The sequence below is a fragment of the Rhodnius prolixus genome, unplaced genomic scaffold, assembly GCF_049639745.1.
Source record: "Rhodnius prolixus isolate KJV_2025 unplaced genomic scaffold, Rpr scaffold_2, whole genome shotgun sequence".
NCBI classification, from domain to species: domain Eukaryota; kingdom Metazoa; phylum Arthropoda; class Insecta; order Hemiptera; family Reduviidae; genus Rhodnius; species Rhodnius prolixus.
Window position 1 is genome coordinate 172,136 of NW_027411592.1, and position 241,510 is coordinate 413,645.

At 34.5% G+C, this 241,510-nt stretch overlaps 14 protein-coding genes across 33 annotated transcripts; 8 read left to right on the plus strand and 6 right to left on the minus strand.

Annotated features, from left to right (window-relative positions):
• Positions 1 to 8,675: 8,675 nt before the first annotated feature.
• Positions 8,676 to 24,166, plus strand: LOC141448651 (uncharacterized). Of its 2 annotated transcripts, XR_012455194.1 has the most exons (6): positions 8,676 to 9,090; positions 11,512 to 11,673; positions 16,327 to 16,537; positions 16,615 to 16,810; positions 18,112 to 18,464; positions 19,039 to 24,166. XR_012455194.1 is itself a non-coding variant. In XM_074117147.1 (5 exons), exons 1-5 carry the CDS (start codon positions 8,902 to 8,904, stop codon positions 18,302 to 18,304), a joined length of 951 nt encoding a protein of 316 aa, XP_073973248.1. In that variant the 5' UTR covers positions 8,676 to 8,901; the 3' UTR covers positions 18,305 to 24,166. The 2 variants fall into 2 exon arrangements, 1 of the variants encoding a protein (XP_073973248.1); XM_074117147.1 differs by having other exon boundaries at positions 18,112 to 24,166.
• Positions 24,167 to 26,413: 2,247 nt separating this feature from the next.
• On the plus strand, positions 26,414 to 45,624 carry Cat (Catalase). Its single transcript, XM_074117140.1, has 10 exons — positions 26,414 to 26,578; positions 27,758 to 27,929; positions 37,451 to 37,592; positions 39,088 to 39,238; positions 39,395 to 39,574; positions 40,105 to 40,296; positions 40,567 to 40,719; positions 41,867 to 42,102; positions 43,732 to 43,864; positions 45,233 to 45,624. The coding sequence occupies exons 1-10, from the start codon at positions 26,525 to 26,527 to the stop codon at positions 45,332 to 45,334; spliced, it is 1,515 nt and encodes a 504-aa protein (XP_073973241.1). The 5' UTR covers positions 26,414 to 26,524; the 3' UTR covers positions 45,335 to 45,624.
• Positions 45,625 to 45,774: 150 nt separating this feature from the next.
• LOC141448654 (uncharacterized) lies at positions 45,775 to 52,411 on the plus strand. Of its 2 annotated transcripts, none has more exons than XM_074117149.1 (3): positions 45,775 to 47,700; positions 47,781 to 47,998; positions 50,016 to 52,411. In XM_074117149.1, the coding sequence occupies exons 1-3, from the start codon at positions 47,532 to 47,534 to the stop codon at positions 50,211 to 50,213; spliced, it is 585 nt and encodes a 194-aa protein (XP_073973250.1). In that variant the 5' UTR covers positions 45,775 to 47,531; the 3' UTR covers positions 50,214 to 52,411. The 2 variants fall into 2 exon arrangements, with proteins under 2 accessions (XP_073973250.1, XP_073973251.1); XM_074117150.1 differs by having other exon boundaries at positions 50,044 to 50,181.
• LOC141448644 (WD repeat-containing protein 47) lies at positions 50,301 to 104,964 on the minus strand. 9 transcript variants are annotated; one of them, XM_074117132.1, is made up of 9 exons: positions 104,827 to 104,964; positions 96,459 to 98,096; positions 91,893 to 92,013; positions 62,100 to 62,278; positions 60,510 to 60,679; positions 57,352 to 57,522; positions 56,132 to 56,268; positions 54,866 to 55,088; positions 50,301 to 53,802 (listed from the first exon to the last, which is right to left on the minus strand). In XM_074117132.1, the coding sequence occupies exons 2-9, from the start codon at positions 98,075 to 98,077 to the stop codon at positions 53,657 to 53,659; spliced, it is 2,766 nt and encodes a 921-aa protein (XP_073973233.1). In that variant the 5' UTR covers positions 98,078 to 98,096; positions 104,827 to 104,964; the 3' UTR covers positions 50,301 to 53,656. The 9 variants fall into 9 exon arrangements, 7 of the variants coding, with proteins under 7 accessions (XP_073973233.1, XP_073973230.1, XP_073973231.1 ...); XM_074117129.1 differs by having other exon boundaries at positions 91,893 to 92,031; XM_074117130.1 differs by lacking the exon at positions 104,827 to 104,964 and adding an exon at positions 101,370 to 101,499 and having other exon boundaries at positions 91,893 to 92,031.
• A 130-nt stretch (positions 104,965 to 105,094) lies between these two features.
• On the plus strand, positions 105,095 to 110,456 carry eEFSec (eukaryotic translation elongation factor, selenocysteine-specific). The gene is made up of 5 exons (XM_074117139.1): positions 105,095 to 105,362; positions 106,581 to 106,750; positions 107,145 to 107,256; positions 108,034 to 108,197; positions 109,225 to 110,456. Exons 1-5 carry the CDS (start codon positions 105,095 to 105,097, stop codon positions 110,146 to 110,148), a joined length of 1,638 nt encoding a protein of 545 aa, XP_073973240.1. The 3' UTR covers positions 110,149 to 110,456.
• Syx6 (Syntaxin 6) lies at positions 108,033 to 122,523 on the minus strand. Its single transcript, XM_074117148.1, has 7 exons — positions 122,280 to 122,523; positions 121,294 to 121,466; positions 119,563 to 119,657; positions 118,206 to 118,265; positions 116,430 to 116,662; positions 114,522 to 114,616; positions 108,033 to 114,434 (listed from the first exon to the last, which is right to left on the minus strand). The coding sequence occupies exons 1-7, from the start codon at positions 122,312 to 122,314 to the stop codon at positions 114,358 to 114,360; spliced, it is 768 nt and encodes a 255-aa protein (XP_073973249.1). The 5' UTR covers positions 122,315 to 122,523; the 3' UTR covers positions 108,033 to 114,357.
• A 3,068-nt stretch (positions 122,524 to 125,591) lies between these two features.
• Positions 125,592 to 136,141, minus strand: LOC141448645 (aurora kinase B-like). Of its 2 annotated transcripts, none has more exons than XM_074117137.1 (8): positions 135,880 to 136,141; positions 135,314 to 135,482; positions 133,755 to 134,613; positions 133,478 to 133,675; positions 128,066 to 128,200; positions 127,825 to 127,983; positions 126,121 to 126,352; positions 125,592 to 126,044 (listed from the first exon to the last, which is right to left on the minus strand). In XM_074117137.1, exons 2-8 carry the CDS (start codon positions 135,480 to 135,482, stop codon positions 125,949 to 125,951), a joined length of 1,848 nt encoding a protein of 615 aa, XP_073973238.1. In that variant the 5' UTR covers positions 135,880 to 136,141; the 3' UTR covers positions 125,592 to 125,948. The 2 variants fall into 2 exon arrangements, with proteins under 2 accessions (XP_073973238.1, XP_073973237.1); XM_074117136.1 differs by having other exon boundaries at positions 135,314 to 135,517.
• Positions 136,142 to 136,257: 116 nt separating this feature from the next.
• On the plus strand, positions 136,258 to 171,877 carry LOC141448642 (large proline-rich protein BAG6). 3 transcript variants are annotated; one of them, XM_074117124.1, is made up of 21 exons: positions 136,258 to 136,525; positions 140,211 to 140,281; positions 140,410 to 140,527; positions 140,627 to 140,836; positions 142,311 to 142,458; positions 142,602 to 142,717; positions 142,851 to 143,007; positions 143,983 to 144,145; positions 144,974 to 145,150; positions 145,380 to 145,623; positions 148,222 to 148,439; positions 150,374 to 150,587; positions 151,165 to 151,473; positions 152,187 to 152,305; positions 152,523 to 152,657; positions 152,732 to 152,914; positions 163,946 to 164,048; positions 164,128 to 164,258; positions 166,641 to 166,970; positions 167,702 to 167,858; positions 168,902 to 171,877. In XM_074117124.1, exons 2-21 carry the CDS (start codon positions 140,219 to 140,221, stop codon positions 169,096 to 169,098), a joined length of 3,492 nt encoding a protein of 1,163 aa, XP_073973225.1. In that variant the 5' UTR covers positions 136,258 to 136,525; positions 140,211 to 140,218; the 3' UTR covers positions 169,099 to 171,877. The 3 variants fall into 3 exon arrangements, with proteins under 3 accessions (XP_073973225.1, XP_073973226.1, XP_073973227.1); XM_074117125.1 differs by having other exon boundaries at positions 164,131 to 164,258; XM_074117126.1 differs by having other exon boundaries at positions 151,165 to 151,461.
• A 152-nt stretch (positions 171,878 to 172,029) lies between these two features.
• On the plus strand, positions 172,030 to 191,938 carry ltl (leucine-rich repeat-containing larval translucida). The gene is made up of 8 exons (XM_074117138.1): positions 172,030 to 174,894; positions 179,168 to 179,336; positions 180,859 to 180,992; positions 181,897 to 182,164; positions 182,856 to 183,086; positions 187,098 to 187,319; positions 188,338 to 188,536; positions 189,726 to 191,938. The coding sequence occupies exons 1-8, from the start codon at positions 174,542 to 174,544 to the stop codon at positions 189,875 to 189,877; spliced, it is 1,728 nt and encodes a 575-aa protein (XP_073973239.1). The 5' UTR covers positions 172,030 to 174,541; the 3' UTR covers positions 189,878 to 191,938.
• On the minus strand, positions 191,710 to 211,229 carry t (C45 family peptidase tan). Of its 5 annotated transcripts, none has more exons than XM_074117142.1 (8): positions 211,084 to 211,229; positions 203,044 to 203,147; positions 202,080 to 202,277; positions 201,902 to 202,006; positions 193,880 to 194,087; positions 193,248 to 193,488; positions 192,071 to 192,261; positions 191,710 to 191,896 (listed from the first exon to the last, which is right to left on the minus strand). In XM_074117142.1, exons 2-8 carry the CDS (start codon positions 203,143 to 203,145, stop codon positions 191,772 to 191,774), a joined length of 1,170 nt encoding a protein of 389 aa, XP_073973243.1. In that variant the 5' UTR covers positions 203,146 to 203,147; positions 211,084 to 211,229; the 3' UTR covers positions 191,710 to 191,771. The 5 variants fall into 5 exon arrangements, with proteins under 5 accessions (XP_073973243.1, XP_073973245.1, XP_073973244.1 ...); XM_074117144.1 differs by lacking the exon at positions 211,084 to 211,229 and adding an exon at positions 209,996 to 210,017; XM_074117143.1 differs by lacking the exon at positions 211,084 to 211,229 and adding an exon at positions 206,218 to 206,352.
• LOC141448650 (uncharacterized) lies at positions 201,737 to 214,646 on the plus strand. 3 transcript variants are annotated; one of them, XR_012455192.1, is made up of 3 exons: positions 201,737 to 201,751; positions 201,879 to 202,051; positions 214,365 to 214,646. XR_012455192.1 is itself a non-coding variant. In XM_074117146.1 (2 exons), the coding sequence occupies exon 1, from the start codon at positions 207,374 to 207,376 to the stop codon at positions 208,427 to 208,429; it is 1,056 nt and encodes a 351-aa protein (XP_073973247.1). In that variant the 5' UTR covers positions 207,074 to 207,373; the 3' UTR covers positions 208,430 to 209,827; positions 214,365 to 214,646. The 3 variants fall into 3 exon arrangements, 1 of the variants encoding a protein (XP_073973247.1); XR_012455193.1 differs by lacking the exons at positions 201,737 to 201,751; positions 201,879 to 202,051 and adding an exon at positions 206,328 to 206,429; XM_074117146.1 differs by lacking the exons at positions 201,737 to 201,751; positions 201,879 to 202,051 and adding an exon at positions 207,074 to 209,827.
• On the minus strand, positions 212,941 to 232,038 carry Prp39 (pre-mRNA processing factor 39). Its single transcript, XM_074117127.1, has 19 exons — positions 231,795 to 232,038; positions 231,299 to 231,332; positions 230,471 to 230,526; positions 226,544 to 226,951; positions 225,383 to 225,602; positions 223,850 to 223,986; positions 221,572 to 221,679; positions 220,914 to 221,039; positions 219,824 to 219,972; positions 218,558 to 218,683; positions 218,306 to 218,477; positions 218,114 to 218,224; positions 217,778 to 217,942; positions 217,116 to 217,251; positions 215,378 to 215,586; positions 214,668 to 214,727; positions 213,622 to 213,806; positions 213,448 to 213,534; positions 212,941 to 213,377 (listed from the first exon to the last, which is right to left on the minus strand). Exons 1-19 carry the CDS (start codon positions 231,816 to 231,818, stop codon positions 213,083 to 213,085), a joined length of 2,808 nt encoding a protein of 935 aa, XP_073973228.1. The 5' UTR covers positions 231,819 to 232,038; the 3' UTR covers positions 212,941 to 213,082.
• Positions 232,039 to 233,641: 1,603 nt separating this feature from the next.
• LOC141448544 (sn-1-specific diacylglycerol lipase ABHD11-like) lies at positions 233,642 to 234,926 on the minus strand. The gene has a single exon (XM_074116954.1). It carries the CDS (start codon positions 234,861 to 234,863, stop codon positions 233,685 to 233,687), a length of 1,179 nt encoding a protein of 392 aa, XP_073973055.1. The 5' UTR covers positions 234,864 to 234,926; the 3' UTR covers positions 233,642 to 233,684.
• Positions 234,927 to 237,661: 2,735 nt separating this feature from the next.
• Positions 237,662 to 240,740, plus strand: Lamtor5 (Late endosomal/lysosomal adaptor, MAPK and MTOR activator 5). The gene is made up of 4 exons (XM_074117191.1): positions 237,662 to 237,802; positions 237,954 to 238,015; positions 238,325 to 238,439; positions 240,524 to 240,740. The coding sequence occupies exons 1-4, from the start codon at positions 237,768 to 237,770 to the stop codon at positions 240,600 to 240,602; spliced, it is 291 nt and encodes a 96-aa protein (XP_073973292.1). The 5' UTR covers positions 237,662 to 237,767; the 3' UTR covers positions 240,603 to 240,740.
• Positions 240,741 to 241,510: the final 770 nt, after the last annotated feature.

A 241,510-nucleotide genomic window follows, 5' to 3' on the forward strand; every position in this document is an offset into this window, starting at 1 on the left:
AATTTCATTTTCAATTCTTGTGCCTTCGCACTTCACCTCAATATTATTTTAGAATAAGGAAAACTATATTTATCAAGGATGTTATTTTAGCCTGAAGAAGTCTAAAGGAATGACGAAATGTTCAGGTTAGCCAAATTAGACGTCTATCTCCATTTATTAGTTTTTTAGACGTCTATCTCCATTTATTAGTTTTTGAAACCGTTAATTATATTTCCAGTCCAATTTTTAATTGTCTTTAAGGTATTGTCTCTTCCAAATAAATGATTCCTATAAATAAGCTAGTACGTTGTCGGCGTTAAAATCCTGGTTACATTGGAACACGAAAAGGAACCTGTACTCAAAGGCACTGCAGCCAAAGAGGTTTATTACGCCTGGATATCTATTTGGTAAAGTCTCCCTTTTTATAAGGCCCAGAGACTTATTTACCAGTAGTTTTTGCTACGTGATATACTCTTGTCTCAGGGTACAAAGATCTCATACAATTACCACGCAGACAAGCCATAATCAAGAGGTGTGCTCCATATCCTGACACAGACTGCACAAGTGCTCTAGGGTAATCAATACATGTAAAAAAACAAGAAATTATGGCAATCTTTTGAAGATGGAGAGGGCAAAGCGTCGCTTTAAGACAAGGTTTAGGGTTTTCGTTACGATATGTTTTTTCCTTCAAGCTTCTGGGGCTCATTTATTGAAGCAAACTGTTGACCGCGCTAATCTTACCTCTGCTTGAGTCATACTTCGCATAAGAGCAATATGAACCCCTGTGAGCTTATCTTAAGAATTTGCAGCAGGACTAAGGTGGTAGCGATTTGCCATGACCAGCAGAGGCTAGTGGAATGGACTGTATCTTTTTCGCAAACTTAAATCTTAAGTTCAAAAGAATTTATGAAATTAGACATAGGGTTTAATTAAATTAATTTTTAAATAATTTTTTTAACTAAAATGAATGTAACGTTCAGACAATTTGTATAAATATCAACAAGAGAATGTTGAATTAGCAAGGGCAAATGAGTCGGTGGGAATGAAAGTGGCTTAAGTCCATTTTGAGCAGTTATGTGATAAAAATGTGTTTTGTGTTTTGCTCTGTAAAAAAATTGATAATAAAAATAGCTTTTTTGTTTTTATTATTATTACATAGAATCAAATTTTTTGTTGTATATTAGAATGTTATGGGATTTTAAATAATTTTAGAAAATGTGACTTACTTCATTGTCATTCTCAGCATATCTGGCTTAAGGTTAAATACAACGGCATTTTAAAACCAATGATAAGGGTTTTACATATTTCATAAACTAATGCTTCAAAATGCAGAAGACTCATCACTCATTTTACTAGCAGATCTTATTTTAATATAACCGACTACACTATCCACAGAACTGATCACTCTGATGATACTGCCCATAGGGGGCACTGCAATTCTAATAAAAAAACTGTCAACACAATCTGATCCCAACTAATCCTACCAATTCTCTTCAATCTACAGTCATCCCTCTCCCAATAAACTGAACAGACGATTCAAACTTATCTCTAGACTTCTCGACAAGCGATGTAAACCCTCACTACAGAATAAACGACTTATCTACACTATGATACTGAAACCTGCCTGGACTTACGGAATGGAACTTTGGAGCTTAGCCAAAGCTTCCAATATCTACAAAATTCAATCCATCCAGTCAAAAACACTCCGTCGAATCGCAAATGCTCCTTACTTTGTCCCTAAGGCTGGAAACATAGTGGAGCGGCAAGCAAAGCGGCGATGATAGCGAAGAGCAAAGCGGCGAAATCAAACAGAAGTTAACATATGGGGCCGCGCATAGTGGCGAGCAAAGCGAAGATAGAGCAACTCTATCTATTTCTAGTTTTTGTTTTTGCCGCTTCGCTCTTCGCTAACATCGCCGCTTTGCTCGCCGCTCCACTATGTTTCCAGCCTAACTGTACCTTGCACCGAGATTCTGTACCTTTGTACCTCTTTGGGAGTTTCAGCAAAGGGTGAATTCAGAAACATCTATTATCATGTTGTATGTATCAGCTTTACTTATTGCAGAAATATACTGCAGTTGTGAAAGTAAATAAATTAAAAAAAAAAATCCAAATTAAAATTTAACTAATAACACTAAGGCTTATATTTAATTTTCAGTAAACTAAAACCATGTATAGGATGAAAAAATGAATCAGTCACCAAAAAGAATGAACAACAATAAAACCATGTAACAATTCACTAATTAACACACACGACAATAAATTTCACCGAGAAAACAGTCATAAAGAAACAATCTGGTGGACTTACGCCACTCATGCTGTTGATTAAGTACAAACATTTTGTGCTTCGCCTGATGGCCAATAAGTGCACTAAGAACTTACTGCATTGTCACTCTAAACAAAAGTTGCTGTAGAATAATAAGCTGTCGTTACCTTGACTTCAATAAAAAATGTACTTACGCCACTTTCATTCTCTCGGGCTCAAATATAAATAACTTTTCTAATTAACCGAATTTTTAATAATTTTATTGCCTACTTCTGAGATAATACATTAAGTCTACAACCAAACATTAAGTTTGACAATATAATTGGCTTATTTTGTATTATTTCATATTTAAGTAGAAAATTAGCAGAAACATGATGAAAAAATCTATCAGTTAATTCGAACTCACCTTGAGTTACTGACATCCACTTTATAAGTTAAGAGGTAATACAGTCAATAAAACAAAACAAAATTGTATAATCAACTATGTACTTTGAGTTTTGTTTGAAGAATCAGGATTTAACATTTCACCAAGATCTGCTGGCCTGGTAAAATAATCTTCTAATAGTAGAGCCCTTCTCTTACGAAAAGCGTACATGTTATCTCTCCAAGGCATTATACTCCTAGATTTTTTCAATTCTCCAGCAGAAAATTCCTCGTTCTTATGTTTCCAAGGGAGTATATGTTGGTACACCGCGATATAATGTTTTTTCTCTGAATTTTTGTATATTCGTAAAGGATATTTAAACACAATTGAGCCAATTTGAGTTGACACTAAAAGAAAAGCACCAAAGAGGCCTCCCAGTTCCCCAATGCTACCAACTACTTCTGTATTATAAAGTATAACTGGAAAATTTTCCAATCCGCTTATATATATAGATGTACCTACAACTGGTATGATCATCGCAAGACCTGTAAAAGTGGTATAATAGGTAACTTTGAAGTATGTTTTTAGCGGGGCGCGATAGATAATGTTATATGAAGCTGGTATTTTATCTTCAGCTCGTAAGTTCGCTTCGACACTTTTACTCACTTCCCTATGGTAGAACTTACTTGTAACACTAGTTGGCCTGGTCAAAACATTTGGTACAAAACTAAGAGAGATCAAGGAAGCGGTTCGGTTCTTTAACAAAGCAAAAGTTAATTTATTTATCTGAATGTTGATCATATTTTTGTTCCTATATCACACATACTACACGGGCCTAAATACAATAGCTTAACGCAACTTCAGTTTCATCGCCAAAAAGAACCTTACTAGTCAGTTACAGTTAATACAGGGAAGTAAAACCATTAGGACTTAATAATTTTTTAAACTATTATACAATAAAAATCTGTAAAAATTAAGTCTTGTTTTCGTTCTGTCAGTTTTCTTTAGGTCTGTCTTACAATTAAAATCAATTTCTATTATTGCTCCCCCCTCCCAATTTAACTAATTGATATTTTACTTATATGTTCATCTGTGTACAGTAGGAAAATAAAACTAAAACTGAAAAACTTAGTATGAAAACTCACACGACTTTCTCATACACAGTTTTCGAGGTCTAACTTTCATATTCTTCAAAATCTAAAGATATTTATTGCTAATGTTATGTTGGGTAAATCTTTACAATAGCTCCCCAGAGGCGTGGCCTAATTCGAAGTGATTCTGATTCGCTGTTACTATAGAACCCGCCAAATTCAAATGTAAATATAAAAATATTTCTTTATTTTATATTTACATTTAAATCTGGCGGGTTATATGGTAACAGCGAATTAGAATCACTTCGAATTATTAATTCAAGATTGAAAATTTTATTTAAAAAAAAATTTCGTGGGGGGCTGTGCCCCCCACACCCCCCTTTTTGTGGGGGCTAGCCCCCACGCCCCCTGATTTATTTTTTGTTTTTATGGGGGGCTTCGCCCCCCACAACCCCCTCACTGCCCCACTAATCCACTAACACAACTCTAATTTGTAATTCAGACACATGAAAAACAAAAGAAAAGAAGCCTACCTTATTCAATGCAATCCCTATCCTTCTGTTTCTACACTTTATGCACTCCCTTAAATAATGCTCTCATTTGATCGCCCATGGAAAAATGACTCCTTTTCATACTTATCTCACTTCCACACTTCGGACCTACATATCTATTACTAATTAAACCAACACTTATTCAAAATGATAAAACTTTCATCTCTTTATCCTCCCTCAGACTACATTCATGCTTTAAATTAAAGAAAAACTGTAAATTCAAAACGCTCATCTTTTATGAAGTTTCAAAAAAAAGGAACCTAAAGTTACACACTGGCACTAGCGGGAACTGATAATACGTTGAAAAAGAAGCAGTTACTATGCAGTAAGTGTACTGCGCATGCGCGCTCAACATAAATAGCTAAGAAATTCAAAAAAATTATATACAGCACATTAGCGGGAAGTTGAGAAATTTAAAAAGAATATATTGAACATTGGCGGGAAGTAGTTTAAAAAGTCAACGGTAACTGTGCTGTACTGCGCATGCACCAAAAATAAACAGGCCACGCCTCTGGGGAGCTATTGTAAAGATTAGCCTTATGTTGTTTCTAAAAGCGAGTATTACCAGAAAAAGCCAATTTTGAAAATTTGTCATAATCGTAATGCTTTTCTTAACTGGCAAGAGTCAGTAAACAGTATGTTTTAGCAAGCTAAGCTGTGTTATTCTATTTTGGATTTCCAAATAGAAAAATTCTAGCTTTGCTTTAGATTTCCGTGGTTAGAGCATAAATGCATTAATTTACTGGTCATCCTAGCTAAATGTTCCTAATGTGTACTTCGTTTTGGAAGTTCTTCCACACTTTAACTAATGTGCATAATTTTGCTCTTTTGCAAATATCAGTGGTAAGAGCCGCAATACGCTAATTTGCTAGTCATCAAACCAATATTTCCCAATTTTTCTTTAATTTTTGAAGTTCAACTTGCAAATTAGGGCCACTTATTATCCAGCTATGTTATAGATATCGATGCGGAAATAATGAATTTGCCGGACATTCTAAATGCCAAATTTAAGTAAAACACAAACTGTTTCGAACATTCCTAATTGATCGAAATTGCAAATTAGTGTTAATGGAAACTTGGATACTTGCTGATTTTTGTACCTTTCTCAGATTAATCCTTCCGAGCATTCCGTGAATTCTTAACAGTTATGATGATATACTCGTAGCTCTACATTAAACTTCACAAACTTTTTTTATAATGTAAGTCTTTCCAAATTATATTTATTATATTTATCTATCTATCCTTAACAAAAACTTACAGTTTAAAAAGTTAAGTATAAGGGTTGATTAAACGCCAAAAGGTACACAAATCAGCAAGTACCCAACATTTCATTCAAGCTTAGTTGATATAATTTAAGTAATTTTGCTGCATTAACTTTTCCTTCACATTTTTTAGAATTTATTAGATGTCACAGACCCTTATGCTGGCCAGTTCGTTCATAATATTATTTGGTTATACTTATGATAAAATGTATATTATATCTTCGTTTTTAAATAGGTACTTTATTTTAACTCTATTCCAAATAATTATTATTCTTCTGATTTATCTTTAATATGCCCTTTATTCTGAAGTTGTCACATCTTATACATGCATGTTAAAGTAGAAAAAGACAAAGTTAGAGTCGGCTACTGTTTAAATTTGAATCACGGAGGATTTAAAACAATATTTCAGACTTGAATTCGTCTTACCGAAATATTCGTGAGCACAAATAACACACAGTTAATAACAAGTAGATTATTCAACAATTATTCATTTCTCAATTGTAATTTAATTTTACTTACAGTAAAATACTGGAATAATTATCTGTCCTAAAAGTATGCAATACTTATTTATTTTATATTACATAACATATATATAACATTGTGAGAAGAACAGCTACATTGAGAGTGTGATTGAAGAAAACTATATTATTTTCTATAAAGGCAGATAATTATTACCTATTATTATAAACGTTTGACTACTACATAAAGTAACAATTACTTTAATCGAAGAATGAACTTAAACAGACGATTTTTATTAAAAATAAAATAATCGAAATCATTGATGTATGTTGGTGTAAGCATTTTTTTAAAAAAGTTTTAAAATTTTGTAGCCTCGTAATTTTTTTTATTTTTTATAACGTTTTCTTTTTAACCTGTAATTAATAGTTTGATTATTATAGATTAATAGATATTACAGTCAATCTACAGTGCTACTTGAACAAATTTTTTGTAGATGAAAATGGCCAGCATAAGGTTCTGTGACATCTAATAAATTCTAAAAAATGTGAAGGAAAAGTTAATGCAGCAAAATTACTTAAATTATATCAACTAAGCTTGAATGAAATGTTGGGTACTTGCTGATTTGTGTACCTTTTGGCGTTTAATCAACCCTTATACTTAACTTTTTAAACTGTAAGTTTTTGTTAAGGAGATTTTTGTACCTTTTGGATAGATTTTCATTTTTGTCTATTTTGCTAAGTTACATATCTGCTTTACTGTTTTTTTTAAATTTGGAATAAGCAATTCTATCATTATAACCTGATAAGGTGTTAAGTAGGAACCGTAACTACCACTGGAGAGATCTTTTTAAAGAATGATTATAGTTGCGGTCCCCAAACCATCCTCAATAACAATTTTTTTGAGAAAGCCTTTTTATATAAAATAGGAAGGTATTTGTACGTAAAAAGCAAATTTAAACTGCGATTTCAGACCTTCCTTTTAAGAGGAGTAAGAAAAATAAACGGGCGATTACAGTACTTCTCCCTAAAAGGCAAAGAGGCAAAGATTTTGAATCGAACGACAATTCATTAATGTAAATAGGTTCACCCATTGATAATTTTAACGATTTCAGTACTTCCTCTTAGTAGGTGTAAGAGCATGATGGCACTTCACAGCCATGTAGAGGAGCTTTAATCACTTCTTCGTGCTAAATTTTATCAAAATCGGACAAAGCGTTATAGAAATATTGGTAATAATAGTTTTAGAAACGGCCTTACTTGGGTGGGGCAAACTCCCCTCCATATGAGGCGTAGCGACGAGACTTTTAAAGTGCAAATCTGTACAAAATTTCGATTCGAATGACACTTCATTCATGAAAATCAGTTCACTTGTCGATAATTTGAAACGATTGCTATACTTCCCCTTAACTAGTGTAAGAGCAGATCGCCGCTTTAATGTTACGTAGGGGAGCCCTAACTCTATCATCCTACCAAATTTTATTAAAATCGGGCTAAGATTTACAGAGTAATTAGTAATAATAATTTTGAAGGGGGCCTTACATAAAGGGGGCTAACTCCTCTCTAATTCGGTGTACAGCGTCGAGACCCCCAAAAGGCACATCTACATAAAATTCCGAATCGAATGTCACCTCATTCATGAAAATCGGTTCTCGCGTTTAGGCGCTACGTAGTTTACAAAAAAGGTAACAACAACAACAAGAAGAAGAAGAAGAACAACAACAACAATTTCTGAAAATACCGTTTTTGCTCATTTTCGGCAACTTTTTTCTCAAAATCTATTAGGTCTGGGGGTTGCAAAAAAATTACAGTTATAAAGGAGGGTTTGCCCTATATTTTAAAGAAAATTTGGGAATTTTATCTTTTATAGAAAAAGAGAAAAAAATTGTCAAAGTTGGGTGTTTTTTAACGTTACGCTTTTTCGTGCACTTTTTGACGATCAATCCTTATATTATATAATATATATATAATATAATATATATACAACTGTCCTACCGGACAGTTTTAATTTAATTTTATGTTGTAGAAATAATTTTTATTTTATTTATTTTTGTATTTTTTTAGTTTTTAATTTCATCTGTATTAGTGTAATATTCCTTTTGTACAGACCCTGAAGAAGGTAGTAAAAATTACCGAAACGTTGGTATAAAGCAATAAAAGTTGTTTTTATTTAAGACCGCACCTCGATATTCACCAAAAAATCATCTATCAACAACGGTCGAAAAAACCGTAACCATAATTAGCTAGAATGTTCAGCACAGTCGTGAATTTTGGCTGATACTACCGATACTGCTGGAATTTATGAATTAAGTATCACTAATTCACGGACAGGATTCTTCGTTACATTCTACACTGTCTAAGTGTCTATCACCGGAGAGTGAACTGTAAGAAGCTTCTTGTAAGAAAAAAAAGAACCTAATACCTAATTTTTTAAATTGGGAGTTTTTGTTAAGAAGTTAATCATCATTTTATTATAATTCGTACAAAATCAAATTATAAAATACAAATATGGAATGCAGATGCTCTGCATTCTTTGTGTGCTTTGATCAAAAAATAGAAAAATCTTATTTTCTTAAGTAAAGAAATTAACAATAATTACTCATATTATTTTTTTAAGGGTTCGTACAAATGAGTTCTTGACAGATGCTATTAAAATTTGATAGTACATCGTACTTGTGGTTGAGGATTCAGGTTGGCAGCATTGCATTTCTTCTGTTGTGGATGTTGCGGCTTTCTGCTAGATGGTCGTCGGATCACTAGTATTAGGAGTGTGTACGTTCAAGAGTCAGTTATGGTTAATTTATCAGTTGGGAATCCAAATGTTTCGTTGGGCGATTTGGTTATCAGCATTTCGTCTAATTGTTTGTTTCTAAATTGTGTTATTTTTATGTATTGTTACTGTTATCTTTTTTAAAAAAGATTCGGTGGTAAAAATGGTGGTAAATATATTTGATCAAAGTCATCTTGCAATTAGTGCAATAGTAACCGTATCAATGCAGTTTATATTTTTCTCGATTGCGGCATACTTCCAATTTGATAAATTAACAGATTTTGCTGGTGGCATGAATTTTATTATAATTGCAGTTTTAACATTCTTATTGGGCCAAGCAAACTTCAAACCAGTAAGTACGAAAGAATATTTGATTCAACCAAGCTTAGTTTTGTATTTCACAAATAATTTTTTGTTTATTTTGCTGATTGTTACTTTGAACTTTGGATATATGGGCTTAATAGAAAAGATTCCAATTGGATTAAAAGTAATTTGTACCATGTACTAAAACAATGTAGTTTTTGTAGTATTTTTGACTGTAAAGCCTGGATAAGTAGAGAGTTGGAACGTTTAGTCGATCCCCATCCGGTTAGCTTTTTGGATTCCCTCACGGAGGTCCCTGGTTCGAATCCAGTTGCAGATCCATAGATTTTTCTCTCCCTAGGAGCTTCTTACAGCGCACTGTCCGGTGATGGATAGTGTTGTTTGTAACGGGAGAACACTGTCTGGAGACCGGCAGTGCACTGAAGATAGCTCCGGGCGCCAATAACTCAGATGTCGACGCGCCTTAAATCATTTAAAGAGAGAGGAAAAAAAAATAACGGATGCTGTTTTGCAGTATTTGTTTAATGCTAGCCAATCCCTGTCATAAAAAAATATATCATTTCTTGGCGTTCAAAATGGGGTTGGCACAAGTGTTCCAACCGTTGTACACACAATCTGGCACCGATCGTTAGAAAATGGTGAACCATATCCTTCAATAATTCGCCACATAATTCAGTTTACTACCTCAATTTTGTGGGATGGTAAGGTGGGCCCAATTTTAATACACCTCCATGATTTTCATTAACCATTTCATCTGTTGTAATGATAAGGCACCTCCAGGTAATGACGCTATTACGGAACAAGAGATAGCTATTTATAGAGAAAGAGTTGGACACTAATGTTCTCCCAAGACTTTATAAATTCTAATTTTACCCCGCTTTGTGAAGTAATTGAATAATTCTTGGCCAATCAGAAATATTTTTTGTTTTCTCAAGGTCATTCCGGCAATTTATCTAAACCATTGAGTCCAAAATATACCCTTTTCAAATAGATGAGTTGCAGTAATTGTAGGTAGTCTATGGTCCTGCCTTTAAATTCATTAATTCAAGACTAAACAACTTTCTAATAAAGACTTCTAATTTTTTTCGAGTTGTCCCACCGCAAACTTGAGCCTGTAACACGCCATAGAACGGTATAACGCTAATGGTGCTGAGCAGTCTAATTTTTACACTGTACGAGAAACCACTGTTCATCAAAAAGCTAATCCTCAACATATTAATACCTTATTCAAGTTTTTTAAATTAGGTTGTCATAAATTTAATTTAGAGGTAAGCGTTTTGTCTAAGTATTTATTGCGGTTAACTGAGTATTTTTTCCGATCAAAATACCATTTTTCTTTTTTATATAACTTGCCTTTATCTTTGAATATGGATATCTTTAAATTTATTTTAATAATATAATATAATTGAACATAATTAGCTAATGAATTTATTATTTGTCGCAAAGGCGGGCTCAAAAGCGAGAAGCATCAAGTCATTATCTTATGCTAATCTTTCAATATTTTTATGCTCATCAGAACCCTGACACCATTCAAATATTCCTCAATGTTTTTAATATAAAGAAAATTATCAAACCAAACAGACAACCTTGCTTTACGTCAGAACCATCAGGAAACATTGAGGGGACAGCCCATCTAACCCTGTACCCTCCCAACAATCTTGGTCAGATGTGCTTCAACAATTTTTCAAGAAATTCACTTGAAGTGAAGCTTGAAAACAATAATTGAATAGAAAAATTTAAATTATTCAAATTGAGAACTTGCTGTTCTAATTCATAGTTTATAAACATGTCATCATTAACAAGTGGTCACACCCATATCCACTCGTCAGAGTAACTAAATTTATCCAGATTTCACTGTTTAACTAGTTTTATTGTTTTTATTAATATACATATACTCATTTAAGAACGAGTAGTTACTTCATTTCGAAACCTATAGTGACGATCACATCTAAATGAGAAAAGTTATAATTTTTTCAACTTTTTTTTTGACCATGAGCACTCTACTTGGTAACAACTAAATTAGCGCCTTGAATTTTTGTTCCAACCATAATTTCTTTAGTTTTTCTGTATGACTCTGTAACATTCATATTCTGCTTTTTCTTTTTTTTGACTTGCCGCGTATCCCCATCAGCAATACTGTCTTCTTAGAAACTGTTCTCGCTAAAATTGCCCTCCTTCATTTACTTTTAAAATGACATAATCTAGCAAAAAGAGATAGTAAGCTATATTTTTAATAAACGAATTTCTCAACTAATTTTTAAAAACAAAAACCCACACGTCGCCTATCTCTGTAACTTCTGATGTGGGAGTAATGTTTTGATACAATATGATCTCATCGCCAATTTTTAAAATTACAAGTTTTCGAACAACGTTTAGAATGGCAGAAGAAAGAAGGAATTGCGTAAGAGGAAGTTATACTATTTCAGCCCAAATTGTTTGTTGTTTACAGCCTTACGACAACCGACAGCTGATGGTGACAGGATTCGTGTGTTTATGGGGAGTCAGACTTTCGGGATACTTGCTGTACCGAATTATGCAGATTGGTAGGGATGCAAGATTTGATAGCAGAAGGAGTAATGTGATCAGGTTTGCGGTGTTTTGGACATTCCAGGTATATTTTATTTTATTTAAAAAAAAAAACGGCTTAAGTTAACTTATTCTAAAAATGTTAGTCTTTCTCAAATCTACATATATGTATATAATTCTGTTATCCGAACCACTTGCTTCCCTATTTGTGTAAATTTTCTCTAGTAAAAATTATTCCAAAACCTAACAAACCTCGCCATCTTAAAAATTCTTATCGCCCTATTAGTCTTTTACCACTAATGGGAAAAATTCTTAAGAAACTACGTCTTGAACGACTCTCCCTATACTCGATTCTCGAAATATTTGACCTCGCCATCAGAGTAACCGTTTATTAGAAATCATCGCCTCCTCTCGGAAGCGAAAACAGTGCTGACACATTCTTACTCACTCCTATTACTTAATTAATTCTCTCGTCTTACCTTACTAAGAGATACTTCTACTTTAGCTAGGGAACAGTACATTCTTTCTTTCACCCTGAGAAGGCTGATGTTTCTCAAGGAATCATCCACTGAACAGCCTCCAATGGATGGTAACTCCACTAATATTATTAAAACTGTCCGGTAGGACAGTTGTATAAGGGTTGACCATCAAAAACTGCACGAAAAAGCGTAACGTTGAAAAACACCCAACTTTGACAATTTTTTTCTCTTTTTCTATAAAAGATAAAATTTCCAAATTTTCTTTAAAATATAGAGCAAACACTCCTTTATAGCTGTAATTTTTTTGCAACCACCCAGATCTAATAGGTTTCGAGAAAAAAGTTGCCGAAAATGAGCAAAAACGGCTTTTTCAAAAAATGTTCTTGTTGTTGTTACCTTTTTTGTAAACAACGTAGCGCCTAAACGCGCGAACCGATTTTCATGAATGAGGTGTCATTCGATTCGGAATTTTATGTAGATGTGCCTTTTGGGGGTCTCGATGCTGTACATCGAATGGGAGAGGAGTTAGCCCCCTTTATGTAAGGCCCCCTCCAAAATTATTATTACTAATTACTCTGTAAATCTTAGCCCGATATTGATAAAATTTGGTAGGATGATGGGGTTAGGGCTCCCCTACGTAACAATAAGGCGACGATCTGCTCTTACACTTGTTAAGGGGAAGTATAGCAATCGTTTCAAATTATCGACACGTGAACCGATTTTCATGAATGAAGTGTCATTCGAATCAAAATTTTGTACAGATTTGTACTTTAAAAGTCTCGACGCTATGCCTCATATAAAGGGAAGTTTGCCCCACCCAAATAAGGCCCTTTCTAAAACTATTATTACTAATATTTCTACAAAGCTTAGTCCGATTTTGATAAAATTTAGCACGAAGAAGTGATTAAAGCTCCTCTACATGGCTGTGAAGTGCCATCATGCTCTTACACTACTAAGAGGAAGTACTGCAATCGTTAAAATTATCAATGAGTGAACCGATTTACATCAATGAATTGTCGTTCGATTCAAAATCTTTGCCTTTTAGGGAGAAGTACTGTAATCGCAGTTTATTTTTCTTGCTCCTCTTAAAAGGAAGTACTGAAATCGCAGTTTAATTTTGCTATTTACGTAAAAATACCTTCCTATTTTATTCAAAACGCTTTCTCAAAAAAATGGTTATTGAGGATGGTTTGGGGACCGCAACTATAACCATTCTTTAAAAAGATCTCTCCAGTGGTAGTTACGGTTCCGATTTAACACCATATCAGGTTATAATGATAGAATAGCTGTTATAACTGTTATAGTGATTAAAAAAATCTGTAAAGCAGACGTAACTTTGCTAATAGACAAAAAGGAAAATCTATCCAAAAGGTACAAAAATCTCCTTAACAAAAACTTACAGTTTAAAATGTTAAGTATAAGGGTTGATTAAACGCCAAAAGGTACACAAATCAGCAAGTACCCAACATTTCATTAATACTTCATTGATATTATTTAAGTAATTTTACCGCATTAATTTTCATTAATATTTTTTAAGAATTTATTAGATGTCACATACCCTTATGCTGGCCAGTTCATTCATAATAGTTATAATTGTTATAAAATGTATATTATATCTTGGTATAAATAGGTACTTTATTTTAACTCTATTTCAAATTATTCTTCTGATTTCTCTTTAATGTGCCCTTTATTCTGAAGTTGTCACATATACATGCATGTTAAATTAGAAAAAGACAAATTTAGAGTCGGCTACTGTTTAAATTTGAATCACGGAGGATTTAAAACAATATTTCAGTCTTGAATTCGTCTTACCGAAATATTCGTGAGGACAAATAACACACAGTTAATAACAAGTAGATTATTCAACATTATTTATTCATTTCTCAATTGTAATTTAATTTAGTTCCCCTAATTTTACTTATGGTAAAATACTGGAATAATTAGCTGTCCTAAAAATATGCATATCTTATTTATTTTATATTACATATACACAACATTGTGGGAAGAACACCTAGATGGAGAATGTAATTGAAGAAAACTATATTATTTGCGATAAAGCCAGATTATTTATTACCTATTATTATAAACGTTTGACTACTACATAAAATAACAATTACTTGAATCGAAGAATGAACTTAAACCGACGATTTTTATTTAAAAATAAAAATAAATAAAATCATTGATGAATGTTGGTGTAAGCAATTTTTAAAAAATTTTATGAATTTTTTAGCCTCATATTTTTTTATTTTTTATAACGTTCTCTTTTTTACCTGTAATCAATAGTTTGATTATTATAGATAAATAGATATTACAGTCAATCTAAGTTAAATGGTGTGCTACTTGAACAAATATTTTGTAGATGAAAATGGCCAGCATAAGGGTATGTGACATCTAATAAATTCTTAAAAAATATTAATGAAAATTAATGCGGTAAAATTACTTAAATAATATCAATGAAGTATTAATGAAATGTTGGGTACTTGCTGATTTGTGTACCTTTTGGCGTTTAATCAGCCCTTATACTTAACATTTTAAACTGTAAGTTTTTGTTAAGGATTGTATCAGTTATTTGCTTAATGCTGAAGCAATCGTACTCACAGTTCTAAATTTCAGTAAAACTATATATATACACAGGGTGACCAAAGTTATATGCTCCACCCACTTTTTTTAAAACGGCGGGAAATTTCGAAAAAATAAAAAACACGTATTTAATCATTTTTAGACTAATTTCTTTTCTGTGATTGGCCCATTTTTTAAACCCCGGTATTTCGAGATGCAGCATCCAACTTTTGTTTTTCAAATGGAAAGTTATATTTTTTTTTTGCATATTTTTATAGTATTTGAGCTCCTAAAATAACAAAAAAAAATTTTTGAAATCGGTTAGGTTTTTCAAAAGTTATGGTAATTAAAAATATGAAAAAAAAGTTCAGTTTATTGTCAAAATTACGTTATTTTTTTTAAAGAATCTGTTCAAACTGGGCACCATCAACGGATAGGCAAGCCAAAACTCTGGACTCCCACGCTTTGCTTGTAGCAGCCACTTATGGTGGTCAAGAAGTCAAGATCTAGGCAGGCTAGAGTTATTCGACGTTCAGGTTGTTTTTTCTACAAACGTTTGGTGTGAAGTTTTAGGAAATCAACTAATCGGCCCATACTTCTACAGAGAGAACTTAACTGATAAAAGGTATCTCACTTTTTTTAAGAGACATTTTGCCAGTTCTGCTTGAAGATGTTTCTCTACAACGTCGGCTAGATATGTATTTTCAACAAGATGGTTGCCCGGCACATAATGCGAGAGTTATTCGACGTTACCTGGACAGAAATTTCCATGAACAGTGCTTAGGAACTCATTGTTTGATCCAATGGCCACCTAGATCTCCGGACTTAACCCCAATGGACTATTTTTTGTGGGGATATCTAAAAAATTAAGTGTACAGTAACCTTAATCCCTTGGCTTCAGTCCATGATCTGAAATAACTCTAGCCTGCCTAGATCTTGACTTTGCACCATAAGTACTGCTACAAACAAAACGTGAGAGTCCAAAGTTTTGGTTTGAAAAACAAAAGTTGGATGCTGTATCTCGAGATACAGGGGTTTAAAAAAATGGGTCAATCACTAAAACTAAACTAGACTAAAAATGATTAAATACAGACGATAGGCAATTAATTTCTAAGATTTACACATTGTAATTATGTTCTTTTAAATGTAGCCGTAAGATGAGAATAAATATTTCCGAAACGTTGGCACGAATATAAGATGTTATTTTCTACCCTGACCAATATCCGACAATCAATTTACCTATTATTTTAATTACGGGATATTATTTTATTGTTGCTGCCATCAATATTTGTGAAATCTTACAAAGGACTTTTTCCGCCTGTTCTTTATTGCAAGATAGAAAGCTCTGTTGTAGTATTAAGCAGCCGGTCAGCTGGCCCCATAATCGACACTGTGTTTAAGATTAAAAGTAAATTAAAACTGGACGGTAGGACAGTTGTATAAGGGTTGATCGTCAAAAACTGCAAAAAAAAGCGTAACGTTGAAAAACACCCAACTTTGACAATATTTTTCTCTTTTTCTAGAAAAGATAAAATTCCCAAATTTCCTATAAAATCCTTCTTTATAATAATTAACAGCTGTGTAAACAACCTAATTTTAAGTTATAAGGTAGAAAACGCGCAGCATATTGATATTTCTAATATTTTAAATATTTTGTAACATTGTAACTAATTAGATAACTATCTTATTGATCTTTGTAGGCAGTCTGGGTGTTTATTGTCAGTCTTCCGGTCATATTTATCAATGCTCCGCACAACTCCATAGCGCGAGGAGCCCAGAAGACAATGACACCAATTGATTCGGCCGGAACTGGAATGTTTTTTTGTGGCCTGCTAATAGAAACGTACGCTGATCTTCAGAAGTTTTCATTTCACCAAGATCCAGCGAATAAAGGAAAATGGTGTAACGATGGTCAGTATCATGAAATTAGGTAGCAAACCTCTTTTGGTACCTCCTTTATTTTTCTAAATTTCTGTTGGTATTTTCAGGTCTTTGGAGGCTTTCAAGGCATCCTAACTACTTTGGAGAGATCTTGCTTTGGTGGGGCATCTTCGTAGTATCTCTGAATGTAATAGAAGGAGTGGAATGGGTGGCTATAGCCAGTCCTCTCTTTACCACTTTCATCATCCTGTTTGTTTCCGGTATACCTCTTCTGGAACGGTCGGCTGACCTCAAGTATCGCAAGTAGGTAAAAAATAACTCTGCTGCATAGATTTCTACTTTTTCTGTATATTCGGAATGTGTTCAAGGCGCTCCGCTTAATATTGCATTCATATATTGATTTGGCACAACTGAAAGATTTTGTTTTTCCTATGCCCTAGTAAATCCAGTATACACATCACCTGATAAGTTTGTCATTTGACTTTTTGCATATATAAAATATAAGATCTATATATTTGTAGATTTATAGATTAATATAAGTTACATGCACGTAAACCCCTGACGCACGACCTACTTAGGATTGCTGAAGGCAGCATCCTCATTTAAATATAAAAGAGGTTAAGTATCAAGAGCAGAGAGTTCCGTTACTTCCGTCAGTCAGTCAGTGTCAAGATCATATACTCTGTGCAGTGTTAGTAAGTGTCACCGCAATCACCCATTGTATTCTGTCAGGTATTTTGTTGTAAATTACTTTAAGGACTTATAAACTTTATTAACCAATTTATAATCAATTTATATCTTAGTTCTAAGTTTCTATTGCATGTACCAGCAATAGAAACTTATACCAGTTTGATTGCAATAACCAGCAATCATATTTAATTTTAGGAAAGCATAAGTTGTAATACATTGTTGCTGTAAAATAAATGAAGTCTTTTTTTAAAAAGACCCTCGGCGTTACACGGAACGTAACTTATATATATCGTTATAATATAATTCATATATATATATATATATATATCGTTCTAAACATAGAAAAGTCTGAATTATAATCAAATTAACCATAATGAGATAAGAAAGTAACATATACTGAACAAAAACAATTGAGAAATCGAAGGTATCTTCGTTAATGGAAACACTGACTCTTTTTATAACATTCTCTGAAGGTAGTATTTTTTATTTTTTTACTAAACAGTAAAACGTGGTTGTAAGTATAGAAATTTTCAAAAATGGATTTCAAAAAAGGATACTTCTTCAGAAATATCCTTTTTTGAGATCTTGAGTTCAAAAACATTTTTAAAAGTTGGTCTGTGCGTTTGTTGGTGGAGAGGGGGCTGAGAAGTATAAATAAAAAACGAAAAACCGAGGCAAAAAATAATTAAAATTTGATATTTGCTTTAGATGCCGCAACGAAGTATTAACTTTTGCTCAATATCAGCCCAGTGGAAGTGTCAGTTTTTATTTGTTTGGGTTTTTCTCAAATAAGAAAGAGCTCTTAAGATTTTTCTCACATCTTGTCACGCCTTAAATTATATAAATAACAATTATAATAATATTTGAGAGGATGAGTTTCATATTTTGCTATTAATTTAAATTTATTTTTTCAGCAATCCGCAGTACCGTTACTACAAATCATCAACTTCACCTCTTATACCAATGCCTCCCGCATTCTACATGGAGGTGCCTAGAGCACTGAAATGTATCCTTTGCTTCGAGTATCCGCTATATGATTCTTGCGACGAGAAAGAAAAAAGCGAGCTCAGTGGAGGTAACAGCGGAAGTGCGCAGACTGTGTCTTAGCAGAAACAGGTGCCCAGCAGTGAAATTATACGGCTGTCCACGCCGCTTCTCTCCTGCACAAGCGTCTAGCCCGTGTAGACTCCGCTCCACGCACATCTAGCCTCTCATTCTAACATCGAGATTCTCATCTAGCTAGATAGCCGGCATCCAGTTTGCTGGAGTAGGTCACTTGTTTGCTTAGATCTCTTCATTACTATTACAGCACTTCCAACTCGTTTTTTGTACTTGAAGAAAAAATGTTACATTGAAAGAATTTATAACATTTCTATTATACTTTTAATTATCGCGAGATTTGTTGAGTACCTTCTTTGCGGCGATTGTCCGCTCATTAATCTTATTTCCACCTTTGAAGGGTATTTCTTCATTGATGAATTGGTCTTTTTTGGTCTAATACATGTCTTTTTTATCCCTGTATTTTACGTATTACCATTTTCAATGGCTTTCTCATCATTCTCAAACTTTCTATCATTTGTAAACGTGCAGTTTTCCTTTATTAACATATTCAGTTTAGTTCTACGCTGAAAGTAACTGCTTTCTAAGCTTGAGGCCATTATCAATGTCAAATAATATTTTATTATTTTTACAAGAATAAAGTAAATTAACTGTAATTTGTTTTTTGGATCCAACCATGTTGTGCATCCATTTTAAACAAGTTGGTCTCACATTCATAGTCTGTCAAAATTTAAAAAAAAAAAATTATTGAAGTTTAAATGATTTTTTTTTTTTTTTTTCAGAAAAAACGTGGAACAAAATCATTATGTAATTGAAAGTAAGATTGTAATCTCAGGATTTGTCTCTTTAAATTATTCAGATAAAAGTGAAATAATGAAATTATTTTTTTGAACTCTTTAATAAAAGATTGTGGGTCAAAAGTTGGCTATTTCGCTATTAAGATGTGGTCAGCTTATAAGCTCATATAATCTAATCTGTTTTTCTAATAAATATATTTCCAAGACTGGCGAGAGTGTAAGAGTGTGGGTGTGAACATTTTAAAATTCAACCATTCTCGTAAGTTATGTTTTACTAGAAATAGTCAGGAAATAGTAAATTTCTACAGCACATAAACAAATTTAAATGTTCTTGAGGAAAATTGGAAGACTGCAGAGTTTGAGGAATGTGTGGCTACGATCAAAAAGTCATTGAAAATCATGTAAAAGGCAGAGATGAAAAGAGAAGTTTTGAGGGACTATTAAACGTTTTACATCAAAATACAAAGTAAAATTCAGTGTGGTGTGAGAAGCCATCAAGGCAAGGCACAGGGTAATGTGTTCAACTAAAGAAAGCAACACATGATTGATGAAGAATATATTTTATTGATTTGGCTATTTTCTGTGTGTTTGTTCTGGAATGTTTTATTATGTAGAAACATAACTCTATTTCCTTTCACACAATGTTAATAATTCTTTGTATTGCTAAAAAACAGGCGCCACGGTAGCCGAGTGGTTAGAGGCGAGACCTGCAAAGCTAATATGCATTGTGGTACTGGGTTCGATTCCCGGTCTTAGGCCTTGGATTTTATTTAATGGTTAATAAAAGTAATTTACAGTAAAGTATGTTTGCTAGTCGCCTCCGTCCACGACACTTAATTGGTAGTTGGACGTTAAGCCCCGCCTGAAAAAATAGGCGATTACTTTACTATTTACCTTTACTTACTTTATTGCTAAAAACGTTATTTGGGGTTTGACTCGTCTGGAAGTATAATTGGTAGACCCGTGATAGTAGCATAGTTAGTAAAAATACAGATGAATTAACGAATGATGATGGATGAAAATTATAAAAGCTTTTATATCAAGAAAAAAATCCGCGTCACTTTTTATTTAAAACTGGCAACAAATTCCCGGAACAATATTACTAACTAATATTGAAGATGAGGGAAGGGATGCTATGAGGTTACAGTATTGGAATCCCTCGCGGAGATCCCGGGTGTAAATCCAGTTGCTAACGCTTAGATTTTCTCTTCCAAGAAGCTCCTATCTTACAGCTTACTGTCTGGTGATGGACAGTGTTGTCTGTAACGAGAGAACTTTGGCCGGAGGAAGAAAACTCCGAGTCCCAGTAACCTCAGATGTTGACGCGCCTTAAATCATATAAACTGTGTTGTTATTGACTTTTTAAGGTTTTGAAATTTTCAAAAAAAAATCTTTATCGATTATTTCTAATGTTAGAATGATAATTACAGAAATACATATCTATTACTTTTATTTGATACATTTTTAAGAAGTCAATTAGGTTATGATTCTGGAAATTTACGACATTGATATCAAATGTAATGTATGCGTGTCTAGAACTATGGGACATTAAGAGAAACATTCTATTCCTGTAAAATCAGCGTAATTGTTCGTGATTTTTGAAAAATTTATGTCATTAGATGTGCAAAGATTGTTTACAAAACAAACACCAAGAAAAATCTATCCAAAAGGCACAAAAATCTCCTTGACAAAAACTTTTAAGTTTAAATTTCTAATGTGAAGGTTGATCAAACGACAAAAGGAACCAAAATCATCTGGTATCCAAGTTTTCATTTAGCTTGGCAATTAAGTCTGCCTGGTCGAAAAAGTTTTTTATTTATATAATCAAAGTTAAAATTTCTTTGATTATTTTTTTTTTATGATTTAAGGCGTGTCAACATCTAAGTTTATTGGCGCCCGGAGCTTTTTTCGGTGCACTGCCGGCCTCAAGACAGTGTTCTCTCGTTACAGACAACACTGTCCATCACCGGACAGTGAGCTGTAAGAAGCTCCTAGGAAGAGAAAATCTAAGAGTCAGCAGCTGGATGCGAACCCGGGACCTCCGCTTGGGAGTCCATTACGCTAACCGTGTATGAAGCTGCTATTAATTTTATTAATATTTTAACATCATAAATTAAAAAATACATAAGTTATATGTAATCTATTGCAAAATATACATGAAAATCACCAACAACATAAAGAATCGGTGAAGTTAAATAAATTCTAATTACATCAATTGGTATAAAATGTCCAAAAGTAATTTTATGATCTTCTAACGTCTTCTGTGAGGATTCATGAAAAGCAAAAGTTTAAAATACTTAGAAAGTCCCAATAGAAGTAAGAGAAATCATAACGAGGGGGAAAAAAATTAGAAACAAATTTAAGTAAAAAACATTAACTTTTTCGAATTGTTCTAAATGGCTGAAATATGAATGAAATAGGGTGCTTGCCGATTGGTTACCTTTCGTCCTTTATTCAGCCCTTATACTTTTTAAATTGTATATTTTTGTTAAGGAAATTGTATTGTGCAAGTAATTTGTTCAAATATGAAACCACACATTATTCTAATCACAGTTTTTGAACAATATTGAATTTTTCTTGAATTAGTAAGTTTTAAGAGAGGCGTGTCTTATTATACCCAGTATGTAAAAGTTGAATGTTGTTCTTTAAATGCTGTCTTAATTTCAAGCGTAGATATCTAGTTGACTGTTTTGATGCTGCACTATGTAAATAAACTAAATCTTAAGTTCTAATCGATCTCAGTTTCTTAATGAATTAGTCTTTGCAACTTCTAACTGTTAAATGATACACCCATTTAGAATTCGCTTGTGGTATTAAAGTTTGCCACAATCTTGGTGAATAAATTGATTTAACCCCAATAATAATTTTTGAATTAGATTTAATTGAATTAGCGGTGCCCTCAAAATCATATAGTTGTATAATGTGTACACTGTCTTCCATTAATTTGTAATTATTTAATGTTCTTAATGTGTACGTTTAGAATTGTCAATATACTCGTATGTAGGTTTATTATTAATTTCTTGAAATTTTAAATTGGTTGAAACGTTAAATATATATGACGTATATTTTTATTTCTTTAAGTGTGAATGTGAAGGACTTCATCTGTCTATTAAAGAAATAAGTGATTACTAATTGTAGTAGGGCTTCTGACTTGTAGAATGTGCTGGAAAGGTTAATGACTTTTTTAACTTTTAATGTTGATATGGTTTAGTTTGATTTTGATTTGTTTTTACAGTAGTGAAGAAAATAGGTCATCACTAGATTGTTCTTAATTGGGAAAGTATTTCTTGCGACATCGTACTTTCAGCACTGAAATCAATTAGGAAAGTAGTCACTAGGTTACATACATATGTACATATGCATGTATGTATTATATTTTACCCCAATCTGTTTTGTTCAATTCGACAATTTGGAAATACACAGATAATTCGAGTTTTAATTATTTCATTTTACAAAACCAGTGAATAAAGTTATCCTATCCTTCCTTACCTTTTCTGATCTGATAATTAGAAATAATTAGTATATTAAATAATTAAATAATTTTTTTATGTAATATTTAGTATTGAATTGGATCCTAACCTCCATAGTAAGTCTAATTTTCCATAGATGAGATAATTTAATTTGAAAATATTGGTTTGTTTTACTACTGTAAAAAGAAAAGAAAAGAAGTAAAATCAAAATCATATCAACATTAGAAGTTAAAAAGGTGATTAACCTTTCCGCTATTGCACTATTTCCAGTGTTATCGAAGTAACCGTTATTTCCTTTGTTCATGTTTTCTTTATATTTCAAGTTGTATTTTAAACAATTCTCTTTCATTTTTTGTATGTTGGCAAAATTTGGGCAGTAACTATTGCGGAACTGTTTGGGTTCCTTTATTCGCAAAAAAGATTAAATATCCGTACTATTCACACAAATAACAAACTGCTTTAGAATTTGTAACTATATAGACTCAAAGATAAAATGTACGGTTCAGTATTTATAGTACCCAGTTTGGATAAAATCCAAATATATTTTTATTTATAGATTATCTATGTAGATTAATAATAATATTAAAAAACGTTATTGCTATAAATTAAGATCTTTTGATCATTATTAATGTTTTCTTCCAAACAGCGCACATCAACTCTGCGCATAAATACTGCCTTAAGCCACCTTGCTGTCGAATAATAAGCGGCAAAATTGATTATTCGGAAATGTTTTAGGAGTTAGAGACTACCAACCATGCCTTTTCTTGTTTCTCAGTTATCCCCTTGTGTTTTTTGTCAAGTCCTTATACGGAAAACATGCTTGCCAAATCAGTACGATAAGAGTATTCCTACCTGCTGAATATAATGTGGCCATTCGAACGACGTGAGGCCACAATTATCATGCACTAATACAAATTTGTTTTCAGTAAATGATGCAAGCAGCTTCCATAAGAATTTCTTTAAGAGTTCATTTTACTAGACAGTTAGTTGTTAAAGGCTTGAATGTCTGATTCGTGCTTCACCTTAACGATTCGAAAAAGCTGCGACTTACTATGTCATGTGGAAAACTCTCCTCATCTGTTTAGGAAAAAACAAAATAGAATGGAACTCATAAAAAAGAACAGCTCCATATTATTCTGGTGTTCAAATATATATATATATTTTAAGAGAGAGAGAGAGTGAGAACGTGGCGTTATAAAATTTAGTATCGAATTCTCCCAACAGATAAGGGGAGCTCGCTAATCTGAAGTTATTATTAGCAGCCAAATTTTTTAAAGTCGGAACTTCGGACATAAGATGAGAAGAGTGATTAACAAAATTTAAGAAATCAGACTAAGCTGGTATGCTCTGTGGAGTATTGTCACGTATCTGTACAGTCTTTAGCTAATTGCAATGTAACGTGCGGGTACAAGCACCGTATCGTAGCTAATTGAGTCGGAAAAACTTGCATAATGATGGTATGAACTTCCTATACAATGTATATAATATGTGGATACAGGTAAGGGATAATGTAACCGGGAACCGGTAATCAGCTTACGTTTGCATGTATACCTATATTTTGTGCATAGAATAGACGTGTTCTGTAATAAACATATATGTTTGATGTAAGGAAACTAAAGGAAAGAAATAAATTGTGAAATCTCTTTTTTGAATTATTTTATATCCCTTTCTGTGCGCACTATACCTATTACTTGGAGCTCTCAATTCATTGACCTTTGGTTAATTATCAGTGTCGCCATAACCCAGGAAGTACCTCTGGATGTAGCGACTGAAAAAACAAGCTCTGATGGAATTGAGCTAGGAATAAGTATTGTTGGTGGAGGTACATTAGACGAAGTGCGGAACGATTAAAGATTCATCTAACAGAGGAGGCTTTATTTCTCTAACTTCTTCAATCATATCATTCCAGCAAAAAAAAAAAACTTAAATAATGATTCGGCACAAATTAAACAAGTGGGGTTTAAAATTAATAAATGATTTCTTATTGGTAAATAAGTTTCTGGTTGGTCTGAAAGAACTTAGCTTGAATTAACAGATTTCCTATGTAGACCAGCTACTCTGTATGTAGGTTATGTTATTAGAAAAACTTCCTTTGGGCTGGTTTCGATTAACAGTTCCAAAATACCTAATTGGGTTACTTTTAATTCTACCTTCTGCTCTATGTTTCAACATTTAGAATTCCTTGATCAGGTAGAAGACGCAATTTGACTCAAGGAGAAATGGATCTATTTCTAATTTCGTCGACGCTCTATGCACTCATGAATACACTCACCAATCCTCTGAGGAGTCGCATTGGAGTAACTGTGTACTATTTTGTGGAGGTACTGCTTAAAAACAAAATAATTGGCTTGTGTCTATTAATGATTGTGACAAGTTGTTTGCAACTGTCCCAGCCCTTAAACCAGCAAATTCCATTCACTTTTGTGGAATTGGCCATATCGATTATTTCATTCTGTCTTCTATTTACTATTTATTTCGAATGTGGCTTTTAATTGTAAAAAAGGCAGTTTTCATTTAATTCGAGTATGATACCTGTTATTGCCGCTGTTTGGCTGTTGTGTCCATCTCATTCTGTTCAATTTTGCCGTGATCCTATTGGCAAAATAGACTTGTTTTCTTGACTCCCTTAATCTTAATAAAGTGAGTGTCCTAATTACTGTAAGGTAAAATTCGGAATTTACGAAGCATTTAATGCTGGTAGGCTTTCCAGTGTTAAATGTGTCAGCCATAAATAAAAGAATTACTCAGGCAATTCCTTAAGTTCTGTATATTCAGGCATTGAATCCGGAAATGCGCAATCCCCAATTTCATTCGTCTTAGAACCTCTACAAAGATGTACCTATTTGATCTAGTTATTAATTTCATGACATTGCGGATTCTACGTGGCAAATTAAAAATCTTCTAGAATCCATGTAATTGAAAAAAGTTTATTACAGAAAATTATTTTTCGAAAATATGAGCCTAACTCCACTATTACAAAAATTTATTTTAAAAGCAGGCAATCTCGGAAACTAATCGTTGTGCCTTGAGTTTCCAGTAGATATGTAACAGACCAATGCAATGCAGTTTACGAACTGCAGTATCCATTTCAAACTCAGATGAGACTAAAACCTCATAACTAATCTGTTTGCATTTACTATTTGAATATGACCCGTAATTCACTATCTTTAGCTTGCAAGGACTGTCTATCAATTTACTTCTCAAATAGTCCAGGCACTATCTGATCATATTTATTTTGTATACCCTTTAAATTTCTTAGCCACTTTTTATAGTTGCAAATAGAACTGACCATGACAATCAACGTCATATTGAATGAACAAAAGGGGTATATTCGGGTCAGCACCATTTACAATAAGAAATTGCTCGGAAAATGTATACATTTGGAAGCTTTTTTTGTAAGCTCTATACGATTGTGAGGTCCAGTTAGTAATATACTCGCTTACCGTCTTAGTACATTAGAAGCTGTAGTTAGATTTGTCTCCCGGCGAGAAGACATCCTAGTGAACGGATAGATCTCAGATTTGTACTCAGGAAAACTTAATATCCAATTCATTTACTGCCTGGTAGTCGGCATCAAAAATTGTTAGAACACTTATTTCATTTTGTCGACTCGCTTTGCTTTTAAAATCAGATGATTTTTTTTTCTCATTCCTTACAATATTTTCGCGAATGGGCAACTTTCCTTTTTAAGCAGTGTTGCTAAAATATTAGTATGATCATTTAGCTTATATAACTTTTTTTAACTTTGAATGGCTAAAAAATATTTATGTCAAATATTAATTTACCATCAATTTATAAACGTAAAAAAAAAAATAAATAAAATAGTCTTGTAATAAAGAAATTTTGGATTTTGATGATTCCCAGTTAGGTGCGACTATGCATCATTGTTCAGAATGGTGGGAGCGCTAAAACAGCTGGACTGGATTTCGTGTCATTAAACAATAAACAGCGTGACAGTCTGTTTGGTAGAGTCAAACAAGTAGTACAACTAAATTGGAAACATGCCTCGTGATCCTTCAGCGGAACAGTTAACTGGGTACAAAACTGCTCAGAAGGTAAATTACTATTAATTTTATTAAAAATTAATGTGGAATATAAATAAATAGTTCAATTGTAAGTCAATATATAAATAGTTTTTTATGTTATTGAGATCTATCCGCTTAATTAGAAAACTGTTTAATTTCAATTTAAAAAGGTTTGACCTATATATATTTGAATGCTTGCTCAATTTAATCAAACCAGATACACTTCATTCTGTGTATTTACATGTTTATATATTTAACTCTCTTTTGTTTTTATAAGGAGTACCAAATAATTAGTTTAAATTTTTTTATTAAAGTTAAAGTTAGAAAGATGAAACAATGTGTATTTATCGAAGATCAGAGCACTAGATGCAAAATGATGACATATTTATCAAAAGTAATACTGGACGTGTTTTACTGCTTCTTAATTTTTTAAATGAATGATGTATAGAATGCAATAAAATCGTGTCTTACAATAAGGAAGAAAATTGATTACAATTACAAATGAATTTACCACTATGATCCTTATTTAAATTTTTATTCTACTTTAAAATTTTTATGTGATTGTGGTTTGTTTCAATCTCTTCAATTTAATTAATTTGTTTAATTGTAAGGAAAAAGTTTCCGTAAAGGAAGTAGATAAGCCAATTTTTTTACCAGCCTTTGTTCATCCGTTGGTATCTCAATCTTTCGGTAGTCTATTTCTTAGTGGTCTTGTGCTGCAGAAATACTTATGTATGTAATGATTTGCGTATCTACTGCTACTAACATTTACTTCCAGCAAGTAGCTTAGTCGTAATATTTTTTTTGCCCTACAAGAAAAGTTCTAAAAAGAGAGGTAGAACACAGCAGTCAAGGATAACCACTTCCTTGCCAACTCACCTCTCCTAGTTATTCTGAAGAAGTCTCAAGAAAATAGCTAGAGTTGCCCATCGCATGGTAACCTTGCTCTTATGGGAAGCATCAGGTAGATCGTGGCGTCGGTTTCAGGGATAACCCTTTCAGAACCCTTAAGAAGAAGAGTCATGGCTTTGTAATATTAAATTTTGGGGATTTCAGAACAATTTTGTAGATTGAATAATGATTGATACATATAACACGGATTTCAGAAGGTCTGAACTCCCTAAATTATGTCGAAATTAGATTGTTTAAAGTATATAATTACATTTTGTATGGTTTAATTGTTCTAATGTAGTTTTAACTTTCATATAGAGTGCTTCGTTGCTGACGAGTGGAACAGGGGCCCCACTCGAGACTAAAACCTCCACTCTTACGGTCGGCCCCAAGGGGCCCGTGCTGATACAGGATTTTGGTTTTATTGATGAGTTGGCACATTTCGACCGAGAGCGCATTCCAGAGAGAGTGGTACACGCCAAGGGCGCCGGTAAGTGCATACTACGTACTTGTCCCCACTATTACACCTCTCTCTTCTCTTAAACTCTCCTCACAACTTGCGTTATTCTGAAGGTTAATTAATAATTATTATTTTGTTGTTATTTTAGACTCTTTTTTCCTTCTCTGTTAAGCTTCATTGTGCTTAATAACCAAAACCATGGATAGTCTTCACAATTCTTTATCTATTGATAAATAGTACTGGTTAAAAATACTGGATAAAATAAAAAATGGTGCAGGTTACATTTCGGCTGTGAAGGTCGGACAAAAACGAAGTATTGAGAACATTGCGTCTGTGTAGATTCGGTAAGGGGACTGGCCCAAAAGTCTCAAAATAACCGCCATTGCTATTTAAAAATATTAAAATTGTCCGGTAGGACAGTTGTATAAGGGTTAATCGTAAAAAAAATGCACGAAAAAGCGTAACGATGAAAAACACCAACTTTGACAATTTATTTCTCTTTTCTGTAAAAGGTAAAATTCCCTAATTTTCTTTAAAATATAGTGAAAATCCTCCTTTGTATCAGTAATTTTTTTGCAACCACATAAATTTTATACATTTCGAGGAAAAAGTTGCTGAAAGTGAGCAAAAACGGCATTTCCAAAATTGTTCTTGTAGTTATTACCTTTTTTGTAAACAACGCGCGAACCGATTTTGATGAATAAGGTGTTATTTGATTCGGAATTTTATGTAGATGTGCCTTTTGGGGGTCTCGACGCTACACATCGAATGGCAGAGGAGTTAACCCCCATGTATGTGAGGGCCCCTCCAAAATTATTATTACTAATAACTGTGTAATTCTTGCCCGATTTTGAAAAAAATGAAGGGTGAAACGGTTAGGGCTTCCCTACGTACCATTAAAGCGACGATCTGCTCTTAAACCTACTTAGAGGAAGTTTTGCAATCATTTAAAATGATCGTATCGTGAACCTTTTTCTTCAATGAAGTGTTATCTGGTTCAAAAAGTGATTTAGATTTGCATTTTTAGAGGTCTCGACGCTACGTATCTTTAATAGATGTGTTCGCCTCACATCCCCTCTAAAACTATTATTACTAATCTTTTTACAACGCTAAATGCGATTTTCCTCAAATTTAGCACGAAGAAGTGATTAAAGCTACCCTTCGGGACTCTAAAGTGCCATCATGCTCTTACACTAAGAGGAAGTTCTGCACTCGTTCAAATTTTCGACGTACGAACAGATTTTAATGTTTATCAGTGTCTATTTAATGTCCATTGCCTATCAATTTGAAATTTTAGATACGGTAGATACAGTTTTGTGGACTAGTAGCAATAGAACATTGCTATTTATATTAGTTATAGAGCTAAGTTTTCTCTACAAATCGGTAAAGATTTCATTGAATTCCGAAGAATACAAAACGAGTTATGGAGGTTTGAAATTTAAAGTAGTTGCAAAGCCCCTAAAGTTAAACCTCCTTTATCTTATTGACTGTTATTGCTAGAACATTTCTATTTATATTAGTTATAGAGCTAAGTTTTCTGTACAATTCGATAAAGATATCATTAGAATCCGAACAATACGAAACGAGTATGGGAGGTTTGAAATTTGAAGGAGTTGCAGTCACCAAATTTAAACCTTCTATATCTCGGTTACTGTTATCACTAGAACATTTCTATTTATGTTAGTTATAGAGCTAAGTTTTCTATACAATGCGGTAAAGATTTCATTGAATTCCGAACAATACGAAACGAGATATAAATTTGAAGGAGCTGCAAAGCTACTCAACAGCTCTTATTTTATATATATGTGGAATAGGAATCAGTGGAGGCCCCCCCCCCCTTATAAATTTATTTTATTTAAAATGCTATTTTATGAGCATATTTATATTGATGGCCATGGCGACTATATTCCTTTGTCTATATTAATTTCAAGGCGTTATAAAATATATCAGATTTAATGTGTGTTTAAGACGAAAAGGTGTAAAGGCGAGAAAATAAATTATTGTATCATCAGTGATTCCTTGTTTTTCTTTCTTTCTTTCTTGTTAATTATTATCTACTCTCTTCTTTCCTACATATATATATACATATATATTCATATATATTTCTTATTCTTAATAATATATATATAAATATAAAATAAGAGCTGTTGAATAAATCATAAATCATTTGAGATTGTTTCATTCATATCTGTGGCTGTTATCGGTTCTATCCACTTCAATCGTGTTTTCTCCAGATCATTAGAACATTTCATTATTAGCATGATGTAAAAACTTGCCGTCACATAACTCTTTCTAGGACTCCGTAGTACTGTTATTAATATTTCTTTACTTGCTATACTAACTTAGTAAACCTCAGATGTTGACACACCTTAAATTAAAAATTAATGAATAAAAGCTTTCTATTACAATTCTAATAGTCAACTCATATTGAAGTAAACGGAAAGAGCTCACCAAATAACTAAATTGAAGCTACATGTTTTTTTGCTAAGACTTAGGCTAGTTTCTGGCGTAAATTAAGAGAAGAAAGATAGGAGAAAGTGAATATGCTCTGGACCATTGACTTATGCTGGGGAAACGCAAGCGGCGGTTCGGCGTCATTTGCAGATTTAACAACCACCAAAAAACTATTAGTTACCAATGATAACCAGTAAATTTAATTTTAAGTTCAGTAACTTTTAATTGGATTATATTTGTAACACTTTTATTTAAAAGCATCTTGAGAAGGGTGGGGAGCTAGATTCCCCATAAAAAAATCATCTCTGTGTGTAATTTTCACTAACCTAGCCTACATATACAATGTCAGCAATAAGTATAATTTAAATTTGGGGAAAAAACGTTTTAGATTCTGCAGTGTATGGGTAGGGGTAAGTGAAGGTCTTATGAGCTTTCTTTCACAAAGATTTTTTTTCGAAAAAAGAGTTCCGAAAAGTAATCGCCTATTTTTTCATACGGGACTTAACGTCCAAATGCCAATTAGGTGTCCGGGACGGGGGCGGAAGCTCGCACTTTACTACAAACAATTTTGATTACTTAACTTATTTTAATACCATATAATTTTCAATTAAAAAATAGTTTTTAAATTTTCAACATTTGTACTAAGTATCAATATGCAATTTTTAACGAAATCAGAGTAGGGAATTCTATGTCAGAGGAAATGAGACTGAATAGAACGACTGTTTCAAGTTTCCTGCGATTTCTCAGACAGGTTTTTTAAAAAAATCTCAGAAAAGTGAAAAATCCACTCAGTGGCACTTGCTTATGAAGTAATATTTTAAAAGGAAGACCTAAACACGTCCATTTCTAGTAGTATCCATTAAAATATATTTTTTTAAATATCACTCTCTCCTGTATACTGGGATGGCAGCATTTTTTAAAAAAATGTTTTAATATAGATGTCTGGAATTGTTCGTTTGCGAGATATTATTTACAGGACATGAATAACATGATTCCGGTGAATCATGACTAGAGAAGGTTAAAAGCATATAAACTGAAGAACAAATATTTTCGGGATTGTTATGTGGCAATCAATGGTTATTTCTAGGCGAGGGGTACATTATAATCCTATTCTACCTTTATCAATGGTCGTTTTTCAAAAGTTTGGCCTGTGGAGAGCGATAAAGGTGGATGACTTTGAGATTGAAGGCGTCAAGGTCAAGGTCGCTCTTATCTGCATACGAACTCCTTTAAGGTGATGAACGCCTTGTTTAGATAAGATATTTTTCACAGTTTGCTTTCTCATTATTTTTTCTATTAAATCTGCTGCCATAAAAAAGCTCTTTTAAAAACTTATTTACATGTTAATTTAAAGGTTAAATCTCCTTAACAAAAACTTACAGTTTAAAAAGTTAAGTATAAGGGTTGATTAAACGCCAAAAGGTACACAAATCAGCAAGTACCCATCATTTCATTTATACTTCATTGATATGATTTAAGTAATTTTACTGCATTAACTTTTCCTTCACATTTTTAGAATTTATTAGATGTCACAGACCCTTATGCTGGCCATTTTCATCTACAAAATATTTGTTCTAGACTGTAGATTGTAATATCTATTTATCTATAATAATCAAACTATTAATTACAGGTTAAAAAGAAAAAAAAATTAGGCTAAAGATTTCAAAAACTTTTTTTAAAAAAATGCTTACACCAACATACATTAATGATTTCATTTTATTTATTTTTATTTTTAAATAAAAATCGTCGGTTTAAGTTCATTCTTCCATTAAAGTAATTGTTATTTTATGAAGTAGTGAAACGTTTATAATAATAGGTAATAATAATCTGGCTTTATCGCAAATAATATAGTTTTCTTCAATTACATTCTTAATCTAGGTATTCATACCACAATGTTGTATATATGTAATATAAGGACATTTTCTGAGGCACAACTTCTCATGCAGGCCAGATCTGAATCGCTGTACCTTAACTACAGGCCTTTTAGTACAGAGTCTGGGCAAGAGTGTACCCTGTGCAATTTGTCTGAGATGGAAGACATTTTCCACTTTATTGGGATATGCCCCATCCTGGCTCCTTATAGATTACAATATCTGGGAGGGAAGAAGTTAACACAGGAAGACGTTATTCTTTTTCTTAATGGAAAAAATTGGGACCACTTAGTTAAATATTTAAAGGCAGCTTTACTATATAGAAGACTGATTATGGAGGAATTCCAATGAATTGTTAATTTATTTTTTGGTTATGTTTATAAATTACTTTACTGTAACTTAGTACCGAGGATGAATTATTTTGTTGTAGCAACTCGGCAGACGGATTTTTATCCATGCTGAAAAGTGTTATTTCCTTTATTTATTTTTTTCACTTCATTTAAATCTTTGAATTATTTGATGTAAATAAATAAAACACTATTATTATTTTTATTTTTTTATGATTTAGGGCGCGTCAACATCTTAGGTTATTGGCGCCCGGAGCTTTTTTCAGTGCACTGCCGGCCTCCGGACAGTGTTCTCTCGTTACAGACAACACTGTACATCACCGGACAGTGAGCTGTAAGAAGCTCCTAGGAAGAGAAAATCTAAGGGTCAGCTGCTGGATTCGAACCCGGGACCTCCGCGTGGGAGTCCAGTATGCTAACCTCATAGCTAATCCCTTCCCTCACTATTATTATTATTATTATTATTATATGTAATATAAAATAAATAAGATATGCATACTTTTTAGGACAGCTAATTATTCCAGTATTTTACTATAAGTAAAATTAGGGGGACTAAATTAAATTACAATTGAGAAATGAATAATTATTGTTGAATAATCTACTTGTTATTAACTGTGTGTTATTTGTGCTCACGAATATTTCGGTAAGACGAATTCAAGACTGAAATATTGTTTTAAATCCTTCGTGATTCAAATTTAAACAGTGGCTGACTCTGACTTTGTCTTTTTCTACTTTAACATGCATGTATATGTGACTACTCAGAATAATTCAGAACTCATTTTATCATAATTATAACAAAAAAAATATTATGAATGAACTGGCCAGCATAAGGGTCTGTGACATCTAATAAATTCTAAAAATGTGAAGGAAAAGTTAATGCAGTAAAATTACTTAAATCATATCAATGAAGTATAAATGAAATGATGGGTACTTGCTGATTTGTGTACCTTTTGGCGTTTAATCAACCCTTATACTTAACTTTTTAAACTGTAAGTTTTTGTTAAGGAGATTTTTGTACCTTTTAGATAGATTTTTCTTTTTGTCTATTTTGCAAAGTTACATATCTGCTTTACAGATTTTTTTTAAAATTTGGTATAAGCAATTCTATCATTATAACCTGATAAGGCGTTAAGTCGGAACCGTAACTACTGGAGAGATCTTTTTAAAGAATGATTATAATTGCGGTCCCCAAACCATCCTCAATAACAATTTTTTTGAGAAAGCGTTTTGAATAAAATAGGAAGGTATTTGTACGTAAATAGCAAAATTAAACTGCGATTTCAGTACTTCTCCCTAAAAGGCAAAGATTTTGAATCGAACGACAATTCATTGATGTAAATCGGTTCACTCATTGATAATTTTAACGATTGCAGTACTTCCTGTTGGTAGGCGTAAGAGCATGATGGCACTTCACAGCCACGTAGAGGAGCTTTAATCACTTCTTCGTGCTAAATTTTATCAAAATCGGACTAAGCTTTATAGAAATATTGGTAATTATAGTTTTAGAAAGGGCCTTATTTGGGTAGGGCAAACTCCCCTCCTTATGAGGCATGGCGTCGAGACTTTTAAAGTACAAATCTGTACAAAATTTTGATTCGAATGACACTTTATTCAAGAAAATCGGTTCACGTCTCGATAATTTGAAAGATTGTTATACTTCGTCTTAACAAGTGTAAGAGCAGATCGTCGCTATAATGGTACATAGGGAAGCCCTAACCCTATCATCCTACCAAATTTTATCAAAATCGGGCCAAGATTTACAGAGAAATTAGAAATAATAATTTTGGAGGGGGCCTTACATAAAGGGGGCTAACTCCTCTCCCATTCGATGTACAGCGTCGAGACCCCCAAAAGGCACATCTACATAAAATTCCGAATCGAATGACACCTCATTCATGAAAATCGGTTCACGCGTTTAGGCGGTTCGCGGTTTACAAAAAAGGTAACAACAACAACAACAAGAAGAAGAAGAACAACAACAATTTCTGAAAATGCCGTTTTTGCTCATTTTCGGCAACTTTTTTCTCGAAACCTATTACATCTATGTTGTTGCAAAAAAATTTCAGTTATAAAGGAGGGTTTGTCCTATAATTTAAAGAAAATTTGAGAATTTTATCTTTCATAGAAAAAGAGAAAAAATTGTCAAAGTTGGGTGTTTTTCAACGTTACGCTTTTTCGTGCAGTTTTTGACGATCAACCCTTATACAACTGTCCTACCGGACAGTTTTAATATATTAAAAACTTGCCCCCACCCGTTTCGCTTTCGTTGTACTCATGTTCGTCTACATTTATTTAGAAACTGATTGGATTTTTCACTTTTCTGAAATGTTTTAAAAAAAACATAGGATTTTTTTTTTTTTCTAATAGTGTTATGTATGTTGAACATCCACAGCTACATATATCTGTACGATTTGAATAATACTTCTAAGAAAATTCTTTTTTCTTCTGAGGAGGGAGGAGAGGCTTCCCTTTGAAGAAATGGTCTCAGGATGGAATCTAGAAATTTGCAGTAGAGAGAGTTTCGTATTTTCACCTTATACTTTGAGGGAGGAGAGAGCTTTTCGTTTCCTGGAGAGCTGGAAATGATTATTTCTGGTGCAGCTGAAGTAGGAAGTTAGACTCGATCGCGGTTGTACTTGCTTTTCTCATGAAAAGTGGCCGTGTCTTTGTCAGTATTTTAGAATAACTGGACGATCAATAAAATTCGATTCTAATAGGGAATCTTTTCAGTAATTTGTTATATCTAAATTCACTGCATTTGGTGACTTCATATCATTGTTATAGTTTTCAATCTGAACTGATTTTTAATGAATATTGCTTATTAGCTGTGGGATATTTGTCTGGTTGAAGTAGGCTGTGTTGCCGGTCCTGCTGGTGAACCGGTTTGTCAACTTTATGTCATCTTTCCCTTCATAATCAAGTAGCCTTACAACAACCTTCTAAGTTCCTACTCATAACTGAAATGCAGTTTTTTCAATTCAGAGCTATTTATATAGGTGGAAAAAGCGCTTAAACTCTGAATGAGAGCAGTTGTAAAATATTTTCGTAAAATACAAATTTAATAGGAAAACATTTTGAATCAAATTAATGCCTTCATGAAAAAAGTAGTTGAAAGCAGTTAGTGTGGTTAGCTGACTAAGTTAGTAATCAGTTGGGATTCTTTTCTTTAAACTGTGGTAAAAGAAAAATTGAAATGAATGGAGCCTCTGACTTCTTACTATTGCTCGCTTTCAGGTTCTGTCTTGCATTTTTTAATCTTGGAGTTTCAGAAACACCTTGCTTTAATTCTCTCAAACAAACTCTGAAAAGTCACCGTACGTCACGCTGAAAAGTCACTTTTTAGAGTTCCTTAAAACTGTCGTAAACTTTAAAATCACCCTAGAAAAATAAAAGTTACATGTCTTTGTGTGTGTCATGTATGTTTGAAATTTAGAGGAATCCACAGGAGATTTTTTGAGGATTTTTCAAAAAAGAAAAAATTATTCCGTACATCAGTAGTTCCTATTAATATCGTTAAGTTGCTGTTCCACGAGAGTTACGCAATCGAAACAAATATTTAGGCTTCTTACGCTTTTTCGTTTTTGGGCATTTCCTAAAAAACAATTTTCTGGATTTCAATTTCTCAAAATGACAAAAATGAGATTCAAGAATCTCAAAATTCCTTTGAAAATTTAATTTTGAAAAATTAAGCAACACCCACAAGTCAGAGCAGCTACATACTTCCTTTAAGGGATTACATCCTTTATGTAATAATTTCTTGGAAAGGGCTCAATTTTCTTCTATTTACTAATGGTTTGTTTTACTCGGAAAAGAACTTACTGAAGAACTGATTTTAGTAAGGACTGTGTGTCCTAATAAAGAGTTTTCCATATATCGTACTCATTTAAATAAAATATTGTAGTAGGTTAGGTTAGGTTGTTGGTGTTGAATATATAATACATTATAAAGAAGTCAAAAGTACAGACCCTTCAAAGATTAAAATAAATTTCTTTTTATTTAAATGAGAAATTTTTCGAACTTAATTAAGTTTATCTTCAGTCTGAAAGAAAAGAAGTTTAATTAAGTCTCAAAAGTTGACCAAAAATTAATTATATTTACAGGCAAACTTGTATTATAGATAGCACTTAGTTTTTGAATCAGAGCAAATAATAATCTCAATTTAAGACAGATTTCATTATCTATTTGAAGGCCTTGTGCTAGTTGTTATACCATTTTTGTTTATATGAGAGGCGTGTTAACCTCTTACTCGTATAACAATAATTTAGAGATTGTCGAAGGGAACAATAATTTTTGGTCTGATCGAGATGAAAAGCCAAATAAAGCTTTCTCAAGACTGGAGTCCTTGGGATTCAATTTTGGATGATGAGTTGAAAAACTTTGAGGATGGGTGTGCAATTAAAAAAAAAGACGCTGGTAATCAATGCCGGCAGTTATCAACGTCATTTCCGGCGGATTCGTTGATTTTCAAGCGGTGATGGTTTCGCCAGTTTAAAATAATTCACTTTAGATGACACCCGTCTTTTTTTTTAAATGATTTTATTTATTATTATTGAATAAGTTTTAACCTTTGAGATATGTTTAGGAAATGCCAAAACTCTTTTCGAAAACTGAAACGTATCATATGATCCACTTCTCATCACAAGTCGTAATATAATACATTTTGTTGCGCTGTGGAGCTGAGTACTGTGAAGAACAAACCTACATTACAAACTATATTTGCTGATGGTCGTTCGATGGTTGTCCATTTTTGTTCACCTTTCCGGACTATTTCAATATTTAGTACTATAAGTACTTATAATATAGAGGAAGATGACACCATTATTTTTAATGATGAACAGTAAGTGAATGAGAATTTAATTTGTAGTATTTATTATTTCAGGAGCGTTCGGTTACTTTGAAGTGACGCACGATGTGACCAAATATACCAAGTTGTCTGTGTTTTCGAAGATAGGGAAGAGGACTCCAGTTGCCGTCAGGTTTTCGACGGTGGGTGGCGAGAGCGGTTCCGCAGACACGGCCAGGTATGTTCTCATTTAATGGTTCCATTCGTGTCTACGCATCAATTTATACACGTGCTGGACATGACTTTGGGTGTTACAAAAGTGCCAATTCGCTGTAGTCAGCAATATTTACAGTTAATATTCGGACCTAATTCCGGAAATGGAACGCATGAATTAACAGGAGAGATTCATCACTGAATCTGCTCAGCGTGTACAATGTACTTTAGCTCCGATTAGTAACAATCACTGCCTCTCTTAGCCAATCAGATGCAGTTCTCTTACAATTACATAATAAAAAGACAAAGTTCTAACTCAAAACATCGTTAGCCACCACTACCACCACCAGGAGAGGGGATGCAAACTACTGAGTATTCACAAAAGATTTTTTAGTTACGGTTTATTGATTGGGTCCTAGAATTATCGAGAAATCGGGACAGAAGTACGTAGTTTTACTTCTTTTTATTCAATTTTTTTAAGTTATTTACTTTTGGCTGCTCCTATAAGGCTATGACTATACCTTCCTTGAAATTGATGTAATCAAACAATTTATTGGTTGCTCAGTGAAAACTCGCAGTCTGGAGAAAATGGATTATCTTATAGAAGCAGTCAAGTAATCCGGGATTGTTGCTACCAATATACATATGTCAATGTTCAACCAAGTCTATTGCAATATTTACAAAAATTATATCACGGTAAAGTAATTGTGGAAAATGTACATTCGGGCTGTGACTTCTTGAGGCCAGGTTTCGTAAATACCTGTCCTGCTGGAATGAGTCACTACCACCCCTGTCTATTGACGACTCTTGTCCGAGAAATTTAAATTTTTTGTTATTAGAATTGAGATAGAAAGGCCTGTTAATTTCTTGAGAAATGGAAAAGCCACATTCCTTTGTCAGAGAATGGATTGTTGTTTCAAAAATTGGTACAATTTAAAATTATGTTAGTATTATTCTGTATATCTTTGTCTAAAAAGATATTATTTTAAATAAAATCTGTTGTGACCTCTCACATCATTTTATCTCTATATCACTTAATTTCACCTATTTATCTCACTGTAGCTGATTAAATATTTTTCAAATATAGATAGATAAGTTGGCCTCTCCATTACACAGGTAATAAAATTATTCTGTTGATGGAATCCATTGGAAACATTATGCATGAGGTTTCAAACAAAAGTGTTTGGCTAATATATTATATAATAATGACATAGTTAAACTAGCCCTTGAGCAAATGAAACTTATTTGGCGATTCATTAATTTATTGAATTCTTGATGAGCCAGTCTCACTTCCTGTGAATTGATATTCTTCCATCCAGAATATGGCTGAACACTTTTGCCATTTCAAAATTATTTTTTCTTTAGGGGTTCCAAGGAGGTTAGTGACCTCAGTCTCATTCTCAGTTTGTATCGAGAGAACACTGTCGGGAATCTGGCAGGCTATTACATAGAGATTGTTGCACATTAAAATATTTAAAAAATCAATAATTATTATATTATATATATTTTTTACTTGGCAGAGATCCCCGAGGATTCGCTGTGAAGTTCTACGCGGAAGATGGAAACTGGGACGTGGTGGGCAACAACACGCCCATCTTCTTCATCAGGGACCCAATACTCTTCCCGAGCTTCATCCACACGCAGAAGAGGAATCCAGTCACTCATCTTAAGGTGAGTGCTTCAGCCTTTAATTGCTAAGGAAAGTATCAGTGTAATAAGTTGAGTTGGATGAGATCCTATTGCATTTCTTTCTGAGATTGCATTTTTAGTCCATCTAAAGTTTTTTGAATTTTATTAGGGTGAAGTTTCTAAAGATGTTTATTTCAGGATGCAGATATGTTCTGGGACTTCATTTCCTTGCGACCTGAATCAACTCACCAGACCATGTTCCTGTTCTCGGACCGCGGCACCCCTGACGGCTACAGACACATGAACGGCTATGGTTCGCATACATTTAAACTTGTCAATGACCGAGGTGAAACTTGCTTCTGTAAATTCCATTACAAGGTAAACTAAAGATTACCCAGATAAAAAATCTAACATGTATATATTTTCTGCTAGAAGGTGCAAGTCTTGTAATTGAGAAAAATTAAAATACCAAAAAAATTTGAGTGGAGCGGTTTCTAAGAAAAAATTACTTTGCGGATATTTGAGAAACAAACACTTTAAGACAACAAGTGTGACATTTTAAAAAACATTCTTTTTGCTCTTTGATAAGTCGTAGCGACATTGCCTTTAGTATGCTATTTCGTGATTTTCTAAAAAACAAAATTAAGCTCACGATTTCCTTTAAACATCGCGTACTCAAATAATTTATACTGTTCTAAATCTGTTATTTGAAACGGTAGGAATATTGGTTTTATTGATTATCTAGAAATTTCCTATTGTAAGCATACCTTCTTCATTATAATTTATACGGCGTTCTACTATCCTATAATTTTAAGAAACCTATTTAAAGATGTTGAGAATAAATTTTAGAAAAGTAGATTCGTCGAATAGTTTACTGGGTATATTTACTGCTGTTCTTATAATTACAGACTGATCAGGGCATCAAGAATTTGTCATCAGAACAGGCTGCAGATTTATGCGGCAAAGATCCGGACTATTCTATAAGAGACTTGTATAATGCTATCGCCAAAAATAAGTTCCCTTCCTGGACATGGTACTTGCAAATCATGACAAAAGAACAGGCTGAAAAATTCAGATGGAATCCGTTCGATTTAACCAAGGTACATTCTCTTATAGAGTAACGTAGAACAGGTCTGATTCTGTAATAAACAAAATGGGTAATTTATAAGAACAAATTGTAGATTTGTCTTCAAATTATTTTGGATATACTTTGTGTATATATATATATATTGTATATACAGCCTGTATATACTGCTATATTTTTTTAATAAGCTAGTAGATTAGAAGAATAGCTGAAACAGCTTCTTTTTATTGGTAAACGTCTAAACATGAGCATACATAAATAACGAACTAGAGAACTTGTAATGCAGGTATGGCCGCATGGAGAGTTCCCATTGATACCGGTCGGGAAGATGGTGCTCGACCGTAATCCTAAGAATTATTTTGCCGAAGTGGAACAGATCGCATTTAGTCCTGCACATATGATTCCTGGAGTGGAGCCGAGCCCTGACAAAATGTTACAGGTGAGCTATTTTTTTTTTTTTGCTGTCGAAACTCAGAAAACCCTCAGTTCAAAGTTTATTTGTGAGTTAGGTAGTTACAACAGAGTAGTCATTATCATTGAATATGTGGTTTGGTTCATCAGTGATGGGTTGTGGATATGATCTATACAAAAACATTGATATCTAAACTTAATGTGATAGATAAAAACTTCGATGTCTATACTATATATCATTGTTAAGAAGTACCTTTCCTGAGTTCCTGAACTCTTTCGTTACCTTTACTAATAATAATAACAGTAATAATAATAATAACAGTAATAAGGGAAGGGATTAGCTATGCGGTTAGCGTACTGGACTCCCACGCGGAGGTCCCGGGTTCGAATCCAGCTGCTGACCCTTAGATTTTCTCTTCCTAGGAGCTTCTTACAGCTCACTGTCCGGTGATGGACAGTGTTGTCTGTAACGAGAGAACACTGTCCGGAGGCCGGCAGTGCACAGAAAAAAGCTCCGGGCGCCAATAACCTGAGATGTTGACGCGCCTTAAATCATCATCAAAAATAACAATAATAATTTTTTTTTTTCCTGAGGGGGAAAAGTGCCAGAGGCAACTATCTAAATTTGCAAATTGCCCGGGCCGTTTTTTTACTCCTACTGCACATGCTTTAAAGAACTCACATGTTTAACTTATTTTATTACTATTTTTTGTATTTATTTCTATTACAACTGTAAATCTGAAGTTTTATATGGGCTGGACTTCCACATGTGCCTAGCAAAGCAGCTTACGTATCTCCTCCTATTTTTGAATTATACAAAGAAAATGGATGTATTTTTATAGATTTTCATTAAACTTGAAACATTGTGGATTGTTGAAGAGTTGAGGGTGACTGCTTCATATATCCTGTTCAGACCCTTGTCATTCCTATTTTTTATATAGTTGACGATATCTAAACATTATATATAATTTTGTCAGTCAGATAGAAAATAATTTCACAGTGAAAGAAGAAAAACTAGTCCGCACCGCTGAAATGGAACAAACTGAGAGGTGAGGAAACATATAGAGAACGCGTAACAAATAAATTCTATCGGGTAGCAATTAATATTAGTTATGGCAGCAATCTTCTGAACTGAGTGATAAGAAAGAATAAAAGCGTATGGGTGTATTTTCCAGGGACGTCTGTTCTCGTATGGAGACACTCACAGACACAGACTGGGCGCTAACTACTTACAAATACCTGTCAACTGCCCTTATAGAACTAAAGTGAGCAACTCGCAGAGGGACGGCCCAGCTGCGTACGACGGAAACCAGGGAGGCACCCCCAACTATTTCCCAAACAGTTTCAGTGGCCCACAGCCTACTGAGGCAGGTGCTCTCACCAAGTTCCATGCATCAGGCGATGTAGCGAGGTACGCCACTTTATTTATATCTATTTTTAATGTTTAATGAAATGCTTAATCATTCAATTTATGTGAGAAAATTGTGCAAATGAAAACTATTAAAACGAATGCCTGTCTTACGGACACTCAGTATCAAAGATAGCAAAGGAATAGAGCGCTATCTTAGTACTGTTTGCGTAGAAAATAAAGTTCACGTTTAGTTTAACATTAATTGCCTTCTTTGAAGACTTTTCGCTGACATTTACATGTTCAAGGACCATTTCTCAAATAGAAGTAAAGGAATTTCCGAATTAAAATTTTGATTTCGAATTAGTTGTGCCATGGAAAGTAAAATGAGATTTATATGAGCCTTATTGCTGGAACATTTAAGACAAGGAAAATTCAAATGGAGACACTTCTCTAATAAAGGATAGTGTGGAAGTATGAGAATAAACCGGAAGACGCTATCACTGTTTAAGATCTACCGATCGGATAGCATGGTCAGATTTAGTTTTGTCATTTAATCCCACCGGACTAAAGTAAATAAAGGATTTTCTAATATCAGTGAGGATGGAGGAAAGTTAATTCTATTTATAAATCATAGGGCCCTGCATATTAAAACGAAATTTCTTTTGGAGCCAAAAATTTGTTTGTTCAAATATTAGGAGGAGGTGTTTCCGGGAAACTTATTATCTTCTGTAAGATTGGGGTAAGTTACAATATAGCAGGGGGGGATACCTGCAAATGATGATCTATTGATTGTCATGCTACCACCTGACAGCCTGACGAATATACAGGGTGAAACAGTAACTAATGTCCATAGGCCCACTATGTGTAGTACATCTAAAGTGGAGTTCAATGACGTATTGGCCAATTTCATATCTTCCACTGTTCTTCTTGAGTGACGTCACTTTAAATTTTTATGTAATTGTTGATGATGAAAAAAAGTTCAAATCGTAACTTCCTTTTGTGTACCTTTTGGAATTTAATCAACCCTTAAGAATAAGGAGATTTTAAACTGTAAGTTTTTGTTAAGGATATATATAAATATGTATATATATATATGTGTATATACTACTGCCTTGGCACCAGTATATAACAATATTATTAGAATAAAATTAACAAATTTCTTTGCTTTGATTTGTTCGCTCTGTGTAAGTAGTTGCTACTCCAAGAGTACCAATCGAAACTGGCATGCTTCTAAAAATAGCTGGGATTGGAGAAAGAAGCTCACCAGCTGTCGAAGGGGGGACTCCATTCGGTCTCAGAGTTGGCCCCGTAAATTTGTCTCCGGGTCTCCGGGTGCAATGCCGAGGCTATCCAGGAAAACAGCCGTCAGTTTGCAATCTGGGAAGCCGAGGAGATGCAGAATATCCAGGAATACTAATAATTAGTTTACAAACATTTTCCAAAAAAAAAGAAAAAAGTTCTTGTGCGTAACAAGTTTTTATTTAAGGCGCCACGATAGCCGAGCGTTTAGAAGCGAGGTCTGCAAAACTAAGATATATTGTGGTTTGATTCCTGGTCGATAACTTGGACTTTATTTAATGGGTTAATAAAAGAACTTCATGGAAAAGTACGTTTGCCAATCGCTTCCGTCCACAAAACCTTTTATTTCTTTTTTTTGAATAATTTTTCTGCTTTTGTCAAATATTCTAGATACGAGACTGGTGAGGACGATAACTTCAGCCAGCCGTCCTTATTCTGGAACAAGACCTTGAGATCTGAAGAGAGGAAGAGGCTTGCTGAAAATATTGTTGCAAATCTGAAGGATGCTGCAGATTTCATCCAGGTAAGACAGCTTAGATTAGAATTGAACACTAGCAAGGCCTGATCCCAAGGCACGGTCAGCCCAAGAGGCATATGTACCGTACTTTAAAACTGTAGTGCGTGATGTGCCTCGTTCCTTTATGAAGTTATAGAACTTGGACGTTTCTTAGGCGACGTGATCGCCTATTGCCTCAGGTTATCAAAGTTGATCATAGCCTACCAGCGATTGCAACATGGCCAAATGAATATGAGAGTATGTTTCCTGCTCTACTGTCTGAACAGAGGCTCCAGTTTATGGGCCCAAGAAGTGGCCCGCGTCTTGCCTAACCCACTTTCATAGAAGGATGTCTTTCCTCTGTTTTTACTCCATGGCTCTTACCCACAGTGCAATACTACTTCTTTCTGGCGAAGTTATCGATAAAAGTTCCATAGTTTATGTTATATTGCATTTATATCTAAAATAATTCCAACTTATAGACTAATTAATTAAAATTTGAATGCTGTTGAAAACATCATCATCCAACGGCGCTACAACTCATTGCTGAGTCTTGGCCTCCTCAACCAGTTTCCACCAGTCAGTCCTGCTCTGTGCTGCCGCCCTCCAGTTGGCGATATTCAACAACGACCTAGCAGTGTTGAAAAAAAGTGTTTTTAATTTAAATAATAAGATTTTATTGAAGAATAGGTATGTATATTGGTGGTTAATGTGTGGACGCCCGCTAACTATCTGTATACATGGTGCACACATAGCAGAGGCCGAAACTTCTGGAGATGATTCAGCAGCTCAAATGTAACAAAAAATATTCTATTCACTTTGTCCCGATTCACAATAGTTCCAACATATTTGCATTTTAACTTTTCCGTCGATATTCGCTTTTTGCATCATATAAACGATGTAACTTTTCAATCCTTTAACCTGTAACAAATCTGCTTATTCCAAACGAAAGAGCATTAAATTTCCTATAAATCTGCTTAACCCAGAGCTTCAAAACTTTTCTTATAAACAATAAAATTTTTACTTTAAAAAATTCGTTCGCGATGATTTCTGTCACCCCTCTATTCGGGGTAGGGTTTTATTAAAAACTAAAAACTCCGTATGGTCTTAAAGCTCAATAAATGCGCAACTTTTCCTATAATTGGGAGACTCCTTGAATTATTAATCATTAAAAAAATACAGTTGAAAGTTTTAACAGAAATCATCGAGAACGAATTTTTTAGACATAAGTACGGTTTTACTGATTCAATTCCTTCAGTTTTATTTTAACAGCTTCAATAATGCATTTTTTACTACATCAATAATGCAATCCACTTTCACTGTAATGTTGGTAATTTAGTAATAGAAGGATACTGTTACCTGGTCATCTTATAACGATGTTTTGTGTGTTTTTAGGCTCGTGCTGTGCAAAATTTCACGCGCGTCAACCAAGAATTTGGCTTCCTGTTGAAAGAAGGCCTCACCAAGTACTCTCAGTCAGGAAAACCACACTTGTAGAAGGCAGAAAGCCTTCCATAATTTTGATGTGAAGCCGACCATATATTTTGATAAATAAATTTTTCAGATGTATTTTTATAATATATACAAATATAAAGTATGAATATAATAGTACAGTAATATTATTGATAGAAATCAAAAATTATATATATATATATATATTATTGTCTAATATCTTAAATGATTGAACGGTCGCATGTAGGAACATGTATTTCACTAATATAATTGGTTTTGTTAAGAAAATAATGAGGTGAAGGTGCGCTAGAATAAAAGTGTGTTATTAAATTGTTGCTTCTGTAATTCTTTGTTTGCCTTGATGTTTAAAAGAATAAGAGCAAGAATTGGGCTGCCAATGTTGATGTTGACGTTACTCAAATGGGTTTCTTGAAAAACGTCTATATCTAAAGTCAATAACTAGGTTACATACTCGTATATTATGTAGAAAGTTTGATAATATCTTGGTGCTAATGGCCAATATACGAGTATGTATTGTTTTTTGTTTTTTTTTCTTAGAAATCCATTTAGTTCGAATGTGTTACATAAGTTTACTTAATTTTAAAATACAGCTGAATAGATTAAATGAAACAATTCAAGTAATCTATACAGTAGGAATCTAAAAAGGAAGAACTTGTTCACAGGTATCTTGTTTATTCCACATTAAAACTGTGCTACCGGACAGTTGTCTAAGGGTAAAAACAGCCAACTTTGCCATTCTTTTCTCTTTTTATGTAAAAAATAAAATTCCCAAATTTTCTTTATAATATAGGGCAAATCCTCCTATATTACTGTATTTTTTTTAAAAAAACAACCGAGATCTAATAGATTTCGAGAAAAAATTTGCCAAAAATTGGAAAAAATATATTATTTGTGGTGACCATGACGGAATGCCTAATAATTTGGTTTATTTGAAAGAACGATGGCAATTCTTTCAAGAAAAGTTCAACAAACTTATTTATAGAAAATATCAACTATGCAATAAGTGAACAGCGCTAATCAGGAAAGAGAAAAGTAAGCAATTTAAGGAGAATCCTTCGAAACTTTAGCTTAGAATGTTGGATAAGGATTCGGATATGTATTGAATGATAAGATGAATGAGAAAATAATAGAATGGAGAAGTAGAAGTACTAATGACTTTTTCTGGAACACTGTTTCTTTTCAGCATAAGTAAATCGGTTTGTAGAAAATTATGAAATCTCGATAGCACTGACAAATAATTATAGATAACTTAAAGATGACTTCGACTTCACTAGACAAAGAGAATTGTTGAATATGATGAATTCTTTGGGGGACGATAGAAAAATAATGACTTCAGAAGAGTCTTAACCAGTATTGAGAATTCTCAATAGTGTAGCACACCAACAAGAAGGGTATCATAGAATATGCGTTTATATTTGTTATGAGGTTATTTTTGTTTTCATGCATAAAATAATTATTACGAATAATATTAAAGGAACAAAGCACATGAAAATACGTTTGTCATTTACAAAGGCAGGCGAATGTTGGAAATTTTATTTAGCTCGTGTGTGCTAAATAAATGTACTTAATTTTAAAAATACAGCTGTATAGATTAAGTGAAATAGTTGTAATAAAATATGATAGTGGGAGTATGAACAAAAAGAATTTGTAATTATTTTAACTGACTAGCAATATTTTTGTAGTTCATTCTAATTCTTTTTTTGGTAAATTATTTTTTAAAAAATGTCTAGCCCTGTGAGTTTTTCTTTGAAATTTTTGAGTAATAAATTTTTAGACTGATATAAATGTAAAAAGGAAGAAACGCCTTAGTGGAAGCTGAACACGTGTCTGACGATTGCAAAGGTGCTTTAGATACAAAAGTAAAACTGTCATTTTCACATTTAAAAATGTAAAATTGGAATATTCGCATAGTTGTAGAACTTATTTTTGCTATTTTGTGATTGCTTAATTTGAAGATGGACTTTGGGTAACAATTTTTGGAAAAAGTGAAGAATCGAGACTGAAATTCGGCTAATAACTTATAGAAGATGTTTATGTAGATACAGTCCTCTATTTTAATGTTTTATATATAGTAGGCTCCGGAGGACTTTTAAAATATAATTAATGTAGCCGTGAATTTATAATCATATGGTTTAGTATCAGGGTAAAGTGTTGGTAAGTGTAATGCTGCAAGCGGAACAAGTCCAAGAGCACAACACAGAAGCACAGACAAATCTGCAGGATGTACGAGTGCACTGACGACAACGGCGTACTGAGCGAACCTCCGCCCGCGAAGGAGAGTCCGCAAAAAATTACTACCGATCACTTACTAAAAATTGACGTTCCACTAGTTACCCAGGAATACCGCGAAAGTGGTAGACATTACATCGTAGCACAATCTGAGAAAGTTTGTAAGTACTGAATTTAGGGATTATTTGCAAGAGCAACCTGCCTCTTATTTTGTTTGCTCAAATTGCGTATCTGGTTGTAGTGGATCCGAACGGATACATGAGGATGAAAACCAAAGTAGAGCATTACCTCTACACTTTGAATACATCAAATGACATAGGAAAACCGGTTCTAAGTGATGTTGTTCGTTTTCCGCAGGATGTTCTCACTATGTTTAATAAGCAAAACAATTTCAGCAAAGAGGACGATTCACAAGAGTCTGTCTCTGAATTAATTAACAACTGTTTCAAAGATCTGCAGGTAACTTTTTTTTATCCGTTCTTAAAGGATTTTCTCCCTACAGTTCTGGACTTTTTAAATAATTACGGGGTCCGGATTCCGGCGAAGGAGCAAGCTGGAGCTGTGGCTGACGTAAGACGCCATCTTTATTTTCATCGATGGTTGATGAACGGAGCTGGTGCAAGTTTATAGCATAGATAGGAGCATACCGGCTGCGATCTTGATTACTTTTGAGGTTTAGGTGGAACTGACTGCTATTTAAATGTCAGCCACAGAACTCCGTTGGAAGGGACTGATGTTAGGTTCTTCACTTACAGCCAGGCAGCTATCTAAGCTCTGAGGTCTCACAGTAAGAACCAATGCTGATTAATAAATCATTGTCAATTAAGTTATTGTCTCTTATACTGTATTCTTTGGGAGCATTGAATACTGTCTTAATTTCTTGATCCACTGGCACTCTGGACCTTTTCTGAATAGAATTTAAAGTTTTTGAGATTTTCCCAGGAAAGTTGAAAAAAAAAAAAAAAATCTGGGAAAGAAGTGCCTTTGAAGTGCGATATTACACTCAAGTCTCATTACATTTATAATTTTAAAACGAATTTAATGAGTGTAAGAAAAGTTTAAAAATATGAAGAAAAAGGAAGTCCCACTTTACTGAATAATAAATTATGTAGTTTTTAGCGATTTTTTTCGCGAGAAAGGGATTCAAAAAATTTCATTCATCCAAGTTTAATGTTTAATCTCATTGATCAAAACTACAAAAACAATAAATAAATCTCATTGATCTTTTTATGAGCTGTAATTAAAACTGTCCGGTAGGACAGTAGTATAAGGGTTGATCGTCAAAAACTGCACGAAAAAGCCCAACATTGAACGTAACGTTGAAAAACACCCAACTTTGACAATTTTTTTCTCTTTTTCTATAAAAGATAAAATTCCCAAATTTTCTTTAAAATATAGGGCAAATCCTCCTTTGTAACAGTAATTTTTTTGCAACGACATAGATCTTATACATTTCGAGGAAAAAGTTGCTGAAAATGAGCAAAAATGGCATTTTCAAAAATTGTTCTTGTTGTTACCTTTTTTGTAAACAACGTAGCGCCTAAACGCGCGAACCGATTTTTATGAATGAGGTGTCATTCGATTCGAAATTTTATGTAGATGTGCCTTTTGGGGGTCTCGACGCTGCTCATGTATATGTGGCCCCTCCAAAATTATTACTACTCATAACTCTGTAAATCTTAGCCCTATTTTGTAATAATTTGACGGGATGAAAGGGATAGGGCTCCCCTACGGAATATTAAAGCGACGTTCTGCTCTTACACCTTTTAAGGGGAAGTGTGGCAATCGATTCAAATTATCGACGCGTGAACTGACTTTCATGAAGAAGTGTCATTCGAATCGAAATTTTGTACAGATTTGCATTATGGTTGTGCCTCTTAAAGAGGGGAGTTTACCTCCCGCCAGTAAGGCCCTCTCTAAAACTACTAATATTTCTATTATGGTTAGTCCGATTTTGATAAAATTTAGCAAGAAGAAGTGGTTAAAGTTTCCCTACGAGACTTTAAAGTGCCATCTGCTCTTACACCTATTAACAGGAAGTACTGAAATTTTAACAAAAAGTTATTATGAATAAACTGGCCACCTAATAAATTTTAAAAAATAACTCTAATTTGGTGCAGTAAAATTACTTAAATGATATCAATTGTTAAAATAATTCCAGTTCACAAATGCTTCGTTGTTTCTATATGGCTGAAATCACGAGCTGAACTATAAATGAAAATATTAGGTACTAGCTATTTTGGCGTTTAATCAACCCTTATACTTAACTTTTTAAACTGTAAGTTTTTGTTAAGGAGTATGAAGAAATGAAGTGTAGTAGTACTGCCCGCCCAATAAACAAATCTTAATGGATCTTCTTTTCTTTTTCTTCAATTTGGAGGGGATACAATAATTTTCACCACATTTTATTTCATTCATTAAATATAACACTTTTCTGAATAAAGATTGCAATAATTAAAGCTATATAAAATTGTAGATTAAATCCAACTTTAAATTGATGAAAGGTAAAAACCAAAATAATTCCAAGAAGGAGTGGAATAAAACAGAAGAGTCTGGCGAGTCTTGTGACGAGGAAGTTCTTAGCGAAGAGGAAATAGGTGGCGATTACATCTGTATTTGCGACGACGATCAGGATGCTGCCTCGGACAGTAGTTGCTCAACGGACAGTTATTGACTCAAGTCACTCGTTTGAAGTCCTTGGTTTGCGGCCTCTACTTTACGTGTAGTCAATATTCACAAAACAAAACAACAAATACACTCATCAGATTTTAAAATAGAGAGATTTATTGAATCTTAATCTTTACAATTTAGTATTCACACAGTAACTCTGACGACAATGATGTTATTACAAGGAAAGAAATAGTAAATAATCCTTTACAGAGATTAATGTTACCAAATTTACCAAAGTAGAGTCGCGCCCAATCGGACTCGTTCCGATTATTAAATAACAAAATCACTATCACATAAGAACAGCGCCAGCAGTATTAACAAATTTAGGTCAAATTAATGACAAATTAACAAATTAATAACCAGGTCGGTTCAACAAACACTTGGACTGGTCTACGAACGTTCAGAACAGTTGAAGGACCAAGAAATGTGCTTATGAGGAAGTCACTGATCAGTAACGAAAGTAATATAACTAAACCTCTTTCATTTGTGGACAGCCGACGCACAAAATGTAGGGGCCATGGTCAATACTTAAATCCATCTTATTACATTTTTATGAACCAGATGTATGTTTTTCATACACTAACAGCACCCTTTTTTGCATAGTAAGTTTTTACACACTAAATAACAGCATCTTTATTTTCATTAGAATGAGTTTGACACAATAACATTGGATACACATGATTATCCCAGCTTCGAATCTAGCTACATGTTCCCAGATTTTTTGCTTCCTAGGAGTCTCTTGCACCTCATTTTCCCTTACACAGTTTATCTTTTCAAAGACGACAGGGCACTGAAAAATGCTCCGGGACCAAATGACCTCAGATGTTGACGCACCATTATGTTAAAAAATACAATAATAATAAGCCTTCATTGGTTTCACAGTTGAATATTTAATAATTTTGAGTTATTCAATCCCACATTATTCCATTGCTCTCTGTTCTACACTATTCCATTACTACTAAGAGAATTATGAATAAAATAAGAGGGACCAATGCTCTAAATTGGCCTGGTTTCGAAATTAGAAGACTGTGTGAGAGTTCAGTACGTTTGACCACTGAACCAATACCCAATAAAGGAATTAGGGAATATACTTATATTATTCTGAAAGTTTACCTTTACTATTAGTGCGCGTAAAACAAACCTTACAGTTGTATCGCTAAAAATAATATATTAGTAAGACTTCTGTATAGAAGATGCTAGGTAGCGCTTAAAATTAAAAAAAAAAAAGCCAGTCAGCACACGAACCTTTCTTTGTAGGGAAATCATAAATCATTTGGCAACCAATCACGAACCTCCTGTTTGAACCGACCTCTTGACAGTCATATATTTATCATTTTTATTTATTCTCCTCCACAACTTTCAAAAATTATTTTGTTAGGTTTTACATAATTTTGTTAGTTATAATTTATTTTATGTTATTATTATTTTTTTAAAAAACTTGCTTATTAATTATACAAACTAACAAAAATTGGAAAAATATTTATTTTATAAAATTTTTACAAATGTTATTAAATATATTTCATCTTTTTGCGAATAAAATTTTATATAAAAAAAATTATTTCGTTAGTTTTTAATAAATTCTTTTTGTATCGCTGATCCCAATCGTTGCAGTTTAACTTTCTTTGGGAGGAGCTAAATCTTGAAGGTGCTGGAGTATTTGAATAATTAGTTCCGTCTATAACAAGTTATCCTCCTTACCAACTTGTGCTTTTGCGAACCAAATTTAAGATTCTGGCTTTGGACTTATTAAAGAAATGTGAACGAAATACTTTTTTTTTGTACATATTAATATTTTCAATATTTAACAAATATGCCGCAATGAAGAAAGAACCTTCTAAGAAGAGCCGCGGCAGAAGTGCCAAAAATAGATCTTGTAGAAAATGACTGAAAATGATTATTAAAAAAAATAATAGTAAGCAACATTTTTAACAAATACAACCAAAGGGACATCTTGTGGAAGCAGACATATGTATATATTTAATACTGACAATTAATAAAATCTTAGATTTTTTTAATAAGTGTCACAGGCAAATGGTTATTCTAGGCAGATAGCTAAGTGAATGGCTATAATACGGTCCAGTCCTCTTAAAACCCTTTTTCATGAGCAAGCAATATTTGGCCAACTTTTAGTTATTAGAGTAACTGCAAAATAGAAACAGTACCTTAAATGTTACATAGAGAGGTTTTAATTTTAGTTAAATCGATGACGTCGAAAAAGTTTTTTTTTTTTTTGATGAAATATTTACGACAAATTTATGTTCCGATTTTTATTAGAATCTCGCTGAAGTACCCGATCCTGCCTAAGTGTGTGTGTACATCTTGAAAAGAAAGAACATTCCAATAAAAAGAAATACATCTAATACAATATTTCTGACATTCTGTTCCTCCACTTTAGAAAAATAAAAGAAAATCCTTAGGAGTTATTATTTATTTGGCTTTTCAATATAAGCAATGTGAAGTTATGTTGTTTTATTTTGTATTTCTATTTATTTATTATTATTATTATTTTTTTTTTTTTGTGATTTTTCAGTTGATCTTATTTTGGTTTCATTGATTACTATATAATTATTGTCTTTATTAAGATTCTACAATTAACAGAGTATTGTGGTTCTAATTAACCGTAGGGAGCTATGATGTTTGTAAAATGTGAGAAAAGTAGTCATAAACAAATGTCTCATCTGTTTATACACTTAAAGACGATATCTGCCTAAAATATTGATTTGCCTGCGACTTAGAAAAGAACAAGTTGTAGGTATACTAACTTGCAAAATCGTCATAGCAAGTTGTAAGTAGTAAAAATATTTTTAAAAGATAAAGATATGAACTATTTTCCAAAAACTTGTTTTTCTTAAACAAAAATAATTGAGGCACAGTTTTAGAGCTGATAAAACATTGGCTCGATAGTTGCGGCTGATTGGAAAAAAAATCCTGAGGCCTCGTACGAAATATAACAGAATGAAATTGTTCATTGTCTTTATAAATACTTCACTAATTATATTTTTACAAAAGCACTTTATTATATATAAATACACACTTATTAGTACAACAGGTATGTATTTAGAATGTACAAATTTGGCATACATGACAGAAGCTACAAAACCGTTCAGTCGTTTATTTTCAATAATGTACACAAGCAATATAATGTTTCTAAAGCACCAATATTGCCAATAATTCAAAAAATATCTTTTTTCTATTACAGTGTTTTCCAAATTAAAATTGCCTTTTGTTGCCAAAAATTGGTAGCTAGGTTAGATTCTTTTGTCTTTTTCTCAAAATTCTACATGATATATACAAATCAAATATACATTCTTTTAAAAATAAAAAGTATAGTCACGTTGAGACATGAGTTGTGAGGAAAACGTTGGCAAAATGTTAATTGGGTTTGTTAGAGCCGCCAGATGCCAACGCTTGAAACGCGTTGAACGCGTGCGAAGAGTAAAACAACCTTCATATGGGTGGAAGGGCCCAAAGGGTAGCTGTCTTGTCCGCACTGGTGCTCAGAAATGAGAACTCGTTTGGATGCCATCGGCCCGATATCACTTTGTCTTGATGCTGAGCCACCACCACGCTGGGCAACGGAGTCGTCAGATCTCCTGATCAACAAATCAAACAAGCGATTAAACTATCTTTATTTTGTGACTCACTTTCTAGGACTGCTTCATTTCTTTCAGGGTTTTTTTTTTTTTTTTTTGGCGCATCGACCACCGAGGTAATTAGAGTCTTTCAAATCATTATTATAGCAGATCCAAGTCTTATTTTATGTATTTGGTAGAACCCTCGCGGCAAGATAGAAAAACCTGCTGTTTTATTTCCAGTAAATACCAAGCGCAGTCAAGTACTTACTTTAAAATTCAAGCCTCGTTTCAGGAAGAGGTGAACAATTATCGTCATAGCTTTCCTAACTAAGGAGGTTCCTATGACTTTCAATTTCAAAACACGATATCAGATTAACATTTAAGATCTATCAGTTAAGAAAAAAGCAGAGGGAGCAAAACGCTTGTACTACGATACATTTCAGTCCAAGCCTATTTGCAAAATTCCTAAATCACTTACGCAATTTAGAGATAAATGTATAGTTGGTAATCACTCTTAAGACTATAATTTTATGAAGAAATCATGAAAGATGACTTTCAGTTCCTCGCCAACATTCTTCTTCTACAAGTAGAGGTTTGTTTCCTTGGTATTATTATATCAAAAGATAACAGAAGTAGGCTACCCAGTTCATCATACCATGCATAAGTCTACATATTGCGGCATATAAAAAAGTGTATACGCACCAATTGATCTGTATCCGGAGAACATTGTTAGGAGAAATGTATTTATTTTTATTTCTAACAAGATGACTATACTCTCTCCGTCCAGAGTCCTTTTCAGTGTACTTACTACTAATCTATCTCTCGTTACAGAAAACACCGTCTTTCACCGGATCTTTCAATCCATAGCTCATTTTTGTATTTTTTTAGAATTTAGAATGTACACTATTTCCAGCTACTCTGTCCAAGTTCATAACTAGGAGAAAAGAGCGCTTTTCTAGACTGTTATTTTAATTTTTTTTTTTCCTACACTTTTTGCCCAATCAGCTCTCGGTGGTGTCTTGGATGAGAGCATAATTTACTTACAGAAGATTAAAAGAAAATACAATTTAGGCCTACCAACCTTGAAGATCGGTGAGCACCAATTTGTTGTCGTATCCGGCGGTGAGTAGATAGTAGGCTGAAGGGGAAAATCTGATTGAGCGAACATCTGCAGAATGTGGCTTGAAGCACTGCAAACTACGGCCTCCTCTTATGTCGAAGAGAACGCAGGCAGAATCCTCGTGGCCAGAGACCAGCAGCCTACCAGAAGGGTCCACACAAACCGCTGCTACTGCAGAGCCCACCTTAACGAACAGACAACTTTATTAAATATATTGTTAGCAAAATCTTAGGCCTTAATTCTCAACTTTCAATATTTCTAAACTGTAGGAGGTAGAGTTAAAAGGAGAAGGTACTAGGTTACTTCTTTAATACATCTTTTCAAGAGATTCATGTAAACTACCATCAAAATAGAGACTGGTAGAATAGTGACAGTATGTGTATCCCTGACTTCTAGCTTCTCTCTCCGGATCATCCCGAGAGATGGTATTATTATTATAAATTTGGGAGGAAATCCAAAGCCTTCTACAGCTACCACCATCTCCTCAAGGATAAAATAATAGGACAGAACGAATCTAGGGCAAGAGTTCAGAGCCGGACCGAAGCCAATTCTAACACTGTTTATATTAGCAACTCAACTACATTAACTTAATTTTCTCTCTCTGGGTTACTTGAGTACTCAACAACAGAAATTATCGGAACAAGAAGGATGTCATTCTTTCCAAAAGCCGGTCTACCATTAAAGCGTCGACTATGTTGACATCAACGCGAAAATGGTGTGGGAATGCCACGACATAGGTAAAGACCTGAGCAGAGAAATAACACCCTGATGGCGCTAATGACCTCAGCAGTCGATGCGCCAAAAAAAAAAACCCTGTTGTGCGTGAGGAGCAAGTTGGGATGCCAGAGACGGCCAACGCAATAGACAAGCCGAATCCCTTCTAATAGTACTAGTCTCATTTGCGGCACTGAGGCGTGCCTCGATCTAAGGATAAGAATCTAGGAATCTAAGGATTGTATACTGACGGGTATATGTTTTGACACAGTCGGCTTAGGAGACACCCGAAGTAGCTGGGCCTAGAACCTGAAGATTCTGTGGGAAAGTGCATGAAACTCCAATACACAACTTCCTTTCAAGTAGAAGTTCTTAAGTGTTGCAGGAAGAACCTCGCAAGAACCCTCTTAGATTCTGGGACTTCTTTTAGATCTTGAATTGGAAAGGATGATATAGTTGCTTTAAAAGGAAAAAAAGGAAATATTTCTAATAGGATACTTTATGGCGGGTTACCCTGGAGGCTGGGTTGGTGGCCGGCGTGATTAGGTTGACACATCCTCGAGTGCGCAGGTCCCAGAACCGCACAGTCCTGTCTTGGCTGCCGCTTACAAACATGGCTCCACCCCAGTTGAAAAGAGAAAGAACATGCCCTGTAAAATAAAGTATTTAATAATGAACGCCTATTTGGAGGTGAACTCAGGTAGCCTAATAATAATGCAAGCAGTTCAATCAACACCTATTGGCATCCATGGTGGAAGAGAAACTCCAACACTCTCTAACTACTGTAAGAAGCGCTAAGGACAGATCTTGGTCGAAAAGAGAGTTGTCCCTCTTTCTAACAGGGACTACATAAACAGAAGAAGCCCAGCCACTTTCTATTATTCATACCTAAGTGCTCTGAATTTCGTTTGCCAAAAGATCCGCTGCTTGAACACCTGTATTCAACAATCCGACAAATGCCACTCCACTTATCCTCATATTTCATATCCACTTCACCACCAATTTATTATTCATTCAAATTTCGGCTAATTAGCTGGGTTTATCTTATGTATTTGCACTGAAGAGTATAAGTTCTTAGAAAACAATTGATTCAATAATTAATCAATTATTTTAGGTAAGTACTGCTTAACTGTAGACACATTATAAGTAATGTTTAAGGCAAAGAAGTCGGTTGTAAAAAGCTTTACCTAAAATTAAAACTTCTTATAAAGGGAGAGAATGAAAAGCCAAATTGTACCTTTAACATAGGGCCCATTTATTACAGTTAAACTGTAGAGTACTGTTCCAGTTATGAGGTATGAACAGCAGTGGGAACAGCAATGAGGGAAAATTGACCGGAGGTCGGCTGAAGGTGCCAATGACCTCAGATCTTGACGCGCCTTAATTTAAAAATTAAAAAACCCATGTAAAGCAGTAAATATTCTTTTAGTACAAATTCTAAAATTTAATATAATTTAAATACGCTAATTCTAAATTCTAAATTTCAATAAAATTTAAATACGCTACTTGCAAATAAAATGCAGTTGATAAAATTAATTTATATTATTTTCTTTTGTATGAGGCCCTGTTAAAGGAATTCGTACATATTTGATGGTTCAGCAAAAATAAGTAACTTCTTTATTTCGAGCTAGCCAACCATCGACAAACCGGACTTCAGTTAAGACTACCTATCAAATTGGGTGTCATTACTGTGAGAACTTGCGGCAGATATGCGTAACTATATTGAGAGGTACCTGAGTGTCCGGACAGTGCCTGGTAGGCCTGGCCCGTGGCGCAGTCGGTCACATAGATCTTGCAGTCGCCTGCACCCCCACTGATCAGGAGACTGGACTTGTTGCTGGTGTCTTCCAGGAAGCAGACGTCCCTCACTGTCCCGTCATGCATCGTCAGCTCGATCTCCTGACCTGCCATCAACTAACATTAGTGAATAGTGCAAATGCGCATTCATTGTATAAGTGTGAAAAGTTCAATTTTCGCTCATAAATGTGTGCTTCGTCCACACTAGCACTAGTGACATCATCTTCATGAGATTGTCTGCATGAGGAAGTATCAGGCTTCCCTCAAGTGTTCAATATTAATTTTTTTTCTGCGCTTTTCAGTTATTTACAATATAAAATCTCAAACTAGGGTACGAGTATATAGATGCTTCCACTGAAGAATAATAATGTTAAGTTAGGTCGTAAAATATTTGTCTGAGACTATGAGGTTTGATATACGAGTACTGTAAAAATTAAGAAACAAATCAAAAATTGATACGTTATACTTCAATTTTAACTTTTTTTAAATACTTATTTATATTGATGTTTATTGTACTCACAACTGTTTTCAAGGCAAAGAAAGGAAATCTTTCTTTTGACTAGTTGCCTAATAATATATTAGCAAGTATGGAGTGCGTTATCTATTAGATTTAAGCAATTAATTTAACTTCAGGAGCATGTTTTGAAAAAAAATATTGATTAAAACTGTCCGGTAGGACAGTTGTATAAGGGTTGACCATCAAAAACTGCACGAAAAAGCGTAACGTTGAAAAACACCCAACTTTGACAATTTTTCTCTCATTTTCTAAAAAAGATAAAATTCCCAAATTTTCTTTAAAATATAGGGCAAATCCTCCTTTACGCCCGTAATTTTTTTGCAACAACATAGATATAACAGATTTCGAGAAAAAAGTTGCTGAAAATGAGCAAAAATGGCACTTTCAAAAATTGTTGTTGTTGTTGTTCTTCTTCTTCTTCTTGTTACCTTTTTTGTAAACTGCGTAGCGCCTAAACGCGAGAACCGATTTTCATGAATGAGGTGTCATTCGATTCGGAATTTTATGTAGATGTGCCTTTTGGGGGTCACGACGCTGTACATCGAATGGGAGAGGGGTTAGCCCCCTTTATGTAAGGCCCCCTCTAAAATTATTATTTCTAATTTCTCTGTAAATCTTGGCCCGATTTTGATAAAATTTGGTGGGATGATAGGGTTAGGGCTTCCCTACGTAACATTAAAGCGACGATCTGCTCTTACACTTGTTAAGAGGAAGTATAGCAATCATTTCAAATTATCGAGGCGTGAACCGATTTTCATGAATGAAGTGTCATTCGAATCGAAATTTTGTACAGATTTGTACTTTAAAAGTCTCGACGCTGTGCCTTATAAGGAGGGGAGTTTGCCCCATCCAAGTAAAGCCCTTTTTAAAACTATTATTACCAATATTTCTACAAAGCTTAGTCCGATTTTGATAAAATTTAGCCCGAATAAGTGGTTAAAGCTCCTCTTCGTGGCTGTGATGTGCCATCATGCTCTTACACCTACTAAGAGGAAGTACTGCAATCGTTAAAATTATCAATGGGCGAACCTATTTACATTATGAATGAATTGTCGTTCGATTCAAAATCTTTGCCTCTTTGCCTTTTAGGAAGAAGTACTGTAATCGCTGTTTATTTTTCTTACTCCTCTTAAAAGGAAGTACTGAAATCGCAGTTTAGTTTTGCTTTTTACGTACAAATACCTTCCTATTTTATTCAAAACGCTTTCTCAAAAAAGTTGTTATTGAGGATGGCAACTATAATCATTCTTTAAAATGATTTCTCCAGTGGCAGTTACGGTTCCGACTTAACACCTTATCAGGTTATAATGATAGAATTGCTTATTCCAAATTTTAAAAAAATCTGTAAAGCAGATATGTAACTTTGCAAAATAGACAAAAAGAAAAATCTATCCAAAAGGTACAAAAATCTCCTTAACAAAAACTTACAGTTTAAAATGTTAAGTATAAGGGTTGATTAAACGCCAAAAGGTACACAAATCAGCAAGTATCCATCTCATTTCATTTACACTTCATTGACATTATTTAAGTAATTTTACTGCATTAACTTTTCCTTCACATTTTTAGAATTTATTAGATGTCACAGACCCTTATGCTGGCCAGTTCATTCATAATATTTTTTTGTTATAATAATGATAAATTATTATTTTGTTATAATAATGAGTTATGAATTATTCTGAGTAGTCACAAACACATGCATGTTAAAGTAGAAAAAGACAAAGTCAGGGTCGGCCACTGTTTAAATTTGAAACACGGAGGATTGAAAACAATATTTCAGTCTTGAATTCGTCTTACCGAAATATTCGTGAGCACAAATAACACACAGTTGATAACAAGTAGATTATTCAACAATAATTATTCATTTCTCAATTGTAATTTAATTTAGTCCCCCTAATTTTACTTATAGTAAAATACTGGAATAATTAGCTGTCCTAAAAATATGCATATCTTATTTATTTTATATTACATACATACAACATTGTGGGAAGAACACCTAGATTGAGAATGTAATTGAAGAAAACTATATTATTTGCGATAAAGCCAGATAATTATTACCTATTATTATAAACGTTTGACTACTTCATAAAATAACAATTACTTTAATCGAAGAATGAACTTAAACCGACGATTTTTATTTAAAAATAAAAATAAATAAATAAATAAAATGAAATCATTAATGTAAGTTGGTGTAAACATTTTTTTTAAAAAGTTTTTGAAATTTTTAGCCTCATATTTTTGTTTCTTTTTAACCTGTAATTAATAGTTTGATTATTATAGATAAATAGATATTACAATCTACAGACTGCAGTCTTGAACAAATATTTTATGCATGAAAATGGCCAGCATAAGGGTCTGTGACATCTAATAAATTCTAAAAATGTGAAGGAAAAGTTAATGCAGTAAAATTACTTAAATAATGTCAATGAAGTGTAAATGAAATGAGATGGATACTTGCTGATTTGTGTACCTTTTGGCGTTTAATCAACCCTTATACTTAACATTTTAAACTGTAAGTTTTTGTTAAGGAGATCATTAGTAGAGGAGTAAATGACGGGAAGCTGAGCTTAAATGGATTACCTTCCAGATTGGAGGTTTCCGAATTGAATCTCATCAGTTTGACAGTTTTGTCGTTGGATCCGGTAGCGATCAAGTCTCCGATTGGGGTCCAAGCCATACAGTAAATGGATCCCTTGTGATGTCTAGTCCTCTTGTACAAAACTGTTGGCTGGTAGGTCTGGTGCTCCTCCCTGAGAAAACATTTTCACAACTTCATTTCCAGTTAACTGTGTTATCAGGTAAGATTTATCCAGCATTGCTGTTACAGAATATCCAAAATGAGGTTTAACGACAAAAGAGAGAGAGAGAGAGCGCTAAGTTGGAATTTAGCTCAAAATACTAAAGTGATGAGTTACAAAATTCGTCATTTTGAAGAGAAAATTTAATAAGAAAATAAGGGTAACAGTGAGAAATAGTGTGATATTTTTTCAAAATATTTCGGAAGAGAAGAAAGGGTTAAACACAAGAGAAGGAAATAGTAGTTTGGTGGTGTTTTTGAATAATTTACTCGTAGCAGAGATGTTAGCATTTAGAAAGGAGCAGATTTGTAACTCAAGTTCCTAATTTCCCCTGGAGACCCAGCAACTACGACCGGATGGGCGGGTCCTATTCCCTAGGATGCAGTCAGATTACCTCACTGAGTCGCTCCTAGTACATGAAACTTGCCCTTTTGGCACTGTCAGGAGTTCTCGATCCTATTCTAAAGTACTAATAAGATTTGCACATAAAGATACTGAGTCTGGTACGGACATCTCTAAACAGCAGGCTGAAGCCCTTTAGGCCCGGTTTTTAAACGTATGGCTTCTCTGAGGTTTGTAACTCCGGTTTGAGGTGAACTACTTCATAAAGAAAAATGTGAAGTTTTTCGAACTACGATGTAAGAAGGGTGCGCCGCTTTTACCACAAATATATTTACCATGTGCGAACCAGATAATAAATCAGCAAGAGGCGGGGAAATAGTAGGTACATTCTCAGAAATTCGCAGCTCTGCATACCTTGATCATACGCACTTCTCTAAGGGCTTAGTTTTATTTGCTAATGTTCCCAAATGTTCTCATGTTTATTTTGATTTTCCTTATTAACTACTATAGTAATTTTGTTTTGTGATCCATTAATGTAATGAAGAATAGTATTAACCTAAGCCAAATCTTAAATTTTCCTCATTGATAATAGTATAACAAATCGGGAAGTCAAGAACTTTTATCACGTGGCACCAATGGGAGCAATGGGAATAATCCGTTCACATAAATAAAAAAAAATGTAAGGATGAAGAAAGACAGATATATAAAATGCAACTGAAGGAAAGGTAAAATTGGACCGGAAACAACAATAAAAAGAGTAGGAACGGACTAAACCAAAAGTATAGTACTGACTGTGTTTTAGAAAACCTAACGTTACGGCTAAAACTTGATGAAATTTAGACATCCTGGATAGTAGAAGAGAGGTGTTGCAGGCCTAAGTGCAAAAGGATAAAAAACAATCTGAAAGTCGGCAGCATAGAAGTGCTGAATAGAGGCAATGGTTTTCTTTTCACAGAAAATTTCTCAGCAAACAGAATAACACTATTGTAACTATAATAACAGAGTAACAATTTGGGGATAGGGGACACACCTGAGGTCTGAAAGTTTAGGATAAGAACAAATGCGAAGGGTCTTTGAATTAGATCCCACGGCATAAATATTTCCATGGGGATGGAACTCAGCGCATCTGACCGCCTGCACATCCTCCAGCGTGGTGACCGCCACGAACCTGGGCCGATTTTCCGCGGGCTCTGCCTGCACACGCCCAGCCTGCAATCATAAGATGGGAATAGTTAATACATTGCTTTTACTTAATATACATAAACAATATCATAAAGTCAATACTTGAGTAATCGAATTTTTGTCTGTTTCATAGCTGCATTTCATAGTTTAGATTGAAGGCCTCACGCTAACCAAAACATTGCTCAAAAACTTGTACACATTCATTTTTAAGGAAATGCCATCTAAATATGTATCATCTAGCCTGATTCATCAAAGTGGCGCCTTAAAACTTATGTTTTCTGTGAAAACTTAAAAGTATCAATTGCGGCACTTCCTGCAGTACTGGATTTTTTTCACTTTATTCGGCAAGTGGTTTTGAAAAATATTAAAATATAAATAAGATTTGAGTCTGAAATTTTATCTGTCAATTTCAGCTATCAAACAACAGATGAATCAGGTGGTGGTGTTATAGGAAATGCAGCAACCAACACCAAGAGAATAGAACATAACCCCTCAGGGCCCGCTCATGAGTCGTGTGTTCCATTTGAAGTAGATCACTGGTGATAATTTAGAAAAAAAATTGAGAGAAAATTTGATGCAAATCTTCCAGGAAACTTGAAACTTGCATTTGAGGTGAGTTCAAGTTCAAGATCTCAGATATGATCAAAGGAAGTGGGGAGAGAGCAGAGATCCTGCTCTTTTTTATGAACCAAATAGTGGGTATTATAGTCGGTCAGCTGAGAGAGTGTGTCCTGCAGAGCTCTGCGAGCTGCCAGCTGTTACCCAACTCTAACTGGCTGGACCACTAACATTTCCAGGCCAGACAGCAGGTGTAGGTTTGGAGACAGCTTTCTCTTCGCCCAGGCACAGCAGGAAAGTGATCGGCCGGCGTGCGGATTTGGAGAAACTGCATCACTAACAGTGTGTCCTATCTCGATGTCCTTCACTAATGCTGACTGGCTGTGGGTTCGCGTTCAACGGTCTCACTCCAGCTCGCGCTCTCTAAGAGAGAGGGCAATTTGTCTGCCCCTCTCCTGACACACATTTCTTACTCAATAAACATGGCCGCCATAAATGTTAGGTAATACGTAGATAAGTAATGGGTAGCTATATCAAACAAGTTATCTATACCTCACACCCACTCCTCATCCTCGTAAATAGATTGCAATCTACACATACCGAATGTTCACAAAACACAGTTCAATCATCTAAATGTTTCTTGAATAATGTTTTAGGGGCCTAAGAAAGGGTTAAGGCGAGTAGCGTAGCTTGTTGTTTGAGGGTCAACCGCCGCATGTTGATGAGGGTCGGCGGTTGACCCTCAAAAGAGATACGACTGAGATGTAGGGCCCAACATAATGTAGCGTACTTCAGCGCCTACTTTTAACCAAATCCAACAAAGAAGTTTGGGTGACGAGATAACTATGATTTAAAACAGTTTTTACTTTTAAAAACACAGCCCTGGCATGTCTTACTTTTTTTAAATAATGCAATTGTTTGTATTTGTCATGCCTATTAGAGAAAAAAATAATTTTGGGTATGTGCTCAAGTCTAAATATTCAAGGAATATAGCAAAGGAAGGCCTTTTTGCATACCGATAAGCTATTTCAAACCATCTGGGGGGTGAGCTCCATGGAGAGCAAGGGAATCCATCCTGCTAGAATATTTTGGGAGGACAATGGGGAAGAAGTGAGTTGGCTCCACCTTAGTGCCGCCTCCCACGTCTGCTCTCTGTACAACCCAAGAGTGTCCGGTTGATTAACTTCATAATTTGGCTAGTGCTGCACGAGAAACGAGACAAATCTCGGTCTCGGTCTCGGTACCGAGACCGAGACGAGACTTGAGCAACCGAGACCGAGATCGAGACATGATATATATCTCGTCGAGAAATCTCGGTCTCGTCTCGGTTTTACAAATATTAATTTTTTGCTACAAAATTATAAAATTGTGTTCTTTATTAATAAATAATCATTACGGGTATTGAATTAATTATTAAAAGATACGATTTTATTATATATGTTCAATATTACTACATCTATTTGACTTCGAATTACATAAGTAAAGTAAGCAAAGTAAAGTAATCGCCTATTTTTTCAGGCGGGGCTTTTCGTCCAACTACCAATTAGGTGTCGCGGACGGAGGCGACTAGCAAACATACTTTACTGTAAATTTCTCATATTAACCATTAAATAAAATCCAAAGACTACGACCGAGAATCGAACCCAGTACCACAATACACATTAGCTTCGCAGGTCTCGCACCGCTCGGCTACCGTGGCGGCCCCCTTCGAATTACATAATTTTTACATAAATTCACTAAATTTCACTATTCATATCATTCATTCATTCAATTTCATAAATTTCACTATTAATAATCTAATACTTTGAACTTTGATATCATTTGAATTATATTTTAGAATTTTGGAATTAGTGAAAATATTGCCACAAATTTTCGTTTTTAAGATACACTTTGCCCAAGCATTGATACATAAAAGAGCTTTTACTGAGTCAGAAGTTAGAGAAGATCTTCTATTGGTCATTATCAATGCAGCTTGCGAAAATAATCTTTCTGATGGCACTGAAGTTGCACAGATACTAAAAATATCTTTTGCCATTCTAGACAAATTGAAGGAATTCTCAAGTGTTTTCCACCATTCTAAAATGTCAACGTCTACTGGTGCTTGGTCTAATTTGGTGTAATTAATTATTTCTGTCTTCCATGCTTCGGTGATATTTGCTGATTTTTGAGCAAATGGTGCAAAAATATTGATGCAGTCGTCGTCGTCAAAAGGTGAATCATCAGATTCTTTATCTTCACCAACAGCCATAACTAATGGAGCGGGAAGTTTGTTGGGAGGTGTATTTTTTATTTCACGAATCGACTTGTTATAGCAGGCAGATATGTTATTTGGGTCTTTCATTTGGTGCGTTTTTAACATCTTTTTGAAATTATATAAAGATATATAACAGTAATAGTAATATTTGATGCATTGAAGTGTAAGTAGTTGTCTTCTTTTACACACATTTTCATTACCAATATATAAATTAAAATAATTATTAGAACATAATAACATTTTTTGAAAAGATTATTAATAGCAAACCGCTTTTAATACTTAAACAAAAATTCAAAAAACCGATACCGAGATATCTCGACGAGACCGAGACCGAGATCGAGACTGCATAAAGTGTCGCCTCGTCCGGGTCTCGTGCAGCACTAAATTTGGCGGGTTTCAATTGTCAGGTTAGTTTATTGGCACATTAAAGGAACCTTCCCCACAAATTGTATATGACTGTACTCCTGGTACAGTACGCTGAAATGGACTCAGGGCGAACATGTCCCCTTCTCTAAAAAGTATTATACTCCAGGAGAAATACCACACACAAGGGGTAGATTCTGCTGGAAGAGAATGCCGATGGACCGCGCGCTCTCCCATCAAGAGAATACATCATCAGCTAGATAATACTGAGTGATGGTCTAACTGTAGGCAAGCAGCCAGCCAGCCTCGGCTAGTTAATTCGCTCCACTTTTCCACCGATGAGATCCTCACAGTGATCGGCAAATGGAGGTCGGGCTGGCTCGGGAGAAAGGTAACCTGATATACAGCACATCTTAGACTGACGGTCTAACATCAATTCACCATTGCACATCATATTTCTACTGCCCGCTGTCTACATAAATAATAATAATTGTTTCGCTCAGCAGAGCCGTACTCCCACAATTATTTTAATTAAGAAAGTTGGTTTACTATATAAATCAACCGGAAGCCAACCAAGCCAACAGTTCCCAGACGCAGAAGCGACCTACATGACGTAGTTGTTTAGTTAGTGAACTTTAGTTTTCACAGGAAACGTGAGCTATCCGCAGCGCACCATTCCCACATCACAGTTGGCTTAACTTTATTTCTTTGTTATTAAATTTATTGGCATATTATTTATTATTGAAAGAAATTATTTCTAAAAAAAAATAAAGAAATCTTATTGAGAGATTTAATGACTTTTCGTTATCGAAATTTACCAAAGAAATTTCATGAAACTTACAAACAATTAAAAATAAAAAAAAATAAACTAAGAAATGTGAAATTTTGGTTACCCTATTTTTCAAATTTGAAATATGAATTTCTATTATTCATAATGACGCTTGTGATAAAAATTTGAGAGCCTCTTCCCCAAAACTGTTTGAGCAAAGTAGAATGCGAACTGGTGCCGCCATATTGCTGCACTCCTACCTCATTTGTGTAACAAGAAATGGAATCTGTTTTCCAACAATCACATTAACTACAGAGCGCTGGTACATTCAAACGGAGGCCTCCAAACATCAACATACAACATGAAAATTCAGCTATATTTTGTGAACAGCAGCACTTTCTCCAGCTGGCTGGTTGGACAGCAGCAACAGGTAGTTGATTAGAAAGTGGAGGTGAGCGTGTAAAATTAATTTAGGCAATAAATCAGCGATGGAAGTTGGTATCTATCTATCTAGGTCGGACTCTTACCTTCAGCAGCCAGCGATTGTGGCGCGCCATACTCCCCCCATTGCGTAACCATAGTTACATAGAGCCGCAACTCTCTGGTCACTGCACACACAACACACACACATTGCTACATTTCTCAGCTTTAATCTACTTCCGCCGCTTAAAGGAACTCTCATTCAAATTGATTAGTTATTACGCGCGAAATTCTAATTACTGCGACAGTAGTTGCATCTCCAAGTTCTCCTATTTCAAACAGAAATTTATGTTTCAGACCCACCGTAGTTTTTTGAATTCCACTGTTAAAAGAAGGAGGAGGGGGGCTGCCTTGAATTTAATATGGCTGTAGTGAACACTCATACGACTATTTCTTAGTAAAATTCTTAACGTTCTCACTTTGAATTTTTGAAACATACTTAAATTCAATCCTGCTGGGATTATTCAGGCATTAAATGAAAGCGAGGGATTTGCTGCTCTTCTTTATCTTCCATTTTCTAGGATCCACGTTCTTCAAGGGGATATTTCCGCAGCAACTAAATATAAAATCTGCCAAACTAGCTGCAATGTTAACGCTATGGAGAGCGGATTCACTGCTTTATCAATACCCATCTATAAAGAAATTTCTTGACGAAGACGAATCATTGATTCTATCCGTTGTAGCGCGCATGCGTATTCATTCAATCTCTGTCCGGTTTCGGACTTCCATCCATCATCAGAGGTTGATTTAATCAGTTTGATGCGGAGGGATTATGACTTTACTTCCGTTACTTTCTCGCATCGCACTTGCTGTCATAAGCAGAGACGTTCTACGACGGATAAAATGAAAGATATTATCATTTATTATAATAAAGATATTATTATATTAGCACGGCGGATCTAGCACATTTTCAGAAGCTGTATCTCTTGACCACTCTTTCTCGAGAAGAGTCATAAAGGGGGGGGACAAACATACAAGGATGACAGCTTCCTTACAAGATGTAAGGAATTACCTTCATTCCAACTGTCCACTTTTAAAAATTAGAATTGTAATATTGGCAGTGGTGTGAGGGTGCCGATTACGTACAGGTTGCGTTTATAAATAGATGGCAAGGTTATAATTTAGTTAGGTTGGCGGGGTGGAGCACTTTCACTGGTTGAGCCTCCTCCAGTTGAGAGCGGCCAGGGAAAGTTGGCAAGATTGGAGAACTCCCTCACCAGCTAGCCACTTCCGCTCTGAAACTAGTGCAGGCCTCTCTAGATTCCTTCCAACATTTCTACTTAACTTTTTCACTTTATTTAGAATGCTGCTTCCTTGTCATCGGGAAAGAGGGGATAATGATGGGGGGAAGAGTTTCTCATGGACCTCTCCCAGAGATCTGGTTGGTTCCTTCATTAGTTATATGAAGCAGACACATCCATAAAATGAGTTTCATGCCTATTCTGTCTTTATGGTTTGGGAGATGGAGAAGCCATCATCGTATGTTTTTGATGTTGTGTTGGTTGGTCACAACGATAAGGCAGTGCGGGACGGGTAAGGACAAAGAGATGAGCAGCAGGTGTTACTGAACAACAGGTGGTTGAAAACTGCGCCCCACTAGCAGGAAAGGAACGGAAAACGGAAGTATGATTAATAATAACTGGGGACTGTCCACACTAGCCAGGTGAAAGTAAAGCAATCCTAGATCACTTCCGTTGTAAACAGTTACTATGACAATGACGAGAATATCCTCAACACTAGAAAGACTGAAACTTCCATTCACCATTCAGAATGCGGCCAATGATAAAGGCTCCATTAAACGGTCACAGTTGGCCAGTTCTATTCAGAGCCAGCGCAGTACTTTATACTGATCTAGAGGGCGATCCGCTGGCCAGAGTAGGACGCAGCATTCACACGACATTCTCTCGCTGCAGAAATTACACATTCAGTTGCCCTTCTCGTAGGTGTACGCTAACATCGTCGTGTGGACTGAAACGCGTGGAAATTGCCTAACTAATGGCAGCACCAATATCAATCCATAACTCGTTACTACGAACACACACCCAGTTTGATGCAACTCGTTAGTTCGAACAAACACTTATCAGGTTGTCTGATTTTGTGGCCTACTTTAACCTAATTGTAAATTTGAACTGCTTTTTAGGCGTGCTTCCAGATGGACAGATCGACATCATTTTTTTCAAAACTGTTTTTCAACTCAGTGTACCTCAATATGTGCCCCTCCCCAATCGAATTTCTAAAAATTAAATGTTCCCGGGGGAAAATGTTCCAAATATTAGTGATAAAGACCGGAAATAAATGCACAATAAAAGCAGACGAATTCAACACCATCCTTTGAAGGATTTTCAAAGACTAAGATCCTATTAAGATCTAACAGTTTAGAAATCAACGAAATATAAAGTTTGATCTATTCCTGGTTTTTAAGCCAAAGTGCATTTGTCCTTTGGAGTGTCTACCAGAACCGCTGCCTGCAAACAATTCTCTGAAAAGCACTCTTCTGGACAAAAGGGCCGATGATAAAAAAGATATTTTTTAATCAGATTCGTCAATAGTAGAGCATGATAGTAACTGCCTGGAGTTAGACAAACTTAAAAGTACTTAAAGGTACAACCAGAGCATTGAGAATTCATTTATTAAGCAGTGGTTTCTAGAAACAGAAGGAAGATAATCGTCAGTCTTCACGTCAGATTTGTTGTTGACGGAATCAGAGCAACGCGAACTAGTACAATTGGTGGAGTAGTTGCGTCAGACCAGTTTTAGTGTGAAAGGGACTACTTCCTGCCAGTTCGACTGTTTTCAACCAGATGACCCATTGACGCAACCAAGCAACAGCACGCGACACTGTCCACAGCACTGTTGCCACCCTAATCGCACTCGTGGCCGTTGAGGTTGTTTCCCTCTTTCTAGATGAACCATAAACTGGCAGATTTAATATGAACAAGAAATATTCCAGACTCCACTTTATCTTCCATCAGTTGGATAAAATAAAAAAAAACAACTGGTTATATATTTAATGTGTAATATCTATTTCAAAATAGGCTATTATTTTAACTTGTTCTCACTTATATCTCAAGAAAATTCAGAATAGTTTCTTTCTATAAATTTTGTAGCAATTAGTATAGAAATGTCTTACTTGACACTTTTTCATTAATTAACAACAGGGTTAAATTTTCTAATAAATAATATAAGTAACAAAATAAGTAATTGATTTTTTACATAAATATAAATTAGGTAGGTATATATTATAATTACTATCAAGTGAATCCGAGTGAATACGATGTCGAGCTGACGAAGCACCAATAGATGTGTACCAACTGCAACAGCGTTAGCCATTACCAACTCTGGTTGTCAAAATATTTAACATCTTGATATCGATTGTCACAGGCAAATAACTATTTTAGAAAAAGAGTTGTTAAGCGAGTGAAAAAAGGATCTGTAGAAAGGAGCTATTGGGAATTGAGGGAAGAGATAAGTAAGGAACGGTACAGAGGCGTAAAAGAGAAACCTCGAGCATTGGGGATTTAGTTAACTTTTTAGGTTAGGCTTAACGCAGCGCTGACTTAATTAACATCTACCCACCAATCGTCTTATTAATAATGTAACTTTTGTTTTCATCAATAATTTCACTTGTTTTATTAATATGGAATACTTGATGAAGGAAAGTGAAGGAAGATGGCGGCGGCAGGGGAGTGGAACGGGCGATGAAGCGCGCCATCTCCAGCTGCAGCCATTCTCTCCAAATTGCGTTCCAAAACTTTCTTTCAGCTTGAAATCTCCTCTAAGCAAAACGGTTGAGCCTAACGGAAATAATTGAGACATCTCTGTGTTTCGAGACAAAATACTATGTCGAAATAAAAACATGTGAAAATGAGAAATTAAAACAAGGTAGCCTAATTATTTCACAAAATTTACTCCATTTTAAAATATCTACAGATGTACAATTTATTATTATTTAGGTTAATGCCTTATACAAACTGAGTGACATTGGTGAAATATGTTTACCTGAGTAGTTCATTAATAAAATTAAATGAGCATACACGAAAGATGAAATAAAAGAGAAAGAAAAGAAAAAAATAGAAATAAAATTAAACCAGAAAATAATAATAACAATAATACTAGAAATATAATGTTATATCTATATGTTACTTACATAGCATGTAGACACAAAAACTATATACCTTATTTAAAACCAAAAACTAAACAAAAGTTAAACTACTAAAATTATTCGCTTAATGAAAAAAGACCTTAACTTTAAAATACTCAAACATAATTATATACAGTAAGTAATTACTTTGTTCCATTACAAAAAAATAAATATAATTCTTTGCATGTCTGGAGACAGATAACTATTAAAATAATCATTTCTCATTGAAGAGTATATTGGGCAAACAACAAACACATGAAGAAAAAAAATCCTCTTCAACGCGTTCGCATTTGAGAAATCAACCTGATAATCCCGAAGGGTTGCCTAATATTTATGTATTCTTGAGATACTCCAGCCAATAAAAGCTCTGGGATTAAATGAAAATCGGCCAACGGAAAGGATTACTATTTCTTAATCCGATATTTCCTGCCGACGTTAAACTGATCTCATCTTTCACCTGGAAGAAAGTTCGCCTGGTATATGCTGGAAAATTCACCAACGGGGATTGTGTGGCCCTCTGTGCTACCAATAAGGGAGCAGGACTTGAACGCAAAACACCTGTTCGGCTCTAGAAGACTGTTCACGACTCTATCAGATGGAAATTCATTGTATGACTCGTTGAACTCTCACGAACAGGGATGAAAGAACAAAGAAAGACAACTTGATTAAAAAAACACACAAAGCTGCAATATCAAAATTCAGTGTTTTACCGAGATAACGGTACTAGCGGCACCATGGAAACCCGTTAAAATGCAAATTTAAAAAATTCTACCGTCTGGTATTAAACATACTCCAACTAGTTGCATGATTGAATTCAGCTGGCAAGGCGAGTTTACCTTCCATGCCAGTTGCCCTAATTCTCGCAGGTCAAATCACAGAGGGTCCAAATATTCTGATACACCCTCTCTTGCTGAAGTTCATTAGCACAAGACTCTAACATCTCTTACTAATCGTAACAAATGTTCTGTTTTAAGTTTTCACCGAAAATACAGGACTTTGAGGTCCTTCGAGTTCGTAAAAGTAGTTTTTAAACTGGTAGTCTTCGAAACGAAAATCACGAACAATTCAAATTTTATATTCGGTTTCGAGAAGAGAAATTCTCTTCCCGCAAGGGCGCAATAATAATCATTCTAATTTGACACTATTTTTTTACACAAATTAATAACTTTAAATGTTTAAAATTTAATGAATTGAGTACTTACAATTATTTATGAGTACAAATTACATTAACCTTTCTCTTATTATCCATGCTGAAATTAAGAATTATGTTATACAAGCATCATTCATGAAATAACGTAAACAAGCTCGTTCTAGAAAAAGTTAATGCATTAGGAATCACTACAGATTTTGTAAACATGCGACACATAACAAAACAACCCAATTGAGATGGCACTCACGAGGGAAGGTTATTCTAGAACTAAATAGACGAACTTACATGAAACAGTTGTTTTCAGTATTTATGCGCGGTTCTAAATATTTTTTCCATGCTGACATTATTGGTTAATGCTATTTTGTGGACGTCAGAAATTCTTTTATTGATGTTCAATATTCCACATTCTAGCACATATGTATGTATATGTAATCATTGTAGTCAGCACTGGCTCTTTAAAACTTATTTTTGTACATACGAGGTGTGTTCAAAAAGTAACGGGAATTTTTAAATTTCGCGGGTTTGGAGAGTCTGATTGTAAAATTTTTGTTTTTATTACGTTGGTACACATGCCCCTGAAGTACGATAAAATTTTCAGTAATATTCATTGTTTACTTCTTAAGTGGCAGCCGTTAAGGTTAGACGTGTTTTTCGAGCTTGGCGATTTTTGTTTGTTAAAAAAAAATGGATCAAAGAATTTGTATTAAATTTTGCGTAAAAAATGAAATAAAGTGTGTGAAATGTTAATAAAGGCATATGGTGAGTCTGCTATGAGTAAAACAAGGATTTACGAGTGGTATAAGCGTTTCCAAGATGGATGCGAAAACGTTGAAGATGACGAACGACCTGGACGTCCAAGCACATCAACAACCGATGAAAACGTGAAAAAAGTGAAAGAAATGGTTATGAACGATCGCCGAATCACAATCAGAGAAGTCGCTGATGATGTTGCCATATCAATTGGCTCATGCCATGAAATTTTTTCGGATGTTTTGGGTATGAAACGTGTGGCAGCAAAATTTGTTCCAAAATTGTTGAATTTCGAACAAAAACAGCGGAGAATGGAAGTTGCTCAAGAGTCACTCAATGAAGTCGACAACGATGCGGATCTACTGAAACGTGTTATAACAGGTGACGAAACATGGGTTTACGGATATGATGTCGAAACTAAGGCTCAATCGTCCCAGTGGAGGCATTCTGGATCGCCAAGACCGAAAAAGGCTCGACAAGTGCGGTCGAATGTGAAGGTTATGCTCACTGTGTTCTTCGATTTTAATGGCATAGTGCATCATGAATTCTTGCCACAAGGTCAAACAATCAATAAGGAGTACTACCTACAAGTTCAACGCCGTTTGCGTGAAGCAATCCGAAAAAAACGCCCGGATTTGTGGCAAAACAATTCATGGATTTTGCACCACGATAATGCACCTGCTCACACTTCATTGCTTGTTCGTTAATTTTTGGCCAAAAACAAAACTTTAACGATGCCCCAGCCTCCATATTCGCCAGACATGGCTCCATGTGACTTTTTTCTATTTCCAAACATAAAGAGAACATTAAAAGGCCGTCGTTTTACAAGCATAGATGACATTAAAAGCGAATCGCTGAAAGAGCTGAAAGCTATCACAAAGATCGAGTTTCAGAAGTGTTTCGAGGATTGGAAAAAGCGCTGGCACAAGTGTATTGTATGCGAAGGGGACTACTTTGAAGGCGACAATATTAATGTAGATGAATAAATAAATATTTTTTTCAAAAAACGAAAATTCCCGTTACTTTTTGAACACACCTCGTATCCTTCCTAGGTGAACGATGTGAAAATAGCAGGACACCTCGGTTGGGGCCCAGTTTTTATTATGTAAGTTTTCATTTCTCTATGTCAATCTTTTTACACCTACCGCCCACTTTTGTATCTCTGTAAGTAGTAAATGTTTTTAAACGCCCACCGATTCCACAGTAACAGTGATTTATTAAGTAGGGAGATAATTTTATTTTATAAAATTTATAAAGCAGAGTTACAGCAAGTTAAAGCACACAATAATAATTACTTAACTTGGGTCTGAGTTATGGCAGAATAAATCGTTATACAAATAATTTACTGTAGTTAAATCTATTTTTTTACTTATACATTGCGAATATAGAAGCATGAAGTCTAATGAAATTACATTAAGTTAATTAAATTAATGACGAGATCCCTGAGAATGATGGTGCGAAACTAAGTACTGGTTATTTGGCTCAATTTCTGTAAGTAATAAACGGCGGTCTCCTCTTTCGGAAATATTCAGGCGGTATCTTCTTTGATCATAATACAATACTAAAGCCTGATTCCACAAGATAAGAGGTAAGGAAAGGTATCAATAAACTAGAAATATGAAAATGTGTACTTTTTTATTTTGCCATAGGTTTTCATATCCACCACTATCGAATTTATGTTTACTTTTTCATCATATCTAATTACCAACAGTTCTTGGCAAGATCAATCAGCCTCTTCAATATTTGCGGTAAAAAGATTTTTCATCCAGTCGTACACTTTCAATTTCCAAATATCTTCAATAGTAAGTATAAGAAATCGCCTATTTTTTCAGGCGGGGCTTAACGTCCAACTACCAATTAGGTAGGCGACTAGCAAACATACTTTACTGTAAATTTCTTTTATTAACCATTAAATAAAATCCAAGGCCTAAGACCGGGAATCGAACCCAGTACCAAAATACATATATCTTCAATATATATTGAGGTGATTACTGAATCTGCCAATATCCTTTCGAGTTACATCATCTTTTATAGATAATAATTCAGGAAACTGATAAACTTCTCTAGATTATAATAAAGTAATTTAAGTTTGTCAATAAATAATGTATTGTGATACCTAGGCAACCTATAAGTGTTTTATTGGCTTCCCTAAGCCGTAAATTGACATCATTAAATCTCTTGAAAATATCTGCCAAATAAAAAGCATCATTCTTTACTTTTTTTAACTGTTGACAAAGGTTGAATACTTTCGAAAAATTGAGTGACACATCATATAATGTTTTAAACGATCCAAAAATGTACACTTTGACAGCCATTGAACTTCCGTGTACAAAACTAGCGAAATAAAATCTTCACTATTGTCCTTGCACAGCTATCATTCTATCATTTTTTGCATTGGATTTACTCTTGTTTACGGCTCGAATAATCATAGTTAATGATGAATGGAGGCTTGTACTTAAAAATTTTCCTACAAGAAGTCTGCATCACACAATGAATGCAAAAAACATTTGGTATTTCTTCCATCAAATAAGCAAGAAATCCACGTTAGCGTCCTACCATTGATGGTGGGTGCTCCATCACTAGCGCATGCTATAATATTACTGAAAGGAAGTATTTTTTGTAAAGCATAAGTTCACTGTGTATGTAACATAATAAAATTTATAGCGAACAGCATTTCTTCTTGTAATGTATAGCTTTCATCAAGATAAAGTACAATCAGTAGCCATCAATAAAACACTATTATGTGAAAATCGTCCAGTTGCATGGCAAATGAAAAGTTATGGAGAATAGTTTTTTCAACATTATCTGCCATTTCTTTAACTGGTCGCTTTACTTTGCTATCGCTTAGTGGCAACGTTTATAAAATTTGAGGTAAATAGGAGGCATATCCTGATGCATTACTGTTGAGGTAAATACTTTTGAAAGGATATTTTTACATTTTCTCCAATATAGCTTTTACCAATTTTTTTCAATAATTGTGAAATGTGATAAGCGGCAATTAATCCATCTTCGTTCGCTGCTTGCTGTTTCTTAACCAGTTAAGCGTGCAATTTAGTTTTAAAAATCAGACAATGACGTGTATACACGTCGAATGCAGGGCAAAACAACCACAAGTTTACAACATCGTAATAGTCACTTGCAAGCACTTTTTCTGCAATCTCTGGGGGCTTGATATTTCAGACCATTCGGTGCATTTCAAAATCTTGCACCGCTTCACTTATACGTACTAATTAACTTGGGACACAAGAGCTTTTACAAGGAAGGAAAGAGCTTTGAATTTATCACTTGGATGCTTGAAGAAAGATGTTCTCGCAATCGACTGGGCTTCATTGTATAATTGTAATTATTGTTTTATGCTGCAATAAACAGATTGATTGAAACCCCACCTTCAGATAGTCCGGCATACAGGAACGTATTCCTTATTTCCTTGAGGCATGGGCTCACAATATTTTGTTTGAAGTTGTTCTGAGATAAATCGCAGACTATAGCCAAAAATGCAAAGCGGTGGTAGCGCCATTACTTTCACTTACGTAATGTGAATTAAACTTATGCGCGGGAGATACAAATAGTATATATTCAGAAATTAAATATAAACACTAAAGAATTTTACGAAAACCTAATGAAATGTTTTTAAAAAATGCTATGAAAATTTTGTTAATCCTTAAAAAAATTTCCATTTCAATGTTTTTAAAAAGTCAATTAAATTAAAGAAAGGAAAGTGTTTCATTATCGTACAAAACCCCTACCACCCACCATGAATGCTGGAACGCCCACTAGTGGGCGGTAGAGACCAGGTTGATTACCACTGCTATATGTTTTTGTGGTGTGAAAATTGTACAGGAAAATTTCCATTCCATACAGAAAAAGTGATCCAAGCGTATTAAGATAGGAGGTTTGGTTATCTTTGGAGTAAAGGTCCACTGCGAAGTTCCCTAGAATAATGGGGAATTGGCCGCAGGTCAATAACAGGGTTTATTTATTTTATTTTTTATTATTATTATTTAATTCAGTACTATAATAGTGCAATAAGTAGATCTGGAAAAAAGTAAACTGATTTGAGAGGAACTGACCTTCCTGGACAGGTTATCTCTAAGCCACGGCCTTTCAAAAGACTGGGAGGATTCCTGGTATGGTCTTGGAGGTTGTCTTGGTAAGTGTGCACCTAGATCGTTGTGGAATCGTTTGCCAAGTAATTATCTTGGGTCTCTAAGAAGTGGAATGTTTAGGATGTGAGTAGTCTTAATGCTGACGTAGTAGGCACATGATGTGATGGTACATACATAAAATTTTGTATCTGAGTCCTAGCTTTCATTCAGTTAGTATTTTGTCGGTTTGGCAGTTCCCAGATTTGAAGTCCTTATGTCCGAATCAACGTGTTTACTCAAATTATTTTTCCCCAAAATGTTTAGAGAATATTTAAACTTTGTATCATTTACATGAAATTTTTGTTATATAATATAATTTATTTATTTATTTTATAAATTCATTTTATGACCATTCTGAGGCATGAAAGTTGTTATTGATTTAAAAAAATGAGACATTGGTTTTTGACCACTATCTTTGGAATACTCACCCTGCTCTTTCTGGTAACCTGAGGTTCGAGGAGATCCTCCATGGAGCGCCGCTTGTGGTGAAGAGATCGTGCAGATTTCTTAACTTCGTACACGACATCTTCTGGATCAGAGAAAGCGTCTGAAGTGATAGTGTCCAGAGATCGAGACCTGTGCGAGCGCATGAGACAGGCGCAGGGGCATCTGGCGCCGGTCGGGGGCGGCGGCGGCGGCAGTGCGTCCCGGAAATAAGGGGCAAGTAGGAAGTACTCGCGACCCTTGTTGTTGTAGTAATAGTCAGGGGCAGGCAGCGGGGCGTAGGTTAGCGGAGGTGCCGAATATAGTGGAGGCCAGGGTCTTCTGAGCATCATTGCACTGCTGTGGCATGGTTCACTCGCGTGCTACTACTGAACACTGAGTCCTATCTCCGCCTGATGCATCCCCTCCAACTAGACACCTGCTCTACACCAAGAGATCCTGGTTTCACTCACATCTCTGTTCTCCTCACCCCTCCTCCTCTTCCTCCCCACATTCCGACATATCCTTTCTCTTCTAGCAACTGCTGTGCAACACTCGCTCTACTTCCTCTTCCCTTTCCACTTCTATTCACTACCTGTTCATGTATCTAATGTTCGCACTCGAAAGTGACCGAATTTCTTCTTTACACTACATTTGTTATCATTGTCGCCTGGGAAATAAACTGATATGTGTAGTTATTACAGTGATCAGGCTATAGTCAAGTGCGCTACACACTACAATGCAATGTCATCAGAGAATCCACGTGCGCAATGAAATCAATTCTTTTTCTAATGGGAAACATTAATTAAATAAAGGAAGGACGGTTTCGGTCTAAGTGAAAATTTCTTCCAGCATTGAACAAACAGATTTACAATCGTCATTTGGAGAATCTGAATGAAGCTACAAATTAGGGGAAAATCTTATGTAAACAATTACTCGAATTTCTTTTACTTGAAAACGGATTAATCTGAAGGCTCAAAATCGAAAACACGAATGCAACTTCTTCCTTCGGGAGGTAATCTTGCAGTTACGACCAAATTTCGGAGGTTTCATATAGCCCCATATTTCCCCTTAACCCCTTAGGGAAGCAATTTTCGGAATTGAGCTCTAACCGAAAGATATGAATAGACCCTTGAGAACTCGCTTTTGGAGTGTGTTTTGTTGCGGGTATCTTTCTCGAGAGAACGACCCAGATATCAGCTGTAGCACTCTAGCTGTGTCATAAAGTACACTGAAAAGTACATTTACCGATCTCTAGTGCTCTCCATTCTGGTAAGGAGAAGTGAATCTACTTAATCCATTATTTCTCTACAAAGTGCTAAAATTAATAAAATACTTGTAAGTAATTATTGGAAAGCTGGCAGAATTTATAGAAAGCGACTTGAAATGAGAGTGTGACGGACAACTAGGAGTATTGCAAGGGGAATGATGTCGCTCCAAACTAACCACTCATTTTCCGGCAGCAAGGGGTAATTTGAAAATATTCGTAACGTACCGTCGTATGCAAGTCTGGAAAAATAGAGGAAGTTCACTTTCTCCGATGCATTGCTGTTTTTCTTTTTTACGGGAAGTGCCTTACTGAGTGGAACTTTATTTTCCGATTCTTCATGTCGGGGAGGGAGCATGAACAGTTGCAACTAACCAGTTTCCTTTCATTTCATGGGCAATCTTTTGGCGAGTCACTTAGGCGATAGGTCATTTGAAGGAAAGGAAATCTGTTCCTCACTACAATTTCGTATGCAGAATAGAATGCACAAACGGGAGCTGGCGGAGATTCGCACCCAACAAGAATACCAGAGAGCTAATGGTAAGACAAATATCTCGGTCCTTGTACATGATGCTAGAAATGGGTGCATACATGGCCGAGACATACTGAATGTTGCATTCACTCCGTCAGACCGGTTACTTAGTGTAACAAAGGATGGGCCGCCGTCTAGTAATGAAGATAATACAGTTATGAAGACCAGACATATCGTACAGACAGTAGCGCGCTGTGCCAATTAGCCTACCCTTCTCTCTCTCACTGTCCTACAAACCATTGACTGCAACCACTTCTACTTGATCTTGTTATCTAATTGGCAAATTACAATTTCTAACTTATCTCATTTTGGTGGCATGTCGCCGCCATCAAGTCTAATTTTCGAAATGAGTTTTTCTTAGCGCTATGTCTTGTAGTTTCCAAACTTCTGAAGGTGAATATGCCAAGTTTTTAGAAATCAGATCACTTAATTAGGACCATGTACCATTTCTTCTGTTGCTTTTTGTTCGTCAGCGGAACATTACATTCGTTCACTTTTCGAAATCATGTACTTCAAAACCCGAGTAATTTTCATTTCGTCTGGCAATGATAAGCAGATTTATTTTGGCAATCTAAATTGCTTGATTAGAGGAGGCACCCGTAGCGAAATTTTTAACTGCTATGCAGTTATGTTCTGGTTCCTGCCACTCATATCTCTGGACATCCTAACACGATTCTATCCTCCTGGACCTGTACTCTCCGTTTGGCCAAGAAAATTTCATTTATTAGTAAATAGAGGCAGAGAACTCTATCGTAGTGAAAATCTTAATAATGCATTTACTTAGATTTTTGATGCCATGGCTCCATACACCAACAATGGCTTCGCCACGTCTAACCAACAATTAACTTTCTCTGCTTAATAAAATCAAAGTAACGTGTAAACTTCCTTTCAAGTTTAGGAATCTCAAAAGCTTGCCGGCAAAAACAGAACAAAAGAGAGTGAAATTTAATGAGAGTGACATGCAGACTACCGGGGACGTTGCAGGATGACATCCCTCACGGAATGACAGCAAGTTAGACTGTTTATGGAACTGGATACGGAGACCACCGCAGCTGGTAGCTCAGCGATCTGCCCGGACTTGCCGAACGAGGACAAGAATAATAATACTAAACGACAGAGAACCTTACCGTTTCCAAGTCTATTCTAAAATGAAAAAGAAGAAGTACGTAGTTAAAAACTCAACAATTCAACAATAAATGTAAAGAAGTGGTAGCACAATGGCAGTGCTAGATCTGGATGTCATATAGAGTATGGAGGTCACTTTCCTCTGCCCCAGAACGACCTGGACGGCCACTGTCAAATCTGCAACTCCTGATCTCCAGATGGGCAGCAATACAAACAATGCTAGCTGGACAATGGGAGTGTCAGTCATACACACAATGCCGTCTCCTCTCTGCTAGCCTCACTTACCACCACTTCTTGCTCCAACAATGTTTATTAGCCTTGGTGAGAAGTCAATTCAGAAATTCCGGCCCTCACACTGTCCATTTCCGCAAGAAGCCTTCTCATGCTGCAGTGGTTCGCATCCGTTTCCGTATTTCGAGGGAAAGGGTCAATGGAAGTAACCACCTACTGAATTATTTTTGGGAGTTGATCTGGCAGTCAATTAAGGCAGTCAATCTACATTTAGTTGGCAGTAAACCCCGGGGTCTCTACGGTCGCTGCTAAAGGTGTTCTTTAAATATTCCTTAAGTTGCTTTACATTTGCGATTTAGAATGAAATCTTCACAATTTGATAGTTATTTTATGTCACCTTAAACTAAGTACCCAATGAGATAATACCTTTTTTTATCAAAATAAAAAACAATCTCTCTCATGTATGTTACATACAATACAAAAATTAAAACAAAAAAGTATAATTCCCAATATGTTCGCAAAGTGAAGTAGAACAAGCTGTTGCTTCATCCTCTAAATATTTAATTCTACTCATTAGCCAATCACTAGTAATTACTAATAACAATTTGTTTATAATTATTTTTACTTATTTGTAATTCCCATGCATCTTTATTTGCAGTAATTAATAAAAAAAGGTGCCCATTTAGTTTCATTAAATGTTTCCTGCTAGTAAGAGTTTCCTTTAATCTGCAGGACATCCTGCTAGGGAGTGACGTAACTTTTCAGAAAATGACCAACTACCTGCAGATCAAAACTCTGCCACTGCACACATAACAAATTCTTATTAGATTTATAAATCACACAATCAGAAATTATTATATTATATATTAATTTGAAGCCATCATCACAATAGGAAGACCGTTCTTCAACCGCGACAATCTTAGTATGCCTTAGGTGGACGGTATTATATATTATGGAATGATAAGCTGGCCCGCAGATTGAATTTCAGTGCTCATGTAATCCGACTTCTACGATATTTTCGCTCCTCTCATGTATCTCCGAAAAGTCGTCTTTATTAATCCTGCACAAAGTAATTATCCGTTCTACGCTTGTACGTAGTGCAAGTCTCTCCTATTCTACGCAGTGCTTGCAGCTTTACCTCCACACTCACACCTACTTGACGTAATTGCGTTCACTGTTACTGAACACATGAAAAGACTACTACAATTACGAACCAATAATAATTGTCAGATTAGGAACAGTTACTTATGTCACAACACAAACATATGTACGTATTAAACATCTTTTATAAGTATTAAACATATGTACTTAAACATCTTCAATGATATGCTCGTGAAATATCGATCATAAGAAGTTTCAGGCTTGTTATTATTGCTGCCCACAGATTTAATGGCAACACTGTAATTTGATTTAAATGACGCATATTATTATTGCGAAAGTGATGTAGACAACCTACCACGCAACCTGTCGGCATGCTGGCAGACTAAGGTTAAAATATCTGGCCGCTAGGTAGCGGCCATATCTACCCAACATCTTGATTCGTCATACAACTACACAAATTTTACAAATCAAATCCTGTCCCACAATTACAAAGAGCTGGAGAACTCTTAGGTTCATTTTCCTTAACTTTTTTTTTTAAAGAAAAAAGTTAATTGTCGAATAACTAAGCCAAATTCAGAACACTTGGTCACTCAAAGACGAAGCACATTTGGGTAAGAAGTGGATTTCAACGAAAGCCTCGCGGTGTTTTATGTTTCAAAAACGTTTTCACCCGGATATGGAGAATTAAACTTCTGGAAAAGATCGGGGTGTGTAGAATAAGTGGAAATCTGAGCAAATTGTCTTTCCCAGCGTTCTATTGTTCCAGGTTACTGGATGTCACCATATAATCAATCAATAAGGTGATATCCAATAATCTGGACAACAGAAATTTGATAATTAAACTTGTTAGAAGTTGGATGCTATTTATCAAAAGATGACGCTAATACGCTGCCGACTTTTTCTTCTAGGCTTTTTCCTCTGACATACTGGCTTAGGGAGACTGCTTTGCGGAGCTTATCTGCCTGGGTGTCAAAGTACAAAATGTTTATTGTGGATAGACTGATTACAGCTTTTTTCATTGTCAACAAAATCACATGTATCAGTCAAGATGAACTCATTTAAGTGCCTTGGAGGCATAGAGAGAATGTTAGCTACCTTGAAACAGTTTGGTATTCAAGGTTGAAGTGGACTCGATGTATTGACAGGCTGAAGGTGAAAGAAAAATGACAGAGCAAAGTATTGAATCAACACAGACCCAGTAGAATCAAAACGGGTAATTTGGACAGGACCAGGACGTATAAAGCCTAAGTTCGTTCTGCACTCGGCAGCAAAAGCGATCTGGTTTGGAGTACTTCGTATCATTATAGGAGATCCCCGTCCACCCCATTGGAGCAGTGGAAGTGGAAGAAGAATGCGCTAAATCTAAGAAGAGTGGCAAGAGAGTTTGAAAGAGTGATGATGATGATGAGTTACCCTCGGCATTATTAGTATTTCCAGGCCAATGGAAGAGTAGCTAGCAACTGATTATCGCGAGTGGCACGCAACTATCTCTAAAACACACAATTGGCACGCCACTAATTTATGATTCACACAATTAGTAGGCAGCAAAACGTTTGAATCTTTTCTGATTACTACATCCCCTCTTTACTGAGCTTTCAGGAATTGCTTCAAAGAAAGCAAGTAACTAGGCCCCAAAAATATAGGTATATGTCACTTTGACTGATCTGGTGTATTGTTGAGAATCACAAATGTAGCAATACGTGGGTAGATATTTTGGAACCTTTCATGAATAACTGTCCACTAACTTTCCTGATATTTTGGCTGATGAGCAACTTTAAGGAAAACCTTTAGAAGTTCAAGTTCTCCAACTAGCACAATAGGATAGGTAACGCTGATACCTCTGCCAGCAATACAACCAGATCCATAAAGAACGAGGTTGGAAGAGGTGGAGAGATGTGCGCGCCCCAGTTTCCTAGTTTGGTAGTTTGGCTGGCCGGCTGTCGGCCTTGTCCGACTGCACTCTGATGCCGATCTCCGACCAGTCTGTTACCTACGTGTCACACAGACCGAGCTTCCAATCAAATCTTCTACATGACTATGCCGTATAAAACTTCATAACACTCTCATACAGAAGTTTTAACGTACTTCAAACTTTAAAATGTATACTTGAAAATTAGAAATTGATGTTAAAATAAATTTGTAAACGAATTTTGAACTTCCAAAAGAATAGCAGTCATTATTTCATAAATTTTCTCTTAATGCGCAGAGACTAAAGATCGATGATCGATAATCGATAATTTCACAAGATTTTATTATACGAAAAATTAAAGGCTATCTTTTGTTTATGTTTTGTTATGCTATGCGCAACATTTAGCTGGTATCCTATTCATCGTTAGAGTTTATATTTTACTCGTACATAGGGACTAATATGCATATTTCTGGACATTAGCTTCGGGGTTTCATGATGTTTTGGATATGACGTACGTTAGGTCTTCCGTTGAAACTATTTCTTTAAGAAATATGACTTAAGAGAGCGGTGTGACGTCACTTTTTAACAGTATAATTTGGTTACTGTAAAAAATGTATAGAGTACTGAAGACAAGGAATTCTCTTTTTAGTAAAAATTCTATTGTAAGTTTTGTAGAAAATTTAATAACGGTTAGAGAAAGTAATGAGAGGCAATCAGTTGATTTAATATTAGACAAACGAGCAAATTTACTTAATATAACAACCTCGTTCATCAATCAGGTAGCTGGTGCAGAAAGTAAAAATCAACGGCTCTACAATGCAGAGTGTAATGTACTGCAAGGATTGTAGGGTACAAGGGTATAAAACAGACCTACCAACTGTAGCTGTTCATGAGAGATATATTAGGCGGCAGCAGGCTTGCGGTGAACCTTACAATAACCTTCTGCGAGATGCATCCTTTTCTGCACTGCTGTGACATCATCTTACCGCATTCAAAAATTTCACTATCAACAACCTGGCACTGGAATGTTTGACATGACGTACAGGGCGGGTAACCTCCCCACTACTACCCGAGTTCGAGTTAGATAATGAGGGGGCAACGAACAAACTAAAATATTTTTTTAAATTGTAAAATTAAATATTGTAAATATTTTTCACAGCTTACAAGGGATGGCATTTCGGAGAAGAACCTAACTTCCTATGCCCCCTTAGAACAGGAAGAATTTCCTTGGTTTTTAAGTACCAAATCTCAAGATCAGAAGTAGTGTTCAAAGAAAATCGTTGCTGGTAATTTAAAAGTCAGTTTTGAACTTTATAACTTTCCGTTTTGTTGAGATATGCTGAGCGCAAACGCAGAGATAAACGGGCAGATCTATTTGTAAAACCCACATTTTCGTATTCTTGGCATCCCAAAACAAATGCTTCCGGAGAGACTATTGGCCCTCTTAAGAGTACATGAAAACGCAAGTGAGGTATCTCATTCAGGAAAGCAGTGAATCCCCCCCTTTACAATATATCTTTCCCACTCGCTTTTACTTCCTCTTACCACCAATTAAGAGCAGCTATTGCGATGGTGACGTTGAGCTTAACTGTAGCCATTGATGTCCCCTGATCACGGGAAAATGTTCTTTAGCACTCGATTTTGGTGCGAGTAAAATCTTGCACTACGTGAGTGTAAGCTATTCACTTCCTTTTTCCGCTCTTTTCTCGAGTTCCAACCCAGCATGATGCATTACTATCCCTAACCTAACCTAACAATTTTATTGAAACTTCGAAAATTTATTTTCGGAAGTTTCAGGGTTAATTAACTTATCACTTCCATTTAGTCCCGGCTTTGCCCACATGAAAAAATTCTGCGCATTAAATACGCTGTTCATGTTATGAATTGCCATAAAATCCGAAGAAAATTCGTCACAAAATGCTGAGGAAATTGGAGATCTGTTTCACATTTCCATTGCTTACACCTCTATTTGGATACTACATCCCTTCTTTCCGTCCATCCTGCATTCCTTCCGCCAACACTCATACTATTTTCTCTACTCCAGCTCAAAATTTCATCCCAGATTCCTTTCTACCGCTAATACAAGTGATGGAACTTCCAGCAGTATTAAGGATTTTTGTTCCTGTAGTTTTTCAAACCGAACACAGTAAGTGTATAAATATAAGCAGAAGTAGTTCCGAGTAAGTAAGAGTAGGAAGAATTAGCCATTCAATTAACGGCTGTTTATCACAAAAACCAACAGCATTCCAAATTTAGTAAATGTAGATGTACTAGCTTTGTGAAACTAACTAATCTGCATAGTTCCTCTTCCGGTGGCAACGAAAACGTTTCAAAAAACTGAAGTTGGTTAACACTATACCAAGCTTAAAGAATATTGTGAAAACCATTTCGGAAGCAAAATGAGAAAAATCTCACTTCCGGCTGACAATTTTGCCACCTGAGAGGAGATCCATAACGGAATAGCAACTTTGAGTTATCTTCGATTGTACGTTTTTCACATATTCTGTAAAAATAGACACAAAGACTAGTATTCGTGAAGGCTAACTTTGAAATATGAAATATTAAAGAAAAAGAAATCGGTGTGAGAATTCACACACCTGAATTTTCTAAGTTAAGCAAACGGCCTCGAAACGAATTTTTCAGTGAAATTTCAAAATGGGAAATTAGAAAAGCTCAAAGCGGCAGTTGCTCTTTCTGTATGTATGTAAGTAAGTTGGCTTTGTGAATCGCAACAGGTTGCTGTAGGAAGTACTACAATAAGTATGTAAGCGCTCCACAGCTGGAGGTGAATAACCTGTCTACCATCAGTCACGCTGCTCAACAAACAAGTTACACTATCACCACCTACCTTGCACTTCATGTTCACTTCCTCCCAAATAGGATCCTCGCAGCCAGCTCCCGAGGAGCCGGACGATCCTCTACGACTGGGGTCCCAGGAGTTCCTACGAACACTGTCCAACGAGTCCGTGGAGTAACGCCTCTTAGACAGAGAATCACGTCGGTGTTGCGCGTGATGATGTGGAAATAAAGGTGCTCCGTCGGACGAATCTTTTCTTAAGGTGGAAGCAAACGAAGAAGGATGCATCTCCTTGGGGGCGGACGAGCCCAGCACCAGCGAGTCCCGCCGCCGAAGTGATGCGGGCGGAGGTGGCGCAAGCTCCACAGCAGGCACCGATCCGCGTCTGTGGAGCACGACCAGCGAGCTGCTAGAGCCGCCGTGTACATCGCAGCGCTTGTCTACTTGGGTGGTGACTTCCACGATCTGCGCTGGTACCGAATAGCGCCGGCCGTCCTCAAACTTGAGGTCTCTAAAGAGCGCGTCCAACCTCTTCACTGCGGTCGCCATGAGAACTGAACGCTAGAGCAGCGATCAAACCTGCCACTCATTGCCCCCACCACTGCACGATTCAAGTTCACCCGCCAACCTAAATTCTATATATGTACACATACTCTGTCAGCGCTGTCTATTACTCCTATCTCGCTCAAACTGCGCCTTATTTCTGCATTCTTGCCGAATGCGCCCAATTCTTTTACCGCCTTCTCTAATCACCACTTGTCGTTACCACTCTTTATTTGTAGCAAGAACAGAATATTAATCCATCCAGGTCAATCACATATTTACTAATAAAATTTCAGACGTTTACTGTAAGGACGGAAGCAGGCCCCTTTCAGAACTGCTACTTCATCTAATTCTTCAATATTACTACCTGAGGGGACCTATCTTAAAATATAAAAATACCAAAACTTTTTTGAAATTATGTCGTCCCAAGAGATTTATACAGATTTCTAATCACAATCTGCTCTGACCATTCACGAGATTCTCGTACTCTAATTCTCAAGGTTCTAGCTTTTAATAAGTTCTTCAAACTCACCAATACAAACATATTTCATTGATAATGACATTCAGTTCGTAGAAGTGATACTGAAACTGAGCGAAGTTCCTCTCATCTATTCTCCTTTGAACTGCTCTAAAAATGATTTTTCAAGAAAGTTATTCAAATAAATTTTTAGTTTTAAGTCTAAGTAATAAATGTAAATGTATAAACGTAAGCAAGTAAAGGAGTAATTTCCAAGAAAATGTAAAAAAATAAGTAGTAATTCTATTTTATTTTTTGGTATCGGATCTGATCATGAAAATGAGTCAATTTATGAGAGCAATCAGGGCAAATCATGTGAAAACATGAAGGACTATAAAAGGTGGTGGTAGGATGACAGCCGTGATGATGATGTCACACTAACGCAGATAAAGATCTGCAAAGGGGAGTCAGTCCGGGAACATATCTGACGTCATTCGCACCATACTCTGCTCTACACCACTTGTCCTTTGCTCCCTGTACGCGTCAAGTTAACAATCTGAATTTCCTAAGCAGACACATAAGTCTTCGGTAAAAATATGTTGTGTTTGTAATTATGACGGTGTTATTAGATGCAGTAACTGATCTTTGTCTCGCCACGTGAGGCTGCGTCACTGCACATCAACTTCCTGCAGGTTCCTAGAACCCATACACCTTTCTCCAAACACAAATATACCTTCTGCATTAGACAGACCAATGCGTCGATGCATCGACCTTTATAGACCTCTCTCTTGCCCCTTCCTTTTATCTCAAAATAAAAAACATTACATTACTTCCATCATTACAATCATTACATTAATTGATTCTAATTGATGCTGATCAATTCATGTTGATTAACAATCAATGCGATTCGCTAAATCTTTAGTTTTTGAAAAATTTTGTTCACACTCCTACATTGATTGTTCATTTTCTAAAATCACTTTTTTGGAGCCAGGCGCCCTCAAATCGCATATTTTTCGTGAAAAGTAGAAATAGAAAATTTGAAATATTTCTGGTGAAATGAAAGAGAAGATGAAGGGAATTGTTTCATTCCAGAACTTTCTCTTCGAATTTATACAACTACATAGCAAGTTTAAAGAAACTCATAGGAAACTATGGAAACCGAACTCATTTAGCGCTGACCCTTGTTGATCGAACCTTTTATGAATATTTTTGAGAGTGTGACAAGATCCAGTTTCCTGTGGGGTTTGAATGGCCATTTCTAGCTGTAGCTTTGCACAAGGCGCTGATTCCAGAACCACTTGTTTAAACTGAGGGTGTAGAATTACAGGAATGGGCCCAGTACGGAAGAGATACTGCTGTTCGGCTTGCCTAAGGACACATTCCGCTAGTTGCATCCCACATTCTGCTTCCGCTGTCAATAGCTAGTCTTACTCCAGTTGACCTTCTGATTTACTTAAACAGGCCACTCATCAATTTATAATAGGAAATTTCAAAAACTGGAAAACTACTCCTGCAGAGTCAGACATCCGTTTAACCCACATTTGAAATTTGAATGCCCCTTTCGCGGGGAAACTACTTCTTTCAGCTATATTTCGGCAAATAACCTCCCTATCTTGTTATCTTATGGCAAAACCTCAGCGGTATTTCTGTAAATAGATTCTCATATTGTCCTGAAAACATTCAATTATTTTGGGACCAACCCACGTAAACTCTTGAGGAGGAGATATCTGCAATCAAAAAAATTATAACCTCAAACAGGTTTTTGGTGAAATCACATTACGTTGGTTGGCCAGTTGGAGTTTTTAAATTAAGGCGTGTCAACATCAGAGGTTATAGGCTCCAGAAGGTTTTTTTTTAGTGCACTGCGGGCCTCCAGAGTGATCTCTTGTTATAGTAGAATAACTATCCATCACTGAAAAGTGAGCTATAAGAAGCTCCAGATAAGAGAGCCGGCAGCTGGATTCGAACCCGGCATCTTTACTTAAGAAGATGGAACAATAATTTTTTTTTTTACATTTACAATACCTCGTGGGTATATTGATGTGTGGTCCAGCAGTGAGTCAATGTGGTGCCAAGATGCGGGGAGTGGCCGCCTGCGACTAGATCACTTCAAGGCCGCACTATTGCGTCTTTTCTCTGTTTTCCCAGTCATCCTATTGAATCAGTAGACGTGCTCAACTAAACATTCATCTAAAGCCAAGTATCCACTTGACCAATCCAAAAAGACTATTTGGTTCCTCCTAGAAGAAAGCGCTGCAAGACAAGCTAAATGATTCTTAAACGCGAAATTGACGAATTGCTGATGAATTAGTTGCATTTAAAAACCGACCGAACCAGCCAGCTCAATCTACACTACATACATTTTGTACCTTTGCATTGGGGATACATTATACTGCTCCCCTCACTCCCTTGCTGCTACAACTTCCACTTCAACTCCACTTTGTGCCAAATTTACGATTTCAAGTTTTCACTGAAAATATCGGTATTAAAGCCCTCTGAAGGAGAAAATGTATATAATTATAACAGCGTTCATAACTTCATATGATAATTCATATTCTCTTCTTAATTCCGAATTACACATTCATTCATCGGTCATAAATTCAATTTTATTCATGTGACATACGATCGTAGATGCAATTCACAAATAAAGAAGAAAAGTAATCATTCGTTTGCAAGAATTAATCTCACCTTTCCACAACAGGAAACAGCTAGAAATTTTGATTTTTAGTAATACCCCCCTGTGGCAGAGTTTTTATTGGAACCATTTTTTAGGATTTCTTTTTTATATTATTATTATGTATAATATTTTATATTATTTTTTGTTTTTACTTCAGATTTTATTTATTTACATTTTTTTGATCGACCACTTTTTCTATTAGTTATTTTCAATATTTTATTAGAGGCTAATATTTTCTCTTAATTTTTCTTCTCAAATATATAATTTAAGTTGATGAGAGTCACGTATTCATATCATTCAAATTTACCTAATTACATTAATTAGAATTCAATGAAATTGGGTAAATAACCAATAAAGAAAATATAAATAGAAATGGTCGTCGAAAAATGGTTTTAAGAAATAAATGCTGAACGACTAAAATAAGTCCAAATTAAGCCCTAATCCAAATAATTAATAATTTTCATTCAACAAGTGCATTTTCCACCTGGTCAACCAAAATTTAATTGGATAATATAAGTTTATAGTTGAGAAAATTTGTTAAAAAAATTAATGAAGAAAAATCTTCAGAATATATTGTATACACTTGCTTCATGGATTTGAAACGTTTAGTTTTGTTGTAGTATGTCTTTATTTTAATTACTCTATTTAGAATTTTACAAGTTACAAATTTATTTTAGTTTTACAAATATCCATAATATCTGGTAAGCGCCTCTGTAGCCGAGCGGTTAGAGGCGAGGCCCGAAAAACACATATATTTTGGTACTGGGTTCTATTCCCGGCCTTGGATTTAATAAAATGGATAATGCAAAAAAAATCATAGTAAATTGTGTTTGTTAGTCGCCTCCGTCCAGGATACCTAATTTGGTAGTTGGCCTTCCTTTACACTTTGTTTCAAAATCTGTAGCGCTAGAATTTTATATTTTCAACTCTTGTAGTTTTAGTTTATTACCACTGGAGTTAACCTTCTTAAAAGTCAGGCAAAGTTTATGAATTGACTACTTACATTACTATTGAAAAAGTTCGTAACTGATTTTGCTTTAGGTTTAACTGCAAACCAATTCCTGTCGGATCACTAAAGGAATGTGACGTCGTGTTTAATTATTATTATTATGTAGATAATTTTGAAAAAATAAATTTAATTATTTATTAAAAAATAAAATATATCTATAAATAGTTACTTTATTGCTAAATATATTAAGATTTTTTTAAATTAACAATTCCAATTAACTGCGTCCAGCAACCAGAAGAGGATCATGGCATTGGACTGACGTCGGACTGGGCAAGCCTTCAAGTGGACTTGGAATTAGCAAAGGGGGCGGTTCGTGGGTCTCCAGTGTTGCGACCTACTGGCAACTGGACTTGCAACAACATTCTCCACCACAGATTGTAAGTCTTGCTGGAGTCCAGTCGGTGGTAGTCGGTGGCCAATTATAAAAGAGGAGGGAACATTCTAAATCTTTACGTCATAAAAAAAAGGGTAAAATTTGAAGGGAAATTAAATTATTATTTCTACCTTGTTACTTTTGGATACAGCATTTCCGCAATGACGCGCTTGTTAAAATCTCTTCTTTTTGAAATGCTTGGCCAGTTTTCATATGTACGTCCTATGAATTGGAATTCATTTAATGGAATTCAGCAAGAACGTCCTAATTCTAATCAAAGAAGAACGCTATAATCGTCATAATTTTTAACACTTTCACATATGCGAAGAATATTCGTGTCATAAAAGAACTGCAGAGGAGGAGAGGCCCAACAAGAAGAGTTGTGCGGCTGAATATAATATACCTGACCCAAAAGACTACCTCCAAGAACTGGAAGTTGCAGTCCATTTAATGTCTTCAAACCGAATACGAAAACTCGCAAGACTTTCCTTATTAGCTAGTGAGAAAGAGCCAGGTCTGACTGCGCTCCCAGTCACAGCCACAAGAAGGCCACACTGAAAGAAAGCAAGTGAGGAGATGGGTGTTACCTTAGTCTGGTCGTAGGCTGGGGGCGTGGTGGTGCCGTTGATGGTGGCAGTCCTAGGCGGCGCCCCCACTGTGCGCACACATACTGCAGCGCTATCCGCGCTACTGCCGGCTCGCCTTCCGCTGTAACACCACACCACACTAATAATATTAATAATACAGTTCGTCTCAGTCTTTTGGCTTTTATGATTTTTGGATAAATAAGTATTCAAAAATTTTCTAAATTATGGCCACACAAAATGTTTCCTTAAAAGTTAGAAAACAAAGTGTATAATCCTCAATAGAGTTCCATTTTACCGTCCAATCTACTTAACAAGGCATTAACTTAGGGCTACTTTGTAACTGAAAAGTTATTAAGCACTTTCGTACTGTAAATGCTTGAAGAAAATTTAATGAGGCGATAGTTTTTCTGCCCGGGAACCCTCACAAGATGACCTCAGTCAACAAAGCGCTGGAACAAGGCAACTGACGAGTGAAAATCGCCTGCCAGCCGCGAAAAAGTTCATTATTGCTACTCGGTAATTTTCCATAAGCCTCAATGGTTCTTGAAGGGCATCAGTAAGATGAGAAAATGATCGCAATGACCATCAAAGGACAGCTCGAGAGTAGGTTTGTCCAAAAGTGTGAAGGGCGGATATTCCTGAGAGTTCTTCATGTACCTAACCAGCCAGCTAGCCAGCCAGCTAGCTCTCCGCACATTCTTCAACTTTCACTTTTGTCATAAAAAAGTTAAGCGCTGGCTGGTTTGGTCCCCGCTCTAGATAAGCCCATGCTCATTTACATACCTCTATTCAACTGATTCAAAATTAATGAGCTTCTCTTGCTTATTCTACCGTTTTAATTAGGTTAGTTATTCTTAACTTTTGTTCGATTAAATTTTTGAAATCACTAACAGAAAGGGAACTCTGCAAGCTTTCAGGTAACAATCAGATCATATTTATATCTCCTTAACAAAAACTTACAGTTTTTTTAAAAGTTAAGTAAAAAGGTTGATTAAACGGCATGATTTGTGTACCTTTTGGCGTTTAATCAACCCTTATACTTAACTTTTTAAACTGTAAGTTTTTGTTAAGGAGTTACTATTATTACTACTACTATAGAGCATGAAAATCGGTACACTCCACAGCCTTCATGATTTCCAGTATGCTCCACCAAGTTTACTTTAGATATTTCTGTCAATTATTATTCCCATCCCATCATTGTGAAGCTCATAAGGAACTATGGTACACTGCAAAACTGAAGGGAATGGTATTCGCCTTTGTTAGAATCATTGAACATCGAATCTTGCTAGTCACTTTTTCAATAAAAACAGTAAATTATTTTCATCAAATATTTTAAATTTAAAAAAATGATAGCAGTGATAATTTATCAGACCTGGATAAAAAGGAAAAGGTCAAAATAACAGAAAAAAGATACATTTCTGGAAGTTACTAATACCATAACGGAACCCAGTTTAAGTTTGTAAAAGGGTCATTCCATGTCAAATCAACACGGGGTCTGAACCTCACCATTTCGGATTTTTTTGAAATTTGGCACATGTGTACTATTGGTATAGACTTGGAAAAATATTAAATTTTACTGTGATATGTCAACTGGTTTATGAGTTACAGGGCTGTAAAGTTGCCAAAAATGGGCTGAAAAACAGGGAACCCCGTGTTTTTGAATTACTGTAGAAGCTTTCCTAATTGAGCCACAGACTTGGGATTAGTGTCATTTTATAGCATATATAATGCCCTTTCCTGTGATACGCGACACCATATGGGTTAGTATAAATAAAGTTTGTTAAATTTAAATTAAAAATTTAAATTTTAAATTTTTTAAAAAGTACATATTTTAAAATTTTAAAATTAATTCCATGAATAGCTAGTAGTGCTATGAATCACTGGGCAAAATATTAATTTGGGACGACAATGGCTTCATTGTTAAAAAAATTTAAGACTAATGCTCCAATCCGATTAATTCAACTCTGAATTCATGTTAATAGAATAATGCTAATAATAATTCCACTAATAAGTCCAAAGTAAAACATACTGTTAAGTAATACGATCTCTTTATTATTTTAAGCTTGAAAAGGCTTCATTTGTTTGACATGCATCAGTTTCTAGAAGGACATATGTAAGTTCTTCCAGTCAGAGTCACAGGATCAATTTTTATCAAAACATCCACTACTGAGACCCAAAGAATATCAGCATTTCTTGGATACGAGATGATTTAGAGGGTCCAGCTGGATGAAGAAAAGTTACTTTTACTTCATCAAGTTCTTCATTTTCTCTAAAACATATCTAAGCCACCAGTTTCTTTATAGACTACTCTGACGCAACCTGATATGTCGGCTAATTTTAGTTAATCAGGGAATTTTGAAACTTCCATTTCGCAAGCTTCTGAGTTCATAGAAAAGTTTTTAACCAATATTTTGGATTTACTTCTGGGAATGAAAGCATGGTATTGCTGTGTTCCTTTAATAGCCAATGCTTGAACCGATTTTTTAAAAAACACTCAGATTCAACATAGTCTTCCTGGGTTGAATATGCAAAGTCTATGTTGGTGATGTTTTCTACTGCCCACTCAAAAAGTTGTAGTGAAGTTTGGATTTGATTTTCATAGGGTCGTTGCAAACTGGCACGTGCTGTGAGTCTCTTTACCGAACCCCCTACGCCATCACAAGGCCCTTTGCCGACCTAAGCCAACTTAAAGAGGCTGTTATCTCAGCCAAAGAAGACTGTTCTTGAACAAAGATATTGACTTGAATTATTTTTGTAAATTTGATTAAATTTCATTAAAATAATATATTATAATTAATATGAATAATTACTGTAATCATAATTATTAATTCTAAAAATGATTTCAAAATCAATATTTTAAATCTTAATAATTATTAATTATGATTCATTGATTCATTATTTTTTGTTTTTTTGTATGTAGCGCTACAGCCCAGGGTGGGCCTTGGCTTCCTTAATAATGCCTTTCCATATATCTCTATCCATGGCCTTTTCTTTCCACCTGCGGACGGAAAGTGTTCTTAGGTCATCCTCAACATCTTGAAGCCATCCTCTTCGTGGGCGCCCTTTTCTTCTCGTGCCATATACGTCCCCGTACAACATTTGCTTGGGCATTCTATCGTCCTGCATCCTCTCCACATGGCCCAGCCACTCAATACGTCGGATTTTGATAAACTGAACGACACTGACATCCTGGTATAGCTCGCACAGCTCACTATTTTTACGGATTCTCCAGTTGCCTGACTCACTGTCTAACACAGGTCCGTATATTCTTCTTAGCATTTTCCGTTCAAATATCCTGAGGCTGTTTTCCATTGCAGCAGTAAGGGTCCAGGTCTCTGCCCCATAGGTTAGCACCGGCCTTATTAAAGTCTTATATATCCTAGCCTTAGTAGTCCGGGATAAGTCGGGCGTTTTAAAAAATTTTCGGTTGGATTCATTATTACTATTTTCAATTTATTTATTACTTTAATTTTATTAAAATATATTTTCCATGAAAAGGAGCTTTAGTCTTAATTTTTTTTAACAATGAAGCCATGGTCGTCCCAAATTAATATTTTGCCCAGTGATTCATAACACTACTAGCTATTCACGGAATTAATTTTAAAATTTTAAAATATGTACTTTTTAAAAAATTTAAAATTTTAATTTTAAATTTAAATTTAACAAACTTTATTAATCCCAACCCATATGGTGTCGCGTATCACAGGAAAGGGCATTATATATGCTATAAAATGACACCAATCCCAAGTCTGTGGCTCAATTAGGAAAGCTTCTACAGCAGGGGTGAGCAACCTTTTTAATCAATGGGCCAATTTAAATTTCAATTTTTTTTGGCGGGCCGCACATAGATTAACTCTTATTAATAATTTACGAAACGTCCGTATTGTATGTTTGAACAAGTCACCGACAAGTGTGTATCTCGTCACAAAAAAGTCGCGCAGACGCGGCGCGTTCGTATTGCATGTTTAAAAACGTCGTCGACAAGTAACTCACCATAAAAAAATATTTCGGTTTAGTATGTACTACCATTTTATTATAATTAATTTTATAACAATATATTGATGGGAGAAAGTCGATAAAATAAATTCAATTTTAGAAATGCTTGGCGGGCCGCGTGTTGCTCATCCTTGTTCTACAGTAATTCAAAAACACGGGGTCCCTGTTTTTCAGCCCATTTTTGGCAACTTTACAGCCCTGTAACTCATAAACTAGTTGACATATCACAATAAAATTTCATATTTTTCCAAGCTATACCAATAGTACACATGTGCCAAATTTCAAGAAAATCCGAGATGGTGAGGTCAAAAATGGTCTTTTTTGTGTTGATTTGACACGGAATGACCCAAAAGGCTTTCTTGAGAGAAGCATAAGAGAAATCATTTATATAAGCTAGAAATAATCACAAGGCAAGCGAACCCCCCACGAAGTACTTTAGGTAAAATTGAGTATACTAAGTTGGCACACTTTGTGTGGGCATGTGACGTAGAATTTCACTTCTCTATGACAGAACGCTTCTTAAAAATTAAGGTAATACTAGTTAATTAGTAGCTAGTAATGGTAGTTTACCTGTCGGGCTCTGCAGTACCCCTGGTGACACGCTGTTGATTTAGTTGATGCAAGTGCTGTTGTTGTGCCTGAATATTGTCCTGTAGTTTCTGTTTTATCCGCTGGTAATCTCGGACCAGATCACCCTGGAAGGTGCTATCCGCGCACACCAGCGTCGTACTTGATGATCCCCCACCCTTATCACTCAAGGAGTCTCTTCTTGAAGACCTGGCCGTGGTGGAAGTACTGTTAGCCGGAGATTCTCTGCCTCGATGTTCAGGTGTTGATGGAGTAGAGGGCAGGTTTGAAGATGTAACATTTCTCTTTGGACTACAAGATCTCTCTCTATTTTGGGTTTCTCTATTATTAGGCGTTGTTCCCGCTTCAGATATGGATGGTAGAACGAATTCCGTATAACTACTGCTTAAAAAAACATCGGCATCATTCTCAAACAGCCTATCGACCGAAGTGTTCATTAATTTATTAGTTTTAAGTCCGGTAAGATGAAAGCTAGCAAAGGAAGACCTACTCATCGGGTTTTCCGGCAGGATGTCGCCGGTTGACAGAGCCATAGCCGTCTTACCGTTCTTTGCTCCAGCTGAGTGATTTTGTAACTGCAATCCGAAAGGTAGACCTTCTAGTGCGGGCAGCAGTGAACGTGTCATGATGTCTGCAGCGGAACGAGGTCTTCTAAATGGCATCTCGGAGTACGGGAATGTTTTTGGTTTGATAGGTGTAACTAGCATGTGTTCAGTCCAAGAAGTCTCCAAGGATGGCCTTTCCAGTCTTTCCACGTCCACGTTTAACGTTTTCTGTTCGAACGGCACGGAGAATGTTTCAGCTGGTATACATTGAAGCCAAGAAAGTAAACTGAGGTCAGAATCACTAAATGCGGGCGCCCCGTCCAATAGTTTAGAAAAATTCATTTCTTGACTACTGGACTCTGGCGACCCTACAGCCTTGGCCTGGCAATAGTTCACACAAGATTCGTACAGGAGGCCCTTGATTATTAACTGGATAAGTCTGTCGTTCTTAGCATCTGGTTGGCCATACGGAATGCCCTGCACGGTGTCTGCGGCGGCAGCGGCAACTGGCTTCTTGTCCACGGCCAGGAACTTTTCCACCAGTGGATACACTTCACGGAAACATAATACCCTTGCGTTACTCGGGTTCCAGTTCTTGTACTGGAGGTGATCAGTAAGTCTGGGTAGGGTGAGCAGCAGACACAGATTGCTGTACTCCTCCTTGGAAGGTGCTACCTTCTCCAGCTCGCCCAACACCTTCACCACCTCCTCAACGGCTGAGTCCACACTACTTCCCCCGCCTCCCGCCAGTGCCCCAGCTTCGCATTTTATACACAGCAACTCCACATACTTGTGTTTCAGAATGACATACTGGAAGCTGCGCATGTCGAAGGCGGGCAAAACTTCTAACGGTTGTATGAATTCTAGGACATCGTCCCATTGTCCATCCAATATGAGCTGCCTCAAATAGAACACGTCATCAGAATAATTACCGTTGATAACACCGGATTCCCTCTCTAGACTCAGCTGGGCTATATGAAGCTGCCTGTTGTGGAGGAACTCCAGGGTGAGTCGCACTACATCCTCTTCGCGCAGTGTCAGCCGCGCCGACGGCATCACGTACCGAATAATCAACCTGAAAAAAGCAAAACCACGTCATTTGATTACTTAGCAGATATAAGTTTTAATTTCACTGATGGCTAGGAGTCTTGCAGCGCCGTGAGGTCAACATTCGAGCACTTTCCTATTCAACTTCCTGCCGCGACCACTTTTACCATTCACAGTGTTCAGCTCCATCGATATTGGTATGATCGATATGTTCCAGTGCAGTTTTAAATTTCGTTTTCATCAAACATCTATCCTCACATTCAATTTTAGATCAAAGTAAACTGTTTCCCAAAATTTAAAAAAAAAAGAAAAAAATCTGCAAAATCATAACATTCTTAAAGCTAAGGCTCCATAGCGCTTAGGTGTTTGAACCGTTGTAGATCACCCTGAGGACTTTTTGAAACTGACCAATAAAAATTAAATTCTTAAGGAACGCATTCGTCCAAAAAGATAAGTAAAGGATTGCCATCGTCCTTTCTAGCATCGGAGAGCCAGGATGCCGCCGAAATAGTTCAAGACAACTACCTACTGGGCTCTGTTACTTAATAGCCGCCATTCGGTTCAAGTGCAATAGCCAGGAATCTAATCAGGCGAGAAGAACTGATATCCACACCACGATTTGTAGTCCTGAGAAGCCGAAAACATGCTTACTGAAGGTGGAGAAAAGTAGGGACTTTGAGCAGGAACCAGGCAGGCTTAACTCGTGCTCATGGGCCACACAAACTTAAAATATAAATTTAACGAACGTAAATTTGAAAACTTATAAGCAAGTTGCTGTCGGCCATTCGATAAATCAATCAATAAAATATCAACCGGATATCAATTGAGCTCCGTGGAAGTAGCTGGCTCATGCTTTCTTCAGCATTATCGCTGCAAGCCAACTACACCTGTTTGTAATAGAAGGCGAACTTTTTCTTTCTTTTTTTTTTGAAAATTCTAAATTTGAAGAAAATATTCTCGCCTTGATTATGGCAAGAGAAAAACGTTTAGTGTTCACACCGAATGTTTTGATTATCTACGCATTTGTGGATATCACAGTCAGAACTTCCAGCGAGATATTCAACTTTGAAATTTGGCATAACCGTGATTATATTTATTCCATAAAGATGAATTATTAAATAATTGAAAGATGGCCGAGAGTGGAGATGTGTGTGGGGAACATGTGGTATATTTTTAAAAGCCGGAGGGAGACGGGTTAAAAATAAGGACTTTGCCGCAGTCAGGTGTTTGTAGAGGGGTGCCCTTAGGGAGTAAGTCCCTCTCAATCTAAAGTCCGAACTTCCACTACTTGTACTTACAAACAAGCTGCCCTTCTTACTTTCAGTAACCAATAAAAACAGATAAAAAAGAAAAATCAGAACAGCGGAAAGAACTACATAATATGTAGTTTCTACATATTATGTAGAAATAAAAGAGTGGAAAACAGAACTAACATTTTATCAAACAATTACAGACAGCAATGTATTTTCTTTTTACCATCTTACAAGAAAATTGTTGCCAACTTTTGTGACTGTATTTTCTTTTATTGATAAATTCCAGTAATTAACTCAGTTACTGAATTTTGGGGTTCCCAGTGTCCTTAGGTGGAACTTCTACCCGATAAAACTATGGAGCCTCAAGAACATCCAGACAGTTCTAATAACTAAATGCAACTGTTAATTTTTTTACCCGTCTACAAATGTATATATTTGGAATGCTATTAGAAAACAGCAAAAGTAAATATTTCGTGCGTGGGCATTGTAGCATTTTGAAACCTTCCGTTTTTCCAGTTTTACTTTCTCCAGAATGGTACGTTTTGATGTCCCCTTAATTCGAAAGTGTTAATTATTATCTAAGAGTTCTTGGTTTATTACATGTGTAAATAAGGATAGTCAGTAAAACAGAAAGTTACAAAAAAGTTTCAATTTTATATTGATTTTATATGTGATCAGAAACGCGACAACAAGGTTTAGGAGAAAATCTACCAAACGGAAGCGACTTATTGCTGACAGAAGTTTCGTTTTTAAAATTTTCTCAATTCGCCTCCAACTTGGTATACACATTGAATATCAATCAGTAATAGATATGTAACTTATACTTGCCAAAATTCAGATCGTGGTGGCAGGTGTGGCGGTTTAAGCTTCCAACTGATATATCAGTTGAATTAAATGTTCACGATAATTACCTGTAATTTATAATTTATGTATACCTGGAGTTTTTTTGGGGGCACATCGACAGCCGAGGAGATTAGCGTCGTTAGGATTATAGTTTATAATTATTTTATTATTTAAATTTAGGCATCTCTTTCAGAAGAGGTTCAGACCTGTTTCAGTGCTCTGCCAGCCTCCGAACAGTGAGTTCTAAGAAGCTTCAGGGAATAAAAAGCTCTAAGAGCCGACAGTTGGTTTCGAACTCAGATCTCTGCGAGGCAATTATTTTAATTATCTCTAAGAAGTTTAGACTGCAGCCTTCTAACCTGTACGTACATACATTGATTTATGTAAGATTAGTTTATGTTTAAGTTAAAAATTACAGCTTTCTGCAAACAGCTACCGTGTAAAACGTTGAAAATGAACCCTTTTACAACTATCCTACTGGACGGTTTTGATCATCAATTAATCTGATTTTTTCTTAGATCCGTGATGTCGTAACAGGATATGTATTATACAATGATGATTTTCCACGATGCCAATCGAACGCCCACCACCGTATTTCGCTTACATCCAGTCAACCAGTGTGAAGCTCTGTACCACAAGAAATTTTCTGATGACTCCAACATTTCCAATCTCCATTTCGTCATCATATTTTGTCCTTCTCATTTTGTTATCCTAAAACTATTTTCATTATCAGATAAAAGAGAAGAAAGAGCTACAGGGTTACTGCGGGAACCGGCTGCTAAGTTCTACCCCGTGTGTTCAAATAACGTAGGAAAAGGGCAACAAGTAATTTAAAAAATAAATTTTTTACAATCGGTCATGGTAAGAATGAAATGTGTGAGTAATGCTCTGAACACTTCAAGATAATCGGTTGAGCGGAAGTGCCTCTTTCCTGAATAAATGTGCTTTTAGCGTTTTTTGCGAACCGTCCAAGTCTGGAAATACTCGTATTGTGTAAGATAACCTCTGAGTGTTTATTGGTACTGGTATGTCGGCGGAAATGTCCTTTACATGCAACAGTTTCATGCAGAACATTAAACACGAAGTAGAAGGACTTACAGAATAATCGGTGAGATAAGGGCGGTAGTTGGCGGATGTAGCAGTCAAAATCTGCCTAGCCTCAGTAGGCGATGGCAACAACATAACAAAACTTCGAGTCGCCTCACCTTCTGGTCGGCTCACTTCATCTAGAAGAAGTGTCACTCACAATCCATGGTAATGATTATTGGCCACGTGACCAGGATAGCATAACTCAGCGACCGTGGTACAGTCGGCAAGAGCCGACCTTACTGACTGCCGCTGGGGTGAGCAACTTGGAGGGGAACTGGATCGATCTAGTGACCTTGCCCCACTACCTAGCCACTGTCGCTGCTACCGCAGCTGATTTCGCTCTTATCTCGCACACTCTTCTCTCAATGTCACTAATGTAATTCTAATTTAACAACTTACTTTGTCAACATCACATTGATCACTGCTACGAAAACACTGTCTCGTATCTTGCAAAAGTTAGCTTTTTGCACTGCTTAAGGTAATGATTCCGGGATACTAAGGCATGGAATTCGAGCGCTGGGGTGGCGAGTGCTGGCCATTGGTATACTGTGTAATCAAACTCAAATTCATCATATGCCTGCAATGGAAGAGTCTGCACTGCTATTCGATGAATGAATACAAAAAGACGGAATAATAGTTTGGCTATAATTTATAATTATTTAGTAACGGGAAGTTCACTTGATACATTTTAATTTTAATCTTTGAGCTATTCTCGATTCGGGCTCAAACTATTCTCCTTAAACTTTGAACGCCCAAATACACAAATTTTACTTGAAACTTTTGTTCGGGAGAATTCTATTAAAAGGAATTTTTGAGAGATGTTACCTCTAAAATGCCATTTAATTAAATTATGGATTCATAATCTATTAAATATTATTATTTTTAAAAATTTACTTCTTCTAAAAATTAAAATATAACCAAAAGTTCAACTTTAAAAAAAATTGGTTCGCTGTATAAATTTTGTAGTTTTCAGCGATTTTTTAGATTTCTGGCGGACTTTGCGTCCAACTACCAAATTGGATGGGAGGCTACTTTCAAACATACTTCACTAAAAATTTCTTATCTTATCCATTAAATAAAATCTAAAGCCTACAGGAATCGAACCCAGTAATCACAATACATATTAGCTTTGTGGGCCTCGCTTCTAACCGCTCGGATATCTATTATCGGTTTTTCTTGAGTAGATTTAAGTTTTAATTAATACAAACCTGATATCAATCATAACTCGAAAAATATTGCTAACACAAAATTGCGTAAGTAAATTTTACTTTAAAAAACAAATTAAGGACTCTACTTCTGATGTGAAACCATACATTCCGCTCAGTAAACAAGAAGTTAAGAAGGTCCTCTTAGAGATGAGAGAATACCGATGTCAAATCAAATGTTCTAAAAATGATCAGCAAACATTCGGTAAGTGAAAACACAATTTTTCGAGCCCTAAAGTTCTTCGGTCAAAAGTAGATCTTGTCCTCTAAAAATGATGTGGCAGACATCTGAAAATGTGAGAGAGTAAACTTCAAAGAACATTAGGGTGAAATACAACATTTCATTTCTCTTTCACAGACTTGTAGCTCTACTCTTTTGGAGAAGTGGAGGGTGGATTTTCAAGACAGCTTACTTCAGACAGATAACAAAAAGCATACTTCAGCGTTTTCAGGATGTAATTCCTGTAAACTAGCGTAACTCGTAAGGAAAGTCAAAAGGTTTTCTTTAATTTAAGAAGGGTCAACATCTTTCATTTGACCCATACGTCAGGGGACAATATTCACTGTTACAGACATCACTGGACAGGGAGCTGTAGATGTTATTTTTGTAGGGCATAAATAACGGCAGTTCGCCTGAATTTATTTACATGTAAATATTGTATATTTAATTTCAAATAAAAATCGCCCTAAAACAGGGTTTTAAGATTTTGTTCTCTTGGTCAGCCTCAAAAGCACGGCTGTACCAAACTCTCAATTGGTAGAATTATAATAATGCATGGGAGTAATATAATGCATAAATATGAACTCTTGATATCGCAGTGACGGATTGTTTGCAAATTTTTGAAAGGAAGTGACAGCGGTTCTTGCAGGACCTGTAAAACAAGGATCTGACCTCATGTACAGGACAGAAATTGACCTAATTTGCGAAACCCCAACGAATCAGCAAACTTTTGAAGAAAATGAAATGAACTGAAATGCCACTTTGATATATTTCCTAAATTTTGGTAATTCTTTTGAAAATTAATTTCATTATATGAATTTTGCTTAATCGTATACACATAATATACATACATCTAGGCCTGCTACATTTATTTTGACTTCTTTCCAGAAATTTTATTGTCTGGTCCAAATAGCAAAACGTATGAGCTAATTACTTATAAGTTAAAAGGCTAATAAATTTAAGATTTAGAGGAACATCAGCGACTTGGAAGTTCGACTGTACAGAATAGTTTTTTCCAAATAGTTGCCAAAGGGTTCCATTTGAATTCGGAAAGCTATCACATTGGTTTGAATTGACTGATAGAAAAACAATGATTTTGGTGAGCTTTGGAGAGCTGTGACGCCATAACATCTGATTTAATTTTAATGAGTATACATATATAATATTGAATACAACTAACTTTTAAGTGCTGGTTTAAGTTTAGTGTAAATTTAATTAAGTAAATCTGGCATAAACATAGAGTATAGCTAGAATATTGATCACTACTAAATTGCTTTACTGTACAATAAGTTATGATTAAACTTCACAGGTCCTCTGACATTTTAATGCTGTCCAAAACTGATTTCTTAATAAATAATAATACATAAGTACAGCAAACTTTCAGTCTTAAAACTTGGTCTGGTACAACAGTTTCCTCCTTTAATCAGCTAAGTCTGCGTCACTTATATTTAAACCATATCTAAATTTTGTTAAAAGAAATAGTCGTTTTCCAAACCATGATTTCTTTCCAAAAATTAACACTAAGTAAATGAGCTTCTTTAGAGAAATGGCGGCTTTGCATTATATGTTGTCAAGTACATAGGTTGCAAGAAGTTGCATGATATACCCATTTCTAATAGAAGCGACATTTAGGAGAAACTCATGGTCATGGAATTTCTTAAATGCAAACTAAGCGCACACACTTCACATTTTTGTTTCTAGGCATTCAGAGAGCTTAATTTAACAGTTTTAAAGCAGATGTAACTAACTGCATCTAATTATAATTATAATAATAGATTCTTCATTCAAAGAAATATTTTCCAACCTAATAATCAATTATGGCTTAATCCCTTTCTAGTGTCGCCTACGTTATCAACCTCCTTAAAAGAATAACCTCCAAGTTTTAAAAGTCAATATTTCCTTGTAAAAATCAAATTAAGCAGTTCCGATCAAATAAATAAAAAGTTAATTGATGCTTTTGCGTCTTTTTAGACGCAACTCGTCTTCAGAAAATTATTAAACCCACCACTACATTAATTGAAAATAAAAGGTGAACTAGCTAAAACTCTACGAAAAACTTGATCCCTTTGGAGTAAGAAGCTTAATATTGCTTTTGTATCAATCGTAAATAAAGAATTATAGCAATATAATAACAAAAATAAGGAATACCTTTATCAGCTTAACGCCCTTCTCACTCCTCTGCAGTACTGTGGCTGGACCGATATTTAACTGTAAATAACCTGACCGAAAACATAACCTTATCATTGTCTTGTTAATAGTAAGGTTATAAACATTAATACTAAAACGATCTGTGCTTGCTGACGAAGTGTTTAGTTCATTTTTTTTTTTTTTTGTTATCTAGCTGTTTTAAAATAAAACTTAATCAGATGTTTTTCATTCATATCTTACGGTAATGTTTACGTTTACTTGATTCGCAATGAAAATTCTGTCTATTAATGTTGGCCTTATGGGTCATGTGGACTGCGGCAAAACATCTTTAGCTAAATGTTTAAGCACGGTGCCAAGTACTGCCTGCTTTGACAAACATCCACAGTCTCAAGAAAGGGGCATCACGATAGATTTAGGATTTAGTTCATTTATTGTAGAGGCTCCGGAAAATGTTAAAGAATCTGGTTATAATCATGTTCAGTACACCCTAGTAGATTGTCCTGGACACGCTGCTCTAATAAGAACAATAATAGCAGGTGAGTTTCTTTTCGTTAGTTATTTTAACAATATTTTCAAATTAGCTTTCAGATCTTCAATAGGAGGGTAAAAACAATTAGCGTTGTTTTTAAAAGTCCCTGAGTTTCTGAGTCCCCGATTCGGTGATGTCTTAATTGAGTAAGATGTGGCAGAGAGAATGTTACTCTTTTGTCATTTCTTTAGTATGGAGTAAGGGAAAATAGTAGACTTGAACACCCTACGTCTACATAAATATTTTAATAATTAATACACTACTTGGTAATATTTACAGCAATAGCTGGAGTTCGAGAAGTTTGAAAAGTGGAAGATCTATGCTTCGTCAGTCTATCCTGCATATATTGGTTTGGTTTAATAGTCAGAGTGTCCACGGTTCCTTGGCCTAGCTGTTCAATATAAGCTTTTTTCAAATTTAAAATAGTTACCTGTGGTTTAGGAATATTTCCCATGTCATAAATAAGCATTTGGCTGAATCAGTACGACCGTCCCATCACGAGTTCTCATCTCAGCAAAAAGTACCTTGGATTGAATAAGTGATTTTCTATTTATAAAGCAAATAGTCACCTTCTATAAAAAACGGGATTACTTTTAACAGTCATAACTCTAAGTAAACTGGTTTGTTTCAGGGAATTCGTTCCTCTGGGCCTCAAAGGAAAGATTTGCGATTAAAACAATACTCTGCATGTCAAAAAACTGAACGAATGGTGCATTGCATTAGGTTTCTCGAAAGGCGAGAACGTGAACTCTATTTGGCACAATTGGATAGGGCCGTAAAGAGTGATTACGGTTCACACCTTCTAAAAAATTACTGAACTTGGGTGTGAATTTCTTCCTCAGCCAGCTTCTTGACAGCTCAGAACTCGCTCCGCTTATTACGAAAAGTACCTTATTTTTTTGCGGGTTACAAATTCCACTATTGAATTGTAATTGAAAAACAACCCAATGAATCTTCTTGATAGCAGAGAGAAATGAATGATATAAAGACTGATGAAGTATATTGAATGGATTATGCTTTGTAAAATTGTTAAGCTTTATTTTAAATACTCATTAAAGAAAAATTACCAAAAGATGCAGACTTTTCTTATATCTCAGTTCTTTATGGTTATTTGTAACTAAATATGATCACAGTAATGGTCAATTACTTGAAAGCTTTATTTCAATCGTGCACTAATAGAAGACTGCGAATCAAGTATATATATATAATTTATATTTTGTTACAGGAGCGCAAATAATTGACCTTGTGTTACTGATAGTGGATATCACAAAAGGTTTTCAAACTCAAACAGCAGAATGTTTAATAATCGCAGAAATTATGCAAAAACCAATAATGATTGTTATGAACAAAGTTGATTTGATTCCAAAAAAAAACAGGCAATCTACAATTGATAAGGTTTATTTTATTTATTTATTTTTAAGCGATGATCAAATCGACCTGGAGATGTTTCTGTTGGGGGATTTGTAAAATTAGCACTTTGTTAAGGTGTGAAGTGAAGAAGAGATGTTTGGGATTTTCTGGGTTCAGACATTACAACTTCATATTAAAACAATATTTGTTATGTTTAATATTATTGTGATCATGTTTAATAGCCCTTTGTGCCTGCTTAGCCTTTTCTAATTAGAAGAAATCCCCAAAGATCCTCATAGATATTTTAACTAGGTGTACTAATTTTAAAGGGGATCTTGCCAACTGCAGTGCCTGAAACCATTCATTCCACCCTTTAAATTTGTTACTGGCTGCCTTAAAATGTGATTAACGTTAAATTTGGTCTAATTTTTTGTTTCAGGTTTCAAACAAAATCTTGAATGGCTTAAGAAATACTGCATTTAAAAATGTGCTATTGGTGGCTACCTCTACTAAACTGGAAGTGCAAGGCTCGAGTAGAACTAATTTATTTGGCAAGAAAAACTTTTTTTTCTATATGTATTGAATGTTTTTGTAGTAAATAGGAGAAACCATGAAATCAGGCAATAAGTCAAATACACGCCCAATTTTTTATATTAATTTTAAAAAATCGGATAGAAATAAGAAATCAAAATTCTAAATTTCTTTTCGAAAATTCTTTTTGGAGGATCTAGAAACTGAGGTGGAAGCTTGGAAGGTGGGGCTAATTAGCTCGGATCCGTTGTGCATGATTGTGTCAGGAAGAGGAGGAAACGGCCTCTTACATACTTGTTCATTGCGCTATGAAACCTTTGGATCTTTGAGACCAAAGGAGATAGTAGCGCAAAAAGAAGAAGTAGGGAAAGTCTTCCACCCTCTCTTTAGTAGGAGAGGTTTCGTCTACTAGATCCAAAGGTGGAATGCACAATAACCCTCTTTTGGCTGCTGTGCCCTGGAGCGTAGGTCCCGCCCCGCTATTTTAATCGTTAATCGGTGCTGAACATTCATTTTTCCGCGTTTTTTTTCGAAATTTCCTTCTACTTCTGCTTACTTCTTTGCATACATAGAAATCTTAACGTTTTTGAAAATATTCATCTACAGCTCTAAATGAAGGAAGGGAGTTTCCCTGTTTTCAGCCTTTTTGTTTGAATAAATGTTCTATTAATGAATAAGTTTAATGTTGCGATCTGAATTTCGTTAACATTTAAAGATTTGAAACTTTTTTGTTATAACATTGAGAATTATGTTTAGGAAAAGTCAGAAGAATGTAATTTTTTTTTTTTTTAATGTAGGAGTGCAGAAATTAATTAACATTTTGAAAGCGAATACATTTGTGCCAGAACGATCTACCAACAGCAGTACCATGATCTTGGCCGTGGACCACTGTTTCCTCGTCAAGGGTAAAGGAACTGTGATGACCGGCACTGTCATTCAAGGCACTCTCACACTGAACGACGTAGGTAACATTCCAACCCAATTGCTTCAGGTACTCGCAATCTATCGTCTATTGCCCAAGCAAGTTTTCCAACACCTCTGCCCTTCCGATTTTTCTTACGATTTATGAGTTAAAATTATAAGATTGTGTATTTGTTTTTGAAGGTCTCAAGTTTTAAGAAAATATTTGTAGCATTTTCCAGCTAATTTCTCTTCACGAACCAGGCTTAAAGTGAAAGAGGCGCGTGTCTGGAAATTGCCAGGTGAAGGAAGTCGGTTACTTATGGAAATCTCCTCGATTTGGCTGTGATCCTAGTGTATTGAAACAATACTTATTTTTGAGACGATTTTTTTTCTTTTCAATTTTTACTTAGTTTATTTCTGCTAAGTTGTAAGATTAACACTATTTCTATTGAGTCTGACACTTTTAGCCGGTGGAATATCAAACAAACATGACACAGACAAGGTAGGTACCACTGGAATAAATCTAAATAAGAGATCTAAACAAGTTTGATCAATGTGGTAAGAACATTGAATATTTCAATATTTCAGCTATTCAAATTGTCAATATTCATCATAGTTACAATTTCTTCATGTAAATAAGGTCATGGAGACCGAATAAGTAACTGGCAGATTCTTATTACCTATTTTCAGCGGGAAATTTGGTCAGGTCCTCAGTGCAGAATAATATAGCTGATTTGTTAAAATTCAGTTTGAGAGAATTTCGAACAATTGCAGATGTAATTTCACTGAATAGATTCTTTTATTCCAGAGATATTTTTCAAAAAGATCACCTGTATTATTTTCTAATCTTCCAACTTATTTGTGAATCAGTTACTTTTGAGTTTATTGGACATTATTGAGTCTCATATTAAAAAAATTCTTTTTAGCACAATCTGAAGCGAAATTTAGGCTCCTTTAAAGTCTCATTCTATAGTAAGGGACAGTTTAGCTGGTAGGGTAATTTTTAGTTGAGAATTAAATTTTGTTAAAAAAAGTTATGAAGTTGGAAAAAATAAAAGTATAATTATTATTGTTTTTGCTAACAGGAACTGGACCTACCAGCCTTGAAGTTAAAAAAAAAAGTGAAGTCAATACAAATGTTCAAAAAAGAGATTACTGAAGCTCACGCAGGAGACCGAATTGGCGTGTGTGTGACCCAGTTTAATCCGAAACTACTAGAACGAGGCATAGCATGCAGTGTTGGTCATCTGTCGCAGATGTACGGCGCTGTAATTAGACTTAACCATGTTCGTTATTTCAAGCCCAAAATAACTTCTGGCAGTAAGTTTCACGTATCAGTCGGACATGAAAATCTAGTTGCTAGGATAACTTTGTTCAGTTGCCCGGGTCCAGTCCGAGATGATCATTTTAGCTTTGACAAGGAATACAATTACGAAGAGCAGTACAAAGAGCACGAAGTCGGACCAGATCGCCTTGCTAAACTTACATATTACGTATTATTAGAATATGATAAACCTTTGATAGTCATGAAGAATTCTTTAATTATTTGTTCAAAATTTGATATAGACTTCCTTCTTTCGAATTCATGCCGAATTGCTTTTTATGGAAATTCTGTCTACGATATAACTGATCAGAATTATAAAATTACAGTTCTTCCAAATTTACTGATATTTAAAGAAAAACAAAAAATTGGTTATGTTCAAAGAATTTGTAATGATAAAGAAGTAATAGCACATTCAATGTTCAAAAAGCAGAATAAAGTTCCTGAACAGTTCATAAATTTGAAAGTGAAATTATCAACGGGAGAAGATGGCGTTTTAGAGAATTCTTTTGGACAAGGTGGTAAAGTGAAAATAGGAATACCTGATGGGCTGAAACTAACCACCAAGAAGCAGTTCGAAATTGGAAAATTGAGACAGGAATCCAAAATGTTTTGTCCTATTGAAGTAATATTGAAATTTAAAAAACACATTTTCGATAAGAGTAATAAGATTATTCAAAGTGATTAACATGTTCGCGCCTGCGCTAAACTGAAGACTTGTGTAAAGGTGAGCTAACAAGGAATAGTTTTGCTTCTCAAACGTTTATATTTCTGTTTTAAGACATTATGTACATTTGGGATACAAAGGAAATATAAGTGCTGTTCGATATTATTTCGAAGGCATCTTGATATAAGGAATTTGATAAATATATAAACTATATCCATATTAATAATATTATTTGATGTTTAGTGAATATTTTATTGGTAAAGATTCTGTACATAATTATATACATAATTCTATATACTATATCAATAAATTTGTTGTGCTTAAAGAAATTAGTAATTACTTTCGTTCACCTTCAGTTCAAGATTTGGAGACTTAGTTTCACACCTTAAAAATCAAACTGATTAATATAGAAAGTTATAAAGGAACCTTATATGATGCCGAATTTCTAGATTTTTTCTTGGCAAAACCGACACAGGCTATCCTCTGCCAGCCAGGACTTGCGATCCATATGTTTCTTTAATCTATAATGGATCATGCGAATGGCATGATCAGGTCGCGCTGAAGCCTAACAAACGGGAACCTATAAATTTTCTATTGAAATTATTATTATGTAAATATCCTAACATTCTTTGAATAAATAAATGCAAAATTTTTGATATTTGTATACACATTGTTTATCTAAAAAAAAAAGATTAAATACATCAAAACCTATTTGAAAAGACTTGTAATTTACATTTTGTACACTCTTAGTATGACGTTAGCCTCCTCGGGCTACAGGTCATCATGGTATGTTTCTTGTAATTATTTATGCTGTTTTGATCTAACGAAGTATGCAAATGTTAACAAATAATGTTGAACAAATTTTGCATTAATTTATTCTAAAGGTGTTACAATAAATTTCTAAAGAAATAAATAAGATAGATTCTACTTGAAGATGTTCATTTTCAAACAAGTAAAGAAGCTTATCTATATCCTGGGGACAACACCATCTTTTGTAGCTGTCTGAAGTCTTCCACTATATTCTCTAAATCTAGTTCTGCAACTGCGAAGGTACATTATTTAGAGCAAAAAAGAGATTGGCATATCTCCAATTTATAAATAATTTCATCTTTACACCAATGGATCGGATCGTCTAACACTTTAAATGAAGAAAAAGCTTCTCTTGGTCGTTACGGCTACTATAAAGAAATGTAACATAAGTCAAGTTTACGACAAAACCTAATTCAGACCAGGGTGAGGGTAATTCAAGAAACACAGCTACCCGAACGACTGTGAGTAACGTATAAGGGAGAAACGTTTATGTTCTTCCTACATGATCCTGTTTTCACCAAAGATGCTGAACCTAATCTCTTCACATCCTAAACAATCTATCTTGAGATTAATTTTTCCTCACCTATTTCAGAAAAGGTATGAGCCCAATTATGTAGAGGTATCTCCTTAAATCACATTGTCCAATAAAGGGTCCAACAAGTAGCCTGAGAGATAACCATAATTACTCTCATCCTCAGTGTTTTCTTATTGCAGCAGCTCAGGAGAGAGCCGCCTGATTTGACCGACCCTCTCCACATTTCTGAAAATACTGAACTGGTTAACAAGCTAAAATTACATCTTTGATGATAAGAATTTTTTCAATATTCTGAAACATTCTACCACCAACTTCGAGGTACAGACGCAAGAATTTAGTGCCTTCAGCGCAGCCTGACTTTCCGAGCGGATACACTGTCTCCTTGGAAGCTGCGTTCCGTAACCCCACAAAGAATACTATAGAACATTCTCCGAGAGACAAACCATAGTGCTGTTTCAAAGTAGACGCCTGCTCCTAGATCTTTCATCCACTCCGTAACCTCCCAAGAGGGTGTTCCTTCTGCATAAGTCTGCTATTCGTCTGTTCGTTGACTCTGACAACCTCAGGTTAACCTATGCTGGAATCTCCAACTCGGAATTTAGGACGCTGTATGGGAGCAAATCGTATTATACATTCCAAAATAAATAAATCAGCACTCCACCTTTACTGAAACACGCGGCGCCGAATGGTTAGTATGCCAAGGGCAGACATTAGATTATAAAAAGTTTCCACTGTATCAATAATGTATTACTATTTAATTACTGATCTGCCGATAAATTCGTATTACTCACTGAATAATCTGGACAGCTGGCTGCCAGATCATTCTCTCACTGCGCTAGATCTCTGGTCCTTTAGCATATTTCATGCAGACATTAATAATAAATTAGTATAATCATAATCACTACATGGTAGGAGCACAGCTACGTCTGCTATAATATAGATATATACATACAAAATATATATATATATTTGAACGTTGAACCACTCTATTACCCTACATAAAAACATACAATGCTCCTATCTAGTTTCCCACAAAAGGGCATCTATTGAATATTTGGCCTCAATTAATTAAGTCTTTACCATTTCTCAATATTTAAAATGTACAATTAATACTTGCTTCAATTAATCACTTTCCTTAAACAAAAAATAATAATAACCACAGTAATGCCAAAATGACTAGAATACAAATTCGTTTTCGAAATGTGAAAATGCATAACATACGTTTCTATCAGAGAATTATCAATATCATACTAAATGTTTTTAATTATTGATAAGAAAAATTAGTTATTAATAACAAAATCTCCAATTGTCTTTGATTCATAAAACATGAGATCAACTGTGCAAAAATAGAAAGTCCAGAATAATAACTTAGCAGTTATCAGTTTTTTCACTGCTGATAATAAATTTGACAAATATAAATTATTTTTTGTAATAATAGAAAAAAAAAACGAAATGAGTTGGATAATAAGGAAGGATTAAATTAAAAAGGGAGTAACAGGTTTTGGAGGAGGGGTTTTCTTCCTAAGCAAGAGTTACCCTCTGAATTTTCGAATCACCACTCTCCTAGGACAATGTTCAGCTGTGGTAATGCTTATTATTCTCATGTTTTATCTTGTAGTGGGTTACCTAATCTTGAATCCTGGTGATTCCTAATAAGACTGAGCCCTTATCCACATAGTCAAAATAACAAAACTTATTGATATAAGAAATCAATATCGCTAAGCAGTGGTAAGAGAGGACATCGGCTTCAGATTGTAGCCATCGTCATCTAGGAGTATAATACCCGCATTCTCCCAGCACAGGAAACTGAGTTTTGTCCCAAAGGCCAACAGTTCCGCAACTTAGTCCCATTCCCTACTTCGATGCTTTCACAAGAGCCCGTGCACCTAGTCTAGTGATGCCCTCAACTCTTGGTCTGCCAATGAGATTAAGCGTGTCTTGTCAGTTCCCTGCAGAAAGACTGGTAATGCTCACCACTGTTTTACTGCACTACAAAAGAGAATACTTCCGCATGAGCTATTATGCAACACCCACAGGCAGTTTTGAGATGAAATGTCACTTCAGGGATTTCGAGAACGGAAGGTGTCCACGGGGTCCCATCCTTGGGCAAGCTACCCCCCCCCTCTTTGTTACATTTACGTGTTTGAGCTACGGCATCCAACTTAACATTTCGCTATTGTAGTTCGCCAGCGGAACCACTTCCCAGCGGCATCCTTGACAATCTATTACCTAATTTTACACGTTTCTAAAGCTTTAAGGGCGACCTGGCCATCAGAAATAATGGTGATTCTTCTGCCAGTAGTGTCCTCACCATTCAGGTATTGGGCACTGCTTAGAATTAGTAATTTAATCAGGAAGAATGATGGACTCAAATCTTCCAGTTTCACACATTCAAGTTAACTCTTGGTATTTCATTAAATGTCTGCTTTTAGACAGAAGTGTTGGGTAATTAGTTTAAAACTTCCATTAATATTTAAAAAGATTATAAAAAGTGTCAAGAGGCAGTGGAAAAAACTGATCTACAATTCATCCTTTACTGCAAATCTGCAGCTGCTTAACAGCGGCTCCAGGCAAGTATTTTGGAATGTTTAATATTTCAAAATCTCGTTTTATCAAAGTAAACCCTTACATTTCTTAAAGAAAAAAATAATCAAGAGCATCTAAAGTCTTCTTTTTTAAAAAATAAATTTTAAGAGAAACCAAAACCAATATTTTAAAGTAATTATTACTAAATTTAAAGTAAACAAGTCTCTATCAAAATTTTTAAAATTGGATAATTATTGCACAACCCTGATATAAAAGGCATCAAAAATGATAACGCAAGTTTGTGCAAATAGCTTATTTGGTTGTATGTTTACATATAAAACACAACCAACAAATAGAATTCATAGTAATTTAAATAAAAAAATCACAATGATTAGTAGGAAAGTTAAAATGATTATTACAATCCACTGCCTTCTATCTGCAAACAGCAATGAAACATAAAAAAAAAACTGTTAGATACTTCTCACTAAATGAAGTAACATTACAAAATTATTATTTTACTCACCACTAGACAAATGTAACACTTTGGCCACTTTTTTCATTGTTGTGTCAAGTTTTGAATCTGTGTTGTCTATTTCAGATCCAAACTCATCTAACATTCTGAAATATAATAACCAAAATGACCTCATTTACCTAGAAATGTAAATTTGAAATTTATAAAGATAAACATGCTAGCGAAGTACACTGCTGGTTATGCCTCTGGTATCCAAACAGTATGATTTGCGAGATAACACCTCGCAACATTCTAGTTACTAGTAAGTCCGAAGGTGTAAGTGACTCCACTTTGTTAGTCTTAAGACTTAAATTATTTTAAGTACATTCTGAAAGAGAAAGTATTCTTTTCGAAAGTTTATGGTACAAGTTCTTTAAACTGTACAATATTTTTTTTTATTTCTTCACAATGCGCCGTCCTTAACTCTCGAGTTTATTGAACATACTCTCATCTGCGAACAAAACCTTTACTTCAAAACACTTTATGCTTTTCTGCAATCGGTTTTCGAATCAAGTTTCAATTTTTTCCATAAGAATTTTCACAATTACGAAATGTACTTCGCTCTGGTGTTTTTTTTTAAAACCATAAAAAAAACTCCGCACTTCACCTTAATAAACTATATCAGTATCTACCTCTCCTAACCTACGTTTTTTTAGGTCTCTTTTTAATCCTGCTTGTGGTTCTACTCTGCTGATCAGAAACCTACCTAGCACATGTTGAACTGTAAAATTACTTTTCATTAATAATTTCTGCTATTTAGTTTTATGTAATTATTTATTCCGATGAGGTCTTACATATTCTATTAATGGTGTCCACGGAAAAATATTTACTTTTTATACATTTTGATGAGAGAACCACTAAAGAAGAAAATATCGAAACTTTTGTTTGTTTTCTAATAGAAAACGAAGGTATGTTATTTTCCTTTAGTTAACTTGCACTACAAATAACTGGAATTTAAATTCTAGAATATTTACTAGTATTTTTCCCCATTGGATTATGATCTACAAGCTGTAGAAAAAACTACTAAATCATAATCAAGGATATTTTCGTCATCAATCTTTTGTTAAATGTACCACTTTCATATTGAACCACTGGTAAGTGATTTCTAACAATTCTTTAAAAGTCAATTGTTTTCAACGGGCAAAATCGAAAGAAATCTACTTTTTCTTTCAATAATATGTGAAGAAAATGATTGGGTTCGCCGCTATGATATGATAGATAATATAGTTTATAACATGCATGTTTTCTGTTTTGTTTGCTGATCGTTTTCAGATTAGCAATAAACACTGATTTTTTAGCTGTATTCAGCTACTATTAATGCTTCAGTCATATCATTTCATTTCGTGATCTACGATGATGAACGGTGGAAAATCTGCAACGGTAAGAAATGTGATAAGTATTCAATTCATGATAAGACGGATAAAATTAAAGATATACATAGCATCCCTCATTTAAATTTAAAGAAATTCGCAAGGTGTTTTTTCAAGGTGATTGTAGTTACAGAACAAATCCTTTTAGGAAATGCGTAATTTTGGTTTCATTTTCATCAAAATGAAAATTCACGCGCATATTTTCTTCAACATTAGGATTATTAATACTGATCAGACTTTTTTAATGGATTGTCCAGCCCTCGGAATACCTAAAAACAATCTACCAGGAAGATAAATTTTTTTTAATTGGAAAACCCAACATATAAATCTTTTTAAGTAAATCGTTCGTGGCAGCCATATTCGAACAAGACTTAAGAACTTCAGAAGAAAGTCGTGATTATTTTTTAATACAATAAGTTTTTTTTAGGATTCTACGATGTAGAAAGAAAACTATGTGTTCAAAACGAGTGTTTCCTTGAAAACCAAACACGAAAATTCGATGCAAACTGTGGTGAGTACCAAAGTAACTATAATGTATAACTGAACTGACACTGCTTGTTCGTCCAGCTCGCTACCGATCTGTCTTGATACGGTTTTCAAGGAACTCAGAGAATGTGAGATCATATCCAACTGGGCGTCCTGGGCTTGCAGCAACTGACTCTGCTGAGACAATGTTGAATCTAAAAAATGTCGATTTGGTGAATCGATTTCATTCTCAAGCTTGGAGTACTTGGTGGTGCCATGGCTGGTCGCTCCTCGCACCGGACTGTTCTCCAGCAGAGGCTGCAAAACATAAAGTTTAGTTACTCTACTTTCTTCCAATAAAAACACCTTTAAATCATGCCTTATATCTTCATACGGTAGAGGCTGGGTTAAAATAAGTTTTTCCCGCTATTTTCAATTCCTAAGATCCAAACTCACCAGCAACTTACTGGCTTAGAAAGAAGGTTTGCCAACAATAATAGTATAGAAGACTATTAAATAAGAGTATTATGTGAGTGAGAGAAGGTAGAAATTGTACCTGCAATGAATAAAGATAAGCTGCCTTGCAACTTAACCATCTAAGGATCTATATCGCTCACAAATGCGTTTTATTGGAGTTACTTCACGGAGTTAATGGAGAAAATGATGGTTAACGATGGTTCAGATGTGAACAGTTTCCCAGAAGATGGTAATTTCGTCACGACCATTAAGAAATAAGCTCTACATATCGAGCAGGTTGTATGCTTCATTCGAAATGGTCAAAGATGGTTTCGAAAGAAAACTATCCGCAGCCTGCGTATTTGTGGATTTCATAGCAACCAACGATTATATTAGAAGAAAAATCCTCATTTGTAAGCTTCATCGTAGCGCTGGTTACAATTTTTGTTAGTCAAAAGATATGCTGGGGTAACCTACCAAGGAAGTAGATCTAAGTGTATGCACTTCAGAAATGACGTACCTCGGATTGCAGCTAGTAGCTGCATGCTCTTCTCTATCAGTGATCAATATAAATGATTTAGTAAAGATCCTACGAGAGATCAGCAATGGAATTCGGAGCGGACCTACTAACGACCTCCTAAGAACATAGTTGCACTCAAGATAATCACAGGTGGCACGAAATCCACTTCGATCACACAATGTAAGTTCCAACTTGCGTTGAACAATTGGTTTGGAGGCATGAGGCTAATGTAACTAATAGAAAAATTAAAGGGGATCTCCACTATACACTAGAAGCACTTCAGCCCACATGGCAAAGAATGACAACGTAGAAGATCTTGCTGTTGAAAGCAACTGATTATCGGAGCAAATTTGACCTGGCTTCGACAGAACTTTCAAATTTCAAACTTGACATTGAAACATTTTTAAAGCTGGCAAGAAGTGATTTGTTAACTGGAAGGGATGCGAAGAAAGATGAAGCCCACATATTAGAACTGAAAGCACTTTCCTTGGAAATTATAAATACAAGACATCCAGGCCACATTTACATTCATATCTACAAGTTGGATTAGTTGAGAAAATAAACATGAGAGCCGAAGAAAGGTGCGCCTGCTCTGAATATTTACAATTTGTTCCTTGTACACTCGGCCCACTAATTTTGATGCCAAAGTGAAAGCTGTAATCTGAGTCTTTAATAAGGCTCGAAAATTTAGACACCGTCAAACGTAAGGCTGTACTCTTCATTGACTCGTATAATGTCAGCATCAGAGACACAAACAGTCCAATATGTAAAAACCCTTTTTTTTATTCTAAGAGAACCTTAATATGAGTATTTAGATTAATGTTATTACTATATGCAATAATTATAAATACAAAAATTTACTGAATAAATATGGTGAATTCTAACCTGTCGGGCCGTTCTATCGCGATCTCTTCCTCTGCTGTAATTCATCTTATCCTTCATGTGCTGCAAATAATTAAATATTAAATTAAACAACATCCAAGAAAAAGTAACCTCCAAGTTTTACTACGAAGCATTAGAGTAAACGCAAAACAGTCATTTGAGACCCTCTACTAAATGGTTAGACCCAAAATCTACTATTTCCTTTCTTCTTCTTGACTAATCCAATACCACCTAGATAATTAAAGAAGTTAAAGATTTTAATTTTTTGTTTACTGCAATGATTTTAAACACTTTTTCAAAACTGCCTTTATAGAAAGATTATTTTTGTTTTTCTGAACGAGAATGATAATCTAAGATTTTTAGCAAAGATTATCTGCCGTTCATAATTCGGAAATGAATGATCCCGCATCTTCCTATTTTGATTCCAAAAATAATTTTTATGTAAAAAAGCAATAGCAAATACTTTTCTTCGACTCCATCTTTTAAAGCCAGATGCATCAGGATGTGAGTGAATTTGAGCTGTTACGCGCACTCATATAAGTGATGTCATTGGAAGATCAGACCAGCAACACCATATCATTCGCAATGTCACAACTCGCACAGAGCATTCTAGATTGCCGTTAACCTAATAAAGTCATCTACAGGGAAGTATGCTAGAAGTATCCACGCTTGGGAGCTAGTCAGGCACCCATCAGGTTCAAGCCCAGGAATGGAGAAGGGCGATAAATTTTTGTCAAGTTATCAACAATAGAAAAATTTTATAAAAATAATTCTTGCAAAAATAATTCTATCTGGGAAAATGGCCTTCTATGTAGCTGACTGACCGAAGAAACACCCTTATTTTAATTGTTTTAAGCTGAGATGTGAAGCAGCCCAAGAATATCACATCCAGCAAAACAGCTGACTATTCTCCAAATATTAGAGATTTATATTTTTAGGTCTGCCGCCTTTAAAAAATTAAAACGTAAATTGCCCAATTCTCTCTACAATAAGTACACCGGTGGCTAGGGAAAACATTTAACATAAATTTCAAAGACAAGATTTTTAACTTAATTTTTATGTTGTTTTTTTTTCTCCTTCGATTACTAAAGACAAATGAAAATTGGAGTTAAACCGTCTGGAAAAGAATAAAATGCATTTTCTTTAGATACTGTTTCAACATAAAATAATTTTGTGTGTAAGTAATTAATGCAATTTAGGAATTGTACTATTTAAACAATGTGTTTTACCACTATGATACTTTACGTATCTACTGTTGAATAATTACCGAGCCGCAAAAAGAAAGGAATAAATAATAAAAACCTAAGGCACCATCACTTCAACACAAAAATGCGTTTGTACATATTTGTCATCAATTTACCTTCACCTCCTCTCTAGTCAGTTCGATAAAATTCCTTCGGCTTGTTAATTCCTTATTGTCTATTTTAAACTTGGAAGGATTTTTCTCCACAATAGGTACACAGCTGTCAAGGGAAAACATTTAGCATGAAATAAAATTTAAACACTAGATTTTTAAATTAATATCGAAGTAATCTTTTTTTCTTTTAATTACTCAAGAAAGGTCCAAATTCTAACGACCTCTGGAAAAAGAATGAAATGACATTTACTAGTAATTTCCTTCGTTTTAACCAACTGAGTAAATTGCATATTCTACTTAAATAAAATAAATAAAAATACTAGAACAAAATTAATACACCTAACCTACAAAAGTTATTAAGAAGCTGTCAAAGAAGAAAATCACTTAGTGAATTTGCTTCATTTAGCTCTTTTTTTTTTTTTCTTTTTTTTGTTAAAAGTACTTAGATCTTTTTCTACAAAAAAAAAAAAAAAAAAAAAAAAATGCGCTAAATAATATTTTACATTTATAAGTTTCAACGAATAAACTGACTGTATACAAATGGACTGATTTGGGATGCAGAAGGAAGCACTTGGCCACGGTTTTATAAATATTTGGGAGATTCCCAAGAATGGTCAGAAGAGACATTTCAAAAATGGAAGGTATAAGACAGTTCATAAAGTTATATTTTTCAAGCACTAGGGAAACTACGATGTAGTGCAGAAAATAATATTATTCTTAGTCATAAAAACAGTGGGAAAGGAAGTAAAATTGTACTTTTTATCTTCTTTTTATTCTATCTGTATCAGATTCTTTGAGTTTAAGAGTTCTTAATTTAGAAAATAAGAATAGTCTCCATTTTTTTATTTTTATGATTTAAGGCGCGTTATTGGCGCCCGGAGCTTTTTTCAGTGCACTGCCGGCCTCCGGGCAGTGTTCTCTCGTTACAGACAACACTAACCATCACCGGACAGTGAACTGTAAGAAGCTCCTAGGAAGAGGAAATATAAGGGTCAGCAGCTGGATTCGAACCCAGGACCTCCGCATGGGAATCCAATACGCTAACCGCATAGCAAATTCCTTCCCTAGTTTGCACTATTATAATATTAATTCACAATAATACCTAGGCAATATTTTGCTAACGCTCTTCAAATCTGAATTTTGTTATGATGATAATAATAATATATAGATGATAATAATAATATATTAACATAATAATAGTTGGGATAATATCGTCACTTGCTATCTTAAGTTTACACGTGAAAAAATGTTCTTTAGATTTTTCGTAAATTTATTTAAAATTGATGATAAAAGCTATTGTTTTAATCATTTTTTGTTGAAAAAAGTTTTAAAACTAAATTCAAATTTTACAACCCTCTATAATGAAGACACCACTTACAAAATTTTGTCAATCCATTCTGTGATTGGAATTTAATAATATTAACAGATTACACACATCATAATTTTATGTTTATGAAATTTAATTTTGGTATTTTTTAGCAAAAAAATATGTTTTTAGAAAAATACCTCAAATAAAAACAATGTATACGGTGCCATTTTTAGTAAAAAACAAAAATTCTAGTGTTTTGAGGGCAGCAATATAGCCAAACTTTTGCCAATGTAGTTTGTGAATCAATAAAAAGTAGAGGCTATTTTTGGTTTTCTAAATTAAGAAAAACGACATGCCAAGTAAAATTCCAGTTTATCTTCTAAAAAATAAAATTCATAACGTAAAAAAATGTATTTAAAGGATATCTATGGTATCATCCAAATCTTCCAAATCCCATTCAATACTTCTCAATGCGTTCCTCAACTCTGTAGTGGTCCACTCCAGTTCATCTTTTGACACATTACTTCTGACGTCTTCTTGCACTTCCAACCAGCGTCGAAACAAACCTCTAGTTTTATTTAAAGCTTTGGCAACTTCCCTATTATAAAAATAAAAATGGGTTAAATCATTTTACCAAGAACTGTTCTTATGTACACACTCAATTTAGCTTTCGGTAAAAGTTTGAAAGGATGCATTCTTGCATTGCGCACACTACAAGGGTGTCAACACCATAGCAATGATTACAATTGAATCCCAATGATTTTTTTTTGGAATGGGACCTTTCCACTGCGAATTCAGTAGCTTTTTTCCAGCCAGCTACCCTGTGCCTCACCCGATGCCAACAGTGCCTCTTTCATTCGCTGGAATAATTTCTCTATTTACAGCTTTAAGTACAAACAATTCTTACCCCAATATTACAAAAACAATAAGAAACCCTGAATAATGTTGGGTTTAAACTTCGATATGAAACCTTGACACAGAGCATATTACTGTACTTTTCAGTTTCTCCGTTGCCAAATTAAGTTTGCAGTGATTAAAAACCCAAAATGTTTTGTTTCAAATCTTTTTTGTTTGTTTTTAACGAAGTTTAACGCATAACTGAATAATTTTTAAACAATTTAAATCCCTGAAACTTAGTGTACATTACTTAACACCAAAATTTCTCAACTCCTTTATAACAAAAAAAGAGTTCTTTGTAACAAAAAAAAATAAAAGAAGGAAAAAAGATATATCATTATTTGGAATGTTAGTAAAATCTTACCATCCTAGATTCCTTTTAAGAATAAACTTATTAAAAGGTATTTATTATAAAACAAAGATGAATCTACAAACATGGCTTTTAGCTTTAAACCAAAAATAAGCAGACATAAATTTAAGCAAAAAATTTGGACATGAAAATAAAAATACTGACTCCTTGACGACGAAAAATGGATCTTCAAATGTCATGACCACTTTGAATTAAAACTATTTAAATGCCACGACTATTCGTCTGGGCATTTAGGATAAGTGAAAAAGAAACATATTCTGGTGAATTGCCGACAATAGTTACACAGATACCCGTAACTGTTTATGTTAAGTTTCAAGTAAAATATGTAAATGCCACTTCAACAGATACCTCTCCCAGCCCAACACTGATAATTCAGGTCTGCCAAATTAATGCAAAGAAATTATTATGGAACCTGTGCGTTAAATAAGTAATTAGAAATTAAATCACAAAAAAATTATAACTATTTTTAATTGACTACATTTACGAACTTTAAAAGTTGACATATTCAATAAATTAATCGTAGGTAGGTGCAAAAATTGTCTTAAAATTTACTATCGATCTCCGAAATCGATACGCTCCAGGAACAATTTATGTGACTTCAAAAAAGGTTGAGATAAATTCTAAGCTAAATTTTTCAAATAGGGTAATTAAGATGTTTCTGAAGAAAAAGTTGAAGTTTTGAAATATCTCTAAGAATTCAGAGAAACAGATTTCCAATGACAAATAGGTGCAACTCCCATAATCAGAAAACATCTTCAACGGAGAGATTGCTCTTCTATTTGATCTGGTTATTGATTTTTTTTTACATATAGAAGTAAATTGAAAAGGAAAAGTGATAAATACTTACCGATTGGCATCAGAACTATTGTCAATTTGTTCACACGATGACATAAGTTCGTTCGTGTGGGTTTCAACTTTGAAATTGAATTTTTGTTCATTATTTTTGTAGACTGATTCAAAGTTTCAATAGGATGAAAATAACTGCCAGTTTCATTCATGATATTTTTTCGTTATGCCGAGCTTTCGACCTAGGGACTAGGTTATCTACAGGGTTGTGGAACACATTTACAGTGTGTTAACAATACTTACAGTGACTCCCATTAATATTGGGACAGTACATACAGAAGTTAAAAATTGACGAAAATTAAAAGTGGCACCCATTTATTCAAATTTTTATAAATTCATTTCATTTTATAATTACTATTAATTAAATAAAAACTATTTAAATATTTAAATAAAAATGTTTTGGTAGATTAAAAAAAATATATATAATAATAAGTGCAAATTCTACCTCTCATAAGTATTGGGACACTATTATAATTTACAGTTTGTCCAAGGTTTTACCCGAATATCTATACAATTTGTAAATATATACCTTAAGCATATATTCAATATGAAATTAATAATTATATTAGTTTATATAAATCAAGCCAGGTGTAACATGTCGCGCAAAAATACAAATACAACGATTGAACAAAGAAAAATTGTAATTTCTATGCACAAAGACAAAAAAAAGTGTTAGAGGGACAGAAAAACTGATCGGACCTAAAAAATCTAATGCGTGGAACATCATTCAGCGTTACCAAAAAGAAAAAAGAATTGTTTCAACCCCACAAAAAGGCCGTCTTCAACTGCTCTCTGAGAGAGAGCAGCGTTATATATTAAAAGAATTAAAAAAGATCACCGACTTAGTGCTCCAAAACTTCAATGTGAAATTTTTGACATGTTCAGAGAGCAAAAAAGGAGCAGAAACAGTTCGGAGAGTGCTAAGAAAACTCGACTATCATGGTAGAGTAGCCTGGAAGAATCCTTTTGTCAGTAAGATAAATCGTGTTAAGAGAGTGAAATTTGCCGAGAAATATTTCAATGTAAATAGTGACTTTTGGAATGATATACTCTAGCGATGAATCAAAATTTAATGTTTTTCAGTCAGATGGAAGGGTTATGGTCTGGAGGAAAGCGGATGCTTAACTCGAAAAGAAGAATTTACAGCCAACTTTAAAGGGTTTTAAAGCTGCACCTCCGGGTGGTGGTGGGTCAGTTCTGGTTTGGAGCTGAATGTGCATCAGGATTTGGAGAATTAGTGTTTATTGATGGAATGATGCACAAAATGGTTTGTAGTAATATATTAAAATATAATTTGAAAAAAGTGCCCAAACATTTGGTATTTTAGGGTCTTCTAAATTCTACCAAGACAACGACCCCAAACCTACGGCTTGGGTGATACGTCAGTGACTGTTATATAATTGCCCAAAGTATTCCAAACCTCTCCGCAGTCACCGGATCTTAATCCCATTGAACATTTATGGCAATATTTAGCCAGTGCTTTAAGTAAACGAGTAATATCTAACAAAAATGAATTAAAACGATGTTTCCTGGAAGAATGGGAAAAAAACACCACCTGAATTAACCAAAAACTTGTTTCACCTATGCCTGATCGTTTGAGGGCTATTGTAAGTCAAAAAGCAATTATTAAATTATTACCAACCAATTATTAAATAGTAGGAGATTTTAAATATTGAACATTTAAACTCTAGCACTTCTGGTGTCCCAATATTTTTGAGAGCCTTATTTTACACTTTTTCAAAAAGTGCTACCTAACAGTTAGGAATTTCATCGATTTATACCTATATATAATTTCTACAGATATTGCTAATGTAATTAAAAAAAAAAAAAATTCCAAACTTTTGAATGTTGTTTTCATTTTCCTTTTAAATCATTTTGTAATAGGTGTCCCAATATTAATGGGAGTCACTGTATATAAAATGATCCAATTATAATTTAAAGTGATTTAGATTAAGCTGATTAAGAGCACTATACAAACTGTTTAATATTAACTTAGCCACGTTACACTTCAATTAATCTATCAGTTTTTCAGCACACCTATTAAGTATTAATAGTAAGTCTTGCAAGTCTAACAAGACGATAGAGTGACTGACAAAACGTGGTTTTTCAGATATGTTCATATTTCAGCCGTAAAAACAAATTTTCATTAAGTTTCGGCAGACGTTTATGAAGATATCACCTACCTGAATGTTACATTACAAATATAATTTTTGCCACTTTTTGTCTTTATTATGAGCCGAACAGTATTAAAATTAACTGATCGAATTTAGTTATATACTATTACACTTTATTTTATTTATTTAGTACTTTACAATCTGTATAAATATATACAATAAGTAAATAGGAGGTGAATGAGATGAACTGGTGTGGGAAGAGTAGGAGGAGAAAAACTACCCAGCGGTAGCACTCTCTATAGGAGAGAGGTGAATGTGAGGAGGAGAGAGGAGAGATAGGAGAATAATGACTTTATTTTTATTATTACATTAAAAAAAAATATTTTGTCCAGTTTTAAATTTGACCTTTTTATTATCATCGTATAGATTTAATTCACGGTTGGGAATGGATAAAGCAGAAGTTTTTGAAAACAAAAGGTTTCAACAAAAATCAAAGTTATTTTGCAAGAATTTATTGTTACATAATATTTCAAGGGTTATTGTTCAACAATCTCCAAAATGCTGCCGTTCTTATTGCTAATAGAAAAAATTATTATTAAAAAGAAAAGTATATTTCATTCTCGCCACTTACCTTAATATTTTTTGACTATATATATATAATTTTTTTTATAAAACCTGTATGTATAAAATGGAATAATCATTCTTAAAAGAATGAAAATTTCGTTGCTTTAATCAAATTTCTTAATTTAATTTCCCCTGAATTAAAAACAAAAATATAAATAAAACAGATTATTTACATTGAGTCTATTTATAATGAAAACTCTATACAAGTTACAAAAATTACAAATAAAAATCACAATGCTCCACAGTTTGTAACATGCATACGTATCCATGGATGCTGAAGGAGTTGTTGGAGTGGTAGTCGTTTAGATGGTTCAACAACTAGTAACTGTAATTACAGATGTTAATAGTAAGACATAACGCAAAAATTAATGCAACAACCAATTTGATAATGGATACTCTACTTTTCTAATAAGGTCACGAGCCTCTTCAGAAACGAAAGATGGGAAAGTGTAGATTGCATTTATAATATTATGATAGGTTACTTCATAGGTTCTAGCTTCAAATGGGGCCTTCCCAGCGATCAATTCAAAGCAAAGTACACCAGAACTCCACAGGTCGACCGTATAATCATGTTGTTGGTTCTTTATCATTTCTGGTGGCAGGTAATCCAATGTGCCACAAATGGTACCCCTTCTGCAAATTTAAAAATGATATTTAGATCTTTGTATTGTAAAAAGTATTTGGGCCGGCAACAAACACATGGCGATACTAATAACGAAAACATAAAAGCAAGATAAAAAAATTATGAAGTTGTAAATGAAATTAAGTTTATATATGTGGTTGAGAACAAAATATATTTATTAAAATTTAACTTTCAGTTACAATTTTTAGAAATAGTTACTGTAAAATGTAGTTTAGGATAGAAGAAAATCATAATAAACCAATTCTTACAAAATTTTCTGTCATAGAAGTAGTGATTAATAGTTACATAGGACAACACGTAATACAGTTACAGCGGTAGAGTATAGCAGTTCATACTTAATGCCAACAAACAAATTCTTTCATGCCTTCAGCAAAAAATGCGAATTTTCAGTCAAATTAATTATTTAGCCAAGATATATAAACATTCCATTATTTCCAGATACTCACATGAGACCTTAACTACCTTCCATTATGGAGATTTTATGGTAGGAGCGCAATCTGTCTCTGTTTTAGCTCATTTTTGGGTGTAAGGTTAATAGGCCCCTTTCTTCCTTTATAATATTGTACTTTAGAGATAACCCTCTAATGTTGTAATTCCTCCTCGAGCTCGTTTACTATTCACTGTCATCTCCTTGGCTCTTTTGGATACCCAGATATCATTTATTCTACTTACTTGGCCATGCTCTTTTCTAGTGTTCGAAGAGTTTTCTTTCAATCATCGGTCGCGATCGATCTCTCTTCGTTAGACCTTTCACCCATCTTACAAACCTTATTTCTATTGTTTGGAGGCAAATGTTGTATAATTATTTTAGAGCTGTTTAATTCGTAGTTTATACGAGAAAATGAGGTCAAAGGCGAGAGCTAATCTGCTGCTTTTGTTTGCTTTCATTCATCGGTTGCGATCGATTCCCATTTTTAAATATAGGACAAATTATTACTATTTCCTAATCCTCAGAAATTCTTTAGTTGTGGCAAGCAATTTCCACTATTCTGAATAGCAGATCTTCCATTGCATTTCCAAATATATCAGAATAACCGTGATATAATACTGCACAGTATAGTTTAGCTATGTGAATAGTACACTTCCCATTTTTTTATATTCAACACTAATGCAAGTTTAATAAGAGATAAATACCAAATTCATTGCTCTCGTTATTTGTTTATTTCTATAAATTAAATAACTTTAAAATTTAGCTCATCATCACAAACACAGTCACAACATAAACAACACAGATGCCTCAAATGAAACTGTTAAGGGGAGAGCTGTAGATTATTTAGGTAGATGATTTCGCTTAACGCCACTATCTCGACACTATTGCGGACAGTTGTCATACATTGCAGAAATACTAGCGCTACTTAGATACTGTAAAGTGAGGACGCAGTCCAGGAAATGCGACTAATACCCTCGTCTAATCGTCTACACCTCTCGAATATTTCAATAAAACGATTTAAGAGTTCCTTACCTAGAATTGGGCGAGTGTACAGACCATCCAAAATCTGCAATCTTCACTTCTCCTTTCGGGCCTAAAAGAATATTCTCCGGTTTTATATCTCTGTGAATTACTCCTTTGCTGTGCAAGTAAATTAACGCATCTGACAACTCCTTTATAATTTCTGCACTTCTGAAATATAAATGAGGGCAAGTAATTTCAAGCAAGTAATATTTTTACAACAATTATATGACTTACCAATACTTATTCTAACCTTTTTTCAGGAAATCTTTTCTCTGGTTGGGATTGTAGAAGTTTGTAAAGTTCCCCCATTTTAGCATATTCCAAAATAAGGTAAACTCTTGTTGAATCGTGAAAATACCCATACAATTTCAAAATATTTGGATGCCTAAAACAGAACATATAATTATCTTGCGTTCATCTCACCAGGACCTTTCCTTCCTGCTCGGGATTCATTCAACAGAACACCTTCCATAAGCTGTCCAGATATACGAAAAACTGAGGTCAGGAACAAACTGAAGCACTTCTATAACTATATTTAAATGCTAAGAAAGCGAATTTAAAAAAAAAAAAAAAAAACATATATCGTATACTCACATTTGTGAGTGCAAGGTTGCTGCAAAGTTGTTGCATTAATCACAATAACAGTTTATTATTGCGTTCGAATTCTCGTATTTTAATGTTTAAGCCGAAAAATAGATTTATTCGAGTAAGAAATTTTATAGTGATAATAGTTACTGAGATATACTTAAGAGGTTAAATGTTGAACGTTTTGTAAATCGTTCAAATTTCCAACCTCTACATCAATCATCGCATTGTTCCGATTTTAATGATTTCATTACTGAATTGAAAAGAAAAGTTTGCTCTATAACCGACCTAAGTAGCAATGTTTTAGTGATAATAGCTATTAAGATATTGGTTATATTTAGAGGTTTTGTAAATCGTAAAAAATTCCAACTTCTATCTCCGATTTTAATGAATTCTTCACCAAATTGTAGAGAAAAGTAGTTTACAAGATATTTGAAGTTTTCACTCTGAAATACGAAAGCAAACTTTATCCCTAAATATCTCGTATGCTGCTCAATAGATTTTTACTAAATTTTACACAATTATAGAGAATAGTTGCCTCCATATACAGGTGGAATATAAATAAAATCTATCGAGTAGTTTACAAGATATTTGAATTTACAGTTTTCACTCTGTACAACGAAAGCAAACGTTATCTCCAAATATCTCGTTTTCTGCTCGATAGATTTTTACTAAATTTTACACAATTATAGAGAATAGTTGCCTCCATATACAGGTAGAATATAAATAAAATCTATCGAGTAGTTTACGAGATATTTGAATTTAAAGTTTTCACTCTGAAAAACCAAAGCAAAATTTATCCCTAAATATCTCGTTTTCTGCTCGATAGATTTTTACTCAATTTTACACAATTATAGAGAATTGTTGCCTCCATATACAGGTATAATATAAACAAAATCTATCGAGTAGTTTACGAGATATTTGGATTTAAATTTTTCACTCTGTAAAACGGGAGTAAACTTCAACTCTAAATATCTCGTTTTCTGCTCGATAGATTTTTACTAAATTTTACACAATTATAGAGAATAGTTGCCTCCATATACAGGTATAATATAAACCAAATCTATCGAGTAGTTTACGAGATATTTGAATTTAAAGTTTTCACTCTGTAAAACGAAAGCAAATTTTATCCCCAGATATCTCGTTTTATGCTAGACAGATTTTTACTCCATTTTACACAATTATAGAGAATAGTTGCCTCCATATACAGGTAGAATATAAATAAAATCTATCGAGTAGTTTACGAGATATTTGAATTTAAAGTTTTCACTCTGAAAAACCAAAGCAAAATTTATCCCAAAATATCTCGTTTTCTGCTCGATAGATTTTTACTCAATTTTACACAATTATAGAGAATTGTTGCCTCCATATACAGGTAAAATATAAATAAAATCTAACGAGTAGTTTACAAGATATTTGAATTTAAAGTTTTCACTCTGAAAAACGAAAGCAAATTTTATCCCTAAATATCTCGCTTTCTACTCGATAGATTTTTACTAAATTTTGCACAATTATAGGGAATAGTTGCCTCCATATACAGGTAGAATATAAATAAAATCTATCGAGTAGTTTACGAGATATTTGAATTTACAGTTTTCACTCTGAAAAACGAAAGCAAACTTTATCCCCCAATTACTCGTTTTCTGCTCAATAGATTTTTACTAAATTTTACACAATTATAGAGAATAGTTGCCTCCATATACAGGTAGAATATAAATAAAATCTATCGAGTAGTTTACAAGATATTTGAATTTACAGTTTTCACTCTGTACAACGAAAGCAAACGTTATCTCCAAATATCTCGTTTTCTGCTCGATAGATTTTTACTAAATTTTACACAATTATAGAGAATAGTTGCCTCCATATACAGGTAGAATATAAATAAAATCTATCGAGTAGTTTACGAGATATTTGGATTTAAATTTTTCACTCTGTAAAACGGGAGTAAACTTCAACTCTAAATATCTCGTTTTCTGCTCGATAGATTTTTACTCAATTTTACACAATTATAGAGAATAGTTGCCTCCATATACAGGTATAATATAAACCAAATCTATAGAGTAGTTTACGAGATATTTGAATTTAAAGTTCTCACTCTGTAAAACGAAAGCAAATTTTATCCCCAGATATCTCGTTTTATGCTAGACAGATTTTTACTCCATTTTACACAATTATAGAGAATAGTTGCCTCCATATACAGGTAGAATATAAATAAAATCTATCGAGTAGTTTACGAGATATTTGAATTTAAAGTTTTCACTCTGAAAAACCAAAGCAAAATTTATCCCTAAATATCTCGTTTTCTGCTCGATAGATTTTTACTCAATTTTACACAATTATAGAGAATTGTTGCCTCCATATACAGGTAAAATATAAATAAAATCTAACGAGTAGTTTACAAGATATTTGAATTTAAAGTTTTCACTCTGAAAAACGAAAGCAAATTTTATCCCTAAATATCTCGCTTTCTACTCGATAGATTTTTACTAAATTTTGCACAATTATAGGGAATAGTTGCCTCCATATACAGGTAGAATATAAATAAAATCTATCGAGTAGTTTACGAGATATTTGAATTTACAGTTTTCACTCTGTAAAACGAAAGCAAACTTTATCCCCCAATTACTCGTTTTCTGCTCGATAAATTTTTACTAAATTTTACACAATTATAGAGAATAGTTGCCTCCATACACAGGTAAAATATAAACAAACTCTATCAAGTAGTTTACGAGATATTTGAATAAAAAGTTTCACTATGAAAAACGAAAGCAAACTTTATCCCTAAATATCTCGTATGCTGCTCGATAGATTTTTACCAAATTTTACACAATTATAGAGAATAGTTGCCTCCATACACAGGTAAAATATAAACAAACTCTATCAAGTAGTTTACGAGATATTTGAATAAAAAGTTTCACTCTGAAAAACGAAAGCAAACTTTATCCCCAAATATCTCGTTTTCTGCTCGATAAATTTTTACTAAATTTTACACAATTATAGAGAATAGTTGCCTCCATATACAGGTATAATATAAACCAAATCTATCGAGTAGTTTACGAGATATTTGAATTTAAAGTTCTCACTCTGTAAAACGAAAGCAAAATTTATCCCTAAATATCTCGTTTTCTGCTCGATAGATTTTTACTCAATTTTACACAATTATAGAGAATTGTTGCCTCCATATACAGGTAAAATATAAATAAAATCTAACGAGTAGTTTACAAGATATTTGAATTTAAAGTTTTCACTCTGAAAAACGAAAGCAAATTTTATCCCTAAATATCTCGCTTTCTACTCGATAGATTTTTACTAAATTTTGCACAATTATAGGGAATAGTTGCCTCCATATACAGGTAGAATACAAATAAAATCTATCGAGTAGTTTACGAGATATTTGAATTTACAGTTTTCACTCTGTAAAACGAAAGCAAACTTTATCCCCCAATTACTCGTTTTCTGCTCGATAAATTTTTACTAAATTTTACACAATTATAGAGAATAGTTACCTCCATGTACAGGTCAAATATAAACAAAATCTATCGAGTAGTTTACGAGATATTTGAATTTAAAGTTCTCACTCTGTAAAACGAAAGCAAATTTTATCCCTAGATATCTCGTTTTATGCTCGACAGATTTTTACTCAATTTTACACAATTATAGAGAATAGTTGCCTCCATATACAGGTCAAATATAAACAAAATGTATCGAGTAGTTTACGAGATATTTGAATAAAAAGTTTCACTCTGAAATACGAAAGCAAACTTTATCCCTAAATATCTCGTATGCTGCTCGATAGATTTTTACCAAATTTTACACAATTATAGAGAATAGTTACCTCCATATACAGGTCAAATATAAACAAAATCTATGGAGTAGTTTACGAGATATTTGAATTTAAAGTTCTCACTCTGTAAAACGAAAGCAAATTTTATCCCTAGATATCTCGTTTTATGCTCGACAGATTTTTACTCAATTTTACACAATTATAGAGAATAGTTACCTCCATACACAGGTAAAATATAAACAAACTCTATCAAGTAGTTTACGAGATATTTGAATAAAATTTTCACTTTGAAAAACGAAAGCAAACTTTATCCCTAAATATCTCGTTTTCTGCTCGATAAATTTTTACTAAATTTTACACAATTATAGAGAATAGTTACCTCCATGTACAGGTCAAATATAAACAAAATCTATCGAGTAGTTTACGAGATATTTGAATTTAAAGTTCTCACTCTGTAAAACGAAAGCAAATTTTATCCCTAGATATCTCGTTTTATGCTCGACAGATTTTTACTCAATTATAGAGAATAGTTGCCTCCATATACAGGTAAAAGATTAAAAAAAACTTTTGAGTAGTTTAAGAGATATTTGAATTTAAATTTTCATTCTGTAAAACGAAAGCAAATTTATCCCTAAATATCTCGTTTTCGGCTCGATAGATTTTTACTAAATTTTACACAATTATAGAAAATAGTTGCCTCCATATACAGGTAAAATATAAACAAAATCTATCGAGTAGTTTACGAGATATTTGAATTTAAAGTTTTCACTTTGTAAAACGAAAGCAAACTTTATCCCTAAATATCTCGTTTCAATATACTCTTCTTTAAGAATGTTTATTTTAACAGTTATCTGTCTCCAAACATGGAAAGAGACTTACTATATTTACTTTATAGTAATGAAACAAAATAATTACTCATTGTATATATTTATGTGTTGAGTATTTTAAAGTCAATCTTTTTTTATTAAATGAATAATTTTAGTAGCTTAACTTTTGTTTAGTTTTTGTTTTTAAATAAGGGATATAGTTTTTGTGTCTACATGCTATGTAAGTAACATTTAGATATATAATAATTTTATTTCTATTTTTTTACTTTTCTTTCTCTTTTATTTCATCTTTCGAGTGTGCTCATTTAATTTTATTAATGAACTACTCAGGTAAACATATTTCACAAATACCACTGTTTGTACTATGCATTAACTTTAATGGCAAAAAATAAAACAAAAAAAATAAAATAATGATAATAATAATAAACTAATACATTATTTAATATGTAATAGAAAAAATAGGTACCTTAAGTGAGCTTGGATTTCAATTTCACGACGGAGTTGATGCTCCAGTTTAGCTTTAGTTACTTGAACTTTAAATATCACTTTTAAAGCTATAATATACTGGGACTGTTTTTCTCTTGCCAAATACACATTTCCAAATTTTCCTTTTCCCAATGCTCTACCCACTTCAAAATCAGAGAGGCACCATTTTTTCGACACGCTTAAAAAAAAAAGTATTAGTCTCCTTTAATTTTAATTGACTTGAAAGATACATTCGTAGAATTTAAAAAACTGATTACCTCGAGCCCTTGTCTGGTTTATTTTCTAGTTTCTTTGAGCGTACAGTTTCCTCCACACTACTGCCATCAGAAATGGTAGTTTTCTTGTTGGTTACACATTCACTTGGTAATTCTTCAATGATTCTGGAATCTTCCATATTGTCTATACCATTGGTGGCATCCTGTTTTTCGGAAAAGGGTGCAGAAAAAGATTGTATAGATGTTTGGGTTTGCACTCTTTTTGGTACAGTCTGAATGCGTGGCGGCGGAGGTGCCATTACTGGCACATTCGATTTCGATAAAGTTTTGGCATGCAGATGCACCGAGGTTGTAGTTTTGGCTTGAACGGGCACGGAAGTGGCAGTTTTGGCTTGTATGGACATGGAGGTGGAAGTTTTGGTTTGTAAAGCTACTGGGGTAGCACTTTTGGCTTGTAAAGGCACAGAGGTAGCAGCTTCTGAAAGTTTTGATGGTAATTTAGCAGAAGATGTGCGACTTGCCTGTTGCTCCAGAATTGCATCTCTTTTAGGATTAGTTCTTAAATTATTCACAGGCGTGGATGCGTGCACATGGCCAGTCGACGATAGATGATTTAACGGTTTCACTGGCGGTCGAGGCACACGCACAGGTCCTACTCCGATTGTTGAACTGACAGTCTTGGTACCCACATTCGGTCCAATCTTTTCTTTAGAACTGTTTATTTTTTTTCTAACATCATTGTTTATTACATTCGAAATTAAGGGTTTGGCACTATTAAGTTTAAACTGATCAAATCTTGACCTAAGTTTCTCCTGCTGGTTAGCTGGGGAAGCTGCACGTATATTCTGGGCTAAAGGTGTTCGATTCAGACTTCCAGATCTTTTAACTTGTAATTTATCCCCTGAAATACAAGAATTTTAAATCAATCCTTTGAATGTAAAAGTAATATTCCCAGTCAAATCGTTATACAGTTTTATATAACTTTTTTGAAGGCAGTTTTCAATATTTAAGAAAAAAATTTAAATAGATATATCCTTATATTGGGGACCTCCTGACTCCCAAAAAGGCCCTCAGGGCTACGCAACCATAAAAATATAATCAAAAACCTGGCCATACAACTCTTTTTTCGACAAATTTTCAGAATCAAAATCTATAATGGAAAAATGGCTACTTTGTTACTTTGACACTCTATCTTCACACGAAATGGTAGGGTCCACAATAAAAAAATAAAATCAATTGTTTTATCTGCAACATTTATTTTAAGGAATGTATATAAATAAATTATGTTAGACTGCCTTGATGGTTAAAAAAAAAATAAAATAAAATAATAGGGTAATGGAATGATAGCGTTGGATGTGAAATGCATCTGTTACAGGACATTAAAGCCTGTTTAGAACTTTTTAATTAAATTTACCATATTATTTGTCCACAAACAATAAATACATAAATGAAACAATAAATCTTTGCTCCACTATTTCTCAGATTTCTAGCAAAAAACATGACCTGCAAAGACTTAATGTTAACGTGCAAATTATTAAAAATAACTAAGCAGAACTCTTCCTTAACAATAAACTCTAATGATTTAATTTTTAATTATTTACCAGCAGCACATGTAGATCTAGAGCGGACTAACGGCTTTTGAACTTCTGTCTTTTTCATTGACCTCCTAAGATTGGGTACATCAGAACTTCCAGCAATGTCATTACTTACACAAGAATGACTAAATCTATTTATTCTGAGTGGACGATTTCGATTTTCCTTATCGGCCATCTAAAAGAATATGCAATTCCGACTACAACCACCTTCTACAATGAAACAAAAATTCTGCAGGTTTATGTTTAAAAAAAATGTAATGTTTACTGAAAAAAAATTCTCCGAAAGGAGAATAATACAATAAACAACTTAGATTATAAAAGGAAATTTGACTTTAAAGAAAATCTTTGAGCACAATTATTAAAAAAGATATTTTCGTTAATTTAAGAAGAAAACATCAAATTTAATTTTCTAGGCATATATTTAAATTAAACTATGTTACGAAATGTGAAAGTAATGCTACACTAAATTTTAAACAGGGCCAGATTATGGGGAGAAAGTTGAAATATATTTGTTAAAAGGTTTCATTGTAAGAAATAATTTCTATGTACACATCATTACAGATAATACTCACTTAAAGGTGTGAAGACAATAACAGATTCAATAAAGAAGTAATTCTGTTGAGATTTTTTCACTGAAATAGAAATAACAGAATCTAAAATAAAAGAATATAAATTATCCTGGTTAAATCGTAACGGTCTAGAGTTCAAAAGCTAGAATTCGTTTCTACAGGTAACATTAACTGCTAAGTTATGGAGGGAGTGAATATGCTTTAACATTTCACTTATTCAAAACTGTATGTTCATCTGATTTTCAAGAATATTATTTCTTCGTTATTTTTTAGTAACCCATTTTTTTGCTATTCTTTTTTTACATTTAAAATATCTATTGTTGAGCACTTTTTTTTACATATCTATCAATTGCATGTGTTAAGTTTGGTGGCAGTGTATAAAAAGATGGTAGTAGTTTTTCAGTTGTATCAGTTTGTGAAATTAATTATTAATGCTTAAATTTCAGCTTTGATGTGTAGATTGAGTATGTCAGCATTAATACTTTCACGATTTGCTGAAATTACTGATTTATACAGTAAACTATAAATTTATACTACATTCTTAGCGGGACTAAGCAGCCTCTAGGATATTAGTCATACATTCCTGATAAAATTATAGCAAAGATTTCTAAACAGCTTCTGAGTTGTATCTTGTAATCTGAAATTTAAGGTGAGTTAGTTTTTATTTTAATTATATTATTGAGTTTTCGTTCTAATATTGGAGGTTACCATTTCTTATTGGTTATGTGGCTTTTTATTTCTTTATTATATTTACATTATATATTTGTATGTTTCGATTCCTCTACCGTGAGAATGTGCATTTTTATTTTTTCTAATTGCGTAAAAATTTAACTGAAAGTAGCAGTAGTTGAATATTAATAACGTAAGTAACCCCATCCACCACTATCACCTAATTGGTAGTGAGACGTTAAGTCCTACCTAAAAAAAGGCGATTACTTTACTTTAATGTAAAAGAATAAGCATATCATACTTGTTTGTCTTGTCAAATGTTTAAAGCGTTAAAAATTTGAAGGTTTGGAAGTTCAGTTGAGTTTAATAATTAACTTTAATGTAGGATATTGAGGCCTCTAACATCTGAACGGCATACACTCGGTTTCATAGTACATTTTACTGAGTGAAGAGTGAAATTATGTTTTGATACCAAACTTATGTTTCATTTCTTGCTTTCAATGTAATTAATCACAATGGCTATAGTAATAATGAATTGAACACTAAAGCCCATATCAATAGAACGTATCATGTAAACGTACAACTTAATGTTGAAACTGTTGTTAGTTTTATTTTTCCAAAATAAATGGAAAAAATTATAAAAAGTTGTTTCTGAATTATCCACTCTTTCAGAGTGTCTTAAAATTATAAACTGTTTTAAATTCTCTCCCATTCCAAAATGGTAGAATAGCCACTTTTTATAAAAGTATCTCCCAGCAGGAAGACATCAACAAGGCAAAAAGCTCTTACTATTCATTTGTTAGTTATTTGAAATATTTACACATACATACTGGACATCAGTTCCATACAAAAGTCCACATAACCTGGGAAAAATATATTCTGAAAAGTTGTAGTCTAATGCGTTGCACGTTCTGGTTTTTGCTACGGCCCGCAGACTTAGAATTCCCTTATGTACAAAGATATATAAATCCGCCCATTTTGTTTTTCCAAAACAATATTTCAGTTTTCTTAAATTTTGTTCATAGTTTTTGGTATCTGAATCATTGATCCAAAAGGAAGAAAACGTTTTTGCTATTAACAGTCAAAATTTTGTTTTTGTTTTTTGCCAAGCTTTCGACTAAAGGACTATAGACAGTTATAATAGTTTTAATATTGTTACGTCAAAGGTTGGCGTGTCTTTTCTGATTATGTGCTGTCAGTACAAATACAGACATATCAGAAGTCATACTAATCTAGATGTAGCAATGTTAAAAAAATAATTGTCAATATCTTTAGTCCTAAAGATGACCTAGTTCCGGTCGAAAGCTTGACAAAAAATACTGAAAATAAATTATGACAGAAATTGACAATAATTTTATTTTTGACTTTTTAATTTACCACAGAATGCCTCCAATTTTTTAGTTTTTCTAGAAGCTCTCCTTCTCAATTTTTGCTAACCTTAAAACTTTCCTTTGATTACATCATTAAATGTTTAAATCTGTCTTCGCACAGAAATGCCAATTTTTTTCCTAGAAAAAAATCATGGAAAGTTAACAACTTGTTATGGCAAGAGGTAGAAGAGTGTTGCCAATAGGAAAACAAAATTATTCAGTAAATTGCTAAAAAAGCAGAGCTTTGCAGACCCAGAAGCCTACTTGTGCCAACACCTGAATAGGGACAGTAATCAGTTGATGTACTGTAAGTTGGGGCAGATTGCATTAGTCTGTTGATATCATTATCTAATGGTTTTCTAAAAGAAGAGTTGCTATCTCTCATCAGTACAATACATCAAGGGAATAAGATTTGTTCGATGTGAAACTTGGGCATCAAAAGATGGAGGGACTTTAAAAGTATCTTGAAGTCAAAAGATCAGAGGACATGCTGTTAATAATATTGTATCCTTCCTCGCTAATAGCGGAGTCCGAGGGATTAATTATTCAAGTAAAACCCATGAATATTATATCCCCTAGAGTTATGATCTTTCGGTGATTTGGCATTGTGCACCCTATTTGAGTATTTCTATGTATTTTGTTTCGTTTTCTTGCCAGCCTTTAGCAAACGTTAAACAACAAAGGGCAGGGAGTTAGTGCTCCACTGCCATCTCATCAGGATACAATGGTGTATCTCTGATTCTTATCATAAGTAGTAGACTCCTAAATATTTGCGACCGGAAGTTACTCAAACCATAGCGATCGCGATAGAGCGAGCAACCGTCCACGACACCGAATTAGGAGTTGATGTACGTTAAGCTCCGCCTGAAAAAATAGGCGATTACTTTACTTGTTTTTTATAATAAAGCGAGCAAGATTTGCTTGTGCATTTTTATTTTTCTGTAGCAAAGAGTAAGACTTTTTCCAACACACTAAACTAAGTAATTGGCCCTCCAATTTTCCTTTATCTTGGTGCCATTTTCTACTTTTCACGATATATTTAAGAGTACGAATGCAGTTGACTATGAATATGGCCTACGAAGGTTACTATAAGACTCGTGTTGGTTGACCCGAGGTATAGCATAGTCATAGAAGATGGCCCAGACTTCCAACCAATACAATACAATGCAATACCCATACAAAGAATACAATGTACTCTTCTCGTAAAAAACTAAATCCCGGTTCAGAAAGGTTTAGTTGCCGTTGCAGGGCTGTCAAGATACTGCTCGTGATTTTTTCCATTTATAAATTTATTAAACTTAATTGATTTAAAATGCTAACGAGAAAGATAAATTATTGCCACTTTCAATCTTTTTTTAAAATTATTTTTGCCTAACTTTCAACCCGGGTACCTAGGTCATGATCAGGGCTTTGACGGCATTGCATTAATTTGGATCTATTTTTAGATTGCACATAGACATTTTTTCATTTTTTAAATTTGTATTTTTATATTTGTTATATTTACGTGCAATTTTCACTGGCTAAAAACTCCTTCAACAGTTAATGTTTGAAGTTAGTAGATATGTCGTTTTCTACCAACTAATTATCATAAAAACAATGTGTTTACGTTTTTAGTTGCTTTTTACTGATTTGATCGAAAGATATATAAGAGAAGCCAATTTTTTTTATAAATCTAATGATTAAATCGAAGAAAATGGCTTCAAGCCCGAAACTGGTCTCAGAATACATAAAAAACGGGCAAGCTGCGATGGGTAAAGTCTCGGATTTGTTTTTTCCATCCAATTGAAACTGTGAACAGTCTCTGATATTCTCGAATATTACGGTTCTTCCAAACATCTTAATTGTTATGTTTCTAAACTTTTCGTTTTTAAGTTGAATGAATGGGTAAGTTCTTAAAAGACTTTCCCACAAATTTTAGTCCCTATATGAAAGTTCTTAATTTTATTAGGTTCCTGAACAACGTAATTGCATAAATTACTTTCTTGAGCTGTGAATTTCAGTCTAGCTGACATAGTTCACACTTTTTTTCTAGCCTGCCTCCTGCTTTAATTAAAAATGTGATCTCCCGACGCCGAAGCAGCCTTGGAAGAACAAGAAGAAGAAGAAGAAAAAAAAACAACATTGCCCCAGATTTTCCAAAGGCTATCCTATTATACTTATTTACGAAGTTACTTATTTAAATGTCTAGAACTTTTCATGGCATACCTAACTCCCAGTTCGCGGGAGCGGTACCATCCTGGCTTTAATCTAGTCAGCGTTTAAGAGGAGATATGAATTAGTATTTATTTTTTCCAGTTTGAGAAATGATTGAAATAACTATAAAAACGTTGGACTCCAGAAACCACTCGTTTTCAGTTGGTGATGAGGTAAGTAAAACATATATGAGCAAATAATTGGTTGTGGTCATATTAAAATTTCTGGAATAATTTTCTGGTGTCATCTAATTAGAGAATGATTCGTAAGTTACTCAGTAAAATTTATCACCAAATTTTAGCTGACTGTAAAACAATTGAAGGAGCACATTGCTGAACCAGTTAATGTGCCTGCAGAATCACAACGTTTAATTTATTGCGGTAGAGTTTTGGTGGATGAAAAAAAACTCTCTGAATATGGTAAGAAACTGAATTTTTTTTAGACAGTAATATAAAAAATAAAGTATGTAATCATCATAATTGCAGTATGACATTAACAATTGTGTGTGTTGACAACAGATGTGAATGGGAAAGTGATTCATTTAGTCCAACGAGCTCCACCCTCCAGCAGTAATGATAGTGGGGGTAACTCCGGCAATGATTTTAGATCAACATCTAGAAGACAGTTCAGATTAGTTCAGAATCAGAATGTCCGTGTGGATGGAGGCAGCGGAAATGCTATGTATCTTGGAGCCATGGCCTTTCCGGCGGATCTCATGGATGCTCAAGGTCGTTAATTATCTTGAATGAAAGCAGTACTTTTACAGTTGTGTCAGATTTAAAAAGTTGACTTGTCAAATAATGCACTTCTGTGTGATTCCTAGATAGGAAGATTAAGTTTTTGGCAAAAGGTTTTTATGACAACTAAACACCTAGAATCAGGAAGCTGTAGATAATGTTGCCCTTGAAACTTGAAGCTAGCCCTCCTTGGCGGTAGATAGTACTCGTATAACAGTAATAATTCAGCATCACTCGTAATCTCGTAATGTGGCATCACAAAATTTTCGGATTTTTATTTTCTCTTGTACTACTAGATATGGAACGTATCAAATTTCCGAAAAGAGTTTTCTCGGATAAAGTAAAATCTAACTCGGAAACATCTGCTTTGAGGTCTACTGAATCCACAAAAAGATTTTCTCTGCCTTCCTCCCCATCTCTCTGGCTGTGTTATGTGAGAGAGGCAGAGAGGCATCAAAATAGAAAAAACAGATTGCCAGCTTAGGACGCTTACCTAAATTGGTCACTTGAACGTGTGATAGGTCTATGTATCAGTGTGGTTTCATCCTTTAAACTTACTGACCTCTAAAAAATAAATTGTGAACAAGTTTTAAAATTTAACGTATTAAGGGAAGAAAGATTATTGCCAATTTCGGTTATAATTTTTTATTTGTATTAATGCCTATCTTTCGATCTAGGGATTAGGTCATCTTCAGAGCTTATTCTTACAAACTGTTGTAATATCTTTTACATTAAACGATTGATCTTAATGGGTTGTGTGCCTTCTGACCTGAGTGTTTAGGTACTACTGAGGTAGTCGATTTTAAAATGTTCTTATTTGTGACCCTTGTTAACGAATTAATTAATAAATAACATAATTAATCAATTATTTGATTTAAAAAAAAAAACCTGATTATTTTATTTTACTTTATTTGAAAAGGTGCGCAACATCAAAGGTCCTTTGCACTCTGATTCTCACAAAACATTTTGTAAGAAACATTGGAAATTTTTGTCATATAAGAATAGTGTAAAATCTAGAGAGATTTTACAAAGTAAAGGTATCTTAAAATTGCTAAGCTTTCATAGTCGATCGGTAACTTAAAATAGACAATAGACATTACATACTCGTATATCTATAACTTCTATTTGAATAATTTTTCAACGTAAATTCGTTTTAGGATTGTTCTGAGAAGATTTTTGTGAGGCTCGTCTCTAAAATATCGTTTTCGTGTGAAGAAAAACTGTAAGCAAAAATTATGTTTTAAATTCGCTGTTTGAAAAATCTGTTGACTACAGCCTCAAGAACTAATAAGAGGAAGTTGTGAGAATGCTCTCATCGAATTTTTACAATTTAAGGATTTGAAAATCGTAAATTTAGTTTTAGTAGTAGCTTTATTTCTATTAATTTAAATGTAACACTGAAATATGTTGAATGCCCATTATTCGTACATCAGGGTTATTGGTTTCGTTTTCATGCGCCATTTAGGAATCACAATGCCTCAACCTCGGCATGGGTTATCTCAGAGTAGGCTTTCGGTGGTGCGGACCATGTTACGAAGAGGAAGATATGTACTACAAAATTTAGAAAACCCTAACATTCAGGAATCCCCTGCTGAATACAACGGAAACAACATGTTCGTATTCTTAACATATATTTAATGTAGAGAGAGAGTGAGGAGGAATTACAGTTTTACTAATGCTGAAGTAATCTGTTAGACTTGTATGCATTTTCTCCTTTTTTTTCTTAATATCTTTGCTAAACAATTTGTTTCCTTAGAGATCCACTGGCATTAGTAGCCCAGGCAGCAGCAGCAGCTGCTTTTGCAGCTTCAGTTACTCGCAATACTTCCGGTCAAACAGCACCACCAAATCCTCCCATCATCAGCATTGAAGGTATTCTTTCCTCAAAAGTCTATTTCTGATATTAAAATGTGGTTCATAAGTGAATATTGATAAAAATGATTACTCGCACAAATTGAATTATTGCCGCCAAACAAAATGTATAAGAGTATGGATGGTTATTTAGCTGATGCTTCAGCGGGAGTAGCGAGTGAGGTGGGATCCGTTCCTGAGGAGACAAGAGCATCATCAGCTGAAGAGGCCAATGAAATTCCTACCTCCGCAAATGATGGGGCTGCAGACGGTGCGGCTCAAAGTGCCCAGGCCGCCGAAGAACCCCAGCAGTTTGTATTTGAATTTGTACTATATAGAATTTAAGGGCCTACTTTATGGCTAGAACTCAAGCTTAAAGTAAAACTGAAGACGACTTGACGGAATAGGAACCCTAGAAATGTTTTTGAAAGTGGTTGCATTTCAACTTTCTAAACTTAAGATCTGTGTCCAAAGATAATACCAGATATTTCTTTTCTTTTTGTTTAGCAAAGTTTCTCTGAAAAAGTTAAGTTTTAGAGATTTCTATGGTATTTAGATAGAGTAAGATGTAAATTTAAATTATCTTTATGAAAAGAGAGGTTGGTCAGCCACACTTGGGACCAGTGGCAAATCTAGGTCACCCTTTGGGGAGGGTTTGTATTTACAAAGCTAGCAAAGTGTCCAGAAAACAGAAAGCAGTCCCTATACCGTTAATATCTTTGCCTGCAACGTGGATATTGACAAAAATATTGAAATGCGGGTAGAAATTTGATAATTTGACGATAGGTGGATTAGAACTATCTATCAAAACTCAATTATTTTCCATGTTATTAATGTAATATTTTTGACAATAAGTTTGATCTTCTAGGCTAAGATTTATTAACAAAAAACAATTACTAGAGGAATGATTCTGCGTCTTGATTATCAGTGACTAAACGAGGGGAAAGGAATAGTTAAAACTATTTTTCTGTTAAATTGTAGATAGGGCATTGTGTAAAAGGTGAATAATTGTATCAAAATTGTGTTCTTTATGCTTAAATGAATTTAATTATATATCTATAAGTCAATCTTTGTGTTGAATTGCCCTTTTGACGCATGTCGTTGGAACTTGGATTTAGGCCAGCATCAATCAATTGTGCCCGAACCAATTTAACTGTTTTTTTTTTTCAATATTTTTTGAAGAGACTTATAGTTTACAAAGTTAATTATATTCTCGCGATTCTTTCCGGCTACCTTGTTATTGATTGATTTATAATCAGTTTGTCAATTGAAATGGTAATTTACAGAGGTAGCAGAAGTGGGGAGAATGGCAGAAATGGCAGGCGGTATCCTGGTACAACGGCACTTGCAGACCTAATTTCAATGGTGCAAGACATCAACACAAGGCTGCAACCTTTCTTAGAAAGGTACTATGTACTGATGAGGGATGATCCTGTGCTAGAAAATCCGGTAGATACATTTTTTTTCTTCTCATTTTTAAGTAGTTTTCTTTAACTTCAAATTTGTATCTCTGTTTGAAGGCATGATAAGTTTATCAAGTTAAGTTAGTATATCTACTTACTAGCCAAAGTTAGTATGGTGCAAAAATTTCTTTCTAATTGTATTTCTAAATTATTTGTAATCTTAGTTAGAAGTTAATTAAAACAAAGTTTTTAATCTTGGCGAAACGTCGGGCTAACTCAAACACCAATCGGAAGTCATTCGGGAATCTTCGCCCTTCTTCGATTGGATGCATTGGAAGGGGCCGGCTTTTTCAGTGGGCATCAGAGATTGTTTATTGAATGGAATAAACAAAACTGGATAAAATTATTAGTTTCTGTGAACAAATTTGTAAAATTTAAAACTCGTGTTAATGTATTTATATTCACCCCGCCTGCCTAATGTGGAAGTTAGTGAGCGAGTTAGTGAAAGAAATATGACGAGGTTTGAACTAAAACATCAATTTCTTTCCAAGGAGTTTTGGTCTACAAACCTTTCTCCTACCGCAGGAGTCTTCTTTGAATATTGTGTGTACTTCCTAATAATCGGAAATCTGATGCCAGCAAATGATCGGAAAACTGATGCACGTTCATGACGGAGCACTGACCTAGAAAGAGAAAGAGAGCACTGAACATTTCCTCAGCGGAAATGAAAGCGTATGTGCTGGACAGATTAGAAAGAGAGCTATTCGTGGAGGCGTATAATAGGAAAAGAGTGTCTCCAGAATGAGTGTCATTCAGGATATTTTGCGTGTCGGTGAGGATGGTTAGTGGCGTTAATCCTGTTGATATATTGCAGGCGGAAGAGCAACGTTTTTTCAATCAAGTATCTGAACTGATGCATTTCATGTCACACGCCTACCATGCGATCAGTGATGTGATGTGCGACTTCAGTCAGCCACCTCCCAGGTTGCTTAGATGTCGGCCTGTCCTCATTCAACATTCTGCCGTTTTACAAACTGGAATACCTATTCAAGTAAGCTTACTTGCTCAAAAATACAATAAAGTTGATTCTTAATTTAATCAGTTACAAAAAATTCACCAACATCCATTTTCAAGTTTTAAGTTACTTATTTCATAAAGAAAAGGACGCATTTTCTGTAAGACATGAGGATCTAGAAAGATGATATTTGCTTTACTCTGAGATGTATTGTCATTAACATTTTTAGTGAGCAAGATAAAATTAACCCCGTATTTCTGTACAGCTAAACCTTAATTCAAACAGCCAGACTAGAGGAACAGGGACCAATACTGGAGAAAGTAATGAGAATAGAGGAGCTACTGCAGAGCAAGAAACTAGGGGCGAGCCAGAAGCCAACAGTGAGGAGCGAAGGAACGTGTCGAATGAGGGCAGTGGCCAAACAGAGGAAACAGAGGAGATACCGCAGCATGCTCGCACGGCTCCTCTCACTTCGGCAGAACAAGGGCAAGGACCACCGCAACTATCAGGTTTACATCGTCCAAGAGTTAGCTTTTAGGAGAACTTCTTACTTGCTAATTTGTCCAAAACTTGTTGTCTGATCGCATGGTCCTCTCAATTTGAAAAAATCGCGGAATGTTCCCTTAGTTAACAAGGTATTATCAAGGCAGATGTATGGATCGAAGGAGGTATAGAATGTGGCATTGGGGCTATTTGCAATTTGTTCCAGCGGAGTTACATAGAATAATAATACAAATAGTATACTTTGAGGTGTTGCTAGAGACTCGAACCAGCCTTGGCAATCTCGAAGTGATGTAGTGGCGGGTTTATCAAGCAATGGATGCTAAATTATTTGGTGAGGCTTGGATGGAACTAGATCGTCCAAGATTTTTTTAGATGAATTAATCTGGGCAAAGCTCTCGTTTAATCTAAGAAATAGTACTTAAAAGTACTGTTTGTGGCGACGACTCGTTCATGGCTAATGTGTATGATCTCACCTGAATTCCATTGAAATGTAAATGAACGTCATAAGTACATGTACGGATGTAGCGCGAGACTGTGTACCACTACTATTTGGTTCAGTATCCTTGCTTCTGAAGGCCAGGTATAGGAAGGATATTGGGCATGATCAGATATACAAGTAGAATCTAGATCAATTAAAGGTCAGTGTTATTCTTAGATATTGCATTGAAGCTGACAGACTGTCCAGGAAATTTTGAGGTCATATATTTTCTGGGCTTGGAGTAAGAGCGCTTTGTGACCGTAAGAATACGAGAGTCGTTTGAAAAGTCCGTGCAAAAATAAAAACTACTTAATTTTTTGGGGTAAACATTTTTTATTTTTCAACATAGTCTCCTTTTAGGCTTATACACTTCGTCCAACGCTGCTCTAGTTTGTTGATCCCTTCCGAATAATAGGATTTGTCCAAGTCTGAAAAATAGCCATTCGTTTCTGCAAACACCTCCTCGTTTGAATAAAATCTTTTTCCCGCCAGCCATTTCTTCATATTGGGGAACCAATAGTAGTCCGAGGGAGCCAAGTCTGGAGAATAGGGGAGATGTGAAACGAGTTGGAACCCTATTTCCATTAATTTTGCGACCACAACTGCTGAGGTGTGAGCTGGTGCGTTGTCGTGATGGAAAAGGACTTTTTTGTGGGCCAATCGTGGGCGTTTTTCTAGCAGCTCGGTTTTCAAACGGTCCAATAACGATGAATAATATGCACCTGTAATAGTTCCAGATAGCCGATGAGGATTATTCCTTGCGAATCCCAAAAGACAGTCGCCATAATCTTTCCGGCCGAAGGAACGGTCTTCGCCTTTTTTGGCGCAGATTCCCCCTTGGTAACCCATTGTTTAGATTGTTCTTTGGTCTCAGGAGTGTAGTGATGTATCCATGTTTCATCCACAGTGACGTCCTGCGGATTCTTCTGGAACAGCTGCAAACCGTCCTTGCAACACTTCACACGATTTCGTTTTTGGTCAAGCGTGAGCAATCGCGGCACCCATCTTGCGAATAGCTTTGTCATGTCCAAATGTTGATGCAAAATATTATGTACCCGTTCATTCGAGATGCCCACAGCACTAGCAATCTCACGCACCTTCACTCTTCTGTCATCCATCACCATATCATGGATTTTATCAATGATTTCTGGAGTAGTAATCTCAACAGGGCGTCCAGAACGTTCAGCGTCACTTGTGCCCATATGGCCACTCCGAAAATTTTGAAACCACTTATAAACTGTTCTAATCGAAGGTGCAGAGTCACCATAATGTTTATCAAGCTTCTCTTTTGTCTCCTGAGGCGTTTTGCCTTTCATGAAGTAGTGTTTAATCAACACACGAAATTCTTTTTCGTCCATTTTTTGAAAATCACTCGACTTCCTCGATTCAAACGAATGCCAAACACAAAGAAATAGACCGATCTGGCTGAAACTTGGTGTGTGTTCTTCCAAGAGATGCTACTAACTAAACATAACCTCGATACGCGCCAGTGGTGCTATCTCTCCGACTTTGCACGGACTTTTCAAACGACCCTCGTAATCATTTAATTAAAAATGGATCAAGGTAAAAATGATAACTCAATTTCTAAAGATTAATGACGAAATTTTCAAGATTTAATGTAGTCAAATTTTTTGAAAATTTTCTTTTTCCTTTTATTACAAGGTAGAGGGGATAGAATTGTAAGGAGGGGGATAAATAAATTCCGGTATGTCCATAAAATTGTATTCAATTACTAAAAATGATCTCAAAGTGGATGACTGATGGCGTAAAAACGAGCTTAGGAATGTTCTTCTGTTTTTTACGTGTAAATGGGCACCCTCACATTTTTTTGTCTTTTAAATACCATTTCTTAGTTCATTAAGTATCATTTCTGCTTTACAATGTAGATAATTCTAATTTATAATGTAAGCAAGTTTAAATATGCTGAAATAAATATTTTTTAAAATATTTCAAAAAAATCTAAGAAGTTTACTTCATTAATCTTTTGAAGGTAATTGCACTATATTCTTCACTATGTATCTCTTTGTATGAAGCAATTATTAGAATATCTAAGCAGTATTTTAAATTTTAGTATGGTATCTAAATTTTTGGGATTTTTAATTAATTTATTTTTATTTTTTATTAGGCCGTTCAGTGAGCCTGGGTCCCAGTAACTTTGAATTTTTTATGGATGTTGGTCAAGGATCAATAACTATAGATTCTGTGGAAGCTACTGTTGTGACAGGAGGAGCAAGTGCAGACAGTGAGAATGCGTCTGCGAACCTGCCAACGGGCCCAACATCCGAATCAAGAGATAACCGGACGTCACAAAGCCCGCCAGACTTTATACAGAATTTTATGCAGGTCAGGATTTATTCGTTGGGAAGGGTTGGTCTCAAGTTTTCTGATTCAATATTGATTTCATGGGGATTTCAGAAATGAAAATTTCACAATAGGTTTTTGTGTTGTTTTGTAATAATTTGTAATTTTTAAGAAAATGCTCTTTCTCTCTTTGTGAGTTATTCTCAAGTACTTCGTTTGTGTATTTACTCATTTTCAAGAATATATTATTGAATGTCAATAGTTAACTGTGGTGCACTCTTTTGCTTGGAATAAAAAAGGGAAACAACGATCTACTCGTATATTGATTAAATCTGTGATAAGGTTCCCGGCAACAGATCAACATTCAAAGTAATCATTAATTTGCGCGCCATCTTTACAACCTCCTCAAGTTCACAAACATTTTTCTTTAAAAGGGTGGTAATTTATTACTAATACTTTATAATTCTGTATCAAATTACTAATGCATATATCATTCTGTTAAATGATATAACTCAAAGAAATGCCCCACATCCAATCAAGTTATTGCAATAAAATTCTGCCATCATTAACTGAAGCAAAATATTTAAATATATTGATAACTCATCCTGCAATACTAGTTAAATAATAACATTAGGAATTACATATTCTAAAAGACTGTGGTGACCAACTATTTCATTATCATCCAGATGAGTGTTGTTTCAGAATCTCACCCACAATCTTTCAATTCACCACACAAACATTCCAATACTTAAACTCTCTTTTAGCATTTATGTTTGAAATAAATTTATTTTTGCAATCTATTTCTTTATTGATGGCATCAATATATAAATAACTCCATTTAATAATACACTTTTTAATAATTAAACATTTTTAACAGTTTTGAAATTATGCTTCTTTTATTCTCCAGAATATACAGTCGAAACATCGACTGAATGCAAAAAAAAAAAAATAATAATGAAACTAATAATAATAATAGTAATAATAATAATAATATGATGGTCAACCCTTCTGAACCAAACAAAAAAATGTCCCTAAATCACCGGCCATGATCTAAAAAACATTTAGTTTTCTGGATCAATAAACAAAGAAAATAGTTATGAGCGAGATGGTAATTAAGTTTGAGTTGACACACTTCTGTCATTTCGCAAATCGGAGGGGAGTGACAGAAATTGTTTACCGATGCTGTTTAAAAAGTTACAGAAGCCGATTCCGGAAAAATTTCATAAAAGTGAAAAATTAAGTTGTGTACATCCGATAAATAAAACACATTAAACCCTTCCTATTTTTAATTATTAATTTCATAAAAATGGATATATTAATCCAAATGATGTTTCCAGAGGTTTCATGGTTTTAAGTTTTATATTTTGTGTAACTTTCTTTTTCGTTTGGTTTGCTAAATAAAAGTTTGGTTAGAACTTATTTATGTGATAAAATGGTTCGATTAGTAAAGAGTAAAGCAGTAAGCAGTATGACCTTAATTACCAACTCACCGAATTTTTAATAAATAAAAAATAATTTTATACAATATATTTGTTTTCATTAACCAGGCTTCGCTTATAGTATTAAAAATTACGCGGTAAAGTAATTAATAGGTTTTTGTTATCCAAATGTCCCGTTAACATCATGAATTATAATTTTATTATTGCGCATGATTTGCTTCGAAGTTATAACTTCCCCCCGCATTAATTCTATCCACCGCATCCGTTTACATAAGGGACTACTTTCCCTTGATCGTGCCACTCTTGTAGATTAGATCACTTGGACATGAGATACCAAATCCCACAACCTCCCAATACTACTTCTCTCGCGTTATTTTTAGAAATGAATGTCTGTTTCTTTCCATTATTAATTTTGCTCGATTCTGCTGAACGAAAAACCTCCAAAGGAAGGAAAAAACGTTAAGCTTAAGCAAGATCTGGCGGCTAGTGGAAGATATAATTTGATAAGTTATGAGACTAATAGAGACATGTTGGCAGGCCCTGGCGGGTCACATGACCCAGGCTCTGGATGCCACCAATGCAAGGGAAGACAGAGCTAACTCCGCGGCTTCACATGGCGGAGGTCCAGCCAGCCAGATGTCCAGTCCGGCGGCTGCTCAAGGACATCTAAATACTTCCACACAACCGACCACATCTACACAAACCAGATCAACTACCCGGCCTCATGTACACATTGCGCCAGCTCTGCAAGGTCTATGCACATAATTTTTTTATTTTATCCATTTTCTGTACCTAAAGTGCTTTATTATGTGGTTAATGTCGGCATTTCCTCCATCTCTGCTGTGAAGATATCTTAAACGTGATTCCGAGAAAGAATGACAGTACCTCCTGGCAGAGAAGAGATAAACTGAGTTAGCGAATAAACTTTTATAACCATAGTAATAATCATTCTCAAAGTTGCAATCAGCAGTTTTAAATTTCAGTCGCTCAAGTCATGATGTTTGATACATCCTCCTAACCACATTAGTGTAGTACCACATTAGTGGTTAGTGTACCAGCTGATTTTGAAATATATTTCCTTGAACTCAAAAAAATTACTTCCTTTCTTTAATTTGCATTGGTGATGGTAGCTGAGACCTCTGCAGCATCGGCAGTGTGCTGCTGCATTCTATATTTAAAAGTTATAATGCATTATGGAAGCGTTAACTAGCTTCTTAAAATTGTTGTTTTTTTTTATGTTAGCAGTTTGCAAGTTTTGGACAAGCTGCATTCAGAAGAAGTAGTTGTACTATATATTTTTATTTAATGCGAATGTTTATGTGTTGAAGGTATGGGCATGCCAGGATTTTTTGATCCATTCCTTCCATGCAATTCCCATCACATACGCAGCGCTCGACGGCGGACGCAAGCTCAGTCAGAACAAACAGAATCGCAACAACAACACCAGCAGTCAGCGCCACAACCATTCCAACAGCAGCAACCAGCAGACGCAACGAACACAACAAGCCAAGACCTAAACGGAAGTTCCACGGTGCCAGGAAGGGTGTCCGGCCCACCAACCTCTCCTCCACCCCCGTTCCCACCAGTAGTCACTGCAGTCGGTTCAGATGTCGCTTCTTTGTTTGGTAACATACAAAGTAAAATTACAAACACTGTTCACTTGAATTAATGCTACAATCCTTAATTAAGTTGTTTCAACTCTGATGGAGTATACAGATCTTGAAAAGTATGCAATTATTTCAACAAATCTGTCGTTGTGCAATTCACGAATCGGAGTTTAAAGAATTGTAGTAAAGTCATCGTTTAATTTTCAGACGCTGTGTTTCGGGTGGTCCTTTAATATTATATTAATGCTATATCTAGAATTAAACTTGTAGGAGTGTTCTAATCAAAATTGCGTGTATTGCTTTTTTTAAATAACTTATACCAGATTTGTCACATAATAAAAAAAACCTAATACTATAATTACAAAAGTAATTTTCAAATCTCTTTTAGGTAAAATGTTTTGACTAGATGAATATAAGTTCCCAACTTGGTTGGTTGTAGCTGTTCTGTGTAATTTGCACTTCTTTTCTAACCGTTTTAGGTAAATTCAACCTAGATGTGCTCTCTTTTTAATTATTCATTTTATTCATAGAAGGAATTTTAGTTATGCGTTCGTTTTAAATTTTCAAAATTTAAATCCACAGACATTGCAAGTTTTGAAACTTCAAAAGTTTGAACTAATGTTTGTATCAAATAGAGAACATGGCATAGGGCCAAAGGAAAACTCGTTCCACATACACAGACTATTACCATTACTCTATAGAAGTGGATAAGACAAGGTCTTATTCAGGTCTAAACTGTTTAGGAGCCGGGCTCAGGACTGGCAACCAGCAGGACGACGCCCAGAGACTGGATGGCGCAACTAGAACAGTTCGCTGGAACCCCAACGATGTAACTTTTCTATTCCAAGCTCATCCTTTGCAGGTAATATTTCAAAGGCTAACCCATGATTATTTAGTAACTAAATTCAAAAGATATAAACATCTTTTAGATGAGCTGTAAGTTGTGGCAATTTCATGACACAGATTGAGCAGTTTTACAATCGTGTTGTTGAGAACTAAGAAATCGTTATTTTGAACTAGTGAGGAGAGCGATTATTTATCCAACTGAACATAAAACATAAATTTTTATGTTTACCCAGCACAACTTTCTTCTTCACTATCCGAATTCTGCTGGTGCTAGCGGACCGGTCACCCTTGAAGAAATCATGCTGAATTCACCAGACTTTAACTATACTGAAGGCGTGTCTCTGGTTACAGATTTCTTTGTGCTGCTGGTAAGTACTCTGCCCTATATTTGTTATTTCGTATTGTTTCACCGCAATCTTGGTATATTTGATCCATTTTTAAGGCCCGAAATGTCAGACTGTTGGATGCTATTGGAGGCGAGACCAGGATGATAATGTTTAATATGAGATCAGCTGTAGCGCAGTTCATTACTTCAAGATTACTTTCCTCTGGCCAAGACACCAGTAATATTACTGAGGCAGTCAATAGAATTAATGCTGAACTCAGAAACATCCTGGAATCAATGGTCAGTTTTATTTATGTACATCAAATGTCAAAACTAGCTACTTCTTCAGGGCCTTGGCGTCCACAAGAGTTTCCAACCCTAACAACATTGAAGTTACTATTGTAACTCCTAACATCTATTCATTATATAAAGGACCTGCAGAGATAGTTGATGGTTGGTGTTTAATGGGTGAAGTGTAGTATTGGCTATTGACACTTTGTTGTAGCGAACCCACCGACTTACACTCAGACTCTTCAAGACGCCTACATTCTGTGTGCCAACAATACAGTAGAAGTCTTATCTCTCACCACACCAAGAAATATGCATCCTTCACTCACGTACATACATAACTTACCAACATTTTCCCATAAAAATTGTGTGTGGTATAAGTGTTTTGGTTTTGCCTTATGCATATGTTTCGGACTAAAATTGTTTCGAAAACCAATAGCAGCTCTGGCACTGTGCTATTTACTTATTTAAAACAAGAAAGAAATGATTTTTTAAGAATGGGCAACATTTATTTTAAGTTGGAACATTCTGAAAATCTGCTAGACTAGATTTCAAAATTTTATGATTATGACTAGATATCAGAGTTGGGCACTGATTAAAAAAAAAATTAAATTCTAAATTTAATTGATTAAATTTTAATCAGAATTTAATCGGCGAATTTAATCGTAATTTTAATCATATGACAATTATTTAATCAATTAAATTTCAGATTTAATCGCTAATCAAACTAATTTAATCAAACTAAAAAAATTATGATTAAATCTGAGAATTAAATTGAACTTTAATTTTAATCACCAAATTAGTTCAATTTCAATCGTTAATCAAACTAATTTAATCATCCACTTTTATGGCTTTTCAACCAATGGTTCGAACCACGTTTTGGCGAGGCCCTTTTTCTGAGCGTCTTCAATAAATACTTCGGTTAATTTTTGTAGACTTGGACTTCTTCACGAGTCTCTAGACCAGTGGTTCTTAACCTTTTCATAGACGCGGAACACAATTATATATATATATATATATATATATATATAAATATTTCTCGCGGAACACTAACATTAAATAAAGTGTATAAGAGAACAAAATTTCATACGAATACGTGGTTCACGGTGGAAGATATAGAACGACCATAATTTTACAGAATTTCATGACCCAAAAAATTTTCAACCCTTTATATCTTCTACCTTTTTAGATCTGTGCACAAAATAACTATAGTTTATAATTGAGAAAAACAAAGTGTATAAGAGAACAAAATTCCATATCAATACGTGGTCCACAGTGGGAGATATAGAACGGCCACAATTTTACAAAATTTCATGACCCAAAAAATTTTCAACCCTTTATATCTTCTACCTTTTTAGATCTGTGCACAAAATAACTATAGTTTATAATTGAGAAAAACAAAGTGTACAAGAGAACAAAATTCCATATCAATACGTGGTCCACAGTGGGAGATATAGAACGGCCACAATTTTACAAAGTTTCATGACCCAAAAAATTTTCAACCCTTTATATCGTCTACCTTTTTAGATCTGTGCACAAAATAACTATAGTTTATAATTGAGAAAAACAAAGTGTATATAAGAGAACAAAATTTCATACGAATACGTGGTTCACAGTGGGAGATATAGAACGGCCAGTTTTACAGAATTTCATGACCCAAAAATTTTTCAACCCTTTATGTCTTCTACCTTTTTAGATCTATGCATAAAATAACTATAGTTTATAATTGAGAAAAACAAAGTGTATAAGAGAATAGAATTCCATATCAATACGTGGTTCACAGTGGGAGATATAGAACGGCCACAATTTTACAAAATTTCATGACCCAAAAAATATTCAACCCTTTATATCGTCTACCTTTTTAGATCTGTGCACAAAATAACTATAGTTTATAATTGAGAAAAACAAAGTGTATAAGAGAACAAAATTCCATATCAATACGTGGTCCACAATTGGAGATATAGAACGGCCACAATTTTACAAAATTTCATGACCCAAAAAATTTTCAACCCTTTATATCTTCTACCTTTTTGGATCTGTGCACAAAATAACTACAGTTTATAATTGGGAAAAACAAAGTGTACAAGAGAACAAAATTTCATACGAATACGTGGTTCACGGTGGAAGATATAGAACGGCCATAATTTTACAGAATTTCATGACCCAAAAAATTTTCAACCCTTTATATCTTCTACCTTTTTAGATCTGTGCACAAAATAACTATAGTTTATAATTGAGAAAAACAAAGTGTACAAGAGAACAAAATTTCATACGAATACGTGGTTCACGGTGGAAGATATAGAACGACCATAATTTTACAGAATTTCATGACCCAAAAAATTTTCAACCCTTTATATCTTCTACCTTTTTAGATGTGTGCACAAAATAACTATAGTTTATAATTGAGAAAAACAAAGTGTATATAAGAGAACAAAATTCCATATCTATACGTGGTCCTCAGTGGGAGATATAGAACGGCCACAATTTTACAAAATTTCATGACCCAAAAAATTTTCAACCCTTTATATCTTCTACCTTTTTAGATCTGTGCACAAAATAACTATAGTTTATAATTGAGAAAAACAAAGTGTATAAGAGAATAGAATTCCATATCAATACGTGGTTCACAGTGGGAGATATAGAACGGCCACAGTTTTACAGGATTTCATGACCCAAAAAATTTTCAACCCTTTATATCTGCTACCTTTTTAGATCTGTGCACAAAATAACTATAGTTTATAATTGAGAAAAACAAAGTGTATAAGAGAACAAAATTCCATATCAATACGTGGTCCACAGTGGGAGATATAGAACGGCCACAATTTTACAAAATTTCATGACCCAAAAAATATTCAACCCTTTATATCTTCTACCTTTTTAGATCTGTGCACAAAATAACTATAGTTTATAATTGAGAAAAACAAAGTGTATATAAGAGAACAAAATTCCATATCTATACGTGGTCCTCAGTGGAAGATATAGAACGACCATAATTTTACAGAATTTCATGACCCAAAAAATTTTCAACCCTTTATATCTTCTACATTTATAGATCTGTGCACAAAATAACTATAGTTTATAATTGAGAAAAACAAAGTGTATAAGAGAACAAAATTCGATATCAATACGTGGTCCACTGTGGGAGATATAGAACGACCATAATTTTACAGAATTTCATGACCCAAAAAATTTTCAACCCTTTATATCTTCTACATTTATAGATCTGTGCACAAAATAACTATAGTTTATAATTGAGAAAAACAAAGTGTATAAGAGAACAAAATTCGATATCAATACGTGGTCAACTATGGGAGATATAGAACGGCCATAATTTTACAGAATTTCATGACCCAAAAAATTTTCAACCCTTTATATCTTCTACCTTTTTAGATCTGTGCACAAAATAACTATAGTTCATAATTGAGAAAAACAAACTGTACAAGAGAACAAAATTTCATACGAATACGTGGTTCACGGTGGGAGATATCGAACGGCCATAATTTTACAGAATTTGATGACCCAAAAAATTTTCAATCCTTTATATCTTCTATATTTATAGATCTGTGCACAAAATATTTATAGTTTATAATTGAGAAAAACAAAGTGTATAAGAGAACAAAATTCCATATCAATACGTGGTCCACAGTGGGAGATATAGAACGGCCACAATTTTACAAAATTTCATGACTCAAAAAATTTTCAACTTTTTATATCTTCTACCTTTTTAGATCTGTGCACAAAATAACTATAGTTTATAATTGAGAAAAACAAAGTGTATAAGAGAACAAAATTCGATATTAATACGTGGTCCACAGTGGGAGATATAGAACGGCCATAATTTTACAGAATTTCATGACCCAAAAAATTTTCAACCCTTTATATCTTCTACCTTTTTAGATCTGTGCACAAAATGACTATAGTTTATAATTGAGAAAAACAAAGTGTACAAGAGAACAAAATTCCATATCAATACGTGGTTCACAGTGGAAGATATAGAACGGCCACAATTGTATAGAATTTCATGACCTAAAAAATTTTCAACCCTATATATCTTCTACCATTTTAGATCTGCGCACAAAATAACTATAGTTTATAATTGAGAAAAACAATGTGTACAAGAAAACAAAATTTCATAAGAATACGTGGTTCACAGTGGGAGATATAGAACGGTCATAATTTTACAGAATTTCATGACCCAAAAAATTTTCAACCCTTTATATCTTCTACCTTTTTAGATCTGTGCACAAAATAACTATAGTTTATAATTGAGAAAAACAAAATGTATAAGAGAACAAAATTCGATATCAATACGCGGTTCACAGTGGAAGATATAGAACGGCCATAATTTTACAGAATTTCATGACCCAAAAAATTTTCAACCCTTTATATCTTCTACCTTTTTAGATCTGTGCACAAAATGATTATAGTTTATAATTGAGAAAAACAAAGTGTACAAGAGAACAAAATTCCATATCAATACGTGGTTCACAGTGGAAGATATAGAACGGCCACAATTGTACAGAATTTGATGACCCAAAAAATTTTCAACCCTTTATATCTTCTACCATTTTAGATCTGCGCACAAAATAACTATAGTTTATAATTGAGAAAAACAATGTGTACAAGAAAACAAAATTTCATACGAATACGTGGTTCACAGTGGGAGATATAGAACGGTCATAATTTTACAGAATTTCATGACCCAAAAAATTTTCAACCCTTTATATCTTCTACATTTATAGATCTGTGCACATAATAACTATAGTTTATAATTGAGAAAAGCAAAGTGTACAAGTGAATAAAATTTCATACGAATACGTGGTTCACGGTGGAAGATATAGAACGGCCATAATTTTATAGAATTTCATGACCCAAAACATTTTCAACCCTTTATATCTTCTACATTTATAGATCTGTGCACAAAATAATTATAGTTTATAATTGAGAAAAACAAAGTGTATAAGAGAACAAAATTCCATATCAATACGTGGTCCACAGTGGGAGATATAGAACGGCCACAATTTTACAAAATTTCATGACTCAAAAAATTTTCAACTTTTTATATCTTCTACCTTTTTAGATCTGTGCACAAAATAACTATAGTTTATAATTGAGAAAAACAAAGTGTATATAAGAGAACAAAATTCCATATCAATACGTGGTCCTCATTGGGAGATATAGAACGGCCACAATTTTACCAAATTTCATGACCCAAAAAATTTTCAACCCTTTATATCTTCTACCTTTTTAGATCTGTGCACAAAATAACTATAGTTTATAATTGAGAAAAACAAAGTGTACAAGAGAACAAAATTTCATACGAATACGTGGTTCACGGTGGAAGATATAGAACGGCCATAATTTTACAGAATTTCATGACCCAAAAAATTTTCAACCTTTTATATCTTCTACCTTTTTAGATCTGTGCACAAAATGACTATAGTTTATAATTGAAAAAAACAAAGTGTACAAGAGAACAAAATTTCATACGAATACGTGGTTCACGGTGGAAGATATAGAACGACCATAATTTTACAGAATTTCATGACCCAAAAAATTTTCAACCCTTTATATCTTCTACATTTATAGATGTGTGCACAAAATAACTATAGTTTATAATTGAGGAAAACAAAGTGTATAAGAGAACAAAATTCGATATCAATACGTGGTCCACTGTGGGAGATATAGAACGGCCATAATTTTACAGAATTTCATGACCCAAAAATTTTTCAACCCTTTATGTCTTCTACCTTTTTAGATCTATGCATAAAATAACTATAGTTTATAATTGAGAAAAACAAAGTGTATAAGAGAATAGAATTCCATATCAATACGTGGTTCACAGTGGGAGATATAGAACGGCCACAATTTTACAAAATTTCATGACCCAAAAAATATTCAACCCTTTATATCGTCTACCTTTTTAGATCTGTGCACAAAATAACTATAGTTTATAATTGAGAAAAACAAAGTGTATAAGAGAACAAAATTCGATATCAATTCGTGGTCCACAGTGGGAGATATAGAACGGCCATAATTTTACAGAATTTCATGACCCAAAAAATTTTCAACCCTTTATATCTTCTACCTTTTTAGATCTGTGCACAAAATGACTATAGTTTATAATTGAGAAAAACAAAGTGTACAAGAGAACAAAATTCCATATCAATACGTGGTTCACAGTGGAAGATATAGAACGGCCACAATTGTATAGAATTTCATGACCTAAAAAATTTTCAACCCTATATATCTTCTACCATTTTAGATCTGCGCACAAAATAACTATAGTTTATAATTGAGAAAAACAATGTGTACAAGAAAACAAAATTTCATACGAATACGTGGTTCACAGTGGGAGATATAGAACGGTCATAATTTTACAGAATTTCATGACCCAAAAAATTTTCAACCCTTTATATCTTCTACCTTTTTAGATCTGTGCACAAAATAACTATAGTTTATAATTGAGAAAAACAAAGTGTATAAGAGAACAAAATTCGATATCAATACGTGGTTCACAGTGGAAGATATAGAACGGCCATAATTTTACAGAATTTCATGACCCAAAAAATTTTCAACTTTTTATATCTTCTACCTTTTTAGATCAGTGCACAAAATGACTATAGTTTATAATTGAGAAAAACAAAGTGTACAAGAGAACAAAATTCCATATCAATATGTGGTTCACAGTTGAAGATATAGAACGGCCATAATTTTACAGAATTTCATGACCCAAAAAATTTTTAACCCTTTATATCTTCTACCTTTTTAGATCTGTGCACAAAATGATTATAGTTTATAATTGAGAAAAACAAAGTGTACAAGAGAACAAAATTCCATATCAATACGTGGTTCACAGTGGAAGATATAGAACGGCCACAATTGTACAGAATTTCATGACCCAAAAAATTTTCAACCCTTTATATCTTCTACCATTTTAGATCTGCGCACAAAATAACTATAGTTTATAATTGAGAAAAACAATGTGTACAAGAAAACAAAATTTCATCCGAATGCGTGGTTCACAGTGGGAGATATAGAACGGTCATAATTTTACAGAATTTCATGACCCAAAAAATTTTCAACCCTTTATATCTTCTACATTTATAGATCTGTGCACAAAATAACTATAGTTTATAATTGAGAAAAGCAAAGTGTACAAGAGAATAAAATTTCATACGAATACGTGGTTCACGGTGGAAGATATAGAACGGCCATAATTTTACAGAATTTCATGACCCAAAAAATTTTCAACCCTTTATATCTTCTACCTTTTTAGATCTGTGCACAAAATAACTATAGTTTATAATTGAGAAAAACAAACTGTACAAGAGAACAAAATTTCATACGAATACGTGGTTCACGGTGGGAGATATCGAACGGCCATAATTTTAGAGAATTTGATGACCCAAAAAATTTTCAATTCTTTATATCTTCTATATTTATAGATCTGTGCACAAAATAATTATAGTTTATAATTGAGAAAAACAAAGTGTATAAGAGAACAAAATTCCATGTCAATACGTGGTCCACAGTGGGAGATATAGAACGGCCACAATTTTACAAAATTTCATGACTCAAAAAATTTTCAACTTTTTATATCTTCAACCTTTTTAGATCTGTGCACAAAATAACTATACTTTATAATTGAGAAAAACAAAGTGTATAACAGAACAAAATTCCATATCAATACGTGGTCCTCAGTGGGAGATATAGAACGGCCACAATTTTACAAAATTTCATGACCCAAAAAATTTTCACCCTTTATATCTTCTACATTTATAGATCTGTGCACAAAATAACTATAGTTTATAATTGAGAAAAACAAAGTGTACAAGAGAATAAAATTTCATACGAATACGTGGTTCACGGTGGGAGATATAGAACGGCCATAATTTTGCAGAATTTCATGACCCAAAAATTTTTTAACCCTTTATATCTTCTACCTTTTTAGATCTGTGCACAAAATGACTATAGTTTATAATTGTGAAAAACAAAGTGTACAAGAGAACAAAATTTCATACGAGTACGTGGTTCACGGTGGAAGATATAGAACGGCCATAATTTTACAGAATTTCATGACCCAAAAAATTTTCAACCCTTTATATCTTCTACCTTTTTAGATCTGTGCACAAAATGATTATAGTTTATAATTGAGAAAAACAAAGTGTACAAGAGAACAAAATTCCATATCAATACGTGGTTCACAGTTGAAGATATAGAACGGCCATAATTTTACAGAATTTCATGACCCAAAAAATTTTCAACCCTTTATATCTTCTACCTTTTTAGATCTGTGCACAAAATGATTATAGTTTATAATTGAGAAAAACAAAGTGTACAAGAGAACAAAATTCCATATCAATACGTGGTTCACAGTGGGAGATATAGAACGGCCACAGTTTTACAGGATTTCATGACCCAAAAAATTTTCAACCCTTTATATCTTCTACCTTTTTAGATCTGTGCACAAAATAACTATAGTTTATAATTGAGAAAAACAAAGTGTATAAGAGAACAAAATTCCATATCAATACGTGGTCCACGGTGGGAGATATAGAACGGCCATAATTTTACAGAATTTCATGACCCAAAAAATTTCAACCCTTTATATCAGTGGTTCTTAACCTTTTCATAGACGCGGAACACAATTATATGTATATATTTTTCTCGTGGAACAGTAACATTAATTAACTTGAAATTCGGTATTTAGCAAGAACTTAAAATTAAATTCAAATTAAAAAAAAGGAACAATTTTTTGTTTTCGTATCTTTCCTAAGTTTCTAAATTTCAATACATTTAAAATTGAAATTTCGCGGAACACTTGGACCATATTCGCGGAACACCGGGTAAGAACCACTGCTCTAGACGTATATAGGACCACCTTACATTCACATGTTTACCACTCACTAGACTTAGATAGGACCACCTTGCACTAACATTTAACCATGTTGGCGACTCACTAGACTTATATAGGGCTACCTTACAAGCACATTTAACCATGTTTACCACTCACTAGACTTATATACGGTCTACCGGAAAGTTTTGTCCGTTTTTGGAATAAAACAAAATACAAATTTTTCTTGCCAATAAACTTTATTAAATAATATAATTGCCATTATTATTAATGATATCTCGCCAGCGTGGGCGCAATTTATGTATTTCATTTTTGAAAAATGTATTATTTTTTGATGCGAGAAATTGAACCAGTACTTGTTTGATATCTACTTCATTTTTAAATGTTTCGCCCTTCAACAAATTTTGTAAGGACAAAAACAAGTGATAGTCGGAGGGTGCTAAGTTCGGGGAATATGGTGGATGCGACAGAATTTTCCAGCCTTGTTCTGCAATTTTTAGACGAGTCTTTAAAGCAGCATTTGGCATGGCATTATCATGATGCAGTATGATGTTCTTCCTATTGAACATCGCCGGCCTTTTTTCTTGGATTGCTGTCTTTAAATTATGCATTTGCTAACAATACTTCTCCGAATTTAGCTTTTCGTTCGGTTTTAAAAGCTCATAATGTGTAGGTCCTCGAATGTCCCACTATATACACAACATTCTCTTATTCAGAGTGAAATTAGGTTTACAGGTGGAAGGGCTAGGTTTTCCGGGTTCACAATATGTCCTTTTCCTTACGATGTTTTCGTAGGTAATCTACTTTTCATCCCCAGTTATCATCCGGTTCAAGAAGAGCTCGATTTTGTCCTCGAACTACGGATTTAACCCCAATAGACTATTTTCAGAGGGGATATCTAAAAAATAAAGTGTACAGTAACCTTAATCCCTTGGCTTCAATCGAAGATCTGGAATATCGAATAGCTCTAGCCTGCCTAGATCTGGTTGGTTCCATTTGAAAAAAAACTTAGATACTCTATCTGGGGAAATTGGGGTTTAAATAATGGGTCAATTACTGAAAAAAACTAGATTTGATTAAATACGTGTTTTCTATTTTTTGAAATTTCCCGCCGTTTAATAAAAAAAGTGGGTGGAACACATAACTCTGGTCACCTTGTTCATAAGTCTATTGAGTCGCCAACTAGGTTAAATGTGAGTGTAATGTTGTCCTATCTAAGTATAGTGAGTGGTAAACTTGGTTAAATGTGAGAGTAAGGTGGTCCTATATAACTATAGTGAGTGGTAAACATGGTTAAATGTGAGTGTAAGGTGGTCCTATCTAAGTCTAGTGAGTGGTAAACATGGTTAAATGTGAGAGTAAGGTGGTCCTATCTAAGTCTAGTAAGTGGTAAACATGGTTAAATGTGAGTGTGAGGTGTTCCTATGTAAGTCTTGAGAGTCACCTACATGGTATATATGAGACACCAGACTGGTAGAATGAAGGTGCCAAGTTTGGGAAAGGTGATAATATTGATAGAGAAGGGGCACCAGCTAGGCGGAATAAAGATGCATTGGTCCGATTCTGGTTTAACCATTGGTAATGTTTGGTTTTAAAAATTTAATCTCTCAAATTTTGATTAAATTAAAAAATTTTATCGTTCAAAGTGATTAAAACTAAATTTGGAATTTAATTCAATCAATTAAAATTATGATTATTTAATTTTAATTTTAATCTTAATTTTTAGTTATGATTAAATATTTTAATTGATTAAATTCCGATTAAATTAAAAGTGAATTTAATTTTAATCAACTAATTTTGGCCGATTAAATTTTTTAATTTTAATCATGATTAAAATTAAATTTCAGTTTAATTCAATTGTTTTTTAATTGATTAAATTTTTGCCCAACTCTGCTAGATATCTCATGCTTTAAATGTCACGACATTATACACAAGACAAGAACAAAATAAGTTGTATAAAAAGAAAAATTTTAAATATATCTTTTATATAAAAGGTTATTATAATCTATGTTTCACCAAAAAATATTTAAGTATTCTACTGTTAACAGTACAGTTTAAAGGTATTTTAATATTTGCTCGCTTCTACAATTATAATTAAAATATACTGTTAAACAGGAATTATTACATAATATAATGAAAAATTTCCTTGTCAAAAGTTGTAATAAAGAATGAATTGTTTGTGTTAGAGCGGCGAGGTCACGATGCGGGAGGATGTAGATTTCATCGCCACTCTGAGCCAATTAAACCACACCACCATCCCCAACCTCATTCGAACCGTACTTGAACAAGGTAAATATGTTGATGATTTAAATTTTGTAGATAATTGAAGGGAAAGTGGACCTAATTATCATGCATTTTCCGTGTGCAGCAGATGAAGGCGAATATTGGCGAAATATTACCATCCAATTGAGTCAGTATGCCAGAAGATTGGCTGCCATACTGCTTTATTGTTGCCACAATGGGCACGATGATTTTGAAAGACTTTTCCTCGCATTTGCTGTAAGTTGTACTTGATAACCTTTCAGTCTTCTTTTAAGATTATGAGTAAACAGAAGGTCAGTAAGAGTACCCGTTAAAATAAAGAGTTCTTTTGAGAAATTACTGAAAAAATAAAAAATCATTCAATAATAAGGTTCTGGTTTAGAAACCAGCGCCGCCACCGAAAGGACAAAGTTGCACACCACACAAAAGGAGCGCCATAATTTTCGGTCAGTCAGTCAAGGTTGTTTAGAAATGCTTTCATTTTTAATTTTAATCGCCTCTAATCTGTCAGCATTTGTTCAAAATATTCAATTGAGAAAAAAGTTTGTCAATTAACCAGTTAACTGGTTATGACGAAGATATTCGTCATGAAAAAAGTGTAAAATTTTGTGTTATGACGAATATATTCGTCATGCATTTTCTGTAGTGACCGTCGGCAGTTAATTTTTCAATTTTAGTTAAAACTAAAATATATTCGTAAACTGCAAGAAGTTTGGAATATTTTGAGGCCATGTCGAAATAAAAAGAACTAATAGATAAATATGATATGAATTAGTCTTCGTAAATGTATCCTTGTCTTTTATTAGTCATCACTGAATCAATAACGAATTCATATATTGTGTTAGGCTAGACTGTGCAGTAAGTGACTTTAAAACTTTATTATATTATCTATTCTATTTGGGTCATTTGCTAAGGCTTCTTCTAGTGTGTCCGGAATACTGTTACGCTGTCTACATTTTTCATATTCTGAGCACTCTACAAGTACATGTTGTACGGTCAAGGGTTTATTACACGAACTGTATGTGGGAGAGTTCTCCTGCCACATAAGGTAACTGTGGGTTAACCGGGTATGACCGAACCTTAGGCTAGTAACTATTACCTCTTCCCTGCGGTTATCCCGCAATGAAGAGTCGTAAGCTTTGAAGACAGTTTTAAGGACCACTCATTCTGCCAGGATTCGTAAAATTATCTTTTAATTTATTGGCAAGGTCCTTCCCATGGTTACCGCTATGTGAGCGGCCTCTCTGGCTGCTAGGTCAGCAACTGTGTTACCAGGAATTCCCGAGTGACCGGGTACCCAGACAAATGTAACAGTTACTCCTACTTTTTCCATACTATACAGCAATGTATGGAAGTCCTGGATAATTGTAAGTTTGGCGTACTCGTATATGCCTAAGAGATTGTAGGACGCTGATTGAATCGGAGCATATGGCAACTCTACCCTGAATAGTCCCCTCTACTGCACTTAAGGCCATGTAAATTGCATATAGTTCCGCAGCATACTGCATATACTGCTTCCAGCAGGTAAACCGAACTTATATTTTCTATTTTCAATTATTACTGTGGTACCACATCCCTGTTGGTATTTCGATCCATCTGTATATAGTATTTTTACGTGGTTTAACCGAGTAATTATTTCTAAGAAGTGAAGCATTAAGGCAGTTTCCGGACTTAAATCTTTCGAATATTTGAATAAGGTCAGGTCTACTGATATAGGTGGAGTTAAACATGGGACGGTCACTTGTTACTGGTACTTGGAAGAACTGTAGGATCATAAATCCATATTCAGACAATAGATTTTTACACCTTAGCCCGAACGGTTTAGTTGCCCGTCCAGCTGTTATATTTTTGTTCGAGGGGTGCTTGACTGTTCTGGAACTTGGGTTTAATATTTTCCCATGCAGCTGAACATAAAATGTTGTCGCTAAATAACGGCGTCTGTACGAAAGCGGGGGTTTACCTGAATCTATATATAAACTTAGTATAGGACTGCAATTTTATAACTATGAAGTCTTCTCTCTGCTTCGTAGGTCCTATATTTTTTTTGTTATTCCCTCTAACGAATTTATAAGTATATCCTTCTTAGTGCATCTGGATTTAATATAGCTAAAATACTTTCAGTGCTACAGGGAAAAATTGTACAAATGCAGACAAATATTTTAAAAATTTGTCCCTATTTTTACTATAACTGCTACATTTACAGAGGAGTTGCATTTGTTCCTATCCTCTTCGCTACCGCAATCGCAACTTTATGCAGGGGCGGTTGCTTGAGGTTATGGTTGAACCTCAGTCGCATTATTTTTGTAAAATCCTATTCAGTATTGGGAGACAAAGAGGGTCCGATATGTTCACGCAAACCCTTATATTGATGTCCTAATGGAGAGAAACTGAAACACTGGTATTCATTTGTACTTCTAGGGAATGTCCATTGTAATTGCGAGCCAAACATAACAAGAGATGCTAGTACTACAGTTTTAAAGATGGTTTTTTCCATAATTAAATAGTTATTGTTTTCGTAAATTAACTGAAAATTTTAACTTTGTAACTTTGTCCTCTCTAGATGGTGCTTTTTGTTTGCTCCCTGATTAAATATAAAATTGATATGTTGAAACTTGACAGAGAAGAGTGATCGAGGGAGCACCAACGTTGCAGAGTTGGGCGGCAACTCGGCTTGCTCGGCTTTTTAGGTCTCTGAGTTCGACGACGGACAGTGCCGAGTGCGTGCACCACCTGCTGGTCTACAGAATGGGCGAAGGTCCAGCCACGCTTCTGCCCGCCCTTCAGCCGCCAGTGCAGCCTCCGGTGGTGGTCCCTGCCACGCCTGCAGCACCTCAGCCACAGGCGCAGCCGATGGAAGTGGAAGAACCGCCTCCAGTACCGGAACAGATTGCCGACCCCCTGCCAGACGTTATTCTTGGTGCAGAACAATGGCACAATCATGTTCCGCCGGTAAATGTCTTCAGCTATTTTGAGTTCAATGATGTCTTATAGTTCCGTATATTTGTTGCATGATTTCTTATTCTTTTTACTGATTTATTGTAAACAAAAAGTCCCTAATAAAGATTTTCTCAGTGAATAACAAACATTTTTTTACAAAATTAAGATGTACATCTAAAGTAAGATCCTCTTGAAATTAGAAAAACTATTGAAGATAAATATAATTACAAAATTTATCCTCTAAAGTAAGGCATTCCATAAAAATTCCTCTTCCGTCTAAACTTGACAATTCATTTAGTGGAGAATTTCTGAAGCGACAGAAACGTATGAAAACTGCAGCTGCCAGAGTACTTCACCTTTGAAACAGCTGACTATTCTTTAAAGATCTTTTGTGATGAATTCACAATCTTTTCTATTACGCAGAAGATTTTAGCCTCAGCCTTCTTGTTTTCTATTCTGGGTAAAAGCGAGCTCCTTTAACAAGCGTTTCTATCTAACCATGCGTTCAAAAACCTTACAACTTAGATATTGTTCTATATTAGTCTAATTCTTTATTAAAATCTATATTATACTTTTAATTTTGTGTAGAAAGTTTAGAAAAGAATGACAAATATGTCATTACTCAGTTCGCCGGAAACAGCTTTACATATTTTGTAAGTTTAAGTGAATATGACGAAATGATGAAGTGAGGTATTAAGATAATTTTGAAAAACGATATTATTGTTGTGAATGTTCTGTATTAGGATTGGGTGCCGATAATAACGCGGGACCGAGAGCGACAGAGGCGTCAAGCTGTCCAGGGACCTCTGAGTGACGCCTATTTGTCCGGTATGCCCAGCAAACGGCGTAAAGTAGTCACATCAAATAAACCACAAGGCAATCTAACGAAAGTCATTTCAGGTATACAAATTTTATTTATCATATCAGTTTATGTTTTTTATCAAACTTGCCTTAGCAATACTTTGCTTCTGACTTATCGTACTTTCTATCACTTCCAAAAATGGGAGGTACGAATATATGTAGCAGTCTAGTTAAATTTTAGAATTTAAGATTTCACTGGAAGTACTTATTATTGAGGTTTGAGGTCGTCCTCTGAACAAAACAGAGAGAGTTTTTTAACGAGTGCTCTGCGTGTTGGTGTATGTTTTGAGAACTTTTGAAAAGTGGCTTTACATTCTTTGTGAACTCGAAATCGAGTTTCATCTCGAAAATCTAAAACTTTCATTTAAATAATTTTTCTAGAGACCGTTTAAATCACTCTGAATGGAGGAGTGGGGGTAGAATTTCCTCTAAAGTGTTACTTCACTAACGTTTTACAAAATTTATGTTTAGCTCAGTCGCCATATTTGAATCTAGTTGTACACATGGCAAAGTACAGAGGGAGGGAGATAAATTCAACTTGGAAAATTGAAAGCAACTCAAGGAGGAGGACAATAGGCACTGAAATTAAAAAGAAGTTGAGTTCATTCAGTGCCAAACCAAAAAGTATATCTTAGATATTATCCTGTCGTAGCATGCACATGCTACCACCTGTTGCTCTTGCCACGCCGAGGTGTTTCGGATTTTCATCCATCTTCAGAAATATTGTAGATTAATTAGTTTGGTGTAGAGATTTTGGCTTCATTTACGTTACTGTCTCCTTTTTCTCTTGCTCACTTAACAATAAGTTTACAAGAATAATTTCTTTCTTTAAAATCTATTTTACCGCAAAATTAATTGTAAAATTCAAAATTTGTTAGTCTAATTAAAATTAGCCACTGTTTGAGCTCACGCTCCTTTTCAGCGCTAAAAGTAACATCCGATTATCCAGCTGTAAACCTTTGTTATCCTGTCTTATCTTTTTTTTCCTTTTTTTCATTTCTTTATTTTGTGTAGAAACGTTTATGGCGAATCTAAGCTTTGATCGGCACATTTGTAATGATTGTGATTGATTTGTTAAACAGAAAGCATGTCTTCGGCGATGGGCGCGGCCGGCATGGGTGCTGTGGACGGGCTAGCCGAGTCGGCGGGCACCGACCCCGCCCTCAGAGCCGCTTACAAGGAGCAAGTCAGGACTACCGTCCAGACAACGCTGCGCACTCACCCTGACTACAAGCCTGAGAAGTACCCCAATGCAGCAAAACTATTCGGCCCAAATTAGCGCCTCTTATGGGAAATGAAAAATGAAAATATTCCTCACTAGGAGACTAAGCATCATAACGAATGGATAAAAATGTATTTGTAAATACACAATATTCGATATTTAATTTTTTTGTCATTTAAAATAATTAATTCGATGTTTTCATAAACGATAATTTATAAGTATATTTTTTAAACAAATCTAGTCTGTATTGAACTAGATGAGGGTAGTGATTATTCCTAAGGGTTTCATATTATTACTCAGAAATATTTTGTGATTTTTTTTTCTTTTCTCTTTTTAAAGATTGAATTCAACTTTATTCTTATGCTTTAATTTCTTTCCGGTTTTTTTAAAAAGAATTTTATTAAATAATTGAAATTAGTCTGGTCTTAGGGAGGAGTTCTGGCCTCGTCCGGCCTTCTTTAAGAGTCTCACAATCCCCCCTCTACGTAGTCTAGGGGACTACGAGTGAACACTCCTCCCGACGGGACTGGGAAGGCTCCGGGTGCCAAAAAAGAGCTTCGTGCTGCCGGATATAAAGCAAAACACAAACTAGGCTGAAAGTTATACTTGATTTATATTAGCTAGCATTATTAATTCTGTTTTTTGTTTAAATTAAAAAACGTGATAAGTTAAATGTGAAATGTCTAATGTCAGCTATTATACTGATTCGTAATTGTACCTTGTAATGACAGACGGTTATCATTTCTTATCTGGCTATTTACGGTCTATAAAGACCTTATTGTATTTCTGAAAAAAAGTTTGTTGTAAATAATAACAGTGATTTATGAAATTAAATAACCTTTAGCAGCGGCATTCGCTACACCTAAAATACCAGCTTTATTATCTGCTAATTGCGGTAGACTGTTAAAGTTGGACATTATCTTCACAAAATTTCTTCAGAAATGATACCAATAATTGTCTCAATTATATTGTTCTTGATTTTTGTTATGCAGTTCTCAAAGAACTTGTGAACATTAGAGTTTTTGTTTATTCTTTTTACTGCAGAAAGGAGTAATTGCAGCTAGCTGATGGCGTGGTTGAATATCTTCAGACATTCAATAATTTATGAATTAAACTCAATTTCATAGATAATATTTTCTAATACTAGTATTTTAAAATTGTTATTTTAAACGTGAAACCAAAATTAGAAGATAATGCTTAGTTCACTTAAATTTTAATTACTGATTTCATGTTAAAGAAACCTTATAAAACAAGATTCGCGCAGATTTTCTGCTTATATATTTTTAACATTAAAAAATCTGAAATAAAACAAACATGGAACAGTCCTGCAGATAGCTTGTAACGGCCGAAACCTATTCAACGGCTGTGAACTGTTGACATAATAAACGAGTAACTTTCTTCAATTAGCACAAATATTTCCTCCATCATCTTTTATCTCCCAGTTTTTTATTTTCAGTTTTTCTTCAAAGCATTCTAGATTATCGTCTCACATCCACTTACTTAGATTATTAAATTTTCCGTGATTTGATAAAAACTGGTACTATTTTCCCCCCTGCAGGCGGAAAAGGTGACCTTCAAAAACGAAAGAAATTATTATTGGTATAATTATGAAGATACTTTGTCAAGAGAATCTCATACTAATGGAAAAATTGTTAAAAAATGGTATCTTCTGAGATTGAACAAAATTTTCATTCTCGTTGGTTTAGAATTTTTCTTCGACCTATCAAGTTTGTGAGAGAAGTTATTCTCAAGTTTTTCACAGTCCCTGTGTTGGGGCTTGCGATATCGTGTACGATTGAGAAATTCCATAGTAGGACGAACTTAAGGCCGCATTTATTCCCTTGTTTTAAACTTTCGAAAAATCTGGAGAAACTCGTCTTTCTGTTATCCAGTGCCTGTATAGAGTAAATGATACTTATCTTTTCAAAACATTTACCTATAAAAATAACAAACATGTTATTAGGGTATTTACGCCAAGAGGTAGTTTTTCAGAGTATTGTTGATAGAAGGGAGAGTAGTTCAATAAACCAAATCCAGTGCGATTTTAAATCTATTGTGACTCCCTTAAGGGTCAATATGTGTTTTGATGAAAAGAAGTTCAGTAAAGAGGCCAATTTATTAATGAGATTTGAGTATGTCTGGTGACAAACGTGAGTTTTCCTACTTGTACCCATAAATCAAATAGCTGCAAACATCAACTTTCCTCAACATGCCCTCTATATACTTTTAATTTGAAGCAGTCAGTTTTGATTGTGGTTTTAGTTGATAGATTAGAACAGCCTCAGAGACATCAAATTCTCTGATGAAGGGGCTAAACCATACCCTTCCTAGCGGATTTTAAAGCATTAATAAGGTCATTATTGTAAAAAAAGTCGTTTAATTTTTTAATGGAAACATCCCTTTATTATTACCCGAATTTTTTATTTTTATTTGACTTCCTTTTTCTAGTAATAAAAAAATTACAAATAAAATTGATAAATTTATGGTGAGGTTTAGTGACAGGGGAGATTAGAATCAAGCAAATACCATTATAGTGAAAAGAAAATGGAATCAACTTCTCTGACAGACTGACGTGGAGAAAAATCCGACACTGGTCAGAATTAAGAAAAAAAAAAATGCTGTGGTGGGCTAGCTAAACTATAGAAAGATTAACTATACAAAGCAGCTCACAATCTAGTGAGTGGTTTCAATGTATTTTAACTAAACACATGAAGAAGCTTCGTCCTTCTGCGTCGCTTCTTTTGAAGATAAATATATATATATTTATTTTAAATATAAATACAAATGAGAAAACTTAGAATCGCTTGTGTAGGAAACGAATACAATATTAATACTATGTTGTTATTTTATTTACCGCCTTACTATGAACATTGACAGTATTTCTTGTTCATCATAATAATTCAAGGATCATTTTTCTCTTTTATCTTTTTAAATTTATTCCAATTTTAGTCAACAAAATAAATAAATGATTACTAGATTTTATTTTTTTAAATTAAAATTTATAAAAACAAAGTAGACAAAAATGCTAAAAAAATCTAAATTTAAAACTTGGCTTTGAAACTAGGTTAGGTTCCATTGAGTAGCCGGCGGCTCGTTTTTGTTTTGCTTTTTCCATGGATCTCATTTTGTCCACAAAAAATAGTACTTCGGGACCTTTAAGGGAACAAGTTGATTTTAAAATATATTTCTTTTTTATTATTTCGTACATAATGTTTAAAAATATTTAAATTATAAATCCCCCCCCACTTTTATCAGTCTGAATTAAGATCTGTTACCTATTGTTTGAAAAAATTATACATAAATACAAAATTACAAGATTTAAAGACCCCTTCTCAAAAAATTATTTATTGAGTGGTTTCTCTACTTTTATAAAATTCACAATTATCTTGTAAGTTGTTGGTTCTTCCACTAGCCCATATCTTACCTTATTAAGATAATCCCTTGGTCTTTGTTCTTCTTCCACCATTCACCTCACTATCCAAATATAATCTTACCGCACCAATATTCTTCACATGTCCTAACCACATTAGGAGTTAGATTTGTAGATACTCCGTGATGTATTCCTCACCTCGATATTTTTTCTTATCTGGATATTCCGCATTCTCGCAGAGCTTCGAGCACCTTGCTGACCTTCACCAACATTTCGCTTCTAATATCAAGAATATCTGGCACCCTCTCTTTTTCAGAACCCAAGTTTCTGCACTGTTTAGTACAGTACTCTGCCGGATGCGGACATGTTTCAACTCCCGAGCACTGGATTCAATGGACCCCTTTATTACATTCTTCCTCTTCATGAGTTGAAAATATTAAAAATAATTAATATTAATTTTAAAATAAATTTTTAGAAACATCAATTAAAAAATAATATTTGTCTTGTAAAAAATATCTAAAATTATTCAACGCGTTGGCTGCGGTGCCTTTGGAAACAGGACCCGCCCCTTCTCCCGTTGATAATAATGATATAGAATTATTTCTAATTTAGAATCTGTAGTATAAGTTCAAACCGAGTTGGTGATGGAAGAATTATTGTTTTCCTATCATCCCATCCAATTTGATTAATTGCTCTTCGCTGCCTGCACTAGCAGCTACATCTAGACATTCAACCTACAGATTCAATCTCTAGACCAAGATTGTTTTCTAAAATATTTCGTTAGTAATAATTACGCACTCGTACTTTTTTTCGCAGCATTTCTGGAATGTTCATATGATCTTTTTTATATTGTTGACTAGATTGTATTACAAAATAACAGAATCATTTACGAACCTTCGTTTAAGATGACCGTTTTCTTAAAATTTGGTAGTAAATTCAGTTATCTCTTATCTTAACCCAGTTTCTATCGTTTCTCTTTGAAGCTTAGAAAAAGAAATGTATTAAAGTAACTAAAAGTTATATGAAGTCAATTGACTTTTCTGGAATTATCATTTCCTTCATACAAAAATTTTGAAACGCGATTTTGCGAATTCATAATTTTTTTATAAGGATAATAATACAAAATTTCTGTTACTGTTTTTATGAAAATCATATGCAAGTTAACTAATCATGTATTAGATTAGTGAAAATATATTGAGGTTTTTGAGGCTGGAATTGTGTGTGAATATGTATGTAACACTACATTTTATTATTCGAACAAAGAATGCCGTGGGCTAACGTTTTATTCCTTTGGCTTCTAATTGAAAAGAGAAATCCAAATTTAGGTCGGCATGGATAACTGTGACGGAAAAACTAATGTGAACAAGTTTGCTTTAGAATTGAAGACTCAGAATAAATAAAAAAAATTTTTGTAGATCTGTCTCGAACTTGCCATATGAAGAGTTTTCACTGGGACAGTTAAAAGAAAAGAAAAGAGGTACCTCCATAATTTAAGACAACGAAAGTACATACATAGTAGAACATCGAATAATGAAATAAACTAGTAATAACTAGTTAACTGGGGAAGGTGTTCAGTTGAGGCTATCCCTCTCGCCCTCTCTCTCACACACAGGCTTCCTTTAGGCCAAAGGTCTTCCAATATCGCTATTCCTTATCTACTTTAGTTATCTCATTATTCAATAGTCATCTTTTACTCCCATTTAATCTCCATCCTTAGGATTCTTAATAAGTTTTCAAAAGTAAATTATCCATGTAAATCTTACATGGACCTAAACATACAGTTATTTATAGCTCTTATTCTGCTAACTCGTTGAATATAATGACGTCGTGCAATAAGGTATGAACTTATTAAACATCAGTGCGAAACTATCTAAACAATAATGCTGCACATATTTGGCCAATTCAGTCGAGTTAACCCTATCAGTGGGTAATTGCGTTAATTATTCACAGTTTTTACATTCGGTGGATGAGAGAAATAAGTAGAGTTTGGAAAACTGAACTCGTACAGGAGAGCAATAATTAAATGTTTTAGTGAGATTGTTGAAGTGGGGTCAAGAAGTTAACTAACTAGCTCTTAGTACTGCAGGCCAATGCTGATGTGAATAGTGGGCGGTTTGTTAGCAACAAGTCATGGGGAATGTCGGCTTCATATTAAATATTAGTATAGTATTATCTGGGCTAGTGTATGTGGTTGAATCGTTGTCGCTGGAAATGAATGTACACTGTGCACAAAGACGGGCCATCTCACCCTGTACCTGCCAGTATCAACAGCTAACCAACAAATCAACTATACTTATATCAGTTACTTGCGAACGTATGATAAACTTTCAACAAGTAATAACAGCATTACAAAGCAAATTTGACACCAATGTTGACATATCTCTCACGATCAGCCATTCAGTACTGGATGATCTGCCCCAACTGTCATTCCAACAACTTGGATTAAGGATCCAGCAACTTAAATTACAATTTGACAACTTAAGGTAAGATTTTTTAAAACATTATTTTTTACTTAAGGGAAGAAGTATGTGTTTTTTATGAAACTGTTTCTGGTGGCAATTATTCAAGAAATCCCAGCCTAATAAGTCTAGTAGCCAGTATGACGACACTGGAACGTATTTTCCCGCAATATGTTTATCAATTAACAACGATTTCAATGTTGTTCAACTAATCCCCAGCCTTGAACACAAGCTGATAATCCAAATGTTACTCCTAATAGATTTTACATTCAAAAATAGATACAATCTTAAAATCACGTGATTTCACAATTTCATCAGATTAAATTTCTCTAGAATGGAAATATCAGTGCGCTGCAGTTCTTAAAAAGCTATTTGAAGCTTTAATTTTCCCATATTCCTTAAATCATGTAAAAATTTAATTCAATGTATTGTAACCAATTAATGTTTTTATTGCTACTAGTTAATCAAATGAACAATATTTTACTTTATTGCAGTCAAAACTTCGTTCAAAATCATGTTAATTGCAAATGCCCACAAAGGAACACTAACAAGTACACTTTTCATCTAATTTTATGATGCAGTATTATATTTTATTCATTCATTAAATAATTTGTGAAGCATAAGCGTACGATTAGTGCAGTATTTGCTTACAAGAAAATGTAAAATAAAAAATGATCTTGAAAAAATAAAAATAAATCACCTTACTGAATAATAAAAAGAACATAAATTAAATATCAATTTAAAATATAAGAAACAGTTGTTAATAAATTTTATTTCCTCAGAGATACACAAGACTCTGTCACATTTTAAATTTTTTACAGGAGAGCAAATGAAAGAGTTTTTTCGCGGTTTTTTCTTACTTATAAGCCCTCGAGAGTTATTTTGCTTAAATACTTTGGCAGATAATAAGTAACATTTTATTAGTTAATAACTGTAACAAAAACTTTTTCTATGGGAGCCGAACTTCGTACCGTCCTTGAACAACAACAGTATTCCTTAAGCTCTCTCATTCTCTCTTAAATAAGATTAAGAACTCTGAATTAAATAATTAGTTAGCTTTTAAAGGTGGAAGAACAAGAAAGTTTTACAAACAGCTACAACATAAGAAGGGTTTTTAACTACAGGTAGAATTTATCAGAAATAGGTTGACAACTATTAGAGAGTAAGGAACGAAACCAGAGATAAAAGAAATAGAAGTACCTAAAAAAATAATAAGGTGGCAGGTTTAGATGTAATAGAGGCAGTACTGCTGAAATGTTTAGCGTCAGAGCTAATAAAGGCCTTGCAGTGCCTAATCTGGGCTGTCTGAGCAAAACCAAAATGCCCAGGAATGAGTGGTTGCAGATTAAGACCGGTTCAAAAAACGTGAAAATTTTCAATGTAGCGTCAACAGAGAAAAGACTTTATGAAATATTGGCTAAAAAATAGAACCTTGTTTGAGAGCCCGCAATATCAGTTACAATTAGAATTTCATCAGAAAAAACTTTTACTAATTGCGGTACAGTTCTGCATTTACCTCACTTTAGGATAAGTAACTAGTTGTACTGATCAATATTAAAAGCAAAATAAGATTTGAGGTTAAGAAAATGTTCTTTATTCTTATTCTTATTCTTGCATCCTGAAGAACCCACCTCCAAAGAGAGAACAGTCTACACTTAACTATCTCTCTGTAAATTTGAATGAATATACATCACATCTATTCTCATCTTTAATCTCACTTTTTAGTGTTCGACTCATTCTAGTTGTTTTTAACTGGAAAAAAAAAAACTGAGATTGTAGGTGAAGTATTTACTAAGATTCTCTTCATTTTAACTCTTAAAGAGTAAACTGTTCTGCCAGCACTTATCTGTCTGTATGTTATCTATGTGTATATCTCTAAAGATAAAATATTAAAAAAATTATTTAGATTCTCAAACTAAGGAGTTTTATTTCCTTGGAAGGTCAATAAAAAAGTAAACAATTACATCACTCACAAAATTACTGAAACTTCACGCTTAATCTACGAAAAATCTGATACATACGATCAACTTTCTTTTATTTATTTGTGCAGAGAGTATGAACTTCATTTTATGTATTTGTATGATTCTCAAATAAATTACTAAATTGCTTTCAAGTAATAAGTATTCCAAGTTTAGAAAAAAAAATCGTAAGCCGTTTTCGAGAAAATCTAGAACTGAAAAATCGTTTCATTTCAGTGGTTTTGACCGATTTTGCCTAAGACTTTATTGTGCTTACGGCTAAATATCATATTTTGGAACTTGCTGCGATTTTTTAAGATTTGAGGTTTTGTTGAATAAGCATCAGAAGCGCACACATTCCAATTCGTAAAAAAATCTGCAACTAAAGGGAACTCAAAACAGTTTTTCCGGTAAAAAATCTGTTCAATTGCAATGCTTTCTCCTTGTCAGCAAAAGTGAAGTTAAAAAGTTGTACATACTGTATAAGCACAATTAAAATTCGCCATTGGAAAATTATAAAGCAATATAGGTTGTTCTATACCCATGCTTTGCATTATCATCATAACTGATAATTAGCTTTACACTTTCAAATTGCCCTAAAAGTTTTGTGTTTCTGATTTGCGTTTGCTGCCGCGTAGTTCTGTTGTAAATGAGAGCGTTCCACGATATTTGAAAATTTTTAATAGCGAGTGTTGTTCCTGCGTCCTCGTTGCCGGAAACCAGTGCAATGGGTTTGCAGTTCCTGTACTAGACTAAAAGAAAACAGTATTTCTCTACACAGAGACAAATCGCCTTTTTAAGGGCGAAGGAGTAGGAGTAGTGCAAAAACCTCTGTACATACTTTTAATAATTAATATTTTATTTATTTTAGCTTTGATTAATTGTAATTTTTATATTCGATGTGAACCTAAATAATAGATTCTGATCGGTCTGAGAAGAATTCAATTTAAAATTTAGCTGATAAAATGAATAAGATATCTCAGAGTACTATATTTGATGTCTGTTTTTTTAGGAATAGTGGTCTTGGTCGAAAATGATAACAGATGGTGTCGGTAGAATGGACTGAGGACTAAAGCCTAACTATCAGTTTGGGACGTTTTCCTCGGTCTCCAAAAACATATGAATGTCCATTTGATGATGTTAATGGCGTTGTGGTGTAAATGGCGTAAACGCCTCGGAATTCGAGTTTGAGGTCTGAGGACGCTATTCTCAGGAGATTATATCAACGAATTCCAAACCTCAAGTCAAAGATCTGTATGCTGTCTATATAAAATTTCTTTTTCAAATATAACCGGTGTCAAACTTATTAAGTGTATAAGTGGGCGGTTACCTTCAAAAATATATTGGAAATTGGCAAAAACTTCATCTCTCTGTGCATTGGCCGAATTGTTGGAAAGTATCCTGAGAACTTCAACACAGAGCCATAAATTAGTAAAGTAATGTTGTCGCCTCGGAGCCTGTACGTCCAACTACCAATTAGATGTCGTGGACGGGGGTGGAAGCTCATACCTTACTATAAACCATTTTTTCCAATTGTTCTAATATCTAATCTAATAAATCTAATTAATAAAAACTAGTCATTCGCGGAATTTGAACTGGGGATCTCCCACTTATAAAGCCAAGCTCTTGACCTGTAGACCAACACCCATCCCTAGGAGTCATGAATTATATGAGTCTACCCTCCGCTATAAAAGTAACGATTATGTACTGCTAATCAATATCCTTCTGGAAGAAAAAGAAATGTATTCTTTTACCACCAGAAGTTGATGAAACACTTTGGAGTGAGGCAATAAGTGGAGCAAGACCTGTGATTCTGTTCGCGAGGAGCAGTACCCCAATTAACGTGGCGCTTCCTCAAAATCTATTACAAATGGATGCCTCATCTCAGTGAAATCTGATCTGAGGGTGAGATGCTTTGCAAACTTCGTTTGCTTTCAGTTTATATCTGAGTCTAGCTGAGCAAATTATTGAATTTTGAAGAACAAATTCTACAAGTTATACCTAACCTAACCCTATCACAGTCATTGTTAAATTTATTACATGTAATATAATTCTTATGATATAAGTATATTTCTTGATTACCATTCTTCCTTGTTCTATTTTATTTCAAAAGAGGTTCTAACGTACAAGGAATTACAGGAAGAGGTTATTTTTCAATGACTTCGCTATTTGTCTTTTGGTCTTTTCGAACTCTTGATCTCTGCGTTGGAATCCAGTATTCGCTAACCACTCAGCTAATCCGTTCCCTCCTGTCTGAAGTTAATTCGCTGAGAAAACTACAAAATCCATTATTTTCACCTAAATTAATGTTATGTTAATAAAGATGGTTTTGTTAATAGCGACCTGCCAGAGTCTGTTTTCAGCGGCTTAAGCAGGACAGAAGCTTTTAGCCTGGCGTACAACGCAATCACTTCAGTGCCCCAGCAAGGTCTCAATCTAATGCCTAACATCAAGGTGCTGGACTTCAGAAATGCTAAGATCCTTAATGTAACAACTGAGGCCTTTCATGTAAGTCCTTAGATTGCTCTATATGACACTTTTAAATAAATCGTATTTAAAATAGTATGTTTGTTTTGAAATTGTTTTATTTGTTTTATAGATATTGATTTAAAGATTTTTTTACTTTCAATCACCCCTGAGAAGAAGTAATGCAAACAGCAGATATTCGATTCTCAGTTTTCACAGGAAACACGTTTTGAGGTTCCATTAGTACAAAAACCTAATCTAAAGTGATTTACGCCGGCTTATCCACATGTTGTTCATTAACATGTGCACTGTTAATTCAATAAAAAGAGTAATCAAATTGGTACATCTTTGGTTTAGGCACCAAGGGACCCTACAGTAAGCTTCTAGGCAAACTTAGGCAATCGGAAATACTATTTTACAGGATTAATTTCTCAATTTTATGGATTTTCCCCAAAACGATCTCAAAACTTTCTTTGCACTTAATACACTCATTAAAAATTTGTGGTTCTATAACTTTAGTTTGTGACATTTCGGAGCTAAATTCACATAAGACCACCATTAGAGTAATTGTCCAAATGTTTTCTCTTCAACTTTGACAATGTATCTTGGATCCATCATTTTATATTTACCTTTTTCTTTAAAAAATATTGTTTAAGTAGAGTTCTGAAAATGTGTGACGGCTCTTTACCGGCTCAACAAAAGCCATTTACTTTAATGAACTATATAATTTTGAAATCATCTTATTTTATTTTAGTAAGAATTCTCAGTTTTATGATTGATTAATTTTATTTTAGTCCATCATCCAAATTTAAAGAAAATTTAAATAAACAATACGGTGCGAAGTTGTGATTCGTGGTAAACACCGGATGTTTTAATTGACAAATTTTTAGCTCGGAAACTATCGCCTGGAGACGGGCTGAAATTCTAGAGCGGAAGTGCGATTTTACTGCATATTCCATATTATTGGCGAGTTTATTAAAAATGGTTCCATTTGCTTTAAATTGCGTTTATTTTATTTATTCGCAGAAACACTTAGTGGTTATAAGCGTGGCTTAGTAGGTGGGAGATCCACAGTTCGGATTTCGCATGTAGCTACTTTTTATTTATAAAAAAAAATGTGGATAGTAAAGTATGAGCTTCCGCCTCCGTCCACGAAAACTAATTGGTAGTTGGACGTTAAGCCCCACCTGAAAAAATAGGCGATTACTTTACTTCGATTCAATTTTTAAGAAATTCAATGATAAAACATGTTTATATCTAGGAGGCAACTGATGTTAAATGCAATTTCTAATATAGTTAATGTTCAGATTCCCAAGTAATAGTTCAATTTTTTGCACTTTCAACACTTAATCGGCTGAGGCCAATAAATATGGCTGTTACTAATTCAGGTAGAAAAAATTTCTAAATTTGTCTACTAGTAGATGCCAGTCCTCTATTTCTCTGCTCTCATTTAAGAACGCGTAAATCTGTTGTCTTTACTTTAAATAAAAGGTTTGACAAATAGTTTTAATTTTTTTTAATTTAAGTGGTTACAAAGTTGTAATGTAAGATTTGTACTTTGCAGGGTCTGAATTTTATGCACACCCTGCTGCTCAGCAACAACAATATCTCTTTGCTAGAGACGGACTGTCTACCCTCCTCTCTCGGCTATCTACATATTGGCTCCAACCAAATCAAAGACTTGAATGGAACTTTGCGGTAATATTTTGTACAGGAATGTGTACAGCAACCTTTTTAAATTAACTAATGGTCTGAACACAACTGTCATCAAATTTTATAACAATGTTATAACTGAAGAGTTTACGTACAAATGTAATACCAAAGACTAAAATCACGAACTTAGTTAACGCCAAATAGTATTAATCTTATAAGAAAATTTTAAATGCATGTCTAAAAACTCTAGCATGAAGTATAGGGAATGTTTAATTTAACTTTTACTAAAGAAAAATAATCACTGTCCGTCCCTAAAATAGAAATGGGAACTGCACTAAAAAAAGATTTTTTGAATTGATCCTATTTGCTGGATATTTATGCAGATTTCTATTGGAGTGAACAGGAAGGGGAAAAAATTAGAAGTTTTTTAAAATAAGTATTTGAATTATTCTACTATTTTTTTAAATTATGATGACTTCGGGCAGAAGATAAACACAACATAGACCTTTTTGTAAAACCACTTTTTCTAGAGCTTTCAATAGCAGTGAGTGATTTAAATCTTAAATTGATGATTGCAATAAAAAATAATTATATTATCAGTATACAAATTTTGAACCTTGATTATATTTTAATATACCTGGTTTTATACAATTTTTGTGAATATTTTATTTGTTTTGTCGCCTTTCTCTCCTTTAAAGAACATGTTTAAGATTACATTATTTTAAAAGTGTGAATCTAAATAACGATTAGCAACTTTATCTTACTAATTAAATCATTTTGAAACAGTAACCTTAAATCTAAATTTCGTTACTTTAACATTGTTTTATCTTAAAAGAATGTAACGGCCTTCCATGTCTAGGGCTCCAAAAAATCTAATGACCCAGATACTGTTAAGTTACTGCCTGATTACTTGCTGTTGCATATGAACTAATTTGAAGTTGGTTCACAGTGGGCTGTCGTATCTTCAGTGGCTGTACCTCAAGGGAAATCAGCTGGTGAACCTGGACGGGGAACTGCCCCAGCTCAACCCTAACACGAGAATGCTTCTATTGGATGCTACCTGTAATCTCATCACAAAATTACCTCAAGAACTAAAATTTTATCTAACACTGGAATACTTTCATTTCGGATTTAATCACATTACTTCATTCGAGGGTGCCCTCTCAAGATCAAAACATCTAAAGGTCTTGAATTTCACACATAACAAGATCTCTAGAGTAAGTTGCTGTAGTTTATTCAGTTGCTAACATTAAAGTTTCAGTATTCTGGATTTAGGTTTGCTATAGACTCATGGAATTGACCTGAAGCAGATTGAGCCAGATTTAACTTATGTATGGTCAATCTACTATCTCTTACCATCGTAATAATTAAGCTTTTACTAGAGTAGTTATGTGCTACCTCCTAATATGAAAAAAGTTTTTACTATTACAACTATATATACTTATGCAGATGAATGTTGAACGGAAAATCAGAGGAGGCTTAAACCTTGCATTCCGTGGGGATTCCCTGGCCTCTTTGTAAATAAGGTTTCCGAGTTCGTATATAGGAAAGTGACTTGGAACGGATTTTATAGTTCTGAATGTTATTTTTTAAATTATTTTTATTTTAAGGCTTCAAAGATTTTTTTGGTAACAGCTCATATTAAATTCAGAAATAAAGATCATGTCTTTTGTGTGAAATATGTACATATTTTCTCAGGGAAATAGAATTATAGTTGATTATGAAGGAAATCAAATCTTAAGTCACCCTCTGAAATGCGTCATTAAAAAAGTACTGTTTCATTTCAGAGTAAAAAATAAAAATAAATAATGAAGCAATGCTGGAATTGAAGAGACAATATTTTTTATTTCCTGCAAAAAAATACCCTTTATACCCTTCACTTTATTAATAAGATTTTTCTAATTTCAGTTAAATGAAAATGATTTTGCTGACTTGGAGTACCTAGAAGAGTTACATCTGGACTATAACAACATCGCCACCTTGAACAATTCATTGCTACCTTTAATTTCGCTAAGAAAACTCAACTTGTCCTACAATCAGATACAAGAATTCTCTTTACAACAGCTACGAGGATTAACAAAACTTGAATTTGTGGACTTGTCACACAATAAAATCAATAAACTCTCAGGTAGAATGCAGGTAATCTTTAATGTTTCCGTTTGGATCACTTCAAGGAAAATTATTAGGTTGTCCACCACGTTATGAGGTTTTTTAATTGTGAGTTTCAAACTGAATTTTAATATAAAAATTTGAAATATTACAACCAACAAATTTCATATCAAAACATTTTTATATTTTTCAAACAAAACCCTCGATTGGGCGAAGCGTTTTCTCGTGGTTCGGATTGCAGAAAAAAAATTTGGGGAACATGAAGTGGTAGAAAGTTGGCGAGAGGTTCCGGGAGAATGAGGTAGCAAAACTTCCTCTTGTACGTGCTGTTGAACCATTTCCATTACCAATTTCGATAAGAGTGGTACGAGGTTTCAACGAGGAACAATGCATCTAAAATAAGTTAATTGGATGTGTGACTGCTATTTCGTGTTTTTCTTCGGAGGTTGGTGTGACTATTTAAATTGCACATCAAACCCGTTCGAAAAATAGATCTTTTTGTAGCAGAACTAGAGAAGTCACTCTTCATATCGACGATTTTTTAATTGCACTTATTTAACCAGCAAGAAAAAATATTTTAATCGAGTAGATTTTAGATTTTGAGGGCTCTTGAATACAAAAAAGTGGTTTTGACAAAATATTGTAGTTTGCATTTGTGTGTGAGTGTGTGTGGGGGGAGGGATATCTGCCTTTTTGTCTGCTCTGTCTTAAATTCCAAGAGGAAAATATCATAATTCGTGATAATCAAAAAATGCGTTAGAGCATTTTCAGAGGAAGCGTAGACTTCTCTGTAAGGTTAAATTTAATTTTAATGAACGGTTGATTATTAAATGGGTCTCTATTTTAGATTGGGCTGCCAGACGTCGATGGCCGAAGTAGCCATTGACCGTGAAGGCGTAGGTTAAAAATTAAATATGTCTCAAATGTTCCGAGCTTAAAGAATAATTATTGGTTAGAATGTTGGAATATAGTGGGGTAAGCGGAAGAAAGTCCTGCGAGTGCTCAAATCAGAATGTTTGTTTACCAATCCCGCCGTCCAGACATACACTTATCAAATGCTTTTTACGTCACCACTTTGCTTCACCCCTGTGCAGATATCTGATCAGTTTTTCTGCAATTTGTAATTTTAGGAGCACCAAAATTTTCGACTCAAAGAAATTTTGCAGTTCTTAAGCCATTACTGCGCTGTACAATCGTTAGCATTTACTAGCGCCTTGCGTTTTTAAAGTTATCATCATTGCTTTATTCCTCACTTTGAATTCTAAAAAATAAAAAAATAAAAATCCTTGAATTTTCTGTTTGATTAACATCACTCGTAATGGCTGTGACAAACCTAAAACTAAAAAGCGTTTAAAATGGAACACCCTCAACCCATTTTCTTCAGTAAAATTACAATATGGAACTTTCACAAGTACAAAAGCCGCAACAACTTTGTGGACAACCCCATTATTAATTACTCAATTCATGTATTGTAGCGTTTTTCTCCTATATTTTCTGTTAGAGAAAATGTTTACTGCAAACAAATTTGACGAAATAGCTTTCAGCGAAATCTGGGACCAAACTAACTGGGCGAATCTAATGTCAGGTGAAAGATTTCAGTGATGACCTAGAATTATTCAAGTATTTAGACATGCACTTAACATTGAACGGCGTCACTTAACGTTATTCATACCATGTTAGTAGACAGACTGATTAGAAGAATTGCTCTTGTATGTCATCGCTCTGATATGATAACCTGTCTCGTTGCGACGGGCATCGTGAAGATCAATGATAAGGCTACCGGTCTTATCTTCGACGATCTGTTGGCTGGTGACGTTCCGGGATTGCTGGGTAAGGTCGCATTCGCGGACGATTTAGTCCTTGTAGTGGAAGGCAATAGTACGGCGCAATTGGAGGCTAATGCGACGTCAGCTTTGAATTATGTTTGCACATGGTGTAAGCATAATAAACTAAGGATTGCTCCAAATAAGACGGTGGCGATGTTGTTGAGGGGGTCGCTTGCCCCTATTCGTCAGCCAGTAGTCAGATATTGTGGAGATAGGCTGTGTTGGGTGTCACAGGTCAGATACTTGGGGATGATTCTGGACGCAAAATTGGGCTTTGTGTCACATGTCAGGGATTTAAGAAGGAAGGCTAGTTCTTTTGTCGTACAGTTGAGGAGAGAATGAGGATTGAAAAGGAGGGTAGTGAGTTCCTTATACCGTGGGGTTCTGGTCGCTCAGGTGACCTACTGTGCGTCGATTTGGGCCCATCGGGTGGGAACCGCGATTGTGAGGATGCACCTTATGGCGTGCAACGTTCTATTCTGTTACTCTTGGGGCCTTATAGCCGGACCACATCCACGAAGGCTTTGCAGGTGCTCACGAGGTGCTTGCCATGGGACTTTGAGGTGGTTAGGGCCGCGGTGAGTTATGCTTTGCGAAGAGGCATAGAGGTACCAAATCTTGGCTTTAATATAAAGTCAAGTAATTTTACCCCATGGTAAGAGCCGAGTTTCGGTAGCTGATATGACTGAAGATTACCTGTTATAGTTTAGGGAAAGGATGTATGGCGAAGTGGAAAAAGAGTTGAATCGGGAATGGAAAAATCGGTGGTGAGTTTCGACTAAGGGAAGAACTACATTTAGTTTTGTCCCCGACGCTGTCGGAGGTAGGCGGCTGGTTTCCGCTGAGATACCATACGCGTTTGCACGACTGGTCACGGAATACGGTATGTTGTTGATACTTCTATTTTTATTGTTATTGTTGTGGTCTGGTGTTTAGCGATTGTTTGTGGCTGTTGGTTTTGTTGACGGAATCTGTGTGTATTGAGGGGTCATAGTGTGGACCCTTAGTTGAGCGGTAGAGGTGTGTGCGTGGGGCGGGTATGAGCGGGGACCGCCCAAAAAAATGCCAATTTCTGTCATAATGTGTTTATTTATATTAAAGCCAAGGTTTGGATCTAGGGACTAGGTCATAATCAGAACTGTGGAACATACTCGAATTTTGCACAAAACATTTTACAATTTAATTTGGTAATATAAAAACAGTGTACAACAGTTATTTACCTTATACTTATGAACAATTATAATTTGTTTTACATAAAGGAAAATTGCCTTGAAGGTAGGTTCTCTTTGTTCCTACTGTTCCACAATTGAATAGTGGGTTTTAATTAAAACTTGTTTGTGAAACATTGTAACATGGACTGATCGATTCACCAAGAGATTGGGATGTTCAGAAAAGCAAAGAAAAATTCCAATTGCTCGCCTCACACCTTTACAATATATTTGAGTCTTATCATGAAGCCCAGTAACAGATTTATACAGATTAAACCCAATGAATCTTCACGCTTCATTACGATTGACACTGGAGTTTTAACTACATATTTTATTTAGGATTGAAAAGCGAGGTTTCGGTGAAAATAAAAAACAGGTGTGAGTTGTGTCAAAATAAAAAACAGTTTTTTTCCTAACTCAACCATCTCGCATAACCATGCCCTGAGGAAGACAATAAATTTGTCAAAACGATTCCTCGCTTTTTCACTCCTAAATAATAATAGTTTACGGTCAGTAAAAGATAATTTATTTATTATTTTATGCTGGAAGACAATGCAATTCACCAGACAAGAATTAGAAGTTTAGGTATGTCTGCGGTGAAGTTTCCAACCGCAACCATTTTCAGATATTCCAGTCTTAACTGTTAGCACCTGTCGCTGAAGTACCGTATTAATGTTTCAAACCTCATGCCACTCTCCAATCTCAACATACTTTTTTCTTTCTGCTAAAATTAAAAGAAAAACAAAAAGTTCCTTGAAACATTAGCACAACAACTTTAGCACATGTTCTCTACCACAAAAAACGCAAGTCTTCAGGGATGTCCCGGACAGAATCTTTGAAACTATCAAACTATCGGTAGAGTCATGAAAGGATGGCTTCTCAATATATATTTTTACGTTAGTAGACTCATGCAATGCAATGGCAATCATTTGTACAATTTTTCTTTTCCCATAAAAATATTAAAATAATAACGTTAATTGTTACTATTTTTATTTTTTATTGTTCAGAACAGCGTTCAGCCGGTGACTAAGATAGACAAGCTGTGGCTACAATTCAACGAGTTGCAGGTTCTAAACGGATCGCTAATGGGGCTGACCGGATTACACACCCTCAATCTTAGCCACAACATAATCGAAAGGATATCTCCTGATGACCTCATCGGTTTAGATGACTTGGAAATATTAGACATTTCCCACAACCACATCATTACACTGGAAGAAACCTCCAAAGTATGTAGTTTATAACATTATTTTTAAGCATTGTTCCTGGTTTTTGGTGAGTGATTCATTAAGCCGGAAGGAAGAAAGAATGATGCTAATTTCGGTCATTATTATTATTATTATTATTATTTAATTATTTTGCCGAGCTTTCCACCTGGAGACTAGATTATTTTCAGGGCTTATTGGCAATTTAGTATTTTTACGTTGTTGTTATAAAGTTGGTGTGTCTGTTAAACAGTTCATAAGTAGAGAGGGCAGAAGATAAACCAACCTTATAACAACAATTCAAAAATACTATATTGTCAATAAGCTCTGAAGATGACCTAGTCCCTAGGTCGAAAGCTCGGCAAAATAATAATAATAATAATAAAAAATTACTGAAATTGGCATTATTCTTTCATCCTTCTGGCATATTTTAATTTTAAATTACCCACTTCATATGAGTAGTGTAAATACGACGTTGTACTGGAGCAAGGTGAAAGGTTCTCAGCCTTCAATTCTTACGTCAATGATTTTTGTTTTCCATTAATTCTCTGACCTATCTAAGTTAATAACTCTCACATCACCTTGATTAATAGGCCGTAGTGCTTCTAATTTTACTTGTCAATCAAAACTTCTTCTCATACTTGATAAGAACCAACTACTTTAGCTGGAATTATTGAACTTGTGTTGGGTTTTGTTCATATTTACTTATTATCAAGAACTTATCATCTCTTATCATAGTATTGCAAACATGCTCTCCCTCTTACACACACACTATATCTCTCTCACCCCGAGATTAATCAAGATATTATGGGACTGATGCCAGCTATAAAATGCAAGGCAACATTTGGATGTGCCACCATGCGGCTCATTCGTAACGCTATCTACTCTCTGAAGAGCAATTTGTAAAAACCACTTTCTCTTGTTTAGGGGACAACAAATATTTATTTCCGGTGAAAACTCAGCATCGGAATCTGCAAGATCCTTTCCGCTCTTCTCGTAAGTGGGGTCGTTAAGATCGTAAAAGATGTGTATTTTGTTTCAGGCTGTGCTGCCCAAATTAGAAGAACTAAAAGCTGCTCACAATTTGCTGACTCATCTAGAGAAAGATTTCCATGGGCTACCCAATCTGTGTTGGGCTGATCTCTCCTACAACAGGATTGAGAGTATTAGCGATGCTTTGGGCAAGTTTACACAATGTATTGTACACAGCGTGCACAAGCCTCTCAGAATATATCTGCAAGGTAATTAAATCACTTTAGAGCACTTGCTTGCTTTTTAGATGCTTATTTTGTTTAATTTTTTAAATGTCTGTGCTGAATAGATTGGTTTAATTAAATAGCCTGACTACCACAATGCAGTTTTTCAACATAGTGTTAAGCAGCTAGATAGTTAAGGACATCTAACTACTTTCTTGAAGACTTATACGTAGACCTCTCCTCGATGGAATGATTCTTAATGACTATTAAATCGATTTAAATCAGCAAAATTATACGTACCCAAACAATTTAGTGCTGAAAGTACGTAAGTAAAGCGCAGAGAGTGAGATGACCCACACGGTTAGCTGGATAAGATGGCAAATGATGACATTTATCAGTTGTATGACGTTTCACATTTCTTTCATTAGGTGTGCAGTTAGAGAGGCGGCAATGTGGAAGTTAAAAAAAACAAAGAAAAACTCCAGAGCAGACTAAATGTATATAAACAACTACAAAACGTTTCACTCTAGAAAATATGGTAGATGGGCAACAGCATTGAAGAAACGGTTTTTGAACAGATAAAGAGAAAAAGCTTTAGTCACAGAAGAAAGTGAGGAAAGTGACCTAGGTAAGAATACGTTCACAACGGAACTGTGAGTATAGATGACAGCAGAGATGATAACTGATAGAGTAAAATATAATAGCTGATTAGTGTGCACAACGGAGCTGTGATACATGCAACATGTCGAGTAGTGAAGAAGAGTTTTTATGTTCACCAGCAACCAAATGGTATATTTTAAAGAAAAAACGCTTTAGAAAATATCATGTACATCCATAAATAAAAAACGAAGTACTTTGGATGAATTTCACCATTTATACTCAAGGAACATAGAAATTATTCGAATCGTTTTTTTGAATATGTGAGGATGGGTCCACCCACATTCGACTATATTTTAGTAAAAATAAGGTCAAAATTAAGAAAACGTGAACGTACCCTAAGGCTGGAAACATAGTGGAGCGGCGATGATAGTTGCTTCAGATCAAAGAGACCGACGAGCAGCGAGCAAAGAGTCGCATGCACATAGCGACGAGTCATGATGGAGGGAGTATTTCTATATGAAAATCTTTCTAGTTCCGAATTGTCTATTTCAACATTTTATTACATACTAGCCAGTTTTGAAGGCATGTTAAACAAAATAGCATTCTAATAATTTATTTATTGAAATTTGTGCAGGCAACTTAGAAGTGTGCAGGCTAACCGAGCTCTTAGGCAACTTGCAGGCCCACAATAAAACTGAATTCTATACTCCTTCAAATGAGGCTTGCACTGCTTATCTAGCCAAGCAACCACAAGTGGCAGTGCTGTCGCCCGTAAATATTGCTTAAGCTAAAAGATGTGAGCATAATTGACTTTAGTTAAATATTCGCTATCAATACAATTTTAGATTTGTGTGAATAGTATCGACCTCACAACCTGTTCTTTCATTGTCTACACACATTGTGATAAAATATTGTAATTTCTTTGTTTATAATTTTATTCTTTCAATTCTGTAAAGTCTCTCATAATAGTAAAAGAGATTAAATGTAATAATACTTTAGAAGGCAAGATTAAAAAAGGCAGGTTACTGCAAACAGCTGTAATATAATGTATTAGAAACATCGATTGCAGTTTTCTTTTCTAAACGATTTGTTTTAGATTCTTTATAAATCGTTTCTTTATTCGAGTCTTGAATCTAATCTTGGTCTGGAAATGCGCACATTCTATTTTAGGTGGGGGTGGCTCAATGGTACTTGAAGTCCTACTTCCATAGATGATCCCCAATTATACTTAACACATTCGAGCGATTTCCCACCGAGATAGACGAAGAATATCTATCTTATTTTGAAGACCTTGGTCCTCGTAATGCTGGTGTGTTTCGAAAACCATCTTCATTAATACCACTGCACAAATCTTTTTTCCCTAAAATGTCTCAGAGAATCGCAGATCATAATTTTTTAGAAAATTTTGTTATTGATTATAAGGAGTTAACTAGAGATAAATTCATGTATGTACATACATATTTGAAAAAACAGTTCCAATTAAACTCTAATACTAATTATTTGAAATAAGAAAAAAGTGGTTTCTGATTTTGAAGTCACCACTGACGTTAATTTTTTAACAACCTAGTATCAGTGAAGAAGCACTTTATTTCACTTCATGTTGAATTTATTTTTGTTGTATAATTATTTACATGATGACTTTCTGTTATGGTACTTCAGTATTTTATAACTCTGAAACAGTTTGAGTCAAATTTTTATTTTTTGGTTTAAAAATGATTCTTTAAAAGATTACTTTTTTTTCATTTGAAAATCTTTTTATAAAAAAAATAAAAAAATAAAATATTGCAGAAAATTGACTGTACCTGAATGTTAATAATGTTTTAGTTTCAATTATAGAGATGCATTGATAATATTTCAAATAATTTTAATGCTAAGTGATCTAATCTTCTTAACTTAATACATAACTATATATTTTTTACTTAAATTATTTGAATTATATTATATTGATTTGTTAGCATTGGTCTTTATACTCTCCTTTTCGGTGCCTATATTTTGAGCAAGTAATAAAGAAAAATGGTGAAATTGAAATCTAGAAAACCAATTCCCATATCCATTATTTTAAATGAATCGCCAAATATCTCGCTTTTCTTTAAATGAAAAGTGCATCAGCAATCAAGTGGGGGTCTACCAAAACTCCTATTGGTATTCTTCAGTAAGAAGATAGATGTTAGGGTCATAAGCTATTCGTTTAAATTGATTGTGTCATCTACTAATCTGTGTGAGTTTTTGCTAATCTACCGTATGAGGAGGAGTTAGCTCCTTAACTTCATGTGATGTGATTATGATGCCTATATTTACGGACGTATTCGATAAGGCTCTATTTTCAAATTACAAATATAATACTGTACTATTAGTTTAATTAGTAATATTGAAATATTACCTCGTTTTGACTTTTGACTTTCCACCATGCTCAGTATTTTTTGTATTGGCTGTAATAAAATGATATTCAGACAATTATATAATTGTTAATTTTCATTTTTATATATTATCTGAGAATGGCGAAAGCCAATGCCAAAAAAAAAAAAGCCCTCTTGCTATACACCACTATGTCACTTCTTGGTAGTGTCCAGTATGATTTACAAACAATCGGAGGTTCACAACTAAAAAGCAAGCCAAAGTAGCTTTCAGCTATTTTATTTGAATAATAAACAAACTGAAAATTTTAAATGGTAAACAAATTTTAATGATTACAAGAATCCTGAACTTTTTGATTCCGATTGTACAGTGGTAGCACAGCCACAGGATCATTCCTCTTAGGGTTGTCCATGAATAAACTCCAGGTTTTGTCGGTAAAGTTGAAAATCGCTAAAAAAAAAAAAAAAAAAAAAAAAAATAGAAAATGAAAAATTCGAACTTTTCAAGAAAAAAAGTAACCTTTTTTATTTGTCCGTTAATTTTCTGTCAAACAATTTAAAATTAACAAAATATTTATAAGTAGAATATGTATACATTAAATATTTTATTTAAAAAAATATAAACCTGTGGCAATTGTCATTATTGGCTCATCAATTCCATTTCTAAAGATGTTGAGACAGTCTTGAGAGTCATCACCAAGAATGTTGAGTACGTCTTCTTGACAGAGTGGCTCTCGCAAACTATCTTTTATTTTTTGCCGGTGTTCACTTGATTTAATTAACTTGCCATCTTCAGCAACATTTAAATGTAGAAATCTAATGGAAAATAATTGTGAATTAGATCAAACAAATAACAACTTAAAAACGTAGAAGGAAAACGTTATCTAGGACAGAACTGCTGAAATAAACGATGTAGAACGAAATGTTTTTGATGCAAAACTGGTCATTTGTTTTAAATACTGAACTGAAAGAATGAACATAATTTTCAGAAAAAGTAAGATTGAGAGTTAAAAATAATTATAAAAGAATCGATTGTCAATAAAAAACTGTCTAAATGATAAACAATTTGAAAAACTTTAGTGAACTTTCTCTCACTTCAATTTTTTTGATTTTACATTTTGCACTAAAAAAATTGTTCAGTTCACTTGAATGCTACTGCGCATGCTCCCTTTATTTTTAAACAAAAACCGCTAAAACTATATAAAATGTGTTCAATCTCTTCTTCTCGTTATTGACTCTACTCTGACTCTGAATTTCATCAGGTTTTTCTTCTTTTTTGCACAAAGAAAAAAATTGATTTGGAAGAGTTTATTATTTATTTTCTTATTCTATTATTTAATTTTTGAGTTAGTACAGCTTATTGCTTAGATACAAAGCGAGAGATTAATTAATTCCTAATTTTTGAGATTCAAAAATAATGAGATGAGATCAGGCTCTCAAATGTACCATAACTAATAATAGGCAAGATGACATGATCATCTTTTGGAACGTTTAATGTCCTTTTCAGTTGGGAACGGGTGAGAATCAAAAAATGGTTTACATTAATTCTTTTCTCGCAAATTGGGAATTATGATTCCTTTCTTGTGACCATTTTTCGACCTGGTCAGTGGCTGAATACAGTGGAAATAAAAGACATTATATATCCATAAGATAACATTAAAAATAAGGAAGTGCTCACAGTACCTATTCAGAGGTACTGAAGAATTATCAGCGGTAAGAGAGAGGTGAGTGAGTTTCCGAACTTATTAGTTATCACTTGGATACTAGATACTGAAGCTATGAATGAAATCAAAGAAAACAACCTGTTGCAGTGGAAAAAATGTTCTCCTTTTTTGATGCTGATAATGCTGTAGCCAGCTTCATTGGCTGCTGGATAAACAGGCGACACTTCAACATTGTACATTAGTGGGTTGTCGTCGTTCTGGAATAGTGCGAGATTGATGCTCATTGCGTCCGCTACACCACCATTACAGTAACGCAGTATTTGCTCTATACGTTCTAGAGAATTTGCTCCAAGCATCGCTCTTGTTGCAAAACATCTCGCTAAAATTTACATATTTATATTGACTACATATTTACCAGTCAAATAATTAATATTTTTATTCTTACTGAACTTTATATTCTACAACGAAATTAATTGTTCACAAGTCCGTCAAGAAAGTGGTTAGTAAGGATCTGAAAAAGTTTGCTCAATTAGCGTGAGAAAGATGATTACAGCAACGGGAGATGCAGATATTATGTGACCTTAAGAATGTTTTTTTATGTATGTTATCTCAAGTACTTATGTAACACTTACCTCGGTGATGGCAAGAATAAAGGAGTTTTAGAAGTCAACAAACTGCAGGCCAAGTGGTATAGTGTGAGTAGAAAACGTATTTTTATTTCTTTTTTTGTCTACCAGTATATGCATTAATGACCTTCTATTTTTACTTACGAATTTTTCCACTTGCTAAATGTTTGGCTCCAATGACATTGATTGAAAAAGCAAAATATGGATTGTAACCCATGGCATATCCAGGTAACTGTCCGGCGTAGCAAAAGGCAGTAAACACTTCGGGCGGTTCTACCTCGGTGATGCATGCTTGCATTACGTACACGTTGTTTAGGATCTCTTTCTTGGCATCCTCATTGTGTCCAATTACCTGCTCAGAATAGCGTGAGATGTTAAGAAATAATTCAGGATAATGGAATTAAAACTGTCCGGTAGGACAGTTGTATAAGGGTTGACCATCAAAAACTGCACGAAAAAGTGTAACGTTGAAAAACACCCAACTTTGACAATTTTTTTCTATTTTTCTATAAAAGATAAAATTCCCAAATTTTCTTTAAATCTTACTCCAAATCATCCTTTATAACTGTAATTTTTTTGCAACTACCCAGATCTAATAGGTTTCGAGAAAAAAGTTGTCGAAAATGAGAAAAAACGGCTTTTTCAAAAAATGTTCTTGATGTTGTTACCTTTTTTGTAAACAACGTAGCGCCTAAACGCGTGAACCGATTTTCATGAATGAGGTGTCATTCGATTCGGAATTTTAAGTAGATGTGCCTTTTGGGGGTCTCGGCCCTGTACATCGAATGGGAGAGGAGTTAGCCCCCTTTATGTAAGGCCCCCTCCAAAATTATTAATACTAATTACTCTGTAAATCTTGGCCCGATTTTGATAAAATTTGGTAGGATGATAGGGTTAGGGCTCCCCTACCTAACGATAAAGCGGCGATCTGCTCTTACACTTGTTAAGGGGAAGTATAGCAATCGTTTCAAATTATCGACACGTTAACCGATTTTCATGAATGAAGTGTCATTCGAATCGAAATTTTGTACTTTAAAAGTCTCGACACTATGCTTCATAAGGAGGGGAGTTCGCCCCACCCAAATAAGGCCCTTTCTAAAACTATTATTACCAATATTTCTACAAAGCTTAGTCCGATTTTGATAAAATTTATCACGAAGAAGTGATTAAAGCTCCTCTACGTGGCTGTGAAGTGCCATCATGCTCTTACACCTACTAAGAGGAAGTACTGCAATCGTTAAAATTATCAATGAGTGAACCGATTTACATCAATTGTCGTTCGATTCAAAATCTTTGCCTTTTAGGGAGAAGTACTGTAATCGCAGTTTATTTTTCTTGCTCCTCTTAAAAGGAAGTACTGAAAACGCAGTTTAATTTTGCTATTTACGTACAAATACCTTCCTATTTTATTCAAAACGCTTTCTCAAAAAAATTGTTATTGAAGATGGTTTGGGGACCGCAACTATAACCATTCTTTAAAAAGATCTCTCCAGTGGTAGTTACGTTTCCGATTTAACACCTTATCAGGTTATAATGATAGAATAGCTTATTCCAAATTTTAAAAAAATCTGTAAAGCAGATATGTAACTTTGCAAAATAAACAAAAAGAAAAATCTATCCAAAGGGTACAAAAATCTCCTTAACAAAAACTTACAGTTTAAAAAGTTAAGTATAAGGGTTGATTAAACGCCAAAAGGTACACAAATCAGCAAGTACCCAACATTTCATTAATACTTCATTGATATTATTTAAGTAATTTTACCGCATTAATTTTCATTAGTATTTTTTAAGAATTTATTAGATGTCACAGACCCTTATGCTGGCCAGTTCATTCATAATAGTTATAATTGTGATAAAATGTATATTATATCTTCGTATAAATAGGTACTTTATTTTAACTCTATTCCAAATTATTCTTCTGATTTCTCTTTAATGTGCCCTTTATTCTGAAGTTGTCACATATACATGCATGTTAAATTAGAAAAAGACAAATTTAGAGTCGGCTACTGTTTAAATTTGAATCACGGAGAATTTAAAACAATATTTCAGTCTTGAATTCGTCTTACCGAAATATTAGTGAGGACAAATAACACACAGTTAATAACAAGTAGATTATTCAACATTATTTATTCATTTCTCAATTGTAATTTAATTTAGTTCCCCTAATTTTACTTATGGTAAAATACTGGAATAATTAGCTGTCCTAAAAATATGCATATCTTATTTATTTTATATTACATATACACAACATTGTGGGAAGAACACCTAGATGGAGAATGTAATTGAAGAAAACTATATTATTTACGATAAAGCCAGATTGACTACTACATAAAATAACAATTACTTTAATCGAAGAATGAACTTAAACCGACGATTTTTATTTAAAAATAAAAATAAATAAATAAAATCATTGATGTATGTTGGTGTAAGCAATTTTTAAAAAAGTTTATGAATTTTTTAGCCTCATATTTTTTTATTTTTTATAACGTTTTCTTTTTCACCTGTAATCAATAGTTTGATTATTATAGATAAATAGATATTACAGTCAATCTAAGTTAAATGGTGTGCTACTTGAACAAATATTTTGTAGATGAAAATGGCCAGCATTAGGGTATGTGACATCTAATAAATTCTTAAAAAATATTAATGAAAATTAATGCGGTAAAATTACTTAAATAATATCAATGAAGTATTAATGAAATGTTGGGTACTTGCTGATTTGTGTACCTTTTGGCGTTTAATCAACCCTTATACTTAACTTTTTAAACTGTAAGTTTTTGTTAAGGAGTACAAGGTTTCATTTGAAAGTATTTTATCGAAAATTAGTACGTAATCTGAACAATCCATTGAAGATCAGATCGGCTTCTTCACTGGGAAATAGGTTGTATCTAAGAAGAATGTATGTGTGCAAATGTTTGTCTGTGGCTATGCAAAACAGAGATTGCGATAGGAGTGGATTGAAGGTGCTATGTTGCAAAAAGATCCTCCAAACCACTAGGCACTTCCTCAGAGTAAATAGCCTTTCTTGAAAAATATGGGCTTAGGAGGACGTAAACTCCTTTGAAAGCCTCTGCAGTTGCCGGTTTAGGTGAACATCCTTTTTCTTGAGATGAAAACTGAGTGCACTCAGTTTAACACAGCGGTTATCGCGATATGCCAGCATCGCTCTGTTCTGGAGCTCCTTAGAGAGCCTTAACCTGGAACGCCCCAGGTCACTACATCTTAATTTTGGATGCAATCTTTATAATTCAGTAAAGGGTGTTGCAAGGAGCGGTTGCAGGCAGTTATCTTATCTCTTTCTTGCGTGATTCCTTAAAATTTGAACTTAAGGAATATTATCCTTGACCCGCGTTGGAGGAGAGTATCCACATTGAGGAAATATCTTGAATATCTTGAGATAGGACTAGACAGGATGGGAGCGCTGGCACAAAGGAGTGCTATTTTCGATCGCGAGCTTCCATAAATTACTTGGAACTGCTCTAGAGAATCTGGGTGTTTTGCTTTCATCACCTGGGGTTGCTGTAGGGTAAGTGGGCTCACGAGAGGTGCAATAGATCTATTTGGTCGAATCGCAAATTATTCCGTATAACCACAAGAAACATGTTCAGGCGCTTGAAAACCAGAACCATTAGTTCCAGAATTGCTAAGTTGCGATCACTTCAGGTTTACTTCAGGTTTCTCCTTGTCGCTCCAAAAATAGAAAACGACAATATTTATTAGCCTAGAACTGCGGAAACCAATTGGATCACTGGTGAAAAGGCTTTTTTTTTTACTTTTTAAACAGGTCCAAGTTTAGAACCAGCTGCTCAATGAATAAACAAGTTTAAAAAAAACCGGTTTGCCTCCACGATTCTAAAGATAACTGGGTACATTAGTGGCTGTTAGAAAAAAAGTCCTTATTTGAATTACCTGGTTTAGCGATTAAATTGCCAAAGGCGCGATTCACTTTCGAGGCCCTTTATGAATATTTTCGGTACCATGCACACTTTTTGTTGTAGAATAACCTCTAAATCTGTGATGTAGTCTTGACCATTTTAGGTGATCAATTCTTTCATTCATATTATCAACTCGTGTGTAATTGTATGAACAACTACTAACCCTCCCATTTTTAACATTACAAGAAATCTACAAACCATAGCGACAAAATAGTCTAACCGGACGTCGCATGAATTCATGGTTCTGTTGTAGATCATGAGCAGGCATGTAGAGCAGAAGGTTTGTAGTACCAAGTATTGAAATAGCAGTATCACAGTACAATGCAGATGTCGCATAAATAAACACACTACATCTAATATGCAGCCTACATTAGATGCGCCCCATCCACTTGATCTACTTGATCGGTAGTTATACGTAAAGCTCACCACAACTAATTGGCCATTAAAATACTTCAGTTAACATTACAATTACATTTTTTGTAGCACATTAATAAAACAAAAAACCAAAAAATCCTACCTTATCAGTCGATCCCTTAGCCTAGATATGACTATTTCCAAAATTATTTTAAAATGTATCTCAAACTACCCTCTCTTATAACCTAACTTTAAGATTCTAACTTTTTATATTTACTTCAAACTTCAATTTTTAAACAATTCATTTTTACTAACAAATGTATATTATGTCCAAATGCATTCATTTCACTGAAACGTCACTTTAGAACGAAGTTCACCTCCTCCTCTTCCCAAGAACTGAAATTACTTTTTCCAAGTAAAAAAAATATACAGATCTACAGTAAATTTTTATGTATCCTGGAAGTTTTGGAGAAAATAAAATTTTTATAATTGAAGCGAAAAAACATTAGCCCAAAGTAGTTCCGGTGGTGAGATTTCATAATTTGCCATTCTTCATTCCGTGTAAGTACATACGGTGGTACTTTCACAAAAATAGCACAGTAGAGGGAGAGAGAAAGAGTGAGTGAGAGAAGTGTTCTTCCTATCAACTAGGGCAGTTTTCCTTTTAATTTCTACTTTACATGTTACTCCCGTGGATCCCGTGTATCTTTAAATGTTATTTGAAACATCTTTATTCTACATTTGTTTTAGAACAGTTCTAGAGTCTGCTGTATCATTTCTTATCATTTTCATTTTTATCAGTTTAGTACACAATTTTACAAAGCCGAAATTTGGTGAATGTGTATAAATAAGAATCTAAAGAATAATAGCCAAAGGAAGTCTTGTGAGTTTACTATATTTTTATTTTTTCTTTCTGTACTAAGAAAAGGTATTGATTGCCCCTTTAACTGTGCTAGCGAAATAGTCTTGTGTGAATCACATTTTTTTATATTTAGGGATTTTGGTCAAATCTTTCCCCAGATAATTCGGGGCAGTGGCCATCTCAGTTTAGAATCTAGACTACTATCCAGGAAAATGCCCTTCTGCCCGCTAGTATGGCATCTGTAAGAGCACAAATCCTTGCTGATTGATTAAAACTGTCCGGTAGGACAGTTGTATAAGGGTTGACCATCAAAAACTGCACGAAAAAGCGTAACGTTGAAAAACACCCAACTTTGACAATTTTTTTCTATTTTTCTATAAAACATAAAATTCCCAAATTTTCTTTAAATCTTACTCCAAACCCTCCTTTATAACTGTAATTTTTTTGCAACCACCCAGATCTAATAGGTTTCGAGAAAAATTTTGCCGAAAATGAGCAAAAACGGCTTTTTCAAAAAATGTTCTTGTTCTTGTTCTTCTTGTTCTTCTTGTTGTTACCTTTTTTTGTAAACAACGTAGCGCCTAAACCCGTGAACCGATTTTCATGAATGAGGTGTCATTCGATTTGGAATTTTATGTAGATGTGCCTTTTGGGGGTCTCGGCGCTGTACATCGAATGGGAGAGGAGTTAGCCCCCTTTATGTAAGGCCCCTCCAAAATTATTATTACTAATTACTCTGTAAATCTTGGCCCGATTTTGATAAAATTTGGTAGGATGATAGGGTTAGGGCTCCCCTACCTAACGATAAAGCGGCGATCTGCTCTTACACTTGTTAAGGGGAAGTATAGCAATCGTTTCAAATTATCGACACGTTAACCGATTTTCATGAATGAAGTGTCATTCGAATCGAAATTTTGTACTTTAAAAGTCTCGACACTATGCCTCATAAGGAGGGAAGTTTGCCCCACCCAAATAAGGCCCTTTCTAAAACTATTATTACCAATATTTCTACAAAGCTTAGTCCGATTTTGATAAAATTTAGCACGAAGAAGTGATTAATAATCGTCTACGTGGCTGTGAGGTGCCATCATGCTCTTACACCTACTAAGAGGAAGTACTGCAATCGTTAAAATTATCAATGAGTGAACCGATTTACATCAATGAATTCGATTCAAAATCTTTGCCTTTTAGGGAGAAGTACTGTAATCGCAGTTTATTTTTCTTGCTCCTCTTAAAAGGAAGTACTGAAATCGCAGTTTAATTTTGCTATTTACGTATAAATACCTTCCTATTTTATTCAAAACGCTTTCTCAAAAAAATTGTTATTGAGGATGGTTTGGGGTCCGCAACTATAATCATTCTTTAAAAAGATCTCTCCAGTGGTAGTAACTCCGACTTAACACTTTTTCAGGTTATAATGATAAAATAGCTTATTCCAAATTTTGAAAAAATCTGTAAAGACAAAAAGGAAAATCTATCCAAAAGGTACAAAAATCTCCTTAACAAAAACTTACAGTTTAAAATGTTAAGTATAAGGGTTGATTAAACGCCAAAAGGTACACAAATCAGCAGTACCCAACATTTCATTAATACTTCATTAATAGTTAAGTAATTCTACTGCATTAATTTTCATTAATAAGTTATTTTTTAGAATTTATTAGATGTCACAGACCCTTATGCTGGCCACTTCATTTATAATATTTTTTTGTTATAATTATGATAAATCACATATATGTACATGCATGTTAAAGTAGAAAAAGACAAAGTTAGAGTAGGCTACTGTCTTGAATTCGTCTTACCGAAATATTCGTGAGCACAAATAACACACAGTTAATAACAAGTAGATTATTCAACAACAATTATTCATTTCTCAATTGTAATTTAATTTAATTATACCTAGATTGAGAATGTAATTGAAGAAAACTATATTATTTGCGATAAAGCCAGATAATTATTACCTATTATTATAAACGTTTGACTACTACATAAAATAACAATTGCTTTAATCGAAGAATGAACTTAAACCGACGATTTTTATTTAAAAATAAAAATAAATAAATAAAATAAACAAAATCATTGATGAATGTTGGTGTAAGTTTTTTATAAAAAAAAGTTTTGAATTTTTTAGCCTCATAATTCTTTTTTATTTTTTATAAAGTTTTTCTTTTTAACCTGTAATTAATAGTTTGATTATTATAAATAACTAGATATTACAGTCAATCTACAGTGCTACTTGAACAAATATTTTGTAGACGAAAATGGCCAGCATAAGGGTCTGTGACATCTAATAAATTCTAAAAAATAACTTATTAATGAAAATTAATGCAGTAAAATTACTTAACTATTAATGAAGTATTAATGAAATGTTGGGTACTGCTGATTTGTGTACCTTTTGGCGTTTAATCAACCCTTATACTTAACATTTTAAACTGTAAGTTTTTGTTAAGTTAATGGATTAGAATGATCAGAGGAATAAGAATAAAACTTTTTGAATCGAGATGATATGACGACCTTGCTGAAATTGGATAAGATATAATGGATAGAGACGTAACATAGTGCGTTAGTTATTTTGGATTGGAGATGGTAGATATTAGAATGATTTATATTTCGAATTTTAAGTCCAAATTATCTACTACTGAATCGGTTTCAATAGTAAGTTGTAATTACGTACTTTGTCAGCTAGTGTTAGTTTTGATCGTCTTCAAGTAGTCGAGTCGAGATCTCCAAGTAGTAGCGATTTGTTTAGATTCCACGTCAGTCTTTTTTCAATGTAAAATCATAGGTCTGATATTCAATGTTATATTCGTAATTCCAGGTCCTATTGAATGAAACAGCAGTTCACAAATTTATTGTAGCAGATCTTAGGTAAATGATAACCGTTATAACGGCTTATTTAATTAGTTTATCTTATTTATGGTTATAACCAAATAATAAACAATGCCTTAAAATAAAAAATCTGTTTGACATGTACATATCTATCTACAAAAAAAAGGAGAGCTTAGCCTTGTTATTAACCTGATCATGTTGATTAAGTATAATCGTACTGCATCCTTGGCCTTCATTTGTATTGAAACCTCCGGCTACATTTGGCAGTATGTCGTCCAAGTGCAGCAAGAACAACTAGAACCACATATCAACCATGAAGTCACAAACTGAACTATATATGTAGGTAAATTTATTTGCTTAGACTTACTTTATAAAATGCGATTTCGGCTCCATCAGCAATACCTTGCAACTCTCTAATATACTGAGGGTAACTGCAGCGAACGGCTTCCAAAGTTTCTTCATATATTCGTTTTCCCTCGGCTGTATTGTACAGTGGTATATACACACTTTGAAGCTCACTTAGTGAATTTATATTGGCATGAATTAATTTAGAAAATGTTCGACCCTGCAAAAACATTTTCTTGAGTTTCTCCGAGCAAGAACGATTGGTTAATAATTCAATTGAACATTAATTGTTGACAGGTTCAAAAACAACTTCAGTGCCTCTAAAGCTGTTCAGATGTCAAATCGTTAATCATTGAATAGATAAGTTTTTGTTTTCAAATCATTTTTTATGTTGAGGAATCCGTGAACTTGGCCAAATTTTAAACGTCAGTTAGTGGGCTCGTGACACCCCTGGGAAGGTTGCATGAAATACGTATTTAAATAATAATAATAATAATAAGTTAATAAAAAATCCTTAGAGGAGCATTTCTTTTAAAAAAAAATGACTGTAAGTACTAGTTGTCAAGTAAAATGTGGTAAGCTAATTAAATGCCCGAAATCATTAGCCGTAAGTTTGTTACGTCAAGAAGTACATTACCAAACTCATAACAAAGAGGGTTTTTCCCACGACATTGGAAAGAAAGAATTTAAAATTTCACTTAGAATTGGAATTAGTAGAGTTTGGGGAGGAATAATAGAAAAGTTGTGTAACCACCAGAATTTTCACTTCTTTCTTCTACAGAAATAAAAGGTTTCTTAGGACCGAAATAAGAATGCTAAGGAGAAGCTGATTAAATGCATCTTTGACACCAGTAATGCTGCAAGTTGAATAAAACACTGCAGTGCGGTCGCGAAGAAAATCACATTTTTATCTCTAGACAGAGCAAGACACAAGAATCCAGCGATTATCTTCTTAACTGTGCTACTAAGGGTAAGTGTATACTTACTATGTCGTATCCTACGTCGTAGTGGGAACCCTTGACATAAATCATGGGTACACAGCTCCTCCTGGCCGCTGAATGACTCTCACTGACCGCCTTCCCGTTCATGGCTGCAACATACAGATATTGTCCTCTTACTTTGGATATTACAATCCTATTGGTGTAGTGTTCTGAATTGTGGGTTTGTAAGTGGGAAATTCCTGTTTGAGTTCCGCATGTGGCTACTTTTGATTTGTTAAAAAACAAATTAATTCTAAATTATTTGTTTCCGCCTCCATCCATGATACATAATGAGTACTCTAGTACTTACTAGTATTTAAAAATATTCTTTCAGCTAAAGTAATCCAGTTACCATGAACCTATCCACTTTGATGTTGAAAAAAGAAAAAAGACTGAAGAGAAGAGGCGTGAATAGTAGAGGATGATCATTCCTGAATGCCAGCTTCCCTTTTTAGATCTTTACCAGGGATTCAATGATGAGGAGAAAAACTTGGTCAAATATTTTTCCATAAGGCGTGGATTCCGCTCTTTCCGGCATTAAAGTATAAAAACTTTATTTTACACATGTGAGGACTACGGAAGAGGACTGAGACGGGTGTCAGTTTGAATGAAAATAAGTTCGCATGATTGCGAAGCATTATCGACTCAGGGAGCACCTAAAGAAGCTGAAGGTTTGGTACATGACGGCACCTTCAGATTTTGTGGGGAGATGGAGCAAACTAAAGTACTGACTGCGAAGTAATAACTCAACGTGCCTGAGTTGAAGAAGGGCATACCCTCCCAGATTTTGAGGCTTCTCAGATATCTTAAATTGTAGGCGTTATCGTGCGGACTAACCAAGCTCCATAAAAGGAGTGCAAAAAATTTGGCGTTATCTCCCAAGCGCAAAAAACCACGAGGTTTAGTTTCTCCCTTAAAAGAAATTGTCAGAAAAGCAGCAGGGAAACCTTTTCCCATGAGACTCCAAAAACTACTAATCTACTAATCGCCATTGTAAGAGTAGAGTATTATATATATTATTATCTGAATAGCGCTGTAGCACTCTCCAGTGGCTAAACAGAGAAACTTCTTCCTTTAACTTAGCGGATTTTATGTTATTTGATTTTATAAACTAACAACTCTCAAAATGAATGCAAGCGAATCACATGTCCCAGACATAAAAATGTGGGTCATCAGCACACGTAGGGAGATCCTCCCTGTGGAAGAACTTCCTTTCAAATATTAATTTACCGTACTAATCACATTTACTAGACACATTTTACTTTTCCTGACAGAATACAAGGGAAATAATTTTACGTAATGATTCGTAAATTTCCCATTTAGCTCTCTAAATGAAGATAATATGTACATTTTTGATTTTTAATTATGGCATTCCTTCCAATTTAAGTCAGTAAAGGAGAGGAGGATTCTGTTAAAATATACGTTAAATTTTCGATTTCAATTACAGCCATTATCTGTCGTGCCATGTTATACATTAATGTGACAAGAAAGCAACAGTACGCTAATTGAAGAACCTTTTGAGTAAGAAATATATGTAGAAACGAAGAACCCCAATTTTGGGGTATTTGCTCATAAAGTACAAGTCAATAGACGATCTGTTACAACATTCTCAGCTGCGTAATTTTCCACAACTTTGCAAACTCCATTTAAAAGACAAGTAAACATATAATTATATTTATTTCTATAGCATGGTAAGAGAAAATCGCTGATCTGAGACTATAACTGCACGCACATACGTCAGTCCGTAAATGCCAAGGTTAGAAAGAAGCGGACACAATTAGAAGAGTTTTGTTAGTGTAATGAGCGCTACTCACCTCACTGTAGATACTCCTTGAACTGGCAACAAATACCGCTGATAAGAAGGCACTATCTCACTGTGGCAATTAACTCTTTATAAGGACACTTGGTAAAACTGATATTCATTTTACGTGTATATATATTATTTATATACCGAAGTGAGACCTTCAAAACAACCTTCATTTCCCGACATGATGTGAGGCGGTGTATCGCTTGAAATTTGAGATTTTGTGGGACTGCAAGGTCAGGCCAAGGGGCCGAGAACGCGCTCCTAGTTCTGGCTGCACGCCTTCCTCGACCTCCCTCTGCTACGGCTCTAATTTAGAAATAGAATATTTTCCGCCGTCATTTTTAAGCACCGTTACAATTACAGGAAAAATTCTCTTAACGCAGCACGAATTACTGCAACAAATTTTTTTTATTTATTTCAAACTTAGAATTTGTACTAAAGGGAGAGTTGATCTCCATATTATATCGATACGCCCTCACTATTAGGACAGTATTGCTTCAGATGATGCGTGCAGGTTCTTGTAAGGGAAAAGTTAATAAAAATAAATAAGCTAGGTGAAACGGTAGTAAGATGGGAAATTCAAAGGTTAACAGGAAGAATGTACAATTCAAGAGAAGACGGAGAAGAAGAAAGAATAATGTTAATGAAGCAATGATCGATGTGGAGCAAAAAAGAGAAGATATTATTTATGGATGATATTGCTGTGAAGAAAACAAGAAATGAAGTGACTCAAAAAGAATTGGAAAAGAACTAGTGCGCCGGCCGAGAGAAAGAGGTAAAAGACCAAATTTGACTCTCATGAGAACATATTAATCTGGATTAACTATCTCGCCTAACCGATACTCTCTTATTTTCTAAATTCAAATAAAAACCTAGACTAGATTCAATTCTACTGTAAAATCTAACTAGTTTAAGAATAAGGTCTTGTTTTAATATAGAATGCCAAAAATGCTCAGCGTATTTAAAAACTGCGTATTTAAAAAATTAATAGAGATTATCAGTATTATTATTTCTATATTTAGAATTCAAAACCATTAGGGAAATATACATTACAATAACACTACACAAAATACACTACTGTGTATAACAATACACTGCTCATTAATCCAACAAAATTCAAACGAAATGAAATTCCTTTTTTTCATAAAGACATTACGTTTTCCCTCGAAAAATGGATAAACTTGTCTGTATCAAGTACATTAGTCCTGATGATGTTGAACATCTTGAACTAATATTGTTTTCAATGGTGAGCTAACTTCTCTTAACTACTCAACCGACTAAGCTCAGTCTGTCACTTATTAGAGGGTTGTAATATAATGCCAAAAAGTATACTTTACGAAAAAAAAGAAGTGTTTCTGTTATTTATTACTCACCAAACTGGTATAGTAAATTATAATGAGAAAAATCAAGTGGGGCAGCGCCGAAGAGAGCTAGAGAGTGGGGCGAATATGACCGAGCTGGGAGGGGCAGTGTTGGCCTAGAGCTCGGACTGGTCACATAGGACGCTGAGAGTCAGGGTAATTCTGCTGTCAGGACGGACAACGAGACGGGACTTCCGACTGAAGCCTTATCACTGTGTACTAGCGTGAGAAGATTGTTTTCCTTTACTTTTGAGTTTCATTTATGTTTTCATTTTCCTTTTTGTAAATAAAAGAGTGTATTAATTTCGTAATTATTTTGTGTTCTCTCCCCACTACCCCGACAAGCTCACAGTGGTGTCAGGTGTTAAAACTACCCACCAAAATAATATTGGTTTTTTATTATTGTAAAATAGTATGTGTTTAGAATACATGTTGAATTAGGTGTAAATATAGATGTGAAAGTAAATAGGTGAAAGAATTAAAAATAAAATAATTTATATAGTAGTAATAAAGTTAATTATAGTTGTAAATCCTTAAAATAGTTTTGAAAACAAAAGAGAGAAGGGATAAATAATAATTTTATGTGTTCTTGGTGCATGGGTTCTAACAAATAAAGTAACCGTACCGTGTACTGTCTTAAAAACTAACTATTACTGTTTACATGTAAGAACAAAATATTAAAATAGGTAAGTGTAAGTAATTACATAGGAGAATTGAGAGAAACCTCTTAACATTGGGAGAAATAGGAATAAGAGAAATCAGTTGGCGAAACAGAGTTGGTAACTGGTAGTGGGGAAGTAGCGGCCAGTACGCCCGCTCAGACTAGCGTAGAGAAAAGGCCCGAGCGTTTGCAGCTTAAGGGTAAGCTTTTCGGCGTTATTTAATAAAAATTTGTGCAAAAAAGTCGAATCTACGATTTATAGCATATTTAATTATTTATATTAATTAATAATTAACAGGTAAAATAAAATAGATACTAACCGATTTATTGTAATATATTATATAGCGTGTGAGGTATCATTGGAATCGGAATCGCAAGCCCTATCTAACTGGAGTGTTCAAAGAAAAAAAAAAATTAAAATTCACACCTTGTTTTGCTATATCGCTACGAGTGTCAATCAAGGTATTGATATTCTTCCCCCTTCAACGTAAACATCAGTTTAGTAACATGGAGAAAAGAGTAGAACAGTTAGAAACCGAGTTAAAGAAGTTGAAAGTAGAGTATAATACCCTAATGGAATCCACCGCGGCAGGGTTAGCAGACAAGACAAAGCCAGGAGAAGGCAAAGTTAAACGGGATATGTCTATGCAAGCTCTAATTCGCCCTTGGGGAGGGAGAGAGGATGAAGAATCAGTAGACAATTTTCTTAAAAACATAGAGATGGTAGCTAGTTGTGGGGGATGGACTGAGCAGGATAAGACCCTAATCTGTCTACTAAAATTAACTGGGGCGTCAGCGACATGTGTAGCGGGATTCCCAACATTGCTAGAACCTACAGCTACCCTAGAAGATTACCGAAGGATACTTAAAGATCGGTTCGACCCCATTCAGTCCTCAGCCGAGAAACTGTTGCAGCTGAATTCGGTAGGGCAGTGGGCGGGGGAAAAAGTCAAAGAATTTGCGGATAGGTGCCGAAAACTGGGGGAGGAGACCATCCCAAATGAAGCCATGTCAATGTTGGAAATGGAATGGGCACGTAAACAGGCCTTGCAGGTTACCCTAGCGGCTTTTATGAAAGGAATAAGAGGGGAGATCGGGTTGCCATTAAGGTATCATCCCCCAAATTCATTTAAAGAAGCCGTAGAAGCGGCAACCAGGATTGAAAGCGCCCAAAGCCAAGTGACATATCAGAGCGAGGTGAGAGCCGTCCAAGAAGGACGACGAGAGGGAGAGAGGAGGTACCCGGCCACCACAACAGGAGGCCTTACGTGTTTCCGCTGCCAACAAAAAGGGCATTGTGCTAGAGAATGCCTACGGAGAAGACCACAACCCTCCCAAGCCCGGAATCTGCAAAGACGCCCCAATGACGCTAAACCAAAGTTCCAAGGGAACTGCTATGTGTGTGGACAATCAGGCCACTTGGCGAGAAACTGTGCTAGGCGAGCAACGCAGGTTAAAGTGTGCGTGTGCCAGCAACCAAATATAGAACAAGACCCAAAAGGGAGAGGACCCATGGGTGGCCCACCAACAGGTCCAGAGTCATTCAAGGGGCCCAATTGTTAGTTCCATCAGTAACCTTGGGGGGCCAGGAGGAGTGACCATTGAGTTGAGCCTAGCAGGCCAACTACGGACGCTGCTGGTAGATAGCGGGTCCGAGGTTTCGATATTGAAACAACCAATTAGGAATGTAAGCCTGCTGGAACCTCGATTAATGGCTACAGGGGTAACGGGGAAGGCCCTCCCAATAGAAGGAGAACAAGAGGTGCAGTGCAAGTGGGGGGAAATTTTGGTAAGCCATCGCTTTCTCATTGCAGAGATCAGTACCATGGGGGACGGTTTAGTGGGGCTGGACCTGATGTCCAAGCTGGGAGTGGTGCTGGACGCACGGGCGAAAAGCGTAAGCACGGATCGGGAACCCCCCAGAAAGGAGGGGGCAAGTTGTATTACACGAGACCAGAGCGACGTTGGCCCTGCAGGTGCGAGGTACCCCTCGATCATGGTGAAAGCAGCCCGGCGCGTGGAGATCCCCTCCTATTCGGAAAAGATGATTGAAGGGAGGTTGAAGGAAAAGTTGGCTGGAGAAGTGATTTTTGAGTCGGTGCCCCAACCCCAACAGGGGATACGACTGGCTAGGAGTTTAAATAAACCTGTAGGGCGCCAAGTCTGGATAAGAGCCATCAATTTGTCGGCGGAACCTATTGTGATTGGGAAAGGGCAAACCCTCGGGATAGCCGACACACTGGCACTGGTGAATCAGGTAACCATAAAAACGGCAGGACGCGCAGGGGGAGGATACTCAGTTAGGGATCGGGGTGGCGCGGTGGTTAGGACACAGCTAATGCGGCAGAAGCTAACACACCTACCTTTGCCAGACCAAGAGGAGCTGCTGGCCGTACTTGGGATGTATGAGCAACTCTTCGATGAACCAGACGAAATTGGATGTAGCTTACCCATCTACCATCGGATTCAAACATACGAAGAGGGGCCTATTGTGAAACGTCCCTATAGGGTCCCCTATAGCCAGAGGGAGGTGGTCACAGAGATGGTGCAAGAAATGTTGCGAACCGGAGTAATCGAGCCCTCCCAGAGCCCGTGGTCCGCCCCGGTCGTGCTAGTACAAAAAAAAACCCAGGATGGTAGTGTGCTCTTAACCACATTACCCGAACAGACGCATATCCTCTACCGCTTATTGTGGAGACGTTGGAGGCATTAGGGAAGAGCAAGTACTTCACCACCTTGGATTTGAGTTGTGGTATAGTAAATTATGATGAGAAAAATCAAGTGGGGCAGCGCCGAAGAGAGCTAGAGAGTGGGGCGAATATGACCGTGCTGGGAGGGGCAGTGTTGGCCTAGAGCTCGGACTGGTCACATAGGAAGGACGCTGAGAGTCAGGGTAATTCTGCTGTCAGGACGGACAACGAGACGGGACTTCCGGCTGAAGCCTTATCACTGTGTACTAGCGTGAGAAGATTGTTTTCCTTTACTTTTGAGTTTCATTTATGTTTTCATTTTCCTTTTTGTAAATAAAAGAGTGTATTAATTTCGTAATTATTTTGTGTTCTCTCCCCACTACCCCGACAAGCTCACATTTACGAAAAAAAAGAAGTGTTTCTGTTATTTATTACTCACCAAACTGGTATAGTAAATTATGATGAGAAAAATCAAGTGCAAAAGTTTTCAATCAATACGTATGTGTAAGTCAACTCTTCCCTCTTTGGAGCTCAGATTATACATTCACTGCTAAGTTTAGCAATGTGTTGGTAACAGCAAGAAGCAAAAAATTCAGGAATTGAATCTGAAGTAGTGTAGAACTGAGAATAATCTACACTTACATGTGGACTTGGAAATGGCCTATGTATATTCATTGTGTAGACATCCTTGAGTTTATTGTGAATACTGGATCTCACGAGGCTATCTTTAACAATTTTCTATTCTAAAACCACACAGCGTCATCTAATAAAAAAAAAATTTATCGTAAAGTTCCGATGGTTTTAATAATTGATTTCTTCATGTTGTTCCGTAGATCATGTTCAAGGTATGTTTAGAGCCCCAGTTAGTAAGGGTAGGTGCACGGCATATTATTAAATTTTTCCAATGATATGAATGATTAATACCAACAAAATACCGTTGATGTCTAATCAATGGGGTGATAAAAAAAAAAAAAGGATGCAGTTGAAGAACCATTAATTTAAGATAGCGAAATAGTTAAATTGCCTTCTTTTTTCTGATGCCCATTTGGTGGTTTTTAAAATAATTGATTTCGTTTTAGTAAGAATTGTCTATTAAAATCAAGTTTATGTTGTGCCCAGTCATAAACTTGATAGGACTGCTAGCTTTGCCATTTCTGTGTAAGTACTCCTGCTGGTAAGCAAGATTTAAGATCAATTTAAACATGGCTACCGTACCTTTTAGCTCCGTAGACTTAAATGAATCCTAGAATTAGGATTATATTAGTGCAATTCGTAACACTACAATATCATTACGTAAAATCGCTCAAAGAGAAAATTTTAGAATTCTGGCAAGATAGATTTTTCGCCCATTCATCGTTTTTCTTGTAACTTACAAGAAATCTTGCAAACTGTTATCACACCGCGAGCCTTAGGTTGTGTAAACGTACACACTAATTTACATATAAAAATGCGCGCACGTTTATGTACCACAATCAGCACACTTCTTGTACGGAAAACCGACTATTAGCTATGTACACGTTTCCTTACCTTAATAGTTATATAGTTGTGTCTGACCTTACACCTGTGCCTTAGTGAGACAATTCAACGTGCTACATTTGTGTTCATCATAGCAGTTCACACTTCTCTGGTGTGATAGCCTTTTCAGATCGACAGAGAAGCAGGGATAAGGCTTCTCCTGTATGTACGGTTAGTAATGTAGGGTTTCGGTGAGTTGTTCGGTTTCATTTTTATTATAATACGGTTTCAGTATATTATATGGTTTTGACGTTAAAATTTTAATATAGTAAGCACATATATAAATCGATCTCTTCGTGTTGGATTTTTGGCTTTGCTACTAATAATAGTAATAATAATTTGAGAGTAGTCTAACTAAAAGCAAAGTCAACAAAACCTTCCAGCCGCTAAGTTTAACCCAGAACTGTATGCTTAACTCAGACTTCTTTTTAACCGGAAATATGTATGTTTTCTTTTTCATTAAGGTTGTTTTAGATTTTTACAGGAATTTTTATGTATTTAATCAACTTAAGAAATACTCCTTTTACAACATATTTTTACTTTCTGTTTTACTAAATCATGTTAAATTACCGATATCGACTTTCAAGAAAAAAAAAATCAGTTCTTACCTCTAAATTAAACAGGTTTTTAGAAAATGATCTGCGTGTGCACGTCGCAAATGGATTTTTTTTTTCAAAAATGAAAAATCGCTGGAAGCAGGTTACAACTTAAATAGTATAAGTTTTCTTTAACAATTAGTTACTAGATCATTCTGTGAAGGATTACTAAGATTATAGTAGTAGTTGTGAGCTTGAAAAATGGCTAGAAAAGAATGAAATTTATTCATGGTTCTGAGGCTGTTCTATCAAAAGCTATTTGAAGGAAAGCAAATTTTTATTTTATTCGGTGAAAGACATTCAATTCAATTCAGATGTTTACTGTGAATGTTTTTATTTATATTTAACAAAGTTTTAAATAAGCGTTTCTTCTTTTTTTGAAGCTGAGAAGAAATTAAGAAATATAAGGGAACAAAAGACGTTCGAGTAGTCTAGTCTGAGATTGTGAGGTGAAAACATTCGTGGACATATTTACTTTATTGCTCTATTCCACAAGGTTCTTTAGGCAAACAATTTTGAAATTCCCACAAAGGTTTAATCAAGGAGAGACTTGTTTTCAGCTCGAACAGAACTCAAATATAATTATAAATTATGTTTTAATTGTGAAAGCTTAATTTTATTTGGAATGTTGAATATTATTGGAAAAACAAATTAGTACTAAGGCCATATTTTGTAATGCCTGGGCTAGTTACATAATGTAAACCATAATTGGTGTTTGTAATCGCTATTTGAGGATTTAAATGGTACAGGAGCCAATATTAATGTACAGTCTCATTGCATAGGTGTTATCTCAGCTTTTATTTTTTTATTTATTTTTTGTTATTAATTAATACTGCTATTTTCTAATTTGGTTTCCGCTTTCTCTTATTTATTTTATTTTCCTTCCTGTTAGTAATAGAGGTTCATCGTGCACCACAAATAGAGGAAACCGACGTGGCGCTCCAGTCTCCTGTAAAATTTTCTCTTCTTTCTTTAACCCACGCCCTTCTCCATTGAACACTGGTGGGCACTATTATGTCTTCATGTTTAGGGTTTAACAGCGGGTTCTCTCCGAAGTGTCAAGCTAAAACAAATGGTATTGTGCAGGATCGTTCTACCTACAAATGGTATTGTGCAGAGGAAAATAACAGTTTATCCGGTTACATCAGGAAATAGCTGAGGACGTGGGTGTTAGCGAGGTCGAAAGGTAGAAAGATGCCAAGATCTACTTAACAAATAAGAAACCCCTGTTTGGCCCTTGCCTAAGCAATAATTATGGCATTAAATAAGAAAGTAAGACAATAAAGTAAAATTTATTGATATAAAACATGAGATAAACGAGATAACAGCAAGTCTACACTAGTGTAATTCTTGTTTCTACCCTTGGTTTCCACTGTTTCTTCAGGTACATGTCCCTCTTAAGCAATTCACAAAAATTAGGAATAGTAGTTGTAGCCACCCCAGCCTTGGTTGTAGTTGCCGTAACCAGGCTGGGAGTAGGACCAGTTCTGGTAGCCCGAGTAGCCGGCCTCCGACGTGCTGTACTGGCCTGCTGTGGTCTGCCCATATTGGCTGCCACTTCCGCTCGAGTAGCCCTGGTTGCTCGAGTAGTTGCTTGAGTAGTTGGAGTTGCTGTAGGTTGAATTGCCGCTGTTGGCCGACGCCGGCTGACTGTTTCCGGCCACATGGTTACCGTCAACCTTAACTTTTGTCTTGCCGTCATCGCTTTTTCTGCAAACATTTAAACAAATGTACAGAGCAAGAATATAAAGAATTATAAATTAACGGAAGTGAAATTTACTTGTCTTCCTGAGTCTTGTGCAGGTGCTTCTTTCTTTCTTTCAGCTGTTTTAATATCGCAAAATAATCTTGTTTCGCTTTCTTAATCCTAAAATTAAAATATTATTTAATACTAGAGGAGTTTATTTTATTTTTTTAAATTACGTAAATGCTCTTTATAGTTAACAGTACTCACGATTTGATGTTCTTGCCGTAATCTTCGATAAATTCAATTTTTCTTTGCGCAAATTTAATCTTATGTTCAATATCAACGGAATCTTTCTCAATAATCTGATTAAATATTGCGACACACTCGTCTTCAACGAATTCTGTTTTGTTCATCAACAGATCTAGTAATTGTAAGTTCAAACGAATATTTCCCTGAAACAAGAGACATATTGGCGAGAAGTTCCTCCTAGGCTTGAGGGTACCAGTGATTAGTGTTAGAGCAAATAGATTCGGGGATTCTTACTACCTTATCATAGGCAGATAAGGTAGATCAAGGGGCTCTCTTGGCCTAAAGGCGAGAACATAGCGGCTATTCCATCTGCGGCCCTTCTAGCTATTGAGGTTCATCCCATTAACCCTTGCTTCGTCTTTATTCGTACTAGGCCAAGTGGAATGCCGTCTTAATCTGACCTTATGCCTTCTTATAAAACACGACAGATAAACGATAGGTATCTTCGTACAGTATTCCGCTCTAGGTAGATTCAGTCCTGAGGAGACTTAAACAGAGGGACAGGAAACTTCTTCAAAATCCAGTCATAATACACTGCCATTACTAGCTTGCTATATGAAGTCTGGCACTTGCAGACCAGAGAAGAAAATACGTCAAAAGACTGGTGGTTAGGAACCCTGCATCTTGCAAATTCTCTTCTAATTAAAAATGTTAGTTACAATAGCTACTAAAGTTTTTATAATGATTTTTTTTCTTCACAGAGCACCTGCCGTGCAGTTAGGGCCAGGAAGAAAAATAAAATAAGCTATCAATTTGTCGGCGACTCACTCGCAAGCTGCGACCAGAGACTTTATCGTAACGAGAAGATAATACTGTAAAAACGACTGGTGGGTGGAACCCCTGGAACTAGTTAAGAGAAAGACCAATATCTAAAAGTATTATTTAAGACAATAAAGTATGGCTGCAACACAGAATTCGCTTTGTTTTATTTTAATACTAACATGTAAAAAATACAAAAAGAAAAAAGCATTTTCTAACTTCTATTTACTTTTTAAATTATGTACCTTATCTTCTTCAAGCGCTTTCTTGACGACAGAAATGGCTTTCTCGTTGTCGTGCAATATCTATTAACAACAAACATGAATAAATAACATTTAGAGACTGTCATATCTATTTCTAGGAAAAGTATTTTGTCTGTGAGAAAGGCTCAGAATAGCTCAGACTTCGGTACATCGGAGAAGAAAACTCAATCCTCCTTACTTAAGGCTTCCTGACCAACTTCCATGGGATCTAACCTTATCCAAGCCAAATCATTTGGCATTAGAAGTTCGGAGGAGGACAAAGGTCTTCTGTTCGCAATATTTAGTCACCACTTTCAGCACGCAAAAGCCTTCATCAGTCAATTAAGAATAAGATTCACAATAAAAATAAAAATTGACCTCGCTGCTTCAAACAAATTTTTCAATTAATTCCGTGCTTGTCCAATATCGGTAAGAATGTTTTTTTTTTTTTTTTTTCAAAATGTAACAGAAAAATAAAATAGCCAGAACAAAACGATATATCGTTAACAATAAAAATAAAATAGCCAGAACAAAACGATAAATCGTTAACAATAAAAATAAAATAGCCAGAACAAAACGATATATCGTTAAAAATAAAAATAAAATAGCCAGAACAAAACGATATATCGTTAACAATAAAAATAAAATAGCCAGAACAAAACGATATATCGTTAACAATAAAAATAAAATAAAAAAACAATCAGCTAGCCTACCTTCATGCAGAATCGGGCATACTTGACACTCAACGTGACGAAGGCAATCTTGGTTTTTGCCAAGGAGATATAGTGCTCGTATAGTCGAGATGCTTCAGTTAAATTTCCTGCGCGTCTTTCTAAATTTATTTTGCGAAGCTGAATAATCAACACCCCTGGCACTTCTTTGTCTATATGACATAAGATTTTTCGAGCTCCTTCAACGTTCCCTAGACAGGAAAAGAAATAGGCCAGTAAAGTAGTCGTAACTAATGAATAGTAGCTCCAAAGTAGTTGAACTTTTAATCGGTGAAATAAACAGCAGCTGGGCTGGTTTATGCTTTTTGAGTGTTCAAGTAAATGAGAAAATATGTGACATAAAATAGGTGCCTAAAAAAACAGACTCCCTTACTGCAATCAATCAACTCTACTGTCAAATTTTCTTTTAAAAACGTTAACAAGAATCTTCGAATTCCCGGACGAACCCTACTCAATTAAGTAAAGGCGCGCGCTGATGTAAGGTAATAAATAATCCTACTGCAAGTGACCATTTTGCAAATGTCCTTCCCTTAATCCGTCCCAGATTGTTTATTGTATACCTGGCAGATCTCAGACTTTCATCGTTAAGTCAGAGATAGATTAATCAGTTTAGACTTCACTTTAAGTTACCGTCTCGCAAAACAGTTGCTGCCTGAGAGAATAAGGTTACATACTGGGATTGTGTGTCGTTCAAAATGTTATTTACATTTTTTTAAATAATACTGATGAATATGTGATCCATCATCTTATGTGATTTTGAATATGATTAGTTCAGTTTTGCAGAACGCGTTTAATAATATAGTAATAGTATGGCAGCACAGCGTTATAATAAGTGTTGTTAAGTTGTGATTTCGGTTGTAATCTGAACTCCAAATGGATCGTAAAAGCGTCAAAATAAAAAATGATTTAAATGTTCAAAAAGTATTAAAAGTAGTGTGACGAAACAGAAATCTCTACCGCTTAGTGGATAAGTGATCATTTCTTTGTACCCACGCAAATGTAGCCTTACTGAAAACCCAATCACTTCACGTTATACTCTGAACCCGTATGATAAAATGCGCAATTGAATCTAAGTACGATTTCAAAGAGGTCGCACGGGGCAAAATGATTGAGAAACGCTACTGTAGAAGACAAACATATGTAGTGAACAAGACAAAAGCCACTGCAGCACACGAGCAGCCCATAAATGTGATGGTGGGGATATCAGATATAAGAAGATAACCAAGTTGGGTTCGCTAAGTCAGGTGGCGCGGACTTCTACTCTCATATTGCTCACACTTGCGTCTAAATAATTTTTCTAGCAAACTGTACTGTAAGGTAAATGTCTCAAGTAAAGAAGACAAGCTATTTGATTTTCACACAAAAAAAAATCTCCGAACCTTACTTCACAGATTCTAGTGACTAAAAACCACTTTGTTTTGTGTTTTGCTATTGGTTTATTTTTAAATTGGGATTCCATTACTTTTTTATAAGAAAGAGCAAGTCAGAATCAAGCTACACTTCAAAAGTCTCTTACTTTTTTATTTTCTTAACTTATGAGACCTCGAATTTCCAGTCGCGAACTTAAGTCGTAAATTTCCGGTAAAGCCTCAAAATGAAAACTTGAAAAGCACGCAAAGCATCATATTATCTGAGTAAGAGAAACATCAGTGAATCCCATGCAGCAATTCTGTATGTAGTAGACGAATATTTAAATTCCAGCTTACTTACGGAAACTTACCATGAGATTCCTCGAAAGTGGCCCAGTTAAGAGCCAGGTAAGGTTTCTTGGTGTGGTGAATCAGGCACGCTCGTTCATACACATTTCTTATTTTGTCCTCCATATCTCTTGGAAGACTTTCCAAGTATTTAATGTACTGAAAGAAAAAAGAGAACTTATCTATCATATAAAATATAACATGTTTTTTTTTTAATTGTAAAAACTGTTTGGACGGATTTTCATCCATGACAAAGTTTAGAGTAATCTGGTCTGTGAAGAGAATTTGACTTGCGTCAAACGCACATGGTAAGATGGGTAACTTGCGACAACTCAATTTTCCTACTTAATTAGATACTACCAACCGCTCAGCTTAGATGAAATACATCAGAAAAGGGCCCGAAAATAAATACAAGCAGTGATCGATAAAAATCTCCTTTACATTGCACAAATAGCTTTCGATTTGCTGTCCAAATATTATAAACGTAATTCAAATTATATATTTCAAAAACAAAACTTATTGGTAAACTGAAGAGAAAATTTCGGCATAATTAGGAAAGATTTTGTCAGCAAACCTACCTGTGAGAAGCGACGTAAGAAAAGAGAAGAGAACATGTAATATAATATACATACATTATAAGCATTACATGGAGAATGCAAAAAATGTAAAGGGTTGTCGAGCTTACCTTGACCCAAAATTCTTCATACAATGCGCAAGCAATCAGACATCTTTCAAAAAGTATAACAATCCTTTGCTCTTCTCCACCGGCGATTTCAAAGTCAATGTACTCTCGCCAAGTGTTCAGCTGAACTCGCTCTAAAGGTTTCACGTGGAAGTATGGACGCTTGATCTAATTAAAAAACACTGAATTTATTAACTGATTGGCTTAAAGCTACGCTTACCTCAATTTTGCAAGCATTGAGCGAGTTGACATTTTACTACCCAATGGCCATTGACCCCCATTCTAGCTCAGTATTTCAGGTAAAAACCTGTGTTAATTACAAGCAATTCAAGCACCTACCCCTTCCTCGAAGTTCCATCGTGCTATAACTGCCGTAATGGTATCCTTAAATATTTTCTTACGAGAAGTAATTATTTTCTCCCTGACTTGAGTAGTTTCCTCGTCAGCGTGCTTTGAAAATCAAGGGAAAAAGTTAATTTATTGAGATCTCTAGAATCTAACTAAACATGAATATCAACATGAATAACTCACCACTTGGTTAGTTTCGTCATCGTCTCCAGATTCGTCGCCCGGTGGTGCGGCCGACGGCTCGATTGGAACTTTTTTTTGCTTCAATTTCTGTAAAACTTCTGCTCTTATGGTAAGAAATTCATCCACTGATAATATTTTATTTGGAGGATTGTTGCGGACAAACTCTTCGAAACTAAACATCCAAATATTGTCAATAATGGCAAAAACATGGTCATTCACATTAAATCTATCATTATCTCTAAGAGTACCTACTTTTCAAAGTGTGTTTTGTATCCTTGGGTTGGTACCCTTAAGAGTTGATCGTAAATCTGGCTCACATTTTGTAAGTGCTTACCTTCTGCTTCCCATTTTATGTAAGAATCCCATAATCTATCAGACCTGCAAAGTAATGCCACACAATAAATTGATCACACAACTAAATTGGTTTAATTATTGGCCTAAAGATCAAGTATCAATATAGCGTAAACGAAGAGCAAATAGAAGCTTTTATCAGCTTAGAATATCTAAGGAACAATAAGGTATGGTACTGTATTAAAGGGAAGGTGGAACGGCTGCAGAGAAAGCTGGCCTCCAAAAATGCCAAAAGAACATCTCATCATATCCGCCGTATTCATCAAATTCACCTTCAGTAGTTTTGGGGCACTTCGACTACCAGGCCATTATAAAATCCGCATAAAATACTTGGCAGTTCTATTGGTAAGATAAAGGAAACATCCCACCAGATAATATTATCTTAAATATATCTTATTGTATTTTATTAAGATTTCGAGTTTTTTGTAGTTGATGGCAATTTTATATTTTCCACAACGAGTAAAGACGTCGAACGCACCGTAACAGAGATTTGGTTTGACGTGTATACACATCAAACGCGCTTAACTGGTTAATGCAGTAAATGGAGCTATCATGTGTGTTATGGGGTACAGGCGTGGAGGTGACAAGAAATATAAACAGGTTGACCGGTTATTTGCTTTTCATTTTATGGCGACGTGCCTCATTTTACAAGAATTCATAGTTTTTACTTTATTAAGTACTTTTTGACACTGGCTCAATTAGTGAAATTTTTAAACGGAAAGATTTAGTCCTGAAATATTGCAGGATGGCTCTCATTTATGGGCAACTTGTTGATGAATTTAATTTCATTTAAACTCTTATTTAGTTTTGTATTATTGCAGTATAATTTTTATATTAGACCAGAAAATTAAGTTCAGTAATTTTATGGGAAAAATTTAATTTATATTTCTTCTATTTAGTAATTAATATCTTTATAAAAATACCCTTACCCCTGATAGTTTTATACCAAGGGAACCTGTGTTTATAAACAGCTACTGAGTTTACTTTATGCCTATTTATGTGGGACATTCTAATTGATTTTCTTATTTTATTTTATAAATTTTCTTTTCATTCCCAACCATTAACCATGAAGGCAATAATTAATGTCGGAATATTAAGGTTACTCGCTTTTGTGAATATGTAATATAATTTTTTAAAAGTAAATTTATTTAAGGTAATGTGACCAACCTGAACTCTAGGCCACACTGCTCGATGGCTCTCTTAAACTGAGTGCGCAGTTGCTCTTCATCATCCTTTAAATTCACTTTACAGAAGTTCAAGTAATGTAGCCATAAATCTACACTCAACGGGATCGCTGTCAACCCTCTTTCAAATACCTGCAATCAATTCAATAATTCTAAAGGTTTTAAAAGAAATATTATTTATACAGAGCAAAGTAACATATATTATTACATGCAAGCTTATTTATATTCCTAAGAATTGGACATGTAATTTAAGAGAACCAAGAACTTCCATCTTGCTAATCTGCCGCGTTGTAACGTAATCATGTATGATTCCTTTACAAATTAATTTGAAAAAATGCCACTAATGAACTCAATAAAGACATGATGTTCACCAAAATAAGTTAAAATAAAAAAGAAGCCCAGCAAATCAGTAGAGGTTCGATTAAGAAAGAAAAGAGCTAATGAACTGCAACATTTTGGGAAAAGTTAGAAAAGCGCTAGCCCCACTACAAGTGCAGTTTGATCTTAAGAAAAAAAAAAAAAAACGAATGGTCAAATGGCCGTGGGGCCCTGTTGCGATGTTCTTTCGTATCATACTCTGAAATAAAGTAAAAAAAAAATGTTGTATCCGTGCTGCTGGTACCTTGTTGCAATTGCAAAAAATCTAATTTATACATTTAATTAACGCTTTGTAATTGTAAGTTTAAAAGTTTGCGCTAAGTATGATTATTATTCGAAGTAGATGTACTTAACGCTTCTGAATCCAAAGTGATGTCCTGTTGTAATGCTTGCTAGCAACTAAAGATCTTCTTTACGTGAGCTTATTCCCGCCTCAGTTTTTGTATTACTTCCCAGAAAAATTAACAGGCAAAAGTTCTACGGGGTATAAATGGTATAAAGTGGGTGTTGTAGGTTGAAAAGAATGCCTAGAAAATTTTCTCAGCTTCCTTTTTCTTTTGGTTGACTGTAACTCAATTTTCAATTAACTCAAAATTTATAATTTGTGTTTATTTTGTTGCTAATTTTCAATTTAATTTGATGTTTTTTTCTTTTACATAAAACATTCAAAATGGGAGCAAAATTTAATACTTTACCTCTTCACATTTCGATTTTTCCCCTTTGCGCTTTTCGTAGTCTGCATATTTTCGCCAATAGCCGTAGCAGTAAGGATAGTGCGAGAGAAATGTATCATAAGCCTCTCTCGCCGCTTCCAGGTCACTCTATTCACACAAAATTAACTATTACAATCACACATCTAATTAGATCACGTTTTTACTGAGACAAGGAAACAAAGTAAACTACACAATACAGTTTATACATGAGATACAGGATGTAGAAATTGAACACTCTCATGTTACCAAACAGTTCGGAGTAAATTCCCTCCTAAGTACCATTACCAAATAACACTAATCTAGAAAACTATTGAGAACTCGATCTTATCGTATAATTGCTGTTTGAAAACTGGAACGAGTAGGATAGCGGCGGTAATGGATGAATTTTTAGTTTTTAGCAATGATTTTGTAAATATTATAAGTTTCTAGAAAATTACTGCACTTTAATTGGGGAATGAGTAAGTTGCGTGAGTATTTCAAGAATAGCGAGAAGAGACTGGCGGAAGATGTCTCCAGGCAAAAAGGAAATGAAACCGAACTTGGATCTTCTAAGTGTCGCAGTCACAACTCAATTAAAGTAAATGTTAAATGAACGAATCTAAATATCAAATAGGTTGAAAGCCATTAAGGCAGCATCTACCTCTTGGTCCACGTACTGCAGTAGATATGTCCAACCTGTGAAATCTGTTGGATCGTCTTTCACAGCTTTCCAATATTTTTCCAGTTCGGGCAGTAGTTTCGATTTTGGCTGCAAAATACAAAAATAACGTCTTAGATAATGAAAAGATCTTTGAATGTAATTTAAAGTTAATATCGTATTATTATCAATAAGTTATCATCTATATTTAACAAAACATACAGTTTAAAAATTTAATTAAAAACGGTTTACTAAAAGATACGCAAATCTGAAAGTACCAAAAATTTTATAAATACTCCATTGATATAAATTGAGTTATTTTACTGTATTACCATTAAATTCCTATTATTAAGAATTTCTTAAAAATCTGAACAATACAAAGTGAGATGTAAAAGACCGGAATTTCAAAAAATTTACAATCTCAGAAATTAAACTTTAAATATCTCAATAACTATTATCACTAAAACATTGCTACTTATACCAGTTATAAAGAATACTATTTGGTAAAGAATTCATTAAAATCCAATCAATAGGTAAAGATATATGAACGTTTGAAATTTAAACCAAATACATTACCCAAAAATTTTAAACTTCTATATCACTAAAACATTTATACTTACACCAGTTATAAAGAATACTATTCTCTACAATTTGATAAAGAATTCATTAAAATCCGATCAATAGGAAAAGAGATATTAAGGTTTGAAGTTTGAACCAAATGTATAACCCAAAAACTTTAAGAGATATAAACTTTGAGTTTGGATCTAATTCGAAAACTTCAATATTTTAACTTTCTATATCTTATTAATTATTATAACTATATCCACATAGAATTTCAAATTAAATGAAACTTTATTTATGAAAGTCAGTTCGTTCGTCGATAATATGAATCGATTGCAATACTTCTGTTTAGTACGTGTATGAGCGGGATCGCGCTTTAACGTTACGTTGGTAGGCCTGACTCTTTCATATGCCCAATTTTTTCAAAATCGGGCTATGATTTGCAGAGTTATTAGTAAATAATTTTTTTTAGATGGGCCTTATGAATGGGGCTAAATCTGTTTCCATATAATGTACAGTATCGAGACTCCCAAAAGGCACATCTTCATACTTCATGAAATTCCGAATCGAATGAGCATTATTTATTAGATCTGAGTTGTTGCAAAGAAATACAGTTTTAAAGGAAGATTTGCCCTATAATTAAAGTAAATTGGAATTTTTTCTTTTTTAAAAGACAAATTAAAATTAACGGAAGATTTAGACAATCGCCGTTTTTACAACTGTTCTACTACTACTGGACAGTTTTAATCTCCAAGTGTCACTTTTTTAAGTCCAGATGGAAGAAAATGGCTAAGTTTTGTAATGAATTCCAATCGGTTTAATTCACAGTCTTGGGTGCTAGTTCCCTCGTATTTTGCCAAAATAGCAATTTTGCTCGTAAATACCAAAGAAAATTGGTAACAATATGAGGGAAGAGAGACACTAAAGGATAACAGGGGTATCGCAATAAGAGGAGAAATGAAAACGACACAAGAATATCTGGTCTTGTAAGATAGAATGCTGGTTGCATTTCATGCCGTCAGTTTATGTAAACAGGTAATCTAGATAATTGAAAAAAGCATTTAAAGCTGTCATTTCTGTCATAAATCTATACATTTATGTAGTGTAATACATTCATAGCTTTATTTGTACACTCCGTATAATTATTACCTAAAACTAAGAAATTTTCAAGGCATGTTAATCCATAAGCATAGTACGAGTAGTTTAATTTAGATTGCAGATCTTTTGGTGAAATTGATTAATCAACAGTACAACTCTTGCAGACAGACTTTATTCACATATTTATATGCTCTACCAAGTTTTGGGAACAACAATGCGGGTTATTACTCAATGATAGTGCGACATCACGCCTGGAAAGTTCTGAAAATAGTAATTCCAAAGAAGAGTCTTTCCGGGCATTGTTAGCCCGGCATTCAAGCATTCAGCTTATTACAAAATACGCCAATGCCAATTTAACAACTACAACTTCCTATCGCTTCTCATGACAACGTTCTTAAACAATCCATTATATCTAAAAATCATTAGTGTCCGGAGCCCTTTTCAGTCCACTGCCGGTTTCCGAACCATGTTCTCTCGTTACAGATCATTGTTCATGACGGATAGTGAGCTGAAGGAGTATTACTATTATTATTATTAATAAGTACAAATCTACTTCCAAATCGTATTGTAAATAACACTAGAGATGAGAGAGATGTTAATTAATTGCAAGAACCAATCATACCGGAGGTTTTACTCCTTTTGAATCGGGAGATCTCCTTTCTAAAGATCCAGAATCACCTTCTCCTCCTCTTGAGGGACTTCTTCTACTCTTTTCCTTTTCTTGTTTAGATTTCTTCCCCGAAGAGTCACTCTTTTGGTCTGAAAATTAAACAACATTGCAATTTTCAATTAAGGCTACCCAACAAATTGTACTTTGCTTTTCTAGTGGCTAGCTTTTTGGTGCAGATCTTGCGGGAAGCAAGACACGTGTCGGCACAATTATTGTTTTACGTTTTGTCGTAGGAGCTTCTTATAACGTAGATCAGGAATACACTGTAAGAAAGATTTAGAGGCTTGAGCCATGTTGGATATTAATTGATTAGAAGACCTCTCTACACATTTGTCGATTGCTCGATGGCTTGCTACTTACTCGACACCAAATTTTAATCACATTTAACTTATAAATTGATTTAAACGTATGGATTGGGACTCGAACGTAAACTAAATATTACGGAATTGAGAGTCTGAAACTGAGGTAGCTCTTTCAATCAGTGGCCATAATGCAGGTGGCGTTCGAAATTTTCATAACACTCCTGAAATGAAAAAATTAATCCAATTAAACAGGTGCACTCTAGCACTGAGTGGGTAAATGTCCCAAAACTTGTCACTAACTACGCATTTTTGAAAGAAGTTCTAGGTATCACTGGTTGAGGAATGGGAGGATAAGGGACCACAGTCGAAAGTACGGCAGAGATTGAAACATCAAAACTCTCTAAGACACCATTCGAGTAAAGATTGATTTTAACTCGACTACAGGAAAAAGGTTCAGGCTGCTTTTTGATCAATTGCATAGCCCTGACAGCTTATCAAGAAATGCGGATATGGAAACAATTTAGCAAAAGTACTTAGCGTAGGCTCTACATCTCACTATACGATTTGGGAGCAACGACCAAGGCCAATGCAGATGGGAAAGAGAAAACAATTATTTTATTCCTCATTTCAAAGAGAAGTTTTTAAGTTTAGGGAGAAATTTGGTGAAAAGAGAGTTTGTTGTGACGGGACTCGATTTGGTACAATAGGTACTCCAAGCTCAATTACGGCTTCTTAATGGAGTTAGTGGTTTGGATATTTTCGCCACATGAAGACTTTAATGAGATGTAATTTAATATGTTGAATGAATGATCAACATGCAGTGTTCGACAACCTTAGGAAGCATTAAATAAAATTACTCTCTTCCAAACTCGTACAAACTACAGTAAGTTTCAAGAAAATGTCATCAAATAAATTTCAATGAGAGTCGTGGGAATTTCAGCAATAGATTTTCTTCTTCTTAGGTGCTTTGACATGAGGACAGCATTCTCTCTTTACAGAAATAACAGTCTATTTAATGGACAGTCAGCTAAATGAAGCTCCTAGAATGAAAAAACCTAAATGCAGGCAGCTTCCTTCGACACCTTTGCTTTTAAATACTACTTAACAGAGAACCCATTATTAGCCAAATAGATCGATACAAACTCATTAAAATGTAACAAGAATATTGGAATAGTAACAGCACCGCTGTCAGACGAATGTCTACTGCTATGTTTCCTTTTCCTTTTGGCAACAGGTGGCAACTCGTCGTCGGACACTTGCTCTGTGTCAGGAATGTCTCCAGCACTGATCGTCGGAAGTTCCTCGTCGGACACAGCTTCAGTATCCAGGACACGTTTATCACCTTCAGAAGGAAGTTCATCTTCGGAGACCATTTCTGTCTCATCTTCCAATTTGACGCTCTCCTAAAACAACTTATCTTAATAAGATATTTAATTATCAAAAAGATTAGTTTATTCCTATAACTCTAGCTGAGGGAATCGTATCTTAACCAGTAGCTCCATTTAGCATGTAGCTTTTATGCTATTAAGAAGGATTGAATTGTCACTTAGGAGAACAATTCCGTTATCAATATTGCAACAATGTACGGACTTCACTTAAACTACAACTAATAAAATAAACTATAGATACCATCCTAAAAACTCATATATTAAACAATCAACAACTGGAATAAACTTAATGTTTACTTTTTTTTACTCACAGTGAATGAAGCTATTGCGACAGGTCATATAGTATAGTTTCAAAGTAATACCCTAAACAAATTGAGCATTTTTGATACAGAAATTAAATTAAATGCAAAGCAATTAAACAACATAAAATTAAATTGAAAACTAAAAGTATACGTTTGATTTTGCTTATTATGTAAAAAGATGACTGATCTAATGACAAAACAAACAAAAGACAAGTAAAAGTGCTAAAATTTTGAACCAAAAATAACAGACTGCTCTTTTCAATATTTACAATACATTTTCTAATTTTTAGTGCAAACACAACATAATAGTACAGGTTATTAAATTTAGTAAAACTATCAATAATTATTAAATTAAGTAAATTTTCCACGTTATCGGGCTGACGGGTTCCCCTCTTGTTATCTGAATCTGGAGCTTAATAGCATCAGCAGTTGAAGGAGGTTGACTCTCCCTAGAACTTACCCAGATACAGAAATTTCTCATATCTGATGAAGTGCAATTTTCCTTGCCTTACTACAGGCACATTACACTAAGAGAGTCGCACTATTGCTCAGCCCTATAATCCCTAACAAGCAGCTACACGCTGTGGTTCGCGATATGAAGATAACGACCATTAAAGAGAAAATGATTGAGTAAAGAACGCAAATTAAGAATACCTTTTCGTCAGTTTCCTCTTCAATTTCTATTTCCACGGCTACTTTCTGCTGAACTTCGTTTATCTCAACATCATCTTCAATAGCGTTTTGAGAATCAGCTTCGATTATTTCCACTTCCGATTCAAACTTTTGTTCCAGGTTCGCTGCAATGATTGCCACTTCTTCTGTGGTTTCTCTCGCTTCACTGGATACATTGCCAATAATATTTCGTGCGCCTAATTCTGTTTCACAAATTTCCATTTCCGTAGCAACGGCACCTTCTCTTTCCATCATTTCTTCGGTTAGTTTGCTTACTTTTTCTTTAAATTCTACATCTGTATCTTGTTCAGCTATAGTTTGAAATGACACGTAATCAGAACTTGTTTCACATTCTTCAATGCAATATTCTTCTGTAGTAGAACCAGAGCCCTAGATTAACAAAATAAAAAAGACATGAACTTTTAAAAAACGTTTGTATCAAATTTGATCTTTCATCGTAACTGTGCTACAGAGAACATAACAAATTAATTTAAAATTAATAAAAAAAAAGCGAGGAAAAAGTTATGTTTTAGCCAAAATCGTCACAAGAAATAGATAAATAAATAGGTTTTAACTTAAAAAGTATTTCCTCAAGACTTTACTGGGCAGTATTAAATAATAATAATTAGGGAACGGATTCGTATGTATTTACATATTTTTTTCTAGGCAATTTACAGACGTTTTTCAACTAGAAGTATTCATACTGACACTTTTTAAGCCGTTTGAGTCTACTTTTATTTCACATATTTCCACATATTTGGACGTTATCGCATATTTATACATATTTGATTAAAATAAATAAATATTTCTACATATTTAATCAAAATATGTACATATTTTTTCATATTTTTCATTTTGGGCATATTTTCATAATTGGGAGGTGGTTGACAGGAACTGTGAACCACAGACTGTAGGGCTGTGAATCACAGTGGGTACAATGGTTATTGTAATTTACACAGAATGCTGCTAAACAGTGACGGGCACTTGTTAGTTCTTTGAAGTTGTGTGACGTTGTCTGTTCTTTCAGCTCGTTCGTTGAAGTGTCCAATTCATTTTGTTCGGTCACTTAGAGTATTCTTTTTTGGGTGAAATGCCACGAACATCGGCCTCAAACAAACAACTGGTTGCTAAATATCTTCGCGAGTTTCCAGCAGAACTTTTTCGAAGTGATGGAGACATTTTGTACTGCACAGCTTCTGACAAGCGCATTTCTTGCTCTCAACGTTCCCAAGTCACCCAACATATTGCCACCGCATCGCACATAGAGAATAAAAACAGAAAGAAAGAGAGGACTTCCTATCAAGCCTTCCTTACATCTCCATCATCAAGTAAGTCTACTCTGAGTACAGATCTGAGTCCGGCTTTGGTTAGAGCAAATATCCCTTTCCACAAACTTAAAAATCCTCATTTCAAAGGATTCTTAGAGACTATATTGGGAAAAAAAATGCCTGACGATAGCACTCTGCGGAAAAACTACCTGGAAGATATCTATAAAGATACACTAACCAAAATTCGAGAACATATCAAAGATGGACCGATTTGGGTGTCAATTGATGAAACCACTGACGTTGAGGGCAGGTATATTGCCAATGCAGTTATTGGAAAACTTGACAGTGATGCTGGTGTGGATTCAAAGCCATTCCTTTTGAACTGTGAGGTTCTCGAAAATGCAATCATTCCACCATTTCACGATTCTTCGATGCCTCAATGCATATCCTATGGCCCAGTGGAGTTTTGAACGAAAAAGTTCTTTTGTTTCTCTCTGATGCTGCCCCCAACATGGTCAAGGCTGGGCAATCTATTCAGGTATTTCATCCTAAGATAATTCATGTGACGTGTATTGCTCATGCCTTGCATCGAGTAGCAGAAACTGTCCGATCTTTGTTCAGTGACGTAGATTCCTTAATCTCCTCGGTTAAAAAAGTGTTCTTAAAAGCACCAAGTCGCATTAAAATGCTAAAAGATCTCTATCCAGACTTGTGCCTTCCACCAGAACCAATATTGACAAGATGGGGTACTTGGCTGGAAGCAGCTCAGTATTACTATGAAAAATACAATAAAATCAAGAATGTCCTTTCACATCTCGAAGACGAAGCAGTAGCAATAAATACAGCCAAGTCTTTATTCGAGAAACCTCATTTAAGGAACGACCTTGCATTCATTTCTGACAATTGCGTATTTCTTGCACAAGCCATTACCCAACTTGAGTCCCAAAATGTTCCACTGACAGAAAACGTGTCCAACGTTAAAAAAGTCATCGAAAAGGTGGAAGGAATACCTGGGAGTAAGGGAGATCTAATCAGATCAAAACTGGTAGAAGTACTGAGCAAGAACAAAGGGTGGGAGGCCATCTGCCAGATTTCTGATATTATCAGTGGAACAGAAGTCACCTCAGAACATCGTGTACCCTTTACAACCAACGAGATAACTTCTTTCAGCAAGGCAGCTATAACATCTGTAGATGTTGAACGATCTTTTAGTCGTTACAAGTCCATCTTACGCCCAGATCGTCGTCACTTTACGTTCCAACATTTGAAATTTCATGTGGTTGCAAACAATTTCGAAGAGTGAAGTTTTCAAAATTGAAAATTCAACACATCTTTTTATAAATTGTAAAAATGTTCTTTTCTTGTATAAATAATTATAACTTGCCCCCCTCAAAAAACAATTCCATTTTCATAAAAAAAAATGTCCATTTTACTTAAATATTCCAGAAAATATTTTAAGAAAATCACATATTTTCCACATAATTGACGAAAATAAATGCATATTTTAATTAAATATTTGGCATTTTTAAATACATAAAAATCCGTTCCTTCCTATACCAAATAAAAGCAACCATCACATCAGTTTAAGTACCTCGTATGTACTACTTCTTCGTATGTACGAACTGCTTCGTAAGGACTTCTTGAACTATGATTACGGTAAGAATATCTTGCAGCGAGGGGCGGGCGTTGGTCTAGTGGTCAAGAGCGAGGCTTTGTAAGTTGGAGCTACCCAGTTCGAATACCGCATATGACTACATTTTATACATCATACTTTTTTTTTTAAAAAAAAAAGTGTATTTCTAGTGGAAAATTAATATTGAAAACCGATCACGAACTGATAAAATTGTAAATTTAATAATAAATATCTCGACAAATATTAGGGATATCGAAACGGGGTCAACGACATTTTTCACAATTTTTTACTTAGTTTTTTCATAATCATTGTCAAAATCAGTGGTCCTTATAAAAACCCAATCAGGTTTTTGCCCGTAACAACGCCAAAAATGAAGATACAGCATCGGGGATAGAAAATTTGAAAACTAGACAAAAAAAACACAGTTTACTTCGTGGGTTTTTTCGGAATTCCGCTTTCCTAAAACGTTATTAGCGATTGGTGCGTTTTAAATGGATCACCCTGTATAAACAAAAAAGATTTGAAACAGAAATCATCAAACAATTTTAACAGAAATTTCTCTACGGTATCTGAAGAAAGTGTAAAAAAATTAGGAAATTGGTAACAAAAGTCTATTTCCCTAGAAACCTGCTGGGAAATATTTCAATTAAAAGTAATAGATCTGTTATTGGAAGTGGCTTAGATAAAAAGGCTTTCGGAAATCACATTGAGTAAAATCTCAACTAGCATTACTGGCTTACTTGAGATAGGAGATTGAAAATTGAGGACACACACTAAACATCAGTAACAATAATATGAATAAAATGCCGGGTTTGAATCCTGCTGCTGGCCCAAAGATTTTCTCTAACTAGGAGCTTCTTAGAGCACACTGTCCGGTTATGAACAGTGTTGATTGTAACGAGAAGGCACTGTATGAGCAGTACACTGAAAAAAGATCCGGCAGCCAATGACATCAGATGCTGACGCGCCTCAAATAAAAAAGAAAAGAAAAACAAACAAGATACTTACTGATTTAAAGTAAGAAGTATAATTATCTGCTTCAGCAGTGTTTCTTTCTCTGGTTTCTGCAACAAAATTCACTACTTAAAAAGACTATCTCAATTGTGAACATGCGTGGGCACTTTGCATTAATCTGCCTCTTCCACTTAAAACACTATTTTACTGACTATAAACAAAGTTCTAATGATTAATCAATTTTAGTCCTTATTACTACACTAACTACCATCAGGAGCCTCTTAAAAAATAATAGTTTAGAATACTCTTCTTCTGGCGTGAGGTGCGCCCTAAAATGCCATAATTGATAATTTCATCATTTAAATAAGTTGTTTCAAAAAATCATTCACTATAGAAATTATGTTCTTAAATGTTATTTTAAAATCGATCTTACATAATTTTAAAACACTGCGGTAAACAAAAAAATCATTATGAATACAAAGAAATACAAAAAAGTATCTTCTTGAACTAGTCTGTTTACTTTTAAGTAGTACAGTTAATGACGATTGCTCAACATACCACACGCCGTTAGATATAAAAAAAAATGTGTTTTACTGACTGGTAAGTGTTACAGATTGAGGGAGCAACAAATAAATAAAATGAGATTTTACGAAATTGTTAATGAAAAATAATAAATTTAAGATTAAAGTGTTGTTCGGCTTAATTTATACATTAATTAAATTATTAATTTTACGCAAATTAATCGATAACCTTTCGTATACAGATTTTCACCATATCTTGTAGGCTTTAAAAAAAAGTTTCAATAAAATATTGGTCATGTTCCACTTAATTGCGTCCATTAAAAGCAAATTATCTATCTTAATAAGTACGAACTATTCTCACCTTCAGATTCGAACAATCCTCCTTTGTCTTTAGTCTGTGAATATTTAAAAAAAAAAAAAAAATATTGTAAGTGCAGATACAATCACTTCATATAACAAATTACTAAGTAAATAAATATAAAAGGAAGAAATAATTCTACCAATTTCAGTCATTATTTTGCCGAGCTATCGACTTAGAGACAAGGTCAGGGCTTATACACTGACAAATTACAATTTTTTTTATTGTTATTATTAGTTTAATGTGTCTTCTGTCCTGACTGCTTTTGTACATAAGCCCTGAAGATGACCTTGTCCTTAGATCGAAAGCTCGGCAAAAGGAAAAAGAAATACTGAAATAGGCATTATTCTTCCTTCTGGATTAATGAATCAGTAATCAAAAACAATAAACAAATAAAACAAAATGTAAAAATTTATTCTATATCAAACCCATTAACCATTTATTTAAATACCGATTTCCTTAATACAAATAACTACCCTTAAAAATTATAAATTCAAACCTTTGATTTTCGTGTACGATTCATTACTTCAATACCTTCTGAAACGTTAGCAGCAAAAGTACAATAAATCAATTAAATTATATAAATAATTTGTAAATTTGATTGAAAAGATTTAAGTAAAGATTATACACTTCAATGCTACTCTAAAACAATATCACTTAAAACACCTCCAATTCAAAACTAACATTTCACAAGTAAAACAAAGTCACTGCCGGCTAAACAAGCAAATGGCGTCATTTTGGCAGTAGTTATATATTAGCATAAATCGATTATTAAAGTCAATTTACTGACAGACTACAAGATCACTTAATCGATTATGTGTTTGAGATTAATTAGGTTGCTTTTCAGAGGATGAAAAATTACTCCTACTCCTTACTAATGACAGGAGTCAGGGCACAGAAAATACGAACATTCTTCCAAAGAAAAATATTTACATGCTAAGATTGTGACATAACTTTTCGCATTAGACTTCTTCGCTCTTTTGTTTTTTAGCTTCCTTCTAAGGTGTTTAGGGCGTGGATAATGACTAAGGCTAGATCTTTCCAGGAATTTCGAATCATTTGTTCTGTGGGCACTTAAGATTCAATAGATGACCAAAATTAAGAACGTTTAATTTCTGTAACAAATGAAAAAACAGAAATCCCCATCACCATGAAGAACTTTGCTCTTTTCAACCGTTCTTGTAAGTTCTTGAAGAAGAAGAGTAGGTATTGACTGACATTACTTTGGGCATTGCCAAGGCAGATTTTTTTTCGTAGTCTGCAGAAATTTAAACGTGAAGTAAACCCTTGTAATTATGAAGAAGAAAAAATCTATTCAACATTTGGCTGTGCTTAATATTAAGTAGCTAATAGCACAGCTAACATATACAAATGAATTTATTTACGTACGTCATCATAGTTGTTGGTAATGTGATCTGCAGAAAAATGTTGCATATATTTAGATAATATAATATATTGTCATCAATTAAATAATGTAATAAGTAGAAACAGAAATCATAGAGTAGAATTAATTATTATACACGTGAATAATCAACATTTCATTATTGCCACTTACAATTTTATTTTTACTTTTTATTCTACTCCTTGCCGCTTTCAGGCCCTAACGATGATTGCCAAGTGATTGCTTTTTTGAGAAATATTAATGTATAAGTCGTGTGCATAGAGTTATTTGTACATAAAAGTGAATCATACAACTATTTAGAATATATAGTTTGAATACTGGAAACAAGACTCTTACTGAAGTTAAAATTTATTGATAGCAGCGTTCATGCCTAGTTTTAGAACAAAATGTCAGTTGTAGAAACTAGCGGGCTTCAGTATTTGCGGAAGCGTTCTAGCAAGCATGTTCAAGAGGCGCAGTCCAATGTTCAATGGATGGTAGATATTGAGAGATTATGGGATTGTAAAGACGGCTAGAATTACCAATCGGAATTACTAGGAGCTAGCTTTGGCGCGAGATCTAAGAAAAAAAAGAGCAATGCAAACTACCCATCATTAAAATATGGACGAAAGTTGCACAATTATTTTTTCTTGGTTACGCTAAAAAGACAGAAAATTTGTACGACTGCTACTTCTAGCTCGCGAATCTTTCGAGGGTTAGGAGGAGAAAGTAAAAATCCTAACCATCGGAGAAATGAATGGAAATGATGCGTCTTTAAGAGGAATAAATATGTTAGGCCAAAAAATTTGCGTTTTTATTCATTGATTTTCCTAGTTATGGGTTTCCTATAACATAGTAATATTCTATTAAACAAAAGATAGTTAATCTAAGTTTACCACTTAATATTAAAAAAATTTCTTAAGTTCACTAATTATCTATGAAGGTGAACACTATCAATAAAAATATTTAATTTTTTTATTGTATTGTAAGTAATATTTTTCATGAAATTTAACCTCCTAACTTATGCTTATTTAAAAACGTAGTCACATGGTTAACAAAACTGTCAAATTCATCTATGTGAGGATTGGAACTGGAAGTCTTCATGTAGACGAACTGGGCTTGAGGAAATAACTGCATTATCTCTGCTTCATTTTCTTTTTTTATATATCTAGAATTATTTGAAGCCACGAAGAGAGTGGGTTTGTCAAACGTAAATAATCTTAAAAAATCTGGAAATTTAGTGAAAGAGCTTAAACTTTTGAGTATTTCTGCTCGTCTCAATTCCCATTTGTCAGGTTTTCCAAGTACTTTTTCCACTACCAAATTTTGAACAACATATGACCTCAGTTTACCATTTCTTAGAACCTCTTCTAAAAATAGACCGACTTCAAACCTAGCTGCTCTTAAAGGAGCACCACTTTTAGGCACTTGAGCAAGATTTAAAGCGGTTTTCAAACTAATAAAATCCTTGGAGGAAATAGGATTAACGTTAGGATTAGCTTCAACAACAACCAGGTTCTTAAATTTGTAAGGATACAGCAGACAGTAAGCCATAAGAACCCATCCGCTCAACTTATGTCCTATCACACTAACCTTACAAGGCGGCAGTTTGAGTTCTCGTAACAAATTCCGCACATCAACTAAACTTTCTCCTAAACCGCATCTCGTGCTTATAAATGGAGACGTTCCATGGTTACGGATGTCAACTACTATAGTTCTTTTTCGGATCAGATAAGCCACATCTGCAGCAAACATTTGCCACTCAACCTGTGATCTAAATATATCGTGAAAAATTATTACAGGACTATAGTCCTCCAATGTTTTTTTAGCTTGTCGTTCTTCTTCTGGAATGTTTTCTGCATGTTTAGGCGAGGTGGAAGCCACTAGTTCTGAAGGTGGCTGCAAACTTCGCCTGGCTGAATTGTGCGAGGAGTGTTCAACTTTTTCATGTCCTTTTTCTTTTACCAGTTCCATGTGGGACACATTTTTTTCATTATTATCCTCAATCATCACTTCCACGTCTGAGTAAGTCAATGAGATTGGTACAGCTTCAAAAATTTTTAATTGATCCAAATCGTACCTACTGTCTGGATCGGGTAGAGTGCAATCACCCTCATCTTCTTCACAATCTTGCCAATCATCGAGTACTAAATCAGAAGATTCCAGTAAAGGTTTCTTTGGTGGCATTCTTAACAACAGAAGTTTTAGAAGTTTTATTGTTCGGTTTCGATTTATGTTGCTAAGAAACAAAAATGCTGTTTTTACACCTAAAAGATGCAAGCTTAGTGCTAAGGATGATTTTACAAAAATATTTTGCCGCAACCCAGAATTTCGTTTGCTAAGAGCACTAGATTCTTAAAACATTTTGTGCCCACGGATTTTAATAATTTAGCTCGTGTTGGTACAGAATGCAATGACCACGTGATGGTGTCGAGTAATCTATGAATGAACTATGTTATCTTGGATTGTAACTTTGATATCTAAAAAAGCAAATAACGCCTTTCTTTGGACATGGGAGTTCTTTTTGTAAAGAACTTATCTAAATTTATTTGCTTGAAGAAGTAATGACGGAATGGAGCGGTTTCTCCGGCCATATATGTAAATTCACACGAACCGAATTGCGCTGTTTCTGGCCAGTGAAAACACTAATTCCCAACATTTCAAAACTTAACTGCTACTGATGATTCAATATGCTACAATTCAATATGACTTCCATCTCGCATATACTGCTTTTGATGGAGCTGTCACAATATTAAATAGCTTTTCTGTAAAACCAAGGTGTTGTTATCTCATGACATCTGTGATATTAATATTCCTGTTAAAATTGTTTTTTCAGGGCATAACCAACAGGTTCATTGCCCCCTCAAATTGTTTGTATATGTTTTATAAGGAAACAAAAAAAAAAAACTTTATTTTATCTCTACTGAATTTAAATAAATTTCTTTCTTTCTTCCTATTTGGCTCATCCACATCTTGATTGCAGCGCAGTTTCACGGATTCTTAGATAATCCATCAGGGTTTTCCAGTTTTCATAAAGATCTGAGCGACATACTGAGATTTAAATTTAGGGCGTGTTTGCAAAGTTCTCATTATTTCTCAAAATAATTTATCGTTAGATTGTATTTTTTACTCGCACTATAGTCTGATCTAATCTGATGGTTTCCCAATATTCATAACGATCGGATATTTAATAATTATATATATTTTTTTAATTTATTTATTTTGCAACTATAATCGATGTACAATAAGCAAAAGAACTGAGAGATAAGGACATAGCGCCAATATACATATATACGCATATAGAACCATATACAAACAAACATGTGCGCCAAGAGACATGAGTGGAATAGACGGCAACCATCCTAGGAGATCGGCGTTTGTGTTGAGATGGTCGCGTGGCCACCGCCGCTTTAGGTTGCGATGTAGATTTGTAGGAACTGTTCTGGTGGACATGTTGTAGATCAGAGGGTTGTAGTGACTGTGTTGTGTAGATCTGAGTGGAGTTTTGTGTGTCGTGATTGGGCTAGTTCAAAAACGAGAGCAATATTTAGATATTGTGTAGTTGGAGATGTAGACGGAAGCGTTAACTATTGTTCTTAGGGGATGAATATAAAGCAAGATATTGAGTTTTAAACCCAGTGCGTTTTTTAAACCATGAAAAGTTTTGCAACCATCATCACCTAAACCATATCATCCTTAGTTATTATTTTACTCGTATTTACAGTCTCACATAGTCGTAAGTATTAAGAATTTTATAATGATCAGATGAACGTGGAGCAAGATATATAGACATGAATTTAGCTCGTTTTGAACTTAGCCAAACTAAGCGGCAATTATCTCCTAAACTGATGAATCATCAATTACTCTTTTAAAGGGATTTATGTAATCTATGGGGTGATACTGGAAGTAAAATTTAGATTGTTTTTTTAAACTGTGAAAAGATGAGCTGCAACTATCTCTTAAACATCGGTAGAGTGAATATTTTACGTAGGGACTGATTTAGCTTGTGATCAAAATTTTATAATGATCTTGATGAATATAAAGCAATACATTGAAAATTGTTATTAGGGCATGTTTTGAACTACGAAAGTATATTCCATTATTTCTTGTATTTTTAATACATCGTTGAAAGTTATATTTTACCCCCATTGACAACTGAAATTTGAATTAAAAAAAAGTATGCTTTTTTGATTATCTATAACTGTCTGAAATTTGGAATATACGCTAACTTTAACTTATTAACTTTTAAACGAGTTAGTTTTTGATAAAGTTATATGTACATTAATTATTTACAAAGTACAAATTGACATCCCTAATACTTCTCGCCGACTGAATCGCCAGTGGCCCCGCGACTTCCTTGCAGGCTGAAGACCTAAATTATTACTTTCCTCCTCCAATTCTCCTTCTCACATAGAGAGTGCTACCGCTGGGTAGTTTCTCTCCTCCCGCACTAGTTCATCATACTCTTCATCTTTACTTATTGTATACTGTATACAGATTGTAAATTACAAAATAAATTAAAAGTACAAAAGATTTACCTTTGCTAATAAATTATTATTATTTATTTACTGTTACTTGCTTATAGTACAATTATAGCAAGGGGATGACCGGAGCATTTACATATATAATACAAGAAAGAGAATAAACAAAATAACAATTTGTTAAACAATTAGGAAATAAATTTAATCATTTTTACTGTTCCCATATAGGTAAGGAGGGAACCACTATTGAGGATGTAGAGTAGCGAGTAGAGGCTTCTTCTCAGACATTAATCTGAGTTGACAAGCAATACTGATCACATCAATGTGACATTTAAAATGAACATAATGTTCACCCAATCCAAAGCTGCTAATTTCTGAGGAAAGAGTTAAGTCTGGCACCTTTGCTAATAAATAAGTTATTATATATATGTATATATAACAAAAATAACCTCTACCTTATTGATGCTACGTTTCGAAGGTATCGATAGTAATCTTTTCGATTTATTGATATCTAGTTGTTACCATTGGTAAAAATGTTAACAGAGAAGGTTATATATTCAAGAGGTTCTTGGAGAGGACAGTCAGTAAGTTTTAATTTGAAGTATAGAAGATGGAGGAAAATTTACTAAGTCACTTTATGGAGATGTAAGTTATCAATTATTGTTCTAATTTATTATTATTAATATACACATTTTTTATTTAGTTTGTTGTTCTAATTTAATCATTACTTGATTTGCGTAAGTTAATAAGAATAATTAATTGTTCTAAATCGAAGGGAAAACATTTCTTTTTTTAGAGCAGATGCGGAAAATGTAACAGGATGTGTGTTGGCTGATACTCAAGGCCTATGTCTGTTATGTTAGTACTTTGAAATTTTTCTAGATAAGTTATTTTATGTTTATGTGGTAAAGAAAAAAAACTGGCTGTAATAAAATTTTGAGAGTCCAAAGTAATGAAAAAATATTAACAGTACCATGTTGAGTATTAAAATAAAAAGTTGGTGAAAAATAAAGAAAGATACGTGTAATAATTAATTTTAATTTGAGCAGCAGCTCATTTGAATTAATGGTATTTCAAAGAGTGTTGCTTTGTTTGCTTCAGAACGTGTACTCCTGAGATTAATTTAACAGAAAAATTATAAGAATTCAGACCACTTTGTGTTTACAGCTACACAGAACTTAAAGCCAGAATCAGCAGGCTTAGTATCAGCTATCACTCAACATGCCGTCCGAATTGATACTGCAAACATCAATCCAGTGATATGTTTGGAAGCCGCAAGCAGGTAAATTGCCAGACTAAATAATATATGAAGACAAATAAACTTTATAAGTGAACCACCGGCTTCGCCTCGAAATAAAAAACTATTAATAACGTATTATTAATAGTTTTTTATTTCGAATCGTAGTTCAGTAGCAGTACTTGTAAGATTTCTCTTTTATTTAGTTAAATAACTAAACTTTATGCCCAATTAGTAGTTGAACTTTAAGCCCCGCCTGAATAAATAAGCGATTACTTTCTTCACAAAACTTTATTGTCAATAATTCTTTTATATCATACACTTTGTTACTTTGTCGAATTTTTTTTATTAAATAAGTAACTATTGTAAAGTAGTGTGGCCTTTGTCAATCGGATAAATGTTACTGAATGCGGATTACTCCTCGCTGGCGTATGTTACCATTTGCAAAGAGCAGTTAGATATAAGCTGTGAGTATCTGCAGATTCTGGAAAATTGGTCTGCAGCTGGCCAATTTTTGGTGTACCCCATCATTACTCGTACTACTTTCTTCTGCAGCTGAAGCACCTTGGCCTGTCTAGAAGAACCCCAAAAAAGTTTTCCAAACCTTAGGACTCTGAGGGAAATGTGCGCATGATAAACCATTTTCTGTACTTTCTGGTTGACCTTATTTTTAGCCCCCCAACATTTGATAATAAGGTCATTTTTCACGCTAATCCATTTTATCCAAATCAATCCACCGCTTGTTACAATGACATTTCTTTAAGAAAAAAGACAATCCTTTATCCCGGTGTAGAGATACCCTCATTGCCCAACCACAACGCACGTGCTAATTAGTTTTGGCTTAGTTACGAGTAGCTTGTGTACGAATAAGCACGAGAATAAATAGAAATTTTAGTTACTACCTCACTGCGTTGTCCTTGAGTAGAAGAAATAGCTAGAAATATTCATGAACTCAATAACTGCGATCAGTAGTTATAGATGTTACATCAGCTTATACAATAATCTCCCTGGGATATTCTGACAGTTTTGATTTGTTGAGAACATGACTTTAGTCCGTATTGCAGATCGAGAAGCGTTTTTATTTCTTCCTTCTATCATGCCAGAAACTGGCCTTGCTTACGACAGATTTAGACTCTATAATTACTCTTACTCCACCGATTCCGAGAATGTACTTTAATCGTCCATACTTTGGATCTTGAATTTTCACCAGATATGCCAGTTTTAAGATCTCGGAGTCCAAAAACGTGGTTTTTACGGATAGGACTGAGTGCCTTTCGCTCCTTGCTACGTGTACGTTTGTGTTCTTTATAGCACACAGACTAAAAAGTCTAAGAAAGTTCAATTTGGATACTTATTATTGGATAATATCGCTCTATAATTTCCTGACTTGTTTAGCTCTAAATAATAGGTATATGTATAAAATTGCGGTACTAATACATTTTCTTACTAAATTTTTTTTAAAACCTCCAAAAAAAATCCAGGATTATAAAAACACAGTGGCAATTCAGTCAGTTCCATGCCTTAATGCCAGTCTCACCCACTCACCAACAGAGCAACTCGCCCCACCTCTCTTCCAAACTTATTGGTCTACACTTTATTATCACTCTCCATATTGATTAGTAAGTACGTAGAAATATCTGAAGAGACATCTCACACGACATTGCTACTTACTACAGAGTAGTACGTACTTCGAGTTGCTCACTTATAAAAACATTTTAACTTGTACCTAATTCAAATTTTCCAAAAACATTATTCAGATATAAGCTTTTGATCTAAATATGAAGTTTGTAGAAAATTGTAGAAGGGTTTTTCGAAAAAATGTCAGATCAAAAAATTCATTTTGTATGTACATAACAATATTATGGATTACAGTGCTTTTTGTTTTTGGCATGTTAGGAGGTGAGAGATATTCATGTAGAGAATTGTCATCTCAGATTTTTATTTTTCCTCCCCCTACTTCTTTTTTTAGCGATCTTAACTGAAAGTTATGAAATTGAATGTAACGTCATATCCAGTAAGACTGAATAATTCGCAAACGACTCAAAATAACTACACCCCGTAGCGAATCACTGGAATTCAGCTGAGATCTGTGTGTGTGTGAGATATTCAGTAATATATTTTATTTTTAGGAAATGTTTGATTCAAAAGGAAGGTGATGTTACAACTGCAGTATTCATGAACAAGGTTGTTCGGAATGGACCGACATGATGCAATTTCAATTTGAACATAAAACCGTTTTCTGAACTTATTTCTTATTACATTTTTGTATTATTTGTTGTTTGTTATTTAATTTAGAAATTGAAGTTTTGTAAATGTATTTGTGAAGTAAACGAATGTAAATAGTAACTGTTGTGTTAGTGTGCTTATAAAACATCTGTTGTGAACACTCAAGACATGATTTTCTTTAACTGAAACGAACAGAATTTAATATTCTGAAGAAAGTTCTATAACACAGCTCCCATTAACCCTACGTTCCTCGAAAATAAGTTTCTAACTAAAACGTGATTCAGTCTAACTTAAGAATGTACTATTTCAAATCGTTTGTAGCTATTTTTAGGAAAAACTGAAAACTAAATTAAATTGGCACTTCCAGTAGTTTTTGTCCTGGATTGGCACCTACACTCAAAATAAAATTCGACTACGACCAACTTCAAGTATGTCCGCGCCAGCGTCGCAGCCTAAATTTGAAATATTTCATATTTTTCTAAGGTTTGGACCCTTCTGTGAGCTAGTACTTCCCTCTCTTTGGAGGGAAATGTCCTATTTCGGCTTTTTATTTATAAATTATCATGTGAAAATTGAGTCATGGAGCGAAGGAAGTGGGGGGGCTCAGGATTGTAAGTGGTGTGGACAGTTGGGAGAATAATGAATATTCCATTTTTAATTAACTCATGCGGCCAAAATCCGACTAATTGTGTTCCATAATGAAAAGTGAATGCCCGAAGAAGGGATCAACGCCAATTATTTGGTGGCCTCTAAAGTGCCGTTTCTGGTAATTCTGCGGCTTACTGCCCAGATAATATTACTGAGAATTAAATACCTTGCTACTATTTCACAGGTTGCTTAACTAGACCTGAAGCCAGAGAAAGTGTAAGCGTATTTCTTATTTAGCATCT

Coding starts and splice junctions, on each gene's coding strand:
- LOC141448651 (XM_074117147.1), top strand. CDS start 8,902: ATGGTGGTAAATATATTTGATCAAAGTCATCTTGCAATTAGTGCAATA. Junction 11,674..16,326: donor CGGTGTTTTGGACATTCCAG/GTATATTTTATT, acceptor TGATCTTTGTAG/GCAGTCTGGGTGTTTATTGT. Junction 16,811..18,111: donor GCTGACCTCAAGTATCGCAA/GTAGGTAAAAAA, acceptor TTATTTTTTCAG/CAATCCGCAGTACCGTTACT.
- Cat (XM_074117140.1), top strand. CDS start 26,525: ATGCCTCGTGATCCTTCAGCGGAACAGTTAACTGGGTACAAAACTGCT. Junction 37,593..39,087: donor GGTTCCGCAGACACGGCCAG/GTATGTTCTCAT, acceptor TTTACTTGGCAG/AGATCCCCGAGGATTCGCTG. Junction 43,865..45,232: donor ATGCTGCAGATTTCATCCAG/GTAAGACAGCTT, acceptor GTGTGTTTTTAG/GCTCGTGCTGTGCAAAATTT.
- LOC141448654 (XM_074117149.1), top strand. CDS start 47,532: ATGTACGAGTGCACTGACGACAACGGCGTACTGAGCGAACCTCCGCCC. Junction 47,701..47,780: donor AGCACAATCTGAGAAAGTTT/GTAAGTACTGAA, acceptor ATCTGGTTGTAG/TGGATCCGAACGGATACATG. Junction 47,999..50,015: donor ACTGTTTCAAAGATCTGCAG/GTAACTTTTTTT, acceptor ATAAAATTGTAG/ATTAAATCCAACTTTAAATT.
- LOC141448644 (XM_074117129.1), bottom strand. CDS start 98,077: ATGCCGTCGGCGCGGCTGACACTGCGCGAAGAGGATGTAGTGCGACTC. Junction 57,523..60,509: donor GGAAACCTCCAATCTGGAAG/GTAATCCATTTA, acceptor AGTTGATGGCAG/GTCAGGAGATCGAGCTGACG. Junction 56,269..57,351: donor GGCACTGTCCGGACACTCAG/GTACCTCTCAAT, acceptor TTTATTTTACAG/GGCATGTTCTTTCTCTTTTC.
- eEFSec (XM_074117139.1), top strand. CDS start 105,095: ATGAAAATTCTGTCTATTAATGTTGGCCTTATGGGTCATGTGGACTGC. Junction 105,363..106,580: donor AATAAGAACAATAATAGCAG/GTGAGTTTCTTT, acceptor ATTTTGTTACAG/GAGCGCAAATAATTGACCTT. Junction 107,257..108,033: donor GAGTAGAACTAATTTATTTG/GCAAGAAAAACT, acceptor TTTTTAATGTAG/GAGTGCAGAAATTAATTAAC.
- Syx6 (XM_074117148.1), bottom strand. CDS start 122,314: ATGACATTTGAAGATCCATTTTTCGTCGTCAAGGA. Junction 119,658..121,293: donor AGATTTGGATGATACCATAG/ATATCCTTTAAA, acceptor ACAGCTGTGTAC/CTATTGTGGAGAAAAATCCT. Junction 114,435..114,521: donor AGTGTTACATTTGTCTAGTG/GTGAGTAAAATA, acceptor TGCTGTTTGCAG/ATAGAAGGCAGTGGATTGTA.
- LOC141448645 (XM_074117137.1), bottom strand. CDS start 135,482: ATGGCCGATAAGGAAAATCGAAATCGTCCACTCAGAATAAATAGATTT. Junction 128,201..133,477: donor GAAATCCAAGCTCACTTAAG/GTACCTATTTTT, acceptor GTTCTGTTTTAG/GCATCCAAATATTTTGAAAT. Junction 126,353..127,824: donor GTACACTCGCCCAATTCTAG/GTAAGGAACTCT, acceptor TTAAATTTGCAG/AAGGGGTACCATTTGTGGCA.
- LOC141448642 (XM_074117124.1), top strand. CDS start 140,219: ATGATTGAAATAACTATAAAAACGTTGGACTCCAGAAACCACTCGTTT. Junction 148,440..150,373: donor TTATACAGAATTTTATGCAG/GTCAGGATTTAT, acceptor ACATGTTGGCAG/GCCCTGGCGGGTCACATGAC. Junction 152,306..152,522: donor TCCAAGCTCATCCTTTGCAG/GTAATATTTCAA, acceptor ATGTTTACCCAG/CACAACTTTCTTCTTCACTA.
- ltl (XM_074117138.1), top strand. CDS start 174,542: ATGGGGAATGTCGGCTTCATATTAAATATTAGTATAGTATTATCTGGG. Junction 174,895..179,167: donor TTACAATTTGACAACTTAAG/GTAAGATTTTTT, acceptor TTTTGTTAATAG/CGACCTGCCAGAGTCTGTTT. Junction 180,993..181,896: donor GACTTGAATGGAACTTTGCG/GTAATATTTTGT, acceptor GTTGGTTCACAG/TGGGCTGTCGTATCTTCAGT.
- t (XM_074117142.1), bottom strand. CDS start 203,145: ATGAACGGGAAGGCGGTCAGTGAGAGTCATTCAGCGGCCAGGAGGAGC. Junction 202,007..202,079: donor CCGAAATCGCATTTTATAAA/GTAAGTCTAAGC, acceptor ATGTGGTTCTAG/TTGTTCTTGCTGCACTTGGA. Junction 193,489..193,879: donor TTTAGCAAGTGGAAAAATTC/GTAAGTAAAAAT, acceptor TGTAAATTTTAG/CGAGATGTTTTGCAACAAGA.
- LOC141448650 (XM_074117146.1), top strand. CDS start 207,374: ATGGAGAAAAGAGTAGAACAGTTAGAAACCGAGTTAAAGAAGTTGAAA.
- Prp39 (XM_074117127.1), bottom strand. CDS start 231,818: ATGAATCGTACACGAAAATCAAAG. Junction 225,603..226,543: donor AAGAGGAAACTGACGAAAAG/GTATTCTTAATT, acceptor AAGTTGTTTTAG/GAGAGCGTCAAATTGGAAGA. Junction 217,252..217,777: donor ATGAAGAATTTTGGGTCAAG/GTAAGCTCGACA, acceptor TTTTTCTTTCAG/TACATTAAATACTTGGAAAG.
- LOC141448544 (XM_074116954.1), bottom strand. CDS start 234,863: ATGCCACCAAAGAAACCTTTACTGGAATCTTCTGATTTAGTACTCGAT.
- Lamtor5 (XM_074117191.1), top strand. CDS start 237,768: ATGGAGGAAAATTTACTAAGTCACTTTATGGAGAT. Junction 238,016..238,324: donor TCAAGGCCTATGTCTGTTAT/GTTAGTACTTTG, acceptor TTGTGTTTACAG/CTACACAGAACTTAAAGCCA. Junction 238,440..240,523: donor TGTTTGGAAGCCGCAAGCAG/GTAAATTGCCAG, acceptor TTTTATTTTTAG/GAAATGTTTGATTCAAAAGG.